Raw genomic sequence first — 284,459 nt, 5'->3', positions numbered from 1 at the left:
GAAATGTGTCAGTTGTCATGTTTATGGATCATGAATTCCTGCCTTACTGCTTATTTGTTTCCCCTGATGCATGTAAGAACTATATTAAACATATACTAAGGATACTAAAACGTTTTCCCAATAAGTTAAAAGGGAAATAAAGAAGTGCTTGTGATACTATATTCATGTTCCAATAGAATATCATCATCATTTCACTGGAGCTGGAACCCCAAAACAATGTTTTAAATACCTTCAAAATCTTCAACTGTATTTTTTTCCTCTTCATGAAATACAAATCTCTGCTAAAAAGTGTCTGTCTTTTCACAACTATGTTCGAACAGATTTAAGTGACAGTTTGGTCTCTCCGGCAACAGAATGAAACGTTTGCGTCATAATAATCAGACCATAATCATAAGAAGCTGTGCCAGAAATTAAAATTTCTCATTAGTCACATGTGGTAGGCTAATTTCAAACTAGAGTCATAGTTTTTGACAACTAAATGTCTCCTCCATGCCAATAGTTGCTGCATTGCAACATCCCTGCAGAGTGATTAATGCTTTCAGTAGATCAAAGTCAATCAAAGTAAAATCCCAAAATAGCGTGACTAAACATAATGAATCATTCAGACACTGAATTAATGTGACAACAACACGAAGAGTGTGCTAAGTCAGCAACAACGTTTATTGGTATATATAGATACCTGACAAGAGGTTTTCTTCATTTCAACAAAGAATAAATATAAACTGAAACCTCAATAAGAAGCAGATGTTTCTCCATTCTGATTGGTGCCCATAAGAAGTAAAAAAAAAGATTGAAAAAAAGAAAAAAATCATTTTCTGAAACTGACAGTCAATAAAGAAATATATTTGATCAAACTGTTATTACTCCCACTAACAAAGGAATTCAATATAACATGAATCAAAGAATTAAGTGGATCAATCAATGGTCATTATCAAACTTTGCATGTATACTTGAATAAGGGCCTTTGTGTATTCAGTCCCCTCATGTAACGTGTAATTGAAACTCTCTGCTCCAAGCGCTATTTCATCTCAAATCTGCAAAGTTCAATACACTCCTTGTAAATTAATATTATCACTTACTTCCTTGAGTGGCCTGAGCCTGCCTTCTTCTCTTTCAATTGGTGATTCCCGGCAACCTTTAGAAGAATGACTTAACACAGCCTGACAGAGCGTGTGTCAACTTGTCATATTCAACTTGTTTGTTTAATACTCAGGCAGAGAGACATCGACCAACAGTCGATTTTCCAGTTGAGGATAATGAGACTACTTTGTCTTGCTGGAGGTTTAGCTTAATCTACCCCCTGGGAAAGAGCTTACCATTAATATGAGACGATACCTTTGTAATTTACACTGTCATTCTTCTATCATGGTCATGATTATATTTGTTAAATAAATTCTCCCTGAAAAGCACACAAACTACTGATAACAAGCTCACCTATCTTTGACTTTTAAAAGTCACTATATTTTGGTGATTTTAGAAGGTTTGTATGGAGACCTGTTAGAAGACTCCAACTCTGGAAGAGCAGCATACATGACTTCACATAAACTACTAATAACCAACTTGACCTTTCTTTGATTTTTATAAGGAAATAAATTACTTAACAGCGTATAAATCCACCAACGATCTCAAGGAAGCTCACAGGATATAAACTATGTAGTCATAGACTATATAGTCTATGATGTAAGGAGCATTTCCCACATGTCCCATTACTTAATATGCGCCCCAGGCTCATTAAACTGACGCTACATAGGGAAAAAAAGCGAAAGAGTCTCTTATTTATTTTCTGTATGCACTATGCATGTCTGTAACCATTTCACAGAGATTGTATTATCTAAAGACAGTGACTGAAGAAAGTCTCTAATTACCAAGTCACCGCCACCTTCTATAGTTGTAATGATCAGTTGTCAGCCGAGGAAAAAGCACATCTGAAAGCTTACACACATAGGAAGGACATCACTTCACTGACAGGCGATGACATAAAAACAGAAATTACTCAATAGCAATGTAAACATCATTGAGAAACGCAATTTTATTTAGGTGGAAGAACAGAATCATGAATCTCTGCTGTTTATTTGTAATGCATTGTAATCTTATGTTGTTTTTGTCCAGATAGTCTTTGTGAGTTTCGATAGGACTTGGTAAAGTTAGACTTGTTTATTCTTAAAGCACATGTTGTGAAGATATTGAATAATATAAAAAATATTGTATAAAATGATGTATACACCAGAAAACTTGGTAAAGTGAGAGTTAACAAGTAAAGCAAAAAGAGGAATAATACAAAGAAATAATTGTAGTTATGTTGAAACTTTGTCCATTCATCCAGCAACGGACAACAGGTGATGGTCAATGAATGATGTAAAGCATTACTGCACAACTGCAGAATATGTTAATGTCAGACTTTAGGGAACACCTGATGCTGCTCCATATGAAGCAGAAGTAAAGTCTGAATTATGTAAACACAACTGGCTAGCCTTAAGAATGTGGGCTTGTCTGGGAAAAAAAGCAACAACCCAACCCTCTTTTCCTAAGACAACACTGACAGCATAATAAGCAAGCCCTCAAGTGAGCTTGTCCACATTAGCAAGTAAAGAAAGTTGATTTAGATGGGACATCCAACCCCACCACAGTCTCGTCTCAAAGGACACCACTGACAACATAATAAGTATTCTCTGAAGCTGTCAGTGGCAGTGTGAAATGGGATGCATGCAGAGTCGATCTCTATGCTGTAATGCAATCAGATATGGCTCACATATGGCGCTATACCATGAAATGTGATAAACAACATGCACTTAGAGCAGCTAATTTCATTAGGACTAATATCCATACCATGTAGCAAAGTGAACATATCATTAATGTATTCCATATAAGCATGAAAGTGTGACAAAAACAAAAGGGCAGTACAAAACTCAGAAATTCTACATCAAGCAAATCAGCAAAGTTCACCTCCTTACCTCATAGACGGGTTGTTTGCCGATCATATTGTATTACCACAGGGCATTTCGCTTATACTTCTCTTCATCTATAAACCTTCTTTGCAGATAGGCCGTCTCTGTAATGTCATTGTCGAGGTTAATAATTTGAAAAATGTTGCAAAGTGACTAATTGGGTTGGTAACGTTTACTAAGAGTAAACGTAAACGTTGGTAAACGTAAACGTTACCAACCCAATTGTCATTATAAGTTTTGAAAGTTTATTCAAAGGACAATTTCTGTGTTTTGTTTGTTTCTATTGGATAGGACAGCTGAAGAGAGACAGGAAATGCTGAGAGAAGAAAGTGGGTGGTGAGAGGCAGGAAAGGGCAGAGGCTGGACACAAACCTCGTTTTTCATTATGTTTCTGCAGCCGACCTGCACCTGAGAACATAGGTTGGCTGTGCACCGGTTAGCATAGTTTCCGAGTTGTTGTTCCATCTTGAGCAGTTTCCAACTCAGAAAGTCATTATTCCCATGTGTATGACACCTCATAAATGCAGGGAGGAACAAGGGTAAGTGAACAAATTAAACAGGAAGTGAAAAATGAAAGCACAAGAAACTGAAAACATGACCTTTACCTTTTAGACGTAGTTTCACAGTCAAGCAACTTCAACTTGCAGGCAAACATTACCAGACTGGTACCTGCATGCAATCATATTCCCATGTAAAGATAAACCAAAATATTATGTGTCATTCAAAGATAGCTGATTGATTCTGAGGCTTAATTCCAGCCCATACTTCCCTCTCTGACCCAGACTTTTCCTGCATGCATACAAAGCCATTGGTCAATACAATCCACTCAACAAAAGGTGATCAGAAATTTTTATTTTATAAAATTGTCTCTTGTTTGAGACTTGATTTTGATTCCTGAGCAGATATCTGTTTATGGAGATGTACTAAAAACAAACACAGTGTAATCTACAGGGAGAGCATTCAGAATCTTTTGCAGACAAACCAGATTACTTTAAACTCATAAATCCACAGATTTTGTCCAATAGCTGTCAGTTAAAAAAAAAACAAAAAACATTTTAGTCTTCATTGCACCAGATACTGATAAGCAGCAACTAATTCCTGTCTGCTAACAGAAGCAGCTTTTACACCCAAACACAACAACAACCTTTTAGAATTGCCAATACAAGCCTTTTAAAACACCTGCTTCATCAAATCTCGCTGCTTCTCCTCCAAACATGGCCGATAATTCTATTTGAGCTCCTGAGTCCTCCAAGATCTGCAGGAAACACATACTATGCCACCATTGTAATATTGCTTTGACAGCAGTGGATGGATTTCCTGCACGTTATGACGGGAAGATCAATTCCCCCGAACTCACGATAGCTGAGTGTTCTCCAGAGAGCAGGGCATTATCTTTTAGGAGATAAGCTAACGTTGGCACATTCACACGCTGTGGGTTAATGTAATATAAAGTGGAACAGGAGGAGTGGAGGGTAGATGCCAGGGCATGCAAATGTGACACCCATGATAAACAGAAGAAAGTGCTGGTACTGCGATAAACTGCTGCGCCAGAACATGGGCTTTTCTTGTAACCCTTTAGGAATAATCTAATAACGTTCCTCTTTTCCATTATCTTATTTAATTTGAAGATTTCTGCTGCCCACAGAAGAAAGGAAAAGGCTAACAGGGCGTGTGTTTGTGCATCCTGATAAAGTCATTAAGGCCTTGGTTGTCATGAATACTCTGCTTATTATTATATCCCAGAGGTTCGCCATCCATGCACACTCAAGTATCTTTTATTCAAGATGGTGAAAAACTTATATTCTCACTACAAATAGGGGCCACAGTATGGGCAAGATTTGCATTGAATTATACAGATTTCTATAGGTCAGTTACCATGGGCAACAAACAGGGCATCCTGCTTACTTCTACCTTGTAAGGGCCAAACTATGCAAAGCATGTTAAAATTATAATTCATGTTCAACAACTTCCTTACTTACTATCAATGAGCAGTACTTAGGAAAAACTCTTAGTTAATGATCTACACGTTATATACTAGCAAATACTATAGCAATATACTAAGCAAATAGCTGATGTTGAATATTGTGACCTTAATTAAAGCATTACAAAAATATATTTCAGTAATTGTTACAGTTCCATTTTTCTTATTAGGCTGTTCCTTTTTGTTGTTTGTTCTGTCTCCTTGTTCATGCTTTTTTCTCCTGTTCTGTTTGTGTTTTATTTCCTAAATTTGCTCTCATGGCTCTTAATGTTCGGCTCAAATTTATTCACGCATTATTTTATGCCTTTATCTCTTTCATTGATATTTCTATTGTTAATACTTTCTTACTTGTTTACCTTGTTCTCGTCTCTTTTTACTTTCCTATTGCCTATATCTGTATTTAATTGCTTTAAGCTCCCTAGTTTTTGGTTTAGTGGATGCCCCAAAGCAGAGGCTGGCAGGTAGGTAAAATGAGTTTATTGAGAAAATAAAGAAAAAAGCACAGGCAGCGGAGGCCAGGAGCTGGCTGGCTTGGAGAATTATCACCAGGGAGGAGAGGGTGAACTCTCAGAGATTACACAAGGGCCTTAGCACAGGGAAAAGACTCAGGCATTGAGAATACCAAGACCAGCAGAGCAGTAAGGCACACAACAAACCTGAGCACATGGAGAGACACGGGTAAACACAAAACCTCAGAACACTGCAATAATAGAGATACTTAAAAAAAGCAGAAATCATTTTTAGTGGCCCTCCAACCAACGTTCATCTGCCAGTGTTTCCTGTTTCTTTTTTTAGACATAAAATATAGACACATATTTCTCCTCATATAGTCCTCCTCATATTTCTTTGTTGACTTTTGTTGACAAATAAAAGTCCGCTTTGTAAAAGTTCCTACTGTCGGGGTCGCCGGTAGCGCAGCGGCAGTGCGCGCGACCCCATGTATTGAGGCTCAGTCCTCGCGCGCGGGCGGCCCGGGTTCGTGTCCGGCCTGTGGCCCATCTCCCGCATGTCTCTCCCCACTCTCTCTCCCTGATTTCCGACTCTATCCACTGTCCTCCCTCTATCATTAAAGGCAAAAGGCCAAAAACAAATCTTTAAAAAAAAAAAAAAAGTTCCTACTGTCGTTGCAAAATTTGCAATCTTTGGTTTAAGTGGCCTCAGGGGCCCCCGACCAGTTGCCTGCCATGCCTGTTGACAAACAGTGTCTCTGCCTGCCACACAGGAGAAAGAGAACAGAAAGGGAAAGGGGGAAGGAGATAACAAACACAAAGACCAAAAAAAAAAGTCAGAGTCAAAAAATCACTTAATGATTAGCTCACAGATTAGTTTCTATCACCTATTTGTTTCTTAAATCATTTAACTTTTTTATTCCCTTGGTGTCAACTTGTGTTGTTGTGTCCTTGTGTTGCCTGGGTTCTTGTGTTGGTTCCCATGGAGTGTTATCATGGATCTTGGGAGGGTTGGGTTAAAAATGTTTGTGGGTATTTAGTTGTATATTTTCTGTTGTTTTGAAAGTTACTTTGATTTTAATGATTTTGTTAACCTGTCTTTTTGAAGGTGATATATAAAGTTATGTTTTAATGCTTCTGGAAATAGAACAGAGTTAATGCAAAGGAATATATTACAATTTTCAACAAGCACCTAACTGCACAAAAGTAAACTTTATACATTTCCAATACACGTTTAAATAACTGCATTCAATCTTTTATAAGAGCACATTAATATTTTTGAATGTATGATAAAGTATATCCTCTCCAGCAGTTTAAAAGCGTGCATACCCAATATGAGCCAGAAGCAGCTCACTATATATCCTTCCTCCACAGTTAAAGGTGTGTAAGTGGATAAGAAGGATTAATGGTATCCTAGCCACGACACACCAGCCAATCCTGTCAAGCCAAGCCAGGCACAGTGTCAGAGGTTCAGATTTGGATGGCTTAGACGATCCCTGATGGCTCTTCTGACACTATAGACCCCTCTGATGACTGTTACTACTTCGCCACGTGTATTTTTCATTTTGAAACACTTTATTAATCCCCGAGGGAAATGTACACTCTGTTTGTCAAAAGACATGCTTCTCACATAGGCCCGAATCACACACTCATGTACAAATAGGATCTGTGTACATGTGTTGGTGGAGAGATGTCAGGGTAGGGCTGCTACACACTGCTACGCAGGGAGCACGCCAGGACAGTTGGGGGTTTGGTGCCTTGCTCAAGGGCACCCCGGCATTACTTGGAAAGTACCCTGGCATTTTTAGCATACAATGCCAGTGGTTTTGTCTCTGGTCTGGGAAAAAATGGCCAGGACTTTGTAGTAAAATTCAAATTCTAAAGATTATTCTGTTGTAAACTATTTCTACAAGGTTAAGTAAAATAAATAAGCAATTCTTTGTCAACAGGGGGCACCAAAATGAACACAAGCCAAATCTTCCTCACATTACTTTAAACTATGCCATCTCATTGTTTTGCATTTCGTCTCATGTATAAGCTTAACAAACCAGTCCCCCCCTATCCCAACACACACACCACCACCGAAGACCATCAATGCTGACCCCTTTATAACGAGACATCAATGACCAGACAGTACATCTGTGGCTGCACAGATGCTCAATTTATAACACATCCATATAATCCTTCCTAGATTTACAGCAACAGCCGGAACAGTTTGCCTCTCACTTTTCACTCACTTCTTTTTCTTCTCTTCATTAGATTTGGCTTAAGAGTTTGACAGAAGAAGATGAAACGTGTTATATCTGAGGATTAAGTGTGTACTTGTTTCTGGAGCAGAATAATCCCTTGTTTTGTAAAAAAAAAAAAAAAAAAAAGTCAGTCCCCAGGCTCTCAACAAAACCTACAAAACCTTAAACAACCTATAATCGGAAATACAATACAGTTTGTTTGTCCAATGTAATAGATTGCATGCTGAAATAATGATGCTCAGAGACATCTCAAAGGAAATTCTAGGTGTTGAGATCCCTTGCAGCAGAGTCAGAGTCCTGTGACAGTGTGGCAAACAGAAAGCAGCTCTGATCTAGCAGCAACACTTCCACATTAGAGCGCAGAAAAAGAGCTCCAGGAGGGAAAGCCAGGTGGGGAAAGCACTCTGATTCTTACTTTCACCACAGAGAAATCTCCATGCCAGTTGACAGCAGCATTACTATGGTAACAGCGGATTATCATCTCTTACATAACTGAGGTTGTGCACTTAAACCCCAACGGATAAAGAGTCACACTGTGCTGGTTTTTGTTGCTGGCTTTTACAGTAAAGGTAGTACAGATGACACTGCAAGTTCCCTGGGCATTATTCCAGTAATAAAGACAGAACCAAGTTTTAGACACACACAGAGGTGCTGATTTTCAACGGGCAAGTGTTTCATAAATATTCCTTAACAATAAAAAAAAAGAAATAGAATTCATTTAAAATGCAATGATTGCGCAACCTTGTGTCTCTGATAGCACCAGTTTATTTAATTCATGGTATTACAGTATATCTCTAAAGAGATAAAATGCTAGGCTTAAGGAAAACAGTGTTATCATGTTGTGGTACGCAATAAATAAGTGTCCTCAAGTATTCCTTTTGAGTATACACACCCTCTCTCCACTATAGTGCTTGAAAAGTTTTTGAATTGTTGTTTCTCAGAGGAGTGTTTGGTTTGAAGCACTTGACTCCTGGAGACAATAGTATTTCTTGCATTTTCCTGGATGTTACACAGAAGTAGAAGATGGTTTTATGTATACTTTCTATGTTGTCATAATGTTAAAATATTCTGGATATGATTCTGGATATGATACATTTGGATTGATTTCTCATTATGACTTTATATAATAAAAAATAATCTCATGAAAACATGGGAAAAAAACCCTGAAACCTTTCTGTCTGTGACTGTAAATCAGCGTCTGACTGTGTTATTGGTCGACCTTTAAGAAAAAGAGCCACTCACGTAATCTAAACCATGGCCTACTTGATTCTCCACCAAAGCTAATCACGTAAAGAGGGTTTCTAAGACACAAGGGTGTACACTTACAATTTTCACCACATCTCATTAAATCATAATTTCAGGTATTTTATTCTCTCCTACACTGAAATACATTTACAGAAAGAAAAGCTGAATACAAATGCCGCCAGAGTCATTAGAAGGAACAACAAAGATAAATGGTGGATAGAATTTAAGGGTGATACATTTAAAATAAATCTAAGAGCTGGATAGTGATTTAGTGCTCTGGGTTTTTGACTCACAGCAAGAAGGTTTCTAGTTTAAACCCCATCAATCAGGAGCCATTCTGTGCAGAGTCTACATGTTCTCCATGTGCATCGAGTGTTACCCTGGTACCTCCCTGTGTCCAAAGACATGCTTGTTAGGTTAATTGTTGAAGGATGTGAGGGTGGCTGGTCATCTGTCTGTGTTTGTCAGCCCTGTGATTGGCTTGCAAAAAGTCCAGAGTTCACACAATGACAGCTGGGACCTGCCCTCCTCTACCAAAAACAAAAAAATTGATAAAGACGTTAAATAAATAAAGATAATTTTATCCCCTCCAATGACTGGGTTTCTGAAGGATATAATGCAAGTCTAAAATGTTGCAAAATTTAAGATAGACTTAAGACTATTACTCTATCTATAAACTAATACTGTATATGCTCACCTCGGTACACAGAGTCAAACAGCGAACACTTTTTTATTAACTCAAGACAATAAATTAAGTTGACAACAGATATCTGAAAGACATCTAGCCGTATGACTGAGGAATTAAGTCTGACTCCCAGTAGTTTTCAAAGTACATCATGTGTTTATGTTTTTGGCAAATTAGCGCTGCTCATGGTGCACCACCACTTTGGCATTTGCACATATTTCCACCTTATCATTCAGTTCTAAACAAATATCTCTCTGTACTAAAGACAACTTCAGACCAGGGATTGAGACCATGGACTCAGGAGGAAAAAGTTAATTAATGTTATAAATCGACACGTTGCAATCTTCTTCTTCTTTCACACAATCAACTGTCTTTTAGCAGCCTTTGGAGTCCTGATTCTTGCAGAACACAAAAAGGTAGGTCCATATTAGCTTCACTTTTGGTGATTCCACAGCTGCATCACACAAAAACATACCATTTATCCACTAAACTCAATAGCAAACAACTTTGAAAAGTTGAAAAGGAAAAAGAAAAGCTAATGATCACTGTGTAACATTTCTCTTCTAATCCAGGAAGTGAGAGATCAAATTTACCACAGGGAGCACAAAACACATGCTTTAGACATTAGACACCAAAGGCACCTTTCATCCTGTCTCGTGCTGGAATGCACATTATTAAAACAGTTAACAGCTGACTCCATGTCAGTCGTGTGCACAGTGGAGGCAGTGAATGTCGTATGAGTCATCCACTGATTCATTTTGATTCAACTTGCAGCCCCAAACTAAAAACTCGTAAAAACTACATTATACGGTTTTATTTTGATTGCTTCGTGAAAGATAAAGTGAAAAGACAGAGATTGCATTTGACAGAGGTCACGAGCTTTGGATGTTGTGCAATATTTCTTAGACTGTTTTTTTAAACTGATCAACAAATATAAAGCTAAATCTGCTTTTATTTTCACAGATGGCTGATACATCACAGAGCGGCTCTGTGGAGACTGCATTTTTCCACTTCCGTAAGGTGCTGACTCAGAAATAAAGCATGATGGTGATTCAGGAGCTGGAGAGGTTGACACTTGAGGAACTGAAGGAGTTTTTGAGTTCAAGGTTAAGCAGGTGGGATAGCGTAGTTCGCTGCATGCAAACAAACTAACTGATCACTAAAAAGTATCTGAATCAGGTAAACAAGGCAGTCACAAAAGTGTGTACCTCAGGACACAGTGCAACACTTGCACTTTAAAATTGGAAAGACATTTTTGTATTTAATCAAAATGATCATCTTTTAATTTACAACAATTTACAAGTATTATTATTTTACAAAAAATAATGTATCCAATACAAATTTAACATTGTATAAAGAAAGGTTTTGAATTTGAAAATAGTTATCTTGTGTTAACAACAAAACAAAATAGTAGTTCATTAATTTGATATTAGTTTTGTATTTAAGATATATTGTATATAAGACTCTATGAATCTTTTACCTCTGTTGTTTCTTGATCATGTTTAGCATTCTGTAATTCGCACATGGGCGTGGTCTCATCTTTTTAAACCTGTTGTATGACAGGATGTAGACGAAGAGGGTGAGTGGGTTTCAATATTTCCTTTCGACTGCCATCGTGACAGTTATCAGCATAGTTTTAAAGTTGTTGGGTTTTTTTTTACTTCTGATTTTCATTATTTTGCTGCCCCTTTTTTTAAAAAAAAATTGGACTTCTGTTTTATATTGAGCTTATCACAGTGGAAGCCCACTGAGTCTCTCAGGAGCATTTATTCACTCATAGTCACCATAGCTGTTGCATTATCAGCATAACTAAATTATCAGTTTCACTGACATGAAACTGATATTTTTAGAGATTTTTAGATAATTCAATAGGTGCAGAATATTTATTATTTTTATGTTTCAAGACATACCAGATAGTTCCAAAATTCAGTTGTAACCAAGTTCAGAAAATACCGTCAATACTTACTCTTCAGACCAATGACAAGATGTAAACTTGTTGTAGAGAGATGTATGGCCATAAAAAAGCCTATAGACTTTCCATTTAGTTTAACCAAGATGTTCATGTTCTTGTTTTAAACGTCTATTTTTTTTCTCAATGGATGGATGGCAATGAATATTTGTCAACATTAAAGTGTCGACAGAAAAAGAAATGTTTCATAACTTTTCTTCCCTTCCTGGCTTTCCAAAGCAAAAGTAATCACTTACAGCAAGTGTGTCCCTGACTTTGCTCTGTGTCATCTCACACACAGCAGTTTGTACGACACATCGTTTTTTGTCAAGTGTTCTTATGTGAAGCATTAGTAGTAAATAACACAAAATTGAAGTAAAATAAAGAAATACACTTTTCTCCAGAGCTAGAAAAACCGGTACCTTGACTAAACCTGACCTTAGATATTTGTTGTTGATTAATGTTCTTGAACAGTCCTCTACTCTTAACACTTTGTCTAAACAACATCACAATTACTACCAATGAGACTCGCTGATGCCAATTGACTGCAATGGAAGCATAAATTGATTACTGTGACAGTAACATTTATTTATATATAGCGACAGTGACTGTCGACCAGAATAATTCTCAGTCTTGTTCTTCAGGCAGGATGCAGCAGTAGAAAGCTTTTCCAAACCATTCGAGCCAGCTTTGAATTCCAGTCTCCGGGATCTCATCCTGCACCACATTGTTGGAGTTTTGAAGAGCTCGTCTTCTGCTGGGCTGCTTATTTATCACCTCACCCCTCAGGACTGAAACCGTTGCTGGAGGTCCAGCTGGCGGGGTTACATGCTGTGACTGAGTTTGTATCTCAGCAGAGACTTGGAGAGGCTCTTCTTGTGTAGCCTGGGTGACAGCAAAGGTTTTGTCAGCATCAGCATAGCTTGCGTTTGGTGGCAGGGCTGGCAAACTGGTGTCTTCTCGGCTAGGCTGCTTTATCCAAACCTGACCCCCCACAACTGACACCATGACTGGGGGTTCAGCTGGTTGGGGATCGGGAGGAGGTAGTAGTGACCACTCCACAGCAGCACAGTATGGTTCATTGCCTGGTAAAGGATCTTGAAGGTTAGCCTCAGCAATAACACAGAGTTCCTCCTTATCCTCTTCAATAAGTGCTGGAGCTTGCACAATAACAGTGCCTAGATCTTGACTGGGTGGATTATCATCAACCTCACATCCCAAGACTGAAATCATAGCTGGAGGTTCAGCTGGCAGGGTATCAGGAGGTAGTGGCAACAGTGTTGCAGCAGAGTTTAATTCCTGGCCTAGTACAGGCTCGTCTTGAATGGCCTGGCTTAAGGCAGAAGGTTCATCAGCATTAGCTGAAGGAAGTGGTGGAGAAAGTGTCATAATTGGTTCTGGTTCTTGGTTGGGCTCATCATCCATAACCTCACTACCCAGGACTAAAGCAGTAACAAATGCTTCAGCGGGCACAGTAACATGAACGAGTGATTGAGGTTGCACCATTGCATGCTCTGGTTCAGGACCAGGCATTTTCTGTTGTGCTTGTTCATCGATGCTGATGAGGCCAGGAAGTCCAGCATTACTCAGACGGAGAGCAGTTTTATCCAGAGGAGTCAAAAGAGAGGATGGTTCTCTGAGAGGTTTCACATCCATTACCTTACCCTCCAAGTCTAAATCTGTGACATTAGATGGCAGGGTTACAGGCAGAGCTGGGCTCTGTGTAGCCTGGCTTCTGTTCAATGACTCCTGGACAGCAGCAATGGCTGGAAGTTCATCAGAAGGTATGTCTGAGTGAGTCCGAGGCTCAAATAGCAAACAGATGTGTTCCACTGCAACACTTGATGACTTTCAACACCTCTGCCTCAAAGCTGTTTAACTTCCTCCTCAGAGTATCCGGAGGGTACATCTGCCTGATCTTTCCCTCAATTGAGTGGATCAGATTGTCTCTATCTGATCGAGAGTAGGTGGCATGAAGGACCGTGGTAGACAGTAAAGTGGTGGAGACTCCATCCAGAACAGCTTTAGTGACGCTTACAGCCATTTCAGAGAGTTTCTGGGAGGGCATGTCGCTGGATGTGGTTTTTTTAGGCACCCAGAGGCACTGCAGGATTCTGGGTACCAAATCCAGGACCACTTCCTGTGGGCTCAACAGATTGGAGATGGGAGGATCCTGTTGCTGCTCCACCAGGATCCTGGCATATTTGTGTGCCTGACTGAGGATCTTTGGATGTTTATAGGAGGGAGGAATGTCCTCTGGAGTGTCAAGCAGTCTTTTTGCTTGAAACTCGACATCTCTCCTCTGCATGCTGGTATTAACCTCCCACACCAGCTTAAGAAGAGGCTTCACCTCCTCTTCGTCAAAATCATCCATTTCAAATTCCCAGAGCTGGACTCTCAGGGATTTCTTGCTTTCCTCCATCAGCAGGTCAGCCATCGCTTCAACAGTAAGCTCAGAGGAGAGCTGCTCCCTCTGTTGAAGGTTTAAAAGTTCAGCCACCACTGCAACCTTCACTTTGAACGACTGAATGTGCCAACAGATCTGCTGGGCGCGTTCATAAATTGGAGTCTCGAACAACACCCTGATCGGCGTGTAGACTCCTCCACCTCCCTCCATGAAGTCCATGATAAATCAGTTTCTGTATTAAAATACAGAAACAGGTAACACGGAACAACACGGACAAAACAAACAAACAAATAAACAAACAAGACAAAACAACTTCAGAACGCTTTGAATACACTAATCTCTCAACACTCTCTTTCACAACTATCTCTCACCACTATCTCAACCCACAAAACTCTGAAGTAGACCAACAGAGTTAAAGCTCCAGTCTTCGGAACAGATTTTATACAATGTTGTGCTGTCATACAGTGATGTCATAATTGTCCAACAGTCTCAAACTCAACAATCTAAGTGTCATCATTTATAACTCTTATCGCCATGGCAACACAACACAAAATATCAACCTCTAACAGCTGGAGATGTGTTAAAGGTCTATAATTACATCTTTTTTTTAAATCGTCCTCCATCCCTCCCTATAATAGAGCAATGCAAATCAAAAGTCATTTGTTTGTTGACATAATCCTACAAGGCAATGTTGCATCATCAATAAAATCAGTCTTTGTCTCAAAACAGAAATGATGAATAATGGTTATGCGATTCTTCTTTTCTTTAGTCTACCCCATGACTAAAACAGCTTTATATGCAAGGCCGTCCTTCTATGTAAACATGATGAAAACCCCCCGACAACAGTACAGCTGGCGAGACTCGAGATTTTCACTCATTGTAGACAGTCACGACTAAAGTCACGACGACATTTTCAGAGAATATTCTTTATTTCGGCTGTATTTATGTCTAAAATGTTCCTTCTTTTTGGGACGTCAGGTTAGTATTTAACTATTTGCTATTAATGTCTTAATTATGTCTGACTGAGATAATAAATGGGGTATAATTGGTTACATTCCCATTCACAGAGAAGATGAAACAAATGGAGGATCCACATGCAGAAAATCAAACAATGATTAATTTATTTAAAAAACAACATCCCCCCAAAAAAGGGAAAACAATAAATCCACACTAGGAAGTAAAAGATAAAGGTTTTAGGTTTGATGATAAACTGACACAGAAGGGAGGGGACAAAGAGACCATCCAAAAGCCACAGTTCAGTACAGAGTGCTGACTTTTCAGTCGGGGGTTTAGTAGACTGACGAGACACTTTGCAATTTGGACGCAACCCCTGACGAAATACATAGGTTAATTAAACACAGGTGTGACATAAGACACAGGTGAAATTGATGAGGGCAATCAAAGAGAAGGGATACACAAGTGAACTGGGGTCTCATTTATGACCGCTGCATACACACAAATTGGGCCTGAAACTTTCCCATGTAAAGTCTGTGATCTAGAAAAACAACCCTGACGGTCAAATGTGCGCACATTTAAGTCAACTCTGACCCATGCGCATGTGCTTTTTGAGACCTGTTGGTGACACACGGCTAAGTGGTGAATTGAAGCCTGCAGAATATCTTGATGTCAGACATGATTTATGGTTTCAGTTAGTTGATCCACAAAATACAGAGACTGACTCAGGACTGAAAAGTTCAACTAGTTCAAAAAAAGAACAAGCAGGCAGTCAAGGTAGGGAGCTGACTGGCAAAAAAAATAAAAGTCCATGATGTCACTGAGGAACTCTGGTGAGGAAAACTGAGGCACACCAGGGAACACTCTGAGCACAGGTAAGTACAAAGCTAATTCAAAGGGGAGGGGGAGAAGCAGAACAAATACAAAAACCCAACAACTGAAAGAACACCTGAACTGAATCATCACAGGATCCAGGGATGGTGCTAATTGTTTCCTGGAGACCGGTGGTTCACCAGACAGCCAGACCTGATTAAGAATTTGTAACAATCCAACCTGCCAGACTTGTTCTGCGAGGTAAACGATGACTTTGCAATAATCTTGTCAGACATTTACGGTCAAACACTTACATGAATGTGACAATCATTACATTACATAACAGCCTAGCATGCAGTTTGTTCTTTCATTTTAGTGAAACATGTATCCTGCTGAAACAAACACATTGTTATCTCACAACTGGGCTTTTTAATAAGAGGTTTTTAGGATTCAGATGATGCATAACAAACTTTATATTTTATTTCTCAAAAGTGGATTATTAATATAACTTCTTTGTATCTAGGCTGTTCCTACTTCAATCTCCATCTCATATTATGTCTTTGTCCCTCTGTGTATTCAATATATAAGATCACAACACTAAAGAAAAATATCTAGTAAGAAACAGAAAAGGACTTCAGTCCCAAAAACAGACTGAGCGAACTCATATTTCTCTTTTCACCTCTGAAAAGTCTTGTTTTAATCTGTGTCGACTATAAACTGGCTCTGGCACTCAGTAAACATTGGTGAGCAGCATGTGAGCCACAGAGGCACACCAAGCTGTACGCCAGCTGTTGTGTGCCATCCTGCCACATGTCCTTTGAAGTGCTACAGCCCACCAGGCTGCATGAAGAATGAGCCAACGCTGACTGAGGATGCCAAATGGCATATTATTGCTGTGCCAGTGCCCTAACAGAAACAATTAATCTATCTTTGAAACAGCAACAGTGTAATGGATAATATTGCATTACAAGTCTGACCAGAATGTTTCCCTGAAGGACTGTAAGGATTATTAGACTGGCACATGTGCATCTGGTGAGAGACTGCGACTGGCATGTTCAGAGGAAATAGCAGCAGACACAGCGGTCTTCACGACACAACAGGACCCCTCTTTTCAATTTCCTGCTCCAGTTTCCATTCCTGCTATATTTCTGTAAAGTGGGAATCGCAAAGGAGGAATGCCGATATGGCACCACAGAGAGCACAAAACAAAGAGATTGAATCTGTCAAAGGCAATATCTGCGATAATGATCTCAATAAAAAACATAGGGTGATTTCAAACAGCGTTAGTGGGATTCCCTCAGGAGATTTTACTTCTTACACAGCAGAGGTCTCTAACTGGCTCTAAACAAGTGCTGCACACTTCACATTTAATACCAGCATGTTACCTGATGCACATTTCATTTCCTTATCCAAACTCAAGTTTGTCTTAAGAGGTTTGACATCAGGCCCATGATCGTGTGTTTGTGTTTTCTTTTTACATCTTGCTTGACAATGGTGTTTGCTGAATGGTGTTTCTGAAGAATTGTAAAATGAATGGTTAGTGTGCCATTCATACTAATTTGCAAATAAAGACGGTTTAAACAGTTCAGTGCGACATGATGTGTCTCAAACCTTGAAGGGATACTTTACCCAACTGCATAAAGCCTTGTATCATCAGAAACCTGGTAGTGTTTTTGAATGTTCGTGCATCCCGCCCTCATTTTCCCCTGACACGAGAACTTTTGCGTCACCGGAGGGTGCTTTCGTTAGAGGGGGTGAAACTACATCGCTAGTTCTTAATATTTTTGACCACTGAAGCTACAGAACTGCCACAGATCAATGGGCACGAAGTCACTCCCAGAATCTAGATTTCACTAGCAAGGACCACGCCACAACCATAGATGTTTTAGATGCAGTATTTGATGATAGATCTTATAAATGATGAGACAGATGAATATGTGCAAAGGTACTGATTATGATGGAGGAGGATGTTGTTGGTTGGCTGGTCTGGAAGGATAAACTAACTGCAGGGCAGAGGAAGACTTTGAGCTGATCACGGCCCCAGACTGAACGACACAAATGAGGGTCAAGGAAGGAGGTTGAGTGGATGACATGAAGAGAAGGGAGGGTGGGTCATCGAAGAACTGAGACAAACGGTGTGGAATGGGATGGCTAAGTAGGCTTGTCAGGGGTTGGAGGTGTGGTTTGGCCCTGTTCCCATATCCAAGTTAATGTTAACTCCATGTAAAAGCAATGTTTGCCATCTTTCTTGGAAGCTATGCAAACAGGCTCTGGGAAGAAAGCTGAGAAGAACCGACAAAATTAGTGGGATATGTATAAACTTCAAATATGGATTTAAGGTATATTGAAGGTTTTGTGCTCAAATCAAATGTTCATGGCGATCTCTACGAGCCGCATTATAGTGACGAGCAGTCAAGGCTGATGGAGGAACAGGAGGTGGCTGCCACCGACAGGCAGGTCTTGTGCCTGGGACGGCTTGAACTGGGGCAGACTGGTGGTGTTGGTGCTGTCACTGTTTGCCTATGGACACAGACATAGAGTCTGTTTGCTGCCAGGAATTTGCAAGATGCCAATTCCTTCTGGAAGAAATCTCAGAATCAGTTGAGGAAATGGCAGTATGAGTTGTCGAGCAATGTAGCTTCAGTGGGAGTGGCCTGCGGTGCTGTGCATTCTGAGAGTTTCGTCCACATGAGCCAAAAAGACCCTTTCTGCCTTTTCCCTGTCAAGAAGGCACCAACTTCAACATTTATGTCCCATTCTTACTACGTATTTCACCCAATTTCAATACAGATTCATGTTTCAATGGGTGAAGTATCCCTTTAACTTTACCTCCATTCCACCTTTTATTCATTAACTTTACAGAAAAAAAATCACATGAATATTCCTTGAATATATTGCCTATCTTAGCTTTACATTTGACAGATACAGATTCTGATCACAAAAGATTAACACGTTTTAGTGAAAACATTTGTAGTTGTCCTATGGCATATGATGCGACTGTCAGATCTTTAAACATGACCTGTAAAATTGTTGATGTTCATCAGTTGACATACAAGCTGGTACATATACAAATATAGTATTTACGTGACGTCACAAAATAATGTTTTCCTGTGGTTGTCAGGTGATGCAAACATGCACTGTTTTACGAGAGATGGTTATAAACAAGTCTGTGCTGTAGCTCCAGTGTGGCCGCCTCTTTCCTATAAGCTGTTTTTGCCGTCCAGGACTCTGAGTCATGTGACAGAAAGCTATGAATATTTTCAAAAAGCTTGGTTGACTGTATCTCGTTTTTTTTAAGAAAAAAACCTAAAACTACTCGCCTTCTTTTACATGGATAGTGTGCTCGAGAGACAGCGAGAGAGAGAGAGAGAGAGAGAGAGAGAGAGAGAGAGAGAGAGAGAGAGAGAGAGCGAGAGAGAGAGCGAGAGAGAGAGAGAGAGAGAGAGAGAGAGAGAGAGCGAGCGCACGTGCGTCACTAATTAGACGCAAAAGTAACACAGCAACATGTTCACCAACCTGGATTTCCACATCTAAGGTTGCCATGGGAAGCAGACACAACAACACCTAACAACGATATTACTTTAATTCATTACAGATGTTTGTTTGTTTTGTTTTTTTATCTCAGTAGTTCTGTTCAAACTGATCTTTTCCAATGCAATTTTAGGATTCATATTCATAATATTAGTTACAATGCACTGGAAAGAAAAATGCAGACACACAGTCACACAATGGCAGGCTCTGTTTATCTTTTAAAGCTCAAAATGACTGACAGAGCTTGTTGAGCAACATACAACAGTTCAAGGTGAGTCGAAAGTTTTAATTTTTGTTCGGATTCATTGCATTACAGTGAGCCTGTACAGTGAGTGTGTGTGTGCAGAAAGGTCCTGGCATCAACAGTTCAGCTGGAAACATTCTTGAAGTATCACATTGCTGTTTTTGGAATGAAAATATTCTCCCTCCTTTTTTGGGAGGCTCCAGTTGCAGCTTCCCATCCCACCTGATTCTTTGACTACGTTGTTTACTTGATCTAGTATTTCAACAAGGAAGACCTCAGCCTCTTCCCAGGAAAGTGAAAAGGAGTGAGAAACACACCCACTTGAGAAACCATTTTTAAGTTTTGTTAAGTGCTATATAAGCACTGATTGTTCACCAGGATTCAAATGTCAAAGAAAGATTCAAATGTTAATGAGAAATGTAAGTACATATTGCACACAGTCAGAAGTAGAATAATAAGAACTTTGACTTTAGGGCAAAGTTCTGACTGTTTTCTTTGCTTTGAAAAAGTCTCAACATGAACAACTGTTCCAACTTGTGCTAATAAAAGCAGAGTGCCTACCAGGGAGCAGAGATGGCATGCAGCAGTTTGCAATCACCATCACTCTGCCTACATGACACAAAGGGGAGACTTGCACCCAGCAAGCATTTGATTAAAGCAGCAGCAGAACATCAGGGTTCATCTTTATGAAGATGCCACACACGGCATATGCTGTGCAGGGCAGCAGGTGTGTGTGTAGGTGTGTGTGTATGTGTTTGTGTGTGTGTGTGTGTGTGTGTGTGTGTGTGTGTGTGTGTGTGTGTGTGTGTGTGTGTGTGTGGGACTATGATGCACTGGGGGTCCTCAGGATTATCCCCCCCCCCCTTTGCTACCAATACTGACTGTCCTACTGTATACTGTCTTTTGCCTGTTTAGTCCAGTCTGTCAACAAGCAGAATGCAAACTTAAGGTGGAAGGCCATCTGTCCTTGATGGGTTTGTGCAAGGAAGGCAAAGAAAGAAACAAACAGGAAAATACTCACACATGTTAATTATATGCTGCTGTTGCTGCTTCTATTGTTCATGTACCAGTACTTAAACTATTTAATGAACAAGTTGAAGTTGGTTCCCTGCATGCAGTCATATTTTATCTACCATGTATACTGTATGCACTTATTTCAATGTATGATAACTAGTATGCTGCCTGGACACGTCCTCAGCCTTTATACACAGATTAGCAGGTGCTCATACATGTGCAAGTCATCAAACTTTGATGAAAGCTAATCAAGCTGACCTAAAAACATTTAATGAAACTTTAAGCAAATATGTTTTTCTTGCTTGACTCATACCCCATCCTGAGATGCTCTTGGGTTGCAGACATCGAGTAGACCCCTTGTTGATCTGAGCTGTTGAGGAGCATGCAGGCGAGAGCACGCAGAACAGACACCCACCGCGCGCTAATGTGTACATCCTGTTGAGAATACGGGTCGCCCTGGAGACCAGGCGCAGGTATCCTAGCAGGAGTGCAGAGAAAATGCTTATATGCCTTGTGAGCCCCATGTCAGGGAGAACTGTTTGTGTGCTCCTCCAGTCTGGGATTGTTTTATTACCCAGAGGTCGTTGCTGGATCAGTAGCAATCAAAAGACTACAGATGTACAATTGGATTCCTGAATGTTTAAGGTTAAAATTTCCAGACCATAGAGGACAGAATTTGGCAAACCACAGGTACCTTTAACCCCTTTGAAGAACTGTTACTTAGGTGCCCTTAAACAAGGTCCTTCAATGATAGTTGCCAGACTTTGGCTGGAGTGGGCTGAATATAAATATATAAATATATGTAATTAGAAAAACTCAATATATTGTATTAGTCCTGAATATAGTTTCAACAATAGAATAGGTGTAAAAGACGAATAATTTACAAATAAAAGTGAATTCACGCACAGATGACATTTAGTTTTAATTACCCTTCTTCAAGCATGAGCTTGAACTTCAGTTCAGCTGATATTGAACCAAAGTAAAAGAGCTCTGTCATTTAGCAACTGCAGCGTCACATCCACTGTGAACTTTGAGAATTAGTAACTGGCGCCATCAAGAGGATATTCATTGACACTGACACAAACATCTGTCAACCAAAGAGGTGAGGACTTTATTTCTCAGAACATACAGCGATGATCATAACAATCTACTGAACAGCCATTAAACATACCTATAAAAAAATTACAAATTACAAATTCTGCAAGAATTCAAGGCATAGTCTCCTCACATTTTCTCCATCTTTAAAAATGTTGCTGCAGTTTTCTTTATCTTTCTTCTTGTTTTCATGAGTCCATATACAACAAAGATGACACCAAGCACACTTAGAAGGAGAAATGCAAAGAGGACATAAAGAGCAACTCCAGCATCATCAGATGAGAGCTCCAGACCTAAAAAGTTCACCATGTTCACAGGCACAATCGGGGGAGTTGTAAGTAAAGTGGTGTCTGATGTGGGCGCCTTTGTAGCTGTTACAGTTGTAAGTAAAGTGGTGCCTGATGTGGGCGCCGTTGTCGCTGTTAAAGAAGAGACAGAAAACAAGGCAATTCAAATATGTTAAGTTTAAGTTAAACATATTTTGCATTTAGCCAAAAATTTAAGAATATTTTGACATTGTGTATCTAGATGTTAATATGTGTGTTAAAATAAATTGAAGTATTCCAAACTAATTCTCACAATAAACACAGAGTTTTGGAATTACATGACTAAGAATTATTTTACCTTCAGGTTCAGGGTTCAGACACTCATGGGGCCCGAGAGCTGGGTCTGGAAAACCGTTGCATGTGATGATGGAGGCGTAGCGAGAAGCTGACTTTTTAGGGATGCGAGGAAGGTTGGGATCAGAGCGGTTCACATAGAAAAGTCCAAATCTCTCAGAATAGCCAGCAGCCCACTCAAAGTTGTCCATTAATGACCAGGCAGTGTATCCTCTCAGATCAACTCCATCTAGAACTTGAGCTGAAAGAACAAGAGTAATGGTTACAAATAACTTGTTTATAAACCTGAAAAAACTTACATTGAATAATACTTAACAAAACTCACATTATAAAAAAGTAGTTATTCAATCAATGTGGTACCTTTTAGGGCCTGGTTAATGTACTGTTCATAGTAATGCTTTCTGTGGACGTCATTCAGGTCGACTGCTCCACGTTCTGAGATGCCGTTTTCTGTGACATACACAGGGGGGTTTCCATACTCATCCTTGATAAAATTGAGGATTTTCCTAAATCCAAATGGAGTGATCTTCAGCCAGAAGGAGCCAGATTCAATCCAGGTGCGATCATGGGTGGTTCCAGTACCCCTGCATCAATAATACATCAGACATAAAACAAGGAAGAACAAAGTATGACATTAAATTGTTGATTTTCATTCCCTCCTATGTCACAGATTTACTGCTAAGCTGCTGTATGACTTTAAACAAGCTTTTGGGTGTTATTTCTTTAAATTCAGACCCACCTGTCACCTTCATAATCCTGCTGCTTTCCCAAATCAACTGGGTATGAAAGAACTGTGGTATAGTGGTTGAAGCCAAAGTAATCATGAGTTCCTTTGATTCTAAGGATTTCTTCAGGGGTAAACTCAGGTAGCCTGTTCAAGAAAGCAACGTTTTCAAAATCCAATGACAGATTTCTCTTCCAACCTTACAGACTTAAATATTTACCAAGCACTTACAGTGTAACTGCTTTACTTTTTTCCCCACATTTTTTGCCACTATAATACTGTATGTCAAACATTACAAAAGCTGTTCTTGTGAAGGTGAATACAAGTTTAATTACCGGGATTTAGGGAGACCTGCAGCAAGACTTCTTTCACGAATTGTAGTTTTCATCACTTCAGGGTAATCACCATTAAAAATGGGATGGGCAAACCAGCCAATAAAGAACTGTTGAAAAAAGAGTAGGTTTTATGAATATAATAATTTTGATAGGGTTAGGGTTACACATTACATATTTGGGGCACTGTCATGGATAGGTAGTCTCTTCTTCACAGGCTGAGCTTTAAATACATTTTGCTCTCTTTGCACAATACTGCCCCATGTATCCACCAAACTGGGCTGTTGTATAAAGGGCACAAGTGTTAATGTAATTTGTCTACCTGTAAGTAGCGTTTGGCTGCATCAACGTCTTCCTGTTTATATGGGTTTCTAGGCTCCGCCCAATCAGAATTAATGGTGATGGAGATAATACCACCGTGGGTTGCTCTGTACTTTGAATTGTAGAGATGCCAGGCCTCGGCATGGGCTTTGATCAGGTTATGAGCTGCAATATACTGCTTGCGTATGATGCCTATAAGGAAATTCAGACATAGTTGACAATGCTTTTACTCATTATCTTAAGTTGCGGAATTTTAAACAAAAAGATAAAATACCTAACTAACAGAGCTAATCTTATACGATTATAATATCATGTCCTTCAATTAAAAATTAGTGAAACACCAGTTAAATATGCTAAACTACTGCTGTTCTCTGATTCTTAGCTTTAACTACACTAAAAAAGAGTATTTTCTTACGCTACAATAATTTATATTTAAAAGACTATATTTAAAAAAGAGGATTCACTTTACATAAATGATCTGGTAAAATTGTTTAGTATGTAACACCTGTTTTCGTCACAGATACATTTTCGAAGAAGAAGAAAAATAAAAAGAACAGCAATTATTACAGTATTACAGTAAAAAAAGAAAATTCTCAACAATCTGGTATTAAATATTTGAAAAATAAAAGAGGCAACTCTTGAGAAATGTGTTTGATTACCTGGAGCAAAGGTACCATATCCATAGCCAAGGTTGGCTACAATATAGGGCTCGTTTAGAGTGATCCAGAACTTCACTTTGCCTCCCAATCTGCTGAACAAAACATCTGCATACTCAGTGAATCTCTGGACAATAGTTTCATTCTCCCAGCCACCAATTTTTTGCAGAGCCAGGGGAAGGTCCCAGTGGTACAGAGTCACCTTAGGAAAAGAGAAGAGGACATTTTAGATGTTGTTCCACAATTTCTGGTGGGGGAAGTTTTACTCATTTTCACTGAAGATTATTTCGGTGGAAGAGTCATGATATTTGGCAGCAGAAACTACTAATGCTCTTGATACTTAAAAGTCATACATTTTAATATACAGCATTACATAAGAACCATTTGTGGTCATAATCAAAATCAAAACCTACTTGAGGCTCAATATTAGCCACTTTCAAGGCATCCAGTAACTTTTGGTAGTAGTTCAGTCCAGCTTCATTGATAAAGTTGTTTGTGCCATCAGGGAGCACTCTGGGCCAGGATATAGAGAAGCGATAGTGGGTCACCTTCAACTTCTTTAGCACTGCCACATCCTCGTCAATCTTATTGTAGCTATCGCAGGCAATATCACCATTGTAACTGCTGTCCACTCGCAACGGTGTATGAGCAAACTTATCCCAGATACTTAATCCTTTTCCATCTGCTCTCCAGCTTCCCTCAATCTGAAATGAGACAGAAGTTATATTCCAAAACAAGCCATTGTTAATACTTCCAAAACGTATTTCAAATGTTAATTTAAGATACATTCAAATCAACCTACATGTCACTATGGTTGCATACCAGAAGTACACTTTAATTGAGGAAGAGTAGATTTTTCAACATTACTCACCTGGTAAGAGGCACTGGCAGTACTCCAGTTAAAAGCCTTGGGGAACTCTTCATAAAGTGTCTTCTCCTCATCTGGTAAGGGAAAGCCATTGTCCTTCATGACTTGATAATAAAAGTGTGCAGAGCGTTTGGGTGTCCTTGGCCGGTTTGGGTTAGTGAAGTCAACATGGTGCAACCCAAATCCAACTCTGTATCCATTGAGCCACTCAAAGGAATCCATGAGGGATGTTGCTATGTATCCTTTCACCATCACACCATCAAGATTATGGGCTGAGGATGAAACATAAGGGAAATAATACTATAATAATTCATAAAAATGTCGCCATTTATGATGTCAGATGATCATTGACATTCACCACATGTCAATGACCTTTTGGCTTCAAAATGCAAGCATTGAAGAACAAGCAAAATGTATGAAGGTTTTAGTGGCTATTTTGAAACACTCACCCTTTAGAGCCTCATCAACATAGGTTTTGTAGGAAAAAACTCTGTCAATGTCATCAACTGTGGTCTTAGTGTCTGTAGCTACTCCATTCTCAGTGATGTAAATATCTGGATCACCATACTCTTCCTTGATCCAGTTGAGGAGCCTTCTCAGGCCCCATGCTACAGCTTTTTGCTTGCTTATGGCAGTACTGGGTGAATCACCTTCCTCTGCTTCTGAAAAGTCTTTGTCATATTCATATGACGGAGGGGAGAGCTGAGCTGTCAAATGGCCGACGATCTTTGTGGTGTAGTGATTAACACAGAACATGTCAGCTGTTCCCTTGATGAAGTTCTTTTCTTCTTCAGTGAAGGCAGGTAGTCTTGACTCTGAGAGACCTTGAAGTTCACTTTTGTTTCCAACTTGCCATTTCATTGCATCAGGATAATCACCGTTCTTGAAAATGGGATGTGCAAACCAGCCCAACTGGAATTGCAGAGCACGGTCAGCAGCCACCACTTCACGTGGAACATTAACATATTTAGGTTCAACCCAATCAGCATTAAGAGCAATGGATACTTGACCTCCCTGGGATTTGCGATACTTATCATCATATGTGTGGTAAGCCTTGGCGTGGGCTTTTATAAGGTTGTGTGCAACTCTGTAGGGAGCAGTTCCTGGATTCTTAACATTTGGTGGCATCTGTCCGAGTCCATATCCTGACCATGCAATTGTGTGAGGCTGGTTTAAGGTCATCCAAAACTTCACTCTGTCACCAAAGGTGGCAAAGCAAAAGTCACAAAACTCATTAAAAATGTCAATCATGTCTTCATTCTCCCAGCCACCAAGGTCTTGCAGAGCTTGAGGAAGGTCCCAGTGATAGAGTGTCACCATTGGAGTGATGTTATATGCTAAAAGCTCATCTATCAGTCTATTGTAATAGTCAACGCCCTTCTGGTTCAGGGAGGTACGCAGACCATCAGGAAAGATCCTGGACCAAGACAAAGAGAATCTGTATGACTTCACTCTCAGAGCTCGAAGCATGTAGAGGTCTTCGTCAAGTCGGTTGTAGCTGTCACAGGCCACCTTTCCATCAGCATTACCAGAAATACCGCTGGTTTCATTGGTAAATGTATCCCAGATACTGGGTCCTTTCCCATCAGCATTCCATCCACCTTCAATCTGGTAAGCTGAAGATGACGCTCCCCAACTGAAGCCCTGGACGAAAGTGCCATAGTGATAGAGTTTTCTTTGAAAATTTGCTTGGCTGGAGAATCTACTCCAAACACTTTTGGCTTGGGATGGGACAGTGGAAGGTGGAAGAGGAGAAACTTTCTTTCGTTCTTTATTTGTCTTTTCTTTTGCATAAAACAACTGCTCCCTGGAAGCAAAACCATTATTCTCAATAAGTTTGGAGTAAAAATAGGCAGACTGCTTTGGAGTTCTGGGTCTGTCAGGCAGGTCAAAATCAACATGATGCAATCCAAAACGTTCAGTGAAGCCCTGTGAACCTTCAAAGCCATCCATGAGCGACTGCACAGTAAACCGCTGCAAGTTTACACCATCCAAATGTATAGCTGTGGGGAGAATAAGCACAAACAATTTTTAAATCATCCCTTTGTACCTTGTTACCAATCAGTGTGTGACCAATGTGGAAATAAATTCAGAAAAGAGTATACCGAAAAATATAGATTTTTTGACATGTTCTAAGGTGCTCTGCATGAAGTGCAACTGTATTAGCATAAAGAGTTACATTTTACAGCTTACCTTTCAGGGCTTCATTGATGTAATTATTCAAATACTCGACTCGATGGGTGTCATCAAGACTGTCCACATTGTGCTCAGTTGGCATACCATTCCCAGTTATGTGAATAGGCACTTTGGTAACATTTAAGTATTCTTTGGATATATAGGTCAAAAGCCTTCTAAGTCCCCATGGTGTAGAATAGATCCAATCAGAAACTGTTGAGGACCATGATGGGTCCACATGTGCCTGGAAGTCACCCACCCCATGAGGACCAGGGATACAGCCACCATCAGTGTGGTTGACCAACCTGGAAGTATAGTGGTTCAATCCAAAAAAATCAGCTGTTCCATGGATCCTCTTGCTCTCTTCAGCTGTGAAAACTGGAAGCCTTGCAGGCTCAGAAAGAGGACACTCTTTCCTTTTCTGCTCAATCTGAGTCTTGAATGTTTCAGCATAATCTCCATTCACAAATATGGGATGTGCAAAACAGCCGATCATGAACTGCAGGTAGCGATCTGCAGCCGCTATATCTTCAGGTCTGGAAGGGTCCTTGGGTTCAGCCCAGTCAGAGTTCAATGCAATGCCTACTTTCCCTCCTTGTGCCTTCCTGTATCTGTCATTGTAGACATGCCAAGCCTCTGCATGTGACTTGAGTATATTATGTGTGACCTGTGAAGTCAAAGTAAATAGTTTCTTAATTTTTTTGCAAATTACCATAAAACAGTATATGTGTAATAAAACACTAAGGAACTTGCTCATACCTGATAGGAGGCAACCACATAATCCTTCACGCCAGGAGGATGTTCCCCTGTGCCATACCCAGCATGACTCACCACCCAAGGGCTACTGAATGTGTTCCATGTCTTGACCCTGTCTCCAAACCTGGAGAAACAGAAGTCAGCGTAGTCCTTGAAGGCTTCAACAATGGATGCATTTGTCCATCCACCAAAGTCCTGGAGTGCCTGGGGCAGATCCCAGTGATAGAGAGTAGCAACAGGTTGGATCCCAGACTCAATCAAAGCATTTATCAGCTTGTCATAGTAGAGAACCCCTTTCTCTGATTGGCTTCCCTTGTGGCCTGATGGGAAAATACGGGCCCAGGAGATGGAAAACTGGTAGGTGTTGACATTCAGACCTCGCAGGAGGTAGACATCATAGTCAACCTTATAATAACTGTCACAGGCAAGATCAGCTGTCTGATTACCAGTGACCTTGTTTTCATGACCCCAACGGTCCCAAATGGTTTCTCCTTTCCCATCTTCAGACCAGCCACCTTCAACTTTAAATGACTCACTGGAGGTCGCCCACTGGAAGTCCTCAGGAAAGGACTCATTTAGGAAGGCATCTCGCTCAGATAAGGTCATGGTGGTGAAATCGCTCCAAATCTTGCAATAAGTCATGGAGCATGACGACGTTTGAGGTGCATTTCTGATTTGGTTTTTGTTGCCATGGTGTAAATAACTGAAATTATAAGAAACAAAATGTTGAAAATGAAATAGAATTTACATACTTCGAAATCCAATTCTGCATAAGACTGAGTTGGAAAAATTATAATGGGGGAGTATCATAGCTGCCTAATATACACTTGATGAGATCTCAATATTTGGTCTGAACCTCTGATGTTAATAAAGTCACCCTCGTATATAGTTTTATATAGCACTCAGGCTTTTGAGTACTTACAAGGTTATTCATTGTTGTTGACATGATCTTAAATTTGTTTTTCAACACATTAAACTAACATTTTCGAGGTTTCGAGGTTTTACCTCAAGTACTTGGTTCTATATTTATATGCTATATAGAGGAGAATAAGCAGTTGCTATAAAGTAAAACTTCCTGAACTTATTCTGCTTAGACCTTTTCGTTCTATCCTGAGGGACATCATGAAACCAATGAACAGTGCCAGTGTTTTTAAAATCTTAAACTGACTGTTTTCTTTTCTTGTTTCACAACTCACACACTTAATTTAATTTTTTATTCAAAAACACAATGTTGTTAATTTATACTATCACTTCATTGTAACAATTTTGTTGACATGTGCAGCTGACCTCTTTGCAAGTTCACCTTTGTGAAAAAGAGCCTGATCTCAATAGGTTCATATCTGGTCAGAAAAAGGTTAATAATAGGTATAACAAGTAAATGCCTCCCTTTCATATGCACACAGAAATGGACACATATACCAAAGACATCTCCTTCAATCCTTCACCATATCATTAATTTGGGATTTTTCTTTAAAAAATATCTCTCTTTATCTTTTTCCACTGTCCTTCCACCTTTTACGCTGGTTGTGTTTGTAATCACTTTAGATTTAAAACTACTTCTAAAATACACACACACACAGACACACACACACAAGCACACACATAAACACATCTATCTTCAGTGTCCGTTTGCGTTGTAACTAATACCTTGTTTGGATATCCCCAGCTGGACGTAGCATAGCCATGTCAAATCCAAGAACGTTTTGCCGCCCATTTGTCAGCACTGTAAATGTACCACATGTGTTATTTGTTATATCATGCATGTATCATGCATTGTAATCATACTACTGTACATCATAATGTATCATTCTGGTTATGTCCGCTTATTACATGAAAGTCCTTGCCAAGTATTAAAAAAATAAAAATGTGACTATATGAGACTAATATGATCATTTTACTTGACAATCATTTTAATTTGTAGTTTCTGTGTTTTGTTAACAACTTTGTGAAAACTAAAGAGTCAAAGAAAGCAAGCTAAACGTTTTACATTAACACTTCCGATATTACCTTTGAAAATGTTTGTATCTGACAGGAACTGATCTGGAGAGCAGTCTTTCAAGGTAACCTCATAAAAGAGAATGGGTTTCTCTTCACACTTTGCCTGCAAGAAAGAATAATATGTCATGTTCGATGCAAGTGCATGACAGAGCATACCAAGACCAGCGTGCTGATTTTTGTTCAATGTGTTACCCATGCGGATTGTTAACTATGATTTTTAATACATACATACCAAAACATTCTGCAGTTCAGCCAGCTCTCGCCCAGTGGTGCAATCAAAATGAATCTTAATGGAGATGAAATCGGAATTTCTCTGGAATAGGGACACATGTGAGTGAATGTGAATATGGATACCATATTAGTGTTCTCCAACAGAAATGAAATTATGACAAATTCAAACTAAATCATCTGTGAGGGAAACCATAACAATATTCATCTTACCAGTAGTCGTGTATTAGAGATGACTGATACTTTGTCTGCATTTACTCCAACCGATATTCCTCCATCTGAAACCCAAGGTGTGTTAAATAAACAAATAAATACAATTTGCTTTGCTAATAATGCAGATAAACCACATTGTCCTTTTCCCTGCTTTTCTGAAGTCCCTTATCACGACCTTTGAAACGTGTGTTGAACAGATATGGAGCCCATAATCTTACACAACCAAAACTGCACAGCCAACAACAATAAACAATATAAAACTTCTGAATGTAAAACTAAAATAAAAGATAAGACAGAAACAAACAAAACGCATCAAACTGTTTTTTATTTTAAAACAGTCACGGATATAAAATGTTATTATATAATATATAAATGCAAGAACAGACAGGATTTTTTTTTTTGAAGAAGAAGAATTTGTGATTTGTGACTTGTTTTTTTTTTTTAAATGAATACTCCAAAAACCTAAAAACAATCACATTTAGCTACATGCAAGAAAGAACTATGTAAAAACATTACCACTATTTACCGGTATATTTTAGACTTTTATTAAGAAAGTAGTAACTGTTAATGATTTGCAACGTGTCTCTTTAATCCTGCAGGACCCTGGCTCACCATTATAAACGGATGTAGAGAAGCAGCAAGTAAGTAAATCCTCAGATATTGAAATAATTATTTGAATTTTATGTGAACACATTTTTGCAGGATTATCTGAAACATTTGAGAAAATGTGAATAAAATTGGGTGTCTTGCATCTCCAGTGATGTTGGGGTGCAGTCACAAACTATATGGCATTATTCAACAATTATAAGGCTCGTTATTTGGGAAACTTCTGAGAGAAATAACAGAAGCACAGGCTCCAAAACATTAGTAAATATTGAAGAGATATCCAAATAAGGAGAGAAGCTTACCATTGCTCTCAGGCTACACAACATTACTCAATCAAAGCTTTGCACATGATGTAATGAAAGAACTCATACCTCTCCCAGGAAACATTTGGTGGTAGCGCTGGTAAACACTGATATGTGCATCAAGAGCATTCTGCAGCTCAGCATCCCTCAGCTCATCCAGGCTGCTCAAAGTCAACCAGGAGTCTGTCAGAGCTCCAAACTGTCCAAACACAAACTCTGCATACTGCTGAAACTTCTCCACCAGCTCCTGGCTCTCCCAGCCTCCATACTTTGATCTCAGAGCTTCTGGCACTGTGGATCCATGGAGGACAACCAGAGGCTGCAGGCCCACGTCCTGCAGCTGTTTCAGCAGAGTCTGGTAACAGGAGACCACAGCCTGCTGAGGCTGGCTGGACAGGCCAGTAGGTAGGAGCTGAGTCCATGATAGAGGCACCTTTAAGTGGGTCACCCCTATACTCTGGAGGTACTCAAAGTACTGTTGAGATTCAGGAGGAAGTGCATAACCACAGTCATATGTGTCCAGTAGAGACCCCTTGGAGGGGTTTCCACCCAGACCTTCCACCTGTTCATTGGTCATAGGACCTGCAAGAAAAACTGCCTGGTGTGGATCCTCATGTTTCTGGCACATGCACCCAAACACAGTGATCAAACAGAGAGAGAGAAGTTTCCCCGGTAACGACATATTGTTTGAGTGTGGGGAAATGAATGAAGGCTGGTCTTTTATAGTCCCTCCGTTTACAAGCCTGAACGCTCACGCCAGTGGAAGTTTCATGTTTGGCATTACTGTACTCAGAGGTCACCTTTGCTGTGAGACTTTATGATGTTTTCTTAAAGGCCTCTTACAGCCTTGGACGTGTCTGATAAAATACAGAAGGTCAAACAAGAGGCAAAGATTTATGATGCAAGGCAAAAGAAAAAAAATACAGCGGTCAAGAGACAAACTATCGGTGCGATTTTATGACTTATTGTTATTCTAATTAGTGATAATGTTTTTTATGGTTTTATGTCACTCGAGGCTCCAATAAAAGGTAATTTTCTGTAACTATGTGATAAACAATTCAGTTGTTTTTTTTTAATCTTGCTACCTTAAGATGATACATCTTAAAAGTTTGAAAAGTTTTTTGTTGTATTTTGGTCTTACAAGTTTAAAGATGGATTCAAATTGTTAACTATAATAATAAGAATTATTAGTATGTTTTGTTATTATGTTATGTTTAACTTTGCTCTTGGTAAAATATAGGGTTAAAGGCATAATAGTATAACATTCTGAGTGTTAATACAGCAGCAATCAAACATAACCACATCTAGTTTATCGTTTAAGAGTAGTCGAGTCTCTGCGTTCAAAAGGTCAACACGGCACTTGGTGCTGCACTCATAAACGGACAAAGACTCTGTCTTCTGTTTGCCAACTTTATTCTCCCCCATGCTGTACTCTCTTGACTTTTACTTTTTCAGCTCTCCTTTTAAATGTGATTCTTTCTTTGCCCTAGTTCCTTCATGCTGGTGTTCATGCGCCCCTCCACTTCCCCGTCACCACCATCTTTATCAGCAAATTCTTCATGGACTCCATGAGGGATCTATTCTAATGACGGTCAGAATTTTATTCTCCAAACTCATCATCCACCCAATAGAGTCCAAGCGCCAAAAATGTTCTGTTAATTAACATATTTCATATTATTCATAATATTCGTAATAAATAATTTTCTTAATATCACTTGTCTCTCCTGATTGAAAAGGCAGACATGTACATTCTTTTGGATGAAGAAAGGTGTGTGTGAAGAGAGAATTGTTTGGATCTGCTCTGAAAGTGGCATAGCAAGCCTTTGATGGATGTCTAAACATTTCAAACTGTATTCTAATCTAAAAGCATTTACAATTTTACAATTCACTTAGCAGATGTTTTTATCCAAAATGACGTACATCAGGAAGCATCTATAAAAGAAGAAACAATGTCAGTAAGTGCAAAAAAAACAGCTTTAAGTCCATTGAACACACAAGGTGCTAAGTTCTGAAAATATGGCATAGAGTTGTTTTAATTTTCCAACTTCCAAATTTCATGATAAAATCCACATTGTTCGCCTTTAAAGTTAAAGCCCTTTTTTAAACTTGGTCATCTTTGATTTTTAAAAAGGTGAATAAAACATGAAGACAGAGACTCTGGACGTACGTTTTTCAATCCTCCTGCACAACACATTTGGTGATGCACACTAGATGTTTTGATTTGAAGGAAACAGGAGAAGGAAACAAGGATATAAATGAAAACTGCAAACTGAAATGTGCTGATGCAGACTTTTCCTGCTTATGCTGATCGACCTCCTACATGATGTATTAGAGTCAATCCATCTCACTCTCTCATCGTGTAACTCATTTATAGTCTGTAAGATCATTTATTCAATGCAAATCAACCTGATATGGGATTTTTGAATCTGATGGTGATATTGATGTTAGAGAGTGAAAGAATCCAATGCAGAGGCCTTTCTTAGGTCTATCTTCAATCTTAGTATATAAATATAGCTAAAGAAATACACATATTTATAGTGTTAATCCCTGAAATACAGTTATCAAACACTTGTGGAAAAGATATTCAATAACATATTATTAAAGACAAGATGGTCACTTAACTGGAAAGTAACTGTGTGCATCACCACCTGACACTCTAGGGGGGTGATCATGTTAATTTTACTCTATAAAGCGCCCTCTGCTTGTAAAAAATACTATACTGTATGATGAAATGCTTTTTGACTGGTAAACAATCGAATATATATATATATGAAATTTGAAAAAGAGAAACGTAACCGTTAGAGATACTCATCTGTGATAAACTCTCATTTTGTTCTCTTCTTGAGATTGTTGAAGTCTCTACTTGAACTTATTGAGACAGACTGCTAACACTTTTGGATTCAAATTCCGGTCGTTTTATTGGCTGCTCTTCTGAACCTCATTTTTGGCCCTGCATGTTTTATGGATTTTTCCAAACCATTTTGTAAGCATGTCATTGTTTTTAAATGTGACTAAAGGAGAGATAAGGTTATCGCCTGACATGTGAGAGTCCAGAGTCTTTCTGACCGTAGCACAAAGCTGCAATAAAACACTTGAAATTACACTGCTTTGAAATGATATCTTATATGATATGATATCTATCTTAATGACGCAATAGGACGAGAACAGAATTGCTTCAGAGAGCTTGACTGTCACTTAATATCAGTTCATCCTTTTCAAGCTACAATGAAGTACCTTTTTTGGTTAGCACTTCTCTATGTTTCCTGTCTGTACAGGTGCTGGAGCAGTGAGGTACCTGGACAGGAGGACTTCATGCTGGTTGGGGGGCCTCTGAGAGTCTCAGACATAGCAGTGAATAATCATTTTGACTGCAGTTATACGATTCCTCCAGGCTCTAAAGAGTACTTTGAGTACCTCCATAGCAGAGGGGTGACCCACTTCAAAGTGCCTCTGTCATGGACTCATCTCCTACCCACAGGTGTGTCCAGTCAGCCTCAGCAGGCTGTGGTCACCTGCTTCAGGACTCTGCTGAAACAGCTGCTGGACGTGGGCCTGCAGCCTCTTGTCATCCTTCATGGATCCTCAGTGCCAGAAGCTCTGAAATTAAAGTACGGAGGCTGGGAGAGCCAGGAGCTGGTGGAGATGTTTCAGCAGTATGCAGAGTTTGCCTTTCAGGAGTTTGGAGCTCTGGCAAACTCATGGGTGACTTTAGATGATGTAAAAATTGATAAAGGTGAAGATATTCAAGGTTCTCTACAGAATATCCTCCAACTAAACAAGAACATATACAAGCTCTTCCATCAAATGTTCCCTGAAAAAGGTAAGTTAGACAGCTGGTGAAGAATGACTGCTTTCTTTCTGCTTCTCAAGATTGGTGTATTGACATGATATGTTTCATAATTCAATAGAAAATAAATTACCGTAAATTTCGGACTATAAGCCGCTACTTTTTGTCGCGGTTTTTAACACTGCAGCTTTTAAAACGATGCGGCTTATTTATGGATTTTTCTTGCGGGACAATGAGCTTGTGCCGCAAAAACATTTGACTTCGTCACATCGGATCTTAATATCAGTCATTTTGCGCTTTATGCACGCACCCTCATCATGGAAAACACACGGAGAAATACATATGATGCAGCTTTCAAGTTAAAGGCGATCGAACTGGCTGTCAAAGAAGCTAACAGAGCTGCTGCACGTAAAGTTGACACTGACAGCGACAACGAAAAAGAGACTGAGGAAGTGAGTAATGAAGTCATTCTGAGGCAGTGAATGGATGGACTTTTTCCCTGTGAAATATATTACGGTAATCTTTTTCATCAGCCACAGACACTGTTTGATAAAGGATTTACAGTAGGCTTCATATTTGCGGATGTTACCAGTAGTACGTATTTCATTAAAAGTTAAAAAAATGTCTTTGTGTCACGTCTTTCTGTGTAAATAGCTCTTGTTATAACGTGGACACCTGCGGCTTATATCCAAGTGCGCTCAATAGTCCGGAATTTACGGTATTTATTGTGATTTGGTTATTTGATATTCTACATTATTCTTCTTACACAGAGTAATGTTTTGTTTTTTCGCTGAGTCCAAAGAAGTAACTTGCAAAGATTTTATGACCAGCTCATCCTTCGCCCAATGATCTGTGGCCAAGATTGAATGTGTAGATAATCCCGTTCAAATAAATAATCCATGACACATCAACACAAGAATCAAGGACACATCATTCTTGTATAATGTGCTAATAAAGCCTTTTTACTTTTCCTGAAGAGTGATGTAAATAATTATAACATATGACTGTTTTTTTTCCAAGTGTAGATAAGCTTCATGTGTGATTTTATGGAAGCTCTAAGCAGACTCAGCTTCCATGAGTACATTTCAGTTGTTCTCTTGAGACTTCCTCAATATTTGTCTCATTATCTTGGAGTATGAACATGGGTTTCCTGTGAAAACAGGTTAATTTAAACTGTTTTCTGATGACCTTGAGAAATTGACCCTTATTATGTGACGGCTTTAAAAAAAATGGATCTATGTCTGCTTAGGGCTTCCATAGCATGGAAGATATTAATAACACTGTTTCGTCATATTATCATCACTGAAAGGTTCCCACTGTGCATATGTTAAAAAGGGCCTCTCTGCTTCCATCACACAGGGAGACGTCTGTCACTCGGGTTGGGAGCAGGTCAAGTTTCTATTCTATCACAGATTGAAGGTTCAACAACAGTAAGCAGCACATTTGTTCCCTTACTAAAATGTGTCTTCTATAAATTCTCTGTTACAGCTGGTGACAAAACAAATTTACTAATCCAAAGTTCATGAAGAAAAAAATAGGGACCACAAGGAATCACAATGACAACTGACACACAGAGACTGACTAACACCATATCCAACATTTGACAATGAACTGACACAGACGGGAATAAACATAGAGACTAAATAGACACGGATAATCAGACACAGGTGAGACTAGTTACACAGGTGCAGACAATCAGGGCAATCAAGACAGGAGGCAAACACAGGGAAACAGACAATCTGCTGCTATTGTCAGACTCTGAATATAAGTGATTTAAATAAAATAGAAAAAAACATGTTTTATTAACCTTATTCTTTATTTGCACAGTCCTGTTGGTGTCAGCATGGTGAGAAGTTAATCATCAGCCATTTAATTCTTTTTATACCTTTTCTTATCTTACTCTTAGTCATTGTACATAAAACGTTAGGCATCTACTTTTAGAAATGAATACCTAATAAATTAAAGGATGCCACTCAAACAGGGCATAACTCAGCTCTCATAGAAATGCTTTTGCTATTATAATGTTAAAATAGATTTAAATCATGTTGAAAAATGCCTTGTGTAATTGCATAGTAATACATTTCCTGTGGTATAACGTGTGAGGAAACATGACTCTGATCAGGTATGTGCTTTATCCTCTATCTCATATAGATGGATTTCTTGTCAGTTCACATTGAATATAGCTGTGCATCTGCATCAAACTTTGCAAAGGAGCTGAGCAATTTGCAGGTACTGTAAATGTTAAAGAGTAATACATTGTGCATTTTACTTGTTATATTTATTGTTACACCACAGCTACTTACGTATTGTAATGTAGATGTCCAGTGGGGGTTTGCCCATCCTGATACTCAAGATGACTGCTGACAGTTGTTCCCTCGATCAATTCCAGCTTCTTGGCACCTTCTTAAACGGTACATGTCATTGAAACTGTCTTGTTATCACTTCTTGTTGGGCAGTATGTCCTGCATTGTCATACTGAAGTGATTGTTTGGCCTTGTTATCGAAAAACTTAGGCATCCATATATTTTAAACAGCCTTTTTTTTTAAGAGACTTATACTGTTGAGATTTGCGTTTTAATTAAAATACACAAACAACTATGGGCTGTGTTGATCTGCAATTTTGTTGAAGATATTCTTGACACCTTAACAAAACTGTTTTTTCAAGTTTTGTAATCATTTTATCCTAAAATGATTATCCTAATCATTTTCTTGAAATGTAATTTCATGTCACTTCTTGACATGTAGGGAAAATAATTGTGACATATAGTAGCTTTCGTTTAAATCAAAGAACTGTAACTTTGTAAAAAATACCTTTCATTGACTCCTCACAGCATTGAACACAGACATGAAAATTGTGGGATGTGACATAATGGATATGTTGGGTCGGCTGGACCTATCGGACTTCCCAACCAGGTACAGTCTATCTTGTATAATTAAAGACATTCACATGATGTAAAAATGTATTTTTCACTGAAACTTGCACTGTTTTACTACCTTCTGTTTTTTAACAGTCCCCATATTTCAGACCTCAGTAGAATTACAAAGACCTATCAGAGTGTATGGAACAGATTTCAGGCGAAGACCACAGCAGAGCAAGATCTTTTCTTCAATGAATCATTCCCTTCTGATTTCCAGTGGGCAGTCTCCACTGAGTCGTTTAAAGTTGAAGGTGGCTGGTCTGAAGATGGGAAAGGAGAAACCATTTGGGATCGCTGGGGTCATGAAAACAAGGTCACTGATAATCAGACAGCTGATCTTGCCTGTGACAGTTATAATAAGGTTGACTATGATGTCTACCTCCTGCGAGGTCTTAATGTCAACACCTACCAGTTTTCCATCTCCTGGGCCCGTATTTTCCCATCAGGCCAACGAGGAAGCCAATCAGAGAAAGGGGCTCTTTACTATGACAAGCTGATAAATGCTTTGATTGAGTCTGGGATCCAACCTGTTGCTACTCTCTATCACTGGGATCTGCCCCAGGCACTCCAGGACTATGGTGGATGGACAAATGCATCCATTGTTGAAGCCTTCAAGGACTACGCTGACTTCTGTTTCTCTAAGTTTGGAGACAGGGTCAAGACATGGAACACATTCAGTAGCCCTTGGGTGGTGAGTCATGCTGGGTATGGCACAGGGGAACATCCTCCTGGAGTGAAGGACTATGTGGTTGCCTCCTATCAGGTGTGCATGTGGGCATAATGCCATATTACACATATACTGTTATATGGTTGCCTGTACACATTTAACTGAGTATTTACTTTGCAGGTCACACATAATATACTCAAGTCCCATGCAGAGGCCTGGCATGTCTACAATGACATATACAGGAAGACGCAAGGAGGGGAAGTAGGCATTGCATTAGACTCTGACTGGGCTGAACCCAAGGACCCTTCCAGACCTGAAGATATAGCGGCTGCAGATCGCTACCTGCAGTTCATGCTTGGCTGGTTTGCACATCCCATATTTGTGAATGGAGATTATCCTGAAACACTCAAGAGTCAGATTGAGCAGAAAAGGAAAGAGTGCCCTCTTTCTGAGCCTGCAAGGCTTCCAGTTTTCACAGCTGAAGAGAGCAAGAGGATTCATCTAACAGCTGATTTTTTTGGATTAAACTACTATAATTCTTGGTTCATTAGCAACAGTGATGGCGCTTGTACCCCTGGTCCTCAGGGAGTGGGTGACTTCCAAACTATTGAACCATTGCATTCAGCAGACTTAAGGATGCTTCTAAACTACATTTCAACAGAGTACTTAAATGTCATAAAAGTGCCTATTTACATCACTGGGAATGGAATTCTGACTGATTCCAAAAATCACACTCTCAATGATACCGGTCGAGTAGAGGAAATGAAGAGATATATCAGTGAGGCCCTGCAAGGTACATTTCTGAAATGTCACTTACTGGTTACCACTGCTACACAGTGTAAACATTGTTATAATTTGCTAATGTGTTTACTATTTTCTAGCAATACTCTTTGATGGAGTGGATGTACGACGGTTCACAGTGCAGTCGCTAATGGATGGATTTGAGGGAACCCTAGGCTATACCGTAAGATCTGGTCTACACTATGTGAACTTTGATGACGCGAACAGACCAAGAACCCCAAAACAGTCAGCATATTTCTATGCCCAGATTATCAAGCAAAATGGATTTGGTTCACATAATAGTAACAGTTTCAAAGAGGTGTTGATACCTTACACTCGCGATCCAAGTTCTTTATCATCCTCAGAAGTACCATCTAAATCAAAGGTTGTCTGGGAGAAATTTTCCAGCCAGACAAAGTTTAAGACAAAAATGTACCACTACGGTATTTTTCCTGATGGCTTCAGTTGGGGAGTGTCATCTTCATCTTACCAGATTGAAGGTGGATGGAACACTGATGGGAAAGGGCCCAGTGTCTGGGATACATTTACCAATAAAACCAGCAGCATTCCTGGTAATGCTGATGGGAAAGTGGCCTGTGACAGCTACAACCGACTTGACGAAGACCTCTACATGCTTCGAGCTCTGAGAGTGAAGTCATACAGATTCTCTTTTTCTTGGTCCAGGATCTTTCCAGATGGTCTGCGTACCTCCCTGAACCAGAAGGGTGTTGACTATTACAATAGACTGATAGATGAGCTTTTAGCATATAACATCACTCCAATGGTGACACTCTATCACTGGGACCTTCCTCAAGCTCTGCAAGACCTTGGTGGCTGGGAGAATGAAGACATGGTTAACATTTTTAATGAGTTTTGTGACTTTTGCTTTGCCACCTTTGGTGACAGAGTGAAGTTTTGGATGACCTTAAACCAGCCTCACACAATTGCATGGTCAGGATATGGACTCGGACAGATGCCACCAAATGTTAAGAATCCAGGAACTGCTCCCTACAGAGTTGCACACAACCTTATAAAAGCCCATGCCAAGGCTTACCACACATATGATGATAAGTATCGCATATCCCAGGCTGGTCAAGTATCCATTGCTCTTAATGCTGATTGGGTTGAACCTAAAGATTTTAATGTTCCACGTGAAGTGGTGGCTGCAGACCGTGCTTTGCAGTTTCAATTGGGCTGGTTTGCACATCCCATTTTCAAGAATGGCGATTATCCTGATGCCATGAAATGGCAAGTTGGAAACAAAAGTGAACTTCAAGGTCTCTCAGAGTCAAGACTACCTGCCTTCACTGAAGAAGAAAAGAACTTCATCAAGGGAACAGCTGACATGTTCTGTGTTAATCACTACACCACTAAGATTGCAAGCCATGCAACATTGAGGCTTAGCCCTGAATCTTATGAATATGATCAAGATTTGACAGAAGAAGAAGAAAGTGATTCACCCACCACTGCCATAACTAAACAGAGAGCTGTAGCATGGGGCTTGAGAAGACTTTTAAACTGGATCAAAGAAGAGTATGGACATCCAGAGATTTACATCACTGAGAATGGAGTCGCTACAGAAACAAAGACAACTTGGGATGACTCTTCCAGAGTATTTTATTACAAGACCTACATTGACGAGGCTTTAAAAGGTGCTCTGACATACAATACATTTTATAATATTAATGGTGATCATGAATTGGTTTTATTTCCAATCTTGTTGATTTATTTGTGTGTCGATCTTTTATAACAGCCTACGACCTTGATGGGGTTAAGGTAAAAGGATATATAGCAAATTCTCTCATGGATTCTTTTGAGTGGCTCAATGGATACAAAGTTGGATTCGGTTTACATCATGTGGATTTCAGTAACCCAAACCGGCCAAGAACCCCTAAATACTCTGCTCATTTCTACCACCAAGTGATAAAGAACAATGGTTTCCCTAAACCTGATGATGAGAAGAGACTCTATGGACATTTCCGTGAAGGTTTTATATGGAGTACTGCAACAGCATCATATCAGGTAACAGCTGAGATTTACTGCTTTAAGCCATGGTGTTTCCAGAAATTGTACATTATTTTTTGGTCAGTTTTTTTTCTCTATTGAAATGGGCCCATTATATTTACTGTTTACAGATAGAAGGGGGATGGAGAGCAGATGGAAAAGGTCTCAGCATCTGGGACAAGTTTGCTCACACTCCTCTGCGAGTGTACAATGATGACAATGGGGACATAGCTTGTGACAGTTACAATAAAGTAGAAGAGGATGTTGCAATGTTGCAGCAGCTTAAGGTGACCCATTATCGTTTCTCCATATCCTGGCCAAGGGTGCTCCCTGATGGCACCACCAAACACATCAATGAGGCTGGGCTCAACTATTACCACAGACTGGTGGATGCACTGCTTGCTGCAAACATTCAACCACATGTAAGTGTAATTCCCTCCAGAGTCCCAAAAATACTTCAAATGCAACGTTTGTAAAGTTGGTAAACTCTAATTGTTTGTTTTACTGTCAGATCACCCTTTACCACTGGGACCTTCCTCAAGCTCTGCAGGATATTAAGGGCTGGGAAAATGACACGATTGTTTTCAAATTCAGGGATTATGCTGACTTCATCTTCAGCCGTCTTGGCCACAAAGTAAAGTTTTGGATCACCATTAATGAGCCATACAATATAGCCAATGTAGGCCATGGCTATGGAGCTGCTGCGCCAGGTATGCTTAAGTAATGTCACTAAATTGTTGCCAGATGGAGTTCCTAGCCATTTTGGTTTTACTCATAATATAATATAGATTTTGAGATAAGCACTCTGGTGTCGATGTTAAATAATGTTACAGTATTTGAACCAATCCTTCAACTTGATGTCTTTCAACTCAAACAAAAATCATATTGTTAAACAAAATAGCGAAACAAATTAATAAAGAAATAACTAATGTAACTAATATTGTCAATGTGTTTCCAGGGATCAGTTTTCGACCAGGTACATTGCCCTATATTGTGGGACACAATCTGCTTAAAGCTCATGCTGAGGCTTGGCATCTCTACAATGACAAGTACCGGGCCACACAGAAAGGAATTATCTCCATCACAATCAATTCTGATTGGTCAGAGCCCCGGAATCCCTATAAACAGGAGGACATTGATGCAGCAAAACGTGTGGTGCAGGTACAATTTTAAAAAGAAAATACTTTTTAAACTCTTACGCTTGCGGTTTAACTTGCATGTTAAATTATAGCATAGACGTCAGTGGAATCTATGAACCAGATGACGTATTTCAGTTGCAACTTGTCTCCTTCTGCAGTTTTACATTGGTTGGTTTGCTCACCCGGTGTTTAATGGCGACTACAGCAACATGATGAAAACAATCATTCGAGAAAGAAGCTTGGCTGCTGGTCTGCCAAAATCTCGGTATGGCAAAAGTAACGAAACACTGAAGATGAAAAAGGAAATTACAGACGTTTTTCTTAAATGTTTTTAGTAAATCTTATTAGTGTACTACAATTTTGCCAGGCTACCTGAGTTCACCCCTGCGGAGATCAAGAGGATAAAGGGTACACATGATTATTTTGGGTTCAACCACTACACCACTGTGCTGGCATTCCCTGTGGCCTATGGTAACCTTCAGCACTATGATGCTGATAGGTAAGCAGTACCAACACTCACAAACTTCCAAAGTGATTGGAAAAAAAGTCAGATATAATCACATTGTAATGAGCTAGCTAGGTTCTTGCTTTTAAGGAACACTTTTACTCATTTGATTTTTTCAGAGGTGCAGGAACAATTGCAGATCGTACATGGCTTGATTCAGGTTCATCTTGGCTGAAGGTCTCACCTTTCGGTTTTCGAAAGATATTAAAATTCATTAAGGAGGAGTATGGAAATCCTCCTATTATCGTCACAGAAAATGGCATGTCAGAGCGTGGACCTATTGACCTAGATGATTTTCATAGAAGCTACTACTATGATGAATACATCAACCAGGCACTAAAAGGTATGAAACCATAACTTTATTTATCTTACAGTTTAACAAAAGTATGACAATATCTCATGTAAATAATGTCAAAATATGTTCACGTTGAACCCAAAGACAGAAGATTTTTAATACAAAAAACAAGAATTACAATATATCTATTATCATTTCTGTGGTGTTCATTTTCCTCTCTCAGCATACCAACTAGATAATGTGGATATCCGTGGATACACAGCTTGGTCGTTGATGGACAACCTAGAGTGGGCCACTGGCTTTTCCGAGAGATTTGGCCTTTTCTACGTCAATCATTCAGACCCGAATCTGCCTCGAGTCGCCAAGAAGTCTGTTGCACGCTATGCCACCATCATAAAATGCAATGGATTCCCAATGGGACTCCACGAGTGTTTGAGCCCAGAACCTGAAGGTATATAAACCTATACAAATTACTCACATTTTAGCATGTCTTAATTAATTATTAGATAGATAGATGGATGGATGGATGGATGGATGGCTGGATGGATGGATGGATGGATGGATGGATGGATGGATGGATAGATGGATAGATAGATAGATAGATAGATAGATAGATAGATACTTTATTGATCCCGAAGGAAATTCAAGAAAAGGTTCATAAAGTATGCAATTCCTAAACTAACCAGGTCTGTTGTAGGAACTGTAAAAATGCCTATTTTTAAAAGGCATACAGGAGGAGACTGGCATTTTCAAGTTAGAGGAGAAGACACCACTTTTTTATTTTAGCAATTGTTTGCATACCATCGTATAAAGACTTTAGAGAGTGGTAAACAGTTGAGTGGCTCTTTCCAAGGGTACATATTAGACACTAATTTTGAAACAGACTGAAACTTACATTGATTCTTTTTTATGTGCTGCAAAAGTTATTTTTGCTGCCTGAAACTTTTAAGTGTCAGACAAGGGGATTGACATCAAGAAGACTACTTAATCTACAGCATCCTTGTCAAAATCAGTCATACATTTGATTGCTAAAAGAAGGATTTGGGTTGGGTTTTTTTTTGCCAAAACAACACCAACTCTTACACATGTAGAAGACAAAAATCTACAAAGGGATAAGCTGTACTACTCCGTGACGATGGTCGTCAAAATTCACTCAGATCAAATGTTCCTTACAGAAACTGTTGTGTTCTCTATGTTCGAGGAGGGAGGGTTTTCTACTTTTATTGCAAACATTTTGTGCCACTGCTGGAGTTAAACATTTGTCAGCCCTTTGGGGTCTCTGGGTCCCCAAGCCGTTGCTGGCCTCACTGAGCTCTGTCTGTTGCTGCCGTTTCATACCCTTATCTTTTCTTATTATTCTTCATAAGCAGACACTAACCCTAAACATTTTATAAACCTGAGTATAATAACTTCTCTGTCTTTTTACAGTAACAAGTGCACCGGTCACGCCTCAACCCAACAATGGCATAGTGAGCTTCCTGGGTATGAGGCTGTCTGTCAACGATGCTGAAGCAGGGCTTAACACCACATTTGCTCTCCTGGTGGTTGCCGTATTTGGAGCAATTTGTTCAACCTTTTGCTTCTTTAAGGCAAAAAAAAAAACAGTCTGAAAGAAAATCTAAACTAAACCTGAACAAATTCTAATAGCAAAAGAATGTTGAATCAAACTGTCAATGAAATACTGCAATTATATGAACTTACTTAATTAAAGCTTATAGGAAGTTGGATAGAAAAGATTGTTAGTTATGGCTGGCATGCTGCAAAGTATATTTGTCTAATAAGAGCATTCAATAGTGTCTTTTATTCATTGATTCATAAATGTATATGTTATTGTATATGTCATATGTTATTAAAATTAATCATGTTTTCACCTGTGGCCTGTTGTCTTCATGACTGCTAAACCTGATGCTTTAGCTGAAACATGCAATGTGAGCCACAGCTAGCACACTTTGATTCTGGTGGTATAGATCCATGAATAAGGACGAAAAACAGTCTGTTAATTAATAAAGCTCTTTACTGAGCATCCTTGAAGGATTGCATGCAATAACCTTAAACTCCAATCATGTATGACGTGTCTTTGTAGACACAGACATTCCCAAATGGTAATTTTCCTAACTGACAGGTAGTTTCATTGTCAACGAATAACCACAATCCCTTTTATTCACTTAGCAAGTGCATCAACGAAATCACTGAGTGGATGTTTCAGAACTTTTTACTACTGAATCCAAAAAAGACTGAGGGGATTGTTTTTGGCCCCAAAGAGGAAAGGTCAGAGGTCAGCACTTGTCTTGACTCCATGTCCAGTAGAACAACAAATGTAGCCAGAAATCTTGATGTGATTATGGACTCAATCCGAAAAATTGGTCCGACAGTTGCAGCTGATCCAGAACGCTGCAGCCCGAGTCCTCACCAACACAAAGAGGGTGGAGCATATTATACCTGTGCATCAATCACTGCACTGACTGCCTGCCTGTGTGTTGACTTCAAAATCTTACTGCTGGTCTACAAAGCATTGAATGGTCTTGGCCCTAAATACATGTCAGATCTACTTGTAGAATGTAAAACATCCAGACCACTCAGGTCTTCTGGAAGAGGTTCACTCAATGTTCCCAGAGTCAGAAGCAAACAAGATGAAGCAGCTTTTAGTTACTACGCTCCTCACCTGTGGAACAAACTCCCTGAACACCTGAGGACTGCTGCCACACTCAGATCCTTTAAATCAGGTTTTACATTAGAAATGTACTTTCGACTGCAACACATTCTTCCTTTCTTAATAGACATTACTTTATAAAGTACTTTACATTTTTCTCTGTCTTTTAATGATGAACAATCTTTCTTTGGCTCTGTCGCATTCTTTCCTTACCCTTTGTTTTTGACAAGGAGGCAGGTGGAGTGCAGTATGGACGCAGACACAGACCCAAGAGGGTTCAATAATTAGTCCTTTAATGCTAGCAGGTTCGGTACACGGGTAGTCAGATATGTAAACAAATTCAAGGGAGCAGGCAATGGTCAGAAACAAAGAGCAGGCAGGAGTCAAACATTACATCAGGAACAAAGAACCCGCTGGAACGAGGTACACGAGGGAAACACTACGAACTGGCAACATGAGGGAAGAAACACAGGGCTTAAGAAGCAGAGACAATCAGGGAGTAACGAGACACAGGTGTGGGTAATCAGGAGTGGCAAGACACACATGCAGGTAATAGGGGCTGGGACTTGACACACAAGGTGAACACAGAAGGAGGATCTGAAACACAGAGACATGGGTATGTAACGCATAAGGAAAACAGAATTCTGAACAAACAAAACACGAAACATGACCTCAAACAGGCTGACTCCTGTCAGTTTTCATGTCTTTCTGTTCTTATGTCTGTAAAGCACTGTTAATTGCCTAATGCCTGAACAGCCATATATAAATAAACTTGCCTTGCCTTTCCAGACAAACATTCAGTAAGTAGATGCAGTTAGAACAAATCAATTTATTGTAGGCTAACAGTTCTGAATATAGTTTCGACAATAGAATAGGTGAAAAAGAGCAATGATTTACTGATAAAAGTGAATTCACCACAGTTGACATTATCTACTTTTAATTACCCTTCTTCAAGTATAAGCTTTAACTTCAGTTAAACTGATATTGAACCAAAGTAAAATAGCTCTGTCATTTAGCAACTGAACCTTCACATCCATTGAACTGTGAGAATTATTAACTGGCGCCATCAAGAGGATATTCATTGACACTGACACAAACGTCTGTCAACCACAGAGGTGAGGACTTTATTTCTCAGAAAAAATATCTAAAACAGTGATGATCATTACAATCTATTGAACAGCCATTAAACATACCCCTGAAAAAAAAGTGATAAATGTGACTCCATTTTATTCTTTTTGATATCAGTTTCTTCTCTTGTCCATCATTGCACTACGGTCACTTTATACTTTGGCATAGCTTTAGTACAAATTTAGTGTGTTGTTTTACATAACATAGCTCTGTATTTATTTCCAGTTATATTTCTGTTCATCGTCTACATCTTTAGTCCGATCATGGTCCACTTGTACTTCCACTCATCTTTGATACATTTAACTTTGTAATTTTGTATCTTACATTTAGTGATTCAATTTTGACACTTTACTTTTTGTCAACACTTTATTTTCATTGTGTAATTTTAGTATACCTGCTCTGTCATTCATTTGCTGCTAAATTTACTCAAAATTTTACAACAAATACAATTTTTTTTCATTGAATTAAAGGCATACTCTCTTCAAAATTTCTCCATGTTTAAAGATATTGCTGCAGTTTTCTTTGAATTTCTTCTTGTTTTCATGAGCCTATATACAACAAAGATGACACCAAGCACACTTAAAAGAAGAAATGCAAAGAGGACATAAAGAGCAACTCCAGCATCATCAGATGAGAGCTCCAGACCTAAAAAGTTCACCATGTTCACAGGCACAATTGGGGGAGTTGTAAGTAAAGTGGTGTCTGATGTGGGCGCCGTTGTAGCTGTTAAAAAAAGAGAGACAGAAAAGACAATTCAAATATGTTAAGTTTAAGTTAAACATATTTTGCATTATGTATCTAGATGTCAATGTTTGTGTTAAAATAAATGGAAGTATTCCAAACTAATTCTCACAATAAACACAGAGTTTTGGAATTACATGACTAAGAATTATTTTACCTTCAGGTTCAGGGTTCAGACACTCATGGGGCCCGAGAGCTGGGTCTGGAAAACCGTTGCATGTGATGATGGAAGCGTAGCGAGAAGCTGAGTTTTTAGGGATGCGAGGAAAGTTGGGATCAGAGCGGTTCACATAGAAAAGTCCAAATCTCTCAGCATAGCCAGCAGCCCACTCAAAGTTGTCCATTAAGGACCAGGCAGTGTATCCTCTCAGATCAACTCCATCTAGAACTTGAGCTGAAAGAGTAATGGTTACAAATAGCTTTTTTACAAACCTGAAAAAACTTACATCAAAGAATACTTCATAAAACTCACATTATAAAAAAGTAGTAAATCAATCAATGTGGTACCTTTTAGGGCCTGGTTAATGTACTGTTCATAGTAATACTTTCTGTGGACGTCATTCAGGTCGACTGCTCCATTTTCTGAGATGCCGTTCTCTGTGACATACACGGGGGGGTTTCCATACTCATCCTTGATAAACTTGAGGAGTTTCCTAAATCCAAGTGGAATGATCCTTAGCCAGATGGAGCCAGATTCAATCCAGGTGCGATCACTCATGGCTGCAACAGCCCTGCATCAATGATACAGACATTAAATAAAGAAGAACAAAGTATGGCATTAAAATGTTGATTGTCATTCCCTCCTATGGCACAGATTTAATGCTCTTATGCTGTATAACTTTTATTTATTCATTTTGGTGTTAATTCTTTAAATTCAGACTCACTTGTCGCCTTCATAATCCTGCTGATTTCCCGTATCAATATGGAATGCAAGAACTGAGGTGTAGTGATTTAAGCCAAAGTAATCATGAGTCCCATTGATTCTCTGGATTTCTTCAGGGGTAAACTCAGGTAGCCTGTTCATGAAAGCAACCTTTTTAAAAATCCAATGACAGAATTCTCTTCCAACCTTACAGACTTAAATATTCACCAAGCAGTTAAAGTGTACTTGCTTTACTTTTTTAAGCAGTCACAACACTAAAACTCATCACTTAAAAAAGTGGTCGGGTTGGTGTTTGGAAAGTATGGATAACATGTATTTATCAAGGCTTTTAAACAATATGTTTTGCCATTGTAATACTGTATTCCAAAAATGATGAAAGCTGTTCTTGTGAAGATGAAAACAAGGTCAATTACCGCGATTCAGGGAGACCTGCAGCAAGACTTCTTTCACGAACTCTTGTTTTCATCACTTCAGGGTAATCACCATTAAAAATGGGATGAGCAAACCAGCCAAGAAAGAACTGTTAAAAACAGGGTAAGTGGTATGAATATAAATGTGATAATACATATTTGGGGCATTGTCATCCATTGGAAATCTCTACTTCACAGGCTGAGCTTAAAATATATGTTGCTTTCTGAAAAATTCCTTGACAATACTGCCCCATTTATCCACCAAAATGGGCTGTTGTATAAAGGGCAGCACAAGTGTTAAAGTAATTTGTCTACCTGTAAGTAGCGGTTGGCTGCAGTCACGTCTTCTTGTTTATATTGATTCCTTGGCCATGCAAAATCAGAATTTAGGGTGATGGAGATGATACCACCCTGGGTTGCTCTGTACTTTGAATTGTAGAGATGCCAGGCCTCGGCATGGGATTTGATCAGGTTATGAGCTGCAACATACTGCCTGTTCACGATGCCTAAAAGGAAATCCAGACATAAGTCACAATGCTGTCACTCACTATCTTATATTGTAAAATTTTAAACAAAATAAAATACCTAACGAACAGAGCTAATCTTAAACTATTATTATATTATGTCCTTCAAATAACAATGAGTGAAACACCAGTTAAATGATATCGCTTTTCTCTGATTTTAACTTTAAATACCCAAAGAATATTTTTCTTACATTACGCTAATTCATATATGAAAGACTAAACTTAAAATACAACATTAATTTTACTTAACACCATGTTTAAAATAATCTAGTAAAATTGTTTTGTATGTAACACCTGTTTTTATCACAGATACATTTCCAAAGAATGAGAAAAACAAAAAAAACAAGAACTTTGTTACATAAAATAGACCATACTGACCAGTTAAAAAAAGAACATTCTCAACAATCTGGTATTTATCATTTGGAAAATAAAAGTATAAGAAATATAACAGGTAAGAAATACATTTGATTACCTGGAGCAAATGAGCCATATCCATAGCCAAGGTTGGCTACAATATAAGGCTCATTTAGAGTGATCCAGAACTTCACTTTGCCTCCTAATCTGCTGAATAAAACATCTGCATACTCAGCGAATCTCTGGACAATAGTTTCATTCTCCCAGCCACCAATTTTCTGCAGAGCCAGGGGAAGGTCCCAGTGGTACAGAGTCACCTTAGACAAAAAGAAGAGGACATTTTAGATGTTGTTCCACACTTTCTAGGTGGAGGAAGTATTATTTGGTTGCATTTTATTTAGCTGCAATAGTGATGACATTTGGCAGCATAGACGACTAATGCTCTTGATACTTAAAAGTCATACATTTTAATATACAGCACTACATAAGAACCATTTGTGGTCATAATCAAAATCAAAACCTACTTGAGGCTCAATATTAGCCGCTTTCAAGGCATCCAGTAACTTTTGGTAGTAGTTCAGTCCAGCTTCATTGATAAAGTTGTTTGTGCCATCAGGGAGCACTCTGGGCCAAGATATAGAGAAGCGATAGTGGGTCACCTTCAACTTCTTGAGCACTGCCACATCCTCGTCAATCTTATTGTAGCTATCACAGGCAAAATCGCCAGTGTCACTGTTGGCCACTCGTGACGCTGTATGAGCAAACTCATCCCATATGCTAAATCCTTTTCCATCTGTTCTCCAGCTTCCCTCAATCTGAAATGAGAGAGAAGTTCATTTAAGATACCCTCAAAGCTACAAGTACACTTTAATTGAAGAAGAGTAACATTTTCAACAATGCTCACTTGGTAAGCGGCACTGGCAGAACTCCAGTTAAAAGCCTTGGGGAACTGTTCATAAAGTGTCTTCTCCTCATCTGGTAAGGGAAAGCCATTGTCCTTCATGACTTGATTATAAAAGTGTGCAGAGCGTTTTGTTGTCCTTGGCCGGCTTGGATTAGTGAAGTCCACATGATGCAACCCAAATACAACTCTGTATCCATAGAGCCACTCAAAGGAATCCATGAGGGATGTTGCTATGTATCCTTTCAACTTCACACCATCAAGATTATGGGCTGTGGATGAAACATAAGGAAACTAATAATATAATCAGCAATATAAAAATGTTGTCATTTGTGGTGTTAAATGATCATAGAAATCAAAATGACATTCACAACATGACCTTTTGGTTTCGAAATGCAAGCTTTAAAGAACAAACAAAATGTATGAAGGTTTTAGTGGCTGATGTGAAACACTCACCCTTTAGAGCCTCATCAAGATAAGTTTTGTAGTAAAATACTCTCTCAGTGTCATCAACTGTGTACACTGGGTCTGAAGGTACGCCATTCTCAGTGATATAAATATCTGGATCACCATACTCTTCCTTGATCCAGTTAAGGAGTCTTCTCAAGCCCCATGCTACAGCTCTCTGGTTAGTGATGGCAGTGGTGGGTGAATCAAAATCCTCTGTTTCTGAAAAGTCTTTGTCATATTCATAAGACGGAGGGGAGAGCTGAGCTGTCAAATGGCCGACGATCTTTGTGGTGTAGTGATTAACACAAAACATGTCAGCTGTTCCCTTGATGAAGTTCTTTTCTTCTTCAGTGAAGGCAGGTAGTCTTGACTCTGAGAGACCTTGAAGTTCACTTTTGTTTCCAACTTGCCATTTCATTGCATCAGGATAATCGCCATTCTTGAAAATGGGATGTGCAAACCAGCCCAACTGGAATTGCAAAGCACGGTCAGCGGCCACCACTTCACGCGGATCATTAAAATCTTTAGGTTCAACCCAATCAGCATTAAGAGCAATGGATACTTGACCTCCCTGGGATTTGCGATACTTGTCATCATATGTGTGGTAAGCCTTGGCATGGGCTTTTATAAGGTTGTGTGCAACTCTGTAGGGAGCAGTTCCTGGATTCTTAACATTTGGTGGCATCTGTCCGAGTCCATATCCTGACCATGCAATTGTGTGAGGCTGGTTTAAGGTAATCCAAAACTTCACTCTGTCACCAAAGGTGGAAAAGCAAAAGTCACAAAACTCATTAAAAATGTCAGTCATGTTTTCATACTCCCAACCACCATTGTCTTGCAGAGCTTGAGGAAGGTCCCAGTGATAGAGTGTCACCATTGGAGTGATGTTTGATGCTAAAAGCTCATCTATCAGTCTATTGTAATAATCAACACCCTTCTGGTTCAGGGAGGTACGCAGACCATCAGGAAAGATCCTGGACCAAGACAAAGAGAATCTGTAAGACTTCACTCTCATAGCTCGAAGCATGTAGAGGTCTTCGTCAAGTCGGTTGTAGCTGTCACAGGCCACTTTCCCATCAGCATTACCAGGAATACCGCTGGTTTCATTGGTAAATGTATCCCAGATACTGGGTCCTTTTCCGTCAGCGTTCCATCCACCTTCAATCTGGTAAGCCGAAGATGACGCTCCCCAACTGAAGCTTTGGGGGAAAGTGCCATAGTGATAGAGTTTTCTTTGAAGATTGGTTTGGCCGGAGAATCTACTCCAAACACTTTTGGCTTGGGATGGGACAGTGGAAGGTGGAAGAGGAGAAACTTTATTTGGTTCTATATTTGTCTTTTCTTGTGCATAAAACAACTTCTCCCTGGAAGCAAAACCATTATTCTCAATAAGTTTGGAGTAAAAAAAGGCAGACTGCTTTGGAGTTCTGGGTCTGTCAGGCAGGTCAAAATCAACATGATGCAATCCAAAACGTTCAGTGAGGCCCTGTGAACCTTCAAAGCCATCCATGAGCGACTGCACAGTAAACCGCTTCAAGTTTACACCATCCAGATGTATAGCTGTGGGGAGAAAGAGGAGAAATAATTCTCATGTCGTCCCTTTTTACATGTTCTTGTCACCGATCCCTGTCTGACCAGTTTGGAAATATAGGAATCAAATTCATGCAAGTAGACTTAAAAATGTTATTTTTTTAACATTTTCTGTTTTGCATTAAGTGTATGGAATCACAAATGTATTTGCAGTAAGAGTGACAGTTACAACTTACATTTCAGGGCTTCATTGATGTAATTATTCAAATACTCTACTCTATGGGTGTCATCAAGAATGTCCACACTGTACTCAGTTGGCATACCATTCCCAGTTATGTGAATAGGCACTTTGATAACATTTAAGTATTCTTTGGATATATAGGTCAAAAGCCTTCTAAGTCCCCACGGTGTAGAATAGATCCAATCAGAAACTGTTGAGGGCCATAATGGGTCCACATGTGACTGGAAGTCACCCACCCCATGAGGACCAGGGATACAGCCACCATCACTGTAGTTGACCAACCGGGAAGTATAGTGGTTCAATCCAAAAAAATCAGCTGTTCCATGGATCCTCTTGCTCTCTTCAGCTGTGAAAACTGGAAGCCTTGCAGGCTCAGAAAGAGGGCACTCTTTCCTTTTCTGCTCAATCTGACTCTTGAGTGTTTCAGGATAATCTCCATTCACAAATATGGGATGTGCAAACCAGCCAAGCATGAACTGCAGGTAGCGATCTGCAGCCGCTATATCTTCAGGTCTGGAAGGGTCCTTGGGTTCAGCCCAGTCAGAGTTCAATGCAATGCCTACTTTCCCTCCTTGTGCCTTTCTGTATCTGTCATTATAGACATGCCAGGCCTCTGCATGTGACTTGAGTATATTATGTGTGACCTGCAACGTCAAAGTAAATTGGTACTTGATTGTTTCGCAAATTACCATAAAACAATATGTGTAATAAAAAACTAAGGAACTTGCTCATACCTGATAGGAGGCAACCACATAGTCCTTCACGCCAGGAGGATGTTCCCCTGTGCCATACCCAGCATGACTCACCACCCAAGGGCTACTGAATGTGTTCCATGTCTTGACCCTGTCTCCAAACCTGGAGAAACAGAAGTCAGCGTAGTCCTTGAAGGCTTCAACAATGGATGCATTTGTCCATCCACCATAGTCCTGGAGTGCCTGGGGCAGATCCCAGTGATAGAGAGTAGCAACAGGTTGGATCCCAGACTCAATCAAAGCATTTATCAGCTTGTCATAGTAAAGAACCCCTTTCTCTGATTGGCTTCCCTTGTGGCCTGATGGGAAAATACGGGCCCAGGAGATGGAAAACTGGTAGGTGTTGACATTCAGACCTCGCAGGAGGTAGACATCATAGTCAACCTTATAATAACTGTCACAGGCAAGATCAGCTGTCTGATTACCAGTGACCTTGTTGTCATGACCCCAACGGTCCCAAATGGTTTCTCCTTTCCCATCTTCAGACCAGCCACCTTCAACTTTAAACGACTCACTGGAGGTCGCCCACTGGAAGTCCTCAGGAAAGGATTCATTTAGGAAGGCATCTCGCTCAGCCAAGGTCATGGTGGTGAAATCGCTCCAAATCTTGCAATAAGTCATGGAACATGATGACGTTTGAGGTGCATTTCTGATTTTTTTGTTGCCTTGGTGTAAATAACTGAAATTATAAGAAACAAAATGTTGAAAATGAAATAGAATTGATAGTCTTCGAAATTCAATTCTGCCAATTAAAATGGTGATCATGATCATATCTGCCTAATATACAGTTGATGAGATCTCAATATTTTGTCTGAACCTCTTATATTAGTAATGTGACCCTTGTATATAGTTTTATATAGCACTCGGGCTTTTCAGCTTTTACATGCTGCTTTTAAGGTTATTCATGCTTGTCATATGATCTTAAAAAATGTTTTGAACACAGATAAAACTAAGATCATGGTTTTTTAGTTCTGACATTAATTTATATGCTTTTAGTTTCGACTGCTCCATATTTATTCACAATATAGCAGAGAATTTGCAGTTGCTATGCCTTGCGGAATAATTTACAGATTAAGGTAAAACCTTCTGAATTTATTCCACTCAGACCTTTTCGTTCTATCCTGAGGGACAGTATAAAACCAATGAACAGTGCCTGTGTTTTTAAAATCTGAAATTGATGGGGTTTTTTGTTTCACAACTCTGGCACTTATATTTTATCAAAAACACAATGTTGTTAATGTGTACTATCACTTCATTGTAACTATATTTGAGACACATGCAACTGACCTCTTCGTAAGGTTCCCCTTGTGAAAGAGTTTCTGATCTCAATGACTTCCTATCTGGTCAGATAAAGTTTATATATATATAGCTTACATAAAGCATATAAGAATAAGAATTAAATGCCTCCCTTACTAAATATTATCTCTTAATTTTCCACTGTCTGCAACTTCCACCAGATTTAAAACTGCTTCTTAAATACACACACACACACACACACAAGCACACGCATACACACACATCTATCTTCAGTGTCCATGTTTGCTGTAAGTAATACCTTGTTTGGATATCACCAGCTGGACGTAGCATATCCATGTCAAATCCAAGAACATTTTGGTGTCCATTTGTCAGCACTGTAAATGTACCACGTGTTATTTGTCAAATAATGCATATATCATGCATTATTATCAAACTACTGTACATTATGTCCTTGGCACATTATACAATGTCCTTGTCAAGTATTAAAAAAAAAAAAAAGTGACTATATGAGCCTAATATGACCATTTTACTTGACAATCATTTTAATTAGTAGTTTAGGTGTTTTGTTAACAACTTTGTGAAAACTAAAGAGTCAAAGCATGCTAAACGTTTTACATTAACACTTCCGATATTACCTTTGAAAATGTTTGAATCTGACAGGAACTGATCTGGAGAGCAGTCTTTCAAGGTAACCTCATAAAAGAGAATGGGTTTCTCTTCACACTTTGCCTGCAAGAAAGAATAACATGTCATGTTCGATGCAAGTGCATGACAGAGCATACCAAGACCAGCGTGCTGATTTTTATTCAATGTGTTACCCATGCGGACTGTTAACTATGATTTTTAATACATACATACCAAAACATTCTGCAGTTCAGCCAGCTCTCGCCCAGTGGTGCAATCAAAATGAATCTTAATGGATATGAAATCGGAATTTCTCTGGAATAGGGACACATGTGAGTGAATGTGAATATGGATACCATATTAGTGTTCTCCAACAGAAATGCAATTATTACAAATTCAGACTGACTTATCTTTGGAAGAAACCAAGACAATATTCAACTTACCAGTAGTCGTGTATTTGAAATGACTGATACTTTGTCTGCGTTTACTCCAACCGATATTCGTCCATCTGAAACACAAGTTGTGTTAAATAAACTAATAAATAGACTTTTCTTTCCTCATAGATAAACCATATTATCCTTTCTGCTGCTTTTCCCTTCTCACGACCTTTGGAACATGCGTTAAACAGATATGGAGCCCATAATCTTGCACAGCCATAAATGCATAGCTTATGAAAGCAGCAAAACAACACAATATAGGACCTGTGAATGTAAAACTACAATAAAAGATACGACAGAAACAAACAAAAAACAGCAAACTGGTTCTTATCTTCAAACAGTCATCTATAAAATATGTTAATATATAACATAAATGCAAGAACAGACAGAATTTTTTAAATGATTTAAAGATGTGCTTTACATGAATAATCCACAAACCTAAAGACAAACTCATTCTCCGTGCAAGAAAGAACTATGTAAAAACTTATGACTATCTACCTATATGTTTTTTTTTTGTTTTTTTTTGTTTGTTTTTTTTAAGAAAGTAGCAACTGTTACCTGAACACCCATCATGGAGCAGCCCCCTTTTCCCCTCCTGTCTCTCTGGTACTCTCCCCCCTGGCCCCCCCAGTTCTGGACGTTGAACCTCACCACCCATCCTGGAGCAGTCCCCTCCTCCCCTCCTCTCTCTGTCTTCTCTCTCTCACTGTCTCTTTCTGCCCCTAACCCAAACTGGAAACCAATAAGTATCAGACACTTTGACACGAATGCCTCTTTATGAAGACTGTTCCTCATCAGCAACACAGAAGCATCAGTCACTTTAAAAACAAAGGACTGTTAAAATACAACAACAAATGTTTATAAATTGCCTTCGCTAAGTCAGTCCCTTATATTTATTTACTTGCGGCTAATACAAGCCCATGCATATTTGTAATTGCTGCTATTGATTTATTGAAATGCACATCTTTGCACAGTGTCTTGAAAGTTTTGTTAATCTGCACTTTTATTTTTATCCTTCATACCTTTGTATATATATTTTTCTGTATGTCCAGTACGTGTTGAAAAATTGACTATAAAGATGACCTTGACCTTAATGATTTGCAACTTGTCTCTTTAATCCTGCAGGGCCCTGGCTCACCATTATAAACGGATGTAGAGAAGCAGCAAGTAAGCACATCAGAATTTGAAATAATTATTCTGAAACATTTTTGAGAACATTTTAATAAAATGGGGTACCTTGCATCTCCAGTGATGAAACTATGTATAGTATTATTCAACAATCATAAGGCTCGTTATTTGGGAAACTTCTGAGAGAAATAACAGAAGCACAGGCTCCAAAACATTAGTAAATATTGAAGAGATATCCAAATAAGGAGAGAAGTTTCCCATTGCTCTCAGGCTACACAACATTACTCAATCAAAGCTTTGCACATGATGTAATGAAAGAACTCATACCTCTCCCAGGAAACATTTGGTGGTAGCGCTGGTAAACACTGATATGTGCATCAAGAGCATTCTGCAGCTCAGCATCCCTCAGCTCATCCAGGCTGCTCAAAGTCAACCAGGAGTCTGTCAGAGCTCCAAACTGTCCAAACACAAACTCTGCATACTGCTGAAACTTCTCCACCAGCTCCTGGCTCTCCCAGCCTCCATACTTTGATCTCAGAGCTTCTGGCACTGTGGATCCATGGAGGACAACCAGAGGCTGCAGGCCCGCGTCCTGCAGCTGTTTCAGCAGAGTCTGGTAACAGGAGACCACAGCCTGTTCAGGCTGGCTGGACAGGCCAGTAGGTAGGAGCTGAGTCCACGATAGAGGCACCTTTAAGTGGGTCACCCCTATACTCTGGAGGTACTCAAAGTACTGTTGAGATTCAGGAGGAAGTGCATAACCACAGTCATATGTGTCCAGTAGAGACCCCTTGGAGGGGTTTCCACCCAGACCTTCCACCTGTTCATTGGTCATAGGACCTGCAAGAAAAACTGCCTGGTGTGGATCCTCATGTTTCTGGCACATGCACCCAAACACAGTGATCAAACAGAGAGAGAGAAGTTTCCCCAGTAACGACATATTGTCTGAGTGTGGGGAAATGAATGAAGGCTGGTCTTTTATAGTCCCTCCGTTTACAAGCCTGAACGCTCAGGTCAGCGGAAGTTTCATGTTTGGCATTATTGTACTCAGAGGTCACCTTTGCTGTAAGATTTTATGATGTTTTCTTAAAGGCCTCGTACAGCCTTGGATGTGTCTGATAAAATACAGAAGGTGTTGTAAACAGTCAAGGACTCCGTCTTCTGTTTGGCAACTTTAATCTCACGCGTACTGTACTCTTTTTAAAACGTGTTATATTAAAAAGCATTGGGTAATTACAAACATGGCAGACAGGTGTGCATTCTATGGGATAAAGAAAGGTCTGTGTGTGAAGATGTATTGCAATGTATTGATCAAACATCTGCTCTGAAAGTTGCAGAGTAAGCCTTTGATGGATTTTTGAACGTGTCAAACTTCATTCTAATGTAAAAGCGTTTACAATTTTAAAACTCAGTCAGCCGATGTTTTTATCCAAAGTGACGTACATAAGAGAGTAAGTAAAGGATCTAGATAAGAAACAATGTCAGCAAGTGCAAAGAAACAGCTTTAAGTCCATTTGAACACACAGGTGTTGAGTTCTTAAAATATGGCATAGAATTGTTCAAATTCTCCAACTTTTAAATTGAATGATAAAATCCACATTGTTCACCTTTAAAGTTAAAACACTTTTTTGAACTTGGTTACCTTTGATTTTTGCATCTTTACGTTTTTAACTTCTCCTGCACGACACATTTGGTGTTTCACACTGGGTTTTTTGATTTCAATAAAAGAAACATATGAAAGGATGAAACAGATGAAAACTGCAAACTGAAATGTGCTGATGCAGACTTTTTCTGCTGACGCTGATCGACCTCCAACATGATGTAGAGTCAATCCATCTCACTCTCTCATCATGTAACTCATGCAAAGTCTGTAAGATTATACATTTATTTAACGCAAAGCGCAAATCAACTTTAACTGGACCTGATATGGGATTTTTGAGTCCGATGCTGATATTGATGTTAGAGTGAAAGAATCCAATGCAGATGTCTTTCTTAGGTCTATCTTCAAACTGTAGATATAAATATAGCTAAAGATATACACATTTATTGTGTTAATCCCTGAAATTGTCACGAATGCAGGCGGAAAAAAGGGGAGGAAGACCCAATTGCAGGTGAAAACAAAAGGTAATTCATTGAACAAAAGGCAAAAACAAACTCACTCAAACAATAATCCAAAATATCCAAAATCCACGAGGAGAAGAACAAAGTAAATCCAAGGAGCAGGGAGACAGGCTCAGACCACATATGACAAACTTCAAACAACAACGAACCGACAAGAGACTGAGGAAAACACAGAGACTAAATAGACAGGGGGTAATCAGATGCAGGTGAGACTAATAAGAAAGGTGAGGACAATCAGGGTAATCAGACAGGAGAGAGACACAAGGAACAAAGAGCACAAGACGAGAAAACTGAGAACAAGTACAAAGTAAAACCTGACACTGAAAACACAAGAACTAAAACAAGATATTACAACATAAACGACTTAGGAAAAGGTGATCGCGATGACAATCCGACCACACTCTCACTAGGTGACATCATAATAATGTGACGCTGGCGGAGGTCAGTGATGCGAGTCTGCCGTGGTGGAACTACAGTTTACAGAAAATGGACTACAAAAAAGATCATCTAAAAATGTTCCCCCTGAGCCTTTTACGGGTGAAATAATCCTAAAACCCACGGGGTGTGAATAAAAATAACAGGTAGGCTTTACTAGATACCAAGAAACTTAACTTTGATGGTTTTATAACATCAACATCCCGTTCAGAGTTTACATCTGGATTTAAGATAGTTTAAAGTTGTTTAAGGTAAATTATTGCAGTGCTAACCTCGATGATCTGCATGTCTTTTCCTTTTTCATGAACAAGGTTGTATAGGCCTCTTACAATTTCACATATTAAATCATCATCAAATAGCAGCAAATCATCTTCACAAACATGACACGAGATTGTGTAAAAGCAATGTTCTCCTTCTTCACACACAATAAAAAGAAATGAAATAAATAGAAAGGCTGTCAATAATTTTAAGTCGAATCAATGTGCAGATTGTCTCAACATTTCTCCTCTGACAGATCCTTAGTTTTCATGAACGCTCGGATATGGGTCGGATGCGCAAGTCACTTTAAAAGTTGCGGCCGTAATGAATTGTGGGGCGGCACTTTCTTATCTCCTTTCGGAAAGCATAGTCCAGTGTTTCCTATGCTAAAAGGAGGTTATAAAGGAAGCCACCTTTCCTTAACTTTTAGAGAATTCGAACGGCTCTTATCATGGCCGCCCCCTAACTGCTTCTGGGGTTAAGGAAAAAATGTGAGAGAAAGTGAATAGGAGGGAACGCACCCTAAGAACCTGAAAACACAAGTAACAGGAAACAAGCACACAGACAACAGAGAAGGACACAAGGATACAGGGAAACACACTAGAGACTACTAAATATAAAATCAGAAAACACTTAGACACAGGGAAACACTAGGGAAAACATGAGAACTAAAGACAAGACAGGAAATCAAGACTAGCTCATGACAGAAATACAGTTTTCAAACACTTGTGGAAAACATATTAAATAAGATATTATTGAAGACAATATGGTCACTTAACTGGAATGTAACTGTGTGCATCACCACCTGACACTCTGGAGAGTGATCATGTTAATTCTACTCTATAATGCACCCTCTTATTTTTTATAAATACTTGCTAGAGTAATATAATAAAACTCAAATAAAATGCTTTTTGCCTGGTGAATAAATCTAATATAAAACATATATAATGTAAAAAAAAAAGAGAGAGAGAGAGAGAGAGAGAGAGAGAGAGAGAGAGAGAAATGTAACTGTTCTCCTCTGTGATGAACTTTTTCTCTTCTTTATTGAGGCAGATTTCTTACACTTTTGGGTTTAACATCCGGTCGTTTTATTGGCTGCTCTTCTGAACCTCATATTTGGCTCTGTGTGCTTTAAGGAATTTTCCAAACTATTTTGTAACCATGTAATTAATTATTTTTAAACGTAATTAAAGGTGGGTAAAGATTATCACCTGGCGTGAGAGTCCAGAGTCTTTCTGGCTGCATCTCAAAGCTGCAAAAAAACACTTTAAATCACACTGCTATGAAATGATATTCATCTTAATTGTGTAATAACTCAATAAGATGAAAACAGGATCGCTTCAAAGAGCTTATCTAACACTTAAAAATATAAATTCATCATTTTCAAGCAACAATGAAGTACCTTTTTTGGTTAGCACTTCTCTACGTTTCCTGTCTGTACAGGTGCTGGAGCAGTGAGGTACCTGGACAGGAGGACTTCATGCTGGTTGGGTGAAGCAGTGAATAATCATTTTGACTGCAGTTATACGATTCCTCCAGGCTCTAAAGAGTACTTTGAGTACCTCCATAGCAGAGGGGTGACCCACTTCAAAGTGCCTCTGTCATGGACTCATCTCCTACCCACAAGTGTGTCCAGTCAGCCTCAGCAGGCTGTGGTCACCTGCTTCAGGACTCTGCTGAAACAGCTGCTGGACGTGGGCCTGCAGCCTCTTGTCATCCTTCATGGATCCTCAGTGCCAGAAGCTCTGAAATTAAAGTACAGAGGCTGGGAGAGCCAGGAGCTGGTGGAGATGTTTCAGCAGTATGCAGAGTTTGCCTTTCAGGAGTTTGGAGCTCTGGCAAACTCATGGGTGACTTTAGATGATGTAAAACCACATAAACATATACAAGCTCTTCCATCAAATGTTCCCTGAAAAAGGTAAGTTAGACAGCTGGTGAAGAATGACCAGCTATTGTATTGACGTGTTTTATTGTTCAATAGAAAATAAATAATTTATTGTCATTTGTTCATTTCATATTCTACATGATCCTTCTTACACAGAGTATTGTTCTTTTTTCATTGAGTTCAAAGAAGTAAATTATAAAAATTATGACTTTACGACCAGTTTATCCGTTATCTAATCATTTATGGCCCAGATTAAACGTGTTGATAATCCTACATATCAATAAACAATCCATGACACATCAATACAAGAGTCAAAGACCAATCCATGACATCAATACAAGAATCAAAGACCAATCCATGACACATCAAAACAAGAGTCAAAGACCAATCATTCTTGTATAATCTGCTAATAAAGCTTTTCTACTTGTCTTAAAGTACATAGTCAATCACTTTATTTAACTCAGCTCCATGATGAGTACATTTCAGTTGTTTTCTTGAGACTTCCTTAATATTTATCTCATTATCTTGGAGTATGAACATGGGTTTCCTGTGAAAACAGGTTAATTTAAAGTGTTTTATTTAGACCTTAAGAAACTGACTCTTATGTGATGGCTTTAAAAAAAAGGATGTCTGCTTAGGGCTTCCATATCATATTAATAAAACTTTTTCATCATATTATCATCACTTAAAGGTTCCCACTGTGCATATGTTAAAAAGGGCCTCTCTGCTTCCATTACACAGGGAGACGTCTGTCACTCGGGTTGGGAGCAGGTCAAGTTTCTATTCTATCACAGATTGAAGGTTCAACAACAGTAAGCAGCACATTTGTTCCCTTAATAAAATGTGTCTTCTATAAATTCTCTGTCACAGCTGGTGACAAAACAAATTTACTAATCCAAAGTTCATAAAGAAAAAAATAGGGACCACGAGGAATCACGATGACAACTGACACACAGAGACTGACTAACACCATATCCAACATTTGACAATGAACTGACACAGATGGGAATGAACACAGAGACTAAATAGACACGGGTAATCAAACACAGGTGAGACTAGTTACACAGGTGCAGACAATCAGGGCAATCAAGACAGGATGCAAACACACAGAGGCAGGAGTAACATGAAACACTGAAGACACAGAACTCAAGAAAGTAAGAAGACACACTAGAACATGAGATGACAAAATAAAACTGGAAACATTAACAGGAAATATTAACACACAAGGAAAACAAGCAACAATCGAGGTGAATAAGAACTAAAACAACAGAACTCAAAACTCTGAAATATAAACTAAAACACATCAAATCATGACACTATCTTTTCTATCGTGGGTGCTGCTATTATCAGATTTGTATTTTATTGGCCCCTCACATATTTGGCCCTGCATGCTTTAAGGAAGTTTCCAAACTGTTTTGTAACCATGTAATGAATTGTGATACTTTACACAATTATCACCACATTTGCTCTGCTGGTGGCTGCCGTATTTGGAGCAATTTGTTCATCCTTCAACAAAAGAACGTTAAATCAAACTGTCGTTATATGAACTTACTTAATTAAAGCTTATAGGAAGTTGGACAGAAAAGATTGTTAGTTACGGCTGGCATGCTGCAAAGTATATTTGTCTAATAAGAGCATTCAATAGTGTCTTTTATTCATTGATTCAGAAATGTGTGATATGTTTTTAAAATTAATCATGTTTTCACCTGTGGCCTGTTGTCTTCACCTCATGCTGATAATATGACCATATATGGAAACTCAGTACTCTCCCACTGCTGATTGGGTTGAGTGCAGCTGCGACCTCTTTAAAAACACCTGTGTATCGTCTTCAATCACAAACCTGATGAAGCCATGTGGGTTAAACACATTTGTCTATTTGAGAATGTAATAAAGAATCAGTCTTCTTCTGTGCAGTGAATCTTTTCATTTGTCTTGATATGTTGTGATTTTTCATGAAATGCATTGAACAACATATTTCAGCTATGAAACTTTTATTTCTCTCTAAGTAGGTGATGGGCATTTTCTGCACTGTCATGATGACACAATACATTACACCGTACAGGATATTTTTTATTGCAACTTGTCAGAGTAGTCTGAACTATTGCAGTTTTTTTTTTACTTACCATCAATTTGGTCATTACGGGAAAAAATGTCATTCTGATTAAATGAAGAATCTTAAAACTAATTTCAAAGTTCCAGCTCTGATATTGGTTACATGGTGGTTTAGATTTAAAGAGAAACCAAAAACACTTAAATGTATGTTCATGTACAGAGGATGTGGTTTTGTCATGTTTCTTCCCCTAATAGCACTGGATGATAGTTGAACTCCAAATTGAAAAAGTTTAAATCACAGGAGGAACAAGAAACCACCGCATGATGTGACGGTAACATGAGACACATCTTAAAGGTTTCAAACTTGACCGATTGGATGTTGTTTGGGTTACATCGGGTAAACGGCTGCCTTCTCTTCACTACTTAAGCCCAGATGCATCTACAAATAAATCTAAACTTTTCAAGCGTAGACAATCAAGTCTCCGAGAAAGTGAAGACATAACCTTGATCTTAAATTCACTATAGCAAGTGCCCATCTGTACGCTGGTATATTGTAAATGATCAAATTACTCAGCAGTTGGGTCGATCTACCTAGAATGAATTCATCTACATTATGTTGACATCAGCGAATTTTACAGGAAGTGTAAAACACCAGAATGTGAGAAGAGGAATAAAACCATACAAACAGATATTTGTTGAAAAAATTTATTGTAAAAACTAACCACAAAGTACTATCAATACAAAAAGTACAAAAGTACAAAAAAAGCATTGTTGAAAAATAACTTGAGATGAAGATATTTGAGTTTGTACTAATGGCACTGTGGGTATGATTCAGAATACAAAAGATGGCGGCTTAGAAGAGCGCATTCAAGGCATTGAATTCACATTGAAATGATTGGATCATTTACAACTCTGTAAGAGATTCAGGAACAGTGATGACACTGAGCCACAAATCAGCACTTAAAGACACGGAAGATGACAAACAGCACTGTCCCTCGATTCATCAACAAATACACTTTTAACAGTTAAAGGGAACAAAACCTGTAAAATATGCAAATGATAAATAAAGCTGAAAATTATTGAAGGAACAAAAAAAAAGTGTTGCTGTTGAACTACACGTGTACGTATCCTTTTCTCTGAGTTGACCAGGCTATGGATTGAATCTTAGCAAAGACAGCAGTGAAAGTCATTCTTTTGAAAGTCAGGAAAAAGACAGTGACAAGAGCCTCTTTTCAATAGCACAAAACTAATAAAAAAATAAAGAACAGTATCAAATACACATTGAAACAATACAATATCAAGAGTTACATGTTTTTCAAGCATTACCCAGGTTTCGTTTATTCCTTTGGACAAAGGCACCCCAAGTGTGTTCCAGTTACCGTCGAGGCACCAGGCTTGGGAATGTTGACTGGTGCGGAGCCAACATTATAAGAACTATATATATAAAAAAGAAAACATGTCGCATATTTGAAAAAAGCCTTTGTATGAAAAAAATAACACCTCCAGAAGTCTTCATCAGCAAGACAATAACTCCAGTACCTCTCTGTTATGAACGGTGCCTTGTCCATTAACCATTCGTTTGCGTTTTACTCACTGATACACTTTCTCACAAGATTCTTTACAGTTTAAAACACATTTTTGTTTTGCTCTACAACAGGCTTGGTCGTACCTTGAATGCCATTAAAAAAAAAAAATAACAACTTCCAGTTTAGGTCTAAGGCAAACTTGAGATGTTCTCACTGCAAACTTCCACGAGAAGAAAACTTCGTAAAAACCACTAATAGTTCTAAATCTCATTATAAAAAAAAAACATTTGAAAAAAAAATAAAATAGCTGCCCTGAGGGAGAAGCACAGGTGAACCTTAACCGCTCCTGCTGCATGACGGTAGTTTGTTTAGCACTTTGGATCTTCAGACAGCCTGGTGTCTCAAGTATTGCTCTCCTCCTCGTTTTGATTCTTTGCTCGACCGCGGCTGATCGTAAAACTGGACGGCTTGGGCTGACTTCATCCACCTCAAGCAAGTTCAGATCACACACACTTTGATTCCCTTTTGTCCACTCACTGCTCCTGGAGTACACCAACATTGATAGTGTCATTTTGGCTGAGGTGATGACCTATGCACGGAGACCTGTGAGAAGAGAGAATTGTCAGATTGATCCCAAACTGTCAAGCAGAGCCGCGTAATATTGGAAAAAAAACTGACATTGCAATCCCTCATCTTTTCTGCGACATCTATTTTGATTAGACTAAAATACAGGAAGGCGTTTCAAATACATGCAGCGTCAGCCTAAATGTAAACAGCCAGCAAATAAATCAGTTATGGCTACAACTCAGTCTTTATGTGTATGTCTGTTCTTTACACAGATCCTTCGTTTGACATCTTAAACTGGAACGTTCAATAAATGACTTTCTTCATCAGTCAAACTGAAACTTCATCTGACTGCTTCAAAATGCTGGGAAACCATCATACTCTGAGTACTCCTGAAATGTAAACATGCTTATTGACAAAGCACAGCATGCATAACAAAATAATGTTTCTATCAATTGTGTTTATGAGAAATAATGCCATTCGTGTGCTGTATATTTAGCAGCCCTACTGAGTAAAAGTTGGTTTATGAGTGGATGTAACGTTTCCAGCCTCACCTTTCTCACAGGTACTGCTCTGCTTCTCCTGAGCAAAGTTGAGTCTGTTCTGCTCTACTGCAGTGCCGTTGGACTCTGGGCTGCTGCTGCGTGAAGGGCTGCCCTCCTCATTCTGATACGCCAAATCCAGGTGCTGCTGGGCCAGTTTTAGATGTCTTCTCAGCCTCTCGAGCTCCCGAGAAGACGCCTCGTCGCCAAAAGACTCGCGGCCCGAGTCTCCCAGGTTGTCCCTGAAGCTGATTTTCCCTGACGGGTCCTTCTTCACTGCGGTGTGGTAGCCTGGAGGAGCAGAGGGTTGGCGGCAGATGGAGGACCGCTGGCTGGCCGGAGCTGCGTGACGAGGGGTTTGAGGTCTGGGCCGAGGTCCACAAAAGCAGTCCCGAATGCCGCTGATGCCGAGGTGAAGGATCTCCAACATGGTGAAGAGAAGACATAAGGCGCTGACGCCGTACATGATGAGCAGGAAGATGGTTTTCTCGGTGGGACGCGAAACAAAGCAATCCACCGTGTGCGGGCAGGGAGAGCGTGTGCATACATACGATGGGACCACTTCGAGCCCATACAGGACGTACTGTCCAAACAGGAACGAGGCCTCGAAGATGGCTCGAGAAAACAGCTGGAACACGTAGACCTTCATGAGGCCATCTCGCTTGATCCGACGCCGTCCGTCATGCTTTTTGCTGGGCTTCTCTGCCACTTCCTTATCTTTTTCTGGTTCGATCTCCTCCAGGATCATGGGGTCCTCCTCCCCGTTATCCTCTGCTTCTTCATAATCCCGGTTGGCTCCCCGACTTACAATGGGCATCCTCTTCCGTCGAGGCCGGTAGTCATCGTCGTCCATGCGGGCAATTTTATGCATAGCGAAGCCGAGGTACATGATGGTAGGGGTGGTGATCATAATCACTTGAAACACCCAGAAACGAATGTGCGACAGCGGTGCAAAAGCATCATAGCACACGTTCTCACAACCAGGTTGATTTGTGTTACACACAAATTTGCTCTGTTCATCGTAGTAGATGGATTCGCCCCCGACGGCTGTCAGCACGATGCGGAAGACGATGAGGAGAGTGAGCCAGATTTTGCCCACGAAGGTGGAGTGGTTGGAAATCTCGTCCAGCAGACGCGTGAGGAAACTCCAGCTCATGTTGCCTCTGGGTGTGGAGGGAACCTCTCAAACCTGAAAGGAAAAAAGGAAACACATTTGTCGTCAGATGTTCCTAAAAGAGGCTCCTTACAGAGCACGTGTGTGCTTGAATTGTGAGGTATGAAGTTATCACTGAATATATGAAGTCAATTAAAAGACACTGTAAGAAATTAGACTAGGGAAAAGGAATTATGCTCAGATAGGGAAGTTGATACATTTGTTCTGGAAAGTCACATGCTGGCATGGCCCATCTTAATTCTCAGTGCCATTGCACTAGATATCCACAAGGTGGAGCTATAGTGCTACTGCTCCAGTGTTCAGACATGCCAACTAACTCTCAGTGATATGATAGATCAATGCTTAGGTCAAGAGCCTCCTTTACTTTAGACTGGACAGAAGAGCCTTTGTATCAGTGGTTTAAAAAAAATAAATCCAAAGACAGAACTGACATCATGTTCCTTCATGAGAACAGACAGGCTGCATTAAAAAGGAACATTTAAAAGGGAAAGAAAGGCAAACGTCCAAACTTCTGACTCAATCCAAAGACCTAAAACACAAGTGATAAAAAAATTCCTCCACCTTTCAAAACTGCAATATCCTCTTCAGTTGCCTTTTCGTTTCCATGACTGTCAATGGGTGGACTTAACGTAAAATCCCACCACAATTATAAAACACAATTACTCCTCTATCCCAAACACGCCACATTTAGTTTTAATTATCTGTCTCTAGGAATGCCACAAACAGAGAAAAGTAATAAAGAGCAAGAAGAGCTCCTGTGGTTTCACACCCTCTGTGACCAACCTCTTAACTACTTCTGCTGAGTAATTATGCACTACAATAAAATACCAGGCTTGGAGTAGTAGACGGTGGCTTCGACAGTATGTTGGTTGGAAAGTTTTACCCTTCAATTTAATGCTCCAGTACTCTGTGTGTTTAGGTTTCACTGAGTCACACAAGGAGCTTTCAAGGCTTTTTGGGATTTTAACTTTCCCGCTTTGCATCATTGTTCAAAGTAATCCCAGGTGGGTGACATGAGAAATCCGTTAATCTCTTGACAGTTTTACTGGTGAGACATGTCGCTGCACACGTGATCAGATTGAGCATGTACAAGCAAGCAACAATATGCCATCGGGTATATTCAGGATTTCTCCTGTGGGAAAGTTTCCCCAACAATACGATTTTTTGCCCTTCATAAACAGAATGGTTTAATCATCTTACAAGCCAGTCTGACCAGTCTGACTCAAGCAAGCAAGCAAGCAGTGGGATCACAGAGGTGAAGTAGTAACACCCCATCATCTATAAACTGTAAAGATAAAATCAATCTTTAACTTTTTTTTGTACGTTGATTTTCTACCCAAAAAAAACTGCCGGCTTCCATCGTCTCGAAGGTCACTTCCACGCCATGTTGAAAAGCGCCTGTTTTTACAGCTGACACCCATCTGTAGTCTGGTTCAAAAAATGATACTAGCCATCACCCAGGATTCATCATTTACAGTCAATGGTTCAATATGTATAAGCACATTTAGAAACCAAAGATCTACAGGATGGATCCATTCAGTGTCTTTATTATGTGATGGTCCATCTCGTTGTTCCTGTTTTCAGATGGCTGGATGTTTTGCAGCAGTATAGTTTATGTTATAGACGCGTGAATGAAGCGACCAGTTCAAGCTTCCGCACACAGATGAAGCTAGCAAAAACACGACTCGAAAGCAGACCGTTCATCTGTTCACTTTATAATTTGCACTTTTTGACAAGAACCCCAAAAAATCTAAAGGGGGGGGGGGGTCATTGATCACGCAAAGTCTATTTCCCATAAAAACCTAAGAGCAGTTCTTAGTGTCCCAGGCTGCAGAGGGATTCTGTCTGAGAGGTGTTTGTATTGGGGTAACTCCCAACGTGTAAATGGGAGTGCTGTATGAATGAGCGCGGTCACAACTATCCTTAGATAAATAAAGAGAAGTACTTTAGTTTCAGTTGTGCTGCAGCGAGAAACGTGAGATGATCAATGAGTGTTCAGAGACGTCTGACTTGCATGACTTAAAAGATCAACGGGACCCGTTTGAAAACATTATCGGATTCTTCTCCGTGGTAATTAATTCACCTCTGATACGTCTGATTTTGTGTCAAGAAAAATGAACCCAAACATCAGACGAGAGCTGAAAGTAAGCCGACTCTCAATCTGTGCTCACAAATTGTCAACATTAGTGACAATTCATGATAGCTTCTGCAGTGCTGCATGCGAGTGTTACACCTGAATGACACTAGATTAGTTTAGAGGCAGGCTCCAGTGTCAAGAAATGAGAAAAGCCTGAAGTTTTAAATACAATATGCATACAGCAGGATTATTTGCAACAAATCAAAAACAAGCGTTTCATCAAAATGTGTTCCACTCCTCCAAGCATAATATTACAAGCTTCGTTTCTTTCACCACAGGTCCTCTGATGGAATGTATATTATCCACTTTGTCTTTGTCAGGCTGCACAACATGTCAGGAGAAGAAGTCAACAGCACGCGTTGCTGCTTGTAATCTGGGCTAACGGTCGGGTTTTGCCTCGGGCTAGAGTGTCAGAACTCAAATTTACGTCGACGTCTGTATGGCAGCACCCCAAGGCAACTATACAGTTATTCAAACAACCATTAAAATCTGAGAGTCAAATGTTAATATTATTTTAAGTGGTGTGACATGTGACCGTTTGTGCTGCTGGTATAATTTACAGCTTCTCTTACTGACAATGAACACAACAGATGCTTTCACGTCATCACTCCTCTAAAATTCCTTTGAGTTTCAGGTAGAGTGCTCCCGAATTATTTGTTGGTTGTTGTTGGTTGGGGGGGGGGGGGGGGGGGGGGGGGGGGTTGTAGGAGACGAGATGCGTCTGTAGATCTTCAGAGTTTCAACAACAAATGGAGAAAAACTGTTGAACAGAAAACAAAGTTAAACAGGAGAGTAGGTGGAACAAACTCTGGGTATATTTGGGAGATTATTTGAGTGCTGACTTTCAAACTGTCTGTTTTAGGAGTATAGTGCAAGTGTGAAAGCATCTAATGCCTGTTAAACCCTCGTCTATCAAAGACACCGTTTCAAAGCCATTACTGTACTTTGGCAAAGTAGAATTTCAATTGGGACCAAATTGGTAGGCAGACACATTGAGTCTGTGAATATTGCATCAATGCCTGGCTCAAATCAGGTACGAGACCCGTGTTTAACTTAATTCATGGACGTAAGATAGGTAACACAATGAGGTGACTGCTGGCTTCAAAAGTCAATCTGCACACAAATGCCATCTCATTAGCATTTTGACTGCTTCTGAGGTCGCAGTGTGGAAATGGTTCGTTTGTATCACCTGCATTGTTCTGCTTAAACAGAATCATGACACATTATCCTGTGATAGACCAGTAAAGCACAAACATCAGGGCCATTTTGAGGATGCACATGAACAAAGATCATTGGAGAACAGACTGAATGTAAATATGACTGCAGTCATTTACTGTGCAGTCTTAATTTAAAATAATGCTTCCCCAGTCGGTGCATTTAGATCACTGAAGGCTCTTTTTTTTTTTAAGTATAAAACTTGCTGTCTGGCCTCTTTCTGATGCACTTCACAGACAACAGCCTGCCTTGTAAGTATCCCATGGAGAAAAAGTTAAGCAGCACAGTTTCACCACTGACCAAGGCCTCCTCAACACAGGGCCTTTTGTGGCCCTCACATCTGGAAGGCTACTTGTGGTTATCCCTCCTTTAGCCCAAATACCTTCAACTTTAAAAGCAAGAGACCTAAAGCGTCAGCGGAGGGAAAATGTGACCAATAGGCCTAGAGGAGTGACTTCAACTAAACTGTGGTGGAGAAACGCAAAACCCGCCCTTTATTTATCGCGTAAAATTCCTCTTCAAATGAGGTAAAAGAGTAAACATAAGAGACACGTAAGTTATAGTGCGAGCCCATCTCAGCCAAAGAACTGTATTAACTAAATCGTATTGCGGATAATTTAAATGTAATCCGTTTAATCCACTCGTGCACGAAGCATTAAGAAATTCCTCCTCGTGCTTAACGGGACACGACGTCACCACGACGCTGCGCGTGCTTCCACGGCCACGAATCCACCGGGGGGGGAAACACTGAGCTACGTGGAGTCTACAAAGTAACTGTACGTTTCGTAGAGCGTTTAGGACCAGTATATAATTCTGCTGTGTGAAAAAGGGGGTCCTGTAGACGCTGGAGGGGAAAGGGAAGGAAAATATTACGCAGGATCCCTGCGCTTTCCTCTATCGCTAAAAATCCATTTCAGTAATTAAGACGCCCAATAAAAGTGCCCAAATAATGTTCATACAGTCGGAAAATAGTGGTATTTTGTACAACTGGCATCATGTGTGTGCCAATGCGCTTTAAATCCCAAATTCTCCCCACAAATTGGACAAATGTGCAGGTTTAATTAGCGCTGACTCTTTCCAGCCTGTGTGCGTAAACTGAAGTTAGCGTGTGGACAATACATTTACCAACCCCAGTTTGGTTAAAAATGCTCATTTAAACATTGGAAATACCTTTGTCACTGTAAAGAAACCATTCACAATTCCATCAGCAGAACAGGTAACCTTAAAGATGTAACTTCAACTAAAACACCATTGTTAGGGAAAAAAGAAGCTACGTGTAGATGCTGCCGAGTCCACGTTAACGTTAGCGCGATTTGTTTGTGTGCTTTCTTACCTTCAGCTGTGATTTTTTTTCTCGCTCTTTCTCCCAGCAGCTCCCCGAAAGTTGCCGAGAGCTTCTTCTTCGCGTTCTCCTGATACAAAGAAAGCTCTCCCGCTTTAATAGCAAGCCATCCAGGTTGTCCTCTTCCTACGAGGAGCCTCTTTCCTTCTCCAGTTGTGCGTTGTACTGCGGGATGAGGACAAAGAATGGTTCCCAAATCCCCCCCTTTTTCTCCTCCCCGTTTCAGGGCACCCCACCCCCTTGTCTGCGCACGAGTGGTGGAGAACCATCAACTGCCAGCTTCAGCTAACTGATGCAATCCTTGCTTCGTTTTTCTGCTCCAACTTTTCTCTGGATTCAGACAGTGGGAAGAAATTGGGAGTCCGAATCTGTCACTCTTAAATGAGGGGAAAGCGAACACACTAATGAGATAATATATCTTTTTTTTTTGTCACTGTACTGTCGGTCTATATGCCTCAAAAAATGTAAAAGTCTACAATACACATGTCAAAGCAATGTTTTTCTGAAATCCACAAATGCCAAATTACTATGTAAGGGGTGCATCATGTTACAACCTGCATGTGACTCATGTCCCTGCATTGCTTGAAGCTGCAGGTGGAGATTATAACACTCAAACAAGGCTTTGTGTGGTCTTGTCAGGCAGCAGTCTTATCAGCGTCTAACCTTTTTGCTTCTGCTGGGGATGTGGAACAACTTCTGCTCTGCCCCTCTTCCTGCTGATGCAGATGTTCGGAAGTTGTTGCCTTCACGGGGCCCCTTCCTCCATGTCACACTTTTCTTTGGCAAAGGTCGCACGTGCTTGTCCTTACACACCCCTGAGAAAGTCTTTGAAGCTACATCCTACACTTAATATTATTCATTACGATTGGATGAAGTGGGGTCAGCTTTACTGTTCGCTAGGATTTATGCCCCACATAAGGACCTGAAGGGTACTGGAGCAGTGGTGTCATGAATCACGAAGTTAGGTGTCTTTACTCAGCACTATGTGGGCTGAAAAAGGTGGCATCTCTCCCTCCTGCAGAATGGTATGAGCGCTACACTCAATCAAATGTGATATGTCCTTAAAGCAGCTGAATTCCAGCAGCCTTACATTGCACTTTCCAGAAAGAAATGAGTTAGTCAGATTCACTGTTTCAGGAATCCAGTCAGCATCAGTCTCCCGAGGTAGTCACTCAGATTGAATGATTGCATTGTTTTGCACAGATCTCTCCTGAATTGCATGTCCTCTAAACGAACACACGCAAAAAGCAGATCCACATGTACCTTGTTTTTGAGTAGCCTGCAATGATCAGGGGCTATTGGGCTTTGTCCCATCTTTTTGATAACAGCTTGCAGCAAGAACGAGCACAATGCAGGGAGCAGTTATTGTTTAATATCTGCAGAAAACAGGAGGTCAGTAGAGGAATGCAAAGCCCTTCCCCCTTCTCAGGGAGCAGCGGCGCTCTATTGTGAACCACAAGCATGCTTTTATTCATAGGGAGAAATGTGGGGTGCTCTGCTAAACCACAGTCTAAACCAAAGAGGAAAAAACTCTGGAGAATAAAAAAAGCCAAGCCACATGGTTCCTTCGGATCATGAGCGGAAGTTAGCTGTCTCATAGAGAGAAAAATGTATTTTGATTCATTTTTTTCAAACAAAAAAAAACAGCGACTGTAAACAACATTGTCTCTGTCCTCTTATCGCCTCTTGAACCCAGGGTTGTTTTTCACTTCCTTTCACTTTAAGGCATGTGGTGTAATCAATACCACATGATGTTATTTTAACAACACAGTACTCACATGAAGTAAAATACTATGTTCATGTACTTGAGTGGTATTTTCAGGTATCTTTACTGTATATGCATTTTTTTGTATTTTAACAGCTATTATGTGTTGATCATTTGTATCTTTGGCTATCTGTTTTGAACATGACAACATGTTTTTTATTTTTTTGCATTTCGAAACAGTTGTTAGTGTCACTTTATTTTCTTTTTAAATTAATAATAATTTCAGTAATATCGAGCACACCTTTCAATCATTGGACAAAACATTGCTAAATTTTCATCAGCTGAACTTTGCCCCAAAATAAGAACAGATGAAGAAACATTTGACTTGTTGTTCGGGACAGGCAGATTTCACAAAGGTCTGTGTCACAATAAAACTACACTGTTAAAACAAAAACAAAACAAAAACAAAGAGTCATCTACTGTTGCCTAGAAGTCATGAGAACCGACTCTTATTATTGAGTTTAGCTAAAAGATCGGGGTCAATAAAAACATCCAGGATTCCCATCACTTTTTATGTATGCACAAAACCTAGAAAGTTTTGTAATTGTTAGACACCAGTTGCATTTGTGGATGCATACTGACCTTTATTAAACCCCAACCTTTAACTGTTGTTTTGTTGTTGTTTTTTTCAGCTAGTCCACAAGTAAAATGACCTTGTGTAGGTGGCGACCAATGTATGAAAGCAGTGGGTCATCTTAAGAAACAATTCTCCATGAACAAGCAGGCCCAGGTGCCCACTGGTTCGATCTTTGTGCACATAATGAAACTGCTTTCATGACATGCGAAATCAATCTATCAGGTTCAGGTTAGGACGATTTGTTTGCTGACCACAAGAAGGACTTGTATTTTAATTATAGACATATGAAACAGTTTGCATCCCTCTGGTCAGGGGGTTTAAGTTACACCATTTCCCACACAATTGAAAAAACAACTTAATCTTCCATCTAGTGTAAATCCAGGTCCCTTCGAAAACGCAGTCAAAAGTTGATTGATGTATGACGTAAGTATGTAAAAGCTTTTCAGTGTTGAAGTGTTTTGTGTAACTGCTGATGCATGACATTCAGTCTGTCTTAAATCTGCTTGTTGAAGTGGCCAGTGATTACTCAATGGATTAAACACATTTGTCTACAGTTGTGGTGTTTCTGTGTGGGTTTTAAAAACATAAGTATCGTTTATGATTTGTCAACATTGGTGTGACGGTCACAAAGAAGTTGTTTGTTACTGCTTTGACTCTTTTCCTACTGCACTTTATTCTCGGTTCTACCACAAAAACAAATGTCTTTTCTTGCTGTCCTTTATGATGGATTATTAAAAACAAGTTTTTCACTGTAGTCACAGCTCCTTGGATCTGATGGCGCAACTTTTTCAAAGGGGTTGAAAGGGCTTTGCTCAAGAGCTGCCCTCATGTTTGCTTCAGAACCTGACCCACTGTGAATCATCATCGTGTCATGTTTGCTTTTCCTGCCTCACACACACACACACACACACACACATACACACGTTTTGATGAAAGAACAGCCTATAACTGGTTTTGTGCTTGAAAGCTTGTGCAAGTTCCCTAAGAAAAGCCATAACATTCTTTTGTCAGCAGAAGGAGCTGAAACGCTTGAGAGGGCCACGAAGATAGAAAGAAATGGCTTACTCTACAGAACGCTGCCTCTGACTGATGTGATTGTGCTTCCTCAACTGTCCTATTTTGGGGATGATGGGTGTTTTTCCATTGCCTGTTACTGTGAAGGACTTTCCTGTCTCTCTCCAGCAGAATATTTGAAACACGCGTGCACACATATGCAGAGCTACATCCAGAGATGTGCCTTTGAGTTAGCAGAAATGCTTGCTGCTTTTAATCTTCTAACTCGCATTCTTGAGGCAGGCTCCCTGCCAACACACCAGAAACATGCACAAGGGTGCAACTCATTTTACTAAATGGCATTAGTGCAACGCTGACAGGGCAACCGTCCAAGATGACTTTAGAAAAATGACCGGCCGCATTTTTGTTGCATGCCAGAGAGGAATTCCTCCTTTTGTAGCCTGGCAGTCAGTTGCTTTTTTCAGAATCACTGCATCCACTCTATTTTGCCTTTCTTTATGCCATCCTTCGTAGATTCATACTTCTGTAAATGAAGCCTTTTATCCCAAGGAGGAAGTATGTTCAGGAGTCCAATCTATCTGCACCTGTAAGGTTTTTGGAAATAATTAAAAAAGGCACTGAGTAATTGAGTTCAGCAGTGACACTAGCCCACATTGTAACATTTTAATTCACAGTACAACTGGGATCTGAGTTTCCTGCCAGCAGGACTAATGCTTCCCATCTGTGTGTTTAGAAGTCTGTGTATCCCAACTAGTGCCTAATAAGGTCCCGCTTCAGCTAAGAAGGCCTCAGTTTAACTTTACCCAAAATAAAACAGATGAAGAAAGATTTGACTCGTTGTTGAAGACAGTCATGTTTCAGGACAGAATGATTTCACAAAGGTTTATGTCACAATGTTACCAAACAGTTTGAACTATAAAACATACTTACAGGCCAAACTTTAGCACACCAACAGCTCATATGTATGAAACAATACATACAGGTGTTTGCGCTATGCATGCCAAGGAATACATGTTACAAAAGAACCACAGAATTCTTTTGGGATGAAACCAAAAATCTACTTTGGAATTCGATTGATGTATTCTTAGTTTTTCATACTTCACTATTCACTGAGGGAAAATTAAGATTTACACTTTTTATTAACCCGACTCACACATATAGGCCTGATATACACACCCATAAACAATGCCTATGTGTTAATGGAGAGATTTCACAGTGAGCCTGCATTCAGTGCCCCTGACCTGTTGAGTGTTTGTACTAAGCGTGCCGGCAACCCTCCAGAAACCAGTCCAATCTCCATTCTTTGGTACAGACCAGCAACTATTCAGTTCCCAACCCATGGGTCCCTATATTGACGAAGATAATGTCACCCCAAGAAAACTAGCAGAGGATGAGTTTGATTTATCAAACTCTAGATTATGGGCTTAGCATGCTTCAGCTGTACCAATCTGCTTATGTCAACCCTGGCACGCGAGCTTTAGCTTTAACAGTGTTTCACAGCTTCAATCTAAAGCCAAGTTCGATAAGTAATACATCTAACCTCCATGCAGCTAAATATGATATATAGAAAGGTTTATGGAGGGTTTTTTAAGTCGAAAACATGTGCAGTTTGAAAATGTGCTTTGTTGTAGACCATGATTATTGGTGAATAAAAACATTCTTCTGTGCTGCCTCTGGATTTTTTCTGTCATGGTTTGCTGCTCCTTCCTTGCTAATTTACTGCTTCTTCTTGACTAACTCTTCTAGGACAGTCTGCAGAGGGGCACACAGGGTGACAAGGCATAGTGGTGTGGGGGGGGGGGGGGGCGTTTGTGGGCTCAATTTGCAAGGTCACCTTGTTTTCATGGGGGATGGGGGCTGATGTTCGTCACAGTTTGGCTCTTCAGTATATTTACTTTGCTGACTTTTGTCAATACTGGTAATCATGCTTATATGTAATACGGCCAAACAGTTTTCTTTGGCAGTGGACAAATAGGTGCCCTCTGAGTGCAGATACTGTTACCTAACTCAGTGTGTCAGTCATGCAGTCAACACCAGCACCCCTCACAAGAATACAGTTAGAAAAGAGAGCACATGGGACACACAAAAGGAACCTCAGTGCTTATGGGGAGGAGGGGTACAGAGTTACCATGGAAACAGACAGCCCTACCCCCGTAGCAGATGGTGGTGGTGAGGATATCGGGGGCTGGGTGCAGTGATGGCGGGACCCAGAGATGATTATCTGTCCCAGGTTTCCCTCCTGAGACAGCAGCTTTTGTGTGTCGTCTTCTTAACAAAACAGGTGGCTTACTTGTGTTTGTGTTTAACTGTTTGTTGATGATGGATGAAGGTTTTGTTTTACAGGGGAAAAGTACTTAGATCAAATTACAGGATTTCTTCAATTGTGTAACTGCATTTTAATGAACTGTAGCACAACTCCGCTTTGAGTTGTTATGAGTTATTGTGTGTTTGAATTATGATGTTGGTCAGGTTTTAGTTTAGGTTCTTTTACTGTTGGAGTTTTGTTGTTGTTGGTTGGGCGTCTCTTCTGTGGGTTGCCTTGTTGTTGATTTGGGTTGTAATGTGCTATTGTTTGCTTATGCACATGTCAAAGCACTTTGTATTCCCTTATTTTTAAATATATACTGTATATTATACATACACACAACGTTATGATTTTTTGTAAACCCTTGTTTTTATATATACACTCAACAAAAATATAAACGCAACACTTTTGTTTTTGCTCCCATTTGTCATGAGATGGACTCAAAGATCTAAAATTCATTCCAGATACACAATATTACCATTTCTCTCAAACATTGTTCATAAATCTGTCTAAATGTGTGATAGTGAGCACTTTTGCTTTGCTGAGACAATCCATCCCACCTCACAGGTGTGCCACATCAAGATGCTCATCAGACACCATGATTAGTGCATAGGTGTACCTTAGACTGTCCACAATAAAAGGCCACCCTGAAATGTGCAGTTTTTGCTTTATTGAGGGTCTGGGGACTCAGAACCAGTCAGTATCTGGTGTGACCACCATTTGCCTCATGCAGTGCAACACATCTTCTTCGCATAGAGTTTATCAGATTGTCAATTGTGGCCTGTGGAATGTTGGTCCACTCCTCTTCAATGGCTGTGCGAAGTTGCTGGATATTAGTGGGAACTGGTACGCGCTGTCGTATACGCCGGTCAAGCACATCCCAAACATGCTCAATGGGTGACATGTCCGGTGAGTATGCTGGCCATGCAAGAACTGGGACATTTTCAGCTTCCAAGAATTGTGTACAGATCCTTGCAACATGGGGCCGTGCATTATCTTGCTGAAACATGAGGTGATGTTCATGGATGTATGGCACAACAATGGGCCTCAGGATCTCATCACGGTATCTCTGTGCATTCAAAATGCCATCAATAAAATGCACCTGTGTTCTTCGTCCATAACAGATGCCTGCCCATACCATAACCCCACCACCACCATGGGCCACTCGATCCACAACATTGACATCAGCAAAGCGCTCACCCACACGACGCCACACACGCTGTCTGCCATCTGCCCTGAACAATGTAAACCGAGATTCATCCGTGAAGAGAACACCTCTCCAACGTGCCAGACGCCATCGAATGTGAGCATTTGCCCACTCAAGTCTGTTACGGCGACGATCTGGAGTCAGGTTAAGACCCCGATGAGGACGACGAGCATGCAGTTGAGCTTCCCTGAGACGGTTTCTGACAGTTTGTGCAGAAATTCTTTGGTTATGCAAACCAATTGTTTCAGCAGCTGTCTGAGTAGCTGGTCTCAGACGATCTTGGAGGTGAACCTGCTGGATGTGGAGGTCCTGGGCTGGTGTGGTTACACGTGGTCTGCGGTTGTGAGGCCGGTTGGATGTACTGCCATATTCTCTGAAACGCCTTTGGAGACGGCTTATGGTGGAGAAATGAACATTCAATGCCCGAGCAACAGATCTGGTTGACATTCCTGCTGTCAGCATGCCAATTGCACGCTCCCTCAATGCTTGCGCCATCTGTGGCATTTTGCTGTGAGACAAAACTGCACATTTCAGAGTGGCCTTTTATTGTGGGCAGTATAAGGTACACCTGTGCACTAATCATGGTGTCTGATGAGCATCTTGATGTGGCACACCTGTGAGGTGGGATGGATTGTCTCAGCAAAGCAAAAGTGCTCACTATCACACATTTAGACAGATTTATGAACAATGTTTGAGAGAAATGGTAATATTGTGTATCTGGAATGAATTTTAGATCTTTGAGTCCATCTCATGACAAATGGGAGCAAAAACAAAAGTGTTGCGTTTATATTTTTGTTGAGTATATATATATATTTTATACATACAAATAAAGTTATAATTATTATTGACTAGCAAAAACGTGCTGGTTCATCATATCTATGACACCCATTAAATTTGAGCAAAAGAGAAATGTCAGGTTGAAGTTTGTAGACTTTGTAAACAGTTTGTTGATGCTCTACAGAAAGCTAATGTTCTCATCCATTAGTATTTTTCATTTTTTAGAAAGTAACTATAATACTTTTATTTTGAAATAAACACTTTGTTTTGTTAGCATGCTATTTCCCAGCCCTACTTCTATGTCCAAATACCCACAGTGCCAACTCAAGTTTTTCATCCTTTGTCCAGCCGTCAGTGTAAACATCACAGAGTTATATAAGAACTTTACAACAGTCTCACACCAGTTCAAAAGGAGCCATGTTGATGCCTCAGAGCAAACGTGCCTGAGGCTAAAGAGCAAAGGAAGGCAGTTCTTCAAAAAGAGAAAGGAAACACTTCAAGGGACAGGAAATGGTTTCTTCAGGATGACCTCTGTGCTCATAATGCTAAATGCGTATCTCTGGTTGGCAGACGTTTCCTTGCATTGGTAGTGTCACCAAACTTCCAATGTCAATGCTAAAATTAGGGCAATGAGTTATGAGTTGATATGCAGATTATTTAGTTGCATCGTAATGTGTTTTTTTTTTAGCTTTTTACAGGCACTCACAAAAGCAAAAGCTGTGCACAGTTCATGGTAAACATATTACTTGCATTAGATAACCAGACATTTGAATAGTTTAGTGGGCATTTAGAACCAGTGACAAAACATTGTAAGGAAGCGGCGTCTCCAGTGTGTGCTTGTATGTGTGTGTGTGTGTGTGTGTGTGTGTGTGTGTGTGTTTGTGTGTGTGTGTGTGTAAATACTCTCCTATAACAGACTCCACATGTAATTCAATCCTCCAGCTGCCAGCATCTGGTTTGGTAACTCTGTACTCACCCCGAGCATGTTTTCGTCTTCCCAGTTTCAATGACACTAAGAGTTCTTTCTCAACAACAAAAAAGTCTGCCTGCGCTTTCCTCTCTATAGAGAGCTTTATCTCTCTCCTTGAAATGTATTCTCACTCACAATCAAAGAGGTATTGAGCAAATGCCAGAATCTTAATGTTTGTCTTTAATGCAGACAAAAATCATTCTGCCCTTTTCTCATAAACAGGCTATTCCTGTGATCTCATCATGACTGCACCAAAGAGTCATAAATGTGTAAAAGACTTGGCAGTTATAGCACCAAGCCTTGGAGTCAAGTTGGGGAATTATGGGCTGAGTAAAACTGCTAAGATCACCACTGATTCAGGATGTACAGCATTTATCCTCCATATGACAGGAAAATGAGACCGCAGCATTAAGAGGCTGCAGAGGAAGAGATGATTTGTGTGTTTGGAGTCATGGAGTGAATTAAATACTAAAGTTTAATGTCAGTTTGTGAAGTGAAGTAACCTCATACAATCACAATCCAGTTAATTTGCTGCCTGTTTATTATTTATATCAGGACAAGTTGTGATTTTGTTGATCCATCAATCATGGCAGTCATTCTGTCTTAAGGGACTTGAGTTCAAGTCCTGGAACAGATTAAGTCCCCAAATTGGCCTGGTTGTTAAAGAGTTGCAAGTCCTCTTCCTGAGTACTTCAGAGGTGCCAATGAGCAAGGCACTGAACCCCCCACCAGCTGTGAGCAGCCCCCTCACTCTGAAACCTCTCCAGTAATACTTGTGCATAGAATCATGTCCGTGTATTTAGGCCTATGTGTGTGTAGCATGACATTAAAGACTGTATAAATGTATTTTTTTAATAGAGTTTAATTTATTTATTTTGTATTAACACAGCACTGTTCCATTGTACTGGCTCTGACGTTACTTAATGACAGCTCAGATTACACTTCTGTCACTATGCCTATGTGTTGACATGTCACAGATTGTTTTATTTCACAATGAAATTGGACTTGTGATCTGGCAGCAAAATATCCTTGTGAAGTAAAGCTTGGCTCAGAGTGCATGATAATCGGGCCGATTCCTCCTTACAGAATAGAATAGAGCTGAGTATTTAACCAGATTATCTGGTAGCGTGAGTGGTACAAAGATCAAATATCAGTGTCCCCAATCTGCTGTCAGATTATTTTAGGAGAAAAGTAATGATTGGACAGTAGATGGCGACCGAGGGCAGGATGTAACTGTAGTGTATGTGACAATTAAAATCTTGCTTATAGCTGCCATGGAAGAACATACAATCACTGTTGTTCACTTTCCCTCTTTTCACAAAGCATTATAATCGCAAACTTCACATCATTTTTTTTGTTGGTCTGATAGCTGGAGAGGTACCAGACCACTTCTCGAGCACTACCGAGGTGTCTTTGAGCAAGGCACCCAACCCCCACCAGCTCAGGGGGCGCTTCCAGTAGAGCCAGCCACACTCTGGCATCTCTCCATTAATGCTTGTCCCCAAGTTCTGCTTGTGCACTTGTGTGATTGAGGCGTGAGAAGCATGTCTCTACAATAACAGAGTGCAAACCACAATTTCCCCCCAGGGGATTGATGAAGTATAAAAAGTAAAAAAAAAAGAATTATTAATTACTGTCAGGGCTGAAGACAAATTCAACTGAAGTCTTAAAAAGTGTATCTGGAGAAAATTACCTACCCTGCCTTTAAGGGAGAAAAGTGGGTTTGTGATCAGACATGCTTCTCAGTTCAGAAGTTTTGTGCACGTGAAATGATGTTCATTCCATCTTGAAGAGAGAAAGTTAATGTCAAGTGGTGTTATGCATCATCAATTTGGCTGAAAAGTGGTATGTCTTTACACTTGTGAGGGTAGCGGACAGGGTTCTTGTCTCGCACATGTGTTTATTCCATCTGGCCCCGCTCTCTCATGTCTGAGTGGTGATGTCATGAAATAAGAGGTTCATACTCTGGGTCAAGACTTTGGATAATAGTTGTGTGTGGGCTGGATGAGAGAAATTACACATAAACACCTCATGATCAAAATTACTCTCCGAGAAACAAAATGACTAATATCAGACCACAGACAAGTCTTGACATTTGTTCTGAAAGTGGGATGTACTAAATAAACAGCCAAAGTTTATGACATGTGTGGAAACAGTGAGAGCAACCGTTGGGAGGAAAGGAGTGGCTTCTGAATCTACATGTAAAGATGTGAATTCACGGGCTGCAGCTACAATACAAAACATTTCTAAGAGACTGAAATGTGGGTTTTCATCATACAAAAAAGGCTTTTAAATTTCAAATAGAAATAGTGATAGGTCTGGTAGCTCTCAATTACTGTCCCATTGTTGCTTTATAGATGGAAACAGAATAGGCTTCACATACCAATCATATGTAAATGCCCTCATCTCATTAAAATTATAATTCTTGTGAATGGTTGTTAACTTGACAGCCTGAGGTAACACTTTTTTAAAGCTTTTTAAAATCAAATAAAAACAACCTATGTTGTAAAAAAAACACAGAATAACACGTCAGTAGATAAAGTGCGGATCTAATTTTATTGAGCAGATATAGTCTCCAAATAACATTGACAATAAAATGTGACATGAGTAAGGTTAATGTGACCTTGCCTTCAGATTGTGTTGTCAGAGCTAATTCACACAGCTTGACTGGGAGTCTGTAGTTTTCAAATCGTGTAAAAGGCTCCTTTAAAGGCCTTCTGGCTTTGCTCTTCAAGACCCACAGAAAGTATTTATGCTCTGACTTGAGGAAATATATTGAAAGTGGTGTTAGTTAAAAGCCTTTAAATTCTCGTCATCAGCTGCTCATGTGGCAAAGACAAAACTTCATTTCTCCCAAATAAAGAAAAAAGTTTCAACACACCCCAAACTGCTCAACAGCGTAAACATGACTGTTGAGGAAACGGCTTTGTCCTTAAGTGCAGTCGTCAGCAGATTCAAGTTACTCGTGATGACGTGACTGCAAAGGATGCTGTTGCTTTTACAACAGAACCATATAGAACAATGGTCTCAAAGAAGCAGGCTGACACAAGGGACAGAGTTCGATAAAAGGCAGAGTTTATGGTGTGTTGCATTGAGATCTCGGGGCTGAAAATGACGTCACATCGGAGTTAATGGTGCTCCAGTGAGTTGGCAACAAGTTGGACAAGTAACGTAGACGCCTCAAGAAGTACCTTTGTTTTGTACAAGGCGATAACAGCACACTCATCTACACGCGAAAATAACATGAAAGCATGTTCTCAGATAGAATTTCTATTAAAGACAATGGTACAGTTTAGATGTTACTGTGAATGCATGTAGCAGTCATGTTGGATTTTAACTTGGTTTACTGAGGGTGCAGTCACACTGGCAATCTGTACCATGCCCAAGCACACTTCAACAGTAAAGCCCAGTTTATTGGACTAGTGTGACTGCTCCGCACCGTAAAACATATTTTATTAATTGTATGTCAATCAAAGACTGCAAAGTAGTTCTTCCACTTCACTTGTCAATCTTAAATCCAAAGAGCACATGATCAATTTAATTGTGTGTTTCTTGTCTGTCTACTTCCTTCCCCTCTTAAGTGCAGGACAACCATTATCTTTAAATGCACGTTTTTACAAAATGAGGAATAGAAGCTTTCAGAAAAAAGGTTTTGCCATGTGAGCTAACATCTACACTTGTAAATAAACTTGAACTAAAGTGCCATTTTTTATTAAAAGACTCCCCAATTCAAAACAGATTAAATCTGTGCAGTTGTTCCACTCTGTCAGAAGTAGTTATATGCTAATACATCAACATGTCACATGTAATGGGAGTAAACTGCAGTTTAAAAGATCTTATAGCTGATGTTTTCAATCATCCCTGATTTCACAGGGTCCTACCACCCTCATTTGCCCTACTTCCTGATACAATTCATGCATTCTTGACAAGAAAACTCAATAATTCATCATATTTTATTTGATGCTGTGATTTATTAGTGCATGAATCAGATCACTTATTCCTCTGTGTGACTCACAAAGAATATCGCTCAATGAAATACACAGATCATAAAAAATCTGAAATGTTCTGTCTTACGTCACTGCTGGTCATTGACCAAGGGAGGGTCTCTGTCTGGTGGTTCAGACCAAAACATGACAAAAAAACCCTGCTGCTGTGGTCAGACATGAGTTTAGACTGTCTCAGATTATGAGCAAGCTGTTTCTCACCAGCAGGATTAATATGTGAATAATGTATCCCTTTATTAATGTTTTTTAGTTTTCACGTGTTTCTAAAAAAAGTGGTCCATAAAAACTGAAAGAAAGATTTATAGTAGCAGCTGTGTTTTCTGAGGTAAGGATTTATGATATTACTGCCCCCTCATTGTTTTTGGACAGGCATCACAATAGTGGAAGAGTTTTAAGAATGAACTCAGACCTTTCTGTTGAATGAGCCATGAAAGAAGACACAATGACTATCCACTGCTTGACAAGTAGTCTGTCCCAGTAGACTAAACTCCTCATCGTGAGAATGTTTGGTTTTACTAACACAAACAAGGTACTCTCCTCAATGAATAGATCAACTTGGAAGCTTTATGTGGAAAGAAACATGAGAAACCCAGGATGTGATTTTGTTTTTTCAATTCCAGTCCTACTCATAGGTTTCCTTTTTCGAAAAGAATTAAGGATGCTGCGGGAGATCCTTGTAGCAGATTTCTATTTAGTCTGTCTGGTTCTGCTTAAGGTTTCTTCCTGATTAAAGGATGTTTTGTTCTTGACACTGTTGCCAAGTGCTTACTCATTGTGGTGGTTGCTCTTTAATAAAGAGTATGTATCACACTGTTCTTGTTGTCTTTTTGGAACCATAAAGATGAGAAACATCAACTGATGTAAAGCTTGTTACGACAGTTAATAACAATAATTTAATTATAAAAGAAATCCTCTTTAGTGGTATCTTCTGTCTTCTTAATTTATATGATATTCTTGAACTTAATTTTGTATCCACTCTAGATTGACGACTCGACAATGACATTGATACACATCCACGTCCATGCGCGCATGGTAAACTACAGCGTCGCACCACCGTCACTCGTTTCCTTGACTTTGTGATGATGCACTTCCTGTCTCCTGATTACGTGACTACAGAAGTGTTACAGAATTACAACAACTCTTGATACAACTCATGATATGGGAATAATCAAAGTAAATATTAATCAACATTACCAAGATAAGCACAAACATATTCTCTGCTATAAAGTAGCAAAATATAATCCAAACAATGATTAAAGTTACAAGGCTACTGGAAAATGGTGCTTACATGTGTCCTTCACTTTAACTACATAATACTCTTTGTAAAAGCAGCTAGCTAAAACTATATATATATATAATATATAATATATTATTCAAATCTGCATTTGTGTGTATTGTGTTTTCTAAGGAATTAAGTAGATTGCTTCATGTTAAAATCAACAAAACACCCATTGCAAAGTAGGGATGATATCCTCTTAGGTTTCGAAACATGTTCCAGACATTTAATTGCCCATTAATGCTGCTTAAGGCACAAAAACAGTCTCTCATGATGCGTCATCATTATTTTTTTTAGGTTATTCTTACTTTTAGTCGTTGCACTTAACTTTAATTTTCAACACATTGCCTTTTTATTAAAGACTGACGTCAATGATGTAGTATGAAAACACAAACTAGTACAGGCTGCTTTTGATATGGGATCAGCGACCTTGTTACTTCTAAAGCCCAAAGTTTAATCCATGAACATCATGAGCTGCATATTTAAATCATGATACATTTATAAAGACACATTTTTTTGGTATTGATGTTCAGGACCTTCTTTGCACGTACTGCTTGAGTGTCTGTGTAAAGGAGTGTTGCTTAACAGAGAAAGGCAGAGTTGTTGTCTCTTTTGCAGGCTTATACGCAAAACTCAAGTAAAGCTATTATAGAGAAACAAAGGTGTTGGTGTTATATGCAACACCACTGGCAAGATTACGCAAACAATGGTGACGTGACAGTAAACTGAAAACATCTCATCAACTGCCTCCTACTAAACATGTATTCAATGCTAAGTCATGCAGCACATGAGGTTTCAGGACAATGCTGTTTGTGGACTTAAAGAGCAAAAAAAAGTCATCCATTCTCTGAATGAATTCAGTCAGAGCTCATAACAGCTAAAGGGTTAATGCAAACTACATCTGAAGTGGTTTATTAATGTCTCTGACTTTCTATACTATTGTCCCTATACATCCAGTCAGTGTGTCAAATGTAAATATTAAGTCATACTATTCTTTCCATTGTGTAAACTGGGGTGTTAGTTGTTCTTGTATGAGGTCAATATGGAGTTCATTCTAAGATGGGGGTTGTACTGATTCCATTGGATGAAAAAAAAATAGAGTTTCCAGGTCACTGAACCAATCTCAGTCTTCATTCAAAGAGTCTTTTCTTTCTCTGTGTTCGCTGACATATTGGACTATTGCCCATGGAATTTTTAACTGTATATGTAATATACATATACATGTTTCTATGGCGAAAAAAGAGCTAGCCTTCTGAGCTCGATAGATTCAGCTCATTGAAAACACAAAACTTCTTGCGATGTGTCAAATACATGTGAACTCCAGTCCATTTCACATTTGCCCCACCAGAAAACTAGATCTCTGCATCACTGCCTTGATTGGGGTCCCTGGGCAAAATCTCTCTAAATCTAAAGACCAAACCTCATTCACAGACTGACACTCCTTCCATTACACAGATCCAAACCTGCTCTTTTTAGATAAGTTTGCCAAGGGGCATGCAGCAGGTGCAGTTGTCATTCTGCCCCATTTTATGAATTATTATCTAAAAGGGAAAGCCATATATCACTGTTAATTAAACCTGAGTTTACCACCTTTTCCCCATTTTATTTAATATTATCACATAAATACAAATCACTTTAGGCATATAAAGATTCAGAAGCGTATGTTAACAGATAAGAAAGATTTGCAACTATGATAAATGTTTATGGATATCTTTCCAACTATTGGACAGATCTCCAGCATACGTTATTTTGTTTTACCATTACCATTTTGTTGAATACCATTGTTTGCTAAAAGCGTGAGGCAGTAAAAACGACAACAGCACCAACACAGTCTTACACACTGACAAAGATAATTATGGCAAAACAGAAGACATTTTGAAAAACAGGTTGAAAAGAATGGACTTGTGAATGGTTAATTTACAAACAAAATTAGCCATTAGTAAGTCAACGTACTGAGTCATTGTTGGTACAAAAACAGCTCAAAGGAAAGTGGATGTTGGACTTATGTATTTAGAGTCTTGGAAACCGTGAATGATTTCTTTGCATTACCACCAACTAGGTCCTATAAATTGGACCTAACCCTCTCCTTTACCTCTGGGCATTTTGCACCCCTTCCACCCTTCTTTCTTTCGTCTTGGATCCACAGGGGCCTAAGGGGAGGTTTCTGTCTGGGAACTACGGTCGATCCCCTATAAATTAAGCTTCTCTTAACTGGTGACTGAGCGTTAAACATCACATCATTTAAAATTATCATTATAAATGCTATAAATAGCATTGCATTGATGGTGTGGTCCTTGATAGTGCCACAGCGCCAAGATCTTGAAGTGGCATGTAGCATGCCTTTTCAAGAGTACAAGCATGCTGGCTTTTTTGTGGTATGTTGATTTTTACTGCAAAAGTGTGCTTGGTTTAACAACATGGCAACAACATGGTATCGTAAAGCAAGACCACTGGTATAAATTTACATATGCAACATGGTGGGGGGCAAGTGGTAAATGGCGCTGGCCCCCTGGTGGCATGCCATCAGCTACGACTGATACAGCTGTATTTATGGTGCCATGTCGCTAAACCAAACGCATATGTTGCTGTAAAACTGGCATGCGAGGAACAACACCAACTTGCATGTACCCAGAAAGTAGCATGTAACATGTCGCTTTACCTGAGAGTGAATGTTGTGTTTGAAGCTGGATTTGTTCATCTAAACAGTTACACCTAACATGTGTCAAATATTCAATTAGCAAACAATAAAATAATGAATGGAATAAATTGAATACACAAAAACATTCTGTTTGCAAATATTGAATGTTTTTTGTTTCCTGAAAACCAAATACAAACCACAATCTTCTATAGAACAGCTTTGCCCCATTTGTTGTTGACCTATATTGGTTTTGCACTGGGCGTTAACGTGGAGTAACTTGAACTGGTCCCTCTGTGAACAAGAGTCATATAGTACACTTTAGATTGTAGAGTCTCCAGAGGAGGTAAAAACTCAGAAAAAAGGGACCTTTTATCAGAGAAAACCAGACAGCTTGAGCTGTTCAGACAAACATAAAGACTTTCCTCTGTTTCAGGTATAAAAAAAAAACCACGCCACCAGTGTGTGGGTTGGAATAACATTTCCATTTCTCTGTGAGGGAACAGACATGCTCTTTTAAGGATTGACATTAAAGGCTCCAAAATATCCTAAAAGGCACTGCGGCTGATCTTAATGAAGACTTGGGTTTGGAATATATATGCTGTGGTTCTGGTTGTTGTGAATCATACTGAGTGTAATGCAAACCAGGAAATCCAACCCAAAGCCTCTGGCTACTTGGCACGCCTTCCATTGACTGAAAAAGATCTTGGATTTAGAAATAACAAGAACATACGTCATCATATGTCGAAAAAAAAAGAGAGAAAAAAAAAACCTCACAGCCACAAAATGTGTTCTTCTGATGTCCCATCACAGAAGCCTATAGTAATTGTAGAGTCAACAGAGGAACAGTGTAAGTAAATAAGTACCCTAAATTTGCAAAAATAATGCAAAAGATAATATGTTAGCTGACTTAAAAAGTCCAGTGTTAGAAACCCTTTGTATATAAAAACAACCTGCTGTCCTATACTGCATGTCTGAGAGTAAGAGTGAAGAAATGACTAAATACATACATGTTTAATAAGTGAAGGAATAAAACTAGAAAATGAACGTTTTTTTCAGGCCAATGTAAACATTTTAAAAAGTTAATGTGTTTTTTTTAAACCAGATGCTTACTCATTGTGAGTGTGCCTTTCCCTTAAAGGTGAGTCAGATTCCATGCACGGGTAAACTTGATCAATAGAGTTTAATTCTCAGTATTAGGAAGGGCTGGGAATCACGAGAGGATCTGATTAGGATTTCAAACATTAAACTCCATGCCGGGTGCACGCCCCCCCCCCCCCCCCCCCCCCCCCCCCCCCCCCCCCCCCACACACACACACACACACACACACACAAACAAACACACACACACATCATACTGGTTGCAAATAATCTATAGTCGTGCACCAATATCATGGAATGGAGGGAAAGGTTAAAACCTCCTCCCTCTCCCACAAGCCAAATTCTCCTGATTATATTCTGCTGTTTTTTGACTTTCTGCAGAAGAAATATTAGGGATAAATAAGAGAGAAAAAGTCTGCTGTTTGCATTCACGCGTACAGCCACTTGACCCTAGTTCGCCAAAATCGATAAAGACCGAAAGTTTCTTAGAGGAGCTTTAAACAAATTATTTTTAATTTATTTATTTAACCAGGAAGAAAAAACTCATTGAGATAAGAAATCTCTTTTTGTCCTGGACAAAACAAGCAGCAACACAAGTAACACAAGTTTCAGACAGACAACCAGCAGCCAACAATACAAACACAAAATGATCTTATCTTTATTAAGCTTTTCTGTACATTAAAAACTTTTCTGTTTCTGTAGTGTGTTGGGTGCAACTCCGGCATCAGCAATTCTTTTGTATAAACCTCCTTTGTAAACTTTAGACGCCCAAAACTGTTTGAATGGATTAAAAACGCCACTTGGCTTGTTCAACATTGGATTAGTCATTTCTCAGAAAGAGGAATGCTTAATCATAGCTGCATACACATATCCTGAACTCTCATAATTCTTGCGGTGGTTTGGAATATCTGCTTATAAAAAATATGAAACATGTGCGATTTGCTTTTCCGAGGGACCTTGACCACTAAACTTACTTCCTTTTATCATGAGCTCCAAGCAAATTCACTGAACACGAAAGTAAAAACCGTTAGGTTCATTTTCAAAGACAAGCCATCTAAGTTATGATTATTTAAGACAATCATTTGTTACAGTGAACACCAAAATATACAACAACAGCAATTACAATGCACTCAAGGCTAAACTGGCACCATAAAAACAGCCTATCAAAATTCTCTGTGGTTGCAGCTCAAATGTAAAGTAGAGCCAGAGGGATATGACTGACTGTGACATCCTAAAAGTGCTGAGTCAGAGTCTTTTCACTTCCAACCGTCCAGGTAATAATTTCCTGCTTGTCCTTGTAAATGGTGTTTAATGTTCATTGGAACTCTTACAAAACGTCAGGGATAATTTATGAACGGTAAAACACATTTTTAAAGATTTCTCTTAAGCTGTGCTTCAATGTCAGATAGAAATATGAGGAACTAAAGGAAGAAGGACAGAACTACTACTAAGGAAGTTCGTAACTACATTCAACACTGACTTTTAAAAAAAAGAAACAACTATTGACCTGCATTATATGGTGTATCAAAGGCTAAATGGGAGTTACCATTGACACACCAATAAAGATATTGACTGACAAGAAGGAGTGTACACTGGCTACTGTTTTCCCATCTAACTTAACACCCCTTTACAGGGCCTCTCTGTGGTGTGTTCACAACCTAATCTCCAGCAATCAAGCAGACAAAAACAAAGCAAATAGAGCAGGCTGGGTTGACGGGAGGATTGTCTGGGTGGTCCCATTTCAAACTGACAGCTCAGTCATAGAGCAAACAGCCTGGATTGTGTGCTGGACTTGTTTTTAAATGTGTAACTGGACTCAGGTGTTGTAGCTGCAGAAATGTTTAAATTAAGACCTTGCATGTTGCTTTTGGAAAGGGAGATTGTAAGAGTCAGCACATTGTTGGAGCTTTCAGGCTAACCCTACCTATCATCAATATTTAGTTTACACCACACAAACATGCACCTGCTTTGCTAAAGTGTCTTTGGAAAGAGTTGCAGGGGTCAACATCCTCTGCAATCGCACTTGAATATAATGATATTGCACATACTTTGAAACAAGCTAACAGTTAGCATGCTAACTAAGTGAGAGTTCAAACTCCTACTTGACTACTCTTTTCATTAAACAAATTTTAGGCCTTATCCCATCAGATGGCAAAGTGCTTCCACAACACTAAATTGTTGTTAAAAAACGCACACACTGGGACACCAATAAGGCTACAAAGGGGTAGCCTAATGGCAGCAGGACATTTTAAAGTGCTGTTATAGAATCCAAATCTGTAAAGGTTTGGTGAGTGTATTATTTGGTGTTGCACCACTGCGTGACGATATTTTTCCAAATACAACAAACTTATACTAATTATTTAGCCAATCTTAAATCCTAAACAGTTTGAATTGTAACAGGAATTGTAATTGGATAGCAGCCCCTCGCAAAATCCCTCTTTTCAACTCGACCAGAGGAAACAAACATTTATAGTGTCATTGGGCTGAAAGCTAGTGGTCAGCCCAGAAAAGCTGTGAAGACGCTGACTCCATAGCATACAGAAACTGAAGATTATAACCTTAAAAAGGTTAAAGTAAATACAGTCATGTAACAAATCTTACAAACAGTGCTCTGTTTCATCAAGACTGCAAAGCACCAGGCCTTGAAATGTGTTCTAATGCGATAAAAATGTGTATTAGCTTGCTTTGAAAATGTAAGTTATAAATAAAGCTACCATGGAAAGGAATAACAGGAAATATGCAATCGCTACATGGGACTATAAAAGCCGCCTTGTCTTCTACAATGGATGTGTCATGTGTTAAAGTCTTGCACAAGTAATTCATTTCCTAAGTTATGTATCTGCAGAGGAAAAACCAGCCTCAGATTCTGAAGCTTTTCACTCAAAAAATGTGTCCTACAAGTTTTCACCTTTGTTGTTTCATCTTGTCACCATGATTAGCGTAAATATTTAATCCCTTGTTTAATTGATTCACATATTGACAACTATTTACTTGTTGTTTTTTTACTGGTTAAAAAGAGCACACTCAATGACTGAGGGAAAAGGAAAGACATGCAGGTCTGTCAGGCTACAATATCCTGATTAAAGCAGCCTGCAGTCTGACAGATGGGCAAAAACAACAGTCTAAAATAGAAAAGGCAGAGTTATATTAGGAAACATTTGACTTCAGTTAGCACTGAGAGCAGGTAGAAGGGTGCCTTGGGGTCACTGGGATTCACCAGTGAGGAAGGAAGTCTTGTGGTGATGGCAGCCAAACTCTGTTTAACATCTGTGGTGGGAGGAGTCTTTAAAATACACTTATCTAACAACAGCCACATCTAACATGGATGTTAGAGTCAAGTCTTGATCAAAATCTTGACAGTCATCACTAATGATAGCAGACTTTCTTAGTAATGTATTAACCCCCACAACACTTTAATACCTCTCTGATGGAGTTGTACATTTCTAATTTCTATAATAAGCTGGCCACATGATAAAACATAATGGAAAGCAATTTCCAGTAACCATTAAAATTCAATACTTCTGACTGTGCTGTAAATGCTGAAGATTCCTGGGTCATTTGAGAATAATGTAATATTTAACTACTGTTAAAAGAAAAGAAAAAAAACCTCACTGGCTTTTCGTTAATCACTCACAATGTTCTTGTGAGTGTTAATTACATCCCCCTCACTATTGTTTCTTCACAGCTGCTGTATTGACATGAACAGTACTGTAAGTTATGTCATACTCATTGTGTCACACTGTGCGCTTCCTCTTTTGATCTTGATCTTTGTTTCTCGTGCTTTAGTAGTGGCTACTTTTTTCAAATGACTTTTAATGATGTTTTTTTAAATGCTCTTTGACAATGAAATAATGTGACTTTAAATTACTTAGAAAATGTTTCTACAACTCAGTGTTGCAGTCTCATCAGACATCCAAATAGGCTTACTTAAAGAAACTTAAAATTCCCAAATTGATGATGATTAACACTCAAAGCTCTCCACTCTCTCTCTCAGGCCATATACTGAATCTCCTCCCCGATAAGTTAACTAAGCTTTTATTTTACAGAGAAAATGTTAATTGGTTTGAAAAGTTGTCCAACACTACTATAAAAAAAAAAAATCCAAAACATTTTTTCCAACCTATGTTTAGTCCCAGTGAGGTCTGTGGTGAACTCATGGGTCAAGGTGGCTGCTGCCCCCTCCTGGACAAATTCAGTACAATTGATGGAAGGAATGGAGATTATGAAGGAACAAAGAAAAATGTAATCCTCATTTTGTGCAGGACAACAATGAATACAAAAACATTTATAAAGATTTGAAGTTGTCCTTTTGGATCTGCTCAAGTCATCTAGTGGAATCTATTTATATTAGTATCACCTTAGACTGAAGTCAAGGCAGATTTGTCAGTCATGTTTTCGCGGTTTGATTTATTTTTATGTAAAGCACTTTGCATCATTGTATGAAAAGTGCTATACAAATAAAGTTTGATTGATTGATCAGATCCCCCACCCTGCTTCAAAATGACTGTGGCACACAAAAAAAGCAAAGGAAAAGCAAAAACAACTTGTTAGATTTTAAAGTGAGACGGATGTTACACCAAAGATGTTGTGACACCAAAGGGTCCGGCTTCTGTAAGTGGCACAAAGGTAAAAGGCCTCACTTACTTCTGTAAGTACTTTTCTCTGGCTGTTTTAATGTTTGTTTTCTTTCATGCTCCCTTTGTACATTTTGTGTTTTTTATTATTTCTTATTCTTGACTTTTTTTAAATTTCATTTTATGTATTGGGATTGGCTTCTTATATTTTATTTTATTTATGTTCATGTTATTTTTTTAGCCTTGTTTTTTCTTTCGCACCAATCTACCAAGACAAATTCCTTGTATATGTAAATGTACTTGGCAATAAAAAACGATTCTGATTCTAAATTTATTAGTAAATAATAAACCAGAATGACAACATCATGTGCTCTGTCGAAAAAAGAAATGCAATCCTCCATAGAGTTTTATTTTGTATTAGTTTTCAAGGGAAGAATAAGTTTGAGTATCACTTTTAGCTGCACTGCACTCCAGCAGTTATGATAGCAACAAGGTCATTTCACACCTGATTTTATTTCATAGCTAAACCTCTCTCATACACCACAACACTTAAAAAGTTAAACAGACTCTACAAGTTCACCAGCTGAAAATCTGATCAAAACCTGTTTGATCAAAACCGAGATATAGAAAGAAGAACTTTTTTGTTTTTGTTGCAGATTGCCTAAGACAGATCATATCTGTGTTTTGCTCATACTTCCTTAGTGATACTTCTTCTTCTTCAAAACAGCTTCTACGAAGCCAAATATACAAAACACTCTGCCAAAAAGTGTCATCCTTGTTAAGCTTTGTGTACATCTAGTCATAAGGATGAAGCTCCAACTTTTTGTTGTAAGTGTTCTGAAGTATCTGGTTCTCACTAATCAAGAAGGATCAAAAGAGGAAGAGGTAAATCATTTTAATTCTGAATCTTTATCATTTCAAAGTTGCAGCTGACTATAAAAGACCTATATGAATGTAGTGATAAAAAAGTAATCAATGTTATTTTATTTCTTTCTAACTGTAAATGGGATATCATGAAATAATTATTGATAATTATTTTGTCTCAAATGATGATATTAGGCAAACACACACTAACCCTAAAACTGTGTGTGAGTACTTGAAACTGAGAAATTTGATGACAGAAAGCTGCAGTCCAGGAGCTTAAGTCTAATGAAGGTTTCAAATTAACCCCATTTATTTACCTATTCCATTTATTTGTGTTATGGATACATATTGTTATTTCTAGTCAATTCAGAATTGGATTAATTGGCTAGTATGTAAAAGAGACACAAAGTGTCATTCAGATTTATTTATCTTAGCTCTTCCATCTCGCGACGTTCTAGTATAGTTTCTTAAAATTACTATATTGGTTTTATAATTATCTTGTGAAATGTCAAAATGCCTGTGTAAAGCACTTTGAGTTGCCTGGTGTCTGAGAGGTGCTATATAAATAAACTTAACTTACCTTATCTTACAGGTGAAGCTTTTCCAGTGCTCCAATAAATAGGACCTTTATTTAAACTAAACTCTGCTCTGGGAGATATATTGCTTTTAAAATAAAATTAGTTAACTCAGAGGGGCAGTGTACTTCCTTCAGCTTGTGTGTAACAGTGCAGTATTTAAGTGATTATAGGCACTGCAACAGGAGATGTAATGTTCTAAATAATATGTTTCACCCAGTGTAATTTTATGTTATGGTTTCTACATTTGCTTTTCAGTTTCAGTCTTAAAAGTTGTCGTCCTAAAAAAAGAGTTTAAGTCAGTAATTGTTTTTACATATTTGCTTTTTAACAAGTTGCATGAAATTGTAAATAGATCCTTTGACTTGTTGTCTTCTTACTGAAAGCTCTTGTGAGGATCTTTTGGTTTTTGTCTATGTCAGCGCCCTCTTTGGACAAACTGTACTGATCTCTTTGCTGATCTTGTTACATGTGTTAAGCCTCATTTTCTGATTAAAACTCATATCCAACCTTCTTTGAAAACATTTCTGCAGCATGCAGTTTACCTCCTCGTCTGAACACGACCCAATGGCATCAGTCACAGGCATTAATAATAAGTAGTTACTACCAATCTGCTTCCTTAAAGGCTTGTTTTCTTTCGTTGGTTGATCAGTGTTTTATCACTACACAGGCTCAAAGCGCCTCACAGGAGCGTTAAGACACAAGCTGTAGCCAGTCCATACATCTGAAACATTAAATAGAATCATGTTGTAATTGTTGTTGTATTGTTTTACAATCACATAGCCTAACTCTGTTACCTTTCCACTGAACTTTAACAAACTGAAAGGATTTTGTTTTTGTAGGTGGATGACGTCATCGATGACCTATCTTGGTTATTCAACGATACAACCACTGCGTATGAGGATGTGTCCTTTCCTCCCTGCAGTGACACTTTGCCTGGATTTAACAGTGTGGGAATAACCATCACCTACATTGTTGTCTTTGTCTTCAGCTTGGTCGGTAACAGTGTAGTTGTCTACGTCGTTTGCTATATGAAGACAAATCGAGCAAGCACGGACATCTACTTGATGAACCTGGCGATGGCAGATCTTCTCTTCACTCTGACCCTCCCCTTCTGGGCGGTCGATGCTCATTCCGGTTGGATCTTTGGCACAGTCTCATGCAAATTCCTATCAGGCTTTCAGGAGGCCTCCGTATACAGTGGTGTCCTCCTGCTGGCGTGCATCAGCGTGGACCGCCATTTTGCCATTGTGAGGGCTACACGTGTAATATCCTCCCATCACATGTTGGTGAAAGCGGTATGCTGCGTGGTGTGGCTGGTGGCTGGATTACTCTCCTTACCTGTGGTAATACATCGGGAGAGCTTGCCAGTTAAAGGACTTGGCCGGTTCATATGCTATGAAAACATAACAGGCGAAAGCAGCAACATGTGGCGTGTTGGCATTCGCGTTATGCGTCACACAGTGGGATTTTTCCTGCCACTTGTAGTGATGGCCGTCTGCTACAGCTGGACTATGGTGACATTGTGCCACACACAAAATCAACAAAAGCACAAGGCCATGCGTGTCATCCTGGCAGTGGTGGCAGCATTTGTCCTATGCTGGCTGCCATACAATGTCACAATACTGATTGACACACTCATTAAAGGTGGATCGCTGAAAGTGGAGACGTGTGAAACTCGCTATAGAGTTATGGCCGTTCTGAAAGTGACCCAAGTGTGGGCCTTCCTGCACTGTGCAGTTAATCCAGTACTGTACGCCTTCATTGGAGAGAAGTTTCGTAATGAGTTGCTGTCAGCCCTTTACAAACATGGTCTGATCAGCAGGAGGATCCTAATGTCCTTCAGAACGGGCTCAGTCAACAGCGGAGGGAGTAACAGATCTAGAAACACATCTGCCAGCTCCTGGTAGAGTAGCTTTTTACAGTCTCAGGAGATGGGCATTTACAGAACAGTATTACTTACCCAACAACCAATACAATGAGGTCAAGAACAATGAGAAAATCCAGCAGAGAAAATAGTAATAACGGTTAGCTTATTGAAATAGGAATTAAATCTGTATTCATAACTCCTTGATAGCTTTTGTACATTTTAAATTTTCTACCATTGGTATTTGCTTCAAAACATCTTCTAGATTTCTTATTTTGAAACCTGTCACAACTCAGATTTGACCTTGTTGGAAGTGTAATTTATGTTAGTCCAAAAACATGGCACTCCGATGTAAATCAGGTGAAAACTAAACCAGCTATTACTGGAGGAAAAAGCGATACATCACCAAAGTAGTTAAAAACAATACCTGCTGAGCTTTTGACTGAATTGGTTGTAAACCATAGTATGGTATTATTTCTTTGAGAACAGCTGTAGACTTAATGTAATTGATGATGAGCCTGTATAAAAAGAGCTAAGGTGTTTTATGTACACAGAAAATGGTTTCACTTGTTTTAATTCTTTGTTCTTTTCTTGAGAGCATCTTCTTATTTTGCAATGTGTTCATTTCAACACTGTGAACTTTGTTTTTGACAAGAGGAAGGGGTTTTTTTTATGTTCCCACATCACAAAGTAGAAACATAAACAACAATCTTATGCAAACATATGTCTTAATCAAAACAGGAAAAAGTGGTGAAATCTGCTCTTTTTGAAAAAACAAGGTACATCTCTTTGATGATTGTGTTTTTTTATATGAAAAGATGACGCATTTCACGAATATTTCAACAACTTTCAACATAAGCAGTTGTTGCACAACAGAGATGTATTATTTGTACATGTGAATATAAATTAAATGATATACTCATTTTAGTCACTTCTAGTTGTTCAGTATTAGTGACAAGACAAAAACAACCTGCCTTAGACTGTATGTAGCGGTCAAAGTATACTGTAGTATACTGTATGTAGCACAGCTAGTGCTAATTCCCACAGAGCTCAGATATGAATATTCAAGATATGGCAAGGTACTGATGCTGATATGTGATGGCATATACATACATACATATACATATATATATAGAGCATGTCAATGCTTTAAGGGTTACACTCTGCCGAAAATCTCTCATTCCACTTTTATTTTTTGTGTGCTTTCATTAAAATGCTGTTTATTAAACACAAAATAAACAAATAAAACACATTTATTAAGCTAACTTGCTTTAACAGCTCAAACTTTTAAGGCATGTATACTCTATAGATTCAGAGTCATTTTACCTGGCTTAAAATAAAACTTAATTATGTAAACTCTGTGTCTTTCAGTCCTTCCTCATTCCTGTGGTTTGTCTCTGACAAAAAGGGGATGTTGTATTACTGTAAATATGTTATCTGATGTTGCCTGCACATGGGAGAATAAAAACAAATATATACACATTTTTATTGAGATCTAGCATCGAATTTGAATTTCTGCTGCTCACAAAAAATTAATAGTTAATAAAAGAACAGCACAGTAAATTACAACGTAAAAACAGCAAAAAAAAAACAAAACGAAGACCTGTATATTATCATAATGTTTTCAGCTTTAAAGACTGAGACAGGATTTATGAAATATGTTTCAAAAATAAGTTATCTGAATTCTCCAGGTTTCCCCAGATTTTGTCCAGGAAATTATTGCTGCCTCCTTTCATTAAAAAACGATCATCTGAAACTTCTCTTGGAGGTTTATTACTTATTGGACTATTTATTATACACCAGGTGAAAAAAAGGTGTATATTTTGACTGTATGACAAAAAAAGCTCATTATTCCCTCAAAAAGGTACAAGCCTAATCAAATCTACATATCTGTAGATTACGCAGTGTCATAACCCTTTATTTAATTAATGCATCTATGTTTTAATTATAATAATGTTGAAAGTTATTTGACTTTATTATGGAATCAAAAAAATAAATGATAAAACCAGAAACGGCACTGAAAAAAACTATAAGCTGAAAGATTAAACAAAAAAAAAAAAAAACATATATATTTTTCTTATTTTAGTTTTGAGTTTTGGTCTTGGTGATTGATGTTTTTGCAGAAGTGGGCGTGGTCAAGCGTTTACGCAGGCGAATATCATGTAACCATAGCAACAGCATAGTCACAGCTCCCCTGTTGGCTCCGCAGAAGCTAACCAACTGTTAGCTACTCCGTGCGTTTATAGAGCTGCAGGTAATTTGGTAACTTCTGAGCTGGAGCGCTTTCTTCTGGACCTTTTAGGTAATATCGCTGTATAGTTCGTGATGATATTCCTAAGCCATTTATATGGTTATTCTTGATGGAAAACAACGTAGCATTCGCGTTCAGAGCTACTAGTCTATGAAATGAACACACTGTTGCTCGACTGTCACGCAGAGATACTTCCACTTTATTTCAAAGTAAAATTCAAGTCCATTAAAAAAACTGCCGTTGACGGGTGTTTGCAAACAATAAAACCCAATCAGTAATTAAACTACCACATTCACCTGGGTCACTTAAAATGTGTCATTCATTCCGTCTAGCCTACTGTTCACATCATCATCAAAAATAGTTAAGACTTTTATTATGAAAGGGAAAATCTGCCACCGGAAATTGTCATGCTCGAAACAGCCCTCCGCATGTTATCTTTGTTAGCCAGGTTTATGTTACTGGTGTTTGATGCTGTAGACTTAGACATAGAAAGTTGCCACATACTTAATCCCAGTGCGTTGCTTGTTACTGTTCATGTTTTGATATCGTTTAAGTCATGCATTTGCTTCGACATCTATAGGTGTACTTTGATAGGTTATTGCTCCTCTACAGGGTCTAAAGAAGCTCAAGAAGATGTCAAATGATCTTGCTGGTGTGTGGGAGGTTGCTCTTAGTGATGGAGTCCACAGGATAGAGTTTGAGCACGGCACGACCACCGGAAAGAGGATCATCATCGTGGATGGAAAGGTAGGTATTTTCATCAAGATGAGACAATAAGGGTGTTTTGCAATCATCATTATTCACTTAAGTTTGTCATTTGCAGCTGATACATTTATATATATTTTTTGACATCACTCACAGGAGGTGCTGAGACGAGACTGGATGTTCAAACTTGTGGGGAAGGAGACTTTCAATGTGGGCAAATCGGACACCAAAGCAACCATTAACATCGATGCAGTCAGCGGGTTTGCCTATGAGTACACTCTTGAGATCAACGGGAAGAGCTTGAAGAAGTACATGGAGAACAGGTCAAAAGTCACCAGCACCTGGGTGCTCAACCTGGACGGTGTTGACAGCAGGGTGGTCCTAGGTGAGCCTCTTTAGTGTTTGTATATTAATCACCTTCATCCTGGGCGTGATTGTGTCTTGTTGGTTTCTGTTAACACAGGAACAAAATGTTACGTTCAAAACATTTGCCAGTATGAATGCTATGCGGGGCCTTGTTTCAGATTTAAGGTTGATGACATTGTTGGTGTTGGACTGTTATTTCAAATACATTGATTACTGACTCTGCAGAACTAAGCACTAATATTAAACCGGAGCCGAGGCTAAGCTCTTTAAAAGCTTTGAGTGCTCAACCATCTTCAGCCACCTCTATTATCTAGACAAGTTAATCCTTCTTTTAATTACACTGCTTACTTTAGATCAGGCGGCACACCACCTGCAGCCATGTGCAACATGCACAATGATGTTAAATAGTTAATTATAATTATCATTAGTGATATTGTCAATATTTTCTTTTACCTATAGTCAGTAGCAAAGTTTGTTGCAGCTTGTAAACACAGCATTCGAATTGGGCTCCTTTCCCTCTGGGCTCATCACCACCAGAAGCACTGTCAGTGCCCACCCAGCCCTGCAACCACCTGCTGCATCACATTTCTATACAGAACCTGAAATGTCAGGTTATTTGTATTGGTTAATAGCAGGACTTAGCATATGCATATTGCCTCTATCTAGGCTGTTAGCTTCCTGAAAATATATATATTTTTTGTAACAGAAAAGCAGATAATTTTGCAAACAAGCACAAGCTAACCACCATGTTTAGCACCTGCAGGGTGCAGGATACTTTCTTCCAACTATAACCATAATTAAGCTCTGTGTTGGTCTGACTGGAGGTGCAGCTGCTTGTGTACAGGGAGAAGAGTAGAGAAAAAAAGACGAGGCTTTGAGGCGAGCCAGTGCTAATGGTCCCGCTGTCAAAAACAATGCCCTGGCTTCCCCTGCTGCCTCCTGCCAGACGGCGAAGCCTGGGAAGCATCTGCAGGTAGAGTCAGGCGTGTTCCTCTGGGGGAGTCTGTCCTGGTGAGTTTGTTCAGAGAGAGCTGAAATCAACAGTCCAGATCTATGCTAGAGGAATTGGAGGGCCATGTTGAAAGCATACTTTAAAAACCTGTTGATTCTGTAGGGGAACTGCATGGGATCCAAGAGGGCGCCTGTAATGTTTATCAGGTGTGAAAGCACAAGACGCTCAAAGGACTTCATCTCCCATTGGTGCTCACAGATTACCAGTTGAAGGAGGGATAATTGTGGCCACATTACTCCTTGCGTGCAATGTGCAACACACAGATGTGGAATGGTGGGGTGAAGTCATTATGCCCCTGACTACAATCAAATTCAGAAGCAAAGGCCAGTGGAGGTCCGATTATGCTGTTATGTGTCGGAGCTGACGAGGTGTAGGAGTGTAGCTCCTGCTGTGCCTCTCTCTTCAACACTGCAATGCAAAGAGAAATCACACAGTGGAACATCAGCATGACACTGTAAGGAATGCAATTTGAAGTACAGCAGATCTTTTTTTTGAATAATTACATACTTTATTAACCCGAGACATGCTTCTAACACACACAGGCCTGAAGCACAGAAATGTCCAAGCAGGACCTGGAGACATGCATTAATGCAGAGATGTCAGAGTGCGGCTGCAGCTCACAGGAGGCGCCCCCTGAGCTGATGGGGGTTCGGTGCCTTGCTCAAGGGCACCTTGGCAAGATGTGGTCTGATGGTCTTGTCGAGAAGTGGTCTGCTAGCTGCTAGCTGCTTGTGGTTACTGCACCTCAGCAACCCCGCAGAGGACGAGTACAATGATCGGGAAAAAAAACACTGCAGAGTTTGACAGGCTGTTCAAAAACAAGCCTTTGTACGCAGAAATTGTGACTGCTTTACGCCACGGCAACCAAGTCCCGCTTAAACATGAGGCAGCGTATGAAGGCTAAGCCGAGAAAACGTGGCTACAAAGTTTTAGCTTGCTGACGCCTCAACAGCCCACACTAGTTTTTGTTTTTTTGTCTACAATGGCAGGAAATTGCGTGTCACAGGCCAAGATTTGAGCTCCAGCTTATTAATGGACCTTGTGTCTTTCCCTCTCCTCCTCGGGGCTACACGCTCTCTTTTCCAGTCCTGCTCTGTTTGAGGAATTGGCAAAGCACAATACAGGTGCATGTGGGACAGTGTGTAAAATTCAGACTGGATTTCCAAAAACATCTCAGTACTGACAACAGCCTTGTTGTGCTATGGGGAGGATGGCTCTCAGTCCAGGAGGTACTGTAAGAGATGCAAGGAGGTAAAAAAAACCTCCAGTGTTCTGTGAGGGATGCAAAGGTCGTCTCTGCCTCACACCAAAAAGGAACATGAAGTAACCTGCTTTACGTTCTGACCCCAGCCGTATCTTTTGAAACTCCTTTGGGTTCTTGTTTTATGAGCCTTGGGATTATCTGTACACTTTTTTTTTTTACTTTTATACTTATAATGTCATTTTTTATTTCATATTTTTGTTTTATAGTTTATATTAAATTTGGTTCAGATTTTGCAACATTTCAAATAAATCTGGTCCATTTGAAGTCAAACGTCAGTGCATGCTTTAAGTTTTATTTCAAGTCAAACATGTACAGAGGTCTGATTTTCACCAAAAGCGCCGCAGTAGAATAGCACACATACATAACTTTAATGTTTCATGCGTCTCCTGAGACATTTTAAATGCGTCTGTTTTACTGTTACTGCATCAGTCTTGGCACCAGTGAGGTTGGTTTTTTTGTTTTTTTTTCCCACTAGGCCTCTCGATGCTAATACATCCTTTCAAAGGGGAAATTCACTCCTGGATTGCAAAGTGATTTTTATTTGACAGAAAGAAAATCCTTGATACCTTGTGTGTTGCGTCTTGATTACTGATTCTTGTACCAGATACAAGATGCAATATTTACTGTTTCTACCTTTCTTTGATTTTGATAATGTTGTTCCTGGAGGGTTGCAGATGGCTTAGCGGTCAGGTCTTATCTCATGTTTGGATGTTTTACTTCTGCGTGGGTGGCCCAGTTTCAGGTCTGTGGGCTCGCTGCATGTGGATCCCCACCCACGTCTTGTTTTCCTTCTGTATCGACTGTCCTGTCCAACAGGAGCCAAAATACAAGATTGTTTGTGTAGACGTTGTAGATGCAGAGATTTACTACTGAGATTTCCTGAAATAAAGAGGATTTAATGTTGCCTGGTAATTTAAAGTTAACTATCATTCTTCTTGTTTCATTGAAAGGTTAGCTCGAACACATTTGGATGAAGCAATTCTTCTGACTGTGCCTTTAATCATAAGTTACCTCCAGCACTCTGTGACTGTATTTGGATCAAAAGCATCATTACTAGGTGGTTATTACAGGTTATATAGACTTCAGTAATTAGCAGGTAAACATAACATACTTAATTAAAAATGATAAACATATATAAAAAATGAATGACAATATTTTACTCAACCCGGAAAATAAAGAACTAACACATACTAGGTTGATATTGTCATGAAATATTTTATTGTTGCAAATGTTGTTTGTTAAGCGTAGCTCATTAGCTGAAGGAGCTCCAAACATTTTTTATTGACTAACTTTTTCAGCATTGTCTTAAATAAAGACTTAAACTGTTGTGAATGAAAGAATAATAATAATAATAATTAAAATGACATTCCTCCGTCACTTTAGCCAAGCACCTGTTAACTTGTTTCAAATAGAACTAATAATCCTGTATTTATGATCTATTATCTTCAAATGGAGTAAGATTCATTTCAAAAGAAGGTGTTTGTCGGTCAGAGATGTTCGACAGTGAGCCACACCACACCAGTGAGGACTTCTGCTCTCACGCTTGAGCTGGGAAAGAAGACGATTAGATGAACGAACGAATACACAAACTGGGACTGTTCAAAACCTGTGAAGTGGAAGCCCTACTGAATGAATGAAAAATTCATCGATTCAACGTCTTTTTGATTTCTTTCAGAGAAAGACACGATGGATGTTTGGTGTAATGGACAGAATATTGAGACTGCAGTAAGTGTGACAAGAAGAACAATTCCTAAATGTTTCATTGTGTGATTGAGATGTGAGAATTCATTCTGATGTCCAAGTCGTTGCTCCTTAAGTCAGAAACTCCCAACACCTTTGACATTAACGTCTGTGGGATAACTGCCTCATGCAACTTATTTTTACATCAGATCTACAGCTGGAGGTGTCCATCTGATTGATGTCTTTGTCCACTCTTCTGTGTCTACAGGGGGAATTTGTGGAAGACGGCACGGAGACACATTTCACACTGGGAGACCACAACTGCTGCGTAAAGGCAGTGAGCAGTGGGAAGAGACGAGACGGGATCATTCACACGTTGCTTGTGGACGGCACAGAGATAGCTGAATGCACAGAGTAACTAATGTTTGTGTGTGTGTGTGTGTGTGTGTGTGTGTGTGTGTGTGTGTGTGTGTGTGTGTGTGTGTGTGTGTGTGTGTGTGTGTGTGTGTGTGTGTGTGTGTGTGTGTGTGTGTGTGTGTGTGTGTGTGTGTGTGTGTGTGTGTGTGTGTGTGTGTGTGTGTGTGTGTGTGTGTGTGTGTGTGTGTGTGTGTTTGCATTTGAATGAAGGTTTAAACGTCTGTGTCTAGGTATCAGAGCGACAGAGAGACGTGTTTGTAGAGCAGGAGATAGTTATTCAAACTAGAGTCAGTGATGAACTCAAAGATTCACTCCAGTGACTGAATGGCTTCGCTGTGCACCTATCAGCCAGAACATTAAGAACACTGTCAATTGAAGTGAATACCTTTTGTTCTCACCTTGTTATAATGACACCCGTCAGCAGGTGGGATAAGTTTGTCACTGAGTGAACATTTAGTCCATGAAGATGATGCGTGGACACAGGGAACATGGGTCAGGGTAACGATGTGAGCAGCTCTGAAGACGGACATGTTGAGTTGACCGGATGACAGAAGATCTCAAAGCTGCAGCTCTAGTGTGGCGTTCAAGGTCTGCAGCTAATGACACCACAACACGGTCCTGGGCAGCCTTATAAAAAAACTATATATAGAGGCATTTGTTAAAACACTTTCCATCCTCAACATCTGTGGGCGTTATGACAACCACAGATGCATATGCCTGAAAGTAGCCAGTTAATTCTTTAAGCCATAACACAGCTCAAGGTGGTCCAATCCAACAAGCTACTTTAGCTCAAAATGCTAAAAGGGCTCAACCTGATTTTGATTGACAAGAACACACAACGTCCAGACAGGTCAGTACTGTTTTGGCTTCAAAAGGAGGACCTCCACAATATGAGGTGGGTGCTCATAATGTTATGGCTGATCAGTGTATATTTCTACTTGTATTCATTTCAGTAATATTCTCAACATTGGAGGCCTGATGTGCCATATTTATCCAACTCAGCCTGGCTCTGTTGTTCCTCCTGTACCATGTATCACAACTGTTGATTTGGCCCGCAGCTGGTCCTGTAGACCCCAGACTCAACCTGATCTCCCTCTAATCATTCGAGTACCTCAGAGTAGGAGGGTGACAGAGCATCATCAACTGTAGTGTCATTCCAGTGTGCAATGCTGAGGAATTACTCATTTGTTCTGTTGAAATGTTAAATGTTTGTTCGGTCAGTTGATATTTCAGTATGTTGTTAGCTTTTAGCAGACTGCTGTAAATGTCTTTGTCTACGATCTTAAAAGCTGTAATAATCCCATAAACAATCAAGCAGCTGTATTTGTGTCCTCTATTGTGGAAAAGCCAGATCACTCTGAACTTGAAAGTGTGACATTTTTATAAAGTCACAGTTGCATATTAAAGTTATTTACAACTTGACGAGCTCTCAGTTTGTCTTTGTCCCATCTATGTCATTTGATTGAAAAACATTAATGCTTAATCATTATCAATGCTATGATCTTAAGCATTCTAATGGTCTCAACAGCTGTCATTAATGGTGAATGAACCCCAGCTTGTATCGGCTGTTCTAGTTTTTTTGACCATTCAAAGCATGCTTACACAACAGGCCACACCGACCCATTCACACAGTCATATGCCACCGATGACACAGTGGGGGTTACTTTTCTTGCACGTGCACATATCAGACGTGTTGCTGCAGGAGCTGGGGATCGAACCCAGACCGTTTGGTTGAGTATGAATAAGATTAGTTACTTCTGATGGTCACTTTACCTCTATCATCAGGGTGTGAATGTGTTGGTGTGACCTGCAGTGTAAAATCAGTTTGAGTAGTCAGAAGACTAGAAAAGCTCTGTATGAGATCAGTTCCATTTACCATTACAATCTTAATTGTATTTAATTCATATTTAACATCCATGTAGCTCCTCAGCTTTGGTTTGTCACTTACAAAAAGGTGGCAAAGGAAATTGTCCTGATATTCTAAACTTAAGAATGAGACGTGTTCCACCTCTTAAATTGTTTATTTTTTACAAGCACGTTTACATTTTAACAATTTAGTAACAACTATGTGATTGTTGTAGCGCTGTGATTAATCACCATACCTGCTGCTGACTAAAAGCCTGTCACCTGTTGTAACGGGCACAACAGTAAATCTACTTAAAACTCCTTTAATGCTACATCTTTAACAGTGTTTTATGTATAATAACATGCTGTCTGCAAACAACAACTTACACCACTGCCAAAAAAGCATTGTGTTATAACGCTGCAATCAAGCTTTAATGTTTACAGTTGTATTTCAAATAACATGACAGAAAGAAAGTTATAGTAAAATAATCCCCCTAAATACTCGCATTGCTCTCAAACTAGATATGTAATGTCAACCAGACTTCTTCTTGGTGACATTGTTTCTGATCATCATCCTAAGCCTTGAAGAGAGCAATGTAAATCCCATGGATTTGTATTCATTCATGTTCACAGTGGGAACTGCACCCTACAGGTGATGATGTACGTTGGCAGAGCCTGATATCTACTGAATATGACAGAGACATCAGATGTGCCGCTCACACTGTCGTACAGGTTTTGGGGATTTTGTCCCACAGCAGGTGGCAGAATGAGACCTGGTTTACCAGAGGTGGACCTTCCCTCCAGCACCTCAGCCTCCACAAAGTAGACATACTCTGCGTTTGTCTTCTCCCACACTTCCATGGCCTTTGACACCTTTCTTGCAAAGTAGATGCCCTCTCCGTATGCTGGGTCTGTGTACAGAGCAAGAGAAGCAGGAGAAGGGTTTGCACTAAAAAATCTAAAAAATGATGGTCATGTAAATTCTTGTTTGTAGAACATATCATACCTTTGGGTGGAGCAATCCAGGTGTGGAATCCGATTTGACTGACCAGCTCAAGGAACTGTACGGGAATGCATTGAAACATTGTTCGAGAACTGGAGCAGTTCAGCTGTTTTTTCTTGAGTTCAAAGATCATCTCCAGTGCTGGGTTCTCCACTTTCTCCACCTGGACATAAAACGTCAAAAAAGTCTTTAGGGTTTACAGTCGATGAGGACAAAACAACTTTCTAGTTGTACTACATATAACATTTAAAGCCATGCAATTAGGTGAAGACATCATTGTGACATCAACTCGATGATGATAAAGACTTAAGCTTTTTTCACAAACTGTACATCCAGTGTACTTAAACAGCCACTGTACCTTTACAACCAACAGATTCTGTCTTTCGATGTCAGAACATCTGTGTTTGAACTCCTTGCTTGTGTGCTCTGCCAATGTGTTTTTTCCAAAAGACATTGTATTGGTCAATAGCTGTATTTCCCGCTTTTCATCTTTTACAAACTCCTCCTGTATTTTGCAGAGGATGGCCTCAACCTTCAAACTTGCGACTGCAACATCTTCACTCAAGTTCGCTTTCACAACGATGCTAGCACGACCATTCTCAAATTGCTCTTCGAAGGAGACACCCTGTTTCACCAGGGGAGACAGCTGCTGATCTTCTCGCTCCCCAAACTCAAGGATGAAGTTGTTGCGAATGACGACAGTGCTATGGGTTTGACAGAGAAGGTTCTGGAGCCATCGTTCAGCCTCGCGTGTTCTGTCTTCTGAGCCCAGCAGGCTTATCTGCGGAGGTAAAGCCTTGATGCCTTGGAATTGATCTCGGTCGCCGAAACCTTAGAAGAGAGACATGATTAAGTGTCAGGGCTTCAATCTAGGATCACTCTACACCATCTTTAGTCATACATACATTCAAATTGCTCTCATTATACGCATTAGGCTGTAGTTCCAGGGACCGCAGATGAAAATGATCTTGTTTTAAGGGACACATGCAATGAGCTAATGTTTTAGAACTCAAAAAAGTCTCGAGACTCGTCTCAGACTGGGCGTACTCCGGATCTGAAATCAAGACCAGTCGAGATCAACACTCACAGGCTATTTTTGATCAGATGTGTGAAAAGACTCTGCCATGCTGCAGCCTGTGGGCTGATTAGGCTGATTGAGGCCACCTGAGCCTAGTTGAAGAGGGAAGCCTTGGTATAAAGGCAGACTCAAGCCAGGGTCCAGGAGAGAAGATTGTAGTGAGCAACAGCTTGAGATGAGGTTGTTTTTCTTTCAGTTTTTTTAGGTTACCGAGGAATTTTGTTCGGCTATTTTGTTATATTTTTGGTCAATAAATCAACAACTTTATTTTGCATCAATTTCTGCCTCCTGACCTCTTTATGCTCCCTGCCAGTGCTTAAGAGCTGCACGAAAATCCCTATTTTAAGGTAACTTACAGTTGGTAATGTTAGAAGATGTCTGTCTGTCTGTGAGTGATCTTGGTCTTGACTCAATCCTGATCCCTTAATGTCCCAGTCTTGCCTCGGATCACTCAGTGTGGTCTTGACTACAATGATCACTACTTCATATGTAAAATACAAAGTAGATGTACAGTTTCCGCCTGATGCCGCCCCTTGTCTGATTTGTGTGTGTATATACTGTATAATACACAGAAAAATCCTCCCTACATCTTATCCAGTCTCCTCCTATCTCCTTTTTTCTTTGCTGATAAAGCAATGAGTTAGCTCTTTAACCTGCTCTTTTGCAAAGCGTCTTGAGATAACATTTGTAAAGATTTGGCGCTGTCCAAATAATGACTGATTAATTGAAAGTGCATTTCCCCTTTATGGAGAAAAATAGAGAACTGTAAACATGCTAGTATGGAGATTTCTACTATTAATGATTAACTCTACTAAGTGAGCCAAATCAAAGCCAATGATTCAATTGCAGTCCTTTCTGGAGCAAAAGTGACGCCTGTTTGTTCTATACAATCCCTTCACATCATTTTTTAAAGATTTTTTAGAAAAATCTAAGACGATCATCCAAGAAATGTACGACTATGAATTCACCAACAGAAGCACACTTTGAGCTTCTGGCAGCACAAAGAAGAAAAGATATCTGAAATCTTGTGTTACCAGGTTCAAAGCCGGGAGGAGATGCTCGTTTCTGGAGCACTCTCATCTGTTCTTCAAAGGCCTGAAAGAGAGAATGTGAGTCCTTTATGTACACTTATTTCTTTTGTAAGAGACCATTTACAAATCAGAATCTTCTTGAGATATCAAGTTTAGAGAGAGCGCTGGAAATTGAACCTGTACGACCAGCCCTTTCCACCATACTCACAGGTATTACATTTGATTTAAATGAATAAAAAAAAACACATTTCTTACACTCAAAAGGTAATTGTTGTGACTAGCACTTCCCTAACAAAAGAGTATAATCTTTAGTTTCTCATAGGTACTCATGTGAACATTCGGCCTCTATGTGTCAACGTTTTATAAATACTGCCAAGAAAGCTTTCACAGAACCGTCACCCTGGTGTAGCGTGAGTCAAAGCATGGATTATAATATCCTACTCCTCCTTTATAAAGCACCGAACAGTCCAGGCCCAAAATATATTTGAGAGCTGATATTTGTTAAGAGGCTGCACAGATCCTCTGGGACAGGTTTACCTCGAAATCCGAGCATTGCAGGGTGTTGGAGCCATGAAGTATATTTGTAAGGCTGTTATGTGTTGGTGTTTTGGGTTATTGGTATTATATTTATTGTGGGATCATACTAAATAGGAGGGTTGCGGGGTCACATGGGGTTGGGTGGCGGTGTGGAAGTTATTTAACTCACCTGTTCACCTTTTGTTCTTGTGGTAAAAGAGAGGGTGAGCTGGGTCGCTGTATTTTTTGTTGACCGCTATCTTTAACGCTACTGTTTGTATCACTGTGATTATGAGGTAAGACACTTTGTCATAAGTTGATTTACCTTTTTTTGTTAATAAAAGGTCAAACTTAGTTTACGCATCACAGTAGGCTATTATTTGGACAGCGCGCTTGGGAAGATATTAGGCCTCTCCTTAGCCTCTCAGCGACGTATCCTTTGTGGATAGTCGCTTCACAGGGTGAGGCAGCTTTGAGGATTAGGGCTCTAACCTGAGGGCTCTCTACATCTCTCGGCTCTTTTAAAACAGGACTTTAAACATGTTTATTGTTTCATCCTCTTGATAACAGTTAGGATTAAACAAGATAAGACACTGATGAAAATCTAACTACTGGTATATTCACACCTTATTTTGATCACACTGCACAAATAAGAAGTCCTAACCACCTGATGTTGGCGGACTTCTTTTGTTTTTTTATCACCAAAAGTTTCAGGTAAACATCTGTCCACTGTCTACACTGAATAACAATATTAGCAACTATTCAGTTCATATTTGTTCTAGCATCTGAGGCATGTTTGGTACTGGTTATAACGATACATCTCTAGTATTTTAGCATTACCTGAAATGTGTCATAGTCAAAAGGAAATATGACAACATAGACTTCCAGTGGTGCTTGGGTCGCCGTGGCAAACTGAGTCACTGCATTCACCATGATCTCTGCAACCTCTCTTTTGTCGAACCCCAGATGTCCGGTGCCGATGGCAGGAAAGGCAATCGACTTGTGTTTATGTTTGACTGCCAGCTGCAAGCATTCACCTACTGACTTAAAAAGAATCTGTGACAGATGACAAAACAGGCAGTCAAAATGTCATATATTTAGAGTTCTTCATATATTTTATAAATCCGTATGATATAATGTTCCACAACTTGAAAATCACACAACTTTTAAACTCGTACCCTACCTCATGCGGCGCTGCTTGGGACCATCCACCACCAAACTTCTCAACGCAAAAAGTATGGAAAACTTTTTCACAGTGAAGCTTGTAGCCTTTGGTAATGATGACGCCGTCTCCTTTAGGAGCACGATTTATTTCTTTTTGCATTTCATAACCAGCTCTGTTCAGTAGAGCTGAGGAGATTTGACCACTGGTCAGGTCTCTGTCTTTTCCTGCAGTGTTTACGATGACATCCGTCTGAGAAAAACAAACAAACAAATATAATAACAAATAAACAGTGGGATCATCAGACACTCCCTGTAGACTGTAGCTGCTGTACCTCATATGTGAACTAAGGATGATGCTTTAAGTCAAAAGGTATTGTGAGTAATTCTAACACCATCAGTTATTAGTTTATGACTAATGTACTTGTGAGCTCAGAGAAAAGAGTCACGAGTCAGTATCAGAGGCAGACAGCTTGGGACAGATATTCATTTCTACATATGTAGGAGGAGAATTTTTATAACTAAGAAGCATTCCTGTAAAGATGAGTTGGGGTCTTGAAGGAGGAGAAACACGTCAACTGCGTAAATAAATATTTTGTCTTCTGTAGACGAGCTTTCGTCACCTCTCCTCTGATATTACTGTTTTGTCGTTCAGCGGCTTCGAGCGGTTCCGTGAATAGGACATCGCTGCATGGTGCCGGTGTGAAGGGTGACGTTTTCTGAAATCAACCCACGAGTCGTGACAGTGGCCACTGGCGAGGGGAACAGCGCTCTTATCCAAATTATAAATCACTCTCTGAAAACAAAGCGTTGTAAAGTTGCAGATCAGAAAGTCCAGTGTAACCTTTCGAATGTTTTTTGTGAAAGAAAAAGGGAAGTGCTGGAGTTCTGATCACTGAAAGCTGCATGAGGTTGTCCCTTAGTGAGAAGTGGTTATACATATATCTCTGCAGGTCTTACCCTAAACATGCCTGGCTCGTGTTCTAACACGTCACATACTTTGAATATTGGCATGGAAAGTTTTAAAATAGGCACTTCCCATATTCAAACATCTATGATTCCTGAATCATAGATGATAAAGAGAACGTGCATGAATTTCACTAAGTTACATAATCTGTCATAAACTCCTCACAGTGTGTCATACTTGTGGACATATAAACGTTACAGGTTCTTACGTGCTCTTCCTCAAGTTTTCCCTTCTTCAGCGTCAGATGGACTTTTCCAATCTGGACAGATCTGGTGGCGCTTGTGACGTCTTCTCTGCCTTTACTTCCTGCAGCCTGACTGTAACTCATGGGCATGTGGGCAGCAAATATCTGACGGCAGGCCCTGGTCATCTCCTGGACTGAAGGCTCATCGTTGTTCACCAGAAAGATATTTTGAGGACGATGTTTGGGAGAGTGCGAGTATTCATAGTATTCTTTCACAGCTGACACGATGGCGTCCGCACACTGTGGCAGAGGGTAGTTGAAAATTCCCGAGCTGATGGCGGGGATAGCAACAGACTGCAGATGTTTCTCCTTCACTATGTCAAGAATGTTTCTGATGGCCTTTTTCAAATACGGTTCAGCCTTAAAAACATCTTGAGTGGAGTGTAGCTCAGGGCCCACAGCATGAATTATGTACATGCATGGTAAACGCCCAGCACTGGTGATAATTGCATCTCCTGTCTGCAATTCCCCTTTCATCTTGATGTGCTTATCACTCTCTCTCTGGATATCTGGACCCCCAGTTCTGGACAGAGCTAATGCAAGGCCACCCACATGCTGAAGCCTGGTGTTTGCAGCATTCACAACAGCTTCTGCTTTATAAGAGGTGAGATCAGCCTTCCACACTGACACCTGAACACCTGAATGCAGCATTACAGCAAACCTTGGCTGGACTTCATTGGGTGGCGTTTTCTGCCATGCACTGCTGAAATCATCATCGAAGTCCACCCCATCGATGATGGCCGTACATCCAAAATTGCTTTGAAGGACTTCACACAAAGCCCTGTGATTTTGTCTCACAATGTTGACTGAACGCCCATTAAGGGGAACGTCTAATTTACTGGTCATGGCTCCTAAACAAAGAGGCGATAGAAACATAAAGTTACATTATTGCAATTAAGAGGAACCCAGCAAGGTAAGCAAGAACCAGGTCAGTCAGTCAGTCAGTCATGTAACCTGGTACAGTTTTTTATAGACAGTTAATTAACAATCAGTGTCAGTGTGTGTGTGTGTATGTATATATGTATGTATATACAGTGGGGCAAAAAAGTATTTAGTCAGCCAGCGATTGTGCATGTATAAACCAAAATCTGAATCAGCTTAAGAAATTTCAATCCACGCATCTGTAACTGTCAGAATAGTTCAATCATCTTGTATGGATGAATAAAACGGATAAACAAAATCTAAAAAGGAGAGAGGCACAATTAAAGCGATAAGAATATGTGGTGCAAGATAGCCTAGCGGTTATGTCACACCTCATGTACAGAGGCTATAGTCCTCGTAGCAGTATCCATTGGTTTGAATCCAACCTCGGCTCTTTACTGTAGGTCACCCCTCTCTCTTCAGCTGTCTTACCCAATAAAGGTAAAAATGCCCCGAAAATACGTTTTAATAATAAGCAATAGAAATGATTAAAATGTACAATTAGTCTTCCAGAAAATACAAATAAATCTATCCATTGAAAACTATTGGAGGCAATTTGGATTAAAGCTGCTGTTTAACTGTTCCCTGAGATTTGAGAAGGTTCTTGAATCTTAAATAGTCTGTACTGGAAATAACAAGTTAACGCCTTTAGTCTGCAGGGAGCTCTGTAATAGGCAATTTAAAAGCCTTTAAATTTCCAACAGAATTGCAGTTTTGCTTTATCTCCAGCAGAGGGAGACAGAGACGATACAATTTATTTGCTCCAAGTTCTTATTTATCTCAGAAAAACTTTAATTACAACGTTACTACGCAATGTCTTCCTTGTTGGTATTTGCAAGTACACACCGAAACATTTTTCAAGCAAGCTTATTATAGAAGTTGTTTTCTAAGGTGTTCTTACAATTGTTGCAAATGACTGGGCTATTATTTTGCTTACTATGACTTTTTTGATAGTCACAAAAATTATAAAAGGAATTTATGGTTGAAAGTGTATTTTAAAGCGTTTTTTTTTTAAATTACGCACCTTAAGTGTCAGGCACGCTGGTGAAATTTTATCTATAGCACAAAAGTAGGCTATAGTTTGTTTTAACCCTTCAAACTAGTTCTCGTATGGACACTTTATCCTACAGCCTACACCTCCATTTTTACACATCTGCGCAACTACGGCTACTCGCGCGAGATAATAGTAGGCCTAATGCTTCACGAGACACGACAACAAATTGTTTGCAAAAGTTCATAGAAACTAAACATTTAAACGTCAAGTCCAGTGTGAATGCAGACGCTCCAAAGCCATTTATCAAAGCTTGCACTCGGTGTAAATGAGAACATAAATTGGTGTTACTCACCTGTCCCTCTGTGGAAAAGAACCGCGGAGGAGAAAAAGAAAGTAGAAAGCAGTCGGACAGGGTGCGGACTGTGGACGTCCCCTCGGGAGTACAGCCAACTTCGTTACTTTTATATGTCTATAAATGTGCGTGTGTCCTTCCCCCTCTTTGCTGTCCTATGTGCGCTCAACACTGTTAACAAGAAACTCCTCATTTCCTGGAAATCAAAAGTGAAAGTAAAGAGCAGAACGAGCAGACCGTGTCAGAGCAGCAGCCATGGCTGACGCATATTCGTTTGCTCTGCTCGTCGAACTCGAAGAAAACAAAGTACCGAGGCTGAGAAACAAAATAGTCAAGTACTTTCAAAGTAAGAAATCCAACGGGGGCGACTGCGAAGTTGACTATGAAAACGGCAGCCGGACAGCGGTGTTGCGCTTCCGCCAAGAAGAGGGTAAGTCCGGCTCGGTTTAACCTCGACCCCCTACCCCTTTTTTTACTTTGACATTCATGAAGGGAACTTTACTGTGTTTTTTTCCCCCCTCACAGACCAGAAAAATGTTCTGGCCAAGGAGGTCCATCAGATCAGTCTGGACAAAGGCGTGTTGAAAATGACAGTTCGTCTCCCTACAGAAGAAATAACAAAGGGGGTGAGTGAACTGATATTAACAAGTGTCAGCAACTTTCATGTGTACAGTTAGGTGTCATTTTGAGGCTTTCAGGTGAAAACATTCAAAAAAGAGAAGAGTCCAGTTGGAAAATGTATAAGGAAGTCACAGAAGAAATCTAACCAGCAAATGAAATAGAAGTGCTTTTATTATTGTTACAGAAATGTTTTTATTATTTATCTACTGCTGATCATGAAACTCCCCTTATCTGACAGAGGTCTCTTTGACACGGGTAGAAATGCATTCAAATAATAACAATTATTGATCAGAGATTTCTGCATGGATTCCTTTAGAGACCAGCTGACATTAAGGGCATCGTGCCATTTGAAACTTGTTACATAAGGTGCCACAACAGTTTTAAAAAGGTGACTAAAGTATGTGTTTTGTCCCCACTTTCTCCAGGATGCTCCACCTTATAAAGTCCAAAAGAAATGTAAGTACTTTGAAACAATAATGTTTGATTAGTAAGGCTTCTCCATCTCCACACACACACACCCACACACACACACACACACACACACACACATCATCTTATGTAGTGCAGAATATCTGTGTGTCACAGGGATTTATTTAGACTGTGAAACGGAGACTTTGTGGCAAAAAAAGAATGTATATGTGATAAATCATGTATAATGACAAATATACATTGTGATATTACAACAACTATAAAAAAAAATTCTGTTATCCTTAAAACTAGGGCCTGATTTACTGAAACTAATATCGATATTGGGAGGAGAAAAAAATCTGTCAATATATCAGCAGATATCGTTCTTAGATCTATGTCCGATCTGTTGACATTGATAGATCTAGATTTACACATATTTATTGTGTCGATCCCTCAAATTCAGTTGTCAAACACTTGTATAGATATAATGAAGACAAGATGGTCACTTAACTGTAAAGTAACTGAGCATGTGCATGCATCATCGATTGACACCCTGGAGAGTGTTGATTTAATACAATCAAACTTAAATAACAAGGTATTTGATGGGTTAAAGAATCAACAACGGCACATATATGATACAATTAGCCGATACTGATGGTCAATGTCTGGTGTTATCGGTCGATATTATCGGCTGCCTGATTAATTGGTCCGGCTCTAAACTGTGTTCAGTGTAATGGAATAATTGAAATAAATAAAACTAAAAAGTTGTATATACTTTTTAATAAAACCTTAAAAAAATTATATTGTACCCACTAACTCGACTGAACAGATGTATTTGAACAATAAACCCTAAAACAGGACATACACACCTGATGGCACACTTATATAATGAGCAAAGGAAGCCATTTATTCATAACATAGTGATGTAATTAAAGTCGTTAACTTAAACTGGCCTAACTGGATACACATGTTTCTTATGATAGCTGGTCTTTGCTTTGTTGACTTTTCTTGTTAACAACTGATGAACATGAATGTTATTGTGAAGCGTCTGCTGTTTTTAAAAACAAAAAAACTTTGTTTTTTCCACTACGGTTATGTTTTAGGTGTTATACTGATTATTTATAATCATTTGAAATGTTTAACTGTAGCGTAATGCTTTTGCTGAAAGAAGAGTCATATTCTGCTACACTTTGATACAGGGGTATAAATCAGTCCTGTTGGGCCAGGCTTGCGTGTAAACCATGGGACTTCCCAGAAACAGATTACACAAGCGCACAGTTAGTTTCACTTTCTGCGCACATTCACTTGACCCTTATTTTCTCTCTCTCTCTCTCTCTCTCTCTCTCTCTCTCTCTCTCTCTCTCTCTCTCTCTCTCTCTCTCTCTTTCTCTCTCTTACACACTGTATCTGTTCTATTTATGTCATTGTATCTTTTTTTCCTCTGCCTGGAAAAAAAGTCTGTTTGAGTAGTTTGTTATCACACTGAAGCTTGAAAATAAATTGCAGTCCTTGTTAATTTGAATACAGCTGTGAGCTTTACAAAATGGTGGTCTAACCACCCAAACACTGTTTTAATGTTGTTCTGCTCACTTCCAAGTTATAAATGTTGGAAATGTGCAAACAATTCTCACATTTGATCAACTATTTACAGTCTCACTGTTTGATCACTGACTGAAAAAAACAATGGTGATCAGGCCAACTTTACGTTAAAAAACATTTCTAACCCAAATATGATACCATCTGACATCAGGGAGTGTCTGAATTAGAGAACTGTCTGCTTAGCATTGGAGGAATTTAAGTCTTTTCTTTCAAATTAAGTGAAGCTATAATGTGATAATGTTCACTTGGTAGCTCATGTTAGTTTAGCTTTGGGGCTCTTAGCGATCTTAAATCAAAGATGTGTAGATAAAACTATTTAGGATATCTGTACTTTTTCTGGTATTTGATTTGTGTGCCATGATTGTATGCAGAAAATAAGTCCGGATGAAGAGTAAAAGAGGCCAAACACATTGACCGTCATGCAATCTAGTCTTCCATCATATTCAGCTTTTTACTAGAGCTGGGCAATCATCGCATATTCATTGTCATCAAGATGTGAGCAATAAACCCATCACAAAAGTTTTTTTTAACATTTTTATGTTACCCACTGGACGGAGGTTCAGCTATTTTATTTGATAAGGATTTATAGATAACTACAACTTAACAGGATTTGTAACCTGTACAAAGTACAAGCTTATGACACTTTAACTTCCCGCACGCTGAGTATCATATCATAGGAATACAGCTACAGTGCTGATATGGTGAATAAGCGTCATTGTTGCTCTGGTTAGAGAGACTCAAAGGTTTACTGGTCTAGCCAAGGACACACTATAGTACAAACAGGCTGTATGCAGCCAGACCAGCTTTAATGTGAAAGATCAACATCTTGGTGTCCTTGAAGTGTCCTTGTTTTGTGCATAAAACATGTACCCAGAGCTGTCCCCTTTTTATTGGACAACATAGGAAACATATTAATACTGAATGTAAAGAGGTCTTCATGTGATCTAACAGAGTTTAAAAATGTATGATCATTCTCTGAACTGCCATGTCTCTCTAACAGCAGATGATGCTGGGAATAATGAACAGCCCCCCACTGAAGAACACAAACCTGCAGCCAAAGTCCAGACTGAGGTGAAAGGTGGAGACGAGGACGAGGACGAGGAGGAGGCTGAAGATGAAGAGCTCTACTCCACTTTGGCCGTGATAGAAAATATACCACAGATGGTTAACAAGGAGTTTTTAGAGATGCTGGTGGAAAATGTCTTGAAGGACTTTGACTCAGAATCTGCCGACAAAAGATACTCTTTACAAATCCTTCCTGCAATCTCCTCTGCTGTGGTGACTTTCACGAAAGGGGAAGGTACTCATTTTACTCAGTGTTTTTATGTGTTTGTGTCTTTTGTGTGTATGCTTAGTAATTTAAAGCTCATCTTCTAACAAGTTTTTATTTTTGAAAGAAAAAAAAGCACCTGCATAATTTTAAGGATGATATGTAACATGTCGAATGCAGTCAGGTCAAAATCCATTTCCTGCTGTTTCACCACATCCTGGCCAGATACACAAACCATAATATACGACTATTCATCCTCAAAACAATGACAGTTCAACTTGATGAATTCTTATATTTGTAAACTAAACATTTAGAAATTGAACTTATTAAATGATTCACATTGGCTGTTCTTTAGTAAAATATTGTGATGGATATGGTCCAAGAAAACCTCACACAGATAGATTCTCACTGTGTATAACATTGGCCTTTATTTGTTTGTGTTTTATGGGCTGAAAGCACGTTTTCTATTGGAATCACTTTTCCATCAACTCTCCTAGCTAAATGTCTGTGGAAGTCTTTTGAAAATAAATTGAGGTTTTTATTCTTCATATCATATTTTCATCAACTGTTTTTATCCTTTTTTTTAATTTTTTTTTTTTTACAGAAAACAGGGATTTTGTAACAAGATCCCCCAGTAACAGAAACTTCATAAAGAAGGAACTAAAAGTCCGGCCTCTTGAAGTCACGAAGCAAGCCTTGATTGACGACGTGAAATCTAACAACAAAGATTTCCTCCGCCTGTACTTTGAGAATGCAGGTGGGGAGGTGGAAAATGTTGTTGTCAATGAAGTGGAGCAGTCTGCCATCATCACCTTCAAAGAACCGAAAGGTAAAGCATTTACAGTATGTTTTAAATGTCACTGTATGAATTGTGTTATTAACATCACAGATGAGCACTTCTTTGCTAATGTATTGTCTGATTGTGATGTCTTCCAATAGCTCTTCAGAAAATCTTGAAGAAAAAACATCAAATCCAAAAAGAAGAGATCAGAGTTTACCCTTTTTACGAATCTCTGGGAATAGCTCTCTATGGCGCAGACACGCCCTCACTTAAACTCCCTGCTGTTATCTCTGAACCCATTGAGGAGGATGTCTGGAGATATCTGAATGACAAACCATCAGCAGTACACACCATTCAAAATGAATTAGCAAAACACTTTTGCGAGGTCAAGCTAGTCAAATCCTCCGTGTGCCTGAGTCCTTTCCCTTTGTTACTAAAAGAAGAGAATGCCAAAGCAATCGTCAAAGAGTGGAGGGATAATGTCAGGTCAGCCTTCGCTCAAGCTATGTTGCAATTCAAGTCTCTGAAGCTTCACCCAGATTCAACAGTATGGGAAGAGTCTGAGACGCAGGTCAGAGAGAAGTTGCTGAATGATGATGTGGTTGTAGTGCCTGATAAAGCCAGTGGTGTCTTATCTGTTGTTGGCCTCGTGGCAGACATTAAGAGACTTGAGCAAATGCTCAGCGAAGTCATCACCAAGATCACTAAAAGGGTGCACAGGGAGAAATTTAGTGAAACAGAAAAGATCAAAGTGTCACCAATGATTTTCCACATCCTGTGTCAAGATGGTCTTCAGGACAAACTGTTGGGTGTGTACCCAGAACTTCAAATGTCTTTTAGGAAAGACAGCCCAGATTTGTTTGTGACTGGTTTAAAAGATGAGATTTTTGCAGCAAGCAAGGTGATATATGATTCTGTGTACACATTGAAACGACAACATTTAGAAATAGACAAGTTTGTCCTTGACTTGTTGAAGGATGAACAACCTGAGAAACTTACAAATGCTCTTCTCACATCCAATGGAATAAACGCAGCATTTGAGATCAGTGCAAACGGTGTTCAACTACTTGCTGTTTCTGACACATGTCTGACCCAGGCAAGAGATCATCTAAGAAAGCTCCTAGTGTCTCAATACGTTGATGTTGAAGACAGTAACATCCTGGAGGAGCCAGAGTGGCTGGATCTAATCACACAATTGGAGAACACCAACAACAAGTCCCTGAGAAAAATACAAATCTGTGCCGCTGGTCAACAAGTGGTGGTGTCTGGCCACAACAACATAGTCAAAAGAGTTTGTTGTGAACTTGAAGAGTTCTTGACACAGAATGCTCAAGTTGAAGACACTGTTATCATCAATCCCAACGCCAAAGTTGAATACCTTAAAAAAGTTAGTGCATCTTGGTTGGAACAAATGGAAGACAAAGTGGGGATTGTTTACAAAAAGGAGGCCGTCTGTTTAAGTGGCCGTAGAGTCCATGTCTCACAATGCAAGAAACTGCTTGAAAACTTTGTTTCTTCCTTGTTCTTTGAACATTTAAAAGTCCCCAAGCCAGGAGTGAAGACTTTCTTCCAGGATAAAGAGGATATGTACGTTTCTTCTCTTTGGGTTGAAACCGGCTGCCTGGTCCAACTTAGTAGTGAGGTTAGTGATGGACAGAATGACCAAAGTCCACTTCCAATACCCGTGTATCAGCTTCAGACAACTGATGGAGTTGAAATAGCCGTTATCAAGGCAGATTTGTGCAGCTACCCGGTAGACGTAGTTGTTAATGCCTCTAACTCTGATTTGGTACACGATGGCGGTCTTTCATTAGCACTTCTTACGGCTGCTGGCCCTCAGTTGCAGGTTGAATGTGACAAAGTGATCAGCTTAAATGGAAAACTCAAAGCTGGAGAAAGTGTGATAACAGGTGCAGGTGGGAGGCTGTCCTGCAAAAAAGTCATCCATGCAGTGGGACCCACATTTGATTCAACTAAAGCCTCAAAGGCACAGGCACTGTTGAGAAAGGTTGTTAAGGGAAGCTTAGAACTCGCTGAAAATCACGGCTGCGCGACTGTGGCTCTGCCGGCCATCAGCAAAAACCAAGGCTTTCCTCTGAGCATGTGTGCAACCATCATTGTCAGAGCGGTAAAGGACCACTGCGATGAGAACTCTGAGGACACCACCCTGAAGAAGATCCATTTGGTGAACAATGATGATGCCGCTGTTCAGGCGATGGATTTAGCTGTCAGACAGGAGTTTGGGAGCCATGGTGTGAATCCCTCTCAACAAAGTCTCCCAAAAAAACCTCCTGTAGCTGTGAAACCTTCTGGATCCGACCCTAATTGTTTGGGCTATGTAAAAACCAAAGAGGGCTTGAGTATCACTCTCCTGAAAGGAAATATCGAGAAAGCCACGGTAATTTTGACTATTATCCTCCACAAAGTACAAACAATTTAATTATTGCTAAACAGTCCTACAGATGTACCACTTACCACTGGTTTTATGTAAAATGTTACATTGAAATGGCGGACATGTACAAAAGTTTTGCTCTCGAGTGGGGGTGGAGTCCATGGGTGGAGATACCAGCACAGGGGAGGGTAACCATAATCCCACTGTGACATCACAAGGAGAGCAAATTTGAAACAGAGCATTTCTCCCTCTGTTGTAAGACTTAAACAGATCACAAAAAAGAACTGGATGGGTTTATTTCACATTTTTGGGGTTGATAGAAGGTTACCCAAACATACCTATGTTCCAAAACACTGTCAAAGTGGATTTTTCATAATATGTCCCCTTTAAAACCTAAATGCAAAGATTTTTTTATTTTAATGCATGAACACAAGTACGTTTTAAGCCAACTCAATCTCCTTCCTTAGTGCAAAGAACAGGATATTCACCAGTTATTATTAACTGGTTATTATGTAGTTTACTCTCTAATATGTTTTGTAAATGACCCTAACACAGAAACAGTTGCAGCCAACTACATCTATGAATTTTTTTAAAATACAAAACATTTGTGGTGTACATAATCTACATTAAATTACTTGATTCATGTTTCTCCAAAGACACACCAATGTGTAGTCAAGGCTTATATCAATCCTCAGCTAAATCCTTCAGTTCAAATGTGGTCAGTTCTCTGCTGTTTATTGATATTTTAAATTTATTTGGGAATTATGTTGAGGGACACATTGAGTGAGCAGGATGAGTCACATGGTCGGGGGGCCATCAATGACCTGCTTTAGGGATTCACTGATTGTCTTATAAACTGACCACTGATACGACTGAAGCTGTTGTAAAACAAGGACTCTGTTAATTAAATCTTATGTATCCACATTTTCAGACGGACGTGATTGTGAATACGTTGGCCAGTGATCTTGATCTGAGAAAAGGGGCCGTTTCAAAGGCAATCTTCCAAATGGCTGGGCAAAAACTCCATCAGGTGTTACAGGCAAAGAGTCCAAGTGCAACTGTGGGCGAAGTCATTGTGACAGAGGCCTGTAATCTGAATAGCAAACAAATCTTTCATGCAGTCGCCCCTCATTGGGACAATGGCAAAGGCACACCTGCAGAGGTAAAGTCTAATATCATGTACAGTATATTATGTGTTCAATTACTTCTTCCATTAGAGTCTGATTAAAGGTAAAAAAAAACAAAAAACATCAGGAACGTGTTCCACACTTTTTATTTCACCTTCCTCTGCTTAACATGTCAGAAAGTATCCTAATTATGGTGCCAACAAACTTCATTATTGACACCATTTGTTCTCTTCCTTCCAGACCTTGAAGAGCATCTTCAGAGACTGCCTGGGCATGGCCGAGAGCGGCGCTCTTACCTCCATATCGCTCACCGCCATCGGCACAGGAAACCTGGGCTTCCAGAAAGACCTAGTAGCTTCTTTGATGTTGAAAGAAATCTTAGAGTTTAGCAGTAAGAAACAGCCGAAGCACCTGAAGAAAGTCATGATCGTCCTTTTCCCTGGAGATGCACAGACTATCCAGGTAAGAAAAAGAAAAACTAAATATTATTTTCACAACAGTAACAGAGATTTTTACCTGGAATGACAGTTTTTGATTTGGTGATACTTGTGATTACTGATGAGAATATCAGCTGTAATTTAACACTATAAGGCCTGCACCAATGCCATGCCACTTATCAAACAATAATAAAGTTGTAATTTAATGTTTTAAATACAACAAAAATTAACAATAAAATTCAAGATTTTTAATTCCAAGTATCAAACATGTTTGAAATAAATCAGGGCATGCCCGATGATCTCTGAACAGATTGGGAATGTTAAGATTGGATCTTTTATACCACTCAAACTGTTCTGAGCAGTTTTGAGTTGCAAATGACCCCGCGATTGGGGGAATCGGATCTCAAATGGTTCTGATTATCTTGCATTCTGAGTCGTTCTTCCTTCCTTTTCTCTGCCTTACTTTGATGTTGACAAATGATTTGGTCTTTCATTCTGTCTCCAGGCTTTTTGTGACGAGTTTAAGAAGCAGTTCCCCAATGCCTCAGGTGGTCCGGCACCAACAAGTTCCCCACAAAAATCAGGTGTGCAAACTGCTGATCATGAAATGCAAACTAGACCTGTTCTTATTACAACAACAAAAAAGATGTATCAAATCTGGGCTTTTAATAATGTGTATGCACCAAATACATTCAAATATTTTGTGGTGACATGCACAACAAAACATGCAAAAATATGAAATATTGTATTTGTTATTTGACTGAAATTTTTATTAAAAAAAGAGTTTTTTCAAAAAATTGTCTACTGCATCAAGGTCCTTTCTCCAAAATCACCTCGGGCACAGGAATACACGAGACCAAAATGGGGAACGTGGCTGTACAGGTGGTCACAGGAGACATAACAAAGGAGACAAGTGATGTCATCGTCAACTCCTCCAATGACGACTTCTCTCTTAAGACGGGTAAATGGTTATGATTTAAGATTGGTTCAAATTTAATGTCAGTCTACATGGGTAGATTAGAGTCAATACAGGTTTCAGAATTTAACTTGACATACTAATGTGTCCTCTTGCTGTATTCATGGCTGCAAATGATTTAGCTCCAGCCTTGATCATATATCATTTTTTTTCTCTTCTTATCTATAGGTGTATCCAAAGCTATCCTGGATGCGGCAGGTCCGGCTGTGGAAGCAGAATGCCAAGTTCTCAGTAAGGAGAAACGTACACATTGAGTTGACTCCAAACAATATCACATGTTCATGCTTAATACTGACAATACTGAGGAGTCAGGAAGGAAGTCAAACTCAAGATTGGTCATCAGAAAATATGTCATCTTAACACACAAATACATTGTTGTAAAAGTTGAGAGGTATTCAAATCCATTGTCTTTACCTTTAGGTGCTCAGGCTCACACAGGCATGATACTTACCCAGCCAGGCAACCTGAAGTGTAAGAAGATCCTCCACTTGATCGGACGGACAGATCCTGTACAAATCAAGCAGGCAGTGAAAGATGCACTCCTCCAGTGTGAGAAAAACTCGCTCACTTCTGTCTCATTCCCGGCAATTGGCACAGGTGAGATTCAACAGCACTTAAGTACAGTGACGTTTGAACATTTATTGTCAAAGCCCTCTCAGTTACAGTAACAAAGAGAAGGACACTCTGCTCGTGTAGTAATGTATGCTCTACTCATTTTAGGTCAAGGAAACGTACAGGCAAAGCAGGTGGCAGACGCCATGTTGGACGCAGTGATTGACGTACTGAGTCAAAACTCATCCACCAAACTGCAAAAAATTCGGTTAGTTATCTTTCAGCAGCCCATGTTGAAAGACTTCCACAGCAGTATGCAAGAAAGAGAAGAAAAGACAGGCGCAGCTCAATCTTCTAAAGCCGAAGGCTGGATCGGAAGCTTTACCTCCAGAGTCAAATGTAAGATCAGTGATGGTCACATCATTTGGAGTTGACATTTAAAATCCAAAATAATTTTTACATGTTAAATTTGTCTGAATGTTCTTTCAGCACTGCTCGGTGTGTCCACTGATAAGCCAAAAAAAGAGGGGGATTTTGTCATTGAGGCTCAGACATTCGATCCTGCATGCTTCCATCTCTGCAGTAATACACGGGCCAACGTAGACTCTGCCAAGATGTGGATCAACGACCTGATCATCAAAGAGCACAACAGCATTACCATAAAAGACAACTCCATCCTTATGCTGTCTGCTGAAGACCACAAACAGATCACCAACATCCAGAAGACCTTGAGGGTTGGCATAACGATTGAGAGCAAGAACGGCCAAGGCTTGATGACCATTGAGGGGGGCAGCAAGAATGTGCTCAAAGCCAGCCATGGGATTCATGAGATGCTGAGAAGGACAAGGGACGAGGACGACCTCAAGAAGAAAGTGGCAGCGGCGGGCACGGTGGCAGACTGGCAGTACCAAGGGGCAGGGCTTGATTTTCAGAGTTTTGATTCCATGATCAACTTCAAGCTGGAGCAAGCTTTGGACAGTCAGCTGCAAGATGTAAAGATAACACTCCAAGGTCGAGACTACACGGTCAAAATGCCAAGGGGACCTGCGACTGATAGCCAGGGACGCACCTTAGAGATCAAACGCATAGACAAACTAAAAGGTATAATGTCTTACCTGCATGCTCTGATACATGTTTTGTTCAAATTCATGCAAGAATGACGCTCCAAATCTAACCTTTGAGGTTTTAACATGGTTTTGAGTTGGTTACTTTCATGCACTGCACCAAATTACAGTTCAGTCAAACTCCTCTCATTGATTTTCATTTCAAATGAAACTTGCATGACTCCTTGCCGTTTGATTTTACATGCAGACATTTGAGAAGTGATGGTTTGACATGTGAAAGCGCGCTCACACTAGCTTTCCCCGCACCTTGCTGAAGCACAATTGCCCCCCCCCTTTAAATTCCCCAACCTTCACTCACACTGCTCCAGGACTAGAGCATGGTTCACCTCTTGTACATAACACAGTCGTACAACACATGCTTTATGTGATCATGAGGTGTGCTTAATTTACAAGACAGAAAGTAAGCATGGTCAAGTCCAACACAAAAACATTCAAGGATTCAAGGATTCAAGGTTGTTTATTGTCAAATATGCTCCATGTTAAACATACAGCACAGATGAAATTGCAATCCCCCCCAACCCCCAGTGCAAACCTGCAGTGCATAAAAAGAGCACTAAAAAACTAGCAATAAAAAACAATACTATAAAACAAATAACTTAACTAAAGACATTTTGGACAACAAATAACGAACGACAGACAATCGACAGACAAGGGCAAACATGACTCCATTTACTAAATATGTGGCTTATTTTTAGTTATTTCGATCAGAGGCTGGGATCGATTATACTACACTATACTACATGTGTAAATTGTGTAACCCTGCTTATGCTCGAGCATGAGCAACTGTACGTACCTCTTCAAACTATGTGAGGGCCAAGGAGGTGTACCGTGCTTAAGGCTGAGCAAGAGTGCAGGTCAGAGCAGGCAATGAAAGAGCAGAGAGAGAGAGAGACCGAAAATGTTGCAGCTTAAATTTGGTTGCCTGTTGGAAGAACGTATCATCAGGTGAATGTGGATAATAAAACATTTCACGTGTGAAATCAGTGCAGCCCCAGTTGCTGCCTGAACTAGCTGGAAGGCATCGCCTCATTTAAAAGCAATCCATGTGAGATAAGACATTATATGTGTGTGTGATTTATGATGAATGTTCATCAAACCTTTTGATGTTATCAATTGGTGGTACCAGGAAATAAAATCTTTGTGTATTATGTCACCAGATGAAGACATCCCTGAGCTCTGGGACCCGATTCCAGCCGACAAGACTTGTCTGGCTGTCACCATCCAGCCGGGGACTGCAGAGCACACTGAAGTCCTCAAACTGTTTCAAGCCTCTTGCCCACGAAATGTTTTAAAGGTGGAGCACAATTGAGAGCTTACACCTCAGCCATCGTGTGTCCATCATTTGTTTAAGGACCGTCCTGCATCGATTCATCTATAACTTGCACTATGTTCTTTTCTCTCTTAGATCGAGAGGATCCAGAACACTGTAATGTGGAAGAGCCTGCAGCTGAAGAAGCAGGGTATGGAGCAGAGGAACGGCCATAAGAACAACGAGAGACGTCTTTTCCACGGCACAAGTGAAGACACCATCAACCATATCAACGAGCACGGCTTCAACAGGAGCTACGCAGGAAAGAACGGTGAGAAGTAGAGACAAAACATCTCTATTATTGTCCTGAATTATGTTACATCTCCTGATCCTTTGAGTGCTGATTGACACTTTTTAACATAAAATAATTCAGCATGTTTAAATATTGGTTGAACTGTGTCTCCATTGCTTATCACCTAGCAAAGTTCACATCAGAATATTAATGTCTGGTCTTTGGAAATTAGAATTCTGCTTTAACCTAAATGGATGTTCAAAACACTGCACACTTTTTATTTATTTTATTTTTTTTAATACAAATGCTTCATTATGAAAGGCAACTTTGTATGTATGCGACTGGATGTAAAGCTAGACGGGGCTTCTCCAACACTTCGTGATACTGACATCTTGTGCATTTAGCCGTCAACAACACTGGCAACAACAAAGCAGTCTTATTTTTATATTATTTTAGGGTCTCTGTTTGAATTTTTATCCATAGAGAGTAGCAGTCACCGACATTGTTCAAGTCATGTGCACACTTTTTCAGGATGTTTACACATTACTTTCAGCACAAATCTCACTGAAGTACTACAGTATGGTTTCATTTAAATTTAACATTTTTTTTGAATATATTTTCATAGTAATGGTTAACTACGCAATTTTAAATCATTTCAAATTCTTCTTTGTTTTTGGGAGGCATCTCGCCAACACCCTCTCAGTGTCTATAGACCCACACTTTGGCAAGCACTGGTCTTTATGACCTGTGGGTAATGTTGCAATGTTTGTTAGCTTGTTCTTTCTATGTTGTCAGGATTTTTCTATCTAAATAAACAGTTTCTTTAAGTCCCCGAAAAAGCACTTTATAAATAACATGTAATATTATTATTATTTGGAGCCTCAACATTTATCACACATTCGACTTACAGATGAAACAACAGGCGTTCCTCAGGTTGGCAGAGTCTATAGCAGAACAGGTTCTTGCAGACATTCATGTTTATTGGAAGTTCAATGACTCCTGTTGTTGTTGTTGTTCGTCATTTCTCCTCTTCTGTTCCTCCTATTCTCTGCCTATCTGCTGCACACAGTGAGCAGGAACTCTGTCAACAGAGCTGTCAATCATAGTTATACCACTGTTTATAGACTCGACAAATAAACTGAATTAAAACTAAACATCCCGACAAAAACAAAAAATGGATAAGAATCTAAATAACAATGAACTACAATAACAATTCATGTTGGAGAAAAATGTATTTGACCTGATTACATTTTTATATTTCGACCTCTGTCCCATCTGTTAACATGGAGGAGGCGGACTTTATGGTCCACACTGCCCATAAAGGTTTTGGTTGGCTTGCTCATGAACATTTTTGCTTTTCCTTTTTTTTAGCTGCCTGTTATGGTAATGGCACTTACTTTGCAGTCAATGCCAGTTACTCTGCCAGTGACACCTACTCCAAGCCAAACCAGAAACAGGAGAAGTCCGTGTACCTCTGCAGAGTGCTGACGGGGGATTTCACTGTCGGCCAACAACACATGATCACACCGCCAGCCAAGAGTGCCTCCTCGGTTCAGATGTACGACAGTGTTGTGGACAACATGGCCAAACCCACCATGTTTGTTGTCTTCCACGACACCCAGGCATACCCTGAATATTTGATCACATTCAAGTAACACAGCCAGGCACTGACTTTACACAGTGAAAACACTCAAATCTTACACTGCCTCGAAACATGTTATTGATTCTGTTTGCCTTTCTTTTGCTTTCACTTCTATTTCTTCAGATGTTTGGTTTAACTCAACAGAATCTCTCTAATGGTAGTTTTAGGCTCCTCAGTGGAAGTGTAACTTGTCTCAGCCATTCTGCCGTGAATATAAATATGCAAACTTTACAAGAACATATCAAACAATGCCAATTAAAAAAGTGCCTGTAATTGAAACGCTGTAATGAAACTAGATGTTTACAGGATCCTGTAGGCTGCAGGGAGGGACCTGCTGTCTTCCAAGAAATCAATCTTTAATCAATCAATCTTTATTTGTATAGCGTCAATTCATAACAGGCGTTATCTCGAGACATTTTACAAAAGCATGTCATGTGAAATCATGTGAAGCATGTGGTAAATCAGGTTTACAATCACGTTGCAAAAGTGAAAGTTAAATGTAGTTGTCGTAAACAGGTCTGTAAATATATATACTTAAATAAAAACTAAACAAATGTGTTGTTTCTGTTTTATGTATATTTAAAGGTAATAACTGAATATATAAATACATCTCCACACCAACTTTTGTTAATCGCAGCAACAAGTCGTTTCCACGTTGATTTAAAGTCACATTTAATGCAAATACATTTTAACACTTTGTTCTAACACTAATGTGTTTCTGTAGTCTGTCTACAACAAAGGGCAGTAACACCTCTCATGCCCTTATTGATACTTTATCTGATCACTATAAGTTTATAGAGTGAACTTCTGGGATTTAAGTAGGCTACCTTTGCTTGAAATAAACTTGTGTTTTTAAATTAAATATACATCAAATGACATTTTACAAAACATTAGTTCATTGGAATTGAAATTGGTTAAATTTAAAACACCATAAGAATATGTGTATGTATATGTATAACTTTACAACCATTGTGTCAGTTCACAAACTTGCAGGATATCAGTGGATGTGACTTCTAGATAAAATATTTTAAGAGGTGGAATTTTGAAAATGTTTTCATTTTTAATTTAAAAGATAAATAATTAACCACAAAATGCTGTGCATCGGGTCGTTTTTGCCATTAAGTCAGACAGTTTAAAGAGGACATATTATTTATCTCTTCAACAATTCCCCTGTGGTTTAATTGAAACATCTATACTGTGCTTTGGTCAATATGAATCAAGCACCGGAGGAGGTTTGTGACTGTGATTTATCTCTCTCAGAACGCTCTGTTTTGTGTGTGTAGACATTACTCCTTCACTAGCGAGAATAAAGATGACGGACCTGCACAAAAGTTTCCTGAGGCTGGGGGTGGAGTCCAGAAAAACAGGGCAGTGGAGGTTTTCCTCTAATTTGTAAAACTTATATAGACAACAAAGGACTGGGTGGGTTTATTTAATATGTTTTGGGTCAGTAGACACTCAGGTAATCCAATTATTATTCAAAAACCCTGTAAAAACTGTATTTTCACATATCCCATTTAAGAAAAAGCACACCTCTATCACCCAGTTGTTTTGTAAATGAGGTGTTGTTCTGAGCTGTGTCTCCACCTGCAGGTCATACAGCGTCAGTGCAGCTACATTTCCCCCTGTCTCTACAGATTTAAAGGGCTGTGATTTCAGGCGTTTTATGACACACATGCGTTCCTGCTTTCCTCTCCTACTCGACATGAGAATGATGTTGGAGGTCTAACTGCAGTAAGAAAACACTTCTGAGAGTTTATAGGCCCAGACACAAAGCGACCTGCTGTCTTCGAAAAAGTTGTGTGATGCGTTTGTAAGTCAGGTTTGTAATAAATACAGGTACACCAATGTGCTGTGCATTTCTTTTCTCCAATAGATTCAAACTACAGCAGCAAACTTGGTCAAGAAAGCGAGTAGTTTTTCACATCACATCTTTCCTGCAATCACTATTTTATTGTGAAAGTGGGTAGATATTATGCATGATGTATGAATCTCAATATTGAATATAAGCATGCTTTCTTTTAATGCTTTACTTTGCAGTGTTTTCCGCAAATGTCCTCTTAATCAAAATTGTAGTTTTCAATGTGTTCTGCTGTCTAAGTTCTGCTTTGAATTCAATGACCAGAAAACAATATGACCATTGATACCACGGAGTGATAAGCATCACTGAGAGGCAAAGACAGTAGACTTCTACTGTGTGTTTTTTTCTCGTTTTTTTCTGAGCTCTTTGGCTCTTCCTGCAGGTCAAATTAGATAAGTGCAGAAATATAACCTCTGACTCTTATCTGCCACTGCACACAGACTTAAGGCTGAGATTTTGGCTGTTGAGGCAACCAAAAATGTAACACATTTGCTTTCCTATAAGCCATATGAAAAATAGCCTTTGAGGCAAATGCATAAAAAAAATAAAAAAAATTTTTTAAATAAATTTAAATAAATTAAAAAAAATCGGAAACTCGCAGGCGACAAAGAAGAAGAAAACATTTTTATTTGACTCTTTATTGACTCATATTTACAGTCATATTTGTCTCTAGTAAAGCTTTAAAAGTCAAAGATTCATTTAACCCTAGGTTGGTTTGTCGTACGCATTTTAGGGTTGAATTCCTCCTGGGTTACGCACTTTCCCCACCCATGGGCGCAGGTATGCGTACCTGCCTTTTGGAAATTTCAAACACGGAAGTTTTTTTTTTGGGACTCACACGACTTCGTCCTTCGCTGCACCTATGTTGTTTCTAGCAGATAAACACTGTACTGCTTCCTTTAAGACAGCCGTGAACTGAAGCGAAAGTAACTGTGTCCGGGCAGTGAGCTCTTTTGGACCTCCAGGAACGCGGGTCAAGCGGGAGTGCGCTCAAATGGCATCCGCTGGACCGATGATTCCGAGCGGCCCGGTGCAGGGAGCGGCGCCCCGGGATAACCTGTCTGTCCACGACAGCACAGAGAAGCTGAATCCTTCCGCTGTCAACCGCATCCTAATGGACTTCCTGATGTACTTCGGCAGGGCATTTGTCGTCTTCTACCCGGTGTACCTGACAGGATACATGGGTCTCAGTATCAGCTGGGTGCTGCTGTGCATGGTGATGGTCACCTGGTGGAAGAAAAATCGCCAGTGGAAAGACTCCCGGATCGGAACCGCCATCGAGTTTGTGGATAATGAAAAACAAGTTGTCAACAAGGAGCTACAAAGTTCCTTACAAATGGCATCATGGGTATGTATGATATAATGATAGATAAACATGTCAGACTAATGTATCAGACCACTCAAAGTTAGTATAGTGAATACATTTAAACTGCCTTGCTCAGCGGCACTTCAGAAACAAGGCATCAAACATTGAAGTCAGTCAGTAAGACCAACTTTCACACAAAGTAGCCATGCCTATCCAAGTTTTCTAAAACAACCTGAAAACACATACTGTGAGGTGTGTCACACTCTCTGTTGCCTTGACAGCGATATTTGCATGTCATGCCAGACTTGGGCTGAAATGGGTTCATCCAGCCCAATGTGCTGTTATTTGGTAACACCACACCCTCTCCCACAATGACTCATGGGAACTAGGAAAAGGGAGAGACAAAAAGAGGGGTGCTTCTGGTGTCAGAGAAATGTGTCATGCTCAATACATGTGAGAATGAAAACACATTTTAGAGTCGGGAGCAGTAAGACACGTTGTCTGTCTTATACATTTGACTGTGCTTTAACATGTGAATCAGAAGAAGATATTCTTTATTATTCTCACCATGGGGATTTTAGTGGTACACATGCACAAACAGACATGGTGAGATGGGGCGGTTCCTGAGCTAGTTGAGGTTTGGTAGCTTGCTCAAGGGCACTTTGGCAGCTACCAAACCATGTTCCAGATTAGTTCCTCGTTTGAACCGGTGACCCTCCTGAGCCTCCCTGCAGACTGAGCTACTGCGACACAATTTTACACATAGCAGGACTCATAATGTTACTTTAGTGTATTTGGATAGGGGGTGGGCTCTTAAACTCTGTTTTAGAACCTGACCCTGACCCTGTGTTTCAGTCCGTGTCTTTGATGCTGCAAAGAAACGTTGGTAAGCCCTGAATAAGAAAACTCCTTTGCTTGTCCATATCCATTCTTATAAAAGAAGGCTGTCAAATTTTCTGAAATAAGAAAAAAAAACTGGGTGGGGCCAACAGTTTTCTAAGGTTTTAATTTCACTTTCTTGCCTCATTGGCCAACTGAAGATTTGCATGACAGATCATTTATAATTACTGAAACAATAATATCCATCTTCACCACCATCATGCATGCCGCTGAGTTTGCGTAGCACAAAAGTCCACAGGCCGAATTCTACCTTACATTTGTTTTTGTTTTCTTTAAAGGTCCACTTTCCTGACGTGGAGAAAGTCAACTGGCTAAACAAGGTACAGTAGCTTCTCTTTCGTTCTCTTTCAGGTGGTATTAGATGCTCAGCATCAGCTGATAAATCAAGTCTTGTACAGTCTTGACTCTGGACAAGACTGGATTTCTTCATCTGATACAAATAAGGGATACAAACCTGCAACTCATTGCTGGTATCATTAATGTGTTGTGTTTTAAAGAAGCTCTTGAGCTGCAGTTGGTCTTTCTCATTGGACACATGCTCTCTGTCTGTCCTAAATGATAATAAAACATCATGATCTGTGTCCACCACATTTCCCTAGTTCTTGTCTACTGTTTCAGCCATCATGTTAGCCTGAAAGTCACCACCAAATTATCACCAGCTTATGTGTGGTTAGCAGAGGGTTTTTGAGCTTCATCTATTTTGGCAAATGGTTTGAATCAATGCCCTATGTATACAGGGGTCCATCTGATCCATCTTAAAGGCTGCATGTTGTGAATGCATGTCAGGCTAGTCTAATCAAGTGTTATTCTTTATTAGACTGCACTTTAGTGTGAAAAAAACATCATCCATATTAAAGGTGCAAATCGGGAACATGCATTCTGATTTATGCTATGATTGCCTGACAAGAATCCACTTACAAACCACAGTGGTCTTCTTTTTTTTTTTTTTCTATAAATGAGAAAATATTGCATGATTATGGTTTAAAACATATGATGGCGGGCACCTGAAACAGTGCCCTCAGTGCAAAAGTGAAAGGATGTTTGTTGATGGATTAAGGTGTGGAATCAAGGCGTTCATGTGCTTTGCTTTGTGTGTTCAGGTGTTGGAGCAGGCCTGGCCTTTCTTTGGGATGTACATGGAGAAATTGCTCAAAGAAAACATCCAGCCGGCTGTCAGGCTCTCCAGTCCTGCACTGAAATCTTTTTCTTTCACAAAGGTCCACTTTGGACACATAGTAAGTTTGTATTTCATGTCTTAGTCTTCATTAAAGCAGCCATTTAAATGAACCCATATATTGTTGTGTTTTGTCACACGATAACCAAATCTTTCCCCAGAGTTTGGTTTTGCTTCAGTTATAAATGATGCCAGCACACCTGTTTCTGGTCACCTGAGATTCTTGGCTCTCATTTGTTTTCCTCTCTGAATCCAGCCACTCAGGATCACTGGAATGAGAGCATTCACACATGAAGTGGATCAGAGGGAGGTTGTCCTGGACATGAACATATGGTAAGCTGGATTCATTTCTTTGTTCAAAATGTCTTTTGGTTCCTGTGTTTCAAGTTTACTGCAAATCTGAACAAGAGCCCTCCATAGCATGAGTGCATGTAGTTACTTAGTGTCCTTGAGAAGGTCTCACCATCAGTGTTCACTTTGCAGCTATGAAGGAGACGTGGACATTGATGTCGAGGTGAAGCCGCCGATCACAGCTGGTGTCAAAGGAATGAAAGTAGGATTCTTATGTTTCATCGTACATACCCGTTTATCTTTTTATATTGTTTTAGAGCTTTCAAAAATAATACTGCCTTAACATTTCATGTGCAATAATAATCATGATGCACTGATAATGAATGTGCCATAATATCCAAGGGTAAATGTACTCTATTTGTTTCTTTATTTCTGTCTGCATATGTGTGCATGAATGCGCGTGGGAATATGATCATTTGTTTTTTTTGTTTTATGTAAGCACATAAAAATGAGCAATGACATTAAAGGTATTATTTTCGCTTTAATTCTCTTAAATCGTACAGCTCGCAGGAATGATAAGGATCATTTTAGAGCCTCTGATTGGACAAGCGCCACTGGTTGGAGGAGTCACCTTTTTCTTCATCCGACGCCCTGTGAGTGCCCATGAGTTAAAGAACTCGTCATCCATTTAGCTGTGTGAATGATAGGTTTAAAGCTAACGCTAACAAAATATGTAAACGACTTGATTTGGCAGAGTCTGGAGATTAATTGGACCGGCATGACCAACCTTCTGGACACCCCCGGCTTCAGGTTAGTTGCTAAAAAGTCAAAACAGCATATTTGCTGTCCACTAGTCTGGTTTTAAACTTTCTTAATATGCAATCTGTCCACTTCAGTTCATTCTCTGAGGAGACCATTATGGACATCATCGCCTCCATGATGGTGTTGCCCAACCGCATGTGTATTCCCCTCATAGACCAGGTCAAAGTGGACCACCTGAGGTTCCCACTTCCTCGTGTAAGTAAGATGTGCCCTACGTAATGAATCTACATCATATTGTCTGCAGTCACACGCACCATTTAAAAAAATAAAATAAAAAAAACTGTGAGAAATTAAAGTAATCAAAATCCAGACGCCATGTTTCTCTTTTTCTCTTTTTTGATTACATTCCTTATCTTTTTTTTTTTTCTTCCACCTTCCCAATCTGAAGAACTTTAATAAGTCTTGCCCTCTTTTTCTGATCCTCAGGGAGTGGTCAGAGTCCACTTGCTTGGGGCCAGAGACCTTGTGGCTAAAGACACTTACATGATGGGTTTGGTGAAAGGAAAGTCAGATCCCTATGCAACTCTCCGAGTTGGAAATCGACACTTCAAAAGCAAAACAGTGAAAGAGAATCTGAACCCGACTTGGAATGAAGTGCATGAGGTAAAGTAACAGGGAAATATTCTCAAAACGGCAGTCATATTAGTATAGTTTTATAGGAATTTAGTTTCAGTCATAGAAAACTAGTGCAGGTGCACATCCAGCCCCCCCCCCCCCCCCCTGAAATTTGAATAATCTTTCCTGGGTATATTATGTTAAATCCATTCCTTTACAATTCCAATCAAGTGTATAGTTATGGATTTTAACCCTGGTGTTCCCCTAAGAAAGACTTTAATACTATCAGTTGTTTGTTACCTTATGTGCAGTTTGTCGTCCATGAGGCTCCAGGCCAAGAGTTGGAGGTGGAACTGTTTGATGAAGACACAGATAAAGATGACTTCATTGGAAAGTAAGTACCGTAAATTCCGTACTATTGAGCGCACCTGGATATAAGCCGCACCGGCTAAAAATAGGTAAAAAAATGTATTTGTACATATATAAGCCGCACTTGATTATAAGCCGCAGGTGTCCACGTTATAACAAGAGCTATTTACACAGAAAGATGTGACACAAAGACATTTTTTTAACTTTTAATGAAATACGTACTACCGGTAACATCCGCAAATATGAAGCCTACTGTAAATCCTTTATCAAACAGTGTCTGTAACGCGGCTGATGAAAAAGATTACCGTAATACATTTCACAGGAAAAAGTCCATCCATTCACTGCCTCAGAATGACTTCATTACTCACTTCCTCAGTCTCTTTTTCGTTGTCGCTGTCAGTGTCAACTTTACGTGCAGCAGCTCTGTTAGCTTCTTTGACAGCCAGTTCGATCGCCTTTAACTTGAAAGCTGTATCATATGTATTTCTCCGTGTGTTTTCCATGATGAGGGTGCGTGCATAAAGCGCAAAATGACTGATATTAAAATCCGATGTGACAAAGTCAAATGTTTTTGCGGCACAAGCTCATTGTCCCGCAAGAAAAATCCATAAATAAGCCGCATCGTTTTAAAAGCCGCAGTGTTAAAAACGTGACAAAAAGTAGCGGCTTATAGTCCGAAATTTACGGTAGCTATCACAGTCACATTGTTTCTATTGTCGACACTGCATAGAAAAAACACTTATTCTAGCAAATGCTGCATCTCAACACATCAAATAAGTGGGCAATTCATAAAAGAAGACGTTAATCCTTGATCAGACAATAAGAGGAAAAGGGAAACTGAAGCTGTTGTCTTTATTAAGAAGTCTGTCGTTACTAAACAGCAACTCCTGGTCTTTAAAAATAAAGGCAGTACAGAAGTGGAAAATCCTGCAGTTCGTCGAGTGGTTTGAGGCTGACCATGGTACAAAAAAACACATAGGTCTGATTAGCTTTTGGTATTTCTGGCACACAATGTACAGGGGGGAACTTTTTAAAAAATGACTCAGCTTTTCTCGATACTTCTTATCGATAGTTAGGTGCGTACATGATATGATTAAAAGATGCCGCCAATGACCCTCCAGATCCCCCTGCAGTAACAAATGATTGACATCATTATGGCTTCGTCCATTAATATTCAGAGTCTATGGTTGTTACTAAGGAAGCTGGCTACACTTTTTTTCCTCTTAAGATAACATGATGAGACAGGTTTCATGCACACATTTCAAACCAATATGTTCTTCCTCAAACTTAAAAGAGGATGTGTGGGGATCTTGTTTTGCGTTCCTTGTCTAGTTGTGTTTTTCGGATTCAGCCCCAACTGAGGGATGTGGCATGTGCTTGTTTTTTTTTCTTAAAGTCAGCACTGACGACTATTTTCTTCTCTGTAGGTATCATCTGGATTTGGGAGAGATAAAGAGAGAAAAAGAAATGGATCAGGTGAGGTCTTTTTTTTGTCATGAATACACCTGATAAAGTGAATTAAATGTGTGCATAGTAAATAGTAATCATCAAATGCATTTAAAGGAAAGTTCACTGTTCCCTCCTGACCATGCTGCAGCAGCATTCCTACGATGGAGAAGACCTTAGAAAAGCTCATTGCATTACTTCATTAACACCCTTTTCCTCACTTTAAAGTCTGATTATGACTCATCCTGGTGATTCATGAATCTCTCCCTGTTGTAGTGGTTTCCTCTGGATGGGGTCCAGAACGGAGAAGTTCACCTGATGCTCCAGTGGTTTTCCCTACAGACTGATCCCAACCTTAATACAGAGGTAGCTTTATTGTTGCCCGCATTAGTACCTTTATTATTCTAATGATATTTACGTTCATTATCATCAGGCAGGATGTGGTTTAGTCATGTGTTGGCCTCTTCTGTCCCTCTCCTTTAGTCTACAGATGGCTTTGCTTGTGCTATGCTTGCAATATATCTGGACAATGCATCAAACCTACCAGTAAGTGTTACTTAAAGATGTTTTTTTTTTCTTTCTAAAGATCACCTAATGCAACATGGAGAGGTAAACATGCTGATTTGTGTTCTTTTGTTTGTGTCCAGAAAGACCACAAAGAGATCGCAGAGCATAGGAAACATGGGAAGCACTCAAACGAAGCTCGGGTAAGACGAATGCTCCCATTATGCACCGAAAGTGTACTGTTGTGTTAAGTAGCTAATGGAAAAATTGCAGAGCAAAATGTGATTAGTATTTTAAGTTCCTTTTCTGCCTCCATTTTAATACAAGCCACTAAGTCTTAGAGCAAACTGTGAAGAGGAAACGCAGAAGAACAAGCTGTTTGTTTGATGCTTTTTTATCAATCGTTGTTTTAAATCTTGATCTGAGACGAAAGCCACGGACATATCAGGTGTTTGATGTTGTTGCTCCAGCTGTACATGTCCCAGAGTGAAGCTGGTATTTCCTGTTGGTTAGGTGCATGCCTGTCATTTTATGTGGGTGTGTTATAACTAGTGTTTAGGTTGCTTCATCGCTCCCGTAACCTGACACGGTTCACTGAGAGTTTCCCAGCTGAAAGTAACAAATGGAAAAATGCTGATTACTTGAACATATTTATGTTAAAGACTTATCTTATGTCTACTCTCATTTGTTGCAACTAATGTTGCAGTCTCTGTCACATTTTATCTAAAATCTGTGCTCATGTTATAAACCCTGTTCATCTGGTGTGATTTAAGCAAAAGTGATTGAATAGTGAGTTATTTAAGGACACATTATGACCCGGCCCTTTTCACAAGTTACTCAAGTTATCGGCAGTTATTGTGTCAGAGTGCTCTCTACTGGTCATGTGTAAAAATACAGTCAGAAAAGGAGCAGTGACGTATTCTTCTTATTGAAACGTGTGATTTTTTTGGATCAAATGTGTTCTTTCAAAAGTAGTCAGGTGAATTATTCACATCCACAGGCGAAACATTCGTTATGATGGGGTTTAAAGGTCATTCAGTCAAAAGTTTATTTATATTTGAGTCTTAGCCAACATGTTGAATAGTTTTTCTTCAACCATTTGTGTTAGGAAAACCTTTTAGATGAAGACGTGATGATGTATTTTTCTTCAGTACTAACCAGAAGTGAATTTCTATTTATTATTCCACTGTATTTTTTAAAGTAATTACTTTGCAAACCAAAATTAAGAACACAAAACATGTTTCAAATGAAAAAAACAAAAACAAAACACAGTTCATGATCACATCTTCTGAAATGTAAAGATTTGCTGCTTTAGATAAGAATTTTCTTGAAAATAAAATTAAATCCACAAATAATAACCTGGGAAACATCCTTTGCTCTAATGCATGATGTTGTAGACTGACATTAAAGTATAAAACCAAAAGTGGCAATTAGGCTTAAGATCAGCATAACTAAAGTACTTTCAACTTCAGGGTACCGTTCCTCATCGTTTGTAGTGTTATAAGCTTTTAATTGTATTATGTGTAAATGTTTTTCGGTGTTGTTTTGTTTCTTTTACTGAACCAGGAATTAGTCCACACCTTTGAATTTATCTTTCCAAGATGAGCATCAGCGATGCTAATAGCAGCTAACACCAACTCCACTCACATTCCTTTCCAGTAGAGAAACGTGTTCTTGTCAGAGTTTTTGCCAGCACACACACATCTGTTTTAGCTGTATCTCAGCTGCTGTTGTGTGTCTGCTGTGTATTAGGGATTGGAACGCAAACCTGCCCAACCTGGAAGGCTTTAGACTACTTGTTGATAATCCCCCAACGTTAGCTTACTGCTGGTAGCATTTTTAAATGAGACAGCTAGCAGAATTATAACAAAAGGGTAATATGGGAATCAAACCGTAAATGCAAGTGGCTTAAATGAATTGCTCACCGTGAGTTGTTTTGCTCATGAGTTTACCTGCTGACTCTGGTTTGAGACATTTTTGTGTTTATGTTTGTTTGTCATTTGCATATAAAGGTACAGACACAAAACAACCTGTTCTGATAGAGGGGTCTATAGGCATGATCAAATACAGGATCAGAGTGGATCTTTAGCAAAGAACTTCACAGACATGTTTTGGGGACCTTTGAGCCTTACTTAAACTGCTTAAAAAGGACATTAGTATGTGACCTTTAAACATAACAAAATAACAAATGTGAAGGAAAACTTGTTTACTGTAAAATACATTTATTTATTTGCTCTCTTTTAGCTAACAAAGAGACATGCTGGGCCCAGCTCTTATGTGGAATTTTCCGTTGATGATGATGTACAAAAAAGCAAGGTATGAGTCTCTTTTGATAAAAATTCATGAACATTTTGTCTTTAATTGGTTTGATGAATCGGTTTGATGAATATTAATCATAGTAGTTTTTTGTTTTTTTTATCAATTTATTGTTTTGTTTTGTTTTTTTCCCACAGGTTGTGTTTGCGTCCAAAGATCCGGTGTGGGAGGAAGGCTTCACCTTCTTTGTGCATAGCGTCAAAACACAACAGCTTAGTATTCAGGTTCGCCTTTACATCTTTACAAACTACTATGTTTTTTTTCTGAAGTGACCCAGCTGTTCTCCACGTTTGCTTTCATCACCGTTAAATATTTTAAAATAAAATTGAGGTTGGCATGTTCCAACATTTTTCTCTTCCTCATTTCTCAAATCGAAAAAGAGCTGAGAAATATCTTCAAATTGTTATTGGTAACTGCTGCTAATGTTGTCTTCATACTTATCAGACTGCCTTTGTTACTTGTCACCTTATCGCAGTATAACTTTAAAATGAGGAGAAAACCTGTGAAGTAAATCCTAAACAAACCTGTACCTTTGTTGAACTTTCAAAAAGCCTCAAGAAGACTGAAACTTTTCACACTCTGCTCTTGTTGTCCAGATAAAAGAGCATGAGAAGAAGTCTCAGCTTGGTGTGTTAAACATTCCCCTCAGTCGCCTCCTCAACACCTCCAACATGACTCTGGACCAGCTTTTCAAGCTGGAGCGCTCTGGAGCAAACAGCCAGATCAAGCTGAAAGCCACTCTCAGGGTGGGTTCATTATATTAACAAGCATACTCACATATTTAGTGCTCAGTACTTATATACAGTCTCATGTATGCATTGCAAAAATCTGATATGATTTCAGCATCATCTAGATCTCTGTAACTTTCAATTTGAATATTTTTACGTTGTGTCATTGACATTAGTCACTTCCTGTGTCCCGTGATAGATCCTTTCTTTGGAAAAGCCTCCCCCCAAGATCATCCTCAAGCCCCCTCCACATGCCAAACAACAAGGACCAACAAACCCAGGAGTTAATGCATCAGAATCCACTGCCCCCTTTCCAACGTCCTCCTCTCAAACACTTTCCTCCCAAACTCAAGCCTCATCTCCGTCCCAGCCGGCAGATTTCCAGAACGGCTCAAATATGAACTACTTAAATCACCGCCGTGGCTCTTTCCTGGCTTCTGAAACCCATAAGTCACCTTCGTCTACATCTAACATGCGCCGCTATGACTCCCACAGCCTGCTGTCGGAGAACTCCATGGCTTCGTCACGTTTGGATCTTTCAGATGGAGCATCCTATCCAGAGTGAGTAACACTTGTTATTTTGTCGACTTAAAAACTTCCTATGGATGTTTAAGGGCAGGGACAATAAAAGTGACTTCTTTAAATGTTTATTCACGACAGAGCCATCAGGAATCATCAAGGTTCGTTTGGGGAAGTCAACCTGAGTGTACGCTATGCTACTCTGAGGAAAAAACTCATCATCCTGGTCAACTGCTGCAGGTACAGTAATCCCAGCCTTCAAGCACCCTTCATACCTTGCAATATAGCCTACTCAGTGTAGATTCTAAACTCTGTTTTTCAAAATAATATTGAACTCTTGGACTCACAAAATATGTAACCATCCAGTTGTTCAAACGCAGTGAGGTTGCTATTTTGGCTTAGTATGAAGGGAAATCACCTTGCCATAATTGTCTTTCAGTCCAAAGGTCACTTAAACAGTTATTTAAGAATGCTTACAACAGACTGTATTTGACTGATTCCCTCATAATTAAAAAAGACAACTATTTTCAAATTTACACAGCTAAGGACCCATGTCCGTCTAGGACATAAAAGCTCCGGCTGTGCTTAATAAAGCATTTGACAGCCGCTGTATGACCATGACTGCTCTGTTGCTTTTTGCTGTATGTTTTAAATTTGAGATTGTTTGTACCCGAGCAGACACAATCCGCAGGCGGCAAAAATGTGGGGAATATCTTTCATTTGAAAAAGAGTGCCCGTGACGTTGCCTGTCTGAAATGTTGAAAGATTTTTTAACTGAAGCGCTTGGAGCTGCAGTGCAAAAAAAAGGTGTATCGCTCAGAATAAAGAAGCTTGGTCTTTTCTCCGGGCGGCTATCTGCTTCTGCAAATCTTCTCTCCATATTGAAAAGAATTTAAACAAGACACTGGATAGATATTCATAAAAGACTATGACAGAGTAAAGCCCTTGCTGAAAACCTGTTTTTTTTTTTTGTACCTGTTACCTTCAGGAACTTATTCCCATGCAGTGAAAATGGCACAGACTCTTATATCCGTCTGTATTTACTCCCCGACCAAACCTGGAGACATCGCAAGAAGACACATGTGAAGAAGAGGACAATCAATCCTGCCTTCAATGACAAGTAACCTCAGGAACTTATCACACATTTGATGAGCTACATTTTGTTCGATTGCTTTTTGACTGTTTCTTGAACTTGCTGTTTTTCTACCAACTCTCCTTGATCAAAGGTTTGAGTTTGATGTGTCACTTGAAGAAGCACAAACCAGGAAGTTGGACGTGTCAGTGAAAAATAACAAGATGTTATTTTCACGCGAGAGAAAGGACATCGGCATGGTAGGAAAATCTTTTTGTGGTATAGTCCACACTCATGCAGTTGGCAACATATTCCCTATAATAACTGATCCTTCATGTTCTGCTCCTGTCCACAGGTGTTGATTGATTTGTCACAGATGAATCTCATTAACGGCGACACACGATGGTATGATGCCTATTTTTCCTCTATTCCGTGATTTGAGTGAAATAATGCTTGTGTAGTTTTTAGATTTTAAAGAACCAAAGCAATGAATCCAAGAACTAATACTTCTTATTTTGTAAATTGTTTTGCTATATTTATATTCACAAACCTTTTCTGCCAGGAAAATGAAAATATTTTCAAGCCTCCTCACCTCTCACCGTACACATCGACATACACTACACACACTGTCATACACGCTCTTTGCTAACAGATACTGATAAAAGACGACTCTTGGGACGCCTGTAGCCTCGTGGTTATGTTGTGTGTCCTGTGTATAGAGGCTGTAGTCCTTGTCACAGCCGTGGGTTTTACATTAAGCATGTCATGCCCCACTCTCTCCTCCCAATATTTCCTGTCTAATGAAGACAAAAATAGCAGAACAAAAGTGGAGTCTAAAAAAGACTTGAGAAATCTCACTGTTGTGAGCTAATAACCTTGATGCCATACAGACAGCCTGAACGTATTATTATTATTTTTTTTTAATGTAATTTAAAAAATATAAATTGGTTACATAGCGTATCTAAAAAAACAAAAAAACAACTTGAATTTACTGTGGACCCTGACTTTTCTGTATTTCATGAGGCAGGCAGCCTACCAAGAGATTCTTTTGGGTCCAAACACAAACCTGATTCACCTGTCTTGATTTTTCACTTTTGACTTTTTTGAAAACCTCATTACATATTTGACCTTTTTTCTTCTTCTTTAAATGTATTACAGTTTAGTTACTTTTATTTGTACACTGTTTGCTGGCTGGTTAGTAAAATCTGCTATTAGATACTATAGATTTAAGAGCCACAATGCATTGTGTGGCAGTTGAGTACAACTAGTGATCTTCTGTATCAATACTACATCATGGCTGATCTTGTATAAATCTGGTCTCTTCTCATATACATGAAATTAATCTATGAAAAAACATATACAGAATTTAAAGAATCTCATTTAACCTTTTTTTTTTAGGTATAATCTACAGGCCGTAGAGGAATTTGAGGGGGGAACATACTTTGTTTGGGTCAAAAGCTGAAATGTGTTTTTCTGTTATTTTCTATGGAGGAGAGCCTCAACAAAACAGGCACTGTCATTGTTTTGGGCTCTTTTGTGGTGTGACATATTTTACACTTTTTCATTTTAAGGATTTAAAGGAGGTACACTTTGAGATACATTTTAACATGTGCTACATGAAGTCCCTCTTTGTTGTGTCGCTATGGCAATACAAGTTTGAAATTATGCATTCCATGAAAATCACTGTGACATCATAGCATCGTAAAAAAGCTTTAACCCTGTTTGTCTACTTCGAGTTTTGTGGGTTGAGATAGTGGTGAGAGGTAGTTGTGAAAGAGAGTGGTGAGAGATTAGTGTATTCAAAGCGTTCTGAAGTTGTTTTGTCTTGTTTGTTTATTTGTTTGTTTGTTTTGTCCGTGTTGTTCCGTGTTACCTGTTTCTGTATTTTAATACAGAAACTGATTTATCATGGACTTCATGGAGGGAGGTGGAGGAGTCTACACGCCGATCAGGGTGTTGTTCGAGACTCCAATTTATGAACGCGCCCAGCAGATCTGTTGGCACATTCAGTCGTTCAAAGTGAAGGTTGCAGTGGTGGCTGAACTTTTAAACCTTCAACAGAGGGAGCAGCTCTCCTCTGAGCTTACTGTTGAAGCGATGGCTGACCTGCTGATGGAGGAAAGCAAGAAATCCCTGAGAGTCCAGCTCTGGGAATTTGAAATGGATGATTTTGACGAAGAGGAGGTGAAGCCTCTTCTTAAGCTGGTGTGGGAGGTTAATACCAGCATGCAGAGGAGAGATGTCGAGTTTCAAGCAAAAAGACTGCTTGACACTCCAGAGGACATTCCTCCCTCCTATAAACATCCGAAGATCCTCAGTCAGGCACACAAATATGCCAGGATCCTGGTGGAGCAGCAACAGGATCCTCCCATCTCCAATCTGTTGAGCCCACAGGAAGTGGTCCTGGATTTGGTACCCAGAATCCTGCAGTGCCTCTGGGTGCCTAAAAAAACCACATCCAGCGACATGCCCTCCCAGAAACTCTCTGAAATGGCTGTAAGCGTCACTAAAGCTGTTCTGGATGGAGTCTCCACCACTTTACTGTCTACCACGGTCCTTCATGCCACCTACTCTCGATCAGAAAGAGACGATCTGATCCACTCAATTGAGGGAAAGATCAGGCAGATGTACCCTCCGGATACTCTGAGGAGGAAGTTAAACAGCTTTGAGGCAGAGGTGTTGAAAGTCATCACAAGTGTTGCAGTGGAACACATCTGTGTGCTATTTGAGCCTCAGACTCACTCAGACATACCTTCTGATGAACTTCCAGCCATTGCTGCTGTCCAGGAGTCATTGAACAGAAGCCAGGCTACACAGAGCCCAGCTCTGCCTGTAACCCTGCCATCTAATGGCACAGATTTAGACTTGGAGGGTAAGGTAATGGATGTGAAACCTCTCAGAGAACCATCCTCTCTTTTGACTCCTCTGGATAAAACTGCTCTCCGTCTGAGTAATGCTGGACTTCCTGGCCTCATCAGCATCGATGAACAAGCACAACAGAAAATGCCTGTTCATGTTACCGTGCCCGCTGAAGCATTTGTTACTGCTTTAGTCCTGGGTAGTGAGGTTATGGATGATGAGCCCAACCAAGAACCAGAACCAATTATGACACTTTCTCCACCACTTCCTTCAGCTAATGCTGATGAACCTTCTGCCTTAAGCCAGGCCATTCAAGACGAGCCTGTACTAGGCCAGGAATTAAACTCTGCTGCAACACTGTTGCCACTACCTCCTGATACCCTGCCAGCTGAACCTCCAGCTATGATTTCAGTCTTGGGATGTGAGGTTGATGATAATCCACCCAGTCAAGATCTAGGCACTGTTATTGTGCAAGCTCCAGCACTTATTGAAGAGGATAAGGAGGAACTCTGTGTTATTGCTGAGGCTAACCTTCAAGATCCTTTACCAGGCAATGAACCATACTGTGCTGCTGTGGAGTGGTCACTACTACCTCCTCCCGATCCCCAACCAGCTGAACCCCCAATCATGGTGTCAGTTGTGGGGGGTCAGGTTTGGATAAAGCAGCCTAGCCGAGAAGACACCAGTTTGCCAGCCCTGCCACCAAACGCAAGCTATGCTGATGCTGACAAAACCTTTGCTGTCACCCAGGCTACACAAGAAGAGCCTCTCCAAGTCTCTGCTGAGATACAAACTCAGTCACAGCATGTAACCCCGCCAGCTGGACCTCCAGCAACGGTTTCAGTCCTGAGGGGTGAGGTGATAAATAAGCAGCCCAGCAGAAGACGAGCTCTTCAAAACTCCAACAATGTGGTGCAGGATGAGATCCCGGAGACTGGAATTCAAAGCTGGCTCGAATGGTTTGGAAAAGCTTTCTACTGCTGCATCCTGCCTGAAGAACAAGACTGAGAATTATTCTGGTCGACAGTCACTGTCGCTATATATGAATAAATGTTACTGTCACAGTAATCAATTTATGCTTCCATTGCAGTCAATTGGCATCAGCGAGTCTCATTGGTAGTAATTGTGATGTTGTTTAGACAAAGTGTTAAGAGTAGAGGACTGTTCAAGAACATTAATCAACAACAAATATCTAAGGTCAGGTTTAGTCAAGGTACCGGTTTTTCTAGCTCTGGAGAAAAGTGTATTTCTTTATTTTACTTCAATTTTGTGTTGTTTACTACTAATGCTTCACATAAGAACACTTGACAAAAAAACGATGTATCGTACAAACTGCTGTGTGTGACATGACACAGAGTCAAAAGGAGCAAAGTCAGGGACACACTTGCTGTAAGTGATTACTTTTGCTTTGGAAAGCCAGGAGGGGAATCAGAAAAGTTACGAAACATTTCTTTTTCTGTCGACACTTGTTGACAAATATTCATTGCCATCCATCCATAAAAAAAAAATACATTTGAAATAAAAATGTGAATGTCTTAGTGAAAGTAAATGAAAACAGAACTTGTTACTATTGATACACTACTGGTATTTCTTGATTAATAAAGTAAAAAAAAAAAAAAAACTTCACACCTTCATGACATAGATTACATGTCTATGGTTTGTAAAAGAGCTGACTGGTGATGTTCGCGTCAAGAAATGACACTGATATTGTAGCTACACTGATGATGTAACAAGTTGAAGAAATGCTGCTGAGAGACGGGTTAGCACTGTGTGTTAGTGCATGTTTGACATTTGGAGCTGCAGCTGTGCTGTTCTTCTACAACACTGAATCGCAATCTGTATTCACAAACTGTCATCGGGGAATCAATATGAATGTACAAAGCTGTAATGAGGGATTAGCTTAGTTGGTGTCTCTGCTGTAACTGGATGTTTTGGTTGACTCGGGATGTTTCTGGTAAGGAAGTGGATTTGTTTCCAATGACGCAGGGGACTTTGGCAGTGGATAACATTCAGCGATTTGGAAGCCGGACAAACCAGTGAATACTGCTGATAAAGACCTAGAAGCAAAGAAGAAAAAAATGTATTTATAAAGAGTCGAAAACGAGGGTGAAGGTTGCGAATTGATTGTTTTTTTTTTCATTACAATAAATGAAATACTGTCAAACTGCTTGCAGTGTAGTTGCAAGCAGTAACTGACACGCTAACCCTGCAGTCGTTGTGAACTTCTGGTGGCGATGAGCCCAGGACGAGGGGCCCAATGGGAATGTTTACAAGCTTCAAGGAACATTGCTTCAGACTCTGTCTTTAAAGAACAAGATCTAACTTCTTATTTTACAAGCTGAAAGGAAGGCAGACTTTGGACATCACTAGACAGAGGCAGGTTCATTTTTTAGTCTCTCTTCTGGGGGTACACTCACAGTTGGATTTTCATCTGTGAGAATGCACAAAGTCAATTTTAAAAACGTAAAACATTTGTTTTAGGCTGATTTTAAAAAAACATGAATAAAATGACAAATACGCTTTGACCCAAGTCTGTTTGAAGAGAAAGTACATTACAATTTCTTTTACTAAGTTTCCTTTTATGAATTAATCCTGTTTCTTTTTCCTCTTCAGGTTTGAGCTCACATTGCCTGGGCTGAAGAAAACCAGCTAGTGGTGAGGGCAGTAAAATGTGTGTTACAGCTTAAACAGCAGCTCCTCGACCTCTGCAAGGAGAACAGTTGGCCTGATAAATGCTTGGAGTTGCATTTTTCTTTTTCTTTTTTATCATGGCAAATCAGAGATGGGATTTTCCAAAAGAAACTCTTCGCCCTTTTCTGGATACTGTACATTTATATAGCTTAACTGAATCTTGATGAATGATAGCCATGTTTAAAGTCTTAGAGTGTTAACGTGTATCTTGTCCCATTAATATGATCAGATAATTATCTTAAACAGACTAACGGATTGTTGCTTGTTCAAGTTGAAAAGCAGAGGCCAACTTCTATTGAATTACAATTCTTTCACCACATCTTTCTTTTTTGCTGTAGGGAATATCATTTTCATAAAGTTATTGCGGTATATTTTTGGCTCTGAAGAGAAACAAGCTTGATGCCCTTATAAAGTATATTGTTGTTGTGACAGGCATGTTTTATTGTAGTTTATGTGAGTGATAGTTATCCTTTTGTAGTTTTCCTGTAAATAGCCGTGTGAATAGTTTTTATTTAATATAAGAAGGCAACGACTCTTGGCAAGAAGAAGCAAAATGTTTTACATAGAAATAAAATTCAATACAGATGAGCATGCAGGAAAGCAAAGCATGCAGAATAAGATTTAGCTCTTCACTTTAGGGAGCATTGACCAAAGTTATTGGAGTGAAGGTGGCATATTTTAAAGCAAACATTCTCAGAAGTTTCAGCTGTTTATTAATGTAAAAAATACTCACACAACTTCTGTGACTTGTGTGGCTTTTTAACAACTTAATAAAAATCCTTTGTTATCTTTAAAGTTTGAAAATGATTTCCTTGACAGTTTCTAAACAAAGGTTCTTCGTAGGTCTCTATCTTGATTACCAGAGACGTAGATGAACAAGTGATGCTAAAAATGTTATTGGCTGCTTAATGTTTAAAATCGAGCAAAGCATTTGCTAATGACAAGTACTGTAGACCGTAGTCGTCATGACAACTGTAAATCAAATGAATTGAATTTGGAGTTGATTGGTTTCTAGAGTAGACCATGTCACAGCACAGAGATAAACCACTTTTGTTTCTGTTTTTTTAAACAACTCAATGACTTTAAACACAAATACACCTAAAACAAAGATCATTAACTGAGAAGATGTTTTTCTCTCTCTTCCTGGCTACGAGGAACAAGAACAACAGTGCTGTGCTTGTTTACCAAAGTGAGCTGACCTTTTGTATGTTAGGAGGGACCTTTATAAAAAAAACAAGAACAAACTTCACATTTATTTTGAGTATGGACTCTTAACTTCAGGGCACAGTTACAGAATGTGGATTTAAAGAGGGATCACATCTGATGAATGACACCTTCAGTAAACCAACACGTTAGACTCCGCAGGTATTCTGTCATGATCTGGTTTTGTACTTTTGTATATTTTTTCAGATTTTCTCATTCTCCAATGGAGTTTATTTCCCTTGTGTGTTTCCTAGTTTCGTTTTAGTTTTTCCTGCTTTTATTTTGTATTTGTGTGTCCTTGTGTTCTAATGCTTAATGTTGTAACTTTCTTGAGTTGTATGTGTTTCGAGATGTATTTCGGGGTTCTTGTCTTGTTTTTTCTCCTGCCTCTGTGTGATTTCCCTCCAGTCCTGATTGCCTTCATTGTCTTCCCCCGTGTCTTTTGTCCCACATGTCTTTGATTCCACCATGTCTATTTAAAGTCTCAGTGTTCCTTCGCTCTTGTTTTCGCTCTCTGTCAGTCTTAACTGTGCTTCCTAGTGACTGCAAATGTTTTCCTAGTGGCTCCTTGTTTTCCTTTTTGAATTTTGTTTTTCTTTTTGTGAAATTAAATGTTTTACTTCGGTATGTGCAATTGGGTCCAGTTCTTTGTATTCCACTTCATGACAGTTTCTTGCCCATGTGTGCAAGGTTTAGTTCTGTCTTATTGCTGTTCTGCCTTTATGGGCAAACCTTTAAGATGTACAAAGACTTTTTTTACAAAGAAGTTTAAATGCCATCTGCACTACTGTAGATTTCTGTTTGAAAATTCAGCATATATTCCCAAAACACAGGACCCTGCTTAAGGTGAAAATGTTTTCCTGTTGTGAGTTAATACTGTGACACTGTCCTGCGATGGTTGTCTTAAATTATGACATTTTGAGGTAACACTTAGATTTTTTTGTCTCAGTATTTTGACTTTGTTATATTTTCACATTGTCTACTGTATCCTAGTTTCAGTCTTCTGATATTCTGTACTGTTTGTATGCTCCTTCCTAATATCATGTTCCAAACATAAAGCTGGATCCATAGGATGTTGTCCTCTTCTAAAACCACATGGTATTTAAACATGTATCCTTTATTTGCCATGTAAACATGTAATTGATCATTTTCTCCATTATGTTAACGCAGCTGGTCTGTAGCACTCTGGACTTGTACAATCTTTTTGTGGCTCGTAAATTAGAGCTATGACAGACTCATTCCAACTTTTCCACACTCTGTTTTATAATTCAATTCAAATATCCTGAGATGCTTCACTGAGATGGTTTATCGTTCTCATTCATATCAAATCTGATCCTTGTCTGGAGCTAACATGGTGTTTTTATTGAGTGATTGGCTGAGTTCTGTTTTTATAAATGGCCTAATTGATACATCATTGATTTCTTCCTCATGCTTTAATATGACTTTCTCTGCTTTTTTCCCCTCCTTCACTCATATTTTCTGAACTGTGGATTTCAAGTTGTGTTTTCCCCTCTGCTGTCCCACTCTTCCCTGCCTTCCATCATTCATCTGCTCCCAGGATCTTTTAATACCCATAAATGTCTCAGCTCCATTCACAATTATTTAGATTTTTTCAGCTGTTTTGTTTCAAGTGATAGGTACAATTTATCACATAAGTCACACAACCAGCGTATCTATTGTCAGTGCTGGATTTATTTCCTCTTTTCAACCTACCATTGCTGTTGACGTCTTGTGTACTTCTTCAGTTTCCTCCCTTCTGCTTTGTCCTTGACCTCTTTTCATTGCCTCTGCGTTTCTGATGTTTACTACTTTCACATGTTCAATCTCCACAGCATGAATGTCAGTCCAACTCCAGCACCACCATAAGTTACCTGGTTTTGCCCACCACAGTTACATTTAACTTGCTTGTTATGTCTCTACAGTCTTCTAATCCACTCACCTCAGCCCCACAAATACAGTTTGAGCTTTTTCAAATCCTCATCGACAGAAATACCTGTTATACTCCTCGCACTACTCTACTCTCACCTAACTCTTCTTTCACTAACCACTTTCTTGCAAACACTTTCAATCTTCAGAGTGTTATTTTTCTGTTCTACAGACTGACGGGTAAACTTCCATCCCTTAAAGGACACGTGTGTTTATGAAACAATCACTGGGATGGAACAACCAACCTTTAAAGACGACTGCCTCGACCACCAAGCCTAAAACATATTTTATTCTGCATCATATAAACATAAATAAAGATATTTTGACTAGAGACTACTTTTTTTATTATTACTGTTTAAGAAACAATACTTATATTTAAGAATAACAACATTTGCTGACCTGAAAGACTGTTTTGGGTTTATTTTGTAGCTTTTCTGATCTCAGACTGTTCTTTGAATTTGTTGTTGAAAACAATTGTGGAAAAAAACATTAGCATTCACATAGGCAAGGCAAGTTTATTTATATAGCACATTTCAACAACAAGGCAAAAGTGCTTCACACAAGACATGAAAAGCATCATGACAGAGGAAAGAAAAGAAACATTAAAATAGAAGGTTTAAAAGTCACTGAAATTATTAAATCTGAAAATATGTTTAAGTAAAAATAATTCAAATAAAATTAATGTGCACTTTATTGAGGTTGTTAAGTGAAAGGCAGCAATAAACCGGTGTCTTTAACCTCGATTTAAAAGAGCTGCTCAATGCTGTTGTGGGGTTACTTTTTCAAATCTGGGATGTCAGAATTATAAGTAAGGCTGCTTTACCCATCCCAAAGATGGCCGCCATTTCAATATTGAACTGCTTACTGGGGTAATTTGAAAAAAAAAAAAAGTTTGCCACAAAGAAATTTAATTTAGCATATACCACTTGTACATTACAGGATTCATGAGTGAAAGTTACATAATTATTGAAGTGTTTTGAGGTCAACCAGAGTAAAATTACGTTTAGTGTAAGCCATGCAGACACCATATCACTGGTCCCACAAACACAACATAAAAGGTAGCCTAATAAGCAAAACTCCTAGTTATAACCTCTTTTCGAGTTACAAAACGCACATGGACACCTGCTCAAGGTGGAAAGACGGGTGACCGACTTTGGGACTTGACAACAGAATCGTCATCACGTTGACGGCAAAATGTTGTGACTTTTGTTGCTGTTTTTTAATGGTTGTATTGCACATCAACTTTTTGCTCAAATTGTTACAGAGACAAGCATCGACGCTGTAGTTGCTACGACACTTTTACACACTGAAGTCGGATAAACGAACATGGGACCACCAGAGCCGAGCTGCACGTGACCTGAGCGGCATCCGCTCAGGTCAAAATGTATCGTGCCGGTTGGCTTGGCTCTTGTGCGGCTCAACATTGCTTCCTTAGCAACGGCCCTAGTAACGGCACAAGAGTTTGGTTGTGAAGTTAGCGTTAGCTCATAACTTTGCAGTATCAAAATGAGTTCACCAAGGAAGAAAACAAAAATAACCGATAGTGCAACAACTTTACAACCTAGACCACCGCAGGTGAGAAGTTTATATTAATAGAGGATGACGTTTCCTTGATACGTGTTTTAATAGCAACGTCACATTTAACTAATTTACTGACCATGTTATCAGCCGGTTGAAGATGTGTAACAGTTTTCGTTTATAGTGCAAATGTCTGGAAATATAGACGCTTTTCGAAAAATAACCAGTAAAAGTCAACGATAGTGCATTTCTCTTTTAATATTATCATTTCCTGTAGGTTAAATGATATATCTATGAAACATTAAATGATGGTTACCTTAATGGTTCAGGTCAGACATCAACAGCCTTGGATGGATAAACATCGTTTATTTTCCCCCTATCTCCCAATCAATCAGAACCCACAAGGAAGTGAAGGAGCTGTAAAAAGTGAGTGACACGTTTTGATTTGGTATAACATCTCTCAAAGAGAAGAAAACATATTCACAGAGACCCACCTGTCATGGAAATGACTTTAAAAGTCTTGACCCTGTGTCTGCTGTAGAGGATTGTTCGATGGACGGGCCAGAGCAGAGTGGAGCAGGTCAAAGTTATGGAGCAGACCATATCCTGCTCCAGAGAAGGAAGGTGGTGCAGTTGTCCGGGACCTCCAAGCACTGCAACAGCACCCGCGCAAGGATAAAGAATCAACTCAAGAAACACAGGATTCTTCGTGAAACCCTGGTTAAATTCATATGGTGAGTTTCACAAGCTCAAGCAAGGTTTTGATCGTTTCTTTCTTTACTTTATCTCTACATTATTCAATAATGGTGTTTATATATGTTAGTAAAACACAGGAATGACATGGTTAACTGTCCAACTACCTGATGAATGTATGCAAAATTTATTCTGTTTTTTTTTTTAGCCAGCCTGAAGAGGATGGCGACTCTCTACCGTGTGGAATCTCCAAATTTACAACAAAGGAAAACTGTGAAATGGTGAAACACATTACACACATGCATCTTCGGAACCTGTTCTATTGATCACATGACAATAATGAAGACACCATGTCAGTCCTTTTACATGACCACACTCGATCTGATTTTGTGATTTCTGGTTTCATATTAGTCTACTTGTCACGTAGTAGCAGGCAGGAAACAGGGAGGAGGACCCAAGTGCAGAATACATTCATTTATTTTAACAAAAAAAAGGCAAAAACAAAAACTTACTTAGAAAAACCAAAAATCCAAAAACCACGACGAGGAGAAACACATGGAGCAGGGAGAGGAAACAACAGGCCACGACAACTGACATCCGACAAGACAAGACAATGAACCGACAAAACCAGATCTACAAAATAAAACAGGAAACACTAAAGACTAGACTTAAAACACAAGACAGGAAATAAACTAACAGGCAACATAGAAGAACACAAGAATACAGGAAAACACACTAGGAACATAGATACACAGAACACAAGGGAAATAATGAAAACTAAAACAGGAATAAATACCGAACAAAACCAAACCATGACACTACTCCTAATATACAAATGAATATTATCTATTTTATCTAAGTTATTGCCTGTTTTATGTGCAATAGAAGTTAATTGAATCAGGGAACACAGTCAAAGTATAGCTCTTACTGAGGTACAGTACACATAGAAGCCATAAAAAGTGAAGCTTTTTCAAATATTTGTTTTAAAAGAAATTAATCATTCAGCAATCAGCAACATCATCTGACCTATTAAAGTAAGATTTAAATAATTGTGTATTAAAAATGTCCTTACCACTACTTTGAATAGTTTATGACGTTCTGTCCTGTCAGAGATATAAATATTTCATCCAGAATGGGATAGACCTTGAGAACGTGGCTCCTCTTGAGGACTCTTGGATGGAGAACATTAAGGCCCTGATCCCCTGCCATTTGAAGAGCCTGAAGGCAACAATTGAGCAACTGGGGGACGAGCTCAAGGAGGACTACCTGCTCAGCGTCAAGACAGCCATCTGTATTTATTTTATTATACTTAAAGAGTTATCAGCTTATTAGTGATTTAGTCTTTAGATGTACATTTGACCTTATAATACATTTAAAACATCTTTCGCATCAGAGAAGTTTGTGATTGTTAATTCAGTATTTGTTTGTGATTGCAGTGGGATATACATTCAGAGATTCAAATGAAATTGAAGAAGACAAAATAAAAGATCTTCCACCACACCGGCTTGAGTGAGTTAGTAGAATGTGATGGAGATAGTTTCCTATAGAGCATCTTGTTTTACTTTGTACAGCAGTTACATGAAGCCTATAGGATTACAAATATATATTTTGCCAAAAGGAAAGCTTTTGTTTTTCTGAGTCGTTTTCCCCTCTCCATTGTCAGAATGGAGGTGTTGCCAAAACCTTGGAATGAAGCCTTTGTCAATGCACGAAAGAGGATGAGATTAAAGCTTCACACTGTCAACCCCACGATGCAGCAGGTGACCTTCATTTGGAATACTTATTACAAGTAAGTGTCCTGTGATAAATTTTTTTCATCTTTGAAAATCCTCTTTTCACATGTTCATCTTACCTTTCAAAGTGTAATAAAAATTTAAGTGATGAGTTGAATATACTTTCAATATTTTCCTACTTCCAAATATTTTGTAATGTTGATTTAGTTGTGAATGAGCCACATAGACTGCAGGATCCTTTATGTATAAACACTACTACAGTGGCTTTGATGCAAAGTGTAATGTTACTGTAAATGTGGCTTTGACAGTATGGTTAGATTGATACACTGATTTTATATCCACAAAACACACTTTACACTGATCAAAAAGGTATTTAACCTCATACCTCTCATTTATCAAACCTGTTAAAAAACTATAAACTAGTAGTCCTGGTTCCTAAGATCTCCATGGAAAGTTTTTTAGACAACTGTGACCAGCGCACAGATAGATTTAAAAAAAAAAAAGAAAGAACTGCGGCTCATTAGCTCAATGATTATGGACAGATTTTTTACAATAACCAAGTGTTCACTTAAAAGTCATGTTGTATTAACCACTTTAATATTATATAATGTATACTTTGTCAAACACGTGAATATATGACTGCTGTTGTAGATTTCAATTTAAATTCAAAACATTTTAATATATCCTCCTGCATTTTGGCTCCTTCTTTCAGAAATGTCCGTCTGATCGATGTTGAGGAGTTCCACAGCAGAAAGGAGTCAATGGAGCTTTCTGTGTTTCAGCAGATTGTTAACAGACATGTTGAGAATGCAAGAGGAATCCTCCTGAATAAGTAAGCCCACATGATCATCTAACACCAATCAGAAGGACATGTTTCAAATACTTTCTGTAATACACAATCCTTGGACGAGCTCTCAGAATGTTTCGAGTAAAAAAATAAATGTATTTTCTTTTTCAACATATACAGTTCCAACTTTGCATTGGCATACAAGTTTTGTATTTACATTTCAAATGGTCAGTGGACTTGAGCTTGTATAGCACTTTTCTAGTCTTTTTACTACTAAAAAGCACTTTTTACACCGCAAGACACATTCAGTACGGCTCACACACTGATGGCAGAGGCTTCTAAGTGTAGATCAGAATAAGCTAATCACATTCATACACACTCACACATACATGATGTAGCTGAGAGAGCAACTTTGTTGTAAGTGTCTTGCCCAAGGGCACATCAACATTTGCCTGCAGAAGCTCAGAATCAAACTGTTGACTCCCCAGATGAGAGACGACTCTACCATTGAGCCACAAAAGTTCAGTTGTATTTTAGTTAAAAAAAAGTTGACAGAGTAGCGTCTGTGGTTCAGGAGTTCTGCTATATATATCTTCCTCTGACTTTGTCTCTTTAGAAACTTGAAACCAACAATAAACTCCACTAGTCCTGAGAATGGGTCATACTGTAGTTAGTCCTAACAGAGACATAACATAATCGTACTCATTATAACCCTAAATCAACGAGCCACTGTTCGCCTCCTCCCCTGTCATCTTATATCAGTTTAATTTGATCATTTGACACTTGCATTTGTTATTTGTGTGTTATATGGATTTACCTGCTGTTACTAATACAATCTAATTGACATTTAACCATGTTCTACACCAGTTGGGTTCCTGAAATCCAAAATATTTACTGCCTGGGATGCAGGCGTAAGCTGGTGCCTGCCTCCACCAACAAGACCAAGTTACTGTCCTTCTTCAACTGTGCAGCTACTCTGATGACCTCACACTTGCAGAGCCTTGCAATAAACTCCATAACAGACTATACAAAACTCATTTCCCAAGACCCGGTAGGAGAAATAGAACAAAGTGTTATTTCAATTTGTGATTTTCAGCTGAATGAACAGTAAGGAGATTGAACTTGCTCTTTTTTCTGCTTTCTGTAGCAGTCAGAGCGTGCCTATGAGCACCCTGGTTTTGTGCTGCATCTGGTCCTGGAGGACAGAGAGGTCAAGTTTGAGCCTGAGCTCAAACAGTATGAAGAGATCCTGCTTGATGTCTATGAGTTGATGCTCAGGTCTATCAGTATGATACCTCGAGTGGAAACCAAGCTGTTCCCAGATCTGGTAAGAGGAACAGGCTCTGTGCCATTATTTTACACCTTGCTAAAACTGCAGCAGTCCAATACAGTCAGTGAGCGTGTAAATCAGAACTACAGCTTAGTTTAAGTTTTTAATGCTTTAGAGCCGTGTTCATTCAACTGATGTTCATTTGATAGCTGAAGAAGTATTACAATATACAGAGAGTGGATTCCCAACTTTATTTTCAAAATATTTTGGACAAAAAAAATGGTGACACTAATGAGTAAAATTGGTTATACACTTCACCAACACTGCAGAGGGTAAACATCAAAAAATAATTTTCATACTACAGAATCAATGTCCAAAAGAGCACACTGCAGACCCTCACATTTAAATATGCAGTCAGACATGAGTGTCAGGAGCTGTATACAACTTTTAGTTTTTCCCACCTGTTGTTTCCTGATGTCATAGAACCTCAATTATCTCTTCTGTTGATTAGACAACTTATTGTTTGCATTGATGACTCTTTTTTGCATCAATGCCATCTTTTTATTATGAAACAAAAAAAATGTGGGGTTTATTTTGGTTGAAAGAGGATTCTCTGGAAATCGTGACTCAGCTGTTTCTCTGTTAGAAGACAGAAGCAATAGTAACCAGAGCTTCTGATTCAGACAAAACCCTGAGGTTTAAAACAATGAGTCAATCTGGAACATGCGAACAAGTTTCATTTATTAACTGTAAGAACAGGATATCTATAAATTGTTCAGGTCATGAATCCAAGTTTAGAGGGTTGCATAAGTCGCACAGCCCCTTCATTTCCAGTTTGTTATCCACTTGTTTTTAATTCTTCTTGATGCCTCTCCAGTCAGGCTCCCAGTTTGGAAGCACCTTGAAGCCAGTTATCCTGCCAGAGATTCTTCAGCCCCAGCAGGAAGAAGTGCGCAGGGTTTTCTGGGATGAATGTGTAAAACCCAAAGAGCACATCCACGAGTATGATAAATACGCCGCACTCATATCCAGACAAGCAGAGGAGGATGCCGAGCATTTCCTAAGTGAGCAGCACTCCTTCCAGGATTTCATGGGAGAGGTGAAGCACTACCAGGATCTTGCTGAGCAGATCCAGTACACATCACTCAAGGTACTTGACCAGCGAAACAGATCTGACTAGAAAGGAAACACATGGAAGTAATCCATGACATTTGCTAGGGCAGTTACATAATGTAGGTATCCAACAAAGACTTAAAAGCGTCTTGTGGCTATGAGTTTGCTAACATGTCTTCACTAGCTAATGCTAATAGTAACTACTCCACATAGAACAGTACCAAAAGAGTCATTGCTGACTAACACTTTGTACTTTAGGTTGTACGTCTTGGCATGTTTGAGGTTCAGCCCCAAAAGCTCATCCACTCTCTGGTCAAGCGTGCTCAGAATTTACAGCAGAGACTGATCACTCGGATGCAACAGGATCATCAGGAACTCAACAAACAGTCAGTTTTTTCATCTTTTGCATTTTATCCATTATGTCCATGTATCCATACATACATACATTTCAAATGCAGTTGTGGAAAAACTTTGAGTGGGACGAACATTTCTTTATGTTTCACAGGCCTTAACTGGCCATCCATTTATCTTAGCCTTTTTTGTTTCAGGCCCAGTTTTAAAAGAAGGAATAATTATCTATGAATCCTTCTTGGGCACAACTAGCTCAAGCAAAGTAAAGAATGGGGTGCATCCAACACAGGCATCTGTGCTTCTTAGCTCCAAGCCATGTCACGATAACATTGTAAGTGTGTGCAGATCATTGTTTAAATCATTCTTTTTCTCTCATAGGCTCTGTCAGAAGTTTGAGAAGATAGCTGAGAAGGCCCTGAGTACACCGCGTGACACACAGGAACTGATGGATCTAAAGGTAACTGCCCCACACGTTCATCACTGAGACCAGCTTGAGGATGTGCACAGCAGCATGTACAATTATCCGTCACATCCTCTCAACAAAGAAGTATTTAAAAGTTATAAGACAGACATGATGGTTATAATAAATTGAAAAAAATGTTTGCTTTATAATCGGTGTTCCTCTGGCATCTCTTAATCCCAGTCTCTGATTTCACATGTTGGGCAGTGGACTCGGATTTAGCACAACTGTTTTGATTTATAAACATGTCATACTGTATCACATGCTGGGGACAAGCTGTGAAAACAGCCATTCATCTGGACTCTCTGTAAAAACAATCCTGAAATTCTGTATGAAAAATAAAACTGCAGTGTTGTCACTGTAGCATACCGGAAAATCAAGTACAGCCTCATCTCCATACTGTCACAATTTTAACTTTTGCTTTGAGAAGTCTGTAAAATCAAACAAATCTTCACTAAAAGATGATTCTTTACACAGTGTGGCAACTGCATTTCTATTTGTAACTTAAACGTAAACATGTTGTTAAACTGTTAAAAATAAACCACTGAGTTGGTCTTTTTTGTTTGTGTTGCTGTTTTGAATATGTTGGTTTGATATACTCCACACTCTCTGTACCTTGAAGTGTTTAGTCCCTTTCAGTGTTTTTTGACTTTTTGTTGTGGACTACTGAGGCACTGAAGATGTGAATTAGCTTTAAGCTAACAAGAATACAAACTACAAGGCCAATAGAGAAAATATAAAAGCATGTGTTGATGAAACCTTTTAATGACCTACATAACCATATTTTATCAGAACAACGTTGATTCAAAGTAAGAATAGGAAAGCAGTGCGGATGGATGTTTAATCTATTTCTGTCATGTTAATGAAATACTTGAACATTTTCCTCCATGTCAGGACTTCATGAATAAACTGAAGACGACAGAGATGCCCTTGTTCCAGCAAAGGTTGACAGACTCCAACTCACAACTGTGTTTCCTGATGGACTTTGTGGACCTCTCACCATCGGACATGCAGCTTAACTCAGAGACCATCCAGTGGTTTAAGAGGATGCCATCCATCTTCATGGAAAACGAAAATATCATCGCTAAAAAGATGGAGGAATATCAGATTGGGCTTAAGGTCTGTATTTCCACTTTACTTTCTCATCTGTTGGCTGGAATCGGGATTTTTTTGCACTTCAGCTACAGAGCTAATGTATGTATATTGGAAACAAATAGCTTGAAACTCAAGAGTGCATTTATCTGTGTGTATATTCCAGTCCCGTCGTGATCACTTTGTTGAAGACCTGGAGAAGTACAACGTTCAGGTGGAGGAATTTACCACCTTTGGTGATCTGACAGAATTAAGCACGTATCTGAAGAAATCCCAGGACCTCAATGCTAAACTCGAGGAAGCTATGGATAAGGTACAGTATATGAAGATTAATCCAGTGCCAGTCCCTACTTTAGTGATGGGCTGATTACACTTGATAAAGTTAAGGGGCCTCTCTTTGTTCTTTGCTGGAAAATATTGGAAACTTTAAGCTCTTAAGTTCAGCAAACAGTCACTTCAGATAGCTTTAGATACAGTCAGTCTGTATTCTGAGTGTGAGATAAATAGGTGTCCAAGAGTTACACAAACACTGGGTTTCCCAGGAGTGAAACATGCGATGGAGCTTTTCATTAAATGGCCTGCCTATATTGATACAGAATAACATTGGTATGTGCATGGGAACCTTATATGGACTTGTGAAACGTGTTATCCAATAATGGGTGTAAAATTTGACTTAGGAAGTTTACAACTCAGTTACATTACATAGTAGCGACTGATGCATGAACTAAAAACATCATGTTTCAGTTGATTAATTTAAGTTTGATGTATTTGAATGTGAAACCTCTGGAGAGCAGTGTTGAGTAAGGGCCTCACAAGGCGTCAGATATACATGAACACTCATCTAATTATAACCCAATGTTTCCTTTGCTTGACTTTGTTTTTTTTTTCGTCCTCGCTTCTCCTAACCTAATAAAGATAAACGATTTCAACCTCGAGGAGGAAGCCTACGGCTGGTCTGTTTCCCAGTACCCACAGCGTAAAAAGATCCAGGACAAGCTCACACCCTTCCTGCGCCTTTATGAGACGGCCACTGACTTCCTAAACCAGCATAACAAGTGGCTCAATGGACCGCTCTCAGGTGTCAACCCAGACAAGGTAACAAGAAGTTCTCCAAATAGGAATAAACGATTACACATCAGATTATCACGGACAATGAACGCAGACATCATTATCTGTGTATCGTCTGTCCATTGTTTTGGGGTTAGGCTTCTTTTTACAAGGCCCTAGTGTCTGAATTAAAAGGGTTTTTTTAGATCATTAACTGCAGTCAAGTGTTCAGCTTAATTTGTCTATCAGGCAGAGTTTTTAAATGTTGTCTCAAGGAACACAGAGAGCAGTGGAAGTAGTCAAGAACAAACGAGAACAACAAGAAAATAGTGCAGAAAAACAGTGAAAGATTTCTAAACATTTATGAACGAAATTGACAAAAATATCAAAAAAATTAAATCACAGAATGTGGCCAGAAAAATGGTCTATAAAAGAATAACTTACAATAACCTCAAAGCTACTCTAGCTTAGAAAAATACCTGTTACCTTCTGAATATAAGAGAAAAACTAGAACAGCATCTCAGAGTAGCCGTTACAGAGTGAAAAAACAAATGGTGCAGAACACCTACGAGACAACACAGGGCTGCATCAAATATTTAGATTTGGTATTACAAAGACACACAGTGGTTAAAACTGAAGATAAAGCTACGTTTCATTCTTGGATTTGTTTGAAAGCTTTCAGGCCGCCTATAATTTTAAACTTCTATAGAAAAAAAACTTTTCATCTGATTATTATAATATATAATGAATTATGTTTAAGTCACAAACTGTGTTACAGATTTGACTTTTCCATGTGGCCACAAATAGCCTCATATTAACATTGATGGATCTTTGACCTCAGATATACTGTGTGTAACACATTTTTTTTTTCTTTAAGATCAGCCATTGTTACAGAACTAAAACTGAACTCATATCTAAACATCTTAAAGTTGCTCAAGTTATTGAAGAAGCAAAAGGGCTTGTTATAGAAGTCAAAGAAGGATGAGAAGTCGATCCATTTATTTATAACACAGTGATCGCTTCATGTCAGAGGGTTGATCTTTTTTTTTAAAAATAGAAATGTTTCTGTAATTGTTTCTAATCAGAAGTTTGTTTGTTTTTGTCCATTTTTATTTTTATTTCCTGACCGACCCATGTAGGTGGAAGGAGATGTTGGGAACTTCTGGCGCACTCTGTACAAGCTGGAGAAAGGCTTCAATGATGTCCCCAAGGCTCTGCACATAGCCACCACTATGAAGACGAAGGTGGAGGAATTCAAGGAGCACATCCCTATAGTGCAGGTTTGACGTTAACAGACTAAACATTTAGCTAAGTAATCAAAAGCTGTATTTCACTTTATTTTTACACTACCTGGGTTGAACTACTCCTTCACAGGTGTTGTGCAATCCGGGTTTACGTGAACGTCACTGGGAAGCCATGTCAGAGGTGGCTGGCGTGTCCCTGCAGCCAGCTGATGATCAGGCCTGTGTGGCTCACTTCCTAACCTTGAGCCTGGATCAGCACCTGAGCAGCTTTGAGGGCATCAGTGAAGCAGCCAGCAAAGAGTACTCCCTGGAGAAGGCCATGGAGAAAATGGCAGGCGAATGGGAGGACATGGTGTTCTGCCTCCTGGCTTACAGAGAGACGGGCACCTCGATCCTATCATCTGTGGAAGAAGTGCAGATGCTTTTAGATGATCATTTAGTGAAGACACAAACCATGAGGGGCTCGCCGTTCATCAAACCTTTTGAAACGGAGATACGGTGAGAGGACAGATTTGCCTGAACCTACCACCTGTATGTAAATATCACTCAGCTAGTTTTTTTTTTTTTTTTAAATGATTGAACTTTAACAAGGCCATGTTTAGTTCTGTTTATTAAACAGGGCTTTTACTGAAGTGGTAAACTGGTGCATTTTCTGCCATGCACCACAGTTTCCGTTGAGCACACGTTAAGGCCAAGATAAAAAAAAATAGATCTATAAATGAATGTGCCTGAGTTCAGAAAATTACCTCTGTAACTTTGTGTAATGTTGCGATCACATGTTGCTGTTTGTAACAGAGTTGTCTGCAGCTTTATGAAAAAGTTATGTGAGATTTGTTAGATTTCTAAGCTTCTCCTGAAAAGTTTCTAGTGATCTTTTAGGTAATATTGCATAAGAACTTTGAATGCCTTCATCCAGCTTGTGGACGGTAGATGATGATGATTCCATAGCTCATGAAAACAAATCAGTTTGTCATCACAATGCAAGAGTTGAAAGGGTAGATTGATTTTTTTAATCTACTAAAATGATAGTAAAGAAGGTGAGGAGCTTTTTTTTATCATTTTATTTGAGCTTTCTCCTGAGATGGTTATGGAACTTGATTTCCTTTCAACGTGACATACTGTAGATCCCCCCCCTGAATCCCAAATGTTGTTTTTCAACTTACATTGACTTTTCTTCCGAAGGGAATGGGAGGACAAGTTGCTGCTTCTCCAAGAGATCCTGGATGAATGGTTGAAGGTGCAGTCCACGTGGCTGTACCTGGAGCCCATATTCAGCTCCCCAGATATCATGACTCAGATGCCAGAGGAGGGACGCCGTTTCACTTCTGTGGACAAAACCTGGAGAGACACCATGAAACAAGTAGCAGTGGTGAGTGGTTCAGCCTTTATTTGTTTTGGTATGGTTTTTTTTATTGCACCAGGATGCAGTAATGCTTAAGAAGAACTCTCTGTGGCGTAGCTTCTGTCAATAATAAAAAAAATTCATCCTGGTAAATAACAAATGTGATGATGACAATTGCTGCGATATATACTGTAAGTAAGATTCTTCGTGAATCTCATTATTTTTAAGCTCTGGTCCCACAGAGTTTAATAATAATAATAATAATGATAATAATAATAATGATAATGTGACTAGAATGCATTTTTGTTTGCTAAAGGGCCAAAGGTATCTTTATTGTCCTCACAGGGAAATTAGTTTGAAACATACAAATACATACATTAAACTCACAATTATAGTTCAGCTAACATCAAGTGCAGAACACCATGAAACATAAAGGCCAGCAGCAGAGATGCTCTAACATCCAGACTTAAGTGTTACAAGTTAAAGTGCAATGTGCAATGAGCAAGAAATTCAACTCCTATTTAACTGCTATTTACCAAACAAATAGCAGCAGGTACAAATGACTGATGCCTTTTAGTTCTTAACACAGGCAGTCTGTACCAAACTGTACAATGTAAGTGCACAAAAACAATCATCTATCAATGCAACTCAACAAAGCCTTCCTGAACTTTATTATTCAGTAAATAAAAATAAAAAATATGTTGGGAGCAAAGAGGGCTGAGCGGTTAGGATCTTCCACGCAGGCCGGCCTGGGAACAAGACTGACCTGTGGCTCCTTTTCCACATGTGACTGCCCCATCCTCTCTCCTTATTACCTTGTCTATCCACTGTCCCCCAATAAGGAAGTACGATAGCTATAATCTGAATATTTAGGACATGCAGGAGCTTGTAAACATCATTCAGCTTTAATTTAGAGTAAATCAGTCAGGGGAGCACACAGTGACATTCTGACCCAAAACGCAAAGTGACAGCTAATTAAACGGGTGAAAAGGATCGCAGTTAACCACTCAATTACTTTAGATACCTAAAGAGCAGCTACAGGATCTGGATTCTAACTTCAAGTGAAATGAAAATGTATCTTTTGAAATCTAAGTTTGTCAGTGATGAATTGAAAGAACCAATATTTATAATGATGTCTGAAAACTTGACCAGAACAGTTACTGGTCAGTATATAAATATAGAGACAACATGTTTCTGAACATGCCCTTCTTTTCTCCGGTGCTTCTGTTCATCATGTTTGTAACAGACCCAAGATTAGTTTTGGTGGAACAGAAGTTGCAGATCAAAATCCTAGTATGTCAAAAGAAGCTTGCAGCATATACATGGACAGTTTTTTTCTCTTTCTAACAAACAAGCACTGTGGTGGGAGCAAAAGGAGATGGTGATCATGAAATACAGTGGAATGCTAGAAGTATTGAGCCAATTCAGAAAGAAGTATAATGTGTGAAATGGGATGGGGAAAGAGAGTTCAGAGAGAGAGAGAGAGAACGGGTTGGTATAAAATAAAGAGCAAGACAGAAACAACAGAACAACGATAACAAAGGGAGTGTTGCAGCATCCTCAAAGAGTTTCCAAAGGGTAATTGGTGTCCTCAGTACACCCGAAATGAGACACATCAATTTCAGCGAGTGTCCTCCAGAAAGCCGAGCCTGACTGCACCATCAAATAGAAATTATAGATTTTGTCTGGAAGGGGCAGGGCTATACTGAACCACAAAGAAAAGTAGGTCACCAAGGGACAGGGAGCGTGCACAGACACATGTGCATTGTCTCGTCTGCTGCAGCTCGAGTAGTAAAGTGTACACAGGTTTTTACTGTTACTGCATTTATACTCGTCCTCATATACAAATCAGCGTACCGTTTCTTACATTTATCAACCTTTTCCAGTTGACTGAAGTGAAATCAGCAGGTTCTGCTTGTGTGCTGGGAAATCATTCTCATACAAGATGATTCCATTTGAAATTCACTGCATGGGTTTAATGAATGATTGTGTCATATTTTCACTTTATCAAAAGCATGTTAGGATAGGAGGTGCCCTGTCAGACATGGAGGTTTGTTTTTCTCTCGATCAGGATCTCGATGGTTTAGTTATGATTATGTGATTATCTTAATGATGAAGCCTTGCAAAGAGGCCTTTAACAAGACCCATTCCTTAATGTGCATAATGTTGCTGACGAGTTTGTGTTTGATTATACTAGTGAGCCTCCTCAAACCTTATTAGTGACGTTAATAAGCTCAAACAGTCAGAATGCTTTAAAAAAACTACTTTTACCCACTGTGTGAATTTAATCAGAAAATAAAAGCACTATTTTCTGTCTGTGTTTTCTGCCTTAGAAATACATTTTAAGGTACAGAAGAAACTTGATTCCAAAAAAGAAAGCAGGAATCTTTTATACTGATTTATTATTGAACAGAGCACTGAGCAGGCGCATGGCTAAAATAGTGAAATGTTGTTTTTTTTTAATCATTATTATTGTTACATTTTCAATATTAAAGTAACTTTTTCAACATCGAGTGTCATTTTATTATTAAGTACAGTTTGCCACTTGACTTTACGTGGACCTGCATAAAATACAAAATACTTCTCACAACCACGGCCTCAAATTTTGTCTTGATTGTGTGACGTGTTTACATAAAAAGTATTTCTCTTTTAATCAAGGGCAGCAGTAGCTAAGTCTGTAGGGACTTAGGTTGGAAACCAGAGGGTCCCAGTGCAGAGCAAAATATAGAAGTTGGTATGGTAGCTGGATACTGCCAAGGTGCCTTGAGCAAGGCCCTGAACTGCCAACTGCTCTGATGCGCAGCCCCCAAAGTCCTTTACTACCCACTGTACATGATTACATTTTACCAGAAAGAAAAACAGTGTGTGTCATCTTTGATGGGAGATCATCGGATTCCTCTAGATAAGAAAAAATAGGAGAGTGAGTCTGACTCATACTAAGTAAAAATATCCCAGCACATCATAGAGTTTTCCCCCCTTTGGCCTGTTCACAGCGCTGTCAGCCAAAGAGAACCTGAGATGACAGAAGTAGAGGCAGGAGAGACGTTGTCACTGTCGGTTTATTGGTTGTTTAGCCAACTCTCATCCCATCTCATCACCCTCTCTCACACATTGTTCAAATATATGATCACATAGTATAAACCCGAACTTGTAGTGGCACAGACAATGTTCTGTGCTGCCATGACAACCTGCTACTTTAAATGAAAGCTGTAATCAAATTACAGATTATTCTGCCAGTCATTTTGAAAATGTGTGAAGCCAACAGTGATGTTAATTTAATTTTAGAAACAAAGTGACTTTTTTTTTGCTCCTTTTATTTACATATTCTTATTTTATCTCTTTTTGTATGAGTCGTGGAAAACCCGCAGTACTGCCAATTAAGATGAAGCACTTGAAAACAAGACATTGATATTTCAGAAAATGCTCTTCATCTTCTCATCAGTTACAATCAATGCCTTAAAATGTTTCAAGCTAATAATTCTATTATTCCCCTAACCCCCCCACGTAGGTCAGTTATTGGAAGAAGCCCCTGCATAGACTCATACTAAATCAAAATGTGACAAACAACACATCTCTTCATCTTGTCCATAGCATTGATCAGCAGTGCATGAAATTGGAATCATCTCGACATGCCACCACAGAACAGTGTCAGCTAAAAGGCAGACTACAGTGCAGCTATTGCACCAACAAATCACATCAAGGTCTGTTTTCCCAGGCTGCTGTGACCAAATCGACCACTTGGAGCTGCTCTAGATCCACTGATCTGTGGATCAGTGGATATTCTACCTTAATTCTCTTCCACTATTTGCAACCCTTTTACATATTATTTACCCATTATTGCATACTCAATTGCTGGACCAAACCATTCAAATCTAAGACGTGTTTCTATGAACCTGCTATCTTTTAACTTAGCAGCATCTGACGCCTTGACCCCCCCCCCCCTTTATCTGATAAGCCATGATGGCATTTTGTTTACTATTAGCCTTTGGGATTACATTTTTACCCAAATACTCAGCCGATTGTGCCTCGAACTTGCAATACGTTTTGTTTACATCCTCATTGTGTTGTGTGCATCAAAATGGAAGTTAGACAAATTCTACCAGTATGTAAATGTTATCATTTTTTTTACCACACAAAGTGCAGACCTGCTAAAAATCTACTTTGGATAGTTCCTGTCCTTCAATTGAAGCTGTCTGTTTGGATCATGAAAGCCACATTGTCACATGCATGAGAACATTGTTATCCTCTCAGTGTGCTCATGAATAGCTTCCTGCTGGCAGGCTGAATATAAAAAAGAGCACTCTTATAACAGCGTTCTCCAAAATAGGCCAAAACCACAAGTCTGATTAAATCCATGAAAAGCCTGAATAACTGTTGGTCAATTGAGGCACCCTCAGCTTTGTGTTTCCTATTCAGACAGAGTCAGCATTCAACGCGAGTGTTAGTTCAAATCTTATCTAATGGCTAATGCATCATAAAAATGGTCAAAATGGTTGCTATCCTTCATCTCTACTGCGTATTCATTATTTTGTTATGAACAGATTGGGTGGAGAAGTCACTTTGGCCCTGCCTTCACTTTAGATGTTATAAGAAATCAATCACAAATCATGAGCGATCCTAAATGATTATCATCCTGTTGTTGCTACATTTCATTGTGGGTTTTACACATTTTAAAGAAAGAAAGAGTTGATTGTTTTTTCATTGGCTGTTCTTCAGGCTTAGACCTCAGGGTCATCATGATACAATATGATACTCAATATGATACTTAATACGTTGCCCACGATATTGATACAGCGATTCCTCCAACATTGTTCTCATGCAAGATAATCATAGGATGATTCACCATGATATCTGATTAACTGAAGTACATAAAAGCCCCTTAAAAGATAAAGTGCAGGATAAATGTATTTATCCCCTGAAAGTTGGTGTCAGTTTCTCCGGTTATTCTTCATCCTTTGACTTCTTCTTATCTTTGACGGACATGATCCCGCTGTTACTGTTATCCTGCTTTCGACTTCTTCTCTGGCCCCTCACCGTTACCCTCATTTGTGTCATAAACACAACATAAAGGAGTCATGAAGTGGTGATGGGAGTCAAATTGGCAGGAAAATGTGAAGATGTACTCTCTCTCTATGGGCTAGTGATGAAACTATCTCAGTGTTTCCTTTCCACTGAGTATGTTGTTTCAATTTTAAAAAGCTAGAAGTCATGTTGACAAGTCTAGCTTGGATCAAAAGGGTGTTTTTTTCTGCAGCATGAAGTGGGCTGTAAATAAGACATTTATAGCTGGGGTAAATGATAAAAGCATGTAAACCAGCAGGAATAAACACAGTTTTTTTTTTGTTTGTTTTAGACATCTCTACCTTTAAGTTTGTAAGAGCGGGGCGAGTCAAGATGTTTTATGTTCCTCCGTGTTTCCTACTTTCACTTCACACTACAGTAACTCTGCAGTTAGCTCATTCTTGCATTTTGTTTCTCTCTAATCAGAAGATGATGTCAGGCTGAGCTGTGCACCTCATTTAAAAAAAATAAAATAAAAAATGCTAACATTTTATATGAGCAGGTTCATACTTTTACTGTCCAGCCGTGAAGATTAGAAAGACTTTTTATTTAGCCGCTTCCTGGGGCTGACAGTTTCACAGGATATTCAATCAGGGTACGGATGAGATGATATCAGAGATGAAATATTTCATATTGTGCCCGACAGGCTCCAGGTGAAATCTCTATTACTGTCCTATGATAGATTTTCAACAGTGCCGAATGACAACTGTGCATCACTGTGGAACATAGAGGGGATGTTGCAAAAGGAAGCTTTGCAGCGTCTTACTGTTTCCTTGAAGGCAGCAGTCACGATACTTGACGACCTGAGAGATATGAATACAACAAACAACCTTAATTTACCAGAATTTCCAGCTATTAAATGTAGCCTTGCCTCGACATTGAAAGAGTAAAGTGAAGTATAAATGGAACAGCAACTTTTGTGCAACACTCTCAGGCCACTTTGCAGGGTTTGGTGTTCTTTGTCTTGGGAGTGAATGGAAGAAAATGCTGCTTTCTTCAAAGTGGCTTTGAGAGGTTCAGTTAAGGCTTACAGTTTTAGGAGGCTGAAGGGTAAATAGAAAACAGAATCACTGACCTTGAAATAAGTTTGCATCAACCTGAAATTGTCCTAAGAGGTAAAGGATGTCCATCTTAAGGATCTTTTTGGGAGATGACCACAATAATTAAATAGCAAAGCTTCCTGATTGATGAACAGCATCTATCGTCAAAGTCAGTTGAAAGCAGCTAATCATTGATTTAAGTGTCTCACTCACATTATTTTCCATCTGTGTTAGGACAACCACGTGTTGGCAGTGATTACAATCGACAAGATGCTTGAGAGGCTGAAGAAGTCCAATAAACTTCTGGAGCTGATCCTCAAAGGTCTTAACAACTACCTGGAGAAGAAGCGTCTCTATTTTCCACGGTTCTTCTTCCTGTCTAATGAGGAGCTGCTGGAAATTCTCTCAGAGACCAAAGACCCAACAAAGTAAGAATTTCAGTATACTAATCATGTAGATCACCCCTGATCTCTCCAACAGGTAGCTCGCTGGCAGGTTGACTGACTGTGTAAAAAATGATAATAATCAGACAACAGTAAATGCACCTATTCCCACTATTCAGTTCAGTTCAGACAAGGACACAAGACAGAAAGTTTAAAAAACAGACAACATAAATAAGAAAAAGAACAGATAGTAGAGCCACATGAGATACATTCCTGTAGATCATACGTGTTTGCTCAGGCTGCGTACAGCGTATGGACGAAAAGCTATTTGCATAACAGGATGAAATGCATTTAATGGAGCGATGCCGTCTGCCTGAGGGAAGAGGAATGAAAAGACTGACAGCAGGATGACCTGAGGGGTCCCTGGTGATGCTGAGGGCGCGTGACAGGAACCATCATTGTAAATGTTTTCAAGATCTGGCAGGCTGACAACAATCATCCTACCTGCACCACAAACAACTTTGTTTAACATTTTTTTTTCTCCTCTTCATACAATTTACCCATAAAAGTGTTAAGTAGTCATGTTTTCTTGGAAATTGATGTGAATTTTCAGAAACGTAGCTGACTATGTGGCACAATCAGTGTAAAATATATATATCTTTTTTTCTTGGACCTTGATGCGAAGTTAAGATATTGAGCATTGGATTATTGCCATTTCACACGTAAACAAACAGTGGCTTAATTTAGCTGATGTTTGCAATGTAAATTAAATGAATGCAAGCGATGTAGCGCAAGTAGCTCTTGGTCATTTTTATTTTTTCAAAGTAGCTCTCAGATAAAGAAAGGTTGGAGACCCCTGAGACTGTGTAGAAGAAATGGATGTAGAGTCAAAAGCCAGTGCAGTAGTGGCTTTAGCCTGCGTTCTTTAATGGCCAGGACTACATGAGCTAAAAAAGGAAGTTTCAGTATTGGAAACAGACGAGTAAATGACTCTAATCCCTCGTTTCCCCATTTCCACAATGAATTAAAGGTTTCAAACTGGTTTATAGTATCAAAGACTGACAGAGGTTTAGTTACGGTCCTGTTCAGTCAATTTTTAGACATTCCGATTTCTGGTGAAATAATACTTCAAAAGTCAAGATTCCTCTGAGATCCTCCAGAACAGTTAGAGGGGGAACAAACAAATAATAATAATAATTTACACTTTATTAATCCCACGAGGGGAAATTCGGTTTACACTCTGTCTAACACACACATAGGCCGAGATACACACTCATGCACAAACAGGGTTCTAGTGACATGCATTAATGGAGAGGTCTCAGAGTGAGGGGGCTGCCCACAGCGAGCGCTCCAGAGCAGTTTTTGGGGTTCGGTGCCTTGCTCAGGGGCACCTCGGCAGTGCTCAGGAAATGGACTGGCACCTCTCCAGTTACCAGACCAGTTTCCGGACTTGGTCCGTGCCGGGACTTGAACCAGCGACCCTCCGGTTCCCAACCCAAGTCCCTACAGACTGAGCTACTGCCGCCCCAAAACAGTAGAAGCCAAATTCATAAAAGGAAGCAGACATGGCAGAGAAAGAATAGCACATGTCCCCCTTGCACATGATGTGCTTGCTCAAACTGACTCAACAACCATTATTGTCTACGTCTTAGTTGGTTTACTGCCAAACACAAACAGATTCCTTTAATGACTATTTTCCGTGTTGAATAAATGGACACATCAATTCAAACCATTTGTCTTAAAATAGGAAAACTGACTAGTTTATATGAGCTGAAGCCGACTTACAGTTTGAAACATATTGCTCACTAAATTATGATCATAGTGTCTGCTAAATGAATTGTAGAAATGAAGCCTTTGATTGAAATCGAAGACAATTTTTAAGACCACTGAAATATGCGGCACTTCAGTGTGCACTACTCTGCAGGTAAACGATGTCGAATGACTTTGTAGAGTGTGGCTAATTTTAGCAGTGCTAGCACCAGTTGTTACTCCAGATTCCTGTGCTGCTTCCGTGAGATGCCATACTTAATCTGTACTCGATTTACACCTAAGCAGTAAATCAGGGAGAGAAGGCCAGTTAACTGGAGTTACAGTGAGGGTTATTGGTGGGCCGCTGCCTTAAAGCATTTGACTGGCGTTGTGGGCACCACATTGATAAAAGTATTAAAATGAATTGAGTGGAATAGTAATTCTGGTGCCCCTCAATTATTAATCCACGACTTGCACTCATCCCTCATTTAGAATAACAGCCAGATATGTTGTAGGTCACAGCCCCTTTGAAAAGGACCTCTCAACCAGGATACATATGTAAACATGTGTTTACATCCTCTCGTATAACTATTTTTACATCTGGTCTAAATAAAACCATTCTCTCTCTTTCTCTCTTCGTATAGATGAATAGCATTTGTAGATGTGTGTCGTCCCTTTGTAAATTAAACTGCCTCCTTGACCAACTTCTGTGCCAAATATGATAAGATTGATGAAACCAGCAGTTCCTATCAAGCAACACAGATTTAGCACGTCGATGGAGCAAATCAGTTTAAAGAGATGTTCTCTTTTGAGGAACAACCACATGCTTCCTTGACCCCTGAAATGGTTTCCTCCCCCTGAAATGAAGTCCTTCGATCACCTGCCTCTGCCTCATTTAGTGCTCATCAATGAATGGATGATGACAGACAAAAGATGTTCTAATCTCTCACACCTTCACTCTTTTCGCTTTAACCCTTCTCACCCTCTTTTCTCTCTTTGGAAATGATCATAGTGTGTGCAGAGCCTTGTACTCATATCAGCTCTTCTGAAAAGAAGGCATTCTGCTTTCGTGGGGCTGTCTGGAGTACTAGGACATGGTGTAATGCAGTTCTCAGGAGATTGCTATTTGGATTTTTTTTTTGAGAATATGAGCCTCTGCTCCATAAATGCAGTCCTTGGCTTACAAAACAAGCTACTTTTATTTGGGGTATGTATAAGAAGAAAGGTCGTATTACTTCAGGATTGGAAAACTTGTAGTTATTTCTCACTACCCCCAGTTCTTTTCTGAACAGAGAAGGAATATTCTTTAGGACTACAAAGTGTACAGAAACACAGACCTTTGAGGCCGGGAAAAGAAAATAGGGAAAGGCTTTGTTTGTGCAAGCAGCAAGTCTGTCACATTGCTTGTTGTGAACCATCGGCTGTATATAAATAGTGTAATAATCCAAAATGATGTCAATCGGTTTTGGGACCACCCTTAAAAAGCATTTTGTCATGTCTAGAGTTTGACACGCTCTTTCGTTAGAAGTAACTTATAAAATGTCCCCATACAGTTGTCATGAATAGAGAACTTAGCTTTGGAAAGTTAGCTTTTCTCGAGGTCACAGAAATGTTTAAAGGCAGGGTTGGCAGTTTTCAAAAGCTAGCATGATTTTAATAGTAGCATTCCTTCAGTGCGCCGTCTGCACCCACCCCTTCCCCTCTGTGCTCCCTCAAAAGCCACGCTCCTCACTTACATGGACAAGCGCCATTGGTCCAGTAGTGGATTTCAACTCGTGATTTAAGTGTGGGCTTGTGCATTCATGGAGTAGAGAACGAGCAGGAAGATGGAGAGGCATGATTGGTTCATCAAATTGGTAAAGTTTTTAAAGGCTTATAACTGCTACAGATGACAGATTGTCTTTGTTTCATTTTCAGAGTGCTTGAGTTATTAATGTCTGTCAGGACCTAAAGACAATTTCAACCCAAAGCTTAAAAAGTGTTTCTGGAGGAAATTACCTAACCTGCCTTTAATTCTGCTCTTAAGTTAGTCTATTTATGCCGGCCTTTGTCAGGTTCATGACACTCTAAATCATTTTCTTACATCTCAGACCCTGGGTTGCAAACTAATGTTTTGCATAATGTTGTTCTACAATCAGAGCAATCCATTTATCTGAGCAAAATGTGCCAGTGCTGTAGTTTTCCCCGATTCTTCTGTGACCTCCAGTGAGTGAAAAAGCATCGCCTAGTGTTTGAGGGGAAATGCAGCTATGAAGGGCCCTTCTCTTCATGATTTAAGAAAAGGTTCACTGAGATGAGGGGCAGTAAAATAAAGTTGTCCTTCCTCTCATGCTTTATATGTTCAATTTGGATGTTTTCAGTGTCACAGGAGGGGACATGGATTCAAACTGTGTGCATCAATAGGCCTTTATTTATTTAATGTTTATTTTTCAATTATCTGCTGACAAAACATCATAAGCATCAACTTCAGCTGCATACTAAAAACTTACTCTAGGGGCTACCTCTAAACACAAATACAAACACTGAATGTGCTTTTTTATGTGATCGTGGTTTATTATGTATTCTGAATCCTGGCGATGATTGATTCCGTTTTTTGTGCTGTTGTCAATCCTGTCTTTTGGGTAAGATGAGAAAAGATCTTCTGTCTCAATTTAACACTTGTTAAAGTTTTAAGTCTGTGGTAGGTAGCCCTGGGAAAAAGGTACTGAGAACTTACAAACTTGGACAAAGAGTAAGAAAGAGTCTACTGCAAGTTTTTACACTTTGTTGCATTACTCTCCTTCAGGGTGCAGCCACATCTGAAGAAGTGCTTTGAAGGCATCGCTCGTGTTGTCTTCACCAATTTACTGGACATCACTCACATGAAGAGCAGTGAGGGTGAAGTAGTGCTGCTGCTGGATATCATTTCCACATCCAAAGCCAGGGGTCAGGTGGAGAAGTGGCTTCTGGAACTTGAGAATAGCATGATTGCCTCTCTACACAAGGTGTTGTTTGGTTCATTATGGCCCTATTTTTCCTTTTCTATACACTCACAAGCAAAAAGAAGCCAGTTTAGTTTTATATTCACTGAAATTATAATAAACCAGTCTATGTGTTTTATAAGATTGAGCCAGCACACACAAGGCTTTCAAATACCACTTATGTACAATGTAAACAAATCCATTGTTTCTCTTGTGGTGCATTATAGGTAATCGGGGAGGCGATAGAGGCGTACCCCAAAGAGCTGAGGATACACTGGGTGTGTGCGTGGCCGGGTCAGACTGTGCTCTGCGTCTCACAGGTGTACTGGACGAAGGATATCCATGAAGCAATTCATTCAGGACAGAAGGTGAGATGCATTATGTATTCCTGACCAGTGGTTCCCAAAGTGGGGGTCGGGACCCCCTGGGTGGTTGCAAGATATTGGGAGAGGAGTCGCGAGATGCTTTCCAAAAACAAATTTCCTATTTCTTCAAATTGCATATTTTGCCCCTTAATGTGAAATAGTCCACATTATCGGGACAGAGGGGGCCAATAGTCTCTTGCATCGTTATTTTGGGGGTTGCGGGATAAAAGTTTGGCAACCACTGTTCTAGACTCTACTTTCTATACTGAGTCAGGGTGGTCCTTTGTCAATGCATTAAACTTGTTAATGGAACAGTCAGCCCCATGTGGGCCTTCTATATACTGTATGGACGTTACGTTTTTCTCTTCATAGAGCTGAACATTTGTTCTTCTTTAAAAACTGCAGAAGGTTTTTCAACAATACTGATGTTTGAAGACATTTTTAAAAAACCCTGAAAGACTCTCGTAGCCATCTGGACAGAGAATATCCTGTTCATTGTAAATCATTTTTTTCAGCTCAGATAAGAAATTCAATAGTTAGTTTGTTACGTCTCATTGTGCAGCCGACAATTGACTTTATCTATGCTCTTACCTTCCTTATCCTGTTGAAAAGATGCCTTCTTTTTATAAATCACATCATATATGGTCTAAAGTTCCTTGATGTCTCTAATAAAGCTGCTACCATGGTAACATCTTGCTTTAGAAATACATAATATACAGCGTGCTGTTGCTATGGTAACATACATTATACCAAGTATGTAATGTCAGATGGATCAGAAGGAACAGTTTACACAAAGAGTTAAGAGGTTGGATGAGGTCAACAGTGTCTGATTAGCTGTAGATAAACTGTGGTCTTCACTCATTACTTTTCAATGAGTGTGATGCTTACAGTGTGGCACTATCTGCAAGCTATCATCGAGTTTATTACTGCTGCGATTTTTACACAGCGCCAGTGGTGTATTATGGAACAGATGGTTTGAAAGTAAATTAGAAACAATATTAAATCTGTCACATCAAATGGAGAGCACCTACACGTAATAATCTGACAGCTCCAGGTCTGCTGCCATATCCACTTATAATATAATACTTTGTTCTAATAAATTGGACGGGAAATCCCCTGGGTGCATTACATTCATTTAATCTCCTTAGAGACACAAGGTTATGCATTTTCTTTTTAAAATATCATTTCTAGAATACAGGAAACATGCAGTGTACTGCATGCACGGATGATCTTCAGTTCACTGATGGAGTCTTCCTGAAATCATGTTCTGTCTTCAACATACTGCAACATCCTTTACCTCCAATAATGTCATGTTCCTCTCCTTCAGGCCTTAGACGACTACCTGGAGCAGAACAATAGACAGATTGATGACATTGTGGCACTTGTACGTGGCAAACTATCAAAGCAGACCCGGGTGACCCTGGGAGCCCTTGTTGTGCTGGACGTCCATGCCAGGGATGTGCTCGCTACACTGGTGCAAAAGGGAATAAACGACGAGAACGACTTTGAGTGGCTAAGCCAGCTACGCTACTACTGGGTGGTAAGTAAAAAGGGGCAACAGTGTCCCATGTGTTTTCAGAACACATAAAGAATACTGGGTGTTTCATTTCTGCACTACACAGGAAAACCACCTCCAGACTAAGATGATCAATGCAGGTTTGCCTTATGGTTACGAATATCTAGGAAATACTCCACGTCTGGTTATCACCCCCCTCACAGACCGCTGCTACCGGTAAAGTTACTTCAACTGTTCACTTTCATTTGTTTATCTGTGCAGCCAGATGTCTTGTCTTGTTTGAGTTCACTCCATACAGGGATTTTATGTTGCTTCTTTGCTGAGTTGTTGCTAAAAGTTACTGCAAGAACTTGTGAAAAAAAAATAAAAAATGAAGAAAATGTTAAATAAATAAGGTTTGACTTTAAAGATACTTCACCCATTTACATGAAGCTGTGTATCATTAGAAACATGGTAGCAGTGTTGAATGGTTGTGAGTCCAAGCTGTGTGCTTCAGACAGTTTGGTTCAACTTACTTTGTTTCTACCGTAGGTAGATTTAGTTGCTGGGAGAGTCACGTCATACAACACAGACAATATCTAAATACACAAAGTGCAAATGCACGGTACATGGGTAAAAGTGCTGAGGTGCATGAAGTGCGCAGGTTCCAACTGACAATGATAAAACAAGTTGATCTGTGAACACACTGTAACTTGTTCCGCCCTATAATGGCCGCTCGGACAGAGCTGTACCTTTAGCGCTTCGTTTTGCTTTTTGGGACTGAAAGTCTTCATCCAGAAGGAAGGAGCTGAAACTCACAGTACAGAGGATGTGACTCATCTTTTAAGACAGAGCCGGTGAGCCGCACCACCTGCCTGCTCTACAAGGTCAACCGACTCAGCTGTTGCCTTCCGACCAGTTTATTGGACCACTTCATGATCTGGTTCAGAGAGTTTCTGTTCCCAAACCAAGACACAACAGAAAACACAGTTAAGAATGTTGTTTAATTTAAATTTATATTAGATTATATTTTAGTCAATAGCTTTTGCCCAAATTGACCAATACATTATTTCCATATCCCTGAAGAGAAATTCCCAGTATGTCCAGTATGTTAGTCGGAGATTAGACTGATTTGTCTGAAGGCCCAGCACTCAAAAGTAGCCACTTTCCCCAAAACATTCTCCATCAACATTTCACAGAATGTTTTATTTGTTAGAGTGGAGACTCTTTGACATGAGCTGTTAACAAAACTATAATTACATCGCAGAGCGAGGAAACACATGATCAGATTTACCGTTGACTGACTAGGAGCTGTTATGATGTCTGTGCTGTGCTGTCTTCTCGCTGTTCCCCCTCCAGCACTTTGTTTGGGGCACTGAGCCTTCATTTGGGAGGGGCCCCCGAGGGTCCAGCTGGCACAGGAAAGACAGAGACGACCAAAGACCTGGCCAAAGCTGTGGCTAAACAATGTGTGGTGTTCAACTGCTCTGATGGACTGGATTACATTGCTCTTGGCAAATTCTTCAAAGTGAGTAAACACTCAAATCAAAAGTTAGATTTAGTTTTCGCTTCTTGTCCAAACTTCAACTGGAAAAGATTCTTCCACCATGGAATACACCTCAGCAAAGTCTGATAATAAAGACTGACATGGGATTGTAATCCTTTACCTCTCTCATTTTTTAAAACATTTTTTTACTTGAAATGAGCAATGTTTTTTCTTCTGAGAACGTTCTCTTGTTTGCCATGCTGACATTGTCCTAACTTACTCGGGCAAAGGTTGCTTGTATAAACAATAAACATTTCAATGTGTGTGATGTGTATTCTTGCCAATCCGCCTGTTTGTGTTTTCCTGCATGTATTACCAGGGCCTTCTGTCCTGTGGAGCCTGGGCCTGCTTTGACGAGTTTAACCGCATTGACTTGGAGGTGCTGTCTGTTGTGGCTCAACAGATTCTCACAATCCAGAGAGGTTTGAATTGTTTTTGTTTTTATGAAATTCTTGCTTTCTGTGTCTTTGATCTTTGGCAAACTGTACCAAATTTGAATATGGTAATTTTTTGTGAGAAGAAGAAAAAAGCCTTTTTTTGACTGTAAAGGGATGCAGCTCTGAGCTCAGGCAATTTGTGTAGACTACTGTAGCTTGCAAAACTTCAAGCATATCTTTGTTCTGCACTGCACACCCGCATGTCAAATGTGTTTCATGGGGGTACAGTGACTTACATTTAAAGATGCAACAGTGAAATGGATAAACATTTTTTTTCTAAAATAATAACGTACATTTGAAAATGCTCTGAAGTTTCTATTTCATATCTGCTGACTATTTTTCAAAGTGTTGTTTTACATCTGAACTTTTCCCCATCTGAATCATGGATAGAGAGTGTTGTATTAGTTATTTATCATTAAAACGTCAGAATAGTAACAAAATGGAAAATAAAATGGACCTGTCTGACAGATGTCTTAACAGTAAATCAACTAATCTTTTGGTTTTAAGTAAAGAGGTATAATGTGTATTTATATGCACAGATTTGTCATCTACTGATACTGTCACATGGCACGTACAGATATGCTCATAAAAAGTGAATGCCCTCACACGCATTGTATCCACAATAGAAGAGGGCATCACACCCACTAAATCAGCACCCTGCTCATCTGCCCTCATGGGTGAAGGTTCAGAGCACTGTGATGCAGGAAGGCTCGCTTTAGGAAAAACCTGATCCCTGCAGCCAGACCTGCCCTGAAGCCGCTGTGTGTTTGTTTGTATACTGTGTAACCTTTGCTGTTGATTTTCTCTATACTGTAACTGTTGATTGCTGTCAAACCTGTACAGTGCTGCGAAAGAGAATTTCCATTTTGGACAATAAAGTCTGAGTCTGATAAATTTCTTTGCCAGACTCAAAATGCACAAACATGAAGTAAACTTGAACCACCTCTAAGTGCATGTTTGTGTGCAGGAATTGTTGCCCATGTTGAGCTGCTGATGTTTGAAGGGACGGAGCTAAAGCTGAACCCTTCCTGTGCTGTATTCATCACTATGAATCCTGGATATGCTGGTCGCTCTGAGTTACCAGATAACCTCAAGGTACATTATCTGGACCTCTGATTTTATCTCTACATCCCTTCCAAGACTACTGGAAAACATGTTTTAGACATAACAAACACACAATCAAGAAATATTTTATAAAAGTAAAAAAATAGTAATAGTTTAAAATCTAAGCTTGTCAATTATTGATGAAAAACAAATGTATTTTACTCTGTAATATAAATGTAAATAATACATAATGTAAATATCTCTTTTACATCAGGCTTTGTTCAGGACTGTGGCGATGATGGTACCGGACTACGCAATGATCGCAGAGATTGTCCTCTACTCCTGCGGCTTTGTGACTGCACGTCCCCTGTCGGTGAAAATAGTGGCAACCTATCGACTCTGCTCTGAGCAACTATCCTCACAGCACCACTATGACTACGGGATGAGGGCTGTCAAGTCTGTGCTGACTGCTGCTGGAAACCTCAAGGTCAACATTTTCCCACAAACTTCCTCCAGTGTCAGTTACAAAAATTACCATAATGCCACTATCAGCACGTTTGTTTTTGGAATACTGTTTTTTTGTGATGGCTCGGAAAAGTGAAACACCATCTCTCATCATAGAAGGCAAATGTCCTAATTGGAGTGCAAGAATATCTCAACTTTCTCACAGTTTGTGTTGATGAAGCAAGTAAATGTGCAAAAATGCAAACATCCGAGTGTAGCATCTTTCCTGAGTCCTTACACAAGCTTAGTTAATATGTAGGGGTTGTGAGTTTATTTTATCTAGTGTTGGTTAGATGCTGGTATTTCTGTGATCATATTTAGATACTGTGCACAAATAAAAGTTATTGTATGACACTGAATGCAAACATTAGATGACACATGTAAAGAATTGGTCCACCTCCTTGTTTTCTTCAGACAATATGAGTGTTTTGCAGTGAAGAGAGGAGGAAGAGATTTGGCTTTCAAATAGAATATTATCAACAGGTGCTGTCTTTGAGATATGCGCCTACTTAGGTGAACTGAAACACATCGTTTATTTCATCAGGTTTCAAATAGAGTTAGCAGGGACATTTCTCCTGTTATCTTTTTGTATATCTGCATGATTCTCCTGTTTCTCTCACGTCTGCTTATTATTTCCTTTAGTGTATTTTTTTTTTTAAAGTCTGCTTTTTGTCCTCACATTCAATCATCCCTTTTTCATCCTGGGGGGCGGGTTTTTTTCTCTGCAGCTCACTTTTCCAGAGGAGAATGAAGACACCCTGTTGCTGAGATCCATTATTGACGTCAACCTCCCCAAGTTCTTGTCCCATGATCTAAAGCTGTTTGCGGTGCGTGCAACATGAGCTGAGCTCTTCTGTCTTGATTAATGGGGCCACTCGGTTCATTTTGAACCATTATGCGAAAGGATATTTAAGTATGTTTGAGTCAAAAGAATTCAAGTGTGGGTTAGTGTGAGTGAATTTACCTTAGCAAAAAACCTCAAGGTAAACATTTGTGTTGGTGAAACACGCATGAACTCCCAATGTATTCTGGATAATTTTAGAGATTAGGGTAAAGATTGAGGCCCTGACTTTCACACATAAACCTCACAGCGGGAGATTTTCTGTGTCAGGAGAATTCTCACAATATAACATACAATATTATCGTGAGTAGTGACCAGCATATAGAGCAGCAAAATTCTGCTCAACATGGACAACCCACTTTAATGTTCAAGCTTATTACCGTAAATTCCGTACTATTGAGCGCACCTGGATATAAGCCGCACCGGCTAAAAATAAGTAAATAAATGTATTTGTACATATATAAGCCGCACTTGATTATAAGCCGCAGGTGTCCACGCTATAACAAGAGCTATTTACACAGACGTAGGCTACCGGTAACATCCGCAAATACTGTAGCGTCCGTACGGACGTTAAAGGACGACGAGAGCGTTCAAATAATAACTTAATAACCCGATCACTGTCGGCCGTGACCACGCCGTTTACAGCAGAGAACAACACATAACTTGCCGTAACAATCCAACTCTCTCCCCCAGCGTTCTCTCATAAAGCCACTCAACACGTTCTCGCTGGTGCATTCACTGACTCTCCACATAATCGGAATTATGAACACGTTATCAACTACTGACTTTACAACATGAACCGTTACAATACGAAGCCTAGCCGACGGTGTCTGTAACACGGCTGATGAAAAAGATGACCGTAATATATTTCACAGGAAAAAGTCCATCCATTCACTGCCTCAGAATGACTTCATTACTCACTTCCTCAGTCTCTGTTGTCGCTGTCAGTGTCATCTTAACGTGCAGCAGCTCTGTTAGCTTCTTTGACAGCCAGGTCGATCGCCTTTAGCTTGAAAGCTGCATCATATGTATTTCTCCGTGTGTTTTCCATGATGAGGGTGCGTGCATGAAGCGCAAAATGACTGATATTAAGATCCGACGTGACGAAGTCAAATGTTTTTGCGGCAGAAGCTCATTGTCCCCCATAAAAAATCCATGCATTAGCCGCACCGGAGTAGAAGCCGCAGTGCTCGAAGTGTGAGAAAAAAGTAGCGGCTTATAGTCCGGAATTTACGGTACTTGTTTTATGTACTCATCAGCTCGCCCTGACCTTACACAGACATTTTATTCAGGGGCTGGCTGGAAAAGTCAGGATAAGGTTGGGCTGAACTAATTCAGCTGTTTTCAATCACACATGCATCCCACCCAGACTAAGACGGGAAGTTTTCAGGAAGGGTCTGTCATGTCACTCGATGCGTACCCCCTAACTGTGCCTAAACTAATTTTTATCTCTCCATCGTAGGGCATAACCTCTGACCTCTTCCCAGGGGTCCAGCTTCCAAATCGAGACTACAGCGACCTCATGGAGGCCATCGTGGAAAACTGCAAGCGCATGAATCTGCAGCTCACTGAATTCTTTGCTGAGAAAATCCTGCAGATCTTTGAGATGATGATAGTAAGGCATGGTTTCATGATTGTGGGCGAGCCCTTTGGAGGCAAGACCAGCGCCTATGGTGTGCTGGCAGCAGCCCTTCAGGATGTCTGTACGAAGGTATGATATGCATTCAATACGCATTGTCAAAAATATCTGCTAACAAATGCAATCAAATCAATATTAATTGGTATTGAAGAATGTAAACATATTTGGATGAATTAATAACATCAGGCCTCAAGTTGTACTTCAGCTTTTTATATTTTATGATCTTTCACGGTACACTCAGTCTTGTTTGCTCGCAACTTTAAACCGTTTTCTTGGTTGCATTTTCGTAGTTGTCCTTGAGGTCCAGTTTATCCATTATGTTCTTGTCAGGTCTAAATCTAGTCACTCTGTCAGTGCTTTTGGGAGAAAAACCTTCTTTTCAGTTGGTTAACCATGCTTTTATTAATTGTTTTTTATTACAAACTTTGATGGGGCTTCTGAGTCCTTGGGACATTACGTTCCCTTTGTCAGTAAAAAATCATATGAACCTTCATGTCAGGTGAAAATACGTCTCACACTCAATATCCAAGGCTTATCCGTGATACATGTTGGTCTGAAGTAAACACATCTATCCAATTTGTCAGAGCTGTAGTAGTTATCGATCTCACAGAGAACAGCAGAACTGGCTTGTTGTATTTACATGGCTGAGAGCCTGAGAGCCATCCCACTGAGGAGACAGATGAAGGCCTGCTGATGGAGCGTGGGGGAATGCCACATTTGTCATCGTCATCCTTGTTGCTGCACATCCACTGATCATGTCCAAACCCCCCTCCCCTTCCCACTAGATTGTTTTTTCAGCAGCTTCTTTTTCCTCATGCTTTTTTATTCAAAGTGACAACTTGTCTTTAAAGCTGTTTGCTCTAGTGTGGATATATACTCAACAAAAATATAAACGCAACACTTTTGTTTTTGCTCCCATTTGTCATGAGATGGACTCAAAGATCTAAAATTCATTCCAGATACACAATATTACCATTTCTCTCAAACATTGTTCATAAATCTGTCTAAATGTGTGATAGTGAGCACTTTTGCTTTGCTGAGACAATCCATCCCACCTCACAGGTGTGCCACATCAAGATGCTCATCAGACACCATGATTAGTGCACAGGTGTACCTTATACTGCCCACAATAAAAGGCCACTCTGAAATGTGCAGTTTTGTCTCACAGCAAAATGCCACAGATGGCGCAAGCATTGAGGGAGCGTGCAATTGGCATGCTGACAGCAGGAATGTCAACCAGATCTGTTGCTCGGGCATTGAATGTTCATTTCTCCACCATAAGCCGTCTCCAAAGGCGTTTCAGAGAATATGGCAGTACATCCAACCGGCCTCACAACCGCAGACCACGTGTAACCACACCAGCCCAGGACCTCCACATCCAGCAGGTTCACCTCCAAGATCGTCTGAGACCAGCTACTCAGACAGCTGCTGAAACAATTGGTTTGCATAACCAAAGAATTTCTGCACAAACTGTCAGAAACCGTCTCAGGGAAGCTCAACTGCATGCTCGTCGTCCTCATCGGGGTCTTAACCTGACTCCAGATCGTCGCCGTAACAGACTTGAGTGGGCAAATGCTCACATTCGATGGCGTCTGGCACGTTGGAGAGGTGTTCTCTTCACGGATGAATCTCGGTTTACATTGTTCAGGGCAGATGGCAGACAGCGTGTGTGGCGTCGTGTGGGTGAGCGCTTTGCTGATGTCAATGTTGTGGATCGAGTGGCCCATGGTGGTGGTGGGGTTATGGTATGGGCAGGCATCTGTTATGGACGAAGAACACAGGTGCATTTTATTGATGGCATTTTGAATGCACAGAGATACCGTGATGAGATCCTGAGGCCCATTGTTGTGCCATACATCCATGAACATCACCTCATGTTTCAGCAAGATAATGCACGGCCCCATGTTGCAAGGATCTGTACACAATTCTTGGAAGCTGAAAATGTCCCAGTTCTTGCATGGCCAGCATACTCACCGGACATGTCACCCATTGAGCATGTTTGGGATGTGCTTGACCGGCGTATACGACAGCGCGTACCAGTTCCCACTAATATCCAGCAACTTCGCACAGCCATTGAAGAGGAGTGGACCAACATTCCACAGGCCACAATTGACAATCTGATAAACTCTATGCGAAGAAGATGTGTTGCACTGCATGAGGCAAATGGTGGTCACACCAGATACTGACTGGTTCTGAGTCCCCAGACCCTCAATAAAGCAAAAACTGCACATTTCAGGGTGGCCTTTTATTGTGGACAGTCTAAGGTACACCTATGCACTAATCATGGTGTCTGATGAGCATCTTGATGTGGCACACCTGTGAGGTGGGATGGATTGTCTCAGCAAAGCAAAAGTGCTCACTATCACACATTTAGACAGATTTATGAACAATGTTTGAGAGAAATGGTAATATTGTGTATCTGGAATGAATTTTAGATCTTTGAGTCCATCTCATGACAAATGGGAGCAAAAACAAAAGTGTTGCGTTTATATTTTTGTTGAGTGTATGTATATACATATGTGTGTGTGTGTGTGTATATATGTGTATATATATATATATGTATATATATATATGTGTGTGTGTATATATATATATATATATATATATATATATATGTGTGTGGATGTGCATATCTATCTATCTATCTATCTATCTATCTATCTATCTATCTACATATTATTCACATTTGCACAAGTCTTATTCATGACTTGCTTGGCATGATCAATTTGGCTATTTTTCAACATTAAAAGTACAACCTTTATCTGTTCATCATTTATCCCCCGTTTTTAGTGAAAGATAATTCTATGTTTGGTCTTATTATCAGTGTGTCTTTCCATGTTTTATGTCTGTATTTTTGTTACACCAGGGTTTAATGGATGAGAACCAGGTACAGATCACAGTCATCAATCCCAAATCCATCACCATGGGCCAGCTGTATGGACAGTTTGACCCCATTTCTCATGAGTGGTCTGATGGCATCCTTGCTGTCAGCTACAGATCCTTCGCTTCCTCACAGGTAAGAAATTCTGTCTCATATTTTCTTGTTTACTGGGTCGTGACAATTATTCAGATGCACAAAAAAGCAGCATGATAATTCTGCTACATGCTCTTTTAGGCCATTATGAAGACACACATGCTCAGAGCTGTGAAGGGTTAGCTTTGTATCAGGCCAACCTGATACAAAGCCTTTAAAACCTGGATTAATTGCACAGTGTTCACTCTTGGGCATATGCGGTAATGTTTTCATGTTCATATATATTTCAAATATACAAACCTAAATATTGTGCAGAATTTACAAATGATCTTTATGAGGTCTGACCTTTGTCCTGAAGGTTAAAACCATTGACCTTTATTTGACCTCTAGTATTAGTAGCATATTGCTCTTTTTGCAAGTTAGGATGTTGCAGAAGATTCATCATACTCAAACGATTCATGTCATAGGAGGAGGAAGAAAGAGAGAGATGAGACGTAAATGCATTATCGTCAGTCTCAGTTTACCGCTTCAGGATGGATCTGTGCACAATAGGCATGACATTCCAATTAATATCAAGCCTGTCGAAAGAAAGACTGCAGTGACAGGGTAAACAAAAGAAACATGTTCCTGTCTTGTTAAATTCACGACTTAAATAACTCTTTCATTCATGCGAAGATGCACGAGACACACATGGGCGGGCGATTTCAAGGGGAGGCATGTCATCATGGAAACTCATTTCTTCGCCCTGTTCTGGAATTGTTTCCAAATGAACTTGTCATTTAAAAAATTGTGTCTGTATGTAAAGTTGTCATTTTTACAAATTGTTTTGTATTGTCAATGAAGAAGTAGAGTGGGGATTGGTTTTGACAGCTGCACACATTACACCCTGATGCAAAGAAAATAGAGAGCAGGAACTGGGCTTGTCTTAATTCCGTTTTTGAAAAATAATTTTCCTCTCGGCAAAAGTCTTCCTTTGTTTTCGCAGTTTTTTCAAGCATCACGTTTACTAAACTCATTTTCTTTTTGCTAATCTCGAGACGAGCAGCAGTGTAGCATATTAAACCCTCTGAATACACAACATAGGGCTGACTCTTTTGTCAGATCATTACATTACAACATACTCACTTCCCTCTCAAGCACCAGATGGCCCATGCCCAGGCACCGCCATTTGTCTGTAATTTAACAAATCAATTTCAAGCACAGCCTTTGCCATCCCATTTAACTGGAGAATTGACGCTTGTTGTCAACCTCCTTTCTGACAGTGTAGGAGTTAATATCATTCATTTAGCAAACATCCCTTGCTTGTTTTTAATTGTGACCTTGAAAGTAGGAAGAGAAATTTCTGTTTTGTAAAAGAAGAAATAAAGAATATATTATGTGCATCCAATTAAAGAATAGAGGCGCTGTCTTTATAAAGCAAGCAGTGGAAAGCAGTATCTTTTAGTGCTCTTTAAATCCCTTTTTTAAACTTTAAAGCTCCATGAATACTTTAGAAATTCTGCAGATTATGGCACTGCAGGGAAAAACCTTCAGGGAAATTTATCCTGTCCTTTTTTTTTTTTTGAAGTAAAAACGCCTCCTCTGGATTTAGAGGTTTAAGAGTCTGTTTGTGTGTGCCTCCTTACAACCATACATTCCTCCTTCAAGCTCATCATTACTCCTCTTGGACTTTTTTGTTTTATGTAAGTCTGCATTCAACCTGTGGTTAGGTACATATACAAAATGTGAGCCAGCAGGTTAGCAGTGTTGCTTATATTTATAGCTCTGAATGAAATGAAACCGCTGCTGAATATGTTCCATCAATGTGTGAGCAGTGCTTTTTCTTCCTTCCCTCAGAGCCCGGACAGAAAGTGGCTTATCTTTGACGGCCCGGTGGACGCTGTGTGGATTGAAAATATGAACACGGTGCTTGACGACAACAAAAAGCTATGTCTGATGAGCGGTGAGATCATTCAGATGTCACCACAAATGAGCCTCATCTTTGAGCCAATGGACCTGGAGGTGGCATCGCCAGCCACGGTAACAAGCACCTTTAATTTGATTCAGGGTTTGTGCATTTCAGCGATGCTACGTCGTCTCTGGAGGATAGTAAGAATGGGTCCACTGCCAAAGTTACCAAAAAAAACATAGAATATTTACGCAATGCTTTTTCAAAAAATGTTCCTATTTAATTTCAGAGAAATGTAGTCCATCACCACCTAATCCATGACTTTTGCTCAAATTGTCCATCTTGCCTTTTTTTTTTTATTGCACACGCTTTAGTAGTGTGTTTATTGAAAGGTCTGTTCTCACATTTCTACAAAATGTTGGGATCAGTCTGAGTTGTGAATTCACACGTCTGTCACGTGGAAGTTTTCCCTGTCGGGCGGGAAATCCAAGTTGGCAGACAAAGTGACAACGACTCTGACACTGTTATGACTTTTTGAAACCCGTGTATCAATGTTTTGTGTTATTTGAAATATTCACAGTAGCAACTTACTCTATGAGTGGACTGGAGGGCAGAAACACGTATGAAACAGCTTCATTAGCAATCACAGAGTCACGGCATACAGAAGTCATCTCCCGTGCTGTTTTCTGAACTATTTCATGCTTTAGTCACATTTTGGCCCACTTCAACTTCTTTTTTGCAAACCTTATTGAGGCAGTGTTTCCTTCAAGTGGGCAATAGATATGCAACCCTTTTTACATTTGACATTCACCTCCTCCTTTTGGTTCTTTGTTCTGAAGCAAAGGCTCTTTACTGCAACACATAGAAGCCTTGAGAGAATACCTTTGCTTCTCCCTGTTTTTATTACATGGATTTCTTGATTCTCCATTCTCTGGTAGCTGATTCTTTTATCTAGCAGAACACAGAGAAATCAACATGTTTTTGGATCACAGGTTCCCCGTGTGTGAACGGTCCCGGTTGTGCACCGTTGATACTCTGTTTTTTTTCTTCAATTTCTCTTTTCATCTTTTTAAGATATTTTTCTTCCTTCATGTATCATCCTAAAACCTTAGTATTATTATTTTTCCTTTTGTATCTGCACACCTCTTACCTACTGCTCGTACTTTATGCCGTCCACAAACTCTGCTCACTTCTCTTCTCGTCTTTCCTCTGCCTGCACTTCTTTCTCAAGTGATTCACTGGATTTGACTTGGAGCTTTAGAATCTCATAAAAACAGCTTCCCTTAAGGACAGTAAAGTAGTCCATAATCCAGTGGCACCACATATGCAGCACACATTATATACCGTATTAACCAGGTTAGAGTGATACTGGTTTTCATAAATATGCTAATTTTCTATCAATGTGAGATAAGAAACACAGGTTAAGATGTGTGTTTTTAGAGGTGATGTGTGTTTGTCACAGGTGTCTCGATGTGGTATGATCTACATGGAGCCTCACATGCTTGGCTGGAGGCCCCTTTTGCTGTCATGGCTCAATACCCTGCCTACGACAGTAGGTGCAGCACACAAAGAGCTCATCACTGCCCTCTTTGACCGGATACTGCCAGCCTGCCTGCAGCTCATTCGAAAGGCCACAAAGGTGCTGAAGCATTCTTAAGAAAAAACTGTTACTTTTTTGAGTTTTGAATAGTTTGCAAATCAAAGTATTTTGTCTTACAGTGATATTGTGCATACATTTATATATTTGTTCCTGCATGTTTTAGAAGTTGCACTTTTTAAGTTTGAGTTACACATACACTGTAATTGTTCGTTTATCTTTGTCATCAAGTCTCATAAATGTTTGATTTCATTTAGACAAGAATGAATGACTCAGCTGTTACACTCACTCATCAACTCTTTTTGGGTTTTAATGTTGTTTTCGTTTTTTTTGTGTCATTTTCAGGAGCTCTCCCCTACCTCCGACACTAATCTAGTCAAGTCCCTGATGAATCTCATGGACTGTATGATGGATGAGTTTCACGATGAAGAGAAGATGAAGAGCATGAATGAAAACGATACTTGCTCTTGGTTGGAGGTTTGTGTACACAGACGCTTACACTCCTGCACAAATTGTTACTAGAGAAAGAATGTGCTTTGTTGATCAAAACTGTGTACTGTAGAAATGTTATCGAAGTGGGATCATGCCTTCAAACATAGTGTTATCAACCAGTGTACGATGTAATTAGACTTTGTAATTCCACAAGTAGCAATGACATTATAAATTGACCATTATGGGTTATTACCATAATCTTAAAGAGCCAAGGGTCCTGACCTCCATATAATATCAACTCCCCACTATTCCAAGTCTCAACACCACTATGTTACTCTGTCATTCATATACTTTCATGATACATATAAATTAGATATTTTGATCACATATGATAAAACTGAAAAAAAGAAGAACATTAAATTCGATGGACTTAATAAAACAGGGACATAGTCAAAGTGAAGTCTCCCTTTTATTTATGATGCACTAGCAGTTGCCATATTGGAAATGCTGCAGGACCTTAAGCTTCCTGTCAAACAGCTACGATGAGTCTTCTTCCAGTCTGACCAGCTGCGACCCTTATAATGCATCACTCTTATTCTTCACCAAATCCAAACAGAGGAAAGTTCACCCCCTCTTCATCAGTGTGCGCTAAAGAAGACACAAACTGTTTGCACAAAATCCTTATTTGGGCTGGAAAACATTGAATTGCTGCTGTCAAAATAGGCATGCTTGACAGGGGCGTTAACAGGTCCTCTTTAGGCTTTGGAGACATTTTTCACAAAACTGATGTTGCTGCTTGGTCAAATCACATGAGCAAAGAAACACAGCGATAGCACCCAAGACCTCCAAGACTGATGCCTTCATTTTAAGAAAAACTACAAGAGTAGTTAACATATATGTTATGTGTTTGAATGTTAGGAAATAAATCGCAGCGCTGGGGGAGCTTTATAAAAGATAACCAATTTCATGCAGCTGTGATTTGAAAATATGTCTGATCAGGTGTTGTAATTCTTTGAGCTGTCTCAGAGAGAAAACCTGTTTTATAGGCAGTCAGTAAAAGAAGACGGCTTTCTATCATGATAGGAGCTGACAAGAGCCAATTGTGCAACACATTGAAGAACTGTAGGGGGAGTTGGTCATGCATGACCCAAAGGCAGCATACAAATCAGTGTCAACCCACTGACAGACAAATAACTATAATTTCACCATACTTTTCTCAAGATTATCCAAACTTTGAAAACACACATTAAGATGAGGAAAAGTAAAGTCATTTTATAGTGGGATACTAATGCATTCTCAAACAGGAAAATGACATACAGTCTACAGCAATCATTTAGCCTTTTCTCTTTAATGTATACTGTAAAAGTCAAGGCTCCCTGCACAAAAGAGTAGAAGAGTTTCAGCAGATGAGCCCTCACTTCTGCTCCTTGCATGAGTTCCAATTGATTTTCCTGCCTCTGAATCGTGTCTTTTGAATGCACTGCTATTATCCCCCTGTGGCACACACTGCACTGATGAATGCCTTTCAACCCTCTCTCCCATGCTTCTCAGCCAGTCATTATCAAAGTGTTGAATTAATCAGCCTTTTAACAGCAGGAGCTATCATGAGGCTGCTAAGCTGCATGATATGCAATTTCCAATTCTGACGGTATTCCTGCTGTTTCTTCCAACAAAGACACCTCTCCTTGACTGTTTGTCTCATACAATGATTTGTACACTGGTTGAAGCATTCAGATGGTTGTTGTTGAGTTTAATTAGTTTAATAATTGAAAACTTTGTTGGCACTATGACATGTTTGAGTCTGCATGTGGAATTTTTCTGAGTTTGACTTTTGCTTCAGGGTGATTACATCTTTTTCTGTTGTCTGTTAATCATTCGCACAGCTTCTCCCTCTTCATTAACCATCAATATTGATCTATCTATTTTATTAGATATGATCCACAATCTACCACTCAAAGATATTTAAAACAAAAAGGAAAATAGAAGCGGCTTCAATGTAAGTTGTAGTACACTAATAAGATTCTGCATATGCTACCAGGTAATCCTACAGGAAGTTATCCATCCCGTAGGAAAACGTGCTTATTTATTTCTATGCTGTATTCATCAAACTTATCTGTGGAGTTTTCACTGCATAGTATTTCCTTAAAGTCTTCATTAAAGGCTCAAACAATGACAAAAAATCCTTACGTTAATGGAATACCATGAAGGCTGCGTACATGAAGTAACACGAAATACACGTACTGAAGTGAATTAAGAGAGCTACTTTAACCATCAGATAGGTCTGCAATTCCCTTATGTGACCAGCTGACACATTATATACTGAGTTCATATAAATAACTGTCATTTAAAACACTGCTGTCTGTCTTGTGCTTTTTACACAGGGCATCTTTGTGTTCTGCCTGGTGTGGTCAGTCGGCGCCAGCTGTGATGATTCAGGCCGCAACAAATTTGATACGGTAGTAAGGGAAATCTTGAACGGTCCTTTAAGTGAAGAGACCCGAGCCTGCCATGGCATTCTTGCCAATGTCGAGGCTCCACCCAAACAGCTCACTGTACCCCCTCCTACTGAGGGAACAGTCTACCAGTATCGCTTTATTAAAGAGGTAGGGAAGCTGCTGGTCATTGTGCTGCTAGGAGCACCTAACTTTAATACATTTCATAAATATCTCTGTCGCATTAAAGATACACATGTACAGATTACAAATGATTGTGCTAGACAAAGACAAAAGTTTTGTTCAGATACATTAACTATTGATGTTTTATTACTTTACTTTATTGGTTGTTGTTTTTGCATATTGGACATGTCTCAAAATGGCTAAATCTATTTGTGTGCCTTAAAGAACTAGATATTTTATGTCAAATGTTAGATTGGCCCCTTCGGGTGTTTTGGTTGAATGCCAGCACAGCCAGCCTTTTCTCTTACCCTGACTTTTTCCCTGACTTCAGGGTCCAGGCAGGTGGGAGCTGTGGACAGAAGAGCTAAAGGCTGCACCCTCCATACGCAAAGACATGCAGTTCAATGAGATCATCGTTCCGACTGAGAACACAGTACGATACATGGCACTGATGGAGCTCCTTGTCAACCACCAGAAGCCCACTATTATTATCGGCCCCACTGGTACTGGCAAGAGCGTCTACATTACAGTGAGTCCCCAGCTTAAAGAGGACATAGTACAGTTTAGCCTTTTTCCATCTTTTCAAACAGTCCCCTGTGGTCTCAATGAAACATCTGCGCTGTGCTTTGGTTAACATATAACACGAATTAAGCACCAGAGGAGGTTTGTGACCCTGCAGAAACCAGCTCTCTCCGAACACTGTTTTGGTGTGTGTGTCTCTTTAAATGTAATTAGCCCTCCCTGAGTTTTCCCAGTAGACATGACTCCTTCACCCGCGTTAATAAAAGTGACCGACCTATACAAAAGTTTCAGTAGGCTGGAGGTGAAGTCAGTCAGTGGGTTACCACAATCCTACTTGTGAATCCACAAGTTGAGCAAATTTGGAATGGAGAATGGACTAGGGTGTTTTGCATTTTGCAGAACAGAGCCAAATTCAAGTGTTATCCTCATGCACAATCGAAAGCAGTTTTCCTCAGCCACGACTGCTATTCTGCAAGGTTCAGGGGGGTTAACTCGTCTGTATTGCGAATAATGGACAATATTTGGTGCTGTTATCAGTGAGTCTAATAGCTCTGCTGAATATAGCAGTGGATGCCGGCTACCACAGCAGTCTTCTCTCAGTGTTTATTAGTACTTCATATGTTTTTGTTGGTACCTTCTTACTGTTGATCCAATAAATAGTAGTGATGAGAAACACCTTGTATGCTTGTCCCTGCTTGTAGGTTGCAGGCATGGTACTCCTATAATAAGCATGTGCTTATCAGTCCACTTTACTTTAATCGTTAAATACACAGAACAATGGCATATTTTGAACAGGGCTTACAGTTTAGTTAAGTCTTAAAAGTAGCACATGAAATTGTTGACGCCTTAAGACAATTCTTTCTGATCTATGAAAATGCATCAGTGTTATTTATAATGGTTAGCTTTTTCTTGATCCGTATGTCATCCCATGAATTCAAACAGCCTATAATACTAGTTGTATTATTTTGTAGGATGGATTTCTAAAAAGTGATGACCCAGCACAGAGAAACTAGAACTAAGTGTTCAAACACATTATTGTAAGGCTACACAGCTACAGGCACCAGGTGGGAAACGGCCACCTTAGAGTAATACTGAGTATCTCCTCGGCAGACCTTCAGCTATTTATATCAAGGACTAATCCCTCTTCCCTGTGCTTCATTAGTTCTTCCATTAGTGTGCTCAAACTTGAGACTCAGAGGTGAATTGAGATCATCTCACCTGGGAGCCTTCCTTGTTCTCTATTTCTTGCCTGTCTGTGGGGTAGAGCTGCTCTGTCCCATGTTGCAACTAGCAGACTGTGGCTGAATCAAAAATCTGTCTGGAGTTAAAGAAGCTCCAGAATGGAGACCATACGTACGTTACTGGCTCTCTGCCCGCACCAAACAGCTGTACCCAAGGCTCCTTCACCCACCCCAGTCTGATCCAGGGCCAAGAGACATGGACAGAAGCTGTGCTGAAGGTTAATAAGAGGATGATGATGATGCACCTTGTGATAATTCAAAAGTTTTGTTCAAGTCAAGTCAGTTTGTTTATATATAGCCTATTTAAAACAGCCTCAGCCGACCAACATGCTGTGTAGGTTAAGAAACAATATAAAAGGACAAATATGAATAAAAACAAAACAATAAATGAAACAATAAATAAACAAAATAAATGAGTGCATACATTTCAAGCTAAACTTTATTAAAGGCCAACACAAGTCATTTTATCTTGATTTGAACTGGATAAAGCAGTTCTAAAGTTTAAAGGTAGATCTAAAGCAAAGGCTGTCACCTCCAGTTTTTTCACGTGCATTTTTGGGACATCTGAACATCGTGTGTGTTGACCACAGTTCTCTGATCAGAGCATGTTGGGGCAGCAGCTCAAAGAAATAAGACAGTGCAGCCCATGTATTGTTTTAAAAAGAAGTTAAAGGTTCTAAAGGTTCTTAAACTGGACCCTGAAGCTGACAGGAAGCCAGTGGAGAGAAGCCATGAGTGATGCAATCTTATCATCTGTTCCCATTCAGAAAACGTTTAGAAAAGCTGCATTGTAGAAAAGCTGCAAGCTACGAAGAGACGATACTAATATACGAGATTAACAATAGCCTAAACTAGGGATTGCAATGGTCTAAAGGAGATGTAATAAACATGGATATTCATCTGGAGGAAGAAAGGGATTTACCTTTACCAAAAGTCAAAGGAGCTATCAAAAATCACACCCACTTGTTTTAAAGGAAGGTCACTTTGAAAGGAGGCTAAGAGGCCAAGCACTTTGTCAATGCTATCCAGGAGTTCAGATGTGCCACATAAATGCTGACTTATAACAGACATGACTCACATCATTTCACAAGCATGTGTATTACCTCTGTGTGCATGAACAGGGGAGGCTGAACACAAATGGTGCATGATAACAGCACCATGATCAAAGAGATGTTTTCTGTTTATAGCAACAAAAAAATCCAAATTTGTCCAAATGGGTATGTTTTTTCAAATTGGCATTTCATGAAAGCCTCTTTTAGCATTTGGTGAAATGGCGCTTTGTAAACCTGCAAAATCAAAAATGCTTTGATTTGTACCTTTTTACCCGCAGACCTTTACTTGATGTCCTTGACGTCATGTTCTGGGATTAATTGAGGCCTTGTTTTTATCTAATGAAGTAGTCACCTATACTACTTCTTCTTCTTCTTGATCATAACGATGTTTCATTGATCCCACTTGTAGGGGAAATTCACTCATTTAAACAACTCACAGAATAAAGAAAAAAACAATAGTATGCACACTGTGCACGACAACATCTGTTCCTCAGATAAGCTACAACAAGATATCATTAGTAATTGAAAATAGTATTGTGATAAAATTAACATATTTATAGTGCAGTTATTTGGAATACACAATACTTATTTGAAAGTGTTTCTTGATAATATACACTATCATTTGTTCAATTTGCCACCATGTATGTCATGTCTATAGGAACATAATGCCCAATGTGGAAGAAACTTCCAAACTGACAGATTTGAGGATAATATGCATTCATCTTTGCTTATCTCTTGTCCAGGACTTCCTATTGAATCGGGTAGAGAAGAAAGTGTACAGCCCATTATTCATCAACTTTTCAGCCCAGACTACAGCTGCCCAGACTCAAAACATTATCATGTCCAAGTTGGATAAGCGGCGCAAAGGACTGTTTGGTCCTCCTGTGGGGAAGAAGATGGTACAGTCTCTTTAAGATGTTCTGATTGTTTTTCCTTGCTCTCCCGTTAGTAAAGTCATTCAAACATGAGGGTGGTGTAAAGTTTCAAATACCTTGTCTAAAATATCAGTCCTTTTATGGCAAATTCATTTAGTTCATATCCTATTAGGTGATCTTTGTGGATGATGTGAACATGCCAGCCAGAGAGGTTTATGGTGCCCAGCCGCCTGTTGAGCTGCTGCGCCAGTGGCTGGACCACTGGAACTGGTATGACATGAAGGACTGCTCTATGATCAAACTGGTGGATATCCAGATCATATGTGCAATGGGACCACCTGGTAAGTAGCAGCTTTGGTACCCAAGAGTGTATCAGACCATATTGTCAGAACAATGATATTCTATCTTTTTGTATTGGTTGAGTAGGGACTGGCTGTTAGGTGGTTAAAGTGAATATCTTTGTCCCTCTGTCTCTTAACTGCTGCTGAAGTGTTGTCCAGTCAACGCCACAAACCCCAAGCGGCGGTTTTTTTCATCTTGTTATTACCTTTAAGTGCCTACAGATAGCAAATGTTTACAACATTCATCTCCACTAACACTACCAGTGTAAACAGCTCCGTCCACTGAGGCAGTGAGAAGGGACAGCTGCAAGACGAAAAGGGTTGTGCCAGCCCTGCTGTAGTGTTAGTTCATGATGCCTGTGCTGACAGTTGTTTCACTTTACTAGTGTGCTACCCTTTGGCTACCATAACCACTAAACCCACTCCGGAGAGCACAATTGATATTACTGATATTAACATTTTTGACTTCTATAACATCTTGTGGTTAATGTGAAAGTAAAGCACTCTAAACAGCATCAACTTTAGAATGACCCTCTGTGTTCATGATATTTGTCAGCTAAAGTAAGATGTTGGTGCAAATGTGCTTATGTAGCAATTGCATTACATTTCTGATACATTTCTTGGTTGTTTAGTTATCTTTGAATAACTGGGTTCAGATGTGTAGCTGTGTTTAACAACAGAGTCAAGGAGAAAGAGCTGTAAGGCCTGCAAGATGTTAACGTTGTCTTCAGTATATAAAGACAAAATAGACCAATGCATTTTAAAATACTGAGAAAAATAGTCACTTTGCAACAGGAATATGGGGTTCATAGGACTAGTAAAACTGGACTGAGGGATACCTGAAAGGTTTCTTCATGTTTTCAGATTCTTGTTTTCATTATTTTGTTCTGCTTATTTCTCAGGTGGAGGACGGAACCCTGTCACGCCTCGGTACCTGCGCCACTTCAACATGATCACCATTAATGATTTTGATGAGAGGACCATGTATACAATCTTCTCAAAGATTATAGACTGGCATTTCACTATTCGGTAACTACATCAACATACAATTTTATTTATTAATTTACATATATTTATTTATTTTATTAAAAAAAGAGTTTAGATTACATAATTTACATGTTAAGCAATACTATTGACACCCGGTAATTTCAAGTTGATAAAATTCCAAAACGGAAACACTACATGACATTTACAATGGCTAGTCTGTCGTACATAAGGTGCTTTCTGTCCTCAGCTATTATCCCCTGAATATTATCAAAATAATGATTTTTAAATGTTTAGTCATTATCATTGTTGATTATAGATTATTACATGTATGATGTTACTATTATTAATCAGGAGGCATCTAAATATACTCTGCTGTACATAATGCTTAGGAGGGCGAATTCAGATGAACCGACTTAATGCATGTGGTTCATTTATTAGAGGATTAGAGGTGTTCTTTTTGCCCCCCTTTTATTACTCTGCTACAGTGTTTACATCAGAGACCAAACGTCCTAAGGCAATCAGATCTGTTGGATAGCTTTCAAATCTACCCAGCCACTTCTGCAAACACAAATGTAATTTGCATTCTAACAAGATAGCAATTTCACAGTTTGTCAGGTTTCTTTTTTTTTTTTTTAATACTTCATGATGCTTTTGATGAAAAAAAAATATCACTGACCGAATAAATGTAATCAAGTATTTAGTGTGCTTTGTTTTTTTAGCAGGACAAATATTTAATTTCCCAACCAAGTTAAAGGGAATACTCACATTTTACCAATGACTCAATTATTTTATCCACAGGTTCTCTTTTCCCAAGCCATTTGGAGTTCTGACCTCTCAAATTGTCAATAGCACCATGTCAGTGTACAAAGAGGCCACCAAGAACCTGCTCCCAACCCCCGCAAAGTCCCATTACTTATTCAATCTGCGCGATGTTTCCCGAGTTATCCAGGGCATCTGCCTGTCTCGACCAGAAACTACAGATGAACCATCTGCCATCCAACGGCTGTGGGTACATGAGGTGATGTTGTGCACAACAAACAGAGAAAAATACTGAACAGCTGTGTTACAGAAGGAGCCTAAAATAAATGCAGCTGCATTGGAGCTTTACGTTACCTGTTACACAAGTATTTCGTTAGAGATTCCTCCATCTCCATCTTTCTATCTCTCTTTACTCCTCTTACTCACTTTGAATTTGTCTCTTTGATCCTCAGGTCCTGAGAGTTTACTGTGACCGACTGGTTCATGACACAGATCGGTCCTGGCTTGTGAGCTATTTACAGGTTATGTTTCCAACTCACATGAAAGAAAACTTCCATCAGCTCTTTAAGCATCTTGACCAGGACAGTGATGGAAAGGTGACGGAGGATGACCTGCGCAGCCTCATGTTTTGCGATTTTCATGACCCCAAGGGTGAGGACCGCAACTATCGGGAGGTGAACAATCTGGATCAGCTTGGACAGGTGGTGGAGTCACACCTGGAGGAGTACAACAACATTAGCAAAGCGCCCATGAATCTGGTGCTCTTTCGTTTTGCCATTGAACACGTGTGCCGCATTTCCCGCATCCTCAAGCAGCCAAGTGGCCATGCCCTGTTGGTGGGCGTCGGTGGGAGCGGGCGCCAGTCCCTCACCCGCTTGGCTGCCTACATGGCAGAGGCAGAGCTTTTCCAGGTGGAAATCTCTAAAACCTACGGAACCACTGAGTGGCATGATGACCTGAAGCTGATCATGAGGAAGTCCACGCAGGGTGAAGCTCATGGCGTCTTCCTCTTCACAGACACTCAAATCAAAAAGGAGTCATTTCTGGAGGACATTGGGAACCTTCTAAACACTGGGGAGGTAAAGTGGGAGTGAAAGGTGCCTGCTGGATGAGTCTAGGTGTAGATAACGTTTAATCTGATAGGTTGTTGAATGAATGAAGGTTGGCTGAACTGTATATCAAACTTATAGTAAAACAAGAAGTCTGTATGTTTGTATATATATATATATATATATATATATATATATATATATATATATATATATAGTTGGTAGAGTCATCGTCTCTCAACCCAAAGGTCGAGGGTTTGATCCCCAGCTGAGCTTTAAATCTGATGTGTCCTTGAGCAATACACTTAATCCGGTGTGTATGAATGGATTAATTACTTCTGATGTATGTTGATAAGATGGAGAAGATATGCAGGTGGAAAAGGTGTTTTTATTTTTCTAATAACAGCATCAGCGCTCAAACACAGACCAGTCTGTTACCTCTTGCTTGCTTTCAGGTACCTAACCTGTTCGCAGTCGATGAGAAGCAGGAGATCTGCGAACGAATGCGTGTGTTGGACCGGCAACGTGATCGTGACAAACAGACGGACGGCAGCCCCCTCTCTCTTTTCAACATGTTTGTAGAGCGCTGCCGCACACAGCTGCATGTGGTGTTGGCCATGAGTCCCATCGGAGACGCCTTTAGGAACCGTTTGAGACGTTTCCCCGCCCTCATTAACTGCTGCACCATTAACTGGTTTCAGGTGTGTATGTTGGAGCATGTTGTAAGTTGCTCCAAGATGCAGATGGTTAAAGTCATTTAATATATGTTACATATTATGTTTTAATTATTATGGTTTCTAATGAAAAGATAACTGTTCATGTTTGATGTTATTGGGTGATCATGGGGGGGAATTCTTCATTGTGGTTCCCTTCAATGGTAACTGATGACACTGCAAAGAAACTATAGCAGAAATGTAAATATAGATGCACTGTGGAAGTAGCCTATAATTCCTTTTCTTATCAGTCTTGGCCTGAGGATGCTCTACAAGCAGTGGCCTGTCGCTTCCTGGAAGACGTTGAGATGACAGATGAGTCCAGAGAAGGCTGCATCACCATGTGCAAGAGCTTCCACACCTCAACGATTGAACTATCAAACCGCTTTTTGACAGAGTTACAGCGTCACAACTATGTCACCCCAACCTCATACCTTGAACTCATTTCAACCTTTAAAGCCTTGCTGAAAACGAAAAGGGCGTAAGTTGAATTTAAGAAGAACTGTTGACAATGACATTTTGAGATCAAATGTTTTAATGAGAAGAGGATGCATGAGGTTACATGAGGATGAAACTTCAGATTAACGAAAAACAGGAGTCTGGGCCATCGTTCAGGAGATGGCATTGAAAAGATTTTGTTTCCATGTATTAAATGTCTTTTTTGCCCCTGCTGTAGTGAGGTGATGAAGATGAAACGTCGTTATGAAGTTGGCCTGGAGAAGCTGGAGTCGGCAGCTGACCAGGTGGCCACCATGCAAGTTGAGCTGGAGGCTCTACAGCCACAGCTGATTGTTGCCAGCAAGGAGGTGGATGAGATGATGGTGGTTATAGAGCATGAATCTGTAGAGGTGGCTAAGACAGAGAAAGTGGTGAAGGAGGATGAGGGCGTAGCTAACGAACAAGCCATGGCTGCTAAAGCAATCAAGGATGAGTGTGACGCCGACCTTGCTGTAGCTATGCCTATTCTGGAGTCAGCCTTGTCTGCTTTGAATACTCTCACCAATCAGGTAACAGGAGTGACAGGTTTTATTATCCTCAAGAAAAATAGTGCCTTTAAATCTGGATCATATGCACTGGAATATGATATTGAAGGAGGGAAGATCAACAGATTTTTTTTAATTTGCAGGATATCACAGTGGTAAAGTCCATGAAAAGCCCTCCCACGGCCGTTAAGCTGGTGATGGAGGCAATCTGCATTCTCAAAGGCATCAAGCCTGATCGAATTCCTGACCCCTCAGGCTCTGGTAAAAAAGTAGAGGACTTTTGGGGCCCAGCAAAAAAGCTCCTGGGAGACATGAAGTTTCTCCAAAGCCTTCATGATTACGACAAGGACAACATCCAACCAAGTTACATGGCCATCATTCGCAACAAGTACATCACCAACCCAGACTTTGTACCAGAGAAGATTCGAACTGCATCCACTGCAGCTGAAGGCATGTGTAAGTGGGTCTGTGCCATGGACAAGTATGACAAGTAAGTAATGTTCTCCTCCTTCTGTGCTCGCTGTTATAGCAATTAATGCATGAGAACTTTTTATCCAGCGAGAAACATGAAGCTTGGTTACTGCCAACTGAAAAAGGAATAATAACTTCTCTGGTACAAGAGAGCTATGCTTATGTTAAGGACCAAGTTATTAATATAAAAAGAAAAATAAAGGTGCAGATCACTTAAATGGGAAATATTCACATCGTTTCTGCTGTGACAAACGTAAATGTTACCCTCATTTATAAAAGCTATAATCCAACATAACCATGAAATGTTAACACAAGTCCAATTTCCACTTACTTCCATTACGATTAATAACATACTCATAACACTATAAGGCATTGCTGTTTTACTATAAAAGGTAATGTTGTACTATGATTTATATAATAGTCTTAGGTTAAAGAATAGGGACACATTTTACAATAAACTGCAGCTATTACATTCCTGAAACAGAATTTTATCCAAGTCAGTACATGTTTGTCTGTGATTCTTTTGTCAGGTTACTAAGAGACATGCAGATAAAAGAGTATTCAGTGTGAAAATTACCAACGTTGTAGTGCTTATTCTGTGGTTTATTATGTTTTGACAATGCTGCCACCATAATCCGTTCTGACATTTCACTTCTTGCTAAAATGTGTATCTATTCAATCAGCCAATTAATCATTATTTGTGTAGTGTCAATTCATAACAAGTGTTATCTTGAGGCACTTTACAAAAGTGCTTAATATGCAGGAAAAATTTCTCCTTTGTATTTCTCGCCTTGCTGTTGTCCACACTTCCTTGCCGCTGAGGTTGAGGTCGGAGCAGGCGGTGCATGAGTGAGGACAGCAGTCCATGCAGCTCCCTCAAGGCAATGCACTGCTTCAGAGGATCTTCACAAAGTAAATGTTTACTTTCAACATTGTTCAAAATGCTTCATGTGCACTTCAGTGTGGCCAAGGTTGTGGCTCCCAAGAAGGAGAAGCTGGCACAGGCTGAGGGGGAGCTGAAAGTGGCCATGGAGAGTCTCCAGAAAAAGCAGGCCGCACTCAAAGAAGTGCAAGATAAACTTGCAAAGCTTCAGGAGAATTTGGATGCCAACAAGAACAAGAAAGCTGAACTGGAGAATCAGGTTTTGTATGACTTTGTTTGATTGTAGATAGCTAAAACATTTGTTGAATGATTTTGTCATTTGGAAGATTTCGGATTGATCAATCAATAAAAAATAAAATAAAATAAACTTATGTCACCTATGCCTACCATAACTTTCAAAAAACAACCCAAGGAAATCAAAGTTTGCCCTCCTCATTCTCCGATGTCCTCCAGGTGGATCTGTGTAGTAAGAAGCTGGAGCGAGCTGAGCAGCTTATTGGAGGCCTGGGTGGAGAGAAGACACGCTGGAGTGAAATGGCATTGAATCTGGGAGAGCTCTACAATAACCTTACCGGAGACATCCTTATCTCAGCTGGCATTGTGGCTTACCTGGGAGCTTTCACCTCCAGCTACAGACAGGTAAGCTGAGGGAGAATTTAGTGCAAAAGTGGAGCTGGACTGAAGCTGACATGGATCACACTGAATTGTATGCTTCCCTCTGGACTCACACTTTGTGTTTGAAAAGATTTTAACATCGTGGTGGTGCCTTTTTTAGATATTATTTTTCCTTTAATATTTTTGGTTTAATTGCGCAGGATATTATTTTTTCCTGTCCTGACAGTCTTGTGTTTCAGCTACCATCTCTGTATGCTGCTTTAAAAATCCAACTCTTAAAATAATGTTATTTTTCTGAGACAGAGCTTCATGAATTAACTTTTTTATTCATTGTGAGACTTTTAGTTTTTTATACAGGGCACACTGTGACCAAAGCAAATCCCATCCTTGTTTCAGAGCCAAAAAGCCATTTGGATGAGTGAAAGTTGGTGGACTGTAAACAGGCACTTTTAGCTTTTGCTGAGGCTAATGTCTCTCGGACCAAACCATTGTTTAAAGGTCATCTTTTATTCTGTGTCACACGGAAGGGGCATTGTAAGGCTGGAAAACAAACAGGAGGAGGGAGAAGTGTATTTTTGTCATGCGAGTGTGTTGAAGTGTGAACGCTTTGGGCTGGTTATGTATTTGTGTTATATAAAAACTCACTCTTTAAATGGGACATACGACATACGCCTTACATTTATTTATTTATTTTATGATAAAGTTAGTCTTTGTGAATCTGTGCACTTGACATCATAGAACGACAGATGACACATCTCCATCTGCTCCTATTGTAAAACAGTAAAGCCAAATCCCCAGCCCTTCCACCGCCCCTCAGCAAGCACTGGCGTATTGCACTGATGACATTGCTTGGAGCTAGAGCTACGCATTAGACACTGCTTGGCATCTTGCCTACCCTGCAAACTCAAAACACACATCTAACTTATATAACGAGACAAAGGTTCTTTTGGTCGGAGAGGTCCACAGCACAACAGATTCTTGTGTTGCTGTGAAGCAGACACGTACTGTTATGGAATGTGCAATAACTCTTGTGCTAGTTTTCCTTACATTTCCATTGCCGTTCCTGCTCCACTGAGCTCTGTTCATCCAGTGCACACAGCATGAGCAGGAACATGTGTCAACAGATCTGACAATCATGGCATTTTACCCCTTTTAGAGAACCACATAACAAAGTACAAATAAACTTCTCAGAAAGCTGAACACATTGACATAAATCAGTGAATGAAGAACCAACAGAAAGGCATTTGAGAACAACTTTTTGATGTGTATTTTTACTATGTAGTGACCGCGTTCCATCTGATAGTTTTGAGTGTGTAACTAATACTGCACACAGTCTGCAGTGGGCGCTCTGTATGTTTGGGCTTCATTTTAGAAGGGACTGTGATGTCAGTAAGTCCGTGACCTTTACAGTCATGTGTACGACTGACTTATTCACAGGAATGTATTCTCATTTGATTTCAGGTTTCAGTTTACATTTTAAACATGAAATATCAAATCAGTTTTTGCTCTTCTTCCCAGGATCAAACAGAGGAATGGATGAATCTCTGTAAGAGCAGAGAGATCCCGTGCTCACCCAACATGTCTCTGATGAACTCTCTGGGCGATCCAGTAAAGATCCGCACTTGGACCATTGCTGGCCTACCGTCAGACAGCTTTTCCATAGACAATGGTATCATAATCTCGTAAGTGTGTCAAAGAATAACTTTACATCATCAAAATATTCTGTCCAATGAAAACGCTTCATTATGTATGTCGTACTAAGAGATGTATGTCCAAGGGTTTAATGCACACACAGTGGGTCTCTCAAACCACATTTTTGATGCTCCTTACCCATGATGCTTAATATGGAGCACCTTCTAACTTAATATTTTACTGCACAGAAAACCAGCCTGTGAAGTTCAATGCTTAATAAAACTGCTTTACTGGGAACAGTTGTTGCAAGAAAATCCAAACAACATTTGGATAGCATCTTTAAATGTCATAATGGCATGATGCCCTGAAAACTTGAGGAGTAATGGTTTGCCTGCAAATTGTCACTGAAATACAGATAAAGCAATCAACCTAAAAAAAACTCTGCATAGTGTGAGCATGCATGTCTTTGCGGAAACTGCTGACTGCCACTGACTTTTTGCACCACTTTACTTTTTTACATGCTCACTGTACAAATAGGTTGCAGTGTTTTAACGGAGCACTGTTGTGGGTTTTTGACTGCTTTTATATCAGCATTACAATAGTTACATTATTAGTTCACAGTAATGAGGAGAGAGCGCAGCATGACAGGACTTTGTAACCTTTCCTAAACTAAACACTGTCTGATGCAACCTGAAGGTGCAGAAAAGAAGTAATATGACAAGACATCGCTTTGTTTGTGTAAAAGAAGTATCAACAATGCTTTTTTTTATCACAATATGGCCCCTGGTGTGCCACCCAACTGTGATCTGTCTAACTGTGCTCAGAATGAATGTTCCCTCCTTGGCATCTCTCTACATCTCAATTCGTGTCCTCCAACGTCGCCCCCCCCACCCCACCCCACCCCCCTGCTGTGATTGTCTCATGGTTTACAGATACAGGATTCCTCGCTCTGACAAAGAAACTCTTTTTATCACCCACTGATGCTTGTGATTGTGTGTGTGTGTGTGTGTGTTTCCCTTTGTAGTAACGCCAGACGATGGCCTCTGATGATTGATCCCCAGGGCCAGGCCAACAAGTGGGTAAAAAACATGGAGAAGGCCAAAAACCTGAATATCATTAAACTGAGCGATTCCGACTTTGTGCGCACTCTGGAGAACTGCATCCAGTTTGGCACACCAGGTACAGTAAGCTTCAGGATATCTCACCCACCTTGTTGTAGTTCTTCTTGCTGCCTGCTGAGGTCGCTCTTCACCACAAGGACGACATATTGCTGAGCAGTGGTTTGCTGTTTTCCTCCTTTGTTCTTTGATATTGATAGTTGCAGTATTTCTGAGTAAAATGTTCAAATTAACATGAATCCAAGCCGGTCGCACCAGTGTTTTGCTGAAGTACTGTAATTAACAGAAAACAGATCAAAGCTAAACTATGTTTTATTCTGTCCTGTACGGTTATATTTTCGTGTTTGGTAATACTTTACTGAAATGTGTGCATCTTTTACAGCGTGTTTTTACTTTTCATTTTTGTCGTCACAAAGGATTATTAAGGCAAATTGAGAAAAAGCTTCAAGAGGCAGCTACACAGCCATTAAAAAGACATCTAAATAATGATCTTACTCAGCCAGCCGTTGGGTCTTTTCTTCTACAGACAGACCACACAACCAACAGTTCAGAGAGTAGCTTGTCCTCACAGTGTGCAAAATAGTCTCCAGAGACATTCACCCCCTCCACGGCAGATTCTTTTACAACACAGTTTTACTTTTTTTTGCTGTCTGTATCCAGCCTACAGCTCTGATTATGTGCTAGTATTTTTCATTTTTAAACCTGTCTTTGTTAAATGCTAGGATTATATAACACATAAGGCTGTTATATCAGCAAAAATATAGATGTCATGTGAGGACAACTTTATGATCCAAAGCAATTAAGATGAGGACGACCTGATTGGGTTAGCTATCGTGTGAGAGAAAGTTCACCAGCTGTCTTTGGCACTGAAAAATGTATCAAAACTTGGTGAACACCTCGAGGCAATGTGTCAATAAAAGATGTGTTAATGCTCTTAACACAGGGACAGCATTATCATACTTAATGTGAAATCACATTAATAATGATGCTATGGGAATAAGGTATTTGAAAGTAGAAACGTTATTCTTGTGCTTCAGTGATTTCTTGGTATTGAGCTGCGGGCCTTTCATGGAAATTCATTATTGAATGCAAAAGGGAGCTGAAACAGCGTGAGGGTTTAGTTGTCTGACGTTTTGCACAACTCCACAAAACATACAGTGCAGGTGCAGCAGACTTTACTGTGTAGTGTATTATGTTCTGAAAACTAAGAATGTAACAATCACACAAAAAATGTAGTTTCTCTGAGCAATGTGAGCTTTCTTTGCTCTGAAATATCTCCTACAGGCCCTGCAGAACCTGTAGAATATAGACTATAGGAAACCTTTAGATGTAGAGGGAACAATGTTTAATAAAGATTTGAAGGAAGGTAAAAGTGACTGTCTAAGATAAGCCAAAGAACGACTCGTATAGATGCTGAGGAGGCCAGGGTTTGATTACTTGTATAACTCACTTCATTAGCTGAGCTCTCATAGATAGAGGAAGCAGCAACGCAAATGTAAGTTCTCAATTAGTTATGAACCTAAACTCTGGAATACATCTAAAAAACCCAAACTGAAAAGATTGTATTATGCAAGAAATGAAAGGTTATTGATGCTTTCATCGACAATTGATTGAAGATGTCGGAGGATAAACAGATGTGGGTGAAGTCCAGAAAGAAATCCGTCTCTATTAGTTTGAAAATATTGATAAATGTTGAACATTTTCCTTTAGTGCTGTTGGAGAATGTGGGAGAAGAGCTGGACCCTATCCTTGAGCCTCTGCTGCTGAGGCAGACATTTAAACAAGGGGGTGCCATGTGTATCCGCCTCGGAGACTCCACCATTGAATATGCTCCAGACTTTCGCTTTTACATCACCACCAAACTACGGAACCCGCACTACCTGCCTGAAACTTCTGTCAAGGTACAGTATCCGAAAAAACTGCTTCAAGCACTGCTGTAATGTTTTAATATCATAGTACACTTTCATATGCTTCACATTGTGGAAGCACATTTTATTATTGGTTTGGAGGATTCCGTAAAATACACATTAGGTGAAGCCTTTTCGCTGCATGGTAAGATTTGAAAGAATTTTCCGAAAGAAAAATGGCTATTTTAATCCAATTTTGTTCCTCAGCGTGACAGGAAGAATGAGTGAAGAATAAAGTGAATGCATATCACTACCCAGGCTCACATTATGATCAGACACACTAAACTGGTTCTCAGCACATGCACAGTATGTAGCTGAAGGTGTGAAGGCCTCTTCTCTAGCCCTCCGAGATGTTAGGGAAGAAACTAGTGTCAGTGCGCACAGTCACAGCGGATCAGTGCACTCCCAGCACAGTGACATTTTGTTGTACTTGTACCTGTTACAATGACAATAAAGCTCTATCCTATCCTATAACGTACAAGAAGCCTGCATGCAGCGTTTGTCACGACTGTGTTCTTAGAGCGGTTTTTGCCTTTGCTGTTGTATTAAAGTTCCCTGCGCTGTCCTCCATATTTCCTCTACCTATCGTCCCGTGCAGATGGAGCTCGTACCCTCCAATCCCCTTACATCAAAGATTAAATGTATCTTCAACAACAGAGCTGATGCCAACACAGACGGCAGTAATAGAATAAAGGCTCTCACTGGAACCCGCACAGACATCTGCATTCCTTTGCTTTTAAAGTATTGTTTTCATCTCACCTAATAGCAACAGTCAACCTCGTTTGTTTTCTTTTCCCATGTGATTGTTAAGCCAACTGTTTGAACTGACTTTCAGTAATTCAGTCCATTGTCTCTAAAGTATAACTATGCTACTGTATGTGGGACACCATATTCTCCATTGCTGGCATGCAACCTGAAAAGTGAAGGTGGCGATAAGCCATTTTTCACAAGGGGCTACCTTAGGGCTTTCCATAATTGGAGAGTTTTTAGCCACACTGTGGAAGGAGAGCTTGTTGGTCATTCCTCTACTTTAGAATTGAGAGCATAGAAATAGATAGAGATAGATTAGTATAAATATTTATATTGGTTTGTCATGTGTGATGCCCAGAGGACTCATTCTTAACCATTTGAAGATCTTCTAACTTTTCCGTTATTGCCACCATCATGTTTTAGTTGTCATTTTTTCTGTAAAATATTTTGACACCTATTACCTTTTTTTTTTTACATTCATCATTCCTAATGGCTCGCAAGAGTTGCATCTCTTTTCCACCATTTGTGTTTTCTGTTTGTCTGGACTTGGCTGGATTAACTTGCTACTTTGTCTTGTCTGACACTATTTCCATTCAAACTGTAATATTCTTATTTTACCAACACCATTGTATAAGACTGACCAAAATGGCAAAAAAATGTAAGACATTCCCATCAGCTGTATCTGTACTTTGTGTTAAGTGTTATTTATCAACCCTTAGTGTGCTTATATGCTAAAGTGAAATTGTTATGATGGTAGATATTGAATTATTCTCCTAAATCTGATCATGCACCTGACCCTTCAAGTGTTTTCTGCTTTGCATGTTGGTGTGCTAATATACAGTAAGCATTCATCTCAAGCACTTATGTGCTGAGAACAAGCTAACTGATCTGCTTGCTCACCTGTAGACTTGAGGTTTTGCTTTTAGCTCACTTGTAAAATTACAGATAAACAGTACATTGCACAGGTCATCTGAATTCTCACTACAGGAACATTAGGCTCTTTGTTAATCCCCAGAAAGCAGCAGGTTTTTACCCCGGTAACACCCTGAACCATCATTCTCCGCTACCAATAGAATGAGGTCCAAAATAAATAAATAAATGAAATAAATATCCTAGAAAAGAAGCATTAAAGAGAATTGCATTATAGGAAGGCGAGGGGTTGGAAAGCATTACTGAATATCACATTCCAGGCATCTATTTGCATGGGCCCTGCACTTTATGGGCAGCTTTTAGATAGATTCAACTCATTTTTCACAATCCCACCCCCCCCTTTTTCGCTTAAATCTTTTTTTGCCCACACTACAGTACACTATAAGGCTTCCATTATTGCCATTAAACCTTGTTTGAAATGCAATAGTTTCAGATACAAGAGGACAAGCATCTAGTGAACCAGCCCTTAAGGAGCTCGAGGGACAAAGAGAGGCGCAGAAAGAGAGTGTATGTGTGAAAAAGGACTAACCAGAGATTTATATTGGCTCTGAGTATTTACCACCAGCTGAGTGGGTCCGCGGCATCAATAGAAATGGAATCAGGCCCCGGAGAAGTGCACTCGTTTATTAGGGGAGAGAGTAGATATCAGATACAGGCTTTTAACCTCCGGGTAAGTGCAGAGCAGAATGACTGAGGCTGTGGTAAAAGACACTCTTCTCTACCTCAAGCTGCAACACTTTTCACTTAAAAAAATAAAGCAAATGTATCCCACCTGTACTTTGCCAAGACTTCACTAGTTATTGGTATTGATAAGATCAGAGTTTGTGTGGAGCACAGCACGAAAGTAAAGATGTCATCAACACTGAACTGTGGAGTGTGATACTCAGGGGCCAGAGAGCACGGGAGGGGCAACACGTTCCAATCCAGAAACAGACGCAAACATGTCTGTATGTCTTTATTTTATGTGCTGTAGGTGACCCTTCTGAACTTCATGATCACCCCAGAGGGCATTCAGGACCAACTGCTCGGTATTGCAGTTGCCCGAGAGAGGCCGGACCTAGAGGAAGAGAAGCAGGCTCTCATCCTGCAAGGAGCAGAGAACAAAAGGTACAGCGGCACACACCAAGCTCACAGTTTCAACTCATCAAATACAAAATAGATATTTTTTTAAAAGTGTAAACTCGACATGTTGATGTGTCCTTTTGTTATTTTGTCAGACAACTGAAGGAGATTGAAGATAAAATCCTAGAGGTGCTCTCCTCTTCCGAGGGTAACATCCTGGAGGACGAGACTGCTGTCAAGATCCTCTCCTGCTCCAAAGTGCTCGCCAATGAAATCCAAGAGAAGCAGGCTATTGCTGAGGTGACCGAGCAGAAGATTGATGAGACCCGCATGGGCTACACACCCATAGCTGTGCATTCAGCAATCCTGTTCTTCTCCATTGCTGACCTGGCTAACATTGAACCTATGTACCAGTACTCCCTCACCTGGTTTATCAACCTCTTTATCAGCTCCATTGACAACTCAGAGAAAAGCGATGACCTGGAGCAGAGGTGAGCAGAGCTGACAATTGCACACTAGCCTTTTCTGATTACGGATGAATGATAAGTCAATACTTGAATTTACAGTTTAACAGCATAAAATGGAACACATTTAGAGAAAAAAGGGACCTTTCTAACGAACAACATTTCAACATTAGATTGTAACATCACAGAAGTGACTCTGACAGCGATGAAATGTAGCTCTGCTCAAAAGCAGTTTTTTTCCCCAAAAATTCTTTATAGTCAAACTCCCCGGCTGGCACTTGGTTGGAAGGACTCTATCTTGAAGGAATGTTATCAGTTTGAAGTGTGTAGATTCATGTTTGTTAATGTTTTACACAATCTTAATCAGCAGGCCTCCCTTTTGTGATGTCACATCCAGTTGTCTGTTTTTAACGCGGAAGAAAATGAAAAATAATGTCTCCAGGAAATTCTATAGTGTATGAAATTATTCATTTTGTTGGAAATGTTATTTCTATTTGTTTTCTTACACTGGGGTCTCATAGCAAGACTGTTTAAGAGTAATCAAAGTACGTTTTCCTCCTTTTGTCTGCAGACTACAGATCCTGAGAGACCACTTTACCTACACACTATATGTTAATGTGTGCCGCTCGCTGTTTGAGAAGGATAAACTGCTCTTTTCTTTCGGCCTAAGTGTCAACCTGCTTATGCACAACAAGCTGGTAGGAATATAAATGCACTGCACAAATGCAGGTTTACAACACACAACAACCACAGAAGTTCCTCTAGAATACATTAAATGTCATTCTTTGTTAGTCGGTAGTTTACTAAGGAAACGGATTTGGCAACCCACTTTATCACATTTGTCTGTTTGCCCTGTGATTGCTAAAGATGATCAAACTTGTATTTTCAATTTGCATAGAACTTTGAAAGCAAATTCCCAAAATGCCAAACCTTAACTCTAACAAAGACTGAGTTAATACCCTGATGAGTATGCACTGAAGAAGCTTCCTGACTGTATTGACTTTCACAGGTGGATGAGGGGGAGTGGCGTTTCTTACTCACAGGTGGTGTGGGACTGGACAACCCACACTCAAATCCCTGCACCTGGCTCCCTAAGAAGTCCTGGGATGAAATTTGTCGCTTGGACGAGATGGCGAGTTTCAAACATCTGCGTCGTGATATGGCTCGCCTCAGAAAAGAGTGGAAGAACGTTTACGACAGCCCGGTGAGTGTCATCGAGCTGGGGATTGTATTATTGTCTGTGACTTACTAGGAATATTTGTCTGTATTCTCTCCTTCCTTTCTGGAGTTTAGGTGGGTTAATGTCTTCAATGTTTAAATACAAAAAGAATACAAAAGACCCACTCAATTTAAATGCCCAATAGAAAGTGCATTAGAAGAAATTATCGGTAGTTAATCCCCCTGAAATGCAAATTGGGTTGTTATGCAAATTATTTAAGATGGCATGCTTATGTTTTGTTGTATTGACTGAAAATGTGATCTATTAAAACTGGGAATTTTGTGGATTATCGTAGTTTTGAAACATAAGACCAGAAAAATCATGACCAAGATCAGGTTTTTTGTTTTTTAACCTTTATTTAACCAGGAATAAAAACTCAGTGAGTATGAAAATCTCAGCAAGCAACACAAAAGCATCAATGAACATCACACTAGCCCTGCATGCAGCGTACCACTGCTAAAAGCACAGGTACAATTAGTTTCTGGAGAAGTCACAGCATCAAAGTCTGAAAAATAAATGTTCTTGGCATTTTAGTTATTTTTTTTCTAAGGAGGGTTTCGATAGTTCTGTAGTAGTTCAAAAAGTCACTTTTTTGCAGCCTACCTATCAAATTGTTCACAGTCAGATACGAGCAGACCAAGTACAGTATGTAATACAGTACTGTGTGAACGGATGCACACTTCCTTCTCCTCCATATGATTGTAAAGTCCCCTTTCAGCTCATAGATTTATATGGTGAGAGATCAGTGTTGATCTTTGCTATTTTAACCACGGATACATTGAATGAAGTTTAGAATTTAGCTCCGACGGTTTTCGTTAAAGATTTATGATTTCAATAAAGTGGAAGCCTTCCTGATACATCAAATATATTTCTTTCACAATGTCAACAAGAGGGCAGTGATGGACTGTGGGTTGGAGAAGAAGTGAAGTAGGCAGAGGTGAAGAAGTCGTTTGATTAATAAACAGTCAAATCACAGCCGAACAGCAGTGTTAAGGAGAAAGGGAACAAGGGCAGTGTGAGTAGGTGAAAGTGATCCACAGGCTGGCTCCGCTCAGCAGGGGAGCTCAGCAGGATGCCATAACACTCCTGCACTCTCCCTTCTCACTGTGTCTTTTCATACTATTCTTTTGGGCTTCTTTTTTGTAAGAAACAATAACACAATACAAAACATACATTTTCACAGCTAGATATTCAAAATGGTTCTTATTTTGCTGTTGTAGTCTCCATTCATACTTTTCCAGGCTAAAATCAACTCAATTAAACTTTTTGTCATTTTGTCTTTAAATCTAAAAATGTTCATATTTTGAAATGACTATCAAACAGGACCTGAGGTTTGTTTGATTTCTACAGTAGGATCATACTCTTTAACTTTAACTTGATTATACTTGTTAAAATCATTTACACCTTTGCGGCTGTGGCTCAGTCGCTAGAGTCGGGGGTTTGATTCCCTAGCTCCTGCAGCAACATGTCTGATGTGTCCTTGGGCAAGACACTTACACCTAAGTTGCTCCTGCAGCTTTATTGGGGGTGTATGAATGTGCATGCATGGGATTAGTTACCTCTGATGGTCTTACTGCATCAGCGTGTGAATGAGTAGGCATGACCTGCGGCGTAAAAGCACTTTGAATCGTCAGAAGGCGAGAAAAACACCACACAAGGTCGAGTCCATTTAGTTTGTTTACCCTATTTTATCTTTATCTTTGTTGATCAACTGATCCAGATTATGTGAAGGTTTGTTGTTTCAGTTAATGACAAACATCCCAGTAAACTCATCAAAGAGTTCAAGTGCTCAGTGAGGAAATACAGTGAGAGGAAAGTAATTCCTGTCAGCTGAAAATGATGCACATATGCACCCCTTTCCATCTTTGCCTATAGAGAATCTAAAATTGAGGTTTTATTGAATTAAATCTGTTCCGTTCCTGTCGTGTTTGTCACATCTATGCTATCGAGACACAAGAACAGCTGTTTAATCAACATGTGGTGCACACAAACAAACATGAGCGCCGCAAACATGCTTCTCTCTTTGCTGCCGCACACACAGACGCCATGCACGGACACACTCACCATCTTTGATTTATAATCAACGGAATCAGCCACAACACTTCTATCTAATTAAATCTAGTCTGTTCCAGTCGTAGAATTCACATTTATTCAATCTTGATGCAAGAACAGCTGTTCAATCAGGCACACACAAGCACAGCGGTTCACACACGCTCACACACCCGTGTACACACACAGAATCCCCAAGAGATCTCAAATAGGTGTATCCGTTTCAAAGCATCTGCCAGCACCCATAGCCCGGAGCCTCTCCACAAACAGCCAGGGGAAAATAATTTCCAAAACTTCCTGCTAACATTTGTCACTTGCTCTTGTACACTTTTGCTTCAAATTAATCAAACATATTGCTCTGACCCAGTACACAGCGGCTCTTTCTGTTTCTCTGCTTACCTCGTACTGCCGCTCTCTTTTCTTTTTCCATACATATTTATCTATTTCCCCCCATTGCTTTCCTTCCTATTCACATTACAGATTACCCCTCTTTTTGCTTAATTGCATTGCTTAATCTTGCAACAGCTCAATACAAATGTAGCCCCGCCCCGACGCCCCCCCGTTCCTCTCCAGGTAAAAGCTGAGAAAAAGCCTTTCAGCTCTGTGATGAAGGGCACGGCTCCTTCCCCGATGAATAAAAATACTGTATTCCCTCGTTTTGAAAAGCATTTGGTGATCTTCATGGCTCTTTTTGAAATCCTCTGGTTCACTTGATTATTTATTAGATGAGCATGCTTTAGAATTGTAGTTTATTCAACGTATTTAATAAAAACTTTTTTTGCGTATATTAAGCAATGCATAGTATTTAAAAAACCTGCTCAGTGTTGTTTGTGTTGTGCATATTTACAGAACCCCCATCAAACCCCCTTTCCTGAAGAATGGCAGGAGAAGCTGAGCCAGTTCCAGAAGATGCTGGTGATCCGTTGTCTCAGACCAGACAAGGTCAGTTTATGTACTGTTTAGGTATTGATGACAGGTTATTGTTTTTGACTAGGGATTGGCTGATATTGTTTTCAGGCTCAGATTGTCAATAGTTCATGAGACCGTTAAACACTGTTTGGATTCCATTTACGGAAAAAGGAAAAAACTTTCTGCCAGAATTTTGATTTTGAAATATTACAAACCAACACACGACTTTGTTTAAATGCTCAATTGGAGACTCGCCTTCTGCTCCGGGCTGCTCTCGTCTCTTTGCCTGTCAGTGGCTCCCAGGCTCAGTGTTGATTGTCTATCTTTTGTCCATCTATTGTGGGTGAGACAGTTGTAGGTGAAAAGACACACCTGCAGCGGCGCCAAAGTAGCACACTGTTTGATTTATTCATTCTAACAGTCGGGTAAAATTAAACACTGATACAGATTATCAGCCAAATGCCAAATAACAGCCCAAGGTAATCGGCCAGGCCAATAAAAGGCAGACCCCACATTTTGACATTCATATTTTAATTAAATTATTTAAAAGTCTTTAAAGAATAAAATAAATAAATTAATAAATCCTCACAAATTCCAGGCAGTTCTTCAAACTATAATGGCTATTTTAATACAACAGTAACACATTTCTCGCATGTCTCCAGGTTGTCCCCATGGTCCAGGAATTTGTGTCCAACAGTTTGGGCCGTCGCTTCATCGAAGCACCACCCTTCAACCTGAGTGAGGCCTTCGTTGATAGTCACTGCTGTGCCCCTCTCATCTTCATCCTCTCTCCTGGCTCAGACCCTATGGCAGCCTTGCTCAAGTTCGGAGATGAAAAGGTACGGAGGCACCTGGGAAATTCAGCAGCTTTGAAGCCTGCTGTGTGTACAAACTCAAAATGAAACGAGAAAATTGAATCCTCCAGATGTCCCTGGTTCCTACACAGCTCCTCAAAGCACTGAAAAAGTACTCTGGCTCCTTTGCTGTCAAAAATGTCTACCCCATAAGTGTGTGTGTGTGTGTGTGTGTGTGTGTGTGTGTGTGTGTGTGTGTGTATGCACGGTTGTTCTTATTCCTCAGGGCTTTACAGGTAACAAGCTGACCTCGCTTTCTCTGGGCCAAGGCCAGGGTCCTATTGCTATGCGTATGATTGAGACAGCCATTAAAGAGGGCACCTGGGTGGTTCTGCAGAATTGCCATCTGGCCACATCGTGGATGTCTACACTGGAGAGAGTCTGCGAGGTCATAATACAAATACGCACCGCCATACACACACGCACTTTTCACCAGATGGGAGTGCAAGTACATATCCTACAATACATTAGTTTTTTTAAATGTTTTCTTTGTTGCCCTGAGCAGGAGCTGAACCCTGATACCACCCACCCAGAATTCAGGCTCTGGCTGACGAGCTACCCGTCTCCAACCTTCCCTGTGGCTGTGCTTCAGAATGGGGTGAAGATGACCAATGAGGCTCCAAAGGGCCTCCGCGCCAACATTGCCCGCTCCTTCTTAATGGACCCAATCTCTGACCCTGAGTTTTTTGGCAGCAGCAGCAAGCCGGTAAGTGTGTATGTGTGTGTGTGTGTCGAGGCAGCTTGCTGTGCATATCTATCATGCCTACAACAGTGGGTGTCCAAAGCTCCATTGTGTCTGTTATCATCCCTGCTGTGCGTTTCACAGAGTGCTTGTTTTATTCAGCTGTGGAAAACTACTACCATTATTTATCCACGCCTTCCATTTCTCCTTTCATTTCTCAGGCTGTGTTCAAGAAACTACTGTACGGCCTGTGCTTCTTCCACGCCTTGACTCAGGAGAGGAGGAAGTTTGGTCCTATAGGCTGGAACATTCCGTACGAGTTCAATGAGACCGACCTTCGTATTTCTGTCCAGCAGCTACACATGTTCCTTGAACAGTACCAGGTATTGTTTTTAAAAATAATAGATTTCCTTGAATGAATGGAACTTCTGTAATATTGATGTCCCGTAACACTTGACACGGTTTGTAATATTTATACAATCAGATGTTTATACATTATCAAAATTCTGTGCGGTGTGGATTGCAGTCAAACATTGTTCTTCTACACAAACCTCACATACACATAAATAAACTATACTATATCTAAGAAATTAATTAAAGTATCCACATACACCATCCACACCTTCATGTATTCTACATCTAAGGAGATAATTCATGCTTTCACATGTTCGCTCCTCTTTACTCAAGTATGAGCTTTTATCAGCAGTATTCAAAAACCCTCTTGACATTTTCTACAACCAGAGAGCACTTCAGCCCTCCACTATTCCCAGTTCCTCTGCTACAGATAAGTGAAAGGCAGGGAGAAACTGACCGTATCTTGGTTGAACATACCAAAGTGTTGCTTGCTGAATTTGTAAGTGAAAACCTTTTCAGGAAATGCAACAGTGTCCACTTACCCAACCTTGCATCTCCTAATATGTCAGTTTCTATTTAAAGTCTTGGTCTTAATGTGGATTTTTTATACAGATTTCTTTTTACGTAGGAACCTACACACAACAACAACTAGTAATAAATGCAAACGTTCAAACTCTGCACTTTGTCAGTGCTTGGCTCATCCTAAAACATGGATTATTTGAAGGTTCCTGTTTAAAATGTATGATCTCTTTTTTATTCCACAGGAAGTGCCTTTTGATGCACTCCGCTACATGACTGGCGAGTGCAACTATGGAGGTCGTGTGACAGATGACTGGGACAGACGGACCCTGCGCACGATCCTCTCCATCTTCTACACCTCAAAGATCATCACAGACCCAGAATACAAGTATGATCCCAGTGGGCTCTACTACGCACCAGACGAGGAAGAAGTAAGGAACTGAAAATCACACAAAATTGCATTAAATCCATGAATGCCATATCTTAAAAGCACATCTTTAGCTAAGATTTGGCTGTAAGCACGTAGGAAGACTCACTCACTGAGATGTTCGAAAACCAGAGGGATTGCGTATAAGTGTTTAATATAGTTTGGAAAATCACATTTTAGATGCAAAACACATCACTTTAAGTCGGTGTCTTTTTTCAGTTGTTTTCAGTGGATATAGAGCGAGCGTAAAGCACTCAACTATCTTATCCTCTTCACTCCATGTCTGCTGGGGTAAAAAACTATCACAAACATAAAATATGCAGTTAAAAGTGACAGAGCAGTATCTGTTTGTGTGTATATATATATATATATATATATATATATATATATATATATATATATATATATATATATATATATATATATATATATATATATACTTCCCACAATCCCACAAGGGGAAATTCAGTTTACACTATATAAACATGAACACACACATCGGCTGAAATACACACTCAAACAGGATCCTAGTGACATACATTAATATAGAGGTCTCAGAGGGAGGGGGCTTCCCACAGCGAGCGCTCCAGAGCAGTTTTACAGTTCGGTGCCTTTCTCAAGGGCACCTCGGCAGTGCTAAAGAAGTGGCATTCACCTCTCCAGCTACCAAACCAATGTCCGTGCTAGGACTTGACCCTGCGGTTCCCAACCGAAGTCGCTACAGACTGACAACTGCCGCCTCCCATTCAGCAGCTGTTGTCAACAGACTGTTGTCATAGAGACAAGACCGGCGAGCAGCAATTTCTTCTCAGCGCACAGTCTGCGCTTTCCTGCCTGGAAAAAACGCTAGGTGGACACAGGGCTTTAATTGACTTGATTTATCCTTATGTAGCAGGCTGCAATTCTGCAAAATGACTCAAAACCCTGAACATACCAACTAATGAACATCGAGCACTATTAAAATACTAATGTAGCCTACCCCAAATCGTTACATACACTCCTGTGGCTCCTTTCCAACACGTCGTTCCCCTCTCTCACTCTCCCTGATTCCCAACTATGTCTGTTTATCTTCAAATAAAAAAAAATTGACATATAAGTCATGAGTACCTGGACGGAAGAATGTTACTCTGCAAGAACCCCAGTCTTTGGTATTTACACTCAATTTAATATCAAGAATGATTCAATTAACTTTGAACAGTAAGGCTTTCCTTCTGTTTGGACAGCAGAACTGAAAGAGTTCCTGCAACATTTATCAGTTATCTCGAGATACCTGGGTTATCACTTAAAACTCCCAAAAAAAGGCATTTTAATGTGAATCTATTTAAACTAAGCATATAGCTCACAATTGCTTGCGTTGTTGTTGAGCTACCTTTAAAAAGTCATTAAGAGATAAAATGTGTGTAACAAGACACAGCAGGCAGCCACCATCAGTGAGACTTGATGTATTTGTTAACACAAGTGCAATCTTTGGCACGCTCTATTTTATTTGGCATTTTGTTCTCCAGTGCTGCACCCCCCCCTGCAACCACATCTTTTATTCATGAAGTAACATTTGCATAGTCATTATAATAAATGTCAGCAATCTAAGAAGCCGACTTGTTTTTCAGCTTGTTATTACTCGAAATGTCTCCGTCTGATGTTGGGTTCAGATTTGTCTTTACTTCACTGAACTTCTCTTCCTGTTTTCTACCTTTCTGTTGCAGTACAACAGATATATAGAATACACCAAGACTCTGCCACTCAACCCGTCACCTGAGATATTTGGCATGAACGCCAACGCAGATATCACCAAGGATCAGACTGAGACACAGCTACTGTTTGACAGCATCTTGCTCACACAGGTAAATCCTCCTGGATCTGTCTTAAAGGCAATCCTCATACTTATTAACTCATAGTCAAGAACTGAGTAACACATACTTTTACCAAACCACTCACTGATATTAAACTATATAATTCTGGGATCTGTCATGTACAAATGCAAAAAAGGATCTATTTAGAAAAATTGCAGATTCATTTATAAATCCACCACCTGCTCAGTATAAATCCATACTCATAATTACATATGGTCCATGTGTTTGGATTACTTTTAATCATGAGCACTCAGGACAGCTACGTGGTCTTTAATTCATTCATTGTTATACCATGAAACGACTTGGACGCTTAAGACCATAAAACTTGGTAAGAATGAAACAGAACTGTGGCCTGGCAGGAGTCAAGGAGGGAAAAAAAAGTTCCTGATTTCCAGAGCCAGCAGATCTGAGTCTGTTCCCAAACTAACGCAACCACTCCTTTCCAACGTCCCAGATGCTCGGTCGGGATGCTACTTATCAGTTGTTACATACTCAACTAATGGAAGGGTCCACACACACACACACACACACACACACACACACACACACACACACACACACACACACACACACACACACACGCACGCACACATGCACATGCACGCACGCACAATACAAATAGACTGGATTACACATAATAAAAAATCTGCATCAGTTCACTTCCCTGGAGTTTTGACAAACTTTTAAAAGTATCCTTGCCAACATTAAATATGTATTGCCCTCCATTAAAATGTACCATGCAACATTAATTAAAGAGAAACATATAAATAAATATTTCAGTTGTTTGTAGAGTGACTTCCCAAAGAACAAAAAAAATGCTTCTTATTAGGTTGTCTCCCTTTCACTCTGTGAAAACACAGTATGGCTCAAACTCACAGTGGCTTCATGCAGAGCTGTGTGATCCCACATCATTATATCGCAGCTCCACAGGGTAAAACGAGGTTATATTGTCAGGGATTATATCTTACCGCTCCCTGGCTCCAGTCAATGTCGGCTGCGAATCAAATATTACAGACCTTAAAACAAGACCTACTTGAAGATACCAAAGTGCAGCTACATGTGAAAAAAGAGAAGGGTGTTTATTTATCCGTGTACTGCTTTATTTATTTCAAGATACCGACTATGACATCCTGGCGATGCGAATCCTGAACTTAGTTTGAAACCTGTGGGAATTAAACTTCATTTTAAACAAGTAGTCACATGTAGAACCAGCCTATCTAGAGTGCCACTCAGACACACTCTGTACACATCCACTATGCGTTGTTCTTCTGCTTCTCTTAACCTGTACAGCACAAGCAGCCAGAGAATTTGGGTTGCTACAAACAAATGGTAAAACGATTTCTATCAGCATTGCCACTCAAAGTAAAATTAGAGCTCAGTGGAGTCTGGCATTTATTCATATAAAGTCCCTTCAACAAGATTAATAATGGCTTCAGTCATGTGTGGACTTTATTAGCATCTAATACATTCTCATCAGTCTCAATGACCAATAAACAGAGAGACGCTTCAGATGGAATGAAACCACTATTTGTCATTCTCCTCGTGTAATCCCAATGCCATTAGCCAATGATTATCCATTACCGCTCGCTCGCGACTGAGCATATAATAGGTAAATGATGTAAGTCGAGCTGATAGGACAGCTGAAGAATCACAGAGCACAGTGAATAATTATCAGCATGAGCGATTATTACAGTTATTAATATGATTGTGTCAAATTTCTAGATGACAGAAATCGTGGGGAAATGTTGTGAAGGCTTCCATCTTCTGATTTGATGTCGGTTTCACGCGTGTGTCTGTGCATCTGTGTGGTGAGGGGTAAGAGAGGGATGGCATTTATAAGTGTCATCACTGTGTTCCAGTGACTGATACAGACGGATACAGGCTTTAGACAAGAAAAGTTTCTCAGTAACCTGCATGTAAAAAGTGTGTTTAACTATTGCTTCTCCTGTTCAGCAGTTTGGTCAACTGTGGTTGTTTAAAGTGCTGAACAAATAAAATTGGATTGAATACTTAAAGTAATCTTTAAAGATTAAAACATTTTATTAGTGAATATCAAATATCATAGTTCTATAGATGATTGGCCTAAATTGGCTTATTGGGAAAGTCAAATTAACAATTGAATCATCGGTCTACAACACCCTGTGTTGATTTTGCGTGTGGAGTCAAGCTTTTAAAGTTTGAATCGAAACAGTTTTGCACAAAACTTAATGAAATATAAGCAGAGCCAAGTAAAAGTCAGATCCTCAAAACACCCGTGTGCTTTGAGGATCAAAACATCCCCAATAAAGAATCATAAAAGGGTAATAAATAATTTCACAACTCAAAGTCAGCAAAACATAATCTTCACTGAAAACCAAAAACTGTCGAGCCGATCCGAGTCTTCAGTCCAGCCTCCCCTTCTCATCAGACCTCTGTCGCTCTGTTTCTCTGATCAGTCCCGCTCTTCAGGCGGAGATGCCAAATCCTCAGATGACATGGTCTTTGATGTGGCAGCTGACATCCTGAGCAAACTGCCTCGAGACTTCGACTTAGAGGCAGCAATGAGACACTTCCCCACCAGCTACAACCAGAGTATGAATACAGTGCTGGTTCAGGAGATGGGCCGCTTCAACAACCTGCTCTGCACCATTCGAAACTCCTCTGTCGACATCCAGAAGGCCATAAAGGTTTGTAAGAGGAGCTGTAGGGAAGGTATTGGATGTTTTAAGGTACCATAACTCTTTTTACACAAAGAGACATCTCTGCAGAAATCTCCTCAAATTCATGGAAGACATGAGGATTAACTGTTGCTTTGTTTTGAGCCAATCCTCATCCCAATCTTAGGGGTAGTGTCTGAGTTTTCATCTGTGTGATGCACACTAAAAAGGCAGTGTAATTACACTAAAAGTGTGTGTTTGGATAAACAGGGAAACCAAATGATGAATCATCATTGATTTTACATTTCTGTGCAGAACTATTACAGAGGGAAAACGCTCCATATAGATCTTTACAAATCAGATACAGGAAGCTTTCAGCACAACGCTCCAAAAGCACTGAAACAACACCATCGTTACAGTTCCATATACACACTTAGACATTCATTTAGAAAGTTCAGGGCAATTTGTATGGAATAACCACAAACAGAAACAAATGTGCGTTGTATATTTTGTTTCCGACATGCACCAGGCAGAAGATATAATCCCACTGACTTCATAAATGAATGAAATAGATACATCATGGGCATGCTGTTGACCTTATGTGAAGGACAAGAATAAGGCAGCAAGCTAAATCTCTAAATTATTCACTAGCGCTCTTGACCTTCTCTCAGAAAGTGTCGTTTTCATCTGTTCGCCTACATGGAGAAGAAGAGAAGCCTCTCTGCCAGACACCGTTTGTCTCTTCCCTCACTCTTATTATGGATATTATGTGGACACTTCTTTTCAACCCGGCCTTAGACTTCACAGCATAATGAAGCCATGCCAGCAGATCTTTGAGGCTTTGAGCTGTGCGCTAACATCGACGTAAAATGTTTACCATCTTTTTCATCATCATGCTGGCATCTGCAAGTCAGCACAAAGTATTGTTCAACCTGATGGGACTGTAAGGAGACCAACACGGTAATTACCACGGGCAGATTAAGAAGGACACAGTGCACGGTAAACACGTTCTGTATCAGTCACATGAGTTTTGCCACTTCTGTGGCCCTTTTGGAGACTTGTTACAGCTCCTCAGGCTATTTACTCAAATAAGGGAACTCAATGTGAGAAAAAAAAAGTGCCTCATAATAATTACAAACTTCTAATAAGCCAAATATTTACTGATCATTCTGAAACCTGGGCTGTCTTTTTAGACTGACAAAATAAAATAAAATAAGCTAACTCCAACACAGCCTGCATTTGTCCTACTAACACAGTGACATCAGGTCAACCATGTCTCCTTTTCTGTTGGGGCTGAACTCTTCGTGATGCTAATATCTCACTCAAACCAGGAAATAAAAAATAAAAAGGAACTTCACTTTCAATCTATAAAATGAAGTTGCTTTATCAGTGTTCTATCGTTGGTCTATCTTGTGATGTGTCATCTTTGTTGTGAAGAATATTTTCTCTTTCTTTTCATCCTCTTGGCACAACAAATGCCTTTCCAAAATTTGATGGTTATCTATCCAAAAGGTTTTTTTTGAAAAACATCTCAGTTTGGACCAAAGTCGTAGTTTTGATGCCATTAAATTAGAAAAAAAACAAAAAAAAAAACAAGAGGGAGGGTGCGTAAGAAATTGGCAAGAACTACATTTAGGATTTAATATTTAAAACTCCCAAAATATCATTCAGGGACCAACCTCCCATTCAAATCAGTGTTTCTACGCTGCTGAAACAAACTTGAATAATACAAGGCAGAACCGACACAGGCCACAACCTCCTGAGTTAAATGACACATTTATATTCAAATAGTTAGAAAATGTTGCACATGCCAGCACATAGCCTATAATTTGAGTGAATAACACAAATAACATGAACTGAAAATAGATGTGCATGAATTTGAATCCCTTTTAAACCACATTCAAATAAAAAGGAAGTCTAAACAGGTGTTTCTTTACAAGGTTTAATAAACAAGCTCCACACACATTTCCTCTCTCTTTTGAGATGCGTCAGTCTCATGGGGCTGAAGTGAAGAGAGCTTAAGGAGTCAGGAAGGAGCATAAGCTCATCATCTTTATATATACTGTTATCAAAGGCCCCTCACAGAGCGATAAGAGCTTCCATTATCGGGCCGTCTGTCATCCACTGTACCTCCAGAGAGACGTTAAAACGGGACAAACTTGAATTCCTCACATATTCCATTCAGAGTAAGAGGAGCGCTTGAACATTTTTAAGCAGTGAAGATGTTAATAAGATGTTGAAGGATGGTTTAGGGTTCTTGAACAAGTGTCTGTGTTTATGTGCAGGGGCTGGTGGTGATGTCAGCCGAGCTGGAGGAGGTGGTAAGCAGCATTTTGAAGGGTCGTATCCCAGGCATGTGGATGAAGAAGTCCTACCCCAGCCTCAAACCTCTGGGCAGCTACGTTAATGACTTCTTGGAACGACTGCAGTTTTTACAGGTATATCTTCCACAGGGATTTTGTTATCAGGAGGTAGATCATGTTTTTCAAATGCTGTGGCGTTTTCTGATTATTGAAGAGACAAAGGAGTGTGGCTTGAAAGATGATATATTACAAACTTGTGTCTAGCTGGTTGATGAAACAGACTGAATTTGATACCTATGTCACTTTATGGCTTACAAAAGCAAACAAGATTATAACTGACTCGGTCAATTATTGCTATTACCTGTACCTGCTGCTCTAGGTTAGGTGTCGGACAAAGTTAATTTCAGCATGCAGAACTACCTTTTTTATATTTTCAACAGTTAAGATTCACAATGAGTGATTCATTTGACAGTTAAAAGAATGCAGGATACAATTTTTTGTTTAAAATCATTACTTGAATACATACAGGATGTTATCAGCTTTGTCCACAGGAGGCACCAAAAACACCACAAACCAAGAGTTCCTTACAGGAGTTTTTAGGGAAAATAAGAGGTTTGGTGCAGTACAAATAATCACATATTTGTGTTTTCAAATGTCAATGTTGGTTTGATAAATTTACGAAAAAGTCTCAAACTTTTAGATTCGATCGGCAAGGAAATCAGTGATTGAAAACATGTAGGAAGCCTGGATAAATGACTGGCCCCATGTTTCACCTGGAAAGGGTCCCGACTCATGTTACGTCACTGCACACTGCACTATCTAACATAAGCTGAGAGTCTACCTTAAACTGTGTCACACTGACTTCCACAAGAGCACTTAGCTAAGAGAAGGGGGCTCGAGTACTGCTTTGCTCTCAGCACCGAGTTATTACAGAAAATAAATGAGCTAAGTGTATCATATGAGGCCGCTAAAAGGACCTGCACCAAACACACAGTTCACATGTTTCCTTTTGTTTTTGGACTGGAGTAGTATTGCATTTTTCCTGTTCATCATAACTCAGTAGACTGCAAACAATGCACTGTGTGTGTCTCCAGCGGAAATGTCCACTCATGACTCCCCACTGGGGTGAGCTTGAGCATCACGGGTTTATCATCTGAGCAAACGTTGTTTCAAAACAAACCCTGGCATCTTGAGGCTATGTGATCTTTATTTTTTTATTTATTAGAAACTTTCAGGAGCCACATGTGATCGACTCACAGTTTTATAAAATTCTAATTAGCCTACTTTTGATTCCTACATACAAGTAAGACGTTTCGCTGACTTGCATCTTTCGGAAGGAAGTTGTCAATAGTCTGCTTGTCTGTAGTTGTAAAAAAAAAAAAAGCGCATGGCGCCGTGGTAACGTCGTCCGGCTGTTAACCGGAAGGTCCCGAGGTCGATCCTGTTGTCACATGTCCCATTTGTCCTTGGGCAAGACACTTTACCAAAAATAGCTCCCACTCCCGCATCAGCAGAGTGTGAATGGATTAGTTCATGCCGATGGACACTTCACATAGCAGACTCTACCATCAGGGTTTGAATAGGTGTGATTGAGAAAAAAAAAAAAAAAAAACGCTTCAGGGATTCCAAAGACTAGAAAAGCTCTTTACAATGTCAATTCCATTTAGCATTTGATTTATCTGACACTTACCTTGTGGCAGTGGTAACATGAACTACAAAATAACCATCTATGAATAAATAATATAATTCCTGATTATCTTCTTTGCTTTAATAGATCACATACAGATATTCATTCTTTTTGAAAAACAGCAGTTTGAAGCAATGAAGTTTGAAAAGTGTAACCATTTCATTTAACTCACAGCAGAGGTTTGTGGATTAAAGCACTAATTCCTCCTGAACAGAAGAGATGCACTCACTATCAGCATTGATGAACAGAGATCTCTCTGTTTGGTCTCTTGGTTGTTTGCTTGGGTCTTCAGCTCTCAAATTATACAGACTAACTTTTTGGGTGTCAAGAGAGGTTGATTAGCATGTTTGTCCAGTGGCTTGGCACATCACCATATGTAATGTCTGTGTAGTGCTGATTGGCATGTTAGCGGTATTCCTTTTTCAGCAGTGGTTCCTTATTCTGCCCTCATTTACTGCGACTGGCTGAAACAACTGTGCTGTGAAATGTACTGTGACTGTCTTGAATATGCTCTAAGCCTCATGTGATAACTTGTGTTGTCAACTTTATGTATAAGGTCACACTCACACTAGGCCCAGTTGCCCCACAATGTGCTGCATGTATATATTATACACATACATAATTAAACACGCTCTCGAGCGCTTCACCATCCGATCATCCCAGGAGAGACGATACAAACACACAATGGTCAGTTATCATTTTGACATATAAGGAGGCTTGACGTCAACTGATGCAGCGAGTAACATGAAAGGAAACACTCCACTTTAAACTGTTCAGTAGCTGTCAGGCTGCCATAGGCTGTAAGATAGCAGCACAATGAATCTTCTCTGATCTAGTCCAACAAAGGAGATCAACACAGAGAACATGAATGCAGCTTTTCTGACTTGAAGTCGTTTTGTTCCGACACGGCTCCCTCACAGTCCCGCATTTCTCAATTATGCAAGGCAGGGATCAATTATATATTGTCTATGTTGCATTTGCGTGCTTGTGCTTGCATGCTCGTGCGTGAGTAACTGTACCATGCCAAAGAACACCTCTTCAAACCGTGCCAGGACCGAGGAAGTGCATCGTGCGCAATGTCCTAAACTAAACCGGACCAAGTAGAAAAAAAGGTTGTGAAACTGTTTGTTTGCGTTTAGGCACAAACCCGACTTGGTTAGTTTTAGAGACAGAGCATAATCTCTAAAGAGTAAGTTCCTGTGGACTTGTACACTGTACACATGCAGCAGTTTCTTGTACTCCTCAGCAAACATAAACAGTCTTAAAATAACAAAGTTTGCCTTGAAAGGCTGGAATAAAGGAACATCACAGAATAGTACCATCAAAGCAAAGGAAGGCAAATGATTGTGCGAAGCAGCTATGGGGTGAAAAAACAAGTTGATTTTCTGTGACCTTGTTTTTTGAGATTGAGTCTGAAATGATAAAGAACTTAGTTCCCTTCACAGATTAGATGGATTTGTAAATGTAGGAGAGCGAATGAGCTGGACACCATACTTCATCCATAATCCCGTTTCTTTGTCTTTATGTAGCAAACGTGATTCAAAGTAAACCCAACCATAAACTAATATTCTCACTCATCTCATGGCTGTCTGTCTGTGGTCTGCTGTCTTTTCAGGATTGGTATGATCAGGGGACCCCTGCTGTGTTCTGGGTCTCAGGATTCTTCTTCACCCAGGCCTTCCTCACTGGAAGCCAGCAGAACTATGCCAGGAAACACACGGTGCCTATCGATCTGCTCGGCTTCGACTTCGAGGTCCTGGACGACAAACAGTACAAACGACCCCCAGCGGATGGTGAGACACTGACCAGAGAGGAAGGAGGGCGCTTTAAAGGCGCGATCACACTGGCAATCTGGGCCAACATTACATTTTAAACGGGGCATTTCCATTTCCTCCGGTGCGCTCCTCTCCCTGTCGCGCTCGTCTCCTCCCTCTACAGCCGCGTGCTGCTGCGCTGTCGGACGCTCTGATTGGGGGACATCACCACTGCTTGTACCGTCGATACCTCTTTGGCAGAGCATTTATGTCCGATCAGACACGGCGCCTGCCAGCTGTCTGTTGCGCAACAATGGCCCGAGTGAGTGCGGGTGCCACAGAGGACAGAGCTCGCACCTCCTGCACAATGTTTGACAATTCATTCAAAAACATGGAGGGAAGAAAAGAGAAGCCATGTTTGATGCCGAGGTTTTCTTTTAAGCCACGTTTTCTTTTTGTAATATTCAGATTTATCTGCTGTAACACGAAAATATGTTTGTTCATTCCTGACTTAAATACTGCCGCCTCCACAAGGTTTGCACCTGTTATCATTCACTCAAATATTCTTAGTAGATCACCTGCAAAACGCCCACAAACCAAATGTGCTTTTTTTTTTTTAAGTGAACACACAATTTAGTAGTCTTTGATTGGAATCTTAATATCAGGCGTGAGTCTTATTCTGAGGGATGCCAGAAGACTCCAGATATGTCTATAACAAAGGTTGTCAACATTGTGCTGGTACGTGAACTGTACCATGCTGAAGCACACCTGTTCCAAGCGTGCCAGGGCAAAGGAAGCGTATGATACATCGAACACACTGCTCAAACAAACTGGACTTTAGGGCTGAAGCGTGCCTCGGCTCCGTACGGATCACCAGAGCGATCGCGCCCTAAAATGATGGGACACATCAATTGAGATGAAATTGCCCTTTTCATGAAACTCTCCTCTAAAAGACACAAGCGAAAAGTCCCCTGAGAGATGGAGAACACTGGAGGAGGGAAGCAGTCGGGGGGAGATTAAAAAGGGGTACGAGGGAATGAGAAGTGAGGAATCAAAGAAGAAAGTGAAAAAAAAAAAAAAAAAGCCGTGGGTGGAAGAGAAGAAACATCAGATAAAAAGTGACATTAGGCTGACTCACTATAAGAGAAGCCGAGTGTAAAAGTGAGAAAGTAAGTTAAAGCAAAGCCTCCCCGCCTCTCGTCTGCATGCGGGCCTGCGTCAGCCCCTCGCTGTGCCTCCAGCTCTGCTGTGAGATTCTCAGTCAAAGTCTCACATTAAGCCTCGCGTTCAATCAGTCCCCAGCTGAGGCCCCATCACAATAACACAGCCTCTGCCGCCAAGCTGCAAATCTGACAGTCTGTGTGTCTGTGTGCATTTGGGTGTGTGCGGCAGGATTGCAACAGTCACTTGTTTCTAAATCTTTTCCTTTTTTCCATCCCATTAGTTGCAGGGCTCATGAGCTTTGTGTACAGACAGTGTTCTACATAGAGGTCAATACAGTTTGAGTCATAGCTTTTCTCCGACACTCACTCAAGTTATTCTAATCTTTATGACTCTTACTAATCACGTCTGATTGTCTCTCAGGTGTGTACATCAGAGGTCTGTTTCTCGATGGAGCACGCTGGGACAGAAAGAGCAAACTTCTCGCGGAGTCCTACCCAAAAGTTCTACATGACCCCATGCCTGTGGTAAGAGCGACACACACACACACACACCCACACACACACACAGTAACGTAGGCTACGTCCCAGTTTAACGGCTGCATCATTCAGAGAGGACATTTAAAGGGTGATAACGAAGCGGCGGTCCCTTCTCAAAGGGCTCTTTTCAAAAGCATCCTTCGCCAGTGATCCATTCAGTGCATCCGTCGTGGCCAGTGCCATACTACAACATGAAAGCTTGAAAACAAAACAAAAACAAATAAATCTTATGGGGGGGGGGGGGGGGGCAATTCCATCTCATTTCAGCTCAGGATAATTAGGCCGCCCCGATTATCGTCAAATAATCTTATCAGATCATCCTGCCGTGTGTGGTTTGTTAGGACTGCTGGGTGGACCTCAAATTGTTGATCGATCGTTTTGGTCTGATTTCTCACCGTGTGTGGTGTCGTCGTCCCCCCCCCCGCCCCCGAGGGGGAAACAAGCACGAGCCTGTTGACTGTGACGCGGAGCCAATCAGAGAGCGAGGTGACGTAGTGGCGAGGAAACACCGGGAAAATCACGTTTGATCTCGAGAGGTTTTGCGAGATTTCCTGTCTGATCGGGGGGAAGTTCACGAGTGAAATCTGTTCCCGTGCGGCGTGTTGATGTCGCCGTGTGGCCGCACACCACACACTGTGAAATCTCCGATTATTTGTTTGTGTGATCTCTAAGGTTTGGGAGATCAGCCGACAATTTTAAAATCCTGCCGTGTGAAGCAGCTTTTAGGTTCCAAAGGCTGAGCCCAGATCATGAGACAAACCATGTAACAGAGAGTACGAGTAGATTTAAGACTCCTCAGAAACAGCCTGACAATCACACAGACTTTTTTTATCCACTTCATTTACAGACATCATTTTACTTTGTGTATCTATTTAGTTTAGTTTTTTTTTATTCTCATGTGTTTTAAAATGAGCTGAGTGCAGTTGGAACGAAGCGATGGACACACTTAACACTGATTGAGTTGGTGTTGGGAATCGTCTCAGAGCAGGAGCAGCTGTGTGTCTCTCATTAGCCCTGATCAACAGCAGGTGTGGGAAGCTTACATATACACTTTTGGCTCCGGCGCACCTTTCGCGCTGTGAGAGGTTCCTCGAATGTGCAGAAGAACAACCTTTTCTTTGCTTGTGATTTTATCACTATTTGTCTTTTTTTCCCTCCTTTTCTCTGTTTAAAATGATGAAAACACCAACAGTCAAAACTGTCCTACTCCTCATCAGCCTAACTTTGTAAAATGGGGCTGCTGTCCTGTTCTTCATGCCTGCTTGGCTCTGATTACATAACTCTACCCAGAGAGAAGTCTTTCTTCTCATAAAGAGAGAACAATGAGATCTGATGTGTTTCTTAAAGTCCCTCTTCCAGCCAACATTGCACCACTGTTTGGTCTTCAGTGTGTGCCAGCCGAGACATGAGCCACTCACACACAAAATGTGAATTATGTTTGTAGTGAACGTGACTTCAGCAGACTTCACATTATTATTATTATTATGACATCAGTGAAAATGCAGTCGGATTGTCAAAACACCACAATCACCTTTCCCTAAGTCCTTTATGAATTCTCCTAACGCCTTTCCTTAACTCCGTGACGTTTTTACGGGCTTAAGGTAAAGTGGATAGTGAAAGTAGATCGGAGGGACAATTGGAACGCTTCCACAAACTCAGTCGTAGAATCCAGTCAAACATTTTGTCATTAAGAACACAATGAAATGAACGTTTCTGCGTGATCATTTTTGAAATCATGTCCTACAAGATGTTTGAAATCACACGGATGCAGCAGCTTCTTCACCTGCTGATCGTTACATCGGCAGGTCAAGAGTCTTAATTAGTGATTGGATTCACCTGTGGAGGTGAGCGCAGGAAGAGAAACTCAACATACATGTCTCACTTAGTACTGTGGAAAAAATGAAAAGTCCTCACAAATCATGTGCTTGTTCTGAACACCTATGACAAATAAAATTGTCTTCATGTGGTGTTTGAATGTGTCTCTATATTCATCATGTTAGAAGTCCTCCTCACAGTTTGACACCTCTACGACACTTTGTGAATAACTTACATCTGTACGAGGATCTAGTCTGAACTTTGAGGAGAAATTCTCGATTCTTGGAACTTTCTTCGACTTCTTCGGAATAACTTTTAGTACTTCGGAGGTTTCGTGAGTACGTCCCCTGTACGTTAGCATCGCCTTCATTTTGAAACAGCAGAGGTGACATCGTTCTGTCGACTTCTTTTAGCAACACCAGGAAAGGAACCTCAACCCTCGGACACATTTTCAACTTCTTCTCTTCTTCCTTATTAGAAGCAAACACCGTAAGTCTCCAAGGAGGCCGGAAACAAAGAGCAGCTGCAGCTCTACCCACGAGGATATTCTTTTTCTCTGGACCTAAAACTGAGCAGCAGCGAACAGTCCGCCTGTAGGAAGCCTGCTTCTCAGCTCTCTCCTTCTTTTGTGAATTAGCACCGTTTGAAAAGAAAGACAGAGAGCTGTTGCAGGCAGCGAGCACTCGCCAAGTTTTCTTTTTTTGTTTTTCTCTTCCTCTCCCTCTCCGTTCTTCCGTCTTCTCGATGCAGTCCTGATGAATGAATAATGCACACGAATGACTTTTATTATTCGAACAATTCAGGGCAGAATGGTCTTTGACGGGAGCAGAACTTAATTAAAAACAAGTTTATTGTTTGTGCGTGGAGGCTTCACAGATGCCTTTGAAATGTAAATCTTCACGGCGCTGCCTGTTATGGAACCACGTTGATGCTCGCAACTCGACAAACTGTTTTTGTTTTGTTTTTAAAGGGTTCTTTCTTTTTTTTTTTTTAGTGGCCCAGTTTACCCCTTTGCATACCCACGACTTCTTAATAGCCCGAGGAGACTGGTTGTGGTTTCTGCCTTCTTTTTCAGAGGCGTGTCCCCCCCCCATTAGTAAGTTAAAGTGATGCCTTCCCAGGCGAGTCGTCACTGTCACATGGGTTAACTCTTTCCGTCCTGACCCCAGGAAATATACAGAGCTCCTTATTAATGCCTCCAAAGTTGAGTCTATTGGATCCATTCCACTTCCTGTGAAGCGGAGTCCCTAAAATCTAGAAATCAGCAAAACAGCATGAGGTTTTATTTGAGGAATCACTGCTGATCTCACAGGCTGAATTAGAACAATATTCAAGTTTTGTGTTTTCCCCGCTGGACTGCCACAATTCCCTTTCCCCCCTCTTAAATAAGACCTCCCTCAACCGTCTTTGAATAATTAAAGTGAAGCTCAGGATTCTGTTTTTACCTGTGACCCCTCCATCCCTTAATCCCCTGCACATCCCGCAGCTCTCCTTGTTGTTTCTCCACGCCTTTGATTACAGTCCAATGGTGATCATGTATTTGACTTTGTGGCTCCGGCCCGATGGATCACTGTGTGCACAGATGTCCTGCACTTTCCACTGATGCTGCTAAATGTTTTTGTTTTTGCTTTACCACCTGTTATTTGGTCGTCATTTCTGAATAGTTTTTCTTTTTCAGTTCCTGTAAGATGTTTTTATGGTGCCCTTTGACCTTAGGCTATAAAAGGTTCTCTCCCGCGGCCATCAGCCCCACACCTCATCGTGTATTTGTCAGTGTTCACTTTCCTGCAGGTCATCAGACATGCCAACCAGAGTTGTTATGAAGAGTCATCGTGCTGTCTGCTCGTTTGTAACCTCTCCGTCTCCTTGCTCCTCTCTGTCCACCAGATGTGGCTGAAGCCTGTGAAACGGCAGGACATCCCCCAGAGGATGTGCTATGTGGTGCCCGTCTACAAGACCAGCGAGAGGCGTGGCACCCTGTCCACCACCGGCCACTCCACCAACTACGTCATCGCAATGACGCTGAACTCTGACACTCCTGCTGAACACTGGATCAGACGAGGGGTGGCTCTGCTCTGCCAGCTCAGCTCCTAGTCCGTTTCACAGCAGCACCACGATGTGAACAGAAATGAGATCTGGACAGAGCCCTGATATCAACATTTTATGGTACAATATATTTGGACTTTTCTTAAATAAAATAAAATTCTACAATGAAATAAGTTTTAACAGAGAATAAAAGTCCAGTGGTGTCTCCATGTGTACTCGTCTGTATGTGATAGGACTGATGGCTCTTTGTTTCCTCACATGATATGACGCCGTGTGCATGGACAAAGATAAGAGTGACTCATGTTAGTTTAGGTGGATGTGTGCTGAACCATCAGATCAGGAGTCTGAGATTTTTCCATAATTTATTGTCCTTTTCATAATGGGGAGAAGCACAGACAGGCAAACAGCAAGAATGTCACATTTTGCATTCTATATCAAGATGACTAAACAAATGAACGTACAACAAAGCGAGGATGAGTGCAATCAGAGACCTTCATTTTAACACAATTTGCTGCCCAAGAGAGTAAACTAAGCCGTCTTTGGGTTGTAGTTTCATTAAGTGTCAAACTCTTATTAAACGTTTTGATTTAAATTAAACAAGTTATAACAACAGAAGAAATACAGTTTCTAGGAAAAAGAAACCTGGAAACATAAATATGAACTAAAGAATCAAAATGAACATTGAAGAACACTCATTGATCGATGTTAAAAATAAGAAACCTACGACGACTTGCTTAAAGAGAATGAAACTACATACAGGTCCTGTTTTACGACAGTGCCATCTAAATCAAACATGAACCTACCGAGAGTATAAAAAAAAAATGCCTGTAAAAGAAACAAGTGATGCAGAGAAGGTCTGTGCTCTCACACCTGCATCTTTGAAAAGGCTCATAACACTTAAAGAACCTCACGGGATCTTCAACGTTTCTTCAGAAAGTAACAAAGGTGGTCAATATTTAAACTGTGCAGTACAAAGAATGAAAACAAAGTTAGACTCAGCACAACGTCCGTACCGTTTCACTCATGCTTCATGCATGATTCAGTCAGATCGACAACACGAGTTTAATGTGACTGACGATGATTTACAGCCAGTTTTAGACATAGAAGACTGATGATGTCACACAGTGACAGGATAAATGAAGTCGCACACGTTACCGCCGTGCGCTCCAGCAGCAGAAGCTAGTTAGCGTAGCACGTGAGCCGCGGAACAGCCAATGGAATGTCGGGGCGTTTGGGAGGGAGGGCAGACTTAAGCACCAGCCACTGAAAACACACACTGACACCAGCTTTGGCACAGTCAGTGACTTCAACAGACACCCTCAGAAACACGAGTAAACAAAAAATGAGAAAGTTTCAATAATAATGATAATAACGCGGGTTTAACATCTTATACAAGTGCAGGGAATTCTGTGCTTTGGAAGCAGCCAGTATTTAGTCCTATCGTTTGATTGGTCTCCCTCTGATTGTCAGGAGCTTCCTGAGTCCTTGACAGAGGTACTTTAAAACTGATCCAGCAGGAAAGAAGATGAGCTTATCGCTGCTAAACTACTGACACTATGAAGACAGCATGTATTTACAGTACAAACCAGAAACACAATGATCTACAGCTCTACCTCCCACAGTGATTAAATATCCACTGCAGCACTTTTTATTCGCACCTTTAGGCACCCTCACAGTGTCTCAACTCCACTTCATTGATAAAGACTGGTACGAGTCGTTTTGAATTCACATCTTAAAGTCGCAGATCTAAAGAAAAGAGAGCTTAAAGACTGAACGAGGGTGTTTCTCCCTTAGCTACAAACCCTTAAAGAAAACATGATTAGAGAAAGTTCTTGGAGACAACAGTTTAGTCCTAAATGCCAAACTGTGAAGGTTTTGGCAGCTATGTTAGAAATGAATATCAACTAGTGTTAAAAAAAAATCCCCAAAATCAAATGAGACAGTGAAACATAAGTCAAAGTCAAAGAAGGATTAGGTGGTGTCATAACACTGAATCTTTTTTGGGAATCTCCCGCGCAGCATCAGGAAAACACTCTCTCTCTTTTTTAGACAGTTCAGCTCCGAGGTGTGGCCACGTTTAGCCGGAGAAGTCACAGGAGCTGAAGGGTTTGTTTCAGATGTATAAAAACAAAACAAAAAAAAAAGGTAGCAGCGTTTAAGTCGACGTCTCTTTAAGGACACTGTGTCGGTGTGTGTGGAGCAGCTGTGGCTCTGCTCCAGTGGACAGGGCTTGGCACAGAGACAAACACGGGATGTTTGGTACACAGCGTGATCACATCAAAAGTTTATGACGGATGGCGGGTGGAACACGCACCACAGCTGTACGAGTCATGGATGATGGGACACAACACAGGGTGGATCAGAGATGAAGAGATGTGGGGGCGGAGTACGAGGACAACAACACACTAAACAACAACAGGTGATGATGCATGGGCTGTGACAGCTGCTTCTCTGCAGGAACACCTTCCAGCTCCTTTTTTGTTTTTGTTGTTGTTGTGAAGTTGGAGCTCACTGGTTTTCAGAGCAGAGGTGTTTCTGGTTAGATAGCAGCCCTGCTCTTCTTTCATTCAGCCTTTTCTCTCTCTCTCTCTCTCTTTTTGTTTTTCTTTTTTTTTGCTTCTTGGGGATCAGACAGATTGGAGCTGACAGAGGAGCAGAGTGTAAACATCACTGGCACAGTCATGAGATATGCATTAGCTAACCGCTGCTTGTGTGGAATGGAGGCACAGGCCATGAATGAGAACTCACCACGCATGCAAGACTGGGCCGTTACATTGCAGACGAAGCATGATAAGGCCAAGAAGAACAATACTGATACATCCAGCTCTCCCCTCCTACTACCTACTACATTTCCCAGCACCCCTTCCCCCTGTCTCTTCTTTAATCGAAGCCAAAATCAAAAACGATTTGGTCTTCGAAGATGGCGATGAGCAGCATGATGGCGAACCCGGTCAGCATGCCCAGGTTCTGCAGGACAAAGTGTCCCAGCTGGCAGCGCTTGTGGTCCTCGCTGTCCCCGTGAAGCATTTCTGGCAGCTATGAAAGAAACAGAGTGACCAGTTGGGATTAGAAAGACTCTTCCTGGAAATTAGCTTTGCAGATTAGTGAGCTGTGGACGAGAGCAGTGACTGCCCGTGTGGGAGACGAACGAGTGGAAGTTAAGCTGATATTGTTTAGGGGACAATTATCACCGCAGGGCTGTGGAGCGCCTCGTGCCAACTTACCATATCCACCAGAGCCACGTAGAGGAACATGCCAGCTGTGATGGCGAAGATCCAGCTGGTGACATTGTGCGTGTACTGGCCCACAGCTGTGCCAATCACCATGCCGACGTAGGCCATGAGGGCGGACAGCAGATTGTAGACAATGGCCTGCTTCACCGACATCCCCGCTTTCAGCAGCACCGCAAAGTCACCTGTGAGCCACGAGAGACTTGATTCAAAAACGTATTTTCTGACACATAAATCCCAACATGCAACAGTCACACGCTGCTCGCCGATCCGTTTCATGTGTTCAAGTCGTCGATCATGTTGAAACATTGTTGACACCGTGTGTTTTTAAAAATCATACAATCTCCGGGTTTCATGTTTGTCAAATCCAGGAAATCAAAGACGCCTGCTGTCCAGTCCCGTGTGTCCTTCACTTAACGTTACGTCATAACATCCATGAGCGACACGAGCTCACAGTCAAACTTTAAGGCTGCTACAATGAGCAGGAACGTTTTAAAGACACTGTCGTCTGTCGTTTTCTACTTGTTTTTATTGAGGGTCCTGATCATGATATCGATGTGTAATTATCCCCATCGTTAATTCTTCAATGATTGCTGGGATTATTTCATGTTTGATTTGGACAGAGACCAGGAGTTAGTCTCTTATGAATCAAACACATGATATCATCCAGCGTTAGCTTCCTCGGCCATGGAAGGTGAACAGGTGCTGGTGTGTGTGTGTGTGTGTGTATATAAACAGTGTGAGTGTGTGTGAGTGTGTGTGTGTACTGACAGCAGAGTGACATGAGCTGTGCTGCTTAGAAACACTGTTTTACTCTTCTTTGACAAACTCCCTCCGTGTACCTGTCTCCACTATCTGTCTCCAAATAGATGCCAAACAGATCCGGAGCCTCTCTTTCTAAGAAACCGTCTTTAACTGGCTGCTCAAACGCTCCTGATTACAGATGCATGCCGCAGCCTCTTTACCCTCTTCAATCATTGCCGGGGCCGAACGCGGGAAGAGGCCCAAGTCTCAGCGGAAACGCCCTGGATTTGGAGAGAGAGATGAATACAGAGGAAGGGGGTGGCCTACATTTCCTGCACCGTGTAACAAGCGGCCTCTTTTCCTCACTAATTACCACAACGAATATATTACCACTCCGCTCTCATCCATCAATCAAACGGGCGAGAAGTTAAAGAGAGACAGTCCGCACACGCCTCACTTCAATGGTCTTGTTTTTTTTTTTTCCTTCCCCCCTCTTCAACTTTCTCTTTGGCGTTTCCTGTCTCCCCAGTTCCAATCCATCAGGCACTCCGAAACGCCCGCTGCTGCCTCATCTACTGCAATTAACACACCCATCACTGCCAATTAGCTTCACTCTGGGTGGTTAAAGAACCCTCATAATCATCATCTTTGCCATCCAGCTGCTGTGAGGGGGCCGGCTTTTGTTTTGAGGAGGAGCTGAGAGGTGCACTGCTGGGTGTGTCTGACGAGCAGCTAAAGAGCGCACGGCGAACAGGAAGTGTAAAATGACATCAGGAGAGGTCGATCTTTTAAATGTTGCTGCTTGAGAAGAAAGTTGTGCTGCTGTTAAGCATCTGGAAAGTCAAGTACAACAGATGCAAAAAAAGAGTGAAAGGATGGAAAACGATAAAGAAGGACAGCTCTCAGCTGTCTTCTTGTACGTGTTCAAAGATCTTCTGCCACTTAAAACAGCTAATTGCCAACGATCACAGGCTTTTGAATTCAAAGAGTTTGTCCCGCTTCCTCAAAAAGAATCACAACAATAAGAGGACCTGATGGTTTGGTAAGTCAACACCAGGGGGAGCAGGCAGACAAACGGTTCACACTCGGCAGTAATTGACACGAGTCGATTCATCAAGCCCACAAGCGAGGCGTGGAGAGCGCACCGTGACGAGACACATCATTAGTACTGATCTGCTCCGGATGGCCCCGTTGTCTGTGTTTTTCGCCCCACCTCGTCCTCGCACCACAAACACACGGGAGGAGGAGAGCACTGGAGTAATGAAAAAGAAAGTGAACAGAAACACTATTCGGAAACAAAAGCGTTCACTGTTTGCTGAATGCGACTGAATCAGAAGAGTCCTCGGAGGGAAGCCATTTGAATGCAAATGAAGACGGCGGCAGCTGCAGCAGCGTTTTTTGAGTCTTGACTGTACTGAACAATGAGCGCCAGGCACGCTACATCATCCTCGCTGACACACACACACACAGACGAGCCATCGGGCTGCTGTCACACAGAAGACATTAATCTGGAAAAAAGAACATTTTCCTGGAGTGAAAAGAAGAGGGATGATTATTGACAGCGCTGAGTTTTTAACAAGTTCCGAGGGGCCGAGGGTCGTGAGAATAAAGTTTCACTTCCAGTGAGGAGGGGAGGGTGGATGTTCTGCGTGAGGCAGGTTTAGACAATGCTGATCATTATGTGAGCTAAGTGCAAGGCCTTGACAAGAAGCAGCTTTGTTCTACGCGTTGAGTCAATGAAGTGTGCGGGGTCGAGTGTGTGATGAGTAAATGAGTGTTTTTTTTGTTGACACTTTCTCGGTGCACTCCACTTACCGAGCTCGTGAGGTAATTCATGGCAGAAAACAGCCACTGATGTACTGATGCCTCCCGTCATGTTTGCACTGAACGCTGCGCCTGCACAGACAACGAGTTCAGGACACGTCAGGGAGAACAGGTTTGACATGTGGGGGAAAGAAATACAAAAAAAAAAAAAAAAACAAGACGATAGATAAATGTGAAACCTGAGCCAGCAGACAATTCGCTCAGCTCCGTTCAAACGTCCTACCTGTGGACGTGCCGACTTCAGGTGTGTGAACGTTACTCATCTTTGCCATCAGGGCACGAGACAACAAGCTTCTTATTTCTGTGTCTTGATTGGTTGAATAATGTTTGACTCTTAAGATTCAAGTAGTTATTTTGACTCAGTCATAATAAATTCAGTTTTGTTTTGTTTTTTAGGTTGGGACTTAGAAAAACATTCTGTCACTTTGTAATGAAGTGTAGGTTATTAAATCAGTGAAGTCTGCTGAGTCGTATCATGGGATGGACGGCTGAGTCTGCTCAGTTGCTTTAGCGTCGATACAGGAAATGAAACCAGGAAAGACGTGCCGTTTCATTTCCTGTTCACACAAACATTAGTCGGTGACCACACACAACATTTCCAGAGTCATTCACTAAATGTCTCTTACCTATAGCCAAACCGTCACTGAAGTTATGCATGCCGTCACCCATGATGACCATCCAGGCAATGCTGGCGATACCGGCGTCCTTCATCTCCTGGTCTGAGTGACAGTTTCCTCCGTGGGAGTGACCGTGTCCGTGCGAGTGGCCGTGCTTCTTCACCTTGCGTCCGTTCTCCTTTCTGGGTGACTGCGGCTCTTGTTGGGCGATTTGGGGGGCCAGGGGCGTCCTGGTGGTGGGCGAGTCGGGGGGCTGGAGCTCTGTGAGCTGTGTGTCGTTGTGACCGTTGTCGCAGGAGATGACTGTGACGTCGCGGTCTGAAAACGACAGCGGAGTTAGAAGTGATCCGAGGTTAAACGCTGCTCTGAACAGGAAGTGGCTGACATACGTCTTACCTTCACTCATGGGCTTCAGGTGCAGCCACTCTGCATCCGAGCGCCGGTTTAACTTGTGATCCGACAACTTCCTGCCAATCTTGCCCTCATCCATCATCTTCTTGCCCTGTGAGCAGAAAAACAAAACTTTTCAGGCTTTTCACAGATATCTTACATTCAAATACTAGCAGGTCTTAAGAAATAAATCTGACAACACAGAGAAAAGCGACTGCTCATGACAATGTGACGCTCATCGTGCCTCGTCTACTGCTCCAGCCGGGTCATGATCGTCTCACCTTGTGGTCTTTGTAGTGCTTAAACATGCCGATACAATGCTCAATGATGAAGAGGAGGTAGATGCCGGCCAGCGCAGTGAGCCCTTTCCACACTCCATCAAATTCAGCCATCAGATCAGCGCTCTGGCTCGCCGCGCGCCGACCGTGCTCGTGGTCATGTTGCCCTTGAGACTGCGCAAAGAGAAGCAGATCAGAGGATGAAGCGAGAGAAGGATGGAGGAGGATTTCACATTCATCAGTACATAGATTTTATTTCACAGAGCCACACAGATAGAATCCCTGTGATTGTTAGAGAACAGGGTGATAAATGAAGCTTACTTTGTGAATGTGATTGGCTGAAGATTGATCTCAGGGTGTTATGAATTTACTGACAACCCGTCAGAGGAAGAGGGACTATGAGGTGTCAGTATGACTGAGAATCCCCAGAAGGGGGTCAGCGGTCAGTCTGACAGAAGACTTTGACTCTGACATGGAAAACGTTTCACCGAGCTTCAAAATGCTGGTTCTAATCTTAAAAACAAAGTGGTTGATGAGTTGTTTCCTGACGTCTGGAGCGCCGCCCACATGCCTGTTATTGATCCGGTGGTTATATTACAGTTTAACCTGCTGCAGCCAACATACAACCTTCTATAACGCTTCTCGACGTAACATGTGCAAACAGTTCCACGTTACATAAAGCTGTCTGTCCTTCAACAGGAGCTACAAGCTGCGTTACAAACAGACACTTAACCACTGAATTCATCAATGTTGGTTTAAAATGTTGTGTTTAACACACATTTTTTTATCTTGAAAGTTGCTGCGGCCAGTGCGACCTGTATACCAGTATAAAATGTTGACACACGGCGTCGTTACTGCGGGTGCAGCTGCCACCGTCACTCACTGTGAACGACCTAAAAATATTAGATTTTTATTTACTAAAGGAGTTACTGCAGTCCAATCTCATTTTGAGGGATTCTTAATTCAAGTTATAACAGATCATTTAGCTTTTAATGCTTTTTGTCGCGATGACGACGAGGGGACTCAGTAGTACTAGTTGTAAAAGTTTGACTCCACAGTCCAGATTCTGTGGCGTACTCACATGCGGCAGCAGGTGGAGGAGCGCGTCTCCACTGAGCGTGCCCACCGCCAGCGCCACCAGGAAGGTGAGCAGGAACTTGAAGCAGGACTGGTTGAGGATGGGAACCAGCACCACTCCAAGCAGAGAAAGCAGGCTGATGATGGTGATGGACACAAAGCCCGAGAGCCACACCCACACTGCAGAGAGAGAGGGAGAGGGAGAGACAGAGACAGAGACAGAGACAGAGAGAGAGAGAGAGAGAGAGAGAGAGAGAGAGAGAGAGAGAGAGAGAGAGAGGTGGAGAATGATCAAACAGCAGTATTCCCTCAACACACTGCTAGTTATCTAAACAACATTTCTAACAAAAACAAAAAACAAACAGAGCATGTTTGATTGAGCTTCATTGCTAAAGTCAATGGCTACTTTAATTAAAAGAGAAACTAACATCTATCCACAGCTTCATCGTTTGGCTGCAGGCTGAGAGTTTTTTTTTTTCCCTCTTGCATGTGCATGCTAAGAAAACCATCCTCGTGAGGTTTTCCATCCGCGTGTCCTTGTGATGACACGAGACGCCTCCAGCATTAAATGTGAAGTGACATTTCAGCAGACTTTCCCTCGCCTCCTTTTTCATTCAGACGTAAACACATGAAACAGGAGAGGAAAAGTCAGAAAGGTACACTATCACTCAAACTGTCAGTCCACCCGTCAAGCCCGCGACGTTGACTCCAAACAGAGCGAGGCCGAGGACGAAAAAACAGAGGACGAAATGTTTCAGGTCGTGAGAAATTCAGCGTCACGCTGAAGTTGGTGGTGTGTTTGCGTAAGTGGTCATGGGTGTGATTCACTGCTGATTCAGGATGTTTGTGTAATGCAGGTCGCATAACTGGCGTTAGAGAGCAAGATCAAAAACAAACAGAAGCACTTCAGCGTCTAGCACGACAGCTTCTTCAACATCAGGCTTCAAAAATCTGAACATTTTGAGACATTTTTCTCCTGGTCAAATATTTATTTATGACTTAAAACCAACATGTTTTCTCTGCCAGCCGTTAAGCGCAGCCAGAGTTTGATTCATAGAAACAAAAGAAGCAAAGCTGCCACAAAGCCGGAGGGTAAAACTGACTAATAACAGTAAAATCAGGCTGGCAGACACGCTTCCTCTTCACGTCTAATCGGCCCCAGGTGGTCCCGCTTGTGAAGAGATGATGTGAAACACGTCTTATGCCTGACAGAGGGCTCTTTAGAGAGACTGAATCAAGCTGTTACTGTCCCATTACCCAGCTGCAGGATTAGAAACATGACCGAAAAGAGCCTCTCACCAGGACGCTGGAAACAGCAGGCTGGAGTTCCTCCTGGGGGAATGTTTACAGTGCAGGGGACGGCCCTGATGTGACACAAACACTCATGATCCCTGCTTTACCTGGGGGGTAAAGTAATGGACAAATATAAAGGCCCTTGGTGTTTTGCTGTGGACGATGGTAGCTGCTGCTCGTGTTTACTTGGGATGAGGCCTGCTGAGGATGGACGTAAGCGTCAACATTAGTTGTGTTTCTCCAATCAAGTTTCATGCTCACGTTGTTTTGCATCCTTTCACTCCTTGGACTGAAGAATGAGTGACTTTGTGAAGGTTTCTTTCAGGCTCTTTGCTCCTACATCATACAAAGTGGAACAACATACACGTGTGACTTGTAGCTCTCCGTGTGCCTCCCTGAAGAATCCACCAACTACACAGTTTGAGACAGGAAGCTCGACGACATGCTAATAAATGAACAAGTTGTAATGTTGATGTGCTGACACTAAAGAAACGCATCTAATACTTGACACCTTTTAAAAGTCGACTCAGTCGACTCATCAGTCTCTTCTGCAGCTCTTATGTGTTTTTCATGATCCTCATCGCCACAAAGGAGACGCTGGACATCTCCTCATAAATGAAAGTGTCCTTAATAACACCTTGCTTTCTCGTTTTTATTGTTACTATTTTGTACGCCTCACAAAAGTGAAGACGCCACAGTCAGCTGCTTTCCTATTTGTCACGTGAAGCGGAACATCGTGTAACCCTGAGAGGCCACTGTGCATCAGCCTGCAGTACATCACTGCAGGTCCATCACACTCCTGAAGCTCATTGTCTTCTCTCTGTCATTACCCTCATGCAGGTGTAGTTTTTAGTGTACCTGTGTGTGTGTGTGTGTGTGTGTGTGTGTGTGTGTGTGTGTGTGTGTGTGTGTGTGTGTGTGTGATTAGACAGGGAGGCGTGCTGAAGGGTTGTGGCGAGGTGAAAGCAGTCAGTGATTGGAGAACAAAGTAGAGGAGAAGGAGACCCACCGGTCTGTGTCTTCTCTCCAATTATGCGTCTCCTGTGAGCCATGGCTCAGAGAAAAAATGGCCCAGGGTGTCGCTTAAACTGTCCTAATTGGCACAACACAAAAAGAGAGGGGTGTTGGGACCAAAAAGAAGAAACCGCACATTTTCCCAGCTCCCCCACGGATGCTGGCGGGAGGCAAATGAGAGGTAGCTTCACGGCGTGTGGCGATGCCGATGGTTGAGTCTTGGTGCACTGCTGCAGACAGTCTTGTGCGTCTAGTTTCTTCACTAATGAGAAGTCAGCTCTGCCCTTTTGACTTGTTCATGCTGCTCTTCTTGCCGGCGTTACCGGTTTTATGACTGTTTTCAGTGGGGGCACACTGCGGCCGAAGGCACGTGACGTGTAGGTGTCTCGAGAGGGGAGCGTGCATTTAATGATTAAAAGTTTAAGAGTGCGACCAGTGTGGGAACACTTCCCATCTCACAGCTGGACTCCTGCTGCTGTGACAGCTTCTTTCTGTCCTAAAGTCCAGATTAATAATTACTTTGAGGCTAGAATCATTTTAATAAACTTTTTTTTTTTTAGATCAGTCCTAGAAAAAAACAATCAACTTCTTTTGTTAATGAATGATGCGGACAGAACAGAGAACGTGAGACCTAAGAAGTGCTCCAGATGTGAATGCAGTGTCACTGCTTTAAAAGTTCCACTTTACATTTGAACACAAACACAGCAGAGAGTTCAGTGTTCATGAAGTGAGAGGACTGCTCGCGGTTTGATCTAAAGCGTCCGTGCTTTTATGATCTTCAGATCACGACCTGTAACTCATTAACTTCAAACACTGTGATTTTACGGTTTGCATTCTCATAAACTTAGAAACACTGTGCTGTCCCAGAGCAGGGCTTAACATTGACCTTCATTCTTTATCTCTTTCTGGGTTTTCACTCTCTGTGTTTATAATTAACTCGGGGATTTGAAAGGCAAACTGAGAGGAGAGGCATCATTAACAGAAAAAAAGAAGCTATTTTCATCCAACGATATCTGCACAAAAAAAGTCCCTTTTTAGCAAATTTAAAAACACACACACATGAGAGGACCCCTCTTTAGCTGCCATGGCAACCAGAATTGTTAATTAGAAGGTCATACATTGTGTCACAGACATGAACCATGAGCACTGCTTTGGAGTGTCAATCACAAAATGTACTCCTGATGTCCTCTCATGCAGACTTTAACTTCATCACTCTCTGCTGACATTTACACACTAAGCTTAGCTCTCTTTACACACCTTCACTCCCACTGATGGATATTATATTAATAAGCATCGCTCGTAATATCTTCAAAAATAATGACCTTGTTCTCAGTCATGTTTTTTAGATCTTAATTGTTGTGGTTAGATGATATACACTATTTGATTTAAGGCTAACTTTATTTATATTTATAGTTTTCATACAAGTGCAAGAGCAACAGTTTGATATTATCTGTCATTGTAATGACAATGAGAAAAGATGGAGCAGACATCGGTGGGCACACTGACTGGTACAAACACTGGTCTATCTGAATGACAATCACTAACATTTGACATGCTTATATTAAACAGATTATTGTGGCTCCTTATTTTTTCTGTCTTTGGGCTGGCTGTGGCTCACTCTACATGTGGGTGTGTAATAAAGGTAGTTCAGAGTTTGGGTTTGTTGACGTGTGTGTGTGTGTGTGTGTGTGTGTGTGTGTGTGTGTGTGTGTGTGTGTGTGTGTGTGTGTGTGTGTGTGTGTGTGTGTGTGTGTGTGTGTGTGTGTGTGTGTGTGTGTGTGTGTGTGTGTGTGTGTGTGTGTGTGTGTGTGTGTGTGTGTGATTTATCGTTTGTTTCCATTGAGGCATTTTAAGCGTGGATGCACTTACCGGAATTTTCAGTCTCAAGACCTTTCTTCTTCCCATCCATCTGGTGGCGGATGCAGACCCGACTGTCTATCTGGTAGAGCAGGGCAGGACACAGGTAGGTGAACTGGCTCGGGGAGATGGGCGAGTCTGGATTCAGGCCGTAGTAGCTCAGGAGCTGAGTCAGGTTTAAACACTGGAAGGGAAAAGAACGTATGCAAGCATGAGTGAAAGGAAGCAGCATGATGCCACTTACTATCTGCAGGCTATGAGGTCAAACCAGTCCTACCTCCCCGTGCTGGTGAGGCGTCCCTCCTGCATCGCCAGACGAGCCTGGGCCAGGCACAGTGGGCTCTGCATGACCTCCTGGTGCTTCTCTTTTTCTTTTATGAAAATGGCTGTGACCATGGCCGTGGCCGTGATCGTGATCGTGGCCGTGATCGTGGCCGTGATCGTGGCCGTGCTGATGATCATGAGACAATGAAGTGTCTTTGTGTTCTCCGAGCTGTCCTCGCGCCCTGGTTGGTTTCCTCGGCTCCCTTGTCTGGCTCTCTGTGGTGGCAGAAGGGAGCGGGGACGGCTGCTGCGCCTGGTTGCTCGGTGAAGAACCTGTCGGCGCTCCGTGTCCGTGGTTATCTTTATGATCACTGTGATCGTGGTCGCTGTGGTCATGACCGTCGTGAGGTTGAGAGGACACGTCTTTGCCATCAGAATGTGCGTGTCCCTGCGCTTTCTCATGATTGTGATCACTGTGGTCATGATCGATTTGAGCGTGATCACCGTGCGGGTGAGAAGACAAGTTCTTTTGATTCGACTGGACAGGAACCTTTTCATGTTTGTGTTCTTTGTCATGGTTGTGAGCACTGTGGTCATGATCGCTATGGTCGTGGTTGCTATGGTGTTGATCTGTGTGTGGTTGAGAAGACAAGTCCTTACTGTTGTGCCCAGTGTTGTGCTCGTGTTCATGATCGCCGTGTTCATGGTCACTGTGATCGTGAGTGCTGTGGTCATGATCTTTGGGAGGTTGAGTCGACTGGTCCTTGTGGGTGGAATGTACCTGCTGATGTTTGTGATCTTTTTCATGGTCATGATCGTGGTCATGGTCGTGGTCGTGGTCATGTGTGACCTTCACATTTCCATCAGAATGTTTATGGTCCCTGTCCTCTGCGTTAGCATGATCGTGGCTATGATCATGATCATGGTTGTGATCATGTTTCTGCACGGGTCCTGTTCTTGCATCAGGAGCAGGACTGAGAGCGGTGGGGTGATAGCTGCACTCTGTGGGAACCTGTTCCATGTGCGGATGGTGAGAACGACTCTGTCCCTTCTTCGCGTCCAGTAGATCGAGGTGAGCAACGTGGTCGTGGCCAAGCTTATCGTGATCCAGACCTACCACCTTCACTTCTCCGAGACCCAAGCTTAACAGCAGACTCTGAAATCCCTGGTAGTCTAGCCTGCCTTTGTTGCCATAGCGCCTGAACAGCGTCTGGATGTAGAACTGCTGCTCCTCCTCCGGAGTGTGTCCATGATGAGTGTTTGCCTCGGGAGGGGGAGTAGCTCCTTTCACGTATGGAGCGTTAGAGATCTGCAGGTCATTGTGGGCGTGGTCGGCGTGTTGATGTCCACCGTGCTGGTGGCCGTGCCCTTCTCCATTGCAGCGGCTGTACGAATGGAAGAGGAAGGTGAGCACACACAGGAAACAGAACTTGGTGTGCACGTGGACTCGCATTGTCCTCCGACTTCTTTCCCCTGCCAAAACAGAAAGGTGGCAAAATCAGAAATTGACAATCAAGTGAAATGTGTCTGACTGAATGTTACTTTGAGATGATTGATTTAAGTGATGCTAGTAGAACATGTAGGGCCTGATGGAAGGGTGGCACAGATGTGAGTACTTAGTACCAAAGTAAAGCTTGTTCAGGGAAAAGACTGATAACTGACACAAACTGGTTGGGCCAGGTTTCATGTAAACACAGACACTCTGAGCTGTGCACATTTGATATGCATCACTTTGTGAGTCTAAACGTGAAACTCTTTACTTACTTACTTTCCAGAAACGGTTGAGATTTTACTTGTCTTACACAACTGAAACCGCTGTATCATGTTATTGTTAAAGTGTCTGTATACTGAAAGGATTATTATCAATGAAAGTACAATTTGATATCTTTAAAGATATACTATAGCTGTTAAACTCCAAAGCTTGAGGTGCAAAGAAAGAAGTTATAATCGATGGCTAAGTCTCACATTGTGAAACCAAACTGATTCAGTCCTTTTTATTTAGCCGTGTCCATATACTGGTGGACATTATTTTGTAATTTTGCAGAATACCGTAAATTCCGGACTATAAGCCGCTACTTTTTTCTCACACTTCGAGCACTGCGGCTTCTACTCCGGTGCGGCTAATGCATGGATTTTTTATGGGGGACAATGAGCTTCTGCCGCAAAAACATTTGACTTCGTCACGTCGGATCTTAATATCAGTCATTTTGCGCTTCATGCACGCACCCTCATCATGGAAAACACACGGAGAAATACATATGATGCAGCTTTCAAGTTAAAGGCGATCGACCTGGCTGTCAAAGAAGCTAACAGAGCTGCTGCACGTTAAGATGACACTGACAGCGACAACAGAGACTGAGGAAGTGAGTAATGAAGTCATTCTGAGGCAGTGAATGGATGGACTTTTTCTTGTGAAATATATTACGGTCATCTTTTTCATCAGCCGTGTTACAGACACCGTCGGCTAGGCTTCGTATTGTAACGGTTCATGTTGTAAAGTCAGTAGTTGATAATGTGTTCATAATTCCGATTATGTGGAGAGTCAGTGAATGCACCAGCGAGAACGTGTTGAGTGGCTGTATGAGAGAACGCTGGGGGAGAGAGTTGGATTGTTACGGCAAGTTATGTGTTGCTCTCTGCTGTAAACGGCGTGGTCACGGCTGACAGTGATCGGGTTATTAAAAGTTATTATTTGAACGCTCTCGTCGTCCTTTAACGTCCGTACGGACGCTACAGTATTTGCGGATGTTACCGGTAGCCTACGTCTGTGTAAATAGCTCTTGTTATAGCGTGGACACCTGCGGCTTATAATCAAGTGCGGCTTATATATGTACAAATACATTTATTTACTTATTTTTAGCCGGTGCGGCTTATATCCAGGTGCGCTCAATAGTACGGAATTTACGGTAGTTTATTTTCAGTCAAAAACAATGAAGGACAAATAAACATTCTCTATAAACTTTAAAAAAAAAAAAAGTATAATCTAACAATACAGTGATTAAATCAGCTGAATGATATTTCATGTGAAAATAAGAAACACTAGAAAAATAAACCTGAGTGACGCAGAAAACTCAAAATGCTAACATTGTAACATCAGGTTGAAGCATCCCGGCCTCATGGAGTGATCAACAGTGGTGCTAAAAATCCTGATCAGACTTTTACAGACTCGACAACTCGCAGTGAAACAACAGCTCAATCATAATTATACTACTCGCCTGCACATCATTCATAACCACTACATTTAAAGCACCTTAGCAGCTACTTTCAGCGCAGCATAACAGACCCGGGAACTGAATCCAGGACTTTCATAGTGCACAATAAACTCTCCACAGAGGATTGTTCAACAAATCACTTGTTTTCCCCGACTCTTGAAAGCCTGAAGCAGCAATATCATTCCAGTCAAATGATCCTCATAAGATGTCTTGTAAAGCCTGTGGGGGGGTCGATGAGTGAGGGGAGGGGGTGGGGCTGAGGTTGAAGTGGAGCAAAGAGAGGTCAGATGAAGAATAGTGAATAATGGTAAGATGGCACACAGCGGAGACCAAACACACACAAGCCGCCTTTTGCAGCAGCCAGCTTGTTAGCGGAGTTTGTACTCAGTTTACAGCATCAGCAACTTGAGGGAATACATTTATTTTGCTCAGACAACACATGCTGGGTTAAATGTTACAAATAAAGCGGCTGATAGATCCTCCGCACAGTTGTCAAGGCTAGCAACAACAGCTTGAACACTGTAGGCAACAACAACAACAACAATAGCAACTACAGCAGTGAAAGATCACAGTGGAACTACATTGACTTCTTCTCGGATCACATGAAGAATAGCAAAACAAAAACTGAGAGGAGTATACACAACATAAGTCAAAGATGACTCAGATAACATTACACAAGAGCCCCAGTTTAAAACATGAAGGTGGAACGTTTGGCAATGGGCTGCCTTTTTATTTTATTTTTATTTAGTAGAGTGACAAAGCAACAATCTACGCCTTAAAATCCTCCATAAATGATGTGCATCTCTTGCTCTAAAATGTGCCATTTAACACAAACACGTGAAAACACTCGACTTAAATCAAAACCCTTAATCGTCCAGCAGACAACATCAGCTGATCACACTTTAAGACTTCCTACTCCTCATACCAAGAGATCAATACCTTTTGGAAAAGTCTTTTATCAACCACTTAATCAATGGAAGTAAATATAGGTAGCGTCTTATAATCATTTCCTGTTGAAATGTGGACAAGCGTTTCAGCTTTAGATTTTGGTGATTAAGCATGTTGTGCTTTTTAAAAACAAAAACACAGCACATTTTAAAATCATGCTGAATGATATAAACAACTAACCCCCAACTTCTCTCAGATATCTATCAGCCTCAGATATTGAAGGACGAGCTACTCACCACTTCGAGCTCCTGACTGAGCAGAGTGTGAAATGTAATTTGGTTGAAGAGCGAATGACGGCGTCTCAATTGCAGGCTGAAGACATTAAGTGTGGTTACAAGCCTACTTCACGGCTCTTCACAACACACACTTTATAAACATGAGACAGCAGTGACCTATGAACCTCCCAGCAGATAGGTTGAGGCAAAACCAGGACCTACTTTAAGAGCACACCCTCTGAGCAGCAACAGAGCCGGCTGTGTTTCACTGATTACAGTCTTTGTTGTCCTCGGCCTTTCAGAGGAACGTGATGAACTCTACTTCATAAAACAGTTTGAATGTGTGCTGCAAAACTAACAGTCATAGTCACATTTTATTTTTGAAATGTTTAAGGGAAATCCTGGTGTAGATATTCTTCTTCTTCTCAGTTTTTATATTTTGTACATTTTTAGTTCTTTTCCACTTTTGTGTGGACAAGTGTGTCCACAGTGTGTTTGATGTCCTGCTGCCACAATTTCCCAGCTTGGGATCAATAAAGTACATCTATCTGTCTATATCTGTGCATCTGTGTTTCTATTGGTTGAAGTATCTTTGAGACGTTGTGATGCATTGGCGGCCCCTGTAGACGACTTAGAGATCCCATGTTGTGAACATCTGTTTATTTGTTAAAAAAACCTGATATTCTTGAAGAAAACAGGACTCACAGTAATATTTAATGTTTGTATTGATGGTTATGTGTGATTATAATAAGTGACATTTTCCCCTCTGTAAACTTTAACACTGTTAGCACAAGTCGTTAAGGATTAGGATCCTAGTAATGTAATTTTTTTAATGAGAAAGCTGGCCTTAATATTCACTGGTTTTACAGTTGCTATGTCTTCGTGGTAGTAAGAACAAAAGAGATTAAAAATCACATCTATATTTTTTACACTTTGCGCCTGGCTTCTAAGCCACCCTGCTGAGCTTTGTTTCCTGCTTCTTGAACAACATCCCTCAAGCTGCTTTGAAGGACTTTAGACGGACACATTTTCTAATGGGTTTAAAAACTTGTGCATAGAACAAAGAAAAAGGGAATAGAACAGAAATATGGATTAAGAGGACAGCTGCCATTAACGGACGTGGCTGATAGTATCCGATCCATCTGAGCAAGCAGGGTAGGTGTCTGGAAGTAAGGCGTGTCTTCTCCTCGCCACCAGCTTAAACAGTTACCATTTTGGCCTGGTAGGATTGGTAACCAGACCCAACAGACTCTGGATGTAACAGTTATGACTCCTGTTGAATCACGTTTGTTCTTTTAATACAGGTGCCTGAATAACCAAAGTTTAACGAGTCACTCCCTGCTAAGCGCTGAGGCTAGCTCTGTAACTCAGCAGAAGAGATTTAGCCAGTCTCACAGATAGATCCTGAAGTACGTACTAACTCAAAAATAGACTTTGAATCTATGGATCCAGAATCGTCTTGAACTGAAAATGGATGCTGGAACGACTCGTGACTTCAAGAAACAGATCAAACAGTGAGATTCCCAGCCCTAGTTGTTAAAGTAATCATGACAGCACTAAAGATTAATCCAATCAGTGTCCACTGAAACACATTCACTTGTTAACTCACCGTGATACCTTTCTTCCTGCTTGGCCCCCAGTCCTGATGCTATGGTTTGGGGAGGGGGGGGAGGGTTAAACTCTTCTTAAACAGGTACTCTGAAAAAACATCAGAGAAGATACAAGTTTAATTCAGACTGATCTTTCATCTTATTTCACTTCAAGCAGGCACAATACAATGACATGACAAAAGGTTCCCTGTAGCAGGGTTGTACAGGCATAGAGGACGTGACATAGGCCCTTAAGCTGCTTCATATGACTCTCATACGACCTCACATATCCCCCTTCTTCTTATTATTATGATGTCTGATAATTATAGAAGTATCAGGCTTCTGTCTGCAGGAACAAGGAGAAAGTCCTCTTCTCATTCATAAGAACTTTGGTTTTCTTTTCCATTCTTAAAGGTCTTTGATGGACCAAAAAAAAAAACATTTTTAGAGCATTACAGTTTCCGTGAATGATTTTGTTCACTATAATGTAGTATGAGCAGTGGTGACCTGAGTATTGTTCATGGAAAGTGAAGTACAGTGAAGCGGATCTTCACTCAGTGAATAGTTTGTTCAACTCAAAAGAAGCTTCAAGAATTTAAATTTAAACGTCAACAAAACTTTACTGATGACTTACTGACATCAGTAAGTAACTTAAGTTAATAAAACTTAGGTGAAAGTTAAATTCCCATTTCATCAGTCAGATGCAACAGAACAGTAGCTGTAAGGCATGCACGCCTCTAACTCTCAAAGCTGCAGCAACTCCTGACTGTCAGCCGGCCCAGACCCGAGCTGACCCCTGATTCTGCAGCTTTTTCATCTGGCGCTACGAGCTCTATGAACCCTTAAATGTGCCTGTTTCACACAGAGCTTACTGCTGTACTGTATATTCTGTCATTTACTTGAAAGTCAAATAAATGTTCCAACAATGGCAATGTAAATTTTGTGTTTCAAAACCAAGAAGCTGCTGTTTTTGACTCTTTAAAAAAAGAAAAGGCTGAGACTGAGGCCTTGTCCAGAATTGTAAAAAAAAGAATTATGAGTGAGCGGTCTCACTTGATACTCCACTTTTTTTAAAACTGGTTGGAACACATTTGTTGTTTGAAGAGGAAACGGCCTCTAAACAATCTTTAAAACAACACATTTCAAAGAGTTGTGAATTACGTTAATGAGCATGATCCAACAAACATGGTGAGAGTGAGCGGACATAAAGCCTGACGCTCAGTCATCGGCGAGCCTCGACTGAGAGCGACCCCAGCCAGAGAAAGTCGTCTGAAAGTGAGGACGAATGTAAAGAACAGGCTGTAAAGGACGGAGGTGACACGCTTCCTGCAGACTGCTATTACACTGAGACATTTTAAATGCTGTTATATGGATATTTTCACATTGCTTGCCTTTACATTTTCACAGCTCTCTTATCGTCTCATTTTTCATACAATTTTAAATCAATGTGAAAAGTTGATTGTGTCTGTTCTTAGTCCGTTTCCCCTCCATCTGTTGGTTCTCAATGAATCCCCGCTGACCAGTCACATCAAAAACCCTTCACGCTCGTCACCCTGACAGAACTCGTAAAACAGGAACTGATGCAATCAGTTGAGTGATACTGATCAATCAGAGGTATTTGAAAGGCCTCTACATGTCGGGAGCTTACATTCTTCCTCCTTCCTGCAGAAAAGGTGACTGAAGAGAAGATGTCATTATGCTATCAGTCAGACGAGGTAACCCAATCAATGACTGTGTAAATGATGTGACAAATTCCACCACATATTACACACTGCTACGGCAGCATGATCAAAGTCAGTGTGGAAAACAACAACACTCTCCTACAATAGTTTGAGATCAAGGCAAACTCTGCTTGACTCATGAACACGTTACGATGAGAGGACGTAAGGGTTCTGGTTCCTCGTCGTGCGTGGAGGCTTCTTCGAGCTGGCAGAGTTTGCGGTTCCCTCGATGTGGGAGATAAGGATTGTTAAATCCTCGTCTTGGAGGAGATTCCCTGCAGACGGCCATCTCTGTAGCACAGAGCGATAGAGCGGCAGACAGACTTGAGTCAATGAGCAAAACTTAAACCAGTCCAGGACCAACACTGCTCACATTTTGTACACTTGAAGTGGTCACTTCCTCAGTGAGCTTGCAAACTTTATTTTTCGGGCCTTAAGCTGCTTCATATGATTCTCACACGACCTCACAAATCTTTCTCGTGTCATTATCAGGCTTCTGTCTGCAGGAACAAGGAGAAAGTCCTCTTCTCATTCATAAGAACTTTGTTTTTCTTTTCCATTCTTAAAGGTCTTCGATGGACCTTTTTGTTCATGGAATGTGAAGTACAGTGAAGTGGATCTTCACTCAGTGAATAATTCGTTCAACTCAAAAGAAGCTTCAAGAATTTAAAAATTTAAAAGTCAACAAAACTTTACTGATGACTTACTGTATCCCAATAAAACTTAGGTGAAAGTTAAATTCCCATTTCATCAGTCAGATGCAGCAGAACAGTAGCTGTAAGGCATGCACGCCTCTAACTCTCAAAGCTGCAGCAACTCCTGACTGTCAGCCGGCCCAGACCCGAGCTGACCCCTGATTCTGCAGCTTTTTCATCTGGCGCTACGGGCTCTATGAACCCTTAAATGTGCCTGTTTCACACAGAGCTTACTGCTGTACTGTATATTGTGTCATTTACTTTAAAGTCAAATAAATGTTCCAACAATGGCAATGTAAATTTTGTGTCAATTGACATGGAATATTAACTTCTTGATGTTTGATGGTTTGATCATGACTGAAACAGCGTGTAAAAGAGGAGGGGCCAAACCTCATGAAATAAAGCAAAAAAAAAAAGTGCTGCAGTGCAATTTTGTGGGGTTTGAATCATCATTGCTCCCTGTGTAACGCCCTATTGTGTAAAAGTGGTGATTCTTCTGCAATGCCTGATTTGTGCAAGTAAAGGAGGACGTCGGTTGCAACATGAATTCAACTGCGAGCAGGTGGGGAACGTTAGAGAGCAACAATCTGCTGATGAAACACAAATATCAGAAAAGATACAGACCTTCACTGGAGGAGTAACAGACTGTCAGCTGTCTTCAGGGTTTTTGAAACAATCATTCACCAGTGGTGAAGATGCACAGCTTACACATTAGCAGCACTGGCAGACAGAACGTCAGATCATTACGTCCACAAGAACCATCGACAACTACACGCCAACTCTTCTTCACAGACATAGCACTTAGTCATGACATGGCCAACCGTCCCCTACGTCACCACTTAAAGGAAATAACAATGCTTCAGGTGGTCAACAAGCACTCCGAGTTGATCTGTGGAATTTGTCAGAAGCTCTGTGGTCGGTCCCCTGCATGTTTCCTGACTCATGCTCCTGTTGTACTCACGGTTGTGTGGAAGCCTTAATCTTTCCCCAGCCGACGTGATGACAGAGGTCTGAGTAGTTTCCCACCACTAAGCATGAACTGAGACGACTAATTAATGTCTGGGAGAAGGTCGTCCTTTCGCAGTGCAAAACACATTTTCAGCTTCTCTGAACAAGCTACAATGTCGTTGTGATCTTCTTAACTCGACTCTGTTATTAAAGGAGGTGTTTTGTGTAAACAGTGCTGACACACCGTGTTCTTCAGAAAACACCATCAGGTTCAAATAAAGCAGATCACAAGTCGCTGAACATCTCAAGGTGTCAAACACAACATCCAATAGTACACACAGATAAGGTTTTTGTAGGTTTAGTGAGCTGAGTCATTTTGGCAACGTCACAAATAGAAGTTGCTTTATTTAGTCCTGAAACAAGGAGCTGCGAGAGGGTGCAGACGCAGGTGCGTGACTGATGCTCTGTGGCCTGGAAGGATGTTCATCAAAGTGTAAAAGAGCAAAAGACCGCAAGGCTCGACTCCACACGACACGTCCGCCGAGCAATCAACAATCACGTCAAAGAAACAGAGTGATGCTTACCTTGAGTGACAAATATCCCTTAAAGGGCCGGACTTCAGACCACACCAATACAAAATGTTCACGCCAGCACCGACATGAGTAACAGGTTGAACGTTATTGAGGCTAATGAGTCCAGTGACTTAACACATTTATACAGGGAGAAGGGGAGGCACGTGTGTTCCTGCATGTTTGAGCATTAAGGGAGCTGAGTCTAGGACCAAGCACCTGACCACCTACCCATGGTGAGCTCACGTGACTGACAGAATGCGTTTGTGTAGCAGAAAGTCAAGGCTAAAACATGACAGTCTGTTTCGGCTGCATACAAACATTACTTTTTTATTTTACATTAAATGGAAGTTAAATTCCACTAGTCAGAAAAGATAAAAGTGTCGGGGTCAGATGGAGGCTGTTTTTTTGTTTCCACTTCTTAAAGCTTAAAGGAAACCAAAATAAAGAAGAAGCTTCCTTGCTGTAAAAGTGTGTCTTCTTCTCTTGCATTAATTGTTTCTTTTTTTTCACCTGGGTGTTTCTGTACAAGCAGGTCCTACTCTTTCAGAGTCAAAGAATGTTTTTTTTAATTTATTTTTTTGAGCCTTCGGTCATTGTTCACGTCAAACACTACAAGTGTACAGTTGCTAAGACAATTCAGTGTTTTGTCATAATTTAAATCAAAAGTACAAAAGAAGACAGATACATGTCGCTGTATCCTCTCTATTTATCAAAACAGTGACATAACCTGGCTGGGTCAGTGAAACCATTTCAAGCTGGTCTCCCCATGTTTGCACTGAACTGGATAAACCCATATCATCTCCTGCAAGTTACGCCTCACAGTAAAGAGGTTTGTACCTTCTATAAGTTTAGGTTATAGCTACAACTTGTTTGGTGCAAATGTTTAAATAGCAAAGCTTAAAACGCTCCGTCATCATGAAAATCAGCATCAGAAAGAGCCGGTGTGGGACAGGTGCTACATGTGAAGAAGATAGTTGACATAGTGAGCACTTAAACAAATAGACAAAGTCCTTATTATGGAACCTGCAGCTGGCACCTTCCCTGAGGGTTTGTACTTTGCTGTTACATCATTTATTAAGCACACCTACAACTTGTGTTTCAAATAACATCACAACATCGCTCACAAGGATTATTGTCAACAGGATAAGCATATCTACATTGTTTTAAGTTAGGAGCATTGAAGTGTTAGCTGCTGCAGAAGTTTTTACAGTCCACATTTCACAACAACGCCAGGCGAGTAAAATCCAGCATTTAAGACGCACCTTGTATTTAATGGAATGGCAGAGATGAAAGTTGAAACGTTCATTTAGTCTCGTTTGTTTTCCCTTTCGGGAGTTGTCACTCCTACTAGCGACAGTACGTCGTTGAGCTGCAGAGAAAGCTGTGAAGCAGAGGCGCTGCCCGACCCCGCTGCTCACTCTTTAACTGTGATACAGGACTCTTTCAATCAAAAGAGCACATGACAAATTTATATTACAGAACAATATGCCCCCGTTTTCTGTAAATGCACCTTGTGAATAAGTCCTGTTAGAGACCCCTGCTTTAGGTTAATAAGTCCTTTTAAAGAGCACTCTTACCTGTATGCCCCCCGAGGACACTGGTGGAAAACCAAGAGACAAATGTATGCAAAGAATCTGTTTAGCTCAGCATCAGACATAGTTGATTAAATATTTATGAAGGTCTCAACACTCTCTGGCTCGTGGGAGACTTCGACACCTTTTTCCCTCGATTTCTTTGAAGTCGCCAAGAACTTCAGGTAGTTTATCTTGTGTCATTCCAAATAAAAAGAAACAATTGAAACATTTGTTATGTTCAGGCTCATTTTTAGCAGCAGCTTTTAAAGACTTGTCCTCAATGTTCCTGGAATACAAGACAATATCAGGATATTTTAACAAATACTCTGTCCCAACGCTGGATTCTTTTTGGTGCTGTGTTTGCTTCTTTATAGTTTCTGATCTAAAATAAGGCAGAAAACCTTCCACAGTCTTCTTTAAACACATTTATGTTTGATATGAATGCTCAGTTCACTGTAAAACACCAAGCAGACTAACTTAACACTTCCTCTGTATGTGTGAGGGTTTGATAAGCATCAATTCTCAATCAGTGCCCTGCATCATAATCCTATTATAATACATTCTTGATGGGATGTAAATCTTATGAACATACCACATTTAAACAGGAACATGGGCATACAAAAGGACACATTTGTTTCTATAGCACCGTGTGTGTGTTTTCAAATACACAATGACACAAAAGACGTCTGCAGGTTTTCCTTAAGCTATACTTTGCAGCTGTACGCTGTAATCATAAATAATTACTGGTATGTAGAGATGTAAATGATATTTTTTTGTGCTGTTTAACCCTGAAGAGTGTATGTCATTTTAGTGTTAGCGATCATATAATATCATGTTTGGTATTTTTTCTGTTGCTGCAATGAGGTCTTTTCATTGAGTGCAAAAATTGCTTCCTTAAATCACTGAACAATTCATCTGAAAGCGTGTGAGGGGGAAATAAGTGGTCTAATCACACTGCCAATATCATATTTGTAGCTTTATCACATGGAAATATTAAGTGTGTAAAGCTCCTCGAGTGAAAGGGATTGACACATAAAAAGCTTCTGTGCAAATATTTATGGGCCTTAATAGAAGAAGCTTTGCAGCTTCTGTTATGTGAGATGACGTAAACTTGTTAGCTGCGGGACCTGACTTAACCCAGACTAATTTACAGCTGCAGAAATTAATGTATACTTGGAACAGCTTTTCTTACTTTGTTTTCAAACTAAATTCTGTTAAATTTTATACAAATATCCAACAGACAGCAAAACTTTAACATAATTTATGGGCAACCAAACATAACTTAATGTTACATTACTTTAGGGATAACAAACAATTTTTGGAAGTTGTTGTGCATGTTTTCATGTAAAAAAAAAAGAAAAGAAGAAGGACAATAGAGCTAAAACTACTTTGTTTTACGGTGTGATCTTTGCTTTATGTCTGATCAGGATATAAACAATCACACTCTGTAAAAAAATAATGTTATAACAGTCATCATAAAGATAGGACGGACATGTGACACACGTTTCTCCCTGAGCACACAGGCAGCGTTTTTCTGCCCAGATAAAAAAAAAATGGTCGGTGGACACACAGGGACTAATGTGTTAAAATATTAGAAAACTTACATTCTCGGGTTCTGACAAGTTGACAAATCAACCATATATGACATGTTATGAGGTATTTGAGTTGTTGATTCAGGTTTGATACGTTTCCCTCAAAATATATAATCAGTTTACTTACTGTACTGTGGCTGTCACATAACATTGCTGTGCAACAGTGCAAGTTTAATGGACAGGTACAGTGTGGAATAAAATAACATGAATGTAAATCTTTAAAGATTGTTTTTGTTGTTGTTGCAACACAAAGTACTTGTGACAGCTGTAAAACGTGTTGTGCATACTCCCAATATCTTACACCTGCAGCTTGTGTTTTTTTCATGACACACTGCAAAGACATCCTCTGCATTAAGCTTTTTTATTACTAACACGTGAAACACAAGCATATACTGCAACAACTCTATGACTTGATTCAAATAAGGCGCGTGGATGAAGCGATTTCATTCATAAATATTCACCGGGGTGCACACGTCTCAGAGGCTGCTGAAGCCATGCGGTGGTCGAGACTGAGCAGTGATAGTCTGCTTCAAACCTGCACGTGGTGTGCATATAGCAGCACTGCGCGAGCTCGCTACTATTACTGAGACGTGCCCAAAGCCCAGCTGCGTTTCACTTCAAACAAACGTGTTAATAAACACCACACAGCACCCTCCTGTTAACCAGAGCGACCCGACACACAGCTTCACAGCAAACCAGCCTGTTTGTTTAGTCCTATCAAACCAGCTAATGCTAACACTAGCAACACAACGAAGGCATCATTCCACCAGCTAACATTAGCTAGCAGAGGAGTCACAGGAAATTAGCTCTCACAGCCCCATAAAGAGCCGCGACTATATGTCTGTGTGTGGAAATCATCCACCAATGTTCACGGCGGTGGTTTATAAACATCTACGCGACTAGGCAAACACCGCTCGGGTCCATGTTGTGGGAGTGAATGATAACAAATGGGTTTTTATATAGTTACCTCACTCGAGTGCCGTGTGCATCTCCTCTCCGCTCGGTACCAAAATGTGAAAAAAAGACGTCTGGTTTACGTCAAGGCACGAGACCAGTAATTCACCAACGGCTCCTTGCGTAGTTTACGTAGAAACCTGTCAGTGGCAGAACAGCAGTCTGCGCCTTCTGCGTACTGCTGAAAAGACAGCGCTGACGTTTCTCTCCGCGGGATTGTGTGAGAGGTGTCATTTGACTGACTCCCCAGAGAACAAAGCACATTAACACACCCTCTAAATTTATACTCTGAGCTCATCATGACAGTTTAGCAGGATAGAGTCATTTCCCATGTCCTGACACTAAACTTTGCCTTCTTTAGTCATGCTATTATAAAGGCATCGATATCATAGAAGATATTATGGGTGTTTTATTTAACTTTTTACTGATCTAGACAAGGGTTTATCTAAAAGTATATCGTGGAAAAACACTAATAAGGGTATAAGTAGGACTATTTTAAAAAAAAAGTGTAGGCCTATTGAAAGTAAAATAAAGCAACACAGGCTACCACATGATGAGTATGCAAAACCAAAATAGAGAAGAAACACTGCAGCCCACTAAGGAAAAGGTTAACACTTGTTGTCGAAACATATTCTTCAAACAGGCCGCTTAGAAACAGGAAAAAAACCACACACACACATACACACACATATATATATATATATATATATATATATATATATATATATATATTTTTTTTTTTTTTTTTTTTTTTTTTTTTCCAGGAACATTGAGGACAAGACAAAGAAGCAAAAAAAATATGTAGGTCTACTGCAGTCCATGAAAAACAAAGAAATATATGGAAGAGATTAATCCTTATATAGGCTATTTGAAATCAGCTCACTTAATTTCCCATTCCTCTGCATGCCACGGCATGACAATTCAAAGTCTTTAAAAGTGTAATCAAACCAAACCTAAGGTCACAGACATAATCTAGAGTTTCTAGGAATTTCCGAGATACAAATTCCTTTTGGAATAAATCTTGGGATCAGTTAAAGAAACCATATGTGTTGTAGTAAATGTCTGTAGAGTACCGTAGCTTCAGCAGGAGTGGCCTGCGGTGCAGTTCTGGAAGTTGTTGTCTTTTATCTACATGAAACAAAAACACACTTTCTGCCTTTTCTTAGTCAAGAAGGCACCAACTTCAAAATGTATTTCACATTTCTACAAAATATACAGTTTGACCCAATGTCAATACAGATTCTTGTTTCAACAGGTGAAGTATCCCTTTAAGTGCTGTTAATGCTTAATCAACAAGAAGAAAAAGTATTTCAAATATTTTAAAAAAGCACAATGATAACAACACCCTTAATCTACGGCTAGTGTAAATGAACAACAGTGACATTGAGGGGTGAAATCTTCAACTAAAACATGAGGTAATATAGCAGTTTTCTGATGTTGGATGGGTGGAATTATTTTAACTCATGGAAAATGACAGCAGGATTACAAATTAGTTATCATACATTTCTGTAACCTATCAAGGAGAACACACCACTTGTTATGATTTGGGTTTTTGTTAGTGTGTGCACTTTTGTTGTTTGCTTTCCCTGTTTGTCTTCTCCTCCTGTGTGCTCCCCTTCCCCTTGATTACAATTTGTTTCAGCTGCACAACCAGGTGTCACTCATTCCACGTCTCGTCAACTCCTCCTCTTAAGCCGGCTCTCCACATGCACCCGGCGCCAGAGTATTGTCAACCCTCCGTGCTCCCAGTCCAGACCTACCTGCCCCTTCGTGTCCTGTCGTCTCATCGTGTTCACTTGGATTTCACCTCACGCGTGCTGGATTAGGGTTTTTTGAGAGTCACTTGGATTATTGTCTACACTACGCACCTGAGCTTGGACTCTTGCTCATTATTGTCACCAGTGTCACTTTCCCTATTTATAATAAATTGTTGTTGTTACCTGATCCTTGGTCTCGCGCTTGGGTTCTATTCTGGTTCCGTAACACCACTGGCCCTAAAAACCTCTGCTCATCTTCATCATCCAAGTTATCCCTTCTTTCACAGCAACACAGTATTTTACAGACACCTTTACACATACCAGGAGCTAGGTGTAAGATTTAAGTTATAACTCATGCCAACCGAGGAACTATCTCATCAGGTGCAACACCTTAAATGTTAGTAGCTGTCAAAAGTATGAACACAAATTCAAGAATACTTTTAAATTTAGGCAAAGCTGCTGCATCCCAGTCCAGTTGAAATGTTGAGCAGGATGGGTTCCTTTTAAAAAACAAAACAAAGGAAGTTTAGATTTCAGATTGTAATTTGTCATCATTTTTTTTAACCATTAACAGGCTCTGTCGTCGTGATAACGTTCCATATACGTAACTTTTATTTATCACACTTAATGCATTTTTCAAGGCGTAAATGAACATAATTTAAATACAGAGCATCAATACAGTGCACGATAGTAAGTTCAAAGTGCATTATGACACATCGTGGGTCAGTTCAACTCTGCTTTGATGAAACCATTAACATAACTGTACAAGAACAACACATTATTCTAGTACAGAAGCATAAGCAGTGAGCCTGAAGGGTTTACTATCCTTGTGCAGATTTCACCTCTGATCTCTCTGCTTGGCCTTATATTCACACATTTACTCTGAACCTTTATTCAGAATAGTAAACATCCATAATTTTATTTGCAGTGCTCCAAGCAATCCCACTTGATATGCTTTCAAATTATCTTGCCATAATGTGGTGGGGTTAGAGAAACAGCTATCAACCACTAACCTTCAGTGTCTGTGTGTAGGTCTTAGTTTGTTTGTGTGTGCGTAGGTGAGTCTGAGGCACTCTCTGTGGACACTCAGTTAATTTTTGTCGGCCTTGCACCAGATGGGTCCACTTCCCTGCTCCTTCCCATCACAGGTTTCCCCTCTCTTGTCGGCTGTCTCTCCTGATCACAGAGAGATTAATGTCAAGTGATTGGCAGACATGTTCTCACTTAGCACTCCGGTCATGATGCCCCGGGGTCTCTGCTAGTCGTAAAGCAGTGGTGGAAGTGCCATTGTGGCTTTCACTGTCATTTAGCCAGAACCCAGACACAGCAGAAGGAGGGTGAAAAGTGCCAAACGGCTGCATTGAATTATGAGCCCTACTCAGCCCCGGCCGTATATACAACCCAGCACGGGGAGCCGTTTCCTGCTGAAATGCCTCTTGCTGCAGATCACTGAGGTAATATTTCCTGCACTGCAACTAGAGTGGTTATGGTCCGCAGGCAATCTCAACTGACGCAGCTTTTGCCTTCGGACGACTTGCATGAAAGACGAGGCATCGGCATGCCGTGAAATTACCTTTTTTATCACACCATGGTTAAAAAGGTGAGGTGATTTTTAATGAGGACAACAAGTATAACTTTTCACAGCAGCCTGAACAGCTATCATGTGCATAATTACAGACACAAGTGAAATAGTTCATTCGAGTCATATAACCTATTATAAACTTATATTACCACACTCAAATTAAGGTCGTCGATCTTGTGTCCTTCCCTTCCCTGTGTGTGTGTGTGTGTGTGTGTGTGTGTGTGTGTGTGTATGTGTGTGTGTGTGTGTGTGCGTGTGTGTGTGTGTGCATGCGTGCGTGCGTGTGTTGCTTGCTGACATTTTGCTGATACAGAGCAATATTGGCACCCCAGCAGACTCGCTGGTGCTTGGTCCTGGAGGGCAGCCAAAGACAGAAAGAAATAGAGGGAACAAGAAAGAGAGAGAGATGGAGAGAGAGAAAGAGAGACATGGCAAGTGACAAGTTTTAAATATCAGCTCATTAGCCACCTGTAAACCATCTAATGAGCGCTCATGGATTTTTCATTCCCTTTAATTGGTTGGAGGTATAGGAGAAAGGTGAGTTCACTAGCTTGTTTCCCCTCAGGTTTGTTGTACTTGCCAAAGCTATAATGCACACACAGACAACTCCAATAGCCAACCGGCATCCACCACCTCCACCTCACACAACCCGGATCGATTTGAGCAAAAGGAAAGTAATCAGAAGCTCCATTAGGCTTGGAATGTGCAATCTGACTTATACGACTGTTGGGCAGCACAACTGTAACATGTTCAGAATGATAAGGCTATATGGTTGTGTTGTGTATGTATGTATGTGTCTCGTCAGCATTACATACAGAGGTGTGCTTCGTTCACTTCTGTTGATTTACAATGAACTGAGTGTGCTCACACTGTATGTTCAAAAGTCATCTTGAGAACATAAAAAGGAAATTAGGTTCACCTTGTCTTATCTAATGACATCATTTTTTCTGTGATTTTTTTTTATTCTCATGTTCCCACCAGATCACATTTTCTAATGTTCCTTTTCATTGCGATTTCACCTGGGGCCTGTAGCAATACAAACCCTGTTTGACAATCATCAAGATAACTTCTTTCAGTACAACAAAGTTGGTTCACTTTTGACCAGGGTAGATCACCATGGTAACCAATGCCTAACACCTAATCTTCTCCAGACCAGGTTATGTTTATAATTTATCTAATACAGTATAAAACTCAGCCTTGGATAAGGATGCTATTTGTTTACACCCACTGTTTAACTGACACTTCATCTCGCTGTCAGCTGTTAACGCTTAATGTGTGTCAATAAGCCTAAAGGCTGATGACTGACCAAAGAGCAAGAAGAAATGTGATGGGTGAAGAGCATGTTTTGTAAAAGAACAGATGGTGTGACAAAGTTACTGTGGAAAACATGCAGAACAGACACTCATAGGAGCTGTTGTTGTTTGTTTGTTTATTTATGAATAACAATCCATGTGTTCATCTCTGTAATGAACACTGTAATTATACCTTTTGTGTTTCCTCGTGCTTTTTGGATGTTCTGTTTGTTGTTATTTCAATACTCATGAAGTCTGGTTGTATATGATCTTTGTGTTGTTGTTTTATAAAGTGTTGTTTACGGTGTGCAGATGTGTGTGCGGTTGTTCCTTAGTCTTCAACATCATTAACTACTGCAAATCAAATCTCGATCAATTATCTCTACCTTAAGGAACCATTACATTACCAAATATGGGGGCGCTGACAGCCTAGCGGTTATGATGCGCTCCCTATGAACAGAGGCTGTTGTCATCATCGCAGTGGTTCGTGGGTTTTAATCTGAACATAACCCTTTGCTGCATGTCACCCCCACTCTCTCTCCTGCTGTTTCCTTTCACTCTTCAGCTGTCTTGTCCAATAAGAAGTGTAGTGTAAGACTTCCGAAAAATTCAGTTCTCTATTTGTTCACTACCAAACGTGGATTTCTATGAGAATATGGTTGTCATTTGACTGTTCTATCCCTACCAAACATGGAGTTATATAACGCAAAGAAGATCAAACGTTTCACTGGTTACATGTTCAAATGTTTTCATCAGCTTTAAAGCCTCGAAAGACAAACAAAGAACGGAGAACAAAAGATTGGATATGAAGAGAACCTCTTCATATCCAATCTTTTTTTGATCATCTTGAACTACATTACCGGTCACTATATATCATCTGCACTGTTTTTCACTGCTCCTTCACATGAAGTTGACTCTGTTTTCTGTACAAGATCAATTGTACAGAACATTGTTCTTTCAAGCCAAGTCCTATCCTTTTCCATGCGCAGAGGAGTGTCTTTGATTCCTGACAGCCCTGACACCATCCCAAATTCTGCCACAGCTCCTCCTGTCAATAGCAGCTGCGTTACTATTTCTCCCTCTCTGAGATCTTACAGGATAGGAATCAAGCACGTTCAAAGGCTCCCTGCTGAAAAACAGGATTTCAAAGATGCTCAAAATCTCATGTCTACATACCAGGGCAAATCAAAGTAAAGTGTATCTCATTTTCTTTTCATGACAAAACATATGAAAGAGGGCATCAATAATGTACTCCCTATTATTATCTGTAAGGTGAGAATGAGTTCTGTCCCTGACGTTTTCTGTCCTTCAACTTTACACGACGGAACATTTGTCCTCATTCAGTAAGCAGTCTTTTTCTCCACTCTAGTGTTGCGTTAGCCAGTCGTGAAAACAAAATATGTCGTGTAGGATTGATGAAACTACCAAACTTTTTAGACTAACTCAAATGAGAGACCTACTTCCTCAGACTGGTTGTACAGCTCGCTGCAGTAAACCCGACCATTTCAAAGCTGAGGGTAATACATTTAACCCTTTGATACACAAGCTATGCTCAACCCCTTTAATACACAACATGGGTCAAAAATGACCCGTATTCATTTCCTATATAATTTCATGTATAGCTGAGTGTTTCTTTGCTCTACTTTTTAAATTATTGTATTTGATCATTTAATATCTTGTAGTTGATTACCACAAATCTTTATTTTCATGTTTGCTTTTTTTTATTTATGAAAAAAAAAAAAAGTTGTATCAAAACTTCACATACATGTGTAAAAAATGGCCTGTGGAGGCAGGTGTAATTTAAAGGCATATTATATGAATGATGTGATTGATGATTGTTTTAGCAGTGATCTAGACCATAGAATAACACATTTAATATGTGAGATATTTTTATTTGTCACTTGATCACACAGAACATACACATATCACCGTTGTTGACCCAACCTCCTGTGTGATGTCTTCCTGTGGCTACGTTAACTTGTTTTAGCTCACATCTTCCCATTGCTCTCTGGGAGATGCTTTAGAAGGGGGGTCTGTCCTCCATGGTTCTCTTAATATGTTCATGACAAGCTGTGACCACTCCTCCTTAGTCAATGCCAATGGACGAGGCAGAGGGGCTGCTTGTCAACAGGCAAGACAGGCAACTGCTTTGGGCCCCAGGCCAGTAGGGGGCCCGCTGCTCCTGTGGTCGACTGCTCGGTGTGTGAATTGCCCTATGGGGATCAATAGAGTTTCAAAAAAAAAAGTGTGCATGTCAGAAGCATGTCTCTAAATAACAGTAAGTAAAGCCCAAACATTTCCTTGAAGGATTTATGTTGGATGTAAAATGAAAAAAACAAACAGACAATCAAGGCAGCCATCATTTGACTGAAGACAGATTTACAAACAAAGAACAAATTTGACTTTACCAAGTAACAAAAAGTGAACCACAGGTCAGTTTCTTATTGAAAGTGGTCCAGTGGAGTTAGCCTGCAGAGAGTTTCTACACTCCAGCTCCTCTCACTCTTTCCATCTTTTTCACTTATATTTTTGACACCTTCCTAGAGCGAGTTTCTCGGGAGATCACACGGAAAAATTTATGAGAGCTGTCACTCAGATGAAGCATTCGTTCTGGGTGTCATTCTTTATCCCCAAGAAATTTGCAGTCTTTCATACTGTCTTTCTTGTTTTTTGTTTCGCTCTTTCTCCTTCCTTTAATGTCCGTCCTCTTGATCTGCAACATGCCAACAGACAAAAGAGACACAAGCACAAACAATCATTGCGTTCGATGTTTACAGACATTTTTGTCTCATGTCCGTACGTGATCAAACGCATGCTGCTCTGTTGCTGACGCACACAGGTTCTGCATGAAAGTAACATTAACTTCCTCTCCTCTCCTCAAAGTAGAAAGACACTATGACAAAAATAATTTCTGACATTTTTATTTCGCTTCTATGAGAATTCTTCATTTTTTTTTACCTTATCATTTGCACATCCTGAGCTGATAAAAAATGCCTCTTTATCCACAGTTACTGATAGCCTGCAGATAAGCACAGTATTACAAAAGGTGATTTGATTTATACAGATTTTATTACACTCTCCAATCATTATCATAATTTTACGAGTTTCACGTCACATTTGTTATGGTAAATGTGGGTTTGATGGCTGTGCCGTGCCTCAGCCCTGACATCCCAAATCTGTTTTGCCTCATCCTGTCATGATCCATCAGTTTGATTCGAAAGATCACTATCGTACTTAGCCACAAGCATGGATGCTGTTATTCGATAGGAAGGCCATGTTTCATTCCTCATCTGTCAAGGAACCTAGAAGAAAACCCAAGGAGGATGCGTCATTGCTCCCTCGTGAGACCTGCTGCTCAGAGCTCTTTGAGGTAGCAGGAATGCAAATTACTTTTTAAATGTCAAAGGTCAACGTCTTGCAACCCATGCTTCCTGCCACTCATAAGAGGATATGCAGAAGAACGGCATAAGATTTTTTTTTGCTGAAGTGGATGAAAAGTTATTGGCACTCGTTGGCCACTACTTCCGCCCAATGCCCAGCCTCCACCATCGGACGCTGTTTTCCCCACAACCATTGCTGCCCTCATTCATGCACGGCCTGCTCAGACCTCCACCTCAGCAACGAGGAAGTGTGGAAAACAGGAGCATAAGAAACACAAAGGAAAAATTCTTGCTGCCTCTTATCCAATGAGCTCTTTTGTAAAGCGTCTCGAGATAACTCTTATTATGAATTGGTGCTATACAAATCATGATTGATTGATTGGAGTACCTCCACCATTCTGTATAGCCATACAGATATTCAGAGTATAAAAAATAATGAACTTATATCAGCATTTTTCCATTTGTATCAATGAGAGATGCACTATTTGTGAAAACTGATACATTGCAGATTTTCATACCAAGGTTTTTTTTTTTTATTTCTTCTTGCTATTTATTTGTCTCTTTTTCAAACGAGATATGAGATTGGATTTATTTAAGTTGTTAAATTCAAATTTGCTCATCCCACATACAGAGTTATTTTAAAAGATCAATACTGCTCTGATGCCTTTGAGATCATTTGAAGCTACAGGAAGTCAGATATGATAGGATTCATAACAGGATTATGACTGGAAACAAGGAGGCAGCTTGCAGGCAGCCTTTCTGCATAAGATTTAAGGCTATGGGGTTCTAGCTGTACTGTGTTTTGACCACTGTGCAAGTCTGGGCTCCAGCTGAGAAAAGAACTTGAATGCCTTTTCTCAGGTCGTCTTGGGAAGAGATTTGATTAAAACTATTGAGCTGGTTGCTCCTGTCATTAAGCACTTGTCTGGACAGTGATGTTCACTGGTCTTTGTAGACCAAGAAATCAATTTGTCTATTCCGACGGACAGTATTAATCTGAACCTTCCAACCTTTGATTTAAATGTAATTTAGGCTGGGATTTTGTCCTGAACTGATTCTAATCTTATTTCAGGAAATCAGTTAAGTCTTTCCAAGACTTGGCTAAACTCAAAAGTATTCTAAATCACATCAAAGGAAGAATATGTATTTTTTATCTGAGTCTAAAGTCCACTTCATGTGAGTGCTGGGCCTAATCTCTGTCCTGAAAATGTCTCATAATAATTAACACAGTTAGCCAAAGGGGGTTCAAACTGTAATTTACATGCTTGCCCCGTGTACTAGCTTAGTTCAGAGTCAAGCAGCCTGTGCTAGTGAATCCTCCAAAGAAATGTCTAAATCAGCACAGTTAGGAAAGACAAAATAAAAAAGAAAGTTGCTTTGAAAGTCCTCCAGTGTGGTGTGGAGTTTCCCCAGTGTTTCATGATGTCAGATGACATTTAGATAGAAGCAAAGGGCTCTCTGTTGGAGTTCATTAATAACAGTTCATAACACACAGTGAAGGCAGATAACGTGAAGTTTTCTCTTGGAAAGGTCAAGTGGCTCTCATGCAATTACCGAGTAACGGGCCATATCCAGAATGTGGCAGAATTCCTGAAAAAAAGAAGTAGGCATATAATAGCATTTATATAAACGACAAATATTACATTAATTAGCCTGTAGAAATCTTCTTAGCTATTCACATGATTCAACACAAAGAGCTTAGAAGGCTGAACCAACATTTTAGAAACAATATCCACGTCATGCACTGCTACAGGATTTCTTTGGTGCATATTTTCAATATTTCTGTGTATTTTTGTATTTACAGCTGTTTAAATCACATTTATGAATTCTTATTTCTGTAAATCTCAGCTAAACAAGGTAACATAATATTGTAATCCTGTCTTGTGCTTTGTGGATGAAAAATAATACTTGGCCCTGCATGTACTATGTAAGCCTGTTTAAATGTCATCAGTCCTGCATGCAGTTCAAAGGTCATATTATGAAAAATCTAACTTTGACAGTGTTGTTGAACAAACATTATATGTGGGTAACCCGAGTCTACCAATTCACAAAATGTGAAATAAACCCATCCAGTCTTTTGTTTGTGGTCTGCATACAGTAAATTTTACAACTCAGAGAAAAATGCTCCGTTTCAAATTTGCTCTCTTTGTAACGTCACAGTGGGATTCTGGTTAAAAAAAACCCCTCCCCTGATATCTCCAACCATGGACTCCATCCCCAGCAAAACTTTTGTGATGTCTACTGGGAAGTGTGCGTTCTGAGAGAGCTGGTTTCTACAGGGTTACAAACCTCCTCTGGTGCTTGATTCATCTGAGCGCAGCACAGATGTTTCATTTAGACCACCAGATATAATATGTCTTCTTTAAGTCCTATTTATTCACAACTTTGTTCTTCTCTGCTCTTTTATTGACAAGGTGAATAAGTCGATCTGCACGAAGCATTGACATAAAGTCAAAAAATCATCATCATAATGCTGGACTATAATGTTACATTGTCCATTTTAAGTCCATCTGCTGTTTGAAATTTTCATTAGAATATCAACACTCTCCGCGACAAATCGGCGTCATTACTATTTTGTATTGCTATGAGGAATTATGTTAGCTTAACACTCTAACATTAAGTACAATTGATCTTCAATGTTGTCCTTTAAACATTTAAACAAGGTTTCTCAGAACCAAAGTGTAGACATGTGTTGGCTGTGGCTCAATAGGTTGGCAGGTTAAAAGCCCAGCTCTTCACGTGGTCTTTGAGCTAACTACTGGCCTCACCTCACACAGAGGTTTATAAGTACAGTCAATTTTACACAATTAAAAAACCTTGGTGTTTGATTAGCAGACACTTTAAATTGAGCACATGCTGTTAATGCTGAAGTACTGACAGACAGACACACACACACACACACACACACACACATTTCATAACAGAGAAGAAAGGCATAGAACCACATACAGATACACACAATATAACTGGTCTAGTTCTACCATATCATTACAATTTGCCATTTGAAAGTTCAATATTAGAAAAGATATTGACAGTCTGTATTTTAGTCACCATGGTTCCTTCGTGACCTCCTTCTGCAAACAATACCGACTGTCGAATGTGACCTTTATCATTATTTCTTTTCTTGGCAAAAGACAAAAGTTGACAGCATGAATCCAAGTACGGCCGTGTATTGAAATAAACAACTTATTTATGTTCTGTGTCTATTTATGGAGAACCTTTGTGTAGTTTCTCTCTTTTAATTATATTGAGTATGTGAATCTGTGACTCTTAAACTTGGTATCTGTCTGGCTTTCTTTCTTCCTCTCATTATCCGCCACCTGCCAATATTTCTGTGGCATCCCAGCACAGAAAACTTTTACCAGTCATCTCACACGTCGAGACTTTCAGCAAATTGTGACACTTTCAGCACAGATGTGACAACGAGACATCGAGTAAGTGGACCTGCCATGAAAGCAGAGCTCTTTCTAAATTAATGTGCTATTGATTAAAGGGAAACAGTTCTCTGTGACCTTTCTGGAAACATTTCACATAGCTCTTTCTTTATCAGTTGGATGGAGCTCAAACAGCATGAAGTATGGCTTTTATTCAAGTAATAAAAATGCAACTCCAGCTTGCCAAGAAAGAATTTCTAATAAATGTCAGCTGAGCCTCTCTTTTCTTTTCTCTATCAATGAAACACAACCTTATTCTACCCATGTAATGTCAAGGCTGTAAATGAGGATATGGCACTATAGAGAATCAGCGTGGTAATGAACAGTCGTCACCTACACTAGTATTGGCATACTGTCAGGTCTTTCCAATATTCACTTTGTAGCAAGCTGTGAGCCAGAAATGGCAAAAGTCCATAAATTCTCCAGTCGAGTATAAAAGAACAGATACTTAAGAAGCCTCTGCTGGAATTAGGAGCACTGATCGAATTTTTTCAATGAAGTAAAAGAATACAGGCTTTTAAATGTGGGTGTCTATACAACTTAAATCCTAATTTAAGAGCTAGGTAAACACAAGATGATTCCCCCCCCGAATGCTGTTCATAGACAGCACCAATCACATTCTAAAGTTTGCAGATGATGCAACTGTTGTGGGTGTCATTTCTAACAACAATGAGACAAACTAAAAAAAGAGGTCAGCCATCTTATCACATGGTGCAGAGACGGCAATCTACTTCTAAATGTGGGCAAGACCAATGAGATTGTTGTTGACTCCTGGAGAGGCCACACGCAGCACCCACCATCCATCCATCCATCCATCCATCCATCCATCGGAACTGCACCGACCACAACCACAAAACCCTGCAACTCATAGTGAATACAGCATCTCACTCCCCTCCCTCATGGACATCTACAACACCCGCCTCACCCGCAAAGCATCCGGCATGCTTGTGTGTGACCGCACTCTTTTTAGATTCCTGTTTTTTCAGAGACGGTACCGGAGCCTCCGAGACAGTTCTACCAGACTAATGAACAGTTTTACCACCAAAGCCATCATGAAGCTGGACTCACTTCCCTCTCTCCGGAGCAGTCCCCTCTCCTCTCGCTGTCTTCTCTCTCTCACGGTCTCTCTCTGCCGCCAACCCAAACTGGAAACCAATGAGCGCCGGACACTTTTTTACGTGAATGCCACTTTATAAAGACTGACCTCATCAGCAACACAGAAGCATCACTTTAAAAACAAAAGGACAATTAAAATACAAAACAAACATTTATAATTTTAATTCACTAAGTTAGAGCTTTATATTTATTTACTTGAGGTTAATACAAGTCCATGCACATTTGTAGTTGCTGCTGTTGTTGTTTTCCAGATGCACATCTTTGCACAGTGTCTTTTGTTTTGATAATCTGTACTTTTATTTTTATCCTTTATGTTTCTGTATATATATTTTTTAAAAGACTAGCTCCTCATGTCTCTGGTGAATAACAGAAGTAGTGTTTTCTGACCCACAGTAAGTTTCAGCCCTTTGGGAGGTAACTGTCTTATGAGCAGATATTAAGTTGTGGAAACATTGTGGGCCAGAATGAATAAGTAATACAACACAGCATTAAGAAGAAGAAGTTGGCTTAATATTTAATCCCTCCAGCTCTCTGCTGTGACCTCAAATTTGGACTGCAACCACAGACTGGTGGCTATTCAAAAATAAAATGAATATGAATTACATTTTTGCCGCCAGAGTTAAAACTGTTCCAACTTTAGTTTGCTCGAATGGAAGCTGTGAGGAAGGTGATTAATGCAGCAAGCATAAAAAGCTACTTTTAAGCTTTGAATGTGATGCAAATGCTCTGATTTTAAAACTGCTTGGAGAGCTGGTTCACCACTCGTCTGTGCGTTGTTGCAAACAGCAGCAGGTGTTGTGGTTAAACTTAGTGGGAATGCTTTTTGCACACTGTGAAGCCGTGTTGCAAGGGTTGCTTTAAAAGATGCAATAAGGCAAGTTTTTTTTCCAAGTCTTTAAAAAAGGATTTGGAATACTTACTACTATTTTTTGGCTCCAGAATACAGTAAATCTACTAAAGAAGTGTAAATCGACACATTTAGGTCAACCAGTGTTTTTTTAAATATCGTGTTCTGTCACCAGTATGGTTTTTGGCAGTTACCAACTTTTTATTCTTTTTCTAACGTAGGACAGAAAAAGTGGACAACAGGGTTAATATTCATACTTTAAAACTTGTTGCTTGATGCTTCAAAAAACAACCTTTCACTGAGCAGACCTAACCTTCTCTGGTACACAGGGTCTCCAGCATTGTGTCCATCCATGTTAACACGACTCAGAAATCGATGATGAGAGCATGTGGTTCCATTATGGTTCTTGTCTGTCAAAGTCTGTAAGAGAGAGGGAGTTTTTTGGACATGCTCACGCATTTTTTCCCCTGCAAATTTCATCTTAAGGAATCTGAAATCATTTTGTAGAACTTAATGATAAAGGACTTTCATAGATGGGTTACTGATAGAGAGAGTGATTGATCGAGCCTGAGCTGCATTGCTCAGGCTGTGAAGAATGGCTTTGAAGATCAAATGAAGGTTGAAAAATGACAACAAATAAAAAGACAAGATGCTGAGCAAAGTGAAAATTGTAAAACTGAGCATGCGGTGAAGGAATAATGAATTGTGGCCTCTTGCAACAAAAACTAATCATTTAAAAAAGCCTCAGAAAGATTCAGCAAAGATTGAAATGTATGTTTGTATGTGTATAAATGGGGTTAGTTACTTCTGATGGTCACTTAATATAGCAGTGTGTGAATGGTTTTAATGTGTCGGTTTGACTTGTGGTGTTAAAGTGCTTTGAGTAGTCAGAAGACTAGAAAAAGAACTATATAATAATTAATTTTTAAAGTAAGAAGATACACCACTGTCACTGCATGTCGTAGTAGAACTCGTAACACGGTGTTCCTGCCACAGGTAATGAATATGGGAATGCTGCTTTAGCAAAGAAAGATGGAATAGAAAACTTAATGACATCAGTGCTTTGGTCAATGACATATAGTGTCACAGAATGTAAGTCTTGCTCGATGTTTTTATGGGAAAAGTATTCAGGTCTATTCGTGGTTACTGTGACCAAGATTATGAAGAAGCAGCTGCAGTGATGTACAAATGGTTCAAGTGTTTGTTTTTCCAGCTTCAGAGACCGCCGTCATGTTTATTCATGCCTCCTTCAGCGACACTGTAGACTGCAGGTCACCCCTCTGTCTAGTAAATATGCGACGCCTCCAAAATCGGCAGTGCAGCAAGAGGGTCTGGATTCACCACCCTCATTAATAGTCAAAACCAGTGGCACCATCTAATTATGAAGCTCATCCATCAACAGTAACAAGGGCTGTCATCGATATTTAGTTGGGTATAAAAGCCGGCACGCTCTGCTTTATATGCTAAGCGAGACGCCACAAAGAATTTGCAAGTTCCCGATCTTGACACTAATGGCTTTCCATAATTTAATGAATGATGTATTAAACTGAGGTGGGGAACACTGCAGAACCGGAGGAACGAGCTGCGAGATACAAACAAAAGTCACTGCCTGTAATTTCCTTGAGAAACTCTTCACCTAAGCAAAGGTAGAGGGAGGAGAAGGAGGCGGCGGGCTGCCACATTGCCACCTTTTGCTAAGGTGAACGGGGAGTCGGGTGTTGACGTGTTTTTCTGTGCCATGCTGTCATTGAGATTCAAAGGCCGGCTCTGTCTCTGGCTAATTAACACCTTTTAATTATAATGAGTTGACTGATCAGACGGGCATATTAATGGAAAGAGAGGAGACGATGGATAACAGTGGATGCTTATCAGTCATTGCCTTTAAACCACAAAGCAAAACAGTTCCACTGCTGTTCCCATAATGAGCATTGTATGCACTGGACCTTTTTGTTTTTCTCTGCAGATAAACTTCAAATAACCCTTACAGCACCCCACGAAAAGGGATAAATCATTCTGAATTGCATGATTGATCCCCGCAATAAAACAGGGGTCGTTATTTAAAACAGCTGCTCCTAACATTGTTTTCAGCTACATGTTTGTGCACGTTTTTTTATTATAAGCACAAATAAAGATTTGTGTGTTGTTACTGGAAGCTTTCCTCTCTTGGGTGGCGAGAAATTATGCACCACCAACACGCGCCCATTGATATTCCTCCTTGCAGGGCTGCAATTCTTTCCACTAATGAAGCCATTATTTTGCCTGTATTAAATTTGGTAGTGTGAGGTTAATGGCTTCATTAGGCAACAAATCGCCATCCGGGGCCTGTGTAATGTACTTTGCCTGTCCTGTCTTGGCTATATTTCATCGTTTGCCATCTAAGCGAGTATTGAATTAAGGGGAAATAGATTAGCCGGGGCTAACAACATGGAATGCTTTTATCGCAGAAGGCAATTCAGTGCAACAATTTATAATAACAAGTGGCTCGATGCTGATGATTTAGCACCTTTTGGGCGGGAGGCCAGTACTGATACGTGTCTGAGATGGTCTGAAGTCTGAGACGTAAACTGAGGGAGAAATGTAGAGCCAAAGTGAGGGGGATAAAAGAGACAAAGACTCTCTTCCAGCCTGGTTCTTCTCAGACACATATTTGTTTTCAAAAGCGCTTGAATATTTCTTTCGGAAAAAATATTATCCTTGTAAAAAAAAATCAAAGAACTTGGTTTGTTTAGCTGATCACAAAATAAGTGTCTCTGTAGAGATCCAGAAACAAAGTCAGCACTTATTGACAAATGTAAAATTCTCAGCTTTCACAATTTAATAGTTTATTTCGATGTCCGTTTAATGTTTTAAGATAACCCATGATGCTGCTCCCCCACCATTGAAGAAACTTTGTCTCAGCAGATAAACAGATCTTCAAGGTCTGCTTCAAACAGAGATTGCAGTATTCCTAAACGTGGCTCTACTTTAGTACAATCTGCATTTTCTAAGCAATTCTTTCACCCGCAAAGTCAAAAAATGGATTTTAAGTAACCAGTCTTGTCAGCATTGATGTGTCATCTCCTCAACCTTTTACATCCAAGGGAAACTCTCACATAATATTTTAATATCTATATATGGTTCTATGCCTTTCTTCTCTGTTATAAAATGTGTGTGTGTGTGTATGTGTGTGTGTATGTGTGTGTGTGTGTGTGTGTGTGTATGTGTGTGTGTGTGTGTATGTATGCGTGCACACATGACTAGTTGATGACTCTTGCCATCACCTGCCCAGGGACAACAGATGGAAATTTGCTAGTTCGCTAAATCTGGTACAAATCATCTCTTCTCTTCTGAGTTTCTTTTTGTTTAAAGTCCCTGATTCTAATAAACTCTCCTTTTCCAGAATACATACGTGAGGTCAGCATTTAAAGAATATATAGAAACTGCACAATCGATAAGAACGAACTTTGTATTAACAGCAGTGCTTGTCTTTATTACGGCCACTTGAACAAGATGTTAACTCTACATTAATATATTGTTATCTCCTTTCAAAACACCCATTATGCCTAACGATGCACATTAATGAGATTTAGATAAACTTTAGCATTAATTCAAGTCCTGTTTTTCTCCATGGTGAGATAAGATAACAATTTATTAATCCCACAGAGTGGGGAATTATCAATTTTACAGCAAAAAAGGTGATAGCAGAACATTTAAACAAAGAAGAACAAGATGCTACTGCCAGGACCAGTGGTCACTGTAAAGTCTGACAGCAGCAGAAAGCAAAGGAGGGCAGACAGTGTCTTTCCTTCACACACCACTGGCAAAGCAGTCCGACACTGAGGGGGCTGCCCGGCGTTGTTCAAGACTGGGGGGAAATGTTCTTCAGCAGGGATAATAGCTTACCCATCATTCTCCTGTCATCACCACCTGCAGTGAGTTGAGGGGGCATACCATGACAGAGCTGGACTTCTCAAGCAGTCCATGGAGTATAAAGATAAATGAAAGTCTATTATTTGTTCCCTTCTTCCTTTGTATTGGTCTTTACCAACTCCTGAGGGAAATATCTGGCTCTTACTGCTCAATTTGTTTGCTCCCTACATCCTCACTGTCTCATGTTAAATGCTGAGTGGGCCGCCAAAAATGGGCATGTTCGAGCCTTTTTGCTGGGCTTCCGTAAAGGGAGTAATGAAATAATAGAACCAATTATTTGGGTTACTCAGTTAAATCAAATAATAAAAATCAGGATTGAGGAAGCAGAACATCCCTTAATGCTTTCAGGTCAGAGCTTTATTGTTTCTGGAAGAGAAATGTGTTGTACATTAAAGCAGTGTACATAAACAAAAAAAACTTCAAACAAAAAGACTTATGACAGTACAACACAACCTGATTGAGTACAACCAGGAAAAGAATTGTAGGTAACTGATCATTAAATATGTTCACTGGTGTGCTAGCAATATACATTTCCACCCCGTGTGTCCTTCCCTACCTGTGTACCTTACTGTGCCTTGCCACCCATCAGTGCTTCAGTGTTTCCTCATGCTCAGCCTTGGAGTATCTTGTGGCCATCTTCTCTTACAGTGCCAGCCAGCCCTTCTCCACCTGCCGCCAGTCTTTATTCATGAGTTTTTTTTTTCTTCTTAATAAACACACTTTAAACAGTCTTTAGCCCCGTTTCCACCAAGCGGTCCGGTATGGATCAGTACAGTTTTGCTTCGGTTTGGTTCGGTAAAGCCTGGGATCTTGTTTGCGTTTCCACAGCAAACCGTGCCCTATTTGGTAGGTGGCGTGTAAACTGGATGCCGATAGCCACGTCAGCTACGTAATAGCTTCACATGATAGCAGCTAATTGCTAACCTGCTAATAAATTCAACAAAGGAGAAAAACGCGACACAAACAAAACCAACGATGGAAGACATCCAGCAATTCATCTACTTTGTCACTGGCATGTGACTCTTTATTACAAAACTCAATCAAGCTTTGTTTCAGAGACGGCTGTGTGCAGCGAGGAGAAATACAGACGAACAAACAATTGACTGTCACAAGGGAAGTGATGGGATCTATCGACCAATCAACAGACTGCAGAGTTTAGCTCCACCTTTCAGGGTCGGATCAATACTCTAGGCACCCAAGGGTCCCACAAAGGAGGACGGTATGGGTCGGTAATTTGAGAATATTTTTCGGCTTTAGTCTATAGAGATGCCACCAAATGCATGCCGTACTGAGACGAATCGAACTGAACCGCCAGGTGGAAGCAGGGCTTTTGACTCCATCGCTGCATCTTGTGGTCCAAACACAAAGACTCAAACATAACAGTGTTTGTTCTAACAAGGCATCATAGTCTCATATCAATTTATAACAGACGGTTCTTGTGAATTCTTCCCTGTTAGAAGTGCTAAAAATTCTTAGCTGTCGGCTCAAAGTGTTTAAAAAACTATTATGAGGGAAGTTTTGTAAAATGTGAACATGAGTCTGTGATATCTCCCTCTTAATTTCGGGCAGCAGTGCACTCAAAATGCAGGATGTAGCAGCCAATGCCTTCCAGCTAACTCTGTGTGCAGCCGTAATGTTTAATTCATGGCCGAGTGTGTTTGACTGATTCCATTCCAGGTGAGCCGGCGTCACTGAAATGGAGTTGGAGGGGGTTCTATGGCAATAAAAATGATAATTAAATGACAGACAGAGGCCACATTGAGCAAATAGCCATGAAGCCAGTGGGGTGAATCAAATGCTACCAGTTAGGCTTACTTGAAGTTGTTGTCATGTTATGGGAAATTAAACCTGGCTATAAAGTCAGAGAATCAGAGAAAAATAAATGCTTGTTAAAAACCCTTGTGAATGAAGCCTGGTCATGCTCTGCAGTAAATAAAGCAGCTCAAGGTAATACTGAACGTTTTTCTCTGTCGTGATAATAAACCTGTATCTGTGAGATCTATCAGATGAATCTTTACAATCATACTAAAACATCACTACTGTCATTAAATAATGTGCTTGGAGGACACTTAGTATTTATTGTAAATACTGTGTGCAGTTCAGTTCCATGATTAAATTGCTATGGACGAATAAAAAAACTAGTGTGCACACATCCAGGCAAACAGCTTACAGGCACAGGACTACTGTAGGAGCGAGCTAACATGAGAAAAAAAGGACCAGTGCAATGTATAAAATGACAGAAAGCTAAAAAGAGGAAGGGCCCAAAACCACCTGAGACAGGACTCACATGCATGACGACACACACAGTCTCAAGTAGAAGTGAACTGTATTATACTTGCAAAAAATGAGAAGGTCAAATAAAAAAAAAAACCTAAGCACAGATCAACACCAAATAAGTCTTACACTGGGAAATAATGCTGGTAAGCTTTAAATAAGGGATAAAGACTAACTGGCACCAGCCAATACCACATACTGATTACTGCCTTCTACACACTCAAAAGTAAAAATAGCATAATACTAACATGACTGTTGGGCCTCATGCTTTGAAAAAAACATTAATGTCTTCTCTGTCAAAAATGGCTTATTAAATCACATACTTAAGTTCCAAACTACATGCACCTTGAATAAGCTAACACCATGTATGAACAAATGTAGTGTGATATAATTGCAATAGGACAATTCAGTACCATACTTAGAGTGGCCCAGTCAGGGGCACTTCTAGTGTCTGTTGGAGGCCTAGGCAAACATTCATCGGGGGCCCCTCCTTCCATTATTAATTTAAAAGCAATAATGCACGCAACACTTAACGGAGCATTGAGAGTAAGGGGGGGTCTCCTACTGTCATTGCGAAATTTGCACATTTTGAGGCAATGCTGTTGTTTAAAGTTTGTCAGCCATGGGGGGGGGGGGGGGGGGGGGGGGGGGGGGGGGGGAGTTACTTCTGATGGTCACGTTTCATAGCAGCCTCTGCCATTGGTGCGTGAATGGGTAGGTAAAAGCACTTCAAGTAGTCAGAAGTAGTTCCCTACAAGGACCAATGTCTAGAAGCACTGGCCTACACAAGTGAAGGATTTAAAGTCAGTGTTGCTGTAAAACAGAGCTTTTCTAGTGTTCTGCAATGCATTACAAAAGCAGGAACATATCCAAAATGTGTCCTACTTTTTCTACTGAAAAGTGCTGCTATATATATATTTTTAATTCATTCACAATAAATAGGGCAGCCCTGAAAAGAATTACTGCCTCTGCTGAGCAGAAATATAAAGTTTAAGACCAGGATAATGTTTCGTTTTCCAACACTGACATAACACTTGGTGTGCTCATTTTTTTAATGCAAAGTTACCATGATGAAGTATCAAAATGACTTTTTAACAGCTTATTTCAGTCACTGGCTGCAAAACAGATTCAGAAACAGATGTGGAACTAATATTAAAAATTCTCCCCCGAGTAGCCAAGCATCGTGATTACACAGAATATCAGAGGAAACTCCTGAGCATACAAAAGCTGGCTTCAGCCACACATAAGTGTCTTTTTTTCTTTCCTTATGGGGGATGTTCCACCTCAATTGAGATTAAGGTTCTCTGTATTTGATGGATAATTTCATTGGATGTGATTAGAGATTTGAGACATCCAAACCCAGCTGCAGTTTAAATGAGTGTAATACAAGCTGCTGTGTAAGCAACTCCAGACCAAATGAGGGTTTTTGATGTTGCTTTTGTATGTTGTTTAGAGGAAGTTTGGAAAAGTTTGAGCAAAAAAAAAAAAGTGTGTGAGTGTGTGTCGGGGGTTATAAGACCTTAGAGGATAAATGTGGATTGAAACTGAAGTTGAATAAATCTCATTCATGAAGGATCAAAAACCAAACAGGGGAGCATTGATGCAAGAAATGCTATCAAGATTCAAGTCGCCAAAATGTTTTCAGCCAGAAAGAAAACATCATGTAAAGTACAAGACAGGCAGACATTTGATGTTTTTTTTGAAGGAAATAATAAGTGAAGTGTTCAGCAAACACTTCAGTCAAAATCCAAAATATGACTAAGCCTATCTTGCCATCTGCCATTTCTCATTTCAACAACAGAAGCGCAATCATTGCATAGTTTAAGGAGACAGGTGGGGAGGAGAGCATGTTTGCTATTTTTGCTTAAAAGAGGGGGCATGACAGGAAAACCACTGGGTGTCAACCTTTTTATATATTTGCCGTCATGGTAAATGGACTGTACTTGTATACCTCCTTTCTTGTCTCTAAACACTCTTAAGACTTCAAACAAACACCATTTACCTCATGGACACACTGAAAGCACACTTTTTGAAAAACTTTGGGATTCACTTGTTCACCCAAGGACACATGGAGGAGCTGGGAATTGAATCTAATCTTCCTCATGAGTTACAATCACTCCAAAGTAACTCATAATAGTATGTATGCAACTCCCAGGCCATCAAAAGCAGAATTTGAAAAGTGCCCCAAATGCAACAAAACATGACCCTGTAGGTAGCACATAGAGTACAGCCAATGGTGTGGTACAGGGTATACGCTGGTTAATGAGAATACCCCACTTATTTTTCAGTCTCCATAGGTATACACACACTATTCAGTGGTAGAGCTGAGTGTTATCCACAACATTACACTTGAATTTGATTTCATTTGTTGGGCCATGATTTGATTCAATATGCTTTAATATCGATTTAATAATCCATACAGATGACAGGAATAGTCATCTGTATGAGATAACTCATCACAGAACCTTGTGATATTTGTTAAATGATTATGTGTGCATTGTTTGTATGGATGTAGAACAAACTGACTGAGACTGACTGGTATTTTTGCATTATTCTTTAATTAACAAAGAATAAAACATGAAAGCAAAGTATGATCTAAAGAACTCCCAATATCAATTCAGGATTTCCCTGAATTGATATTGAATTGGGAAACTACTAACTGCAATGCAATGATGAATTAATATTTTTAGCCAACCCTATTCAGTGGGGTGCTGCAATTGTTTTTATATAGGATGGTGGAGGGTTGACCCTCCCAAGACATTTAAGCATAGGGCAATTAATAAAGCTCTATGTATTGGCAAGTTACAATAAGAATTCAAATATAAAGTCAGCTGCAG

The 284,459-nt window shown here is 40.2% G+C and overlaps 11 protein-coding genes across 14 annotated transcripts; 6 read left to right on the top strand and 5 right to left on the bottom strand.

The window, feature by feature from the left end:
- Positions 1 to 21,649: 21,649 nt before the first annotated feature.
- Positions 21,650 to 32,041, bottom strand: LOC306832684 (lactase/phlorizin hydrolase-like; the record flags this gene model as incomplete). The annotated part of the gene is made up of 17 exons (XM_079357562.1): positions 21,650 to 21,931; positions 22,185 to 22,421; positions 22,541 to 22,764; positions 22,920 to 23,051; positions 23,240 to 23,346; positions 23,559 to 23,749; positions 24,217 to 24,415; positions 24,627 to 24,917; positions 25,085 to 25,353; positions 25,531 to 27,084; positions 27,275 to 27,923; positions 28,016 to 28,715; positions 29,660 to 29,735; positions 30,020 to 30,113; positions 30,243 to 30,323; positions 30,452 to 30,516; positions 31,429 to 32,041. The coding sequence occupies 17 exons, from the start codon at positions 32,039 to 32,041 to the stop codon at positions 21,690 to 21,692; spliced, it is 5,724 nt and encodes a 1,907-aa protein (XP_079213688.1). The 3' UTR covers positions 21,650 to 21,689.
- Positions 32,042 to 34,584: 2,543 nt separating this feature from the next.
- Positions 34,585 to 45,330, top strand: LOC306832913 (lactase/phlorizin hydrolase-like; the record flags this gene model as incomplete). Its single annotated transcript, XM_079357933.1, has 18 exons — positions 34,585 to 35,179; positions 36,506 to 36,664; positions 37,053 to 37,057; positions 37,298 to 37,375; positions 37,464 to 37,557; positions 37,978 to 38,059; positions 38,158 to 38,827; positions 38,912 to 39,524; positions 39,613 to 41,163; positions 41,265 to 41,533; positions 41,647 to 41,937; positions 42,027 to 42,225; positions 42,474 to 42,676; positions 42,813 to 42,919; positions 43,022 to 43,153; positions 43,279 to 43,502; positions 43,678 to 43,905; positions 44,883 to 45,330. The coding sequence occupies 18 exons, from the start codon at positions 34,585 to 34,587 to the stop codon at positions 45,062 to 45,064; spliced, it is 5,682 nt and encodes a 1,893-aa protein (XP_079214059.1). The 3' UTR covers positions 45,065 to 45,330.
- Positions 45,331 to 47,203: 1,873 nt separating this feature from the next.
- On the bottom strand, positions 47,204 to 58,404 carry LOC306832683 (lactase/phlorizin hydrolase-like; the record flags this gene model as incomplete). The annotated part of the gene is made up of 17 exons (XM_079357561.1): positions 47,204 to 47,955; positions 48,131 to 48,367; positions 48,481 to 48,704; positions 48,858 to 48,989; positions 49,270 to 49,376; positions 49,582 to 49,772; positions 50,263 to 50,461; positions 50,669 to 50,959; positions 51,049 to 51,317; positions 51,502 to 53,055; positions 53,262 to 53,910; positions 54,001 to 54,697; positions 55,574 to 55,649; positions 55,911 to 56,004; positions 56,134 to 56,214; positions 56,343 to 56,407; positions 57,792 to 58,404. The coding sequence occupies 17 exons, from the start codon at positions 58,402 to 58,404 to the stop codon at positions 47,714 to 47,716; spliced, it is 5,721 nt and encodes a 1,906-aa protein (XP_079213687.1). The 3' UTR covers positions 47,204 to 47,713.
- A 6,500-nt stretch (positions 58,405 to 64,904) lies between these two features.
- On the bottom strand, positions 64,905 to 72,914 carry gjc4b (gap junction protein gamma 4b). Its single transcript, XM_079356993.1, has 3 exons — positions 72,707 to 72,914; positions 66,860 to 68,036; positions 64,905 to 66,344 (listed from the first exon to the last, which is right to left on the bottom strand). The coding sequence occupies exons 2-3, from the start codon at positions 68,001 to 68,003 to the stop codon at positions 66,331 to 66,333; spliced, it is 1,158 nt and encodes a 385-aa protein (XP_079213119.1). The 5' UTR covers positions 68,004 to 68,036; positions 72,707 to 72,914; the 3' UTR covers positions 64,905 to 66,330.
- A 22,813-nt stretch (positions 72,915 to 95,727) lies between these two features.
- On the top strand, positions 95,728 to 99,305 carry cxcr2 (chemokine (C-X-C motif) receptor 2; the record flags this gene model as incomplete). The annotated part of the gene is made up of 2 exons (XM_079357988.1): positions 95,728 to 95,805; positions 97,202 to 99,305. 2 exons carry the CDS (start codon positions 95,728 to 95,730, stop codon positions 98,267 to 98,269), a joined length of 1,146 nt encoding a protein of 381 aa, XP_079214114.1. The 3' UTR covers positions 98,270 to 99,305.
- A 1,086-nt stretch (positions 99,306 to 100,391) lies between these two features.
- Positions 100,392 to 105,956, top strand: faima (Fas apoptotic inhibitory molecule a). Of its 2 annotated transcripts, none has more exons than XM_079357546.1 (5): positions 100,392 to 100,480; positions 101,090 to 101,224; positions 101,339 to 101,567; positions 105,500 to 105,549; positions 105,773 to 105,956. In XM_079357546.1, the coding sequence occupies exons 2-5, from the start codon at positions 101,111 to 101,113 to the stop codon at positions 105,920 to 105,922; spliced, it is 543 nt and encodes a 180-aa protein (XP_079213672.1). In that variant the 5' UTR covers positions 100,392 to 100,480; positions 101,090 to 101,110; the 3' UTR covers positions 105,923 to 105,956. The 2 variants fall into 2 exon arrangements, with proteins under 2 accessions (XP_079213672.1, XP_079213671.1); XM_079357545.1 differs by having other exon boundaries at positions 100,393 to 100,528; positions 105,773 to 105,955.
- Positions 105,957 to 107,923: 1,967 nt separating this feature from the next.
- parp9 (poly(ADP-ribose) polymerase family member 9) lies at positions 107,924 to 116,191 on the bottom strand. The gene is made up of 8 exons (XM_079357304.1): positions 116,034 to 116,191; positions 113,731 to 114,617; positions 112,578 to 112,808; positions 112,235 to 112,450; positions 110,882 to 110,942; positions 109,128 to 109,600; positions 108,773 to 108,932; positions 107,924 to 108,677 (listed from the first exon to the last, which is right to left on the bottom strand). The coding sequence occupies exons 2-8, from the start codon at positions 114,610 to 114,612 to the stop codon at positions 108,394 to 108,396; spliced, it is 2,307 nt and encodes a 768-aa protein (XP_079213430.1). The 5' UTR covers positions 114,613 to 114,617; positions 116,034 to 116,191; the 3' UTR covers positions 107,924 to 108,393.
- A 95-nt stretch (positions 116,192 to 116,286) lies between these two features.
- On the top strand, positions 116,287 to 131,057 carry parp14rs1 (poly(ADP-ribose) polymerase family member 14-related sequence 1). Of its 2 annotated transcripts, none has more exons than XM_079357303.1 (17): positions 116,287 to 116,463; positions 116,559 to 116,659; positions 117,080 to 117,110; positions 119,665 to 119,961; positions 120,536 to 120,760; positions 120,871 to 123,110; positions 124,036 to 124,266; positions 124,472 to 124,693; positions 125,174 to 125,252; positions 125,483 to 125,629; positions 125,813 to 125,875; positions 126,065 to 126,241; positions 126,365 to 126,595; positions 126,686 to 127,297; positions 128,478 to 128,614; positions 128,726 to 128,900; positions 130,233 to 131,057. In XM_079357303.1, the coding sequence occupies exons 1-17, from the start codon at positions 116,289 to 116,291 to the stop codon at positions 130,514 to 130,516; spliced, it is 5,427 nt and encodes a 1,808-aa protein (XP_079213429.1). In that variant the 5' UTR covers positions 116,287 to 116,288; the 3' UTR covers positions 130,517 to 131,057. The 2 variants fall into 2 exon arrangements, with proteins under 2 accessions (XP_079213429.1, XP_079213428.1); XM_079357302.1 differs by having other exon boundaries at positions 119,662 to 119,961.
- A 2,022-nt stretch (positions 131,058 to 133,079) lies between these two features.
- Positions 133,080 to 151,746, top strand: esyt3 (extended synaptotagmin-like protein 3). Its single transcript, XM_079357202.1, has 23 exons — positions 133,080 to 133,712; positions 134,849 to 134,890; positions 135,671 to 135,805; positions 136,001 to 136,077; positions 136,228 to 136,297; positions 136,599 to 136,688; positions 136,790 to 136,845; positions 136,932 to 137,052; positions 137,284 to 137,460; positions 137,724 to 137,806; positions 139,209 to 139,257; positions 139,504 to 139,593; positions 139,711 to 139,773; positions 139,875 to 139,934; positions 141,976 to 142,047; positions 142,185 to 142,271; positions 142,644 to 142,793; positions 142,975 to 143,336; positions 143,436 to 143,534; positions 144,283 to 144,414; positions 144,521 to 144,626; positions 144,722 to 144,771; positions 149,839 to 151,746. Exons 1-23 carry the CDS (start codon positions 133,359 to 133,361, stop codon positions 149,876 to 149,878), a joined length of 2,565 nt encoding a protein of 854 aa, XP_079213328.1. The 5' UTR covers positions 133,080 to 133,358; the 3' UTR covers positions 149,879 to 151,746.
- Positions 151,747 to 154,461: 2,715 nt separating this feature from the next.
- dnah7 (dynein, axonemal, heavy chain 7) lies at positions 154,462 to 236,035 on the top strand. Of its 2 annotated transcripts, none has more exons than XM_079358471.1 (66): positions 154,462 to 154,620; positions 154,959 to 154,989; positions 155,105 to 155,297; positions 155,465 to 155,537; positions 156,367 to 156,547; positions 156,693 to 156,765; positions 156,920 to 157,045; positions 157,702 to 157,821; positions 158,644 to 158,827; positions 158,924 to 159,103; positions 159,924 to 160,196; positions 160,418 to 160,545; positions 160,889 to 160,967; positions 161,865 to 162,089; positions 162,229 to 162,375; positions 162,978 to 163,157; positions 164,249 to 164,389; positions 164,484 to 164,851; positions 165,536 to 165,722; positions 172,031 to 172,224; positions 176,714 to 176,912; positions 177,116 to 177,256; positions 178,581 to 178,793; positions 178,876 to 178,985; positions 180,108 to 180,276; positions 180,614 to 180,716; positions 181,699 to 181,826; positions 182,050 to 182,262; positions 183,008 to 183,106; positions 184,583 to 184,831; positions 187,626 to 187,775; positions 189,570 to 189,752; positions 191,084 to 191,260; positions 191,564 to 191,695; positions 194,032 to 194,253; positions 194,597 to 194,794; positions 197,824 to 197,979; positions 198,128 to 198,296; positions 199,199 to 199,325; positions 200,082 to 200,301; positions 200,495 to 201,121; positions 201,547 to 201,792; positions 202,056 to 202,285; positions 202,481 to 202,811; positions 202,931 to 203,277; positions 204,220 to 204,400; positions 204,595 to 204,780; positions 206,275 to 206,438; positions 207,413 to 207,567; positions 209,217 to 209,407; positions 212,067 to 212,200; positions 212,311 to 212,646; positions 213,191 to 213,317; positions 213,629 to 213,823; positions 216,737 to 216,829; positions 217,459 to 217,635; positions 217,877 to 218,038; positions 218,156 to 218,356; positions 218,554 to 218,715; positions 219,451 to 219,636; positions 221,336 to 221,473; positions 223,918 to 224,148; positions 226,404 to 226,556; positions 229,724 to 229,901; positions 231,447 to 231,550; positions 235,265 to 236,035. In XM_079358471.1, the coding sequence occupies exons 1-66, from the start codon at positions 154,552 to 154,554 to the stop codon at positions 235,469 to 235,471; spliced, it is 11,952 nt and encodes a 3,983-aa protein (XP_079214597.1). In that variant the 5' UTR covers positions 154,462 to 154,551; the 3' UTR covers positions 235,472 to 236,035. The 2 variants fall into 2 exon arrangements, with proteins under 2 accessions (XP_079214597.1, XP_079214596.1); XM_079358470.1 differs by having other exon boundaries at positions 154,893 to 154,989.
- A 1,889-nt stretch (positions 236,036 to 237,924) lies between these two features.
- Positions 237,925 to 262,260, bottom strand: slc39a10 (solute carrier family 39 member 10). Its single transcript, XM_079358473.1, has 11 exons — positions 262,045 to 262,260; positions 253,996 to 254,084; positions 248,025 to 249,484; positions 247,760 to 247,931; positions 243,588 to 243,763; positions 242,510 to 242,680; positions 242,235 to 242,340; positions 241,848 to 242,156; positions 241,213 to 241,293; positions 238,648 to 238,838; positions 237,925 to 238,459 (listed from the first exon to the last, which is right to left on the bottom strand). Exons 3-11 carry the CDS (start codon positions 249,462 to 249,464, stop codon positions 238,304 to 238,306), a joined length of 2,802 nt encoding a protein of 933 aa, XP_079214599.1. The 5' UTR covers positions 249,465 to 249,484; positions 253,996 to 254,084; positions 262,045 to 262,260; the 3' UTR covers positions 237,925 to 238,303.
- Between the last annotated feature and the right edge of the window lie 22,199 nt (positions 262,261 to 284,459).

This window comes from Symphodus melops (genome assembly GCF_947650265.1).
Source record: "Symphodus melops genome assembly, chromosome: 12".
In the NCBI taxonomy this organism is placed as follows: Eukaryota; Metazoa; Chordata; class Actinopteri; order Labriformes; family Labridae; genus Symphodus; species Symphodus melops.
Note: the sequence above shows the minus strand (reverse complement) of the source record. Positions and strands in the feature narration are given on the sequence as shown.

Coding starts and splice junctions, on each gene's coding strand:
- esyt3 (XM_079357202.1), top strand. CDS start 133,359: ATGGCATCCGCTGGACCGATGATTCCGAGCGGCCCGGTGCAGGGAGCG. Junction 137,461..137,723: donor CTTGGAATGAAGTGCATGAG/GTAAAGTAACAG, acceptor CCTTATGTGCAG/TTTGTCGTCCATGAGGCTCC. Junction 137,807..139,208: donor AAAGATGACTTCATTGGAAA/GTAAGTACCGTA, acceptor TCTTCTCTGTAG/GTATCATCTGGATTTGGGAG.
- dnah7 (XM_079358470.1), top strand. CDS start 154,552: ATGAGTTCACCAAGGAAGAAAACAAAAATAACCGATAGTGCAACAACT. Junction 201,122..201,546: donor ACCTTCTAAACACTGGGGAG/GTAAAGTGGGAG, acceptor GCTTGCTTTCAG/GTACCTAACCTGTTCGCAGT. Junction 202,286..202,480: donor TTGCTGAAAACGAAAAGGGC/GTAAGTTGAATT, acceptor CCCCTGCTGTAG/TGAGGTGATGAAGATGAAAC.
- parp9 (XM_079357304.1), bottom strand. CDS start 114,612: ATGACCAGTAAATTAGACGTTCCCCTTAATGGGCGTTCAGTCAACATT. Junction 112,451..112,577: donor CCCAAGCAGCGCCGCATGAG/GTAGGGTACGAG, acceptor CATCTGTCACAG/ATTCTTTTTAAGTCAGTAGG. Junction 109,601..110,881: donor TCCTCCCGGCTTTGAACCTG/GTAACACAAGAT, acceptor CTCTCTTCTAAG/GTTTCGGCGACCGAGATCAA.
- slc39a10 (XM_079358473.1), bottom strand. CDS start 249,464: ATGCGAGTCCACGTGCACACCAAGTTCTGTTTCCTGTGTGTGCTCACC. Junction 242,341..242,509: donor AGCACTACAAAGACCACAAG/GTGAGACGATCA, acceptor TTCTGCTCACAG/GGCAAGAAGATGATGGATGA. Junction 238,839..241,212: donor TGAATTACCTCACGAGCTCG/GTAAGTGGAGTG, acceptor CGTGGCTCACAG/GTGACTTTGCGGTGCTGCTG.
- faima (XM_079357546.1), top strand. CDS start 101,111: ATGTCAAATGATCTTGCTGGTGTGTGGGAGGTTGCTCTTAGTGATGGA. Junction 101,225..101,338: donor TCATCATCGTGGATGGAAAG/GTAGGTATTTTC, acceptor CATCACTCACAG/GAGGTGCTGAGACGAGACTG. Junction 101,568..105,499: donor TGACAGCAGGGTGGTCCTAG/GTGAGCCTCTTT, acceptor GATTTCTTTCAG/AGAAAGACACGATGGATGTT.
- parp14rs1 (XM_079357302.1), top strand. CDS start 116,289: ATGGCTGACGCATATTCGTTTGCTCTGCTCGTCGAACTCGAAGAAAAC. Junction 116,660..117,079: donor CAGAAGAAATAACAAAGGGG/GTGAGTGAACTG, acceptor CACTTTCTCCAG/GATGCTCCACCTTATAAAGT. Junction 125,630..125,812: donor CGACTTCTCTCTTAAGACGG/GTAAATGGTTAT, acceptor TCTTATCTATAG/GTGTATCCAAAGCTATCCTG.
- gjc4b (XM_079356993.1), bottom strand. CDS start 68,003: ATGAGCTGGAGTTTCCTCACGCGTCTGCTGGACGAGATTTCCAACCAC.